This window comes from Pimephales promelas, chromosome 3 (assembly GCF_988280905.1).
Source record: "Pimephales promelas chromosome 3, fPimPro1.hap1.1, whole genome shotgun sequence".
Taxonomy (NCBI): Eukaryota; Metazoa; Chordata; class Actinopteri; order Cypriniformes; family Leuciscidae; genus Pimephales; species Pimephales promelas.
Window position 1 is genome coordinate 29,107,184 of NC_142771.1, and position 230,882 is coordinate 29,338,065.

The window sequence follows — 230,882 nt, forward strand, 5'->3', positions numbered from 1 at the left end:
CCACATAAATGAATTTTACAGAACTAAATCCAAGACACGCGCCGTTCCAAATGAAACAATCGCTTCTAAAGGGGACAATCTAATTGGCCTTGAAATGAAAGTGATTGGAATTCTTTTGAAAAATGTAATTTGCAAGTGGAATGGTTACATAACGGGTCTGTTTCACACAGCGAGTATAACAGGGTCAAAGCTTTGACACGTCCAGATCCCGACAGAAAAGAACATGGAGGCAGGTGAGTCTAGGGGAAGGGGTGGGAGTTTTAATGCCAGAGAGTTGTGATTGAAGACTGCCGTATGACTCATGTGAGTATTATTTCAAAGATTTCATTCACAGTTGTATATTCGCTGCGTATGATGAAGAGAGTTGGAGGCTGCCGAGCAGCAGTGTCTGGGCCGTGTGAAAAGGCATTGCAGTTGACAAAGGAAATCAATCTCTGTTTCTGGGACATGTCATAACTCTCACATTAAATGCCTTTTTTCTTCAGTTCTTCAAGTAAAACCTGGTGACCTTGGTAATCTTTTAAAGGGATAGTTCACCACAAAATGAAAATCCGCCCTCATTTCAAACCTGTAGTTTAACACTAATATAATATGAAAAAAATTATTCTTTCTTTCATTTGCCTGTACAATGTTAAAACAACACACTGGACCCCACTGACTTCAATTGTTTTATCAATTTTCTGTTTAACTGTTTCAATTCACTGTTTAAATTATGGTTTTTCAATTTGAAGGAAATGATGTTGCATGTGATGCGTGGCCAACTGGACATTTATCCCCTCCTCTTCAGTGACAATTACAAAAACTACAGCTGTGTCCCAATTCAGAGGCTGCATCCTTCGAAGGCCGATTGCGTCACCGCGGAGCAACGAAGGCTGCCCAATTCAAAGGCTCCTCCAAATACATCCTTCGTTTCCCGTGAAATGAAGGATATACAACAGGTTGGTCCTTCGCAGCCTTGCCTACCCCAGAATTTATTCTTCCAGTGAAGACAGAATTTTCTTGAGAGACATTACACAAATTACTCTTTTAAATATAAGTATTGGGTTCCAGCTTATTTAAAGGAGAACTCTGGTGCAAAATGAACCTTTGGTCTAATAAAACATTGGTACCTAGTCAATCGTTCTCTGAGATTTGTTTTCATGATAATCGAATGTAAAGAGTTTTATCTTTAAAAACTGTTTAGAAATCGCTAGTTTATAGCACTAACAAGGCTCAAAATAGCCCCACACTAACACCGTAACATAATGAGGGTCCATACATGCAAAACGAAGCACTGAGAACTTTGTAAGTGTACCGACCGTTTAATAAGAAGATACTTTATAAAGACAGTCACTTCGTGTATACAGACAGGAGCCATCTTAGAAAATAGTCTTTATAAGTCGATCCCCGAACGCCGTTCATACATTTCAGAAGTTCGCTGAACTTCATACAGTTCAGATCACTCTGCACGGCGTTCGTGGTTTGACTTGTCGTGACTGTTTTTCAAAGATGGCGTTGCCTGTATACGCGAAGTGAACTGTCTTATTAAAATATCTTCTTATTAAACGGTCTGTACACTTACAAAGTTCTCAATGCTTCCTTTTGCATGCAGGGACTCTCATTATGTTACTTTGTTAGTGTGGGGCTATTTTGAGCCTTGTTAGTGGTATAAACTAGCGATTTCTTTTTACTTAGTAAATGCCCCCAGTACTAGCATTATACGCTAAACAGTTTTTAGAGATAAAACTCTTTACATTCGATTATCATGAAAACAAATCTAAGAGAATGGTCGACTAGGTACCGATGTTTTATTAGACCAAAGGTTCATTTTGCACTGGAGTTCTCCTTTAAATATCTAATGATACAAATGTAAAAAACAAAAAAAACAAACAAACGTAAAACGGTTCAGATGTTGACTTAAATCTTACTAAGATTTGATTTAGTTTATACTCTTTTATTATGTACATAAATGGACCAAGGTGAACAGATTTAGACAGGTTGTGAACCCTGCTTTTTTTTTCAAACAGTTATAAAAATATCACTTTTAAAAAAGTCCAGTGCAAACTTTACAGCCGCTCGTCAATGACAGCTGTCACAGTTCCTAGGCGACAAGAGCAATCCTTCCTGGGCTAGACCGTCCCATTTAACTACATTTAACTCATTCCGACCTTTGTGCCTTCGAAGGAGTGGCTTTTGAAGTCCATGGGCTTCAAAGGAAGCAGCCTCTGAATTGAGACGTACAATAGACTATGACTATTGGGCGTTGTGCCGTGAAAGACTTCATTGGGACTTCGGAATGGCTGCAGAAAAAATTAGACTGCAACCGGACCCTTGCGAAAACAAGGATACATGTCGGAAGGACATTCAGTGTGTCCGTGGGGTCTTAAAAAGTATTAAAAATTGATCAATCAATTTAGAGAAAATTAAGAAGTCTTAAATGGCATTTTCTTATTCAATTTTGTATCATCTTTTTGTTATGTATATTTGTCCATAAAGTATAAAGTTTGCCCGAATTTAAACATTCCGTCAGCGAATAGTGGGATTCTGTGTAGTTTATGGAATCCCACTAGATGTGACATCATGTTAAGCCCAATTTATACTTCTGCGTCGAACTCACACTGTAGCTACAGGCTGATTTATACTTCTGCGTCGGACCTACGGCGCAGCCTCTATGTTATAGAGACGCGTTGGTTTTCATTGAAGCCTGTTTTATGCTTCTGCGTCGAATTGACGCCCAGATAGCAAACTGACATTGAATCGACGTGGAAACATGACATCGAAACAACGTTGATCTGGCATTGTTTTGCTCATCGAATTAACGTTGAACCAACGTCAGACGCGCCATTCTGCAAAACTAACGGAAAATCAACTTAAAATCATCAACGTTAGGAGACCAAACCAATTGCGCCGACTTTCAGTTAGTTTTGAAGAATGGCGCGTCTGACGTTGGTTTAAAGTTCCCGTGAACCGGAAGTTGCAAACTATTTTTCTCCAGTGCTGTGTATTTCCAAGTGAAACGGAATATTGAACAGAGGGCAGGGTTTTACTCTAGCGCTCCTCCTCTCCATCTTTCGCTCATAGCAAACTAACGGTTTGAGGGGAGTGGTTAAGCGTTTCCCCACCCAAGCTGTGAAACCTACGTCATCAGAAAAAGAAACCGTTCCAGACCGGAAGTAACTTTTCAGATTTTGATTAAAGATTACCAATTTAAAACATTTTTTAAATATATTTTTACTTGCACGGATTAATTGTTCACGACAAGACTAGTAATATGCGCTAACAAATAGGTTCAATTTTGATTTCACGGGGACTTTAACGTTAATTCGATGAGCAAAACAATGCCAGATCAACGTTGTTTCGATGTCATGAGAAACGTCGTTTCCACGTTGATTCAATGTCAATTTGCTATCTGGGCGGCGTACCCCCGCAGACCCCTCTGCGTCGATGCAAATCCAGTCTTGTTTGCCAAACAATCCTCAGTGAAATGAAGCGAACAGACGGACGCAGTCCATGCAGTCCTATTGGAATCCAGAGGAAGCTTATGCGGCGACTGTCTTTTCCATAACCAGGCACTGCACAATATTTTGTATTTCTCACACGGTAGCTCGATCCAGTTTGTCATCATGAGGTAGGTATCTATGTTATGTAGCTATGCGTGTAATGCATGAATCGGTGGGCGGGGCTAAACCGGGCCTTGTTGAAGTAGGTGTTGACCATCTTCTGCGGGGGTGGGGTTTTATCCTCTTTGATGTCATAGTTCCCCGCTTTTAAAAACGAGTCGTTTGCTGAGACTGGTGTCAATAAAAGCTTTTATTGGACTAACAAAGACGTTTTCAGCTCTGAAACTTTACAGGATATTCTTATGATATGATGACCTTTTTGATTTCTCAGTTCATCACCCCTTTAATTGCTAGGTTCGTCAGTGTAACAGTTGTATAAATGTGAAAAAAACATCAAGCCTCGACATAGAGTCTATCCTAACGAGCTGAGGATCTGAATCAGGTGTGTTAAGTAATGGAAACATACACAATATGCAGAGTGTTGTAGGCTATTAATAAATAATGGATACATACAAGCAGATGACAAATATGTTATAATAATCATAATTAAACTACTAAACTATACCTGTTCCATCTCTAAACAGCACCCTGACTCTGTAGGCATTATTGTCCGACTTGAAATGAACACCGTTACTGAGAGTTTCTGATAATATCATCATTCCATGAGATGAAATTGTCCTGAGAGACTCATGAAGCTCCGCCCCCAGTGCCGGCAGCAGCAGCTTATTTGCATTTAAAGGGCACACACTAAAACAGCACGTTTTGCTGAGCTCCAAAAAAAATAACATGTTTTGAGCTGAAACTTCACATACGCATTCTGGGGACATCAGAGACTTATTTTACATCTTGTGAAAATGGGCATAATACGGGACCTTTACCATTAACAATTTGAGAACAAAGAATAATTTGCATGGTTTTGTGTGATACGATAACTTATAAGCGATTTTTAGATTTAATCAGTGCGATTTACTGCAAAATCACAACCAGAACAAAAGTGGATTTTACTTGTTCAGATGACATTTTCTGAGAATTATTATGTTGGTCATACTTTCAAAAAGAATAATCTGTAATTCTGAATGCCAGAACAAACACACAAGTTTGTAATCCTATTATGACTAATTAAGATTCATTGCTAATTAGTATTAAAGTTTGTAATGTCACCTTTCAGATCTTTTATTTTTTTAACTTTCCCTAACAGTTCAGTGATTTTGCCCCCAAGGCCTTTTCGTGTCTTTTTGCATCATAACAGGAAGTGAAGCGAATGCCATAGATTCACATCTGTTAATGTTGTGGTTTGGGAGAAAAACATGCCTGATGTGCATGTCTTTGTTAGATCTTAAGGTCTTCTCATGGGAAGAGCAAACAACTGTGACGGACCATTCTTGCCTGCTGTCTTCGCCACTTTATCTGATGCGTACTTCAGGAGGGATTTAAGCAACACTTCCAATATTCGAGATTCATATAAATGGCTAATCTTAAGGGTAGAGAGATTTAAAACGCCTATGTGATCGCTGATCTGGAGTGCCAGTGTTTTCATAGCACCAGGTTCCATTACAGAGAGGATGTTAATGCTTTCATACAGAACCGTCTTGTTGCATAGCAACTAACTTATCAGACTACCCCCAACCTCCCCCTCCCATTCTAGTTCAACTACAACCTGAAAAAAAAAAATCTTTACCAAGAGATTTTCTTTAAAGAGAAGAATTGAATGGCATTTGCTACACAAATTTCAGTGGGGAAGAAACAAAAATGTTGGTTGAACTTGGCAATGGCTTTTCTGCACTGAATCCATCAGAGCCCACTTCAAAGCATTTCACAAGAAATGCCAATAAGCGTCTGCGCAGGATACCTCTGCAGTACAGAAAGACAGAGAGAGCAGAAAAAGAGGAAATCAACCATGTCAAATTGTAGCTGATAAGAAACAATGCTTCTCTTTTTGCTGTGACCCAGCGCTAAACCAATAAAAAAAAAACAATTCCAGGTATAATTCACTCTGCATTTGCTGAGATTCTCAGTGGAACATCAGCGCTATGAATTCTGCATGTTGGGATAATCAGCATTGCTCTGTCATACTCCTTTCCTCCCCCTCCATGGCCTAATTTGGAAATATATCCTCTGCACTCTACCTTCATTTTCGAAGCAACTGCAGTACACCAGCACATCGTATGTAAATATAGTTCGCGTCGAGCTTCAGGTCTACAGGGGTTACGCTCCTCGTGTTTGTGTAGCGTACTGCAACTCTGCACCACTCTAATTGCTGTTTTAAATCAGACGAGGCATTTGTACCACCCTCCTTTTGGCAAACCGGTTTTGTTACTCAGTCCAGCATGTTCAGGAATTAAATGAAGAAAAATCCCTCTCTGCCAAGTGAAATGCAGCAGTGTGATCCAATGTACGGCTTGCTTTTAGTTTTAAGTACAATTTGGAAGGGTTGTAAAGACGGAGTGCTTTCCTAGAGTTGTGTATTACTTCAAGGGCATGGTGTAGTTTAGTGGTTAAAGTTCTCGGTTTAAAACCCGCAAGGGACAATCCATGAAATTATCATCATGTGCCATTGAGCAAGACACCCAGGTTGCTCCGGGGCGACTGTCCTTTGTGACTCGGGATAATTTGTCAAATCAAGTTCTCATTGTTCAGGTTCAGTGGTTCACTGCACAGTGCAGTTCTTACTTTGCGTTTCCTCCAGACCGGAAAGTCGTAGATATAAATGTATAAAAAAAAGCACAGAAGATAAATGGAAGGACAAAATGTACAGTAGAACTGAATCTGAATCTGAGCAACATATCAAGAATTTGGCAGTGCATCCTTGAAGATACGGACGAGAAAATAATTAACTGGAAAAAAAAAATCCTATGAAATTTTGTTTTCAGACTGAAAAACCATTAGGTGAACAACACCTCAATCGATCTGAATGAAATTCCCAACGTTTACGTCTTATTAAAAAGGTGTATGGTTATTTACGTCAAGAAATGGTCATTGGAGGGGACTGAATGTTTATTAAAAAATTTGTGTAACTCTTTTAGTTTATTCTTAGCTAAAAACACTTAGTTCTTTCAGAAATATATGTGCTCATTAATGAATATTTACTTCGTTCAAGTAATAAGTGTATAATATGCCATTGAAAATACATACGGGTAAGGGGTTCTAATGTCGGTCGCCATGTTGCCCCTCCATCTTGAAAGTACATTAGACAAAGAGGGACATACCCGTTAATTCAAGCTTCGCCTTTCGCGTTTACGTTTGAGTTAACAATCAAGGACGAGGTCGAACTGGAAGCCATGTTAATCTTGGACTACATTGGCCACCGTAGAAGTTAAAAACGAAATTGGAATTGAGAGGAACAGAAACTAATATTCACTGGATGGTCATATACCTTTTCACCACTAGATGGGGGTAAAAAATCACACAGCGTAGCTTTAAACGCTCTTCTGACATATACATACGTTTATATATGTGACCCTGGTCACAAGTAGCACACTTATACATTTGTGACAATAGCCAACAATACATTGTACGGGTCAAAATGATCAATTTTTCTTTTATATCATAAGTCATTACGATATTAAGTAAAGATCATGTTCCATGAAGATATTTTGTAAATTTCCTACCATAAAGATGTAAAATATGAATTTTTGGAAAACAATGCAGCACAATCGCGAACATAAATGGACAACTTTAAAGGCGATTTTCTGGCCACGTATTCATAAAGATTCTAAAAATCCTTTCAGGCTCATTTAATCAATTTTCAGAATCTGAAATTGGATTGGATCAATTCGGATTGACTAAAATGAGTGCAAGAAAATATACTTAAATCTTTAGTCACCATGAAAAAACTGACAGGTCTTGTTTTTCATGGAATATTGCAGGATTTATTATAAATGATTTATCCAAGCTCATCTTTTTTTTAAAAATCCCCTACTCTCGTAATCTTTGATCTAAATAACTTCCCCTCCCTCTTGTACTAACATCTTTTCTCTTCTCTGATGATGACATGTTCACTGGTCGATTAATGTTCGAGATATGGATATCAGAACTTCCACTATCGGAACATCCATTTCATAATGTGAGGGCGCAATGACCATCAGAACTATTGTAATTACATTTAAACTTTAATGTGACTTGGCTTCAATACATAGTATTTTAATATAAACATACACAAATATTAATCCCAAAAATAAGATAAATGCAAACTATTGAAATAATATACAGTTCTTCTAGTTCAACAGAGTAGGAAACAACAATGCACGCTCACTTTTCGAAGTGCAACAATAAAAGCTTGAGCTGAATGATAAGTTAGTAATTAGTACAGCATTAGGTCTGTGAATGGCTTAAGTGCTAGTTTTGGATGAAGACTGATTGGTAATAGACTTAATTATGGTGTACTCAGTGCAAGGTCACACCTCAGAGCAAAAATGGACGTTTCTACCCAATCCTCAGCAGTGCACACATCCTCCACAGCACAGCTTTAACTGAGCATGACAAGTACATTGCAGTGCCAGTGAATCTGATCCTCTCACGCTATTAGTTATATTCTTAAGCCTTGGGTGTAAATATGCAGGTTGTCATTTTCTTTTTCCCTGTCAGATAAATGATCCTCTAATCCAGATGGAAGTGATGTTGTCTAATGTATTTTGTGCATGTGATTCCATTGATTTGCATGATCTATATCCGAATAAGCGAGATGTGTGATAGCAGTGTACGACCACTCCAACAGCGCCTCTAGTTTCAGTGTGCCGTGCCCAGGATCCTCACCGTCTGGCTTCCAGCCTTTGGCTAGTTCCAAGCACCACTGACTGTGTGTGTCATATTATGTAAGGTCGCAGCATAGAACGGTAAGCGCATTGACACTGGCTCCAATTTATGGTTGGCTTTTTAACACGTCTGTAAGTAAATACAATTTTGACCTAATCCAAATGAGCCCAGCGTGCTCTATACTTTCTGACAGGTCTTCCCTATGTGATTTATTCATACAGTACCAAAAGTTACTTAAACATTCTCAGAGTGGCAGTTTCACCATGAGTGCTTACAGTCTCATGAATAAAAGACGGTTTGTTGATGGGATACTAACCCAGGGTTTGTACGCGACCTGAACTAACACTGTTAAAAGCAGAAAATCCTCTAACCACGCTCCATGTACCTTTTGATATCAGCTCAGCATCCCTACCGATCATTTATTCATCTGGGTAATGCAAATTGGTAACTCACTCAAGATATTGACAACATGTTATCGATGTAATGTTTCATATAATGAATGGGATTACGATGTGTCAGTCAACGTTTATTGTCTGTGGTGATGATGATGAGCTTGTTTGTGGAGGGGATAATTCCCCCCAAAAGGAAAATTGTTTCATTAACCACTCATTTTTAGCATTTTTTTTAAAGGAATACTTTTGAAGACTCATTCACGCTTCAGAAACAAACAAAAAGTGCAAGTAAATGTATCAAAAAAATGGGCCATATGGCCAAGTCTTTGTATAGTTATCTGTGGCAAACAGACAGCAATTTAAATCATAATTCACTGTAAATCTTGATCCACCTAGGCTCTCGAATTTCCAATGATTGACATCCCAGCCATAGCAATGGACGGCATAAAAATATGGTCAATGTCAAAATAGATTGTATGCATTAAGATTTGACTGCATTAGCCAATGCAAATGCAGACTGATAGATGAATAGAAAAATATTCAAATTTCCACATCAAAATATTTTCTCTCATTGTACTCTCATTAACTGTATTGAGAATGAATGAATAACTACGTCAACTTTTTCTAACCCTACCAGTCTGCATATACTCTACAAACACTCTAGTGAGAGTTTAGCATACATGAAGGTACAACTTATAGTTAGCAGAATGTGTTAAAGGGACCATCAACATAGTGAAACCAATTTGTTTTATATATTTCTATTTAGTTTTGATTTCTATTTATTTCTGTTGTAGTTTTAGTAATGTTTAAACCTATTTTACAATTTAATTGCAAGGCACCAATTTTCCAAACGCTTGTTTCATCTAACGTTTTATGGCACTCAACTGTCATTTAAAGAGTAACTAAACAATAAAACCAACTTTTTTTAGTTAATGATCTGTAAGAATGGATCTTTATTAATACCAGTCATTGATTCAAATAACTTTTTTGACATTTGTTTATAAAGTGTTTTATTTCTACAATATATGGTGTAAAAACGTCTTAGTGCTGCCCTCTTCAGGTTGAACGGTGGCTACTGCAGTTGAATTTTCCTATTGGATGTTCCGCACTTCGTGACGAACGCACGTTTCAACTCACCACGCGAGCTACGCCCTTGGCAGTATAAAAACCATCTTGTGTCAACAAAACCACTGTAGGGAGTCAGGAATTGGAATTGTGAGTATTGAAAATGATCAGGATAGAGTGTTTTAGCATATATTTCGTCCCCTCTATCTCCGCTGGGGTCTGCCCACTTTTTCAGCATTTTCAAATATTGCCAGTGGGTGGAGTCAGGCTCTGACCAGGGGTTTAGTTACCCTTTAACAATAACAACACAAATCAGTTCATGAGTTCAGTTCGCGGCTCACTGGAGAAGGGGAGGCTTTTCATTGAACAACAACTTAAAGTTTGGTCTGTTCCTTACACAAATCTACTGTACAACTTTAGGACACTTGCAATCTAGTCAATACGTTATCTAGAAAAGTAGTTACTGGAAATGGAGTAACATGGATGTTTGATCCCTGAAGAGATCGCTAACATGTTACCATTAATGTTCCATGGGGCGGTGGATAACAATGTGTCTGCCATCTCTTATCGTCTCTGGTGTTGGAGAAATCTAATTAAGGTCTTTTGAACACCATCTGGTCTTCTGAGCTCCATTTGGTGATGTTATAGAAGCAGAGATCCTTCAGTGTGGCACAATAAGGAGGGAGAGGTGGTGTTAACAGGGCCCTGTGCTTCACAAGCCTCTAACCCCAGCACACCCACACACTGTCTTCTCATATCTGACAGGCAATGGCTTCTCTCACTGTGATAGGAATCCTGTTCCATCCCTCTCTCCTGCTGCAAGCACAAACCATGAAAACCAATGAACGGAGCTATTGTATTCTCCATGAAATCAGGAATCAATCTCTTTTCATTTCGAAGCATTCCTGTTAAAGCATAAAGTTTGTGCAAAGGAGTTTCTCAGCGCTTATGTAAATAGTTGCACTAATGATGAGCGAGCAGGCTAAATGTATTCACATATTCATTTTCAGTTAGAGTTTAAATAAAAGATGAATCTTCACATGGCAAATGGGAGCCAGCCAATGCTGCGCTCACGTGCCGCTGGAACTGCAGGGGTGGAAATGAGCGAGGAGGGGGCTGCCTGACCCATATTGGGTCTGATTAGTAAAACAAAACAAAAAAGTCAGGTGCAGCATTGTGCTCGGAGGAAAGGAATATTTTCCTGTGGAAATGTGCTAAGTCATGCTTATTGCTGCCTCTCGTGCAATGTGTCATCCCAATCTGATGAAATATTTAGCTTGTGACTTTTTCTGCTGGTGCAACAAGAACACAGCATTTGATTGCATCCTAACGTTTCCCAGTTTAGGCATTAGCTGTTTGCTAGAGGAAGGTTAGCAGAAGATATCACGTGTTTAAATGTGTAGGTGGATTGGTGACTGATGGGCTTTGTATTGCCTGTGACATTTCTCTGTACTTCCTAGTGATGTTTTATCCAGGTACAAACTTAAAGAAAAGATGATAGTTGCAATTGTAACCTGCTAAGTTGTCCACGGAGATCATATGATCACTATTGTTGCACAACATTTTGCAAATCTATGTATTAAATATACAAAACTAAATATTTAATAATATATTTAATTTGGTATATTTAATATTACATTATTTGACATTGAAATATATTGAAAATAAATTACATAAAAATATGTTATAGATATATTTAAATATACTAATTATTTAAATGTAATATTTTTTAGTATTACAAATAAGTATAATGTTATATATTAAATATATATTTAATACATAAAATCACCCCACCCCCTCTAATTAAAAAAAATGTTTAAAAATATATATTTAAAATAATAATAATAATAATAACTGAATATGAACAATTGAATTGTTGATAGTGAAGGGCCTCGATTATGGGTTTTTGAAAATGACCTTTCACGTAGTGTGTACACGCTCGCACCCTCAACGCATCCTAGCCTGCCAGACTGGGCGGGGCTTAGAGTATATAAATGTGGCTCGGAGGCTGAATCTTTGGTTTTCATCGACCGAAGCGAAATAGTGCTCGTGGCGAGAGCACAGCAGGTTACACAATATTTGTTCCCTCATCTAGAGAGAACCGCAGGGCGAAGTTCGTCTCTAAGACATGCTGGTGGGGGCCCCAACGAACCCCGAATATTCCTAAACATAGTAGCATTGGCAAAAAGGAAAGATATATCAAGGACAAAGGTTGCTTAGCAACTTTGCTTTTACCTGTCCTGCTTTGATGTAGAACAGTCACAAAACAGCAGGCAGCCTGGTGTATTACAACACCTTCTCTCCCTGTAACTGTTAAACATTAGAGCGCCGTTCTCCACACCACTCCACGCTCACTCATGCCCACAGCAGATCAGACGGCACTCTGTCGAGGACACACTTCCAGTCTGTACTTTAATGCAGAATAGTTAAAATAGTTATATTGGCCACTTTTGACCGGAAAGCATCGACTGAAAGGAGTGTTTTCCTATGATGCATGCTGAAGATATGCAGACATACATCGGTGAATACTAATTTAACCAAAGTGAAGGATATTTCACTTTAGTTGTGGTGCAGTGACAAGTAATTACTCATAAGAAACAGCAGACTGACGATCACATTATATAGACAGGCCAATAAACTTTGCTAGTTGCATTCAGGGTCATGAAGTGTTTTACGCTGACCTTTAAAGAGACTGGTTGACTCTGCTTGTGTGTTATTGAGGGCTGACCTCCTTCTTTTCCAATAATGGTGTGTTATGAGGTCTAAGGGCTGGATAACATTCAGCCTAGATCCATGGCTCAGATGGTTCTTGCATTTCAGCTTGATATAAACTTGTGAAATTGACACTAAGCATAATGATAGCTCATATGAGATGGGTCAGGGTGTGTGCAATGGAACAATTTATCAAAATCCACCAGGGAAAGTGTAAACAGAAATGCGATACGATATTGTTTTGACAGCATTGTGCTTTATCGGAGATTTCAATAGCATATCTTAAGCGATCCATTTGTTGAATCTGTCAAATCTGCTCTTGCATATAATGCATGAAGATAAAGGCTGTCACTCAAAGAACAGCTTGAACACTCCCCTCCTCCACACGCTCTAGCCAAACGGCATGTTTACATAAAAATGTGTGGGTTTTTTTCTCACCGATCTCTTTGCGCAGACATCGCACTGTCTGTGAAATCTCCAAAACCTGACAGCTCAGGAAGGCAAAACAGATCAGAGTTTGTTGTATGTCCCTCTCTCAAATCACCCGGAGTGGACATGGCGCACCCGCATAAACAGGAAACCTGAGGTTTTATCGCACGTTGGAAAGACGAGAGATCTCTTGGCTGCTGTATTCCACGGTAACCTTGGTGATCATCCTCCAATGAGGCGGTTCTAGGCCATGCTTGATCTCTCTGTAATGACGATTGTTGGACACTCTTGGGCAAGTGTCCCACAAACAGGGGCAGTCCACTGAGTCAACAGCTGATACACCAACCGCAAGACCAGATGCCTGCTTAACTCTGCCAACATAACAGATGCGTTTAGTACATATGATCATTGTCGTTGCCTCACAGTGAATGTGTGTGCTTCGGAATGGTCTTTAAAACAAGCACTTTGGCTGAATGCTTACATTTTTGATGGTTGATTATAATTCTGGCATCATTTTTACCAGACTTAAAAATAAAGGTTTATTGATGCATTTGCTTGTTAAGAATGGGATCACATGACCCCACCAGGCCAGACTCAAAACCTGGGTGCCTGTATGTTTTGAGTATGAATAAAACATAAGCATAACCACATTAATAAATACTGGTAAACATCCCAATGTCTACATAGTTCTACCAATCACGCTGTGGTAGATTCAACACTGTGCAAGCATCCACTCGTCCAACATCTAATCATCCCAGAGCAAGTGTGTGTCGCCATTGCAAACTTATTGCATCAGTCGCTCGAGTAAGTATTCATGTGCAACTTACACCTTATGTGATGCTTTCACACTTTGAGCACAGAGGCAAAAAGGTTTACAGATCACCTGAGGTCTTAACGTCACTCAGAAGTCAAGTGCTACAAATACAAAAACACAATTCAATCAAATACTGAAACGCACTGCAAATAGCCTACTCGCAATGCAACCAATTACTGAAACACGTTGCAAATACTCACAAAGCAACCAAATTCTAAAACGTGCTCCAAATACTCGCAACACAACCAAATATAAAAACATGTTGCAAATACTCGAAAAGCATACAGAAACACACTGCAAAAATTCACAACACAACCGAATACAGAAACGCGCTGCAAATACTCACAATGCAACCAAATACAGAAAAGCGCTGAAAATACTCACAATGCAACCAAATGCTAAAACATGCTCCAAATACTCACAATGCAACCAAATACAGAAACACATTGCAAAAATTCACAACACAACCAATTACTGAAACACGTTGGAAATATTCACAATGCAACCAAATACAGAAACATGTTGGAAATACTCGCAAAGCAACCAAATACTGAAACGTGCTCCAAATACTCGCAATGCAACCAAATACAGAAACGCGCTGCAAATACTCTAATTGCAACCACATACAGAAACATGATGCATATATTCACGAGTCACGACACAACCAAATACAGAAACGCGCTCCAAATACTCATAAAACAACCAAATACAGAAACGTGCTTCAAATGCTCACAACACAACCAAGTACTTAAAACGCACTGAAAATACTCACAACACAACCAAATACAGAAAAATGCTGCAAATACTCACAACACAACCAAATACAGAAATGTGTTGCAAATACTTACAGTACAATGCAACCAAATACAGAAACACGTTGCAAATACTCACAACGCAACCAAACAGAGAAACGTGTTTCAAATACTCACAACGCAATCAAATAGAGAAACGCATTGCAAATACTCACAACACAACCAAGTACAGAAACGTGCTGCAAATACTCGCAACACAATCAAACACTGAATTGCGCTGCAAATACTCTCATAGCAACCAAATACAGAAACACAAAGCAAATACTCACAATGTATAATTGTTAATCTGAATAGCGGCTAGTTATAGATTTTAAGTAAAAATTTCTCTCAGATTCTCGTTCTGAGATCCCCACTATAGGAGCCATTATAAGACTGAGCCTGTAATTCAATCATACAAGCACACATGTTCATTGTGTCAATTCTCTTCACGTGTCTTGTTTTTCTGGTAATTCACACAGCTTCACTGGTGCACCATTAGAGGACAAAAAGTGCATTTCCAGTATTGGTTTTTCCTCATCTGCATTAGGAGAGGATTTTTACCATCTCCAGTTGTCTGGGAAACCTTTTTGATCTCTGGTGCATATTACAGACATGCACTGGAAGCTGCTGTCGAGTGTGGGTTGCATGGGACTGGAAGTCTACATCATAAATCACTGCATTTCCATGTCAGGATATGTGCTGAGTCTAATATTATCTTGCAAAGTGTTTAAAGGAAGTATAGTTTTGTCTTCATTACACTTCAGACACTAGACTCGTGCCCAATCCAGGAAACAGCCATCACTCACTCTTGGCAGACGGTGTCTGTTGACAGGGTTTTGTGAGCATTATTCAGATGAGATGAATAGAGGCTTTATGGATCCCTCTTGACAGTTAAATCCTGTGACAAGCTCCAGATTTTGGTCAGTCTGATGGACATATAATATCATTTTTGTACGTCATGGTGTCAGGTGCCATGTCATTCCATGATGTCATTTCATTGACTCAGACTGTTGAATAGTTCTGCTATTGGAATGAAAACTATTTAGTGACTGACATAAGAGTATAATCTCTCAGGTTTGTTTCTTTGAGACTGTGTGGTGCTTTTCACATTGTATTAAGCAAACAATTCAATAAAACGCAGTTAGGCCAGTCTGACATGAGTTTAATGAGCATGTTTTCACATAGAAAACCCCACTGGAGATCTCAAAGCCTTGGATTACCGCTCAGCACAGTTACTGATTTGCAAATTCTGCCCAATCCTGGCAATGTGAACCGCTGTGACAGAGGGAAGAGGTGACTCATGTGTCTTCTAACAGTTTAGGTCGACAATAAAGCAAGTGGGATGGTGCTGATATTATATTGAAATATATTTAGCTCTTCCACACAAATTCTGATTTGGTGGACACAGAGGAAATTAAAATATTGGCTTGACACTCATTTTTTTCAGCCCAGATTTACTAAATTATTTAAATTAAAAAAAAAAAAAAAAGCAAATAGCATTTTTTTTTATGAAAGAGATTCTGAAATACTTGGGTATAATAGTTTGGCATTAGCCAAAATTATTATTGCTTAAACAGTTGTAAGTGAAGCAGTTTTGGTTTAATATGAATATTTCAAATACTTTTGCTTGCCTGTCATATTAAAGACAATGTGGCGTAACCAACATGCAGTGAGCCATTTTGTTACGCAACAAACAAGTAAATTACAAGTCTCTTCTGCTCACCAATGGTCCATTTATTTGATCAGTAAAAACAGTAATGTTATGAAATATAAAATACATGTTTTTTATTTGAATCTATTTTAAGCTGAATTTTCAGCATCATTACCTAGTCTAAAGTCTTCAGTTTCACATGATCCTTCAGAAATCATTCTAATATGATGATTCGATGCTTAAGAAACATTTCCTATTATTATCACTGTTGAAAACTGTTATTATCACAATTATTATCACATTTTTTTTCAGGATTCTTTGATTAAAGCTGTACTCCGTAGCTTTTTTTTGGGGGGGTTAAAAATGATCCAAAATACATATTTTAGAAAATACATAACCAGCCAGTGTTAAACTCTCTGCTTGCCTTAGCTCGATTCAAAGCGGTAAGCTTGTAATAATATTTTTAATTCCAGTGATACTGGTGGATTTCCGCAGGAGATTCGAGCATGTCTTTGCGTCATTCGCATCATTATTGAGTGTGAGAATGTTGGAGCTGGAGATTTATAGCCTTTTCTCACAGCACCTGATATAATTAAACTTATCAATTTGATGGCGGATTCAAATGACAATCACCAGTGACAAACACTCGAACAGAGATGGCGACAAAGAGGAAAACGCCCGGACTGCAGATTTAAAGAAAGCTCTAAAGAAAAGCTTTTATTTTAAATAGACTTTTGTAACATAAATCTATATATATTGTTACTTTTGATCAATTTAATGCATCCTTGTTGAATAAAAGTAGAATGCCAGGAATAATGTTAATTCAGGTCATTATCAGGAAGTATAGTAAGTAAGACCTTGGAAAGTTGAGACTAACCAATCAGAAATAGATATTTCAGAAAGCTATGTAACAAACATATTTTTTCAGGGGTCAGATGGCTAATGCAAACTCATGTCAATTTGTTGCTTTTGTCAAGATAATAATGATTCATTCCATCCCTAATGGAAAGTACAGTCATCAAATTAATGTTAGTAGGGTGCAGAAGCTCATGGATGAACGCTGCACTCTTCCTGACCTTCTTACTGGTGGTCTAAAGAGTGAACTTGTGCGTGACCCTCTCCCTTGGACATTAAATGAGGACAGTGATACAGTATGTTCGATTGAGCCCTCTTCAAGGCCACATAGTGGACTACCCCACATAACTTAGTCCAGGTACTACTAGATGACAATTTATGATTTAGCTCCATCATAAGAGTTGGGTGATTACACGGCTGCACAGCTCCTTATCAGTTTCCTACAGCTTCCTCAGAGTCCTGTTGAAAGATTCATGATAGGTCTCGCAGTATCAAAAAAATTCCAAATAAGCTTTGTATTTTGTATTTATACACCTCTGAGGTGCATAAATATGCCTCTGCTCCGGAACGTTTAGCCTTTGCCCCTCCTGTTCTTTGGAGAAATCAGGATCTTATATCAAAAACCAAAAGCTGCAGGCTATTACAGTGGTATGAATAAGTTTTGGCACCCATGCTAAAGTTGCCTAAAAAGAGGAATAAAAAATCATCTTTTGGATATTGATCTTAATGCCTTAATTAGAAAAATGAGGAAAACTCCAACCTTTAAGGACACCAATTTTCTTTGTGAATGAATAATGTATCATAAATAAATAAATGTTTTTCCTTAAAATACAGGGTGCATAAGTCTGGGCACCCCTATGTTAAATTGTCCAGGATAAAATGCATCCTGATAAAGTTCCCTTGGCCTTTGGAATTAAAATATCCCCGAATCATCATCACCCCCTTCCACCACACCTAGAGATTGGCATGGTTTTACTTCAGTTAGCCTAATAGCTGGTTTGATTTGCATTGAAAGATGATCTTATGGAAAGTACCCCATGCCAATCTCTAGGTGTGGTGGAAGGTGTGTGATGATGTGGGGATATTTTAACTTCAAAGGCCAAGGGAACTTTATCAGGATGCATATTATCCTGGATCCATGAAATAACTGGCTTTTAAAAATAAAAATCTGCCTGACTCTATGGGAATTTAACATAGGGGTGCCCAGACTTCTGCACCCTGTATTTTAAGGAAAAACATTTATTTATTTATGATACATTATTCATTCATAAAGAAAATTGGTGTCCTTAAAGGTTGGAATTTTCCTAATTTTTCTACTTAAGGCATTAAGATCAATATCGAAAAGATGATTTTTTTATTCCTCTTTTTAGGCAACTTTAGCATGGGTGCCAAAACTTATTCATACCACTGTATGTGCAGATTACATCATGTCTAACAAGTCTAACTAAATAGTCAGTGATAGCATCCGTTTCAAGGGTGGAAAATGTTCCTAAAGGGACAGTATAGCCATGGACTTCCATAGGAAAATTATATAGTTATAAAATGTATAGTTATATAATATAGTTAAAACGTTGTAACTCGATCTGGTAAAGCCAACAGTCTTCTCTCTGATGATGTACTGGACTTCTCCATCATTTAGACCAGTATAGAGTCCCCCAAATGAATAGACTTAATAACGTTAAAGGGAGAAGAAATAAAATCCCATATTTTTCCATTGTTGATGTCAAAGGCTAACACCCAATCAAACTCTGCATTATTTTTGTGCAAATTCATCTGTCACTTGGTAAAACCAGCCAAATCAAGCAGATGCCAGCATGGGCAGGTTGTATGACATGTCCTCATCCTCAAACATAAAAAAAGGCTAGATTAATTATGGTTTGCTGGTTTGAGCGTCACTTGATGTCCACTGTAAAATCCGGCTCATGAAGCAAAGTTGAGAACTTGCTATGGTTTTCGTGACCATGTGAAAGTGACTACACAGTGCTGGAGGTGGTGGCTCGGTGGATGAATGTTAGCTTGATTTTTGTCTTTTCTCATCATTCCAGTGTGTTATTCCAACCTCAGCTTGTTAGTGAATCAGTGAAAGCCATTCTCATTATTGTTTTTCTACCCACGGATGCTTGTAATGTTTCTGCCATTTCACTTTCAAAAGATTGAACAAACACTTTTCGTCCACAAATGTTGGCATTGCAACTTTATTGTTGATATGTCTGGCAGATCAGTTGTCTCTTTCTATACTGGAGGATTAAAGAGTTACAGAAGATCAAAACAAAAGAAAATCTGCATGACGTCTGTTTAACGAAGACTCTCATTTGGTTCTGCAAGTTATTTTTTTCCCCTAACTTAGTATTATCTGTGTTAAACCGGCTCTGGACCACATGCAGGCCACATTCAGATTGCCTCAGTAAAGAAATGGAAATTATGAAAACATGCTGTAGAAGCTCAATCCGCCCTTAAGGAAGAATGAAACGTGAGATGTTATCAAATATCAGCAGTTATCAGCTCTCTTAGTTGGAGAACCCCTGATCAAGAAGATTAAAAGATCGGAATCGGGTGTATGATAAGATAAGATATCCATGGCCATTGGATTACTTATTTCCGTCCCATCAATGGCTTTTTATTAAAGGTCTACTGTCTTGTAAGGATGAGTTAAGTCCCCCTTACTATATTTATTAGAAAGTGGTGGACGTGTCCAGATGGCTCCTCAGCCACCGGGATAATGAGATGCGTAAACTAGGGGGATAAAGCAGCTTTACAGATTGGAATGTACAGCATGCTATTCTGATGATACCAGTGATATGACACGTTTGACTGCCCAAAGGAGGCGAGTGGGACGGAACACCTGATAGAACACTGGGATAAGATGAGCAATATTTGAGTACCTCCTGTATGAGTTCATTATATAACAAAGAACGATGAAGGTCCTTGAAATATTCATGCTTTTCACAACTTTCACAAATCAAGCTGCATCTAATCTCTGAAAAGTCTTGAATAGAAAATTAAATCTGCCAAATTGCGTGCAAAAAATGACTGGATACAGAACTGTGAAAAAAGAAATAGAATCCTTAAAATTCAAGAATTCTTTTGAAAGGCTTGCAGTGAAAAAAAAAGGAAGGGAATGGAGGAGCAAATGGGGCGGGGCATCAAACCACCCAAGGGATGATTGATAGGTTGATAGTGCTGCTTGCATCCCCCCCGAGAACATGTCGGATTCTCTCACCACAGATATTGGAGTGGCTTTAGTTGACGCTGCACAACTGTTGGATGCTCACCAAACTGTGCAAACCCCTTGGCCCCAACAATCATCAAATACATTTCAGTGTAATTTAAGCCATACACCTGTTTCCAGACTTGTCGATAGATCTTTGGTCTTTATCTTTCTCAACTAAAAAAGCAGTGGTGTAGAGTTTGACACAGCTGAGTCATTAAGTGGTTCTTAATAAAAATATATTAGAGCTGATAAGTGCATCTTACATAAAAGATTATATGTATATTTATACATACAGTGTGTTTGTGTGTGTGTGTGTGTGTGTGTGTGTGTGTGTGTGTGTGTGAAAAATAGGTTACATTGTAAATCTGAAAAGGTTGGCAAACTCCAAAAAAATGAGGTAAAAAATTGCTTCAATGTTTAAGTAAGCAAAACTGCCTGATTTTTATTTTGTACTCATACATTTTAATGCTCTTAACTTGAAATATTTGAGTAAGCTAATGTATTAAAATTTAAAGTATATAATTTCAACATATTGGAAACTTGGCTAGATTTAAGTAAATAACTTGCTAATAAAATGCTTTGAAAGCATTTGCAAAGTATAGCATTGCAATTACACTGTAAAAAAGAATGCGCTTTATCTGATCAAAACAATTGAGATTACAAGCAATATTATTAATTAAATTTAACAAATTAGAATTGAGTACTAATTAATCAAATGAATTCCTTAAAAGTTAACCATTTAAAATGAGTGAAACTTACAACAACAACAAACATACAAAAAATATACATTTACGTCACCATTATGGTGATCAGTGTTTGTTTTAGGATTGTTTTAAAATTACGGCAATAAAGACTGAATAAAATTGTTGGCAAAAAAATATAAATAGCTCTAAATTAATCTTTGATGTCTGTCTGTTATTCAGATATTTTTGTTAAATATTTGGGTGTAAACTTCTAATTTGTTAAATTTAATTAATAATATTGCTTGTAATCTGTTGCCACAATTTTATCGATTAAATAAAGCGTATGAATTTTTACAGTGTGTTTCTGCCGTCAAGTTCACACAAGTTACCAACCGATGCATCCTTGGTATAAATGGGCGTGTCATGAACACATCCGGGATTTTTAACTGAAAATGCAAAATTGTGTATTGGGACAGTACTTGGGCCACAAAAGATGACGTTTCACAAGATACAGACAAGAACACAGATTGAGAAAAGCCCATCATCTCGTCTTCATCTGTGTATTAAAGTTCCTGCTTGTCGTCAGTTTATTGTCTGATCTCTGTTACATGTCAAACTTCCGCCATCTTCAATGTACCTGTTTAATTTATAGTCCGAGTAAAGGTTTTCATTAGTACTTTTGAATCTTCCTTGTGTTCGTCGTCTACCGTTACACAGGCAAAGCATGTAAATAGATATCCCAGTCCTATGTCTGTTTGGTGAACTCAAAATAATAAAGTTAATTTGAACTAATTTGTTTAATTTAAGTTTACCTACTCAAACCAATCATTTGCGCATTAGGGTTTACAGAAACTTTATGTATGTGTGTTTGATTTGACAGCACACACACTTATATACAGGATATACTGTATATAAATATACAATGTATATGTTCAAACATTTGTATTGTCATAGCTAAAAAGCCTACAGTTTTTGAACAGGCATGTGAAACGTTGCTTAGGCTTCATCTCTTCCCTCTGATGTGCATATATTGTGAATTTCTTCAGAAGCTCATGTGATAATCATTAAACGCATTTTTTTTTTTTATGTTTTACTGTACTCATTTACAAGACAACTTGAGCGTGGAAGGAAAGCATGTAGACTCGCCCACTGCCTCTCAATAATGCATTCAGTCCATATATCTTTCCACTGCTGTTGTACAGCACATGTGCTAGCTAAATCCAGCAAAACCCCAGTGCTGCTATCAGTGGCGACCACATGCTTACCCTGAGCTTAGGAGGTCATTCTCCCAAAAGCAGTGTATTGATTATCTCTGGCAAAAAATTGATCTATTGGAGGTTTTTTTTTCAAAATGACAGTTAATTTGCTGAGATGCTAGATGCCATGGAAACAGTGATACTGTGCGCTGTAAAATGCTTTTCTCAGGGATTTTTTTAAAAGATATGTTGGGGTTACGGAATGTCTAACCCTTTTGGAGGCGACATTGATTCCCACTGAAACAATGGCTTATTATTCAGAACACAGGAAAGTGTGTTTTTAAATTTAAGAGCATTTTGAATGCATTTTCAATGCCATGTTTGACAGTCAGCTCACATGAGATGTTGAAAACTGCAAAATCCTCATCCAGTCCAAAAGAAATCAATAATGATTTATTACAAGTAATGATGTATTGTGTTTTTGTAAATTAAATAATTCACTGATTCTTGGGACATGGGACAACTCATGCCATTAGTTTATGTCGTAATAGCAGCATTTCAGATAATAAGTATCACGTTCTTTACGTACCATTTGATCTCATTTTCATTTCTCGATAAGATTTGACAGCTGTCTCTTATGTTTTATGTCAACACTGGCAGATGTTTATAAAATCAGGTAGTATTAAAGTCGTTATTCATCTCGAAGGATTTCTTTCATACCTGCTTTGAGCTCAACAAACAGGTTCTGGTTATGGAATATTATTATGATTATTATCTATTATTTCTATGCATGTATATATGTAATATCTTTTTAGAACTTGAATGCATTATAATGAGTTTGCGTTGATCGGTTGAGCTGTATTTTCTAAATTTTGGGGCAGATGAGAGAGTTACCATGACAACTGTTGTGCATCTTGACAACACAGAGAACCGCTTAGTCTCTCATTTACTGTTAAGGTTAGTTCAATTCATTAAAGGCACAATATGTAAGGATTTTGTAATAAAATATCCAAAAATCACTCACAGTGTGATATATTTCCTGCAGTTGTGTACTTGCAATGTCCCAAAAGTCTAAAGATTTTTTATTTCAGAGAAATTCCAATTTTAAATAAGAGACCGTCCCGGAAAAAAATTTCGCCTGTCAATGACGCAATATCTGCGGTTTCCTCGGTTTCCATTCATACTGCCATAGAAATGACGTAACCATGGCGACAGACGTGGACAACTGCGTAGTGCGTAACGTTTAGCGGCACGCAGTGCTTGTTTCTTTCAAACATAGACCATGGTAAGCAGACTTTGGGACAAACAAGGAGGACTAAAATGAGGATCAATATCAGCGTGGCGTTTTTGAGATACCGAGAGCTCCACGTCCACGACTAACTTGGATTCGACAGAGCTTCATGAATCATGACTTGACAGCTTTATTAGATAGGTGAGCAAATGTACATTAAACAGACCAATATTATATAACATTAGCTCAACATGATGAAATGTTAGAATATGATCAGTATGTTATTCTAATGTTATTCTAACAAACTAACACGTAGTATAACATTATAACTTTCAATACACATTTAAAGTCGTTTAGTGTGATAGTGTAACGTTAAACCAGTGAAGTGAAGCAGCGCTGCGTTACCTCACCAGTTTCATTCGTCTAATAAACTGACCTGTTTGAGTAATCCAGCACTTGCGGGTAGTTCGGTAGAATTAAATGTCCTTATTCCTTTATATCCGCGGGACTTGTATGAGATATCTGTCTCTTTAGCAATCGCGACTTGCTGCATACCACTGTAATGTTAAAAGACATGAATGTAGTCACTCATCCATAAACATTATTAGATCCATCAGCTTGACAGCAAGTCCCATCATTCAGCTCATCAGTGTGTCATTTACCTACGCCTTTGTTATTGTTGAAAACCGCACTTTCTTGTGGCAAAAAAACCTACATATTGTGCCTTTAGAGTTGTTTACCTTAGTTACTTACCTGAGTTCAGCCAGTTGTAATATTTCTTTCTTTCTTTCTTTCTTTCTTTCTTTCTTTCTTTCTTTCTTTCTTTCTTTCTTTCTTTCTTTCTTTCTTTCTTTCTTTCTTTCTTTCTTTCTTTCTTTCTTTCTTTCTTTCTTTCTTTCTTTCTTTCTTTCTTTCTTTCTTTATTGTGATTTGATGCAAGTTTTTAGCCTATAGGGCATTTTTTTTTGCATCTTAATGGCCCTGAAATGCAATTTCAACACAGGACCGCTTGAATAACAACCATTCTTTCTCTCTCATTTACTCTCGTTAAGTTTTTCACTGCTTTTACAGTCCTCCTGACTGCAGGGACAACATATAATACCAGAAAAAAATGACTGTGTGACTGAATGACTGTCTACATGTGTGATGTGACGTAAATAGGCTTGTAGACTTAGAACCAACTACTGGACATTCGTCTTGCAACGTCTATCACAACCTTTAAAATGAAGATTAAAACATATTTTTATTCCCAGGCATTTTACATTTTATTCATTTTTTTTAAAAACATTGTTGTAAAATTGTTCATTGTTATCTATGTTTTATTGTTTAGGCTACTGTATGTGTTGTCTATTTTATTTTTATTCTTTGACTTTGTTCAGCGCTTTGGTCAGCTTTGCTGTGATAATAAATGTGCTATATAAATAAATTTTATTTACTACTAGACTTGTCGTCACCAACATAAAGTTGATGGTGACAATTCAATAGAGCTGAAAATCAGTTTGAGGCCATTCTGTTATTTCAATTCATTGACGTAAATGGTAGATTTGTCAATTTTTAAAAAAATAATTTGTGTAGCCTATCTGACGGTGTTAACTGGTGATGGGAAAATGGAAAACACGCGTATTGTGAGAATGATTGCGCTAAACATAGGCGAGTGGGAAAATGTTTAACAGATTCATTCGAAATTATTTCTTTTAATTTAATTTCATTAGCATATCTAAAGATATTGTATTCCGTCTTAATAAAAATGATAAGAGTATCCGGTGTGAAGTAATGCGGGTACAGCCAAATGAAGCGTCACGTGCTCGTGCGCGTTCTGCTCACTAGAAGTTTGGCGTGTCACATCAAGGGAGAATCCCGACCAACATAGATGCGCCAAACCCTTTCGCAGTTTCTTCTTTGGATAATGGCTTTTCTCGCTTCACACCTGAGACACTCTGGCATGTTTTGGGATAAATCACTCAAGATTTGTTCATTTTAAAGAAAATCGAAGGACTTGCGTCGTTAAGAGGCAGAAACTGCATTTGAAAGAGACAAATGGATCTCAGCGACTCCCAGTCTCTTACCAGAACGGATTTTTCTGCGGTACACTGAAAGTAAAGGAGATGCTTATGGGAACCTCCAATTCCTTATCTATAAGGTAACTTATTTGTTTTGATTTGTTTTGTTTTGTTTTGTAAGTTGTGTTTAAAATCAATTTCCGTCACAGTATGTTTTGTAGAAATATAGAAATACTGTACGAAGATAAGCCACAAATATTCATAACATGATTATTTTCCACGGCAGCTGTGCGCAGATATGATTTTCAAAACGTTTTTTTTTTCTCATTCAACTTCAGGACTAGTATAGCCTAGCTATATTGATTCATGATCCCTTTTATTTTATAATATGTAAAACTAGGATATTATTGCAATGGAATCTATATCTTTTCTCTTTGATGCATCTGACAAGTGCTTATCTCTTCACTGTACAAAACAGTGACAATCAACTATCTTTCATTTACACATCCTATGGCAAGCCAATTTAACATTCACTCCTCTTCACTAGTATATTACATTTTCTTAGTACTTAAATTATTAAATTAAATTATACTCAATTATTTGTTTTTTTAATTAGTTTTTGACTACTAGTTATTTATAATAATTTATTAGATGCTTATTATCAAACTACTAATTGAATTGTTCTTATAGTTCTACATTATGAAATTGAACAGTAAACATTTGACTTGATAAGACAAGTAAAAAAAAAAAAAACCTAGCTAAGGGAAAAGAAATGCTAACATTTTGGATGCTAAAGACTCACTGTATTCCGGACACTAGACCTTTCCGCAAATTCTATAAATATATATTTTACGCTCATTGCATATTGCATATATCCTATTGGCTGTATATCTGTGTCATCTTTGCCTCATCCTCTTTCGCTTCCAACCAACCCAGCATATAGTTGTTTAAATGTATGTGTTATATATTAGAAATGACTCCTATCTGTCCGGCACACTGTGAGTCAACGTTACTAGCATATATTAACTCTGTACTAGTAAAGCTGAAACATACTCTGTAACTACGAAATATGTAGGCCTAGTTCTTATAGTTAAAAGTATACTGTATCAGCAACTATTTACACAATTTATATAGGCTACATACTACACCTTAGTGAAAAATAAATATAGTAAAAGGTATTTTTTGAAGGATACTTCATGTTTTTTATTTATTTATTTTTTTTAACATATTTATGTTTTTAAGTGGCTGTGGGACTTTTTGTTTTGGCGCATGCACACATTTTTTTAATGAAAATAAAATAAAAGTCAAAGTCCGAATGTTTGTAATTGTATAACACAACAAGGAATTATATTACATCTGATCGTTATACCAACGTATACTCACTCTGTGATTACAGCATCTGCATCAGCATCAATTACAAGCCTGAATTGACAACAAAGCGGCCAGTGATGTATCCCACATTTTGATTAAATTACTGTTACAGGATATTTACCATTCATAGATATGTCCCAAATGTCTGTCAGATTTCGCGCTCCTAACTCTTCTACTGTTTGGTTTTTCCTACCTCACTGACGGTGCACAAGCTACTAAAAGTGTAGGGAAAACATGACATGGATTTCAGGAGAAATAGTTTTTGTTAATGTACAGTGTAAGGCAAGTCGAATGGATTTGGGAAATGGACCGGCCGGGATTTTATATTTTCGGAGCTGGAAAGAAAGATGTATTTGCAATCACATCGATATTGCCTGCATAATCATACTGATCAAATATTGGGAGGGACAAATTGTCATTTTAGAATTACACCTAAGACTTAAATATATTTGATTGATGGTGCTAGGGGGCTAGGGGGAGGGGTGTCCACCTGAGACGCATCTCTCTAGGGCGTGGTTAACTGAAACTCGTTGACATCACTGAGTACCACAACTTCCAATAGGAAAATTCAACTGCAGTAGCCACCGTTCAACTTGAAGAGGGCGCTCAGACGTTTTTACACCATATATTGTAGAATTAAAACACTTTAAACCCAAATGTCAAAAATTACTTGAATCAATGAACAGCATAAATAAAGCCCCAGTATTACAGATCATTAACTAAAAAAAGGTTTTTGGGTTTAGTTACCCTTTAAATTCTTGTATTTCATCAATAAAATACCCACATCTTAATACTAATCAAAATGAAATTTCAATACTAATGAAATTGAAACGGAGCTAGTCGCTATTGGATTACTTGCTAATGTTAAAAGCACCAGTAAAAAAAAAAACTAAATAGATACTAGTTACTTTAAAGGAATAATTGTGAAATCGGCTTGCCATACAGTCATTGTTCGTTTGACATATTTGTTCTTTTAACTATAGGATTCCATTGTCAGACGCTTTATCATGACTGATGGCGAGGGGAGAGAACACTTTCATTACTTGGAGAGAGGAGAGGTAAGAGTTCCCATTTCAGCCCTGTACCGGGCGCCCAGTCCCAGTGAAGAGATCGGCGATGAGGAGGAAAAGAGCAGCACATGGATCCCCGTCCATGAGAGCTCTCAGACACAGGGGACCGGGGCCCGGGACCCCACTCCGGATTTGGCCTCCGATGAGGAGGAGCAGCCCCCCTACCCGATGCTGGCGCCCGTGGTGTTCTTCTGCATCAAACAGACCACTCGTCCACGGAGCTGGTGTCTCAGGATGGTTTGCAACCCATATCCTTTAACTAATGTTTTCATCCGAAACTGCTACTTAGCAATTTAGTATGTGGTTTTAAAGTTTACGCCGATGACTGTGGGCCCAATACACAAAAGCCTATTAATTACGGTTGAGTTTTTTCTTGGACCTTGCAGGACTTCGATATCAATTAGCATCTGTAGGTGTATGCTGAATGGCTGGCTGGTTGCCGTGGCAGCTTGCAGCTTCCTGCGTGTATTTTGACAGGAAACTTCACCAAATAAGAGCTGATCCCGTTCTCCCAGCGGTGTAGGCTTCCCAAAGATTTGTCCTTTTGGCAGTATTGCAATATTAAGAGCACTATTTTATAAATAGCTTCATTAGCTGTAGGGGCGGCTCAAGCTCTCTGCTGAGTCTCTTCAGAAGTGATGCACAAAATGCAGCCTGGCACTTTGTAGATATTATTTTATGATCTAGATAGACATCAGATTAAATACAATGCTTTTGATTTCTACTTTGTAATGATGAATTGGACTTGCTGTGCAAGTGCATTTGTGCACTGGACTTTCCTCCATTTTGTGGTTTGCTTTTTGTTGCTTAGCCATAAAGCAAATTAAACTTCGGTTGTAATTGTTTTCATATTACATTTATGACGGCCGCATTGTGGTCCGAAGTGCATTATGTATTACATCACTTTTGGACTAACAGCTGTTAAGACAGCAATTATCCCATGATTAATGTATATAGACTTAATGGATTTGTTGTAATGTGGTTCTGCTTGGATATAGAAAGCACTTTGCGGGATATTTGAAGGATGTGGAAAACCCCACTGAAATTTGTATTATTTCCCATGGCTACTTAGAGTTGCGTGGAAATGCATTTTTCCGTTTAAATCTTCTTTATGTGAGTTGTTTACATTTTTCATGGTGGGGCACTTTATAATGCATCTAAATGGCAGCTTCACTTGCTTAAATGTCTTTTGGATTATTATAATCACCATTAGGATTTATGCACCAAGCATGCAGTTCTGTGTGCAACAATTACACATTTCCCTGATTATTTAGACAAATATACAGAACAGCTACAATTTAAATGATGAGAGGAAATGACATTTGTCGCCCTCCCATCAATACACAAAGGGGAAAACTGCTGGTTGTTCAATTCATTGCTATTCGTAAGTTTGGGTCATTTATGTTCTTCCATCTTTCTATCTGTCTTCTGCTCTTCTGTTTCTATTATTTTGTGTGCTTGTTTTTGGGTCAGTTAGATACGCCAGCATCAGTGTTCAGCAGTGTAAAATGAAGGCTGCAAACGAGCATGCTTGTCAGATGAAAGTATGTATCATCTTTATTTTGATTAGTCATACATGAGCTTTCTCGCCCTCAGGCACGTGTTGCGAGGCCACAACACTTGTTTACTGAGGTGATGATTAATTTGTATTCTGACATATTGTATATATCAATGGCAGAACGGGGACTGTGTGTCGTTGTTTGCAATGGCTGCCAATTCTTCTCCAAAAAAATAAATGGTTTGGAATATTTTATTAAACATGACCTTTGCATGGAGATTATCTTTATTCTCGCTATTTTGGTTTTTCTAGATAGATCAAAAGAGCTGCTCTCAAGAGACAAAAAAGTGATTTGCATTTGCCGCTTAGGGAGTTATTAATGTGTTTAGATTTAGATCATGGGCTGGTTGCATAAAGTGCTAAGGCTAGTTTTACAAGTTAGTCATACATTTTTTTTCTTTAAGTCTGTTCATAACTTTTTTAAGTCAGTTACATAAAAACGTCGATTGGCCTATTTTGATACCAAAAAAGTAAGATTAACTGCCCTTTGACTAACTGCTAGTGGGTCATTCTAGATCTTTAGACAGTGTCTTAACATAACGGCTATGTTTATGCAACTGGCCCCATGTGTGCTGTGTTCATATTGCCAAGCGAGTATATCCTGTTGAGATGTACACCTGGACCACAATGACAGTGTTCAGTCTGCTGAGAGCAGGCATATTGCCATGGATAGGGGATAGTTCAGTCAAAAATCAATGTCGTTTAACTGTGTGACTTACTTTCTTCTGTGGAACGCAATATATTTTTGGAAAAAGAAAACTTTTAACTATTTTTGTCCATACACTGAACGTCAGTATCCTCATTGACTTTGGATGGACAGAAAAGAACACAGAAACATTTTTCAGAATATCTAATTTTAGGTTTCACAAAAAAATAAATAAATGAAACCATACAGGCTTAGAATTACAAGAGGGTGATCCCAACTAACAGGAAAAGTTCTCATTAATTAAGCTAAAATTCTGGTGAGGTTGTCTCAAAGCTTTAAGCAAACATTTCTTCCTGTAATGTTAATGGGGTGGTTCAGGATTTTGGACATCAGAACTCATTTCCTAGTTAGCCTGGGTGTTATTTATCAGTACAGACAGTTTTCAAAAAATTTCATCCAGTCCTTCCAGTTGCATTGTTCAGCGGTGCTAGGCTAGCGCTAGTCAACAGTATCTGCTAGCCTGCCATTAACAGTTTTACCCACTCCATAGTACACCAAAATCAAATAAATTACAACAAAGTATAACTATTGCAATGGGATGAAAGAGTAGTTTGATTTACCATTATTCTCTCAACAGACATTTACGTTGATAGTCTGGCATTATAATTTATTTGCTTTTGGTGTACTACTGTGGAGTGGGTAAAACAGTTTTTAATGGCAGGCTAGCAGATACAGGCTAGTTGACTAGCGCTAGCCTAGCACCGCTGAACAATGCAACTGGAAGGACTGGATGAAATTTTTTGAAAACTGTCTGTACTGATAAATAACACCCAGGCTAACTTGGAAATGAGGTCCGATGACCCCTTTAAGTAAGGGATAATGTAGATCCACCCTGTTGTTATCTCAGATTCTAAAACGAAGAAAGCAGTTGCTAGCAAGCGGATTCAGACTAGACGGATATTTAAGGGATACGGTAGAGTCATACCACTTATTAGCGCACATGGCATTTCGCCACATAAATAATTATGGGGATAAAGGATATTGATTTGAGATTAAACTGTTTTAAAATTGTACCTGTTTGTTGTCATCCATTACAGTGTACAAAATAATCATTACAAAATGGCAGTAACTGCATTTGTATGAAACGAGAGAGCAAGTCTATGATACCGGATGACATAATTAAATAACCGTACACAAAATATTGATTTGAGTTTTAATATTTTATTAACTCACCAAACGCAAAACTTTCCTAGCAAGCGGAAAGCGCTGACTTCAGTTACCTTTCTATTTTGTTGGCACAAAAATGTCATTTCTTCATTGTTCATGGAATATTTTTTTTTTTTCTAAAACAATACCTGTTTCAGAATGTTCAGAGAACATTCTTATAATGTTTGGAAAATAATACAATTTAATGTTACTTAAACATTTGTATAGCCTAAAAAAAACTTTTTAAAGAGATTTTTGTGAGTTTTCAGGGAACATCAAAAATAGCATATTTATAACTTAATGGCAACATTAACAAAACGTTCTTAGTGCATAATGTAAGATTAACTACTGTCAAAAATTTCATTTTTGGGTGAACTATCTCTTTAAGTATAAGATTGAAAAAAGACTAATTGGGTTCAATTAGTAAAACTGGATTCATATCATGTTCATATCATCAAGAGGGTTTGTAGTGTTGTAAGTTAAATAATCCCAAATTTTACTCAGCATTGTATGAGGTGCAAAAGAAACAACAACCTTGTGCCATCACTATAATTTCCTCTATTATCAGGAAATATTGTCATCTAGCACAACGCGAGCTTGTCTTGCTTTAGGTTTTATTATTTTTCCACCCAACGCAATTTCTCACCTTTAAATGAAAGCATGTGTTTACGTTGTGGATCATTCAGTTTGACTGTGAATCTTGGCACTGTGGGATAGGTCATGGGTTGTGCATCACAGAGAAACAAAGAAAGGCTGTGCTGGCAGAGAAAGGGTGAGACACAGTGAGAGAGATTGCAGTCTCTCAAGATGTTCTCATTTTTGAAACCCCACTCAGGGCACAAAACAGACAGGAACAAATGCACTTATAGCTTCACGTCACGACATAAGCCTACAGTACATCCTGATTTAGGATCATCATGTTGCATCTGTAGTGTTTAAAGGATGAAATTAGAGTGGACGTTTTGAGATCGGATGCTGTCTCGGTTGAAGACAGAAGAGTCTGATGGGAATCTGTGCTTGTATAACCTCTACTCTTTGAATTTAGCTATAGGAGAGGAAGCTGAATGATATATTGGTCCAGGGCATATGGAGAAGAGAAGTCAGTCACAGCCAAAGCATGCTGATTAGAGGAGTGTTTGAGGATTAATATCATTTCAGCTGGATTTCTTGTATATGCCTGCAGCTCGCTGTCTTTGGGACGTCGCCTTTTTAGGGTACCCTTAAACGTCGGTTAGATGACGTTATCGGATCCTAACCTACCCTACCCCAGACCTAAACCTACCCCTAAACCTTAACGTCACCTAACCGACGTTAAAGGTAAAGCGTCAGTTGAATGACGGCCCGGGATCGTCATGTAACCGATGTTTAAGGGTACTCTAAAAAGGCGGATGTTGACGTATGGTCTAAAGACGTCCCAAGACATCAGTTATATGACTTCTTGGGATGAGACTGTGTTACTTTAGAGCAATGGCACAGAACTAACAAGACTGTCTTCTCGTAGTTTTATGTCTTCAAACGCACAATAGTGCCTTTAAAGCACAACCTGTACATGTTTCAGATCTGCAGCACAAGCGAGCTTCATGGGTCAGGTCATGACTGTAAACATTAATGCACGTTTAAACTTTCATACTGATCCTCCGGGGTTGTAAAAGCTCTGGATGGCACTTTTATGACACTGTGTGTTTGAGTCTAGATAATGATAATGGGTCTCAGGCTTAACAGTGCAAAACAACAGCTATTCGTGCCAAAGTCACTGAGGGGCAACGATCTGGATGTGTAGTTTAGACTTGACTTCAAGATTACAAACGATACAGCAGGTGGCAGCCTGTTCCCCAAAAGCAATTTGGACAAGTTTTTCATGTTGGGGTTAGGATGGGTTATATTGTAGCTTCAGGTTGCTGTTAAAATGCTGCTTGCTGGAACATCAGTCTCTCGAGTGATTTAAAGCTTCTTTATTTAACATGCGTTGTATCTTAGCAACAGCTTTCTATATTGATATGTGTGCAGAATTTTAATCAAAGTAAAAAGCAAAACAGCTGTTATCAGTGCTAATCAGTGGTTGTCAATTGTGTCAACAAAAAGATGCAGGACAATAATTAAAGGGTACGTATCATGCTTTTAAATCGTTCCTTTTTACATACAGTATAAATCATACATTTGTGATATATAAAGCAAAACTGCAATGCTTGGGTCTGAATTCCTCATTATTATAGGTCCACAGGCTATTCTACCCCTTTTCCCCTATTCTACCCCCCTATTCTACCCCTTTTCGCTCGTTTTGGAGCGGTCTCAATGCAAAATAGATGGGTCATACCCCGCCTGATCTCCAGGTTGCTGAGTTGACACTCGGTTCAACTCCACCCCGTTCGGCCATTTTTGTAGTTTGATTGGAGATATACAATTATACTGCGTACAGAACATTTTTATTCACACGTTAACAAAATGTCAACAATGGAAGACTTGTCCTTCAAGCCTTACTTGTTTGAGCCAGAGCGAGCGAGTTGAAAAAGACGACGACGAACCTGCAGAACAACGTCTTCATATGGATGCAGTGGTATGTAAATGTATTGTGTTATAAGTGAAAGTCGATTATTTCTCTTGTTAAAACAAGCACACTGACAAGATAAATGACTATGGTTTAATCTTACCACTAAAAATCTGTATTGATAATATGACACATTTAGAAAAGCGTCAGAAAATCAAGAAGCATCCAGCAGCTAAATGACCATTGTCATGATTAAACTCTAGAACAATAATTCTGCAGACATGTAATGTTACATGTAATGTAATGACATGTAAAAACAAAAACAAAGAAAGCCACATGCTAAACCATGACCATCATGTGTTTTAAGAAATTAAAGTACTTTATTTTTATTAACGATATTTACAGCTTATCGAAATGCTCTGTTCGTCGTCTCCAAAGATAGAAGGAATTGATCCCTCATTCAGACGAATTCGATCGGCAAACCCTTCTTTATACTGGCGGAGGTTGTTGAAGTTGGAATCCTTGAAGTGCTTCGCGCACACAAAAAATGACTTTGCCCATAGATGTGGGAACATTTCCTTGATAAATAAAACTCAACCAGGCACTTCAAAGAGGTTCTGATGCTGAGAGATGGTGTAATGAAGCGTGTGGGTCACTACATCCAACAACCAAACATTTTGACTTACCCTCTCGTAACTTCTGCATCCTTGAGCTTGGACTACAAAATCGGATTAAACAATGAACCAATCAGAACATGACACAAGAAACATGAAACAGTAACTGAAACATAACCCGGGTCGGTGTTATGGAAGGCGTTGAGTAAAGTGGGATCTAGAATGTCATTACGGGGAACCCATGACCTTTCCTCTGGCCCGTATCCTTCTTAGTCCACAAGGTATTTTACCTAGTGGTGCACGATATATCGGCCGCCGATATAACATCGGCCGATATGGTCAATTTTTTACACATCGGTATCGTACCGATGTCAAAATAGGGCCGATGTGAACAGGCCGATAATCATTCCTGTGTTTTTGGCGTGTGTGTAGATGTGTGGGGGCGGGGATGTTTGTTTTTGCAAGAGCGCATGCATTATGTGTCCCGACAGTTTAAACATCAAGTGCAAGAAGACTAGAACATGCACGCTGTTTTCTGTCAGCCTTACTAAGGTGTATTTTTGTCCCGCCAAAGCCTTATTTGACCGGTGAGTGAAGTAGAATTTAAAAAAAAAATTAAAATGCATGATAAACACAATACAAAACAAAGTATTTCATACAAGTTTACAACCCTAGAAACAATGTAACAAATACGTATCCAAGACATTTAGTAAGCCCATAAAATACATCACATAAGCAACCCAAGATCACCTTTTACCCAAATGCTTCCATATGTATAATGTATGAAATGTATAATTCTAGTACATTGATATTAGTATTCTTACTAACTAAAGCATACTTAAAATGAACTTGAAATTTTGTGATTTTGTCACAACAAAACAAAGTCCTCTCTACTCACTCAGTCAACAGCTGACAACGTATATCCTACATGTCACATCTCCGAGGTGTTGTTGATCTCAGCGGTTATTGATTTGTTCGTGTAAGGTGTGGTGCAATAGACTAGTGTGATTTATTCCCCACAGACAGTTATAAACAAAAGACAGAAGCAAAGGGCATGATTGAAAAACTAAGTGGCAATCGATTTTGAACGCTGCCGTGGACGGGCCCTTTGGTGAACCTCAAATCCACCTGGCTCTGTGAAGTGTTTATACGAGGTGAGAACTGAAAGGATGATATTTGAGTGGCTGGTGGGAGGTGGCCGTTTAGATCGCAATGGACCTCCCTGGGGAGCAGCAGCCAGCTGGGATCCGTTGCATTTGAGGGAGATGGATATATTCCGGCCTCATAAAAGAGCCAAGAGTGGCAGAGGAATGTCCCATCTGTGAAAATAGCACTGCTACTTTTTGTTGTCTGACGGCCCCTGTCTGTATTTGAGTCTCTATGGGGCCGTTTACACCTGGCCACTTCATGCGTTTTCTGTGATCGTGAAAAGACGTAAATGCCCACCCAAACGCATTTGAGACGGATTTGAATCCGATCGCTCAAACCACATCAGATGCCGCATTCCAGACGAAACTGGACACGTGTAAATGCATCTGGTTGTTGAAACCACATATTTTTTACTCCTCCCAAAAATGCTAAAAAATAAACGTGTGAGAGCGTGTTATAGGCTATATATCATGCTATTTTAGTCAGATATGACGACGCTACTGCGACACGCATCACCTCAGATGAGCAGCTGAACGCCTATCAAGCCAACGCGCCACAATCTATCGCAAATCAAAGTGAAAGTAAGACGCAGACGATTAACACTACCATCTTCATTAAAAGTAAAGAAACACAATTATCTTACCAGGGCTGTTGCCACGCTCTCTTATTGCTGTCTTTGCTGATTTTGAAATTAGCCGTTGATCAATAAAATTCAGCATCGTGCACTTCATTAAATCTGTATATTGCGCGGGAATTGAAGATCGGATTTATATCCGTTTTCAAAAACACATTGATATGTGAGCAGGTGTTTTGAGTAATCCGACAGCTATCCGATCTGAGAACGCATGAAGTGGCCAGGTGTAAACAGCCCCTATATAAGTCTCGCTTATAATACCAGTTGTCACAGGAGCCAATTCTGGCAAAGCATCCATTCCCAAATACCAGTGTGCTCTTGAGCTGGGCTTCTCTCTGACTGAGATGTTTCACGATTGTGTTGATTCAGCTGCCTTGACACAAATGACAGTGTGTTAAAAGCTGCGGATCAGGTGTTGATGCCAGTTTGAAATGTGCATTGAGAGTGACAATTGAACACAAGGAGAGCAAAGCTCACTTGACACAAGATGACAATAGAGCTCGTTTTATGTTTCTGGTTCAGCAGATGTTAAATGCACTCAGCCCTAAACATGCTGGAATGTGAATTGAGTTTTGCGGTCACATTTTTACTTTTTACTTGTTCTGTTTTAGTTTATATTTTTCTATTTGGATAATTAATAATACCTTTTTTATGCAAGAGATCTTATAAAAGATTTCTAAATATACGATCTTATGATGTCAAGCTGAAAATAATGAATTTTTAAAGGTGGCTCTGTATGTTTTTCAGTCTCATTGGGCGGCAATTCGTCAACTGTCAGAGATATGTAGAGTTCAAAGAGGAGAGGTTGGGAGTAGATCATGATGATATTTTCTTGTTGTGATAAAATATTGTGTATCTGGTTATCATTTCCTTTGGCCTTGTTCAGAAATTAAATTATTAATGTTTGCTGCACTTATGTGGGAAGGAATGACGTGCTTGGGTCTTGTGTTTCTGTTTTTCCAAACCTGCATGACCTGTTTTCTTCTGAGGAACATAAAAGAAGATATTTAGACATTTCCTTTTCCATACAATGAGAGCCCATTTGACCCCATTGGCTTTCATTATGGTTAAAGAGATAGAAACTATAAAAAATGGGTTTTATTGGGCACCGTTCGTTACATCTTCACCCCTGCCTCAGCCAGTCATGCTGTTTTATGTGAGCTGCAGCTTCTGCTTTCAATCATGTGAGTTTGTGTACTGAATTCTCTGTGCACGATGAAACGAGAAACTGATGAATAAATAAAAACTGCATTGCAAAAACTGGTGCTAACGGCAAGGTCTTTGTCCGCCACACTGAGGTTGTCATGGCAATGTGGGCCATTAGTTTATGGGGCTTATGAGGGATGTTCTCAGCACTGCAGCGTATTTTTCTGCATAACAGCAAAACAGCGTCCGTTCTTTATTTAGATCCATTTTAAAACGGAGCTTTTTATGCAATACCGATGACGTGAAATGTAAGGAATCCCATTACAGCTAAAAGTATGTATCCACACAGGATTTGACTTGGTGTGTTCTGAAATTAAGTGGTAGGTAGTTTTGTAAAAGGTGAGTTGGGAGGGGCCTGGGGGCGGCACTTTGGGCTTTCACTGCATTATAGTATGAGGGGGTTTCTCTGAGGAGAAGCACTTGCTAGGAACTACCTGGTTGCCAGGCAACAGACGAGATCATGCCTCACACTTCAAGAGAAAATACAGCTCCCCTTCATCCCGAAAGCATGGGCTTTGCTGAGTCAATATCATACATTATTAATGGCCTGGGTTATGAGATGGTGTGGAGAGAGGGCAAAGGGGAATTAGGGTGGGAGAGGAAAGGATGGAAAATGAAATTTCAATTTGGACCAATTTAAACCCTCTGTGTTCATTTGTGTCGGTCAAGCAACCAATAAACTGCGGTGGATCCTTCAGATTGGAAGTCCTAAGGGCTTAAAAAGCTCCCTATATGTAGTTCTGTAATTTGATTTAATCATTATCATATCAATGTGCTATTAGGTGTTTTACTCCAGACACTTATTAGAAATTAGACCGTTCCAGAGTTATTTCCCTATTGATTTACTCGCATAGGGATATAAATGAATTCCTTAATAAAGAGCACAAGTCATAAACAAAGCTCTGAGATGAATCACATTACAAATGTTAATTTGAAAAAGACAAAGGTACAATGAACTACATATCCCATAAAACATTGCAAATAAATCAGTTGACTCGAGTACAACCATACAATATAAATAATATTAACATATATGTTCAAACTCTATTACACTTTAAATGCTTGACGGGAGTGGGAGGTCACTGTTGAGCTGTTTTGGATTCTGTGGTAACAGTGACTTTTTCTTTAATTTGGAGGATCCAAGTAGAATCTGTCCTCAGGATCCTGTTTAGTGTAGTTCTTCTCTGGGAAGTTGGCTGGTTAGGTTTTTTTTTGTGTGTGTGTTGAAATCACCATGGCTTTTATAGAAGCTTTCTGTATGTCATCACTCTGCTCATGGTAGGGTTCTTCACACTAAAAAAACTGTCATTTTAAGAACTATCTGCATTGCATTTATCCAAAATTTATTTTGAAGACTTTAGTGTAAGTGAGTGAGTATTTTATGTAAAACTCCACTGTTATACTCTATAGTCAGGCTTTCATGTAAGATCTGAGTAATAACCAACAAGTTGGAGGTTTCAACCTTTGTGATCTTGAGCAAGGCACTTTGACCCAGTGAAACTCTGGAGAATGTCTATACTTAACATTTAGAAAACTAATTCTTGTAGTTTTATTCTCTTTAAAGTCACCATGAAATCAAAATGGACAATAGTTGGGTTTCAGTCACGTGATTATGATGACGCGCGGAATTCAGATGGAGGGCAGGGAGTGAAGAGCGCAATGGAGATGGAGGAAAGTCCTACTGTACTACACTTTACATCCTATTACAAGAGAAAGAAATAAACAAAAAATCAAACATATGTTGGACGTGATCCTTACATTATGATTTTTCAACTGAATTTAAATATTTTCCAGCCATCGAGGCGGTAGATATCAACAACTACCTCGTCTTACAGACATACTTTGACTTTACAAAGTTCGGAAATGTTACACGTTACAGAAACAGTCACTTAAGTTGTATTAACTCACCTTTGACGAAGTGATCACTAACGTTACACACACAGCATTTTCCCATTCGGCTCCTCCTGACTGCAGACATACTGTAGGTTTGCAAGCCGTTTTTCCAGAGTTTTTCGACCAATTTCTTGCATTTCCCCCCCCCCCCCCCCCCTTATGAACAACAACCTTTGGTACACGATAAAAACTCCTTGTGATCGATTCAGGTAACCATAAATGACTCAAAACACAGGCATTTTGAGTTTTTATAGTGCTTTCTAAATACAGCAAATCACTTCCTGCCCTCCATTTGTATTTTGCGCCATGGCAACGCAGTGGCGTGATGTCATTTGAAAACAAGCTATTCTTATTGTTGTGGAATATTGGAGTATATTTTATGAATTATTTATCTGTGCACATCATTATTTTTATTAAAATTCATGTGCCCTCATAATCTTCATAATTTAAATAACTTCCCCTCCCTCATGGCTGCGACATCTGTTCTCTTCTCTGATGTGTTTATTGGCGTGAGGGCGGGACAACCTGTCAATCACCAAAATATTTTCTTGTTGAAGAAGACATTTCACACGGCTATATAGGGAAGAATAGACTATCACAACTTCCGTTTCAAGTTCCTCAGCAATCCAAAAGTGCAACATATAATTGTTTTTGACCTTGTAAATGAAGCAAGCTGCTTCAGTGAAGCAAATTCATCATTTAGCCAGAATCCGGTATAGTTTGGTTCGCCCGATATGAAATGTTAGGCAGCACTTAGGCAGGGTAGGCATCCCCACAGAGAGACTTGTGATGGCTGACATTTTGTGGTAACTCAATGGTGTTTAAATTGCCATTTAAAAACACATTAGCTAATGTCAATGATGTAATGAAAAAAATGTTGATACTCATTAGCCTTCCCACTAGGCCAGATGGAGATTTATTATTACTGTATAAAAAAGATCACATTTGCCAGCTCAATCTACCATGATCCACTTGTATATGATAAAAAAGCTTTTTGAAATGGCCCACAAAACAACCAGCAATTGTACAATAAATAGCTTATTTTAGCTGAAGTGGCTTCCAACTTGCTGATAACGATTTGTTTGAGGAGGCAGATGCAGTCGTCTTATCTGTGTATGTGCTTGAGAGAGCTGTGCTAATGTTTTGAGTAGCCATGAGGTACAGCTACATGCCACAGAGCATTTATTAGCTTATCTAACAGGACGCCTACGCTAATGCCCTGATCTTGTTTTTTTCCAGTTCATGGTCCTGAAGTCAGTCCAGTCCTAACACTTCCTGTCTTGACCGTGTGCCGCCCATCTCGTTGTTTAGCACAGAGAGACGGCCGAAGTGAATTATCTGTCATTATATGCAACAAGGAAGACTCACTGTTTTCTGTCTGCCCCTCATGGCCATGTGTCTCTGATTGTTATTGCTACAAGTATATTAGATATGACTGCATTATATTTCAGAGTACAGGGTTAAAAATAGAAGTTAAATGCTTCAGTTTGCATGGCTTTTTTTATGGAAGCCCTTTTTCATAAAATAAATTCATGCTTTGGTAAATCATAATTACGACAAAAGTGATAACTGTGAGATAACAAGTAAAATGAACATTTAAGGTCAATTTAATATAAAAATAAGTCATCATTATGACCTGAAATGAAAAAGTCATTATTATGAGATAAGTTCATAATATCATAGACATAATATTTCTTATTATGACTGTAGACATAATATTTCTCATAACTATGACGTATGCCAATTCTGACAATTGTGACTTTTTATGTCTTTGTCATTTCAAATTTATATGTTATAATTTTCATTTACCAAAGCATGCTTTTTATGTGGTGGAAATGCATCCATACTACTTTTACAGTTCATACTTAATTAAGTAAATGTCAAGTTGGCATGACTTAAAATTTACTATATTTTCATTAACTATTTAGATTAAATGCTGGATAGGTGATTTGATCTTTAGCTAGCCACTAAAATTGCCTACCCTACTTTAACTTAAACTGAGGCTTAAGCAAATTGTTCCCTTTATTTAACATCATTTTAAATTCTTCAGTATTTTTTTCATCTAAGTTTTAAAAGAACATTTCACAATTCAATGTAAAAATGACAACATTTACTAAATGTGACAGCAAAATTAACACCAGTGTACATATATATATATATATATATATATATATATATGACTGTAACAATGTGATAGTGTATAGTGGTATAGTGTATATATATAAATATATATATATATATATATATATATACAGTATATATATATTAGGGCTGTGCAAAAGTTAATTGCGATTAATCGCATCCAAAATAAAAGTCTGTTTTACATAATATATTTGAGTGTGCTGTATATAATTATTTTGTATATATAAATACCTATGCATGCATGTATATATTTAAGAATTATTTGCGCTTAAATTCTGTATATATATATAAATACATAATCTATATTATATAAATATAAATATTTTATATAGGAATAACACATTTTCTTAAACATATACATGCATGTGTGTGTATTTACATATACAAAATAATTATATACAGCACACACAAATATGCTATGTAAACACAGACTTTTATTTTGGATGCGATTAATCGCAATTAACTTTTGCACAGCCCTAATATATATATATATATATATGTGTGTATATATGTGTATATGTGTGTGTGTATATATATATATATATATATATATCTCAGAAAACGTATTTCACTGCTTAGTTACACTGCTAGTGTATATTATATATTTAAGTTCTGTATACTTTGTAACAGAAAAACTGCATTGAAATTGCAAATTGAAATTGTACTTTAGTTAAACTTTGGAATAAGAAAGCCAAAACCTTTTTTTCTTTTTTGAATTCAGCATGTGATCAGTAGTGTACAGTAGTGTCACACGATTATATCAGTTACACACGTGACATTACAACATTGGACATTTGTTAACGTGATTATGAAGGCAGAAAGGAAATATCCTGTGAAGCCATGTCATAATTCATCTTAGCGGTTGCGAGTAACAGAAATGTCCTATGGCAGTGAGGGCTATTTTAATACAGCTGTCATATTTGCTCATATTTAACGATGTGCTTGCTGTGTCTCCCTGCGCTTTACCTTGCTTTTAGTCTTCTGCACCTTTGTGTGCCATATAGACAACTGTGAACAGAGTGTATGACCTATACACTATAGACAACTGTAAAAATAGCCCACATTTGGCCTATTCATAATCACAGGTTAGTGATGAATCAATGGAATACAGTTTAGAGGGACTGTGACGCACTGATTTATGGAGGTTGACTTTAAAATCAAAGCTCTGTGGGCCACACAGGTGGACAGTCCTCAGTTGGCACCCTTACTAGGCAACCCTTTAGCATAGCTCACCAGATTTACAGCGAGACCACCCGGGGGCTTCAAGAAACACTGATGAACTGCTTGTTTTGCAGTTGCTCAGCATCAGGGCTCTGTATTTACACACGTGTGTTTGTTGTTTTTCACTCGGCGCAGCTCAATGTTTGCATGACGGTCAGGATTCAATTCCTAATTAGGTAAATTATCAGAGCGTGTTAGTGTGTTTTAAATGTAAAATGCCAAGGTATCATATAAATCTTCCCTTACTCTAAACGCCACATTCCTTTGTCTGTGCTGAGTGTTGAGTGTTACTGTTTGTAAGCATTCCTCCCCCAAGCACTCTGGCAGACTGTCCAAATACAATCGCCTGCGCCGGCAGACCTGCGGTCCCTCAGCCCACGCCAGAAAGGAAGGACGAGGGGTTTCAATGAAGCTCTGCGAACATGCGACGTTCACACGGATGCTTAAATATGATGGGCCCTTATATGTTGTTTATGATTCTTTATTTAAGCCCACCTTATTAACTTGCCTTTCAAGAGCTCTCTCAAGTTTAGAGTGTATGTCATGCTCAGTTTAGACTTGCATAATGGAGAGGAGTCAGCGCTGGGCCAGTGCTCGAAACGTATGAAACGCCATGAGAGAAGACAGAGGAACATTCCCGCTGTGTTTATATCCTGTGAAGTACAGCTTGTTAATCTTCACTGCGAAGAATCTCTCTGTTAGGGTCGAATGTTTATGTATTTGTATTGTCTTACTTCGACAAATGTAAAAAAGGCATTGAGGTATTGCATTGTGTGCTGGGAGGGATTGTGGGGAGTGACAATTAGGATTGAGATTTATCTTTACATACTTTTGAGTGGCCGATCCTCACAGTTTGATTACCTTGTAATTGAATCCTTTAAAATAATGAGAAGCTTGAATGATTGTTCATAGTTCCAGTGATGGCTGGATCGTAGCCCAGACATGCCCCTGATAGTCCTGGATTGCTCCGAACAAGCTCTTTATGGATCCTTCCCAATACTCCTGTCATTAACGGAATCTCCGCTGGCGACGTTCTTTTCGAAGTGAAGGGAAAATAGTGTTAGAGGCATGTGCAAAAGGATATATATATATATATATATATAAACAGAAATAATGCAAATGTAAATGTATAACCATTCAAAAGTTTAGTCAGTAAGATTTTTTTTTAAATATTTTTGAAAGTATCTTTCACCAAGGCTGCATTCTTCGGATCAAAAATACATTAAAAGCAATACTATTGTGAAATATTTATACAATTTAAAATAACTGTTTTCTTTGCTAATACAGTATATTCTAGACAACGTGATCTCATGAGAATACGTATGTATTTTAAGTGTAGTTCTATCATACGTACATATAATTACGTTTTATATGTGCAGAAACGTATAATACTGACGTATTTACAGCACAAAAACGTAATTTATTTACGTATGAATAAATCCACCGACGTACATGTATCACTATTTATGCATATTAAAATCGTAGCATTATGTTTTGACTCTATTGCATTCAACTATCTTATTAATTAAGTTTTCAGTCACATTTATTGATATAATACTCATAAATATTAACATTTTGCTCGTTTCGCCTGCATGGTGTAAAACAATACACTAAACTAAAAAATACATTCTTTAACGTTACTCGTTTAACCATTTTGTAATATAGTTTATTTACCGTGAGACACAAAGCCGTTTTTTTTTTACCGTTTTTTCTCCTCTAAAACACAATATAAATTCACATAAGACATCAATTTTATTAGTTTGATGTAATCTAAATCTTTAGAATCCATAGCCTACGTTGTTTGCAAGAAACTCCTAATTCAGCCTTTTATCCAGTCGTGATCTTCGTCTCCATTCTCAGCAGTGGAATATACGTAAATAGTTAACGTTTTGTAGCTGTAAAAACTTTTAAATGTTGCAGATATGTCCATAATATACGTTTCAGCATCTATCCATACGTACTAAAAAGTTTTCTATCTTTGCAAAAAAACGTAAAATACCTACGTATTAACAATGAGACCAGGGTGATTTTAAAATGTAATTTATCCCGTTATGTCAAAGCTGAATTTTCAGCATCATTACATCATTACAGTCTTGTGTCACATCCTTCAGAAATCATAATAATGGGATGACTTGCTGCTTAATAATTTATATTATTATTATAAATTTTGACAACAGTTGTGCTGCTTAATATTTTTTTGGACTAGTTTTTTTTTCAGGATTTTCTGATGAATAGAATGATCAAAAGATCAGCATTATCGCCAGTATTAACACTTAATGTTTGGCTGTTTCTCCAACAAAGCTGGTTTGTATTGTTGCTGCTGCTGCTTTGATCCTAAAATACCCAAATTGACCTGTGTCTCTAGACACAAAACAATGAGTTGCTTCTCTACAGACATCAGCAGACAGCACTTCCTGCTCTTTCAGGTATTCAAAAATTCTACCTTTTTTTGAGATCCCAATTCTGCTATATAAGGTTCAGTAAGTAATGGAACTCAGAAATATCTTTCAAGATAGTACAACCTTGAGATCCATGATAATGGAAATCCCCTATGGTGACTGAGCAGATGCTTTTATCCATGTTAAGTCCCAAACATGATGTGTTTTACTCTGCTCTCTGTCATCTGACATATCTCAAATTCTTCATCTTTATACAGAGCCTCAGTTCTGATAAGATTTACACGCCTGCATGGCAAAAACAAATTGATTTGTAAATGTGTCAGCGCAGAAAGGCTGTCACTTGTGCCATGCTAAGATAACCATGTTTTATTGTGGCTGCTGTCTCTGCTCTTCTTGTTGACTTCTTGTCAACCAGCAATGGTAATTAAACTGTTGTTGGAGGTAGAAAGATAGGTGCACTCACAGAGAACCAAAACGAACAAAGGAATGGGTGAAAACCTCTAGATACCTCTCATTTAATATAATAATGTGCAGCGTGGTGGAACTTCTGAGCAGCACCATTTCTCCTGCCGTGGAAATGTAATTAAGAGGCCAGACTCAGCTGCCATGGCTTCTCACACACTCATGGCTCTATTTCATGCTCAGGTAGACAAAAGCATTTGTTTTCTAATGGTTGGAGCCAGTTGAGTTATGAACACATGATACACATCGCACCATTTCTACTCTTGCCGCTGTTTAGGAGGTGTTGTTTGTTTATGTCATTGTAAGTATCCAGAGGACACAGTGAGTTAAATTAAGTACACAGGTTTATTGTAACTTCCTTGTTGCCTGTTGTAATGGCTTGCTTGGAAGATTCTGGTGCTGCTCTGTGAGAACACTTTTGATTGCCTACGTGGATATATTATGAAATATGGCGTGTGTGGCACTCAGCACATGTCAGAGGGCCCTTCTGATCACAGCTTCCTGCTCTGCTTTAAAGGGCTTGAGAGGAGCACTCTATAGAGATTCTCATTTGTCATTTTACTCTCATTTTTGTTGTCCGTTGAGGCGTAGAGTGGAGTGAAATCAGAGGCAGCTCATAATTTGAGTGTCTTTGCTCTCTAAGGACATTAAAGTTGAGTTTTCTGAACAGTCACGTCCTGAGAACATTCTGTTCAAGCTCATAATTTTGCACAAGAATAAAACCACAAAACCGTGTAAAGGGAATTAATTACACTATAACAATCCTATTCTTAATCCTACTTCAGTGAAGTGATGTAAAAAAGTAATGTGAGGTGAAGTGAAAGCCAAGTATGTTAACCCATACTTAGAATTTGTCCTCTGCTTTTGACCCATCCAAGTTAGTGGAGACAAATTAGGAGCAATGAACACACACACACACACACACTGCGAACCATGGACACACACACCTGTAGCAGTGGGCAGCCCTTCACTGCGGTGCCTGAGGAGCGATTGGGGGTGAAGTGCCTTTCTCATTCTTGGTTATTTAGGGTGGAAGGAAGCAGAGGTGAGACCAAGTCATTGTTTTGCAAGTCACAAGTAAGTCTCGAGTTTTTGCATTCAAGTCCCGAGTCAAGACAGACAAGTCCCAAGTCAAGTCCCGAGTCAAGACAGACAAGTCCCGAGTCAAGACAGACAAGTCCCAAGTCAAGTCCCGAGTCAAGACAGACAAGTCCCGAGTCAAGACAGACAAGTTCCAAGTCAAGTCCCGAGTCAAGACAGACAAGTCCCGAGTCAAGACAGACAAGTCCCGAGTCAAGACAGACAAGTCCCAAGTCAAGTCCCAAGTAAAGACAGACAAGTCCCAAGTCAAGTCCCAAGTCAAGACAGACAAGTCCCGAGTCAAGACAGACAAGTCCCAAGTCAAGTCCCAAGTCAAGACAGACAAGTCCCGAGTCAAGACAGACTAGTCAAAGTCAAGTCCCGAGTCAAGACAGACATGTCCCAAGTCAAGTCCAGAGTCAAGACAGACAAGTCCCGAGTCAAGACAGACAAGTCCCAAGTCAAGTCCCGAGTCAAGACAGACAAGTCCCAAGTCAAGTCCCGAGCCAAGACAGACAAGTCCCAAGTCAAGTCCCGAGTCAAGACAGACAAGTCCCGAGTCAAGACAGACAAGTCCCAAGTCAAGTCCCGAGTCAAGACAGACAAGTTCCAAGTCAAGTCCCGAGTCAAGAAAGCAAGTTCCAAGTCAAGTCCCGAGTCAAGACAGACAAGTCCAAGTCAAGTTGCAAGTCCTCGAGTTTAAGCTTCAAGTCTTTAACAGGTCATTAGTGCTTTTTGCACAAATTACTGTCTCAGTATTAATTACTATACTAAATGAAATGTATACTAATTTATATCAGGAAGGCTTTTTAAAATAATATTTAATATAATAATATATAATATTATCATATTTATTCAAACTTAGTGGATGTTGATTGGTTGGTTGTCTGATTGGTTGAATGTGAAGAGTGGCAATGCAGATTTAAAAATGAAAAAATAAAAGTAACTGTTCATTGGGAAAATTAATCGTCATTTGCTACACATTAAGTTTAAAATATTGAGTACCTGGTTAAAATATTTTGTTAATGTGACAGTAATTGTACTAGAACATTCCTATTTCCATGGCGACACGTGACACTTTTTGGGGCTACGTGACTGTCATTTACAAAACGTAACGTAAATCCATCCATTTCAAAGTCCAAGTCATCAAATTTGGGACTCGAGTCCAAGTTGCATAAGATATTGAAGTGAATGTAAGTCTTGTCGGCTGATATTTTTGCACACTAAATATGTTATTTTCATTCCAATTTTGGCATATTTGCAATTATATTATATGATTGTAGCCATTATTATGCAAATGTAGGCAGTTATTTGTACTCGTGTTTGTGAAGTCAGAGAAAATTCAGTTGTCAGCTGGTACAGTATGTCTGCTTTGAATAATGCAGTAATAGTGTTTAGTAATGAAAATACAGCAGCATGTGTGTGTTGACGTGGTATCTGCAGAACTCTTAGTTCCTTATCCGTGTTGAGGAAGAGGGCCGTGTGACTTCCTGCTGCTGCTCTGTGCTACTCTCTGACAGGCTTGTCAGGCTATGGACACCAGCAGCTCTAATAGTGACAGGGGAATTCTCCGCTCCCCTGGAACATCAAAGAAACCTTCCTTAATTGGACCCTAGGCAAGAGTAGCCAGATCTGCCCTGATTCAAGCGGTCTGAATCCCGGCACCACTGCCGCAGTCTGCTAAGCTCGTAACCAAGGCAACATTAAGTTAGTGATGAGCTCTCGCATACAGTACAGAGACTCGGCTCCGGCCGTGATATAAGCGAGTTCTCCTTTAGCTGCAGGCAATTTCTGAAGTTCATCTGGGCTCGTGGACAATTAGTCAGACCATCGAGAGCATCTCACTATACACTCGTGTGTGTCACCGCGTCTGCTATGGATGGATGCCAGAGAAGAGCCTGTAATGAGTCAACTCTCAGTGGATCACAGACTCCAGATCAGCCACATTTTCTTTTACCTCTAATAAAGGAAAAAAAGGGTCTGATCGCAGCCAAGAGGCATGCCTGTCTCTATTTGTTCTGGAAGCGCTCACACTCAGATGAAATATGCATAAACTTCTCAAGTGCTGTTTTGTTTAAGCTCCGAAAGGGACAAGCTTTGGTTGAGGAGGTTTTGTGTGTTACTCGCTGCATCCGCCTCAGTCTGCCTGTGTCCTTACTTGGAGGACAACGTGAGCACAGGAAGTGAGAAAATATCACTTTCTCAGAAATACGGGGGCAGCTCTGAAATGCTTCACTGGAAAGTTAAATCCGGTTGACAGAGGGAGATGTATTTGCAGCACCTCTGTGAAGGGATCTGGCAGCACACTATTAACACCCTGCGAGCCTATCGCAGTCCTCAGCACAGTGATGGGGTCAAGCTGAAAATGACGTTTTCTGCAGGCCCTCCAAGATGCGTTTTGCACTTGAATAGGTGTGACTGACCCCATGGTGGTGTGAAAGATCATGGCCATGGACACACACCAGTAAATGGCGGCCCTGTTTTAATCTTTTGGTGCACTTCACAACATGCAATGTCAAAAAACTTTAGGCTGACATCATTTTGATGGTGGGTTGACAAGCTTTTCTCTTGTCATTCGATAAAAGTCCTTACAATTAAGTGTAGCATTCTGTTTCTTTTTCCCCGTATTGAATTACGTATTTATGCGTTTATATTTTCATTTAGGCACAAAAGGGAACAACAAATAAATGCAGTCAAGTGGAAAAATTAGGCCAGCAGAATGCTGTTGAGTAGTGCAGAAGTGCAGCAGTCCACATCTTGCACTGTGAGTAATAGTATTATGGGCTGTGCATTTAAAGTTGAGAAAATTGATATTCACTGTTGACTGAAAAAATAAGTTAAATAATTTGATGCATATTATTGGAGCTGAAAGTGCCTGGAGACAGCATTTACATTCATCTCAATGGAAGTGGGTCGAATAGTTGGTACAATCTTGTCTAAGCTGTCAATGTCATGTGACTATTCACTCTGTCTGGGGTCATGGGCAAATAATCTCATGACAACACTGATTGGCTGATGCCCTCAGTTCTAAACTATTCACTAGCAATATCCATGAAATAATGTTAGTCTGTTTCACACTTTTAACACCCCTCTGTTAATGGGATATGCTTTTTTGCATCTATAGTTACTAACTGTGCCATGCTATCATGCCAACTCCTTTGCTGGCAAATGACTTCAAAATGCATTGGTGGTCACTTCCGTTACAAAAAAAAAAAAAAAAAATGTAGGGCTGTTAGTTTTAGTTGTATTCCCCACTCTGTGTAAGTTTGTTTTTATGAAAGGTGTTGCCTGTAGTGCCATCCAGGCTAGACTTGCACAACCATTAAAGGATATGATTGGTTTGTATTGTTACAACTTGTTGGTTGTACAATGTTGGTAGTATACAGTATGTTAATGAACAATGTGTGCTCTTTTTTTTCATCTGCACCTAAATCTACCCATTTATTTGTCAGGCACTGTCAAATAGATCTCTACCAGTTGACAGAAAATTGCATGCAGACCCTTGACGGCTCTGAAGCTTTTGTTAAAAATGCAGATTGAACTGCTTTTTTTAGTATTCCCGCCCATGGACTGTCAGATCAACAGAAGTGTGATGCCAAAATCAAAAGTGGATTATGAGTGCTGAGGTAGGCCTACCTTTCTACTGCATAGAGAGCCACGTTTTATTAAAAGCCCATCTTGCCTACTCTTTAAGCTGGTACTTGAAGCTTGAATTTCACCTAATGTAGGAAAATCCATTATTGTGGAAATTAAATACAGGTCAGGGTGCATGATTCGTTTTTTTTTTTATTTTTTTTTATCAGATCATATTTTAAATAATTAATCACTCTAAATTAGCATGTTTAAATGACAGTTAAATTATTATGCAACGGCTTGGCCTGCAGAGAAGTGTTTCACATTTGAAAGGACTGATTTGTTTAGTGTTTTTTTTTTTTTAGGTGAGGTGCACAGAGACGTGTCGTCTCTGATTAATCACAAGCTGTTTGGGGCGGTCTGACAGGACTGACCTTTCAGCGTACTACTCTGATATTTTGCACCACAGGGAGTTTGTTTGCCGGGGGGAGCGGGAGATGGGTGGGGCTGAAGTGAGAAAACGTAAATGCTGTCAAGACTGATGTGGTCCTTGTGTGACAGCTGAAATGGTAGAGGAGTGGGCAGTTTAGGCATCCATCCCGTTTTGTGCACGCCTGCGTACCTATGATTAACTGAGAACACCTGTGAGAACAGTGAAGCGCACACACACACACACACACACACACACACACACACACACACACACACACACACACACACATTAGAGTACATAGACATCATCTGAGCATGTCACGACACACACTGCTCTGCTCTGGGAACATTAGCACTCAATGATGATAGACATTATGCAATGACCATTACCAGCCTAAACAATGCAGCCAGCTACCTCAGTGAAACAGACATGTTAAATTAATTTTAACATAAATAAACAGCAATACACTACTGTTTGGATTTTTTTTTAATACCTAAAAAAAGAAATGTGTACTTTTGATACTTTTATTTCATTCTTTTGAATTTTCTACTAATCAAAAAATCCTGAATTTTTTTTTAATCATTTACGCAGCACAGCTGTTTTCAACATTGGTAATAGTAAGAAACGTTTCTTGAGCGGCAAATCAGAATATTTGAAGGATTTCTGAAGGATCATGTGACACTAGTATATTGTATATTTGGAAATTTTACAATTATTTCACACTATTACTGTTTTTAATGTATTTTTGGTCAAATCTTTCAAAAATGTAAAAATAAAATTAAAAAATTCTTAACTCTAAATTGGGGTGTATATGAAATAATTTAGATGAGGCATTATTTTGGAATCCAATATCTAAATTATTTCATGTATCTAATCTCAATAAGCAATTACTATATACATGTATTATAATATATATATATATATATATATATATATAGCCCTAATATATATATTAGGGCTGTCAAACGATTAATCGAGACACTGTGTATAATTATTTTATATATAAAAGTACACACACATGCTTGTATATATTTAAGGAAAAAATATTATTTGTATTTAAAATATTTATATTTATATATAATATAAATTATATATAAATCTATTTACAGTATATACATGAAAATATTTCCTAAATATATACAAGCATGTGAGTATCTATATATATAAAATAATTATACACAGTGCACCCACATATATTATGTAAACACAAACTTTTATTTTGGATGTGATTAATCGCTTGACAGCCCTAATATATATATATATATATATATATATATATATATATACCCACACATACAGATCTTTTAGATATTTACAGTACATGTCATGCATGTCTGCTCTTATGTATTACTTTGTAGTTGTGCATCATTAGTCCATGAGCAGAATTTTGAGATGGGGAAATGGAACCATCTCATTTTTTAAGTAATAAAAAATAGAAATCTGTTCACTTTAATAAAAGTGTATTTATCATGACAGGCTGTAATGATAAAGCAGGGCCAGCTTTTGAATAAGAAAGTATTTAAAAGCCATAGAGCAAAATAAATTAGCAGGGTTATCACAGATACACACAGCACATTCACACGCTTTTCTCTGCCCAGACTTGAGCTGCTCTCTATCATAGCAACGTTATCTAACCGTGCGCCAGATCTCCACAGGTGATCCTCTGTGGATCTCAGGTCCTGCGCATGGTGCCGCTGAGTGTGGAGGTGGCATTGGCACCGTCGCTCTGCCACACACCCATAATTAGCCTTGCAAACCGCATGACCAAACTTGACCACCCATACTATTTTGTGTGGGTTTAGTTGGATGCAGTGATTAGGGGAAAAAAACAAGGTTTTGCTACAGGAAATTTTACAGGAAGTTCCTAATTGGCTGCAGAAATCATAGTGCCAGCATTGCATAATGTCTGCCACAGTGTAGTCGTACAGAGGACGATTGAGACGATCAGAATTCAAGATTACAGCGCGATAAGTGGCGAGCTGCATGACTTTGAATGTACGTTGGTTTCGTACAGTCATAAATGTGCATAAGCCTGAGAAGCTTGCAGGATTTTATGTGTATTAAGAACTGTTGTACAGAAACCAATTGTAGCAGATAAAATTGAATCTGAATCTGTGTGAGTTTATCGGTCTACCTAAAAGGTTATACACAATAGAGGATTCCTGCAGCTAAAATGCAAATCAAAACTCTTGCATGACTCAAACCACAAGAATATGTAAATGGTAATCCACAAGAATATGTAAATGGTAATCCTTGAGAACCTCTTGTAGAGTGTTGCAGGCTTGCTTTGTGATGGCTATAATGAGTTTAACATGGAGTGGTGGCGTTTTCGCTTGCGTGAGTGGCTTTAGTCTCACATATATGCACGGGCTAGTCCATCAATTGGGGCTTGACAATCTGCGGTGACGGGTTCTTGGAGTCCTGTCAATAGAGTAATCAGAAAAATAAAGCCTGGGGAAGTCCTGTCCATTCGAATGCATGACAGTGTCTGTCTTTGCTTTGAGCTGCAGGATATGACACCCATGTTTCTTGGCCTCTGGCAGAAGAAAGAACGTGACAAAACACAGACCACGGAACAAGCCATATAGTTAGAGCTAATGCTTTACTTCATCTGTGGCTAAAGGGGGAAATCAAATCATAATCATGCCCATTGCTGTCAAATAAAAGATGACAAACAATATTATCAATTAGCAGCAGGGAAAATTCAGTTTGTAAAATGTTATTAATGTCAATTAGAAATTATTTTGCCCAGCATAATATAGCTGTAATAAAAGGTTATTTAGTCTGTCTGTTTTTAATTAATTATTATTATGGTTGCCATCAGAAAACTTGCACTCTGTCTTTTTTTCTTACATTGATTTTCCACAAATTAACAGTACAAAAAGTGTTTTTTGTTTTTTTTGGGTTTTTTTTTGTGTGACCAGGTCGACACACAGTAGTCAAAATGTTGAGATCACATGACTGTCTGAATATCACTTCATCTCTGCAATCTCTTGTTGTTTGTCACTTTCACACGTACACCAAAAAAAAGAAAGAAAAAAAGAAAAGAAAAAGGAATGTGTGAAAAAGGAAGGAGTGATTAGTGCATTTATGGATTTGATAACTGGAAATGCATCCACTACTGCAATATTGACCAGCACAACAGAAATAAAAATGCTGAGTGTGCCTTTTAACTAATCATAAACATGTTTATCACTTAAATGCACTTACGAAAAAGGTTAAAAGCATCAAATTAAAAGACAGCAAAGTGTCTGTGCTGACAAGCTCAGTATGAACATGTATTCTGTCTACTCTACCTTCCAAGTCTTTACCTCATCAGCATTCTGACAGCATTTTCCAGCTAGTCTTTCTTTGATTTTTAGGGGGTTTGGAACAGCTTAAAGTGTCTCTTTTAACATCATGACAAATTATGTCCACAAAATCCAGTTCTATGCCACCATCAGTGTTGCTGAACACACACACTTATGCATATGCCGACAGCATCTTCCAGTCATGACATATTCGTGTCCAGCATGTAACTATGTAATTTGACAGACTGCCACAAGAAAAGTAAAAGCTTTTTCCAGTAGTCACAGGGACGTATCACAGTCATATTTTCCCCTGCACACGGATTCCATATTTTCATGTTAGCACATTATATTGCTGCTTTGGTGCAATGAACTAATAACCTGAGATAAAGTGGCTGGGCAAAGAGACAAGGATAAAATGCATCTATGATGTACTGGAGGCTGTTTGAGCACAAATATTTGATAAAGGCCATAAGTTATTTATTAATCTTGTTTCATGGCTCCATGTAGCCCACGTCATTCTGAGGCTCATTAAAGCAAAGCTGTGCTGCAGTAGATTGACGGCAGAGACAGCAGAGCAGATTGTCCACCCACAGAACCAAACCTGAAACCTTAGTGCAGTTTGACGTACCTTGTGACAAAGCTTTTGTGCTCATCTATTTGTTTCATTTGCCATTATCACTTTAAGAAAAGCTTAGGGAGTATTCAAGCACAGGATATCACATTTCATTTATTAGCAACTCTTTTTATTTTATTTTACTTCAGTAGTACTTTACTTCAATAGCCCTCTTTAGACGTTCTACTAACTATAAGTAACTTTGCAACAACATGTCAACTAGCAGTCATTAGAGTATTAGTAGACTGTCTGCTTGATATCTGCCAGCACTTTACTTTTATGGTCACCTAAACACTTCAATCTATCCTACTAACCCTGACTTAGTATTCTAATACTCTTAATTGACATGTATTTTCAAAGTTACTTACACTCACCTAAAGGATTATTAGGAACACCATATACTGTGTTTGACCCCTTCCGCCTTCAGAACTGCCTTATTTTTACGTGGCATTGATTCAACAAGGTGCTGAAAGCATTCTTCAGAAATGTTGGCCCATATTGATTGGATCGCATCTTGCAGTTGATGGAGATTTGTGGGATGCACATCCAGGCCACGAGGCTCCCATTCCACCACATCCCAAAGATACTCTATTGGGTTGAGATCTGGTGACTGTGGGGCCATTTTAGTACAGGGAACTCATTGACATGTTCAACAAACCAATTTGAAATGATTCGAGCTTTGTGACATGGTGCATTATCCTGCTGGAAGTAGCCATCAGAGGATCGGTACATGGTGGCCATAAAGGGGCTCGAAACAATGCTCAGGTAGTCTGTGGCATTTAAACGATGCCTAATTGGCACTAAGGGGCCTAAAGTGTGCCAAGAAAACGTCCCCCACATAATTACACCACCACCACCAGCCTGCACAGTGGTAACAAGGCATGATGGATCCATGTTCTCATTCTGTTTACGCCAAATTCTGACCCTACCATCTGAATGTCTCAACAGAAATCGAGACCCACCAGACCAGGCAACATTTTTCCAGTCTTCAACTGTCCAATTTTGGTGAGCTCTTGCAAATTGTAGCCTCTTTTTCCTATTTGTAGTGGAGATGAGTGGTACCCGGTGGGGTCTTCTGCTGTTGTAGCCCATCCGCCTCATGGTTGTGCGTGTTGTGGCTTCACAAATGCTTTGCTGCATACCTCGGTTGTTTGGTTATTTCAGGTTATTATCGAGTGGTTGTTTCAGTCAAAGTTGGTCTTCTATCAGCTTGAATCAGTCGACCCATTCTCCTCTGACCTCTAGCATCAACAAGGCATTTTCGCCCACAGGACTGCTGCATACTGGATGTTTTTCCCTTTTCACACCATTCTTTTTAAACCCTAGAAATGGTTGTGTGTGAAAATCCCAGTAACTGAGCAGATTGTGAAATACTCAGACCGGTCTGGCACCAACAACCATGCCACGTTTAAAATTGCTTAAATCTCCTTTCTTTCCCATTCTGACATTCAGTTTGGAGTTCAGGAGATTGTCTTGACCAAGACCACACCCCTAAATGCATTGAAGCAACTGCCATGTGATTGGTTGATTAAATAATTGCATTAATTAGAAATGAAACAGATGTTCCTAATACTCCTTTAGGTGAGTGTATAGTTAGTAGGATGTCTAAAGTGGACAAAAATAAAGTGGATAAATATAGTGTACTTTTTCTACTCTACGTACTCACTCTACTTACTCTACTTTACTTACTCACTCTACTTACTCTACCTTTCTTACTCTACTCTACTTCACTTACTCTATTTAACTCTACTACTTACTTTACTCTACTCCACTTACTTACTGTACTCTCTATACGTACTCTACCTTTCATACTCTACTCTACTCCTCTTACTTACTCTACTCAAATCTACTTACTCTACTCTACTTACTCACTCTAATCTACTTCACTCTACTCTCCTTACTCCACCCTACTTACTTACTCACTCTACTCTACTTACTCACTACTCTACTTACTCCACCCTACTTACTCACTCTACTCTACTTACTTCACTCTACTCACTTACTCAACTCCACTTACTTAACTCCACTTACTCTACTTCCTTACTCTACTCCACTTAATCCAATTTACTTACTGTACTTGGGCGGCAGTAGGTCAGTGGTTCATATAGGTTGTCTACAAATCAGAAGGTTGGTTATTCAATCCCCGTTTCCACCTGACCAAGTGTTGAGGTGTCCATAAGCAACTCCAGCTGCTCCCGACGAGCTGGATGGCGCCTTGCATGGCTGACACCTTGCAGACCTGCCAATGGGTGATTTTTGCCACAGTGTTTTAGACAAACACTGTTTACCTACTATAATAGGGCATTGTAATTATAAAAAGATACAAATATAAATATTTTTTATTTTGTTTCGGAGGCTGCATTCAAAATCCACTCCACTCACAAATTTGCCCTCTCAGTTGTGCCCAAGTGGGGTGTCGTCTTTTATCAGCTCGGCATGAAGCTCAACCCTCTGCAAGCACCAGTCTCCCTCAGCAGTCTCCAAAGCCTGAAAGGGTAGCACGCAGGGTGATGATGCCTTTATTTGAAAGCCCATGCCGGTTCCTCTGTCCCCTCTTCCTCTGGTGCGGCTTACAGCTGGGATTGACCCCAGAAAACCATTCATCCCGACAGGCATAAAAGGATGTGATCTTGCTTGGGACATCAAGGCAGAGCAGTATGTGTAAGCTGTGTACTGTAGCTGACTCGGAAGGAAGAAATGTAGTGTTTTGCCTCCTTTAGCTCCTTATTTTCTGCCATAAGCACGTGTGGATGTGTGTTCTCCCTGCGGAGTGAGAGGATTTGTTGGCTTAACTAGACCTTGGTCTCAAGAAGGAGATGTATCATTGCTAAGTCCGAGGTTGGGACAGTACATCAAGGGAAGCAAATCATCACAAATTACAGTCTTACAGCTTTAAAGCGAAGGGGAAATGAAGGAGAAAGTTTTTAGCTGACACCATAGCCTGAGTTTTATTATCTGTCTGAGGACAGTCGTAGATCTGGACACCATTTTGAAGAGAATGGAGGAGGAGTGTTGATGTGACAGCACCTGCCAAACGTCTCTCCTGTGCAATCGGCGCATGTGTGCATCCACTGGAAGAAAAACCCAGAGCCACACTTTGTGATTAATACAGTCTAAACCCCCGCAAACCGTTATCCTCTTGTCCCTTGAGAGAGAGAAAAAAAAAGAAGTTCTGCAGTCGTGAGAAATGCAGGAGTTAGACTGCGTCGCATCGACACAGACTTTGAGGATCTGTCAGGGTGCTAAAATACGCAGGGGTGCTTTCAAACGCCTCAAAAATTACGTGGGCGTTTTAACGGACTGTGGAAACGGAATTTCTCATTCAAGCAGATGCACAGTCACGTATCTCCATGGCAATCAGGAGTGTGCTAATTGCGTGTCTATGTGGTTCCCATCCACTTCGCTGCTGATAGTGGGAGAACTTACTGCACATACGTAGACTTGGACATATCAGATTCAAAGCTGAAGATGCTCTTATTGACTGAGTGCCTCTGTTTAAATATTTATTTACCAAGTAAAATTGTAATCAAGTTGAAGAAGCTTTTGTAGCACTTGGCTTTAAAGATTAATGCATGTTTTATTTACATGAGCAAAGGCATTTAGCAAAGGTTATGGAGCCAGAACTTCTATTGGGATTAGAAAAATATATATATTTATGCTGCCTACAAGTACTCATATTTTTCATATTAGCTTTCAACATGGAAACATAGATGTAGCCCGAACAAACCAAAAGAATTACTAAGCTATCAAAACAAAATATTTGCAAACCATTAAAGTTGAGTGATTATCTTGTCTATTAAAGGGTTCCTTACATCAAGTCTTTAAAATGTGAAATACAGCATGTAAAATACAATAACAAATCGACACAACACTTCCAACATTCTAACTCAATAACTAGAATTGAGCATTTCAGCTTGTACAGTAAATACTACTTCACATAGTCATGTGCATTGTAACTCATAGTTACGATATTACTGACTCCAAAGGAGATAACAGTTAATGGTTTTAGTACCCTGGATGCTGTTTTTCTCCTAAATGTTGCTTGTTTATGGAAAGCTGATGTAATGTTAGTGGGCTCTAATATTTGTGACTGATATCCTGCTTCTGTTTTTCTCTCATTTGTAGTGTCACACTGCATGCAAACTGGTCCATGGCATAGTGTTGCTTCTGAAATTGCTTGGATTTATGTTGCACAAAAATTAGGCTGTCCTTTCCATCTCTGAACCATTTGTAATTATGTTACGTAAGTTGCTAGTTTCCACACACAAATTAGGCAAGCCACATATGGAAATATATTTTATTTTCAACAGAGATGTAGGACAAAATATAAAGAGTGCTTTTATCTCTCATATGCTATCTACACCACTGTTGTGCCTGTCCCACTTTTAAAAGACTCTTAAAGTGCGCACAAGCCAGAATATAACAAATCTATTGTCTGGCTGAAATTCAATCTGCTGTGCAAAATGGATCCCACACTCTTTTTCAGAGGGTTACATTAAAGTCACAAAAGCTGGTTGCTTTGCAGGTTTGAAGTACAATAAAATGTTCAAAGGAAAGCATTGTGGGCAACCAACCATCACTTTCAACCATAAGCCTCATTCAATTTCTTTTCACCCTTAGACCAACTTATCAACACTGAATTTCATTGCTAATCTTTGAAGGTGTGAAGCTACTTTTTACAAATTCATTTAAACAGGGAGTGAGATTTACATAAAAAGCCTCTCTATGTGCTATTAAAATGGTTTATTTAATACCATACAAATTGTTTATTTATCAAGTAGTGGGATAGTACATTTTTGGCTTGTCACATGCTTTTGGTGTGACAAAGAAAAAAAAACTCTAAAGATTTTTTTTAGTAATAGTCTATTATTTGTGTGTTCCAAGTCTTAGGTCACATGGTTTGAGATAAATATTTCTAGTATATGTGGTGATCCAATTAATACATGGATAATTCATTCACAAATCATGAATTGGTTCTTAGTTCAACTCACTGAATGCAGTGGTTTCAATGAATTCCAGTTCAATGGAGGGGAAAATTATTATTAACAACTTATATTTAAGTCTATTAATCACCCAAACCTATTGTATAACTTTAGAGAACTTGAAACTTAACTTTTATAATACTTGTATTGTGCTTTTCGTGCATTTTTGTTCAAACCATCCCTTTAAACCACACCACCACTTTTTTTTTTTTGATTTCATTTTTTCTACTACAGTATTATATCTACTAGAACATAATGCTTAACATAATGTTTATGTTAAAAAAACAACATTATTTTTCAGATATTTTACATTATTGGAGCACATTTCTTCCCAGTCCATCAGGAAATCTCTGTTTAGCCCTGGTCTCAATGAAGCCCCTCCTTCTGAAAAGCATAATGTCCTCTGATTGGTTGGCTGGGCCGGCAATTGGTCAACCACTTCGAGCATGTTTCGAAAATGTCACACACTATAACCAAGAGTTTCAACACACTACTACCACAACTCAACCAAGCCTCGTCCCATTTTTTGCATATGCTATGGGAGGGAATTATTTAAATGAGGAATATTAAAATATTCACAATATTGTGACACTTTCCCAAAGAAAACACAAGACTACAATCAGGGCATTTGAGGAAGTTCAGAAACAGTGCTTACTGATAAAGAGAATAACTCCGTTTGGAGTGGACTGTGCTTTTGTGAATTTGTAAATCTCAAACAGCAGCATTACACACACTAAAGAAAGCTGAAAAATAGGTATTCTTTAAAATGTAGTTGTGGAGGTTCTTCTCTCTCTGTCTTTGTTGTCGTTTTGAACAGAGGATTGACAGATGAACAATGTCAAGGACGTTAGACAGGAAAGCGTTCAGGGTGGAGAAGATTATAGGTCTGTTATGTGAAATTACAGCGTTGGCAATATCAGACGCTATTGTTTACACAGTATAGATATAATTTGTTGATTTAATTATTAATTAAAGGGAGCTGCAGGGCCTGGCCTGCATATGATAATAAAAAAATAACCAAAGAACTTGTTGAATATTGCCAGAGGGGATGAGGTGCCAATAATGGAGGATCTTTCTCTTGTTTAACGCAATGAACAGCATAAAACAGGCTGCCCTAATCCAGAGCATTGTTTTGAATTATCTAATGTGTGTGTAATGGATACTGTAATGGAGTAACATAAGATAGACACGCATTAAAGACAAGAGCATTGTTAAAGGTGTTTTTTTTTATTTTTTTATCTAGACTCTTAATCTAATGTAAGGCAACAAAGGTTTGTGGGAAAGGAAGCTGCATGCTGAACACTTATGCGTTGTCCCCAAGGCAGACAAGTGTTCCTGTAGAGACAACCAAAGAGGAAACAAATGTGATTAGTTTTATCTGTGCTACCTCCCTCTCTCTTTCTCCTCCTTAAGTCTTTTCTTTTCTTATATTATGAAAGTAGGGTAATTTCAGCCAAAAGCTGAGATTGCTAAAAAAGTAGTGTTTTAAAGTACAGATAAGTGAGTCGAATCGAAGGACTTTTTTAATGATGCAACGTTTTCTGGCTGTTTACTATGGCTGTTTAATTATAATTGTGACGTTTTTTGCAAATCTGATGGCTTTTCTCAGAATTGTGAGATATAAACTTTCTATAAGTCCAATTCTGAGAAAAAAAAAGTCAGAATTGCGAGAGGGAAAAAAAAGTCCCAATCGTGACTTTGAATTGAATCGGGGTGAATTCAATTATACTGTTGAATTCACTTTTTTACAGGTTAAAACCATAGACTGTAAAAAATATGGACAAAGCGCCTGTGACGTCACCCGTCCCATAGACTTTCTGAAGAACAGTTTTGAGGCTGTTTATGGGGGGTATGGGTGGCGCCATTTTGGAAAATCCTGGGAAATACAAAATACAAATGTTCAGAAAGGATACAGATATATGTTGCGTTGTGTCAGATCATGGCCGAGACGTCAAATTCCACTCGGCGCAGCCCGTTATCAGCTGTCAATCAAAGTTTGTCATACATTTTATATCTAAATACGATCTAAACTGATGAGTTAGAAAAAAAATTCACCCCCCTCACAGTTGTCAGGCACTATCAAAAAATACAATAAAAGTCCTTGGGACCAAACTGTAAAAGCATGAATTTATGCTGTAAAAACGGACATTTTAACTTGCCGTCTGGATATTTGCTCCCTTTTGGGACCGCCCTCTAGTCTGATTGTACCCACAGTATACTTTTTTTTTTTAAATGAAAGTAGAACTGATAATAAAAGCAAGTTGTGTAATAGTTTTTTGTTTTTGTTTTTGTTTTTTGTTTTTACTAAGAACTGGATCCAAATTCTCTACTGTATGTTTGTTAAGGGAACGTTTCTGAAACATTTTTGGATTTTGTTACTAATCACATTAGAGCGAGATTAGGTAAGGGCTTTTTAAAAGGATTGCAAGTGAATGTATATGTCAATTATCAGTGAATTCCTTTTAGCTGTTGTTTTTTGGCTCATACCATCTGCTTAGGCTAAAGTTTTATGCTATACATCAACTACTGTCAATCAGTGTCAGTGATATGCATTCATGCAGTAAAGTGATCTTGCACAGAAGACATAAAACAACAGCACTGCAGCTTCTCACTCTCTCTAGTGGAAGTAGTTTAGGTGGGCTGGTTCTCAGATGCCTATCTAGGACTTTAATGCTTAAGTGTCAGTCTGTGATTCCACTCTCTGTTCCTGTATAAATCATTTCTCTGTTGGTGTGTCACACCGCAGATGGCCTGTCCCAGTCAACGGCTGTTCCTGCTGTTACCAAGCAACCAGAAAACTATACAACGGTGTAGTGGAGAGATTTTTCATAAGCAATCTAATCAATGCAATCAATGTTGGCTGTCTCTGTTGTCTCTGTTCCTGATAGCTTTTTTTATTTACAGAATACACCTTTTTTAAGTTGCGCAAATGGCAGTTTTAAAGATGTTTTAAATGTTTAAATGAGAACTTTTTTTAACTTAGTTGTAAGTGTTTTTGCATGATTTCATCCACTACTGTTACAGTTTGGGGTCAGTAAATGTTGTTTTGGAAACAAATGAATACCTTTATTTAGCAAGGATGCATTCAATTGATCAAAAGTGACAAGACCACATTAAAAAAATATGTATTTCAGATAAACACTGTTCTTTAATCTTTCTATTCATCAAAGAATCCTGAACAAATGTACCACGGTTTCCACAAAAATACTAAGAAGCACAACTGTTTTCAGCATTGGTAACATTAATAAAATGAGTTAATGATGCTGAAATTACATTTGAATTTATTTTTTTTATTTTTATTTTTTTACTGTATTTTGATCCAATAAATGCAGCCCTGGTGGGCATAAGAGACTAGATAAATCTTATCAACCCCAAACTTTTAAATAGTTGTCTGTAAAATGTTATATTTTGAATAATCTTATATAATAATAAGTAATATTTAAAAAAAAAAATACATTTTAGAAGTTGTCCATTGAAATCCACTTTATTTGTTATCCTACAAATGTATTTCTGTCTGTACCACTATCGTCAAATACAGTTAGTATTGGCATTATAGGCAGTATAATACATGCAGTCTAGCATGGATAAGAGCAGCAATAACCCCTCTAAGGGTAAACAGAACAGAACCAACATGAATGTATTGCATATATCATTAATTCAAGATTTTAAAGTACAACATGATTTGAGAATTCATTCTGATTCAAGGGTAATCAGAATGCCAAATCCTGACTGACGAGAGGAGGAGCTGTGGATGGAGGAGGGTAATTCGCTCCTGAGAAACGCAAGAGCTGCTGATAATACTGAAGGAGCTTAAATGTGTATACAGTGATTGGCGTCGTATACCTATACTGTAGGTAGACGTGTATCAGCTGAGAGTCAGCTAATGCGAGCGTGACTGACATGACGTTGCAGAACTGATGCTACGCTTAATTTGTGTGCTAAAACCAAATGCTGTTCACTTGCTACGGAGGCGTATTGCATTCACTTGAAGAAAAATCTACTGTTTTTCTGAATTAATGACTTAATTTTTCATGAGAAAATTTTTTTTTTGCTTTGTTTTTCTGAATTAACGATTTAATTTTTCATGAGAATTTTTTTTGCTCTGTTTTTCTGAATTAATGAGTTAATTTTTCGTGAGAAAAAAAGTTTTTGCTCTATTTTCCTGAATTAACTCGTTAATTCAGAAAAACTGAGCAAAAAAAAAAATCCATGAAAAATGTACTCATTAATTCAGAAAAAAAGAGCAAAATATTTTTTTCTCATGAAAAATTAACTCATTAATTCAGAAAAACAGAGCAAAAAAAAATTTTCCATGAAAAATTAACTCGTTAATTCAGAAAAACAGAGCAAAAACTTTTTTCTCATGAAAAATTAACTCATTAATTCAGAAAAACAGAGCAAAAACTTTTTTCTCATGAAAAATTAACTCGTTAATTCAGAAAAACAGAGCAAAAACTTTTTTTCTCATGAAAAATTAACTCATTAATTCAGAAAAACAGAGCAAATTTTTTTCTCATGAAAAATTAACTCGTTAATTCAGAAAAACAGAGTAGATTTTTTTTTTCTTCAAGTGAATGCAAAACGCCTCCGTAACTTGCAGTCTCCATGAAGTGTGAAGACTGGTAGCATTCAATAACCTTTTATTTAAAGTCACCGTTGTGTCTGTTTCTTCTCCTGTTTGGAAGGCGTGTGATCCTCCAGATCATTATGCACACAGCTGGCAGCGGCTGCGGCATCTCAGCTCAAGGACACAGTGGAGGGGCACCACACGGGGCTTGTTTAATTGCCGCTGTATGTCCTCTATAAACAGAGGAAGAGAACGATCGGCACGTTAGCGAAGCCAGCGGTCGACTCGAGGGTCTGCTACAATTCCAGATGTTTCACTATTCCTGGATAGCCCAGGGCCCTCGCACACGTCACATGTGCGTTCAGCGCTTTGATTTTCACCTTGGCCTGGTCTCTAGATCATTCTCACTGATGTGAATCCACACATGATGTATATAGGTGTGGAGCAGCACATGTCCAAAGGGAACGTCATGATAGATTCAGCATCGCACGTAACGATTTCAATTCTCTATTGGAAACATGAAATATGTTAACCTTTTGTGAGTTATATTCCCTGTCTCTCAGATGTGTGCTGCATTCAACTGAACACTTTACCATGAGCGCTTGTCAACTGCTCTGAGGTAAATGTTTAAGCTATAGAAACTGCAAACTTCTTAAGAGAAGCAAAAAAGTGCTATTTGTTCTCCATGGTCGATTAAAAGCACTACTTTCAGGTAATGATGACCTGAATGTTTTTGCTCAAGCTTTGAGTAGTCAGTTTCATGTCGTTTTTTTTTTTTTTTTTTTTTTTTTTGTAATCCGATATTGTAATGCTAGATCGGAGCCTCAGTAATTGATTTTTAAAGACCTTAATGTTATTTCAAGAATGCATGGGTGCTGTTATAATTGATCTGTTTTGTTGTCCATATAGGAAAGTCTTTTATTTACTTACAGACAATTTCAAAAGGTTTGCCAGGTTTTGTAATGGACAGCCATTTTTAAAAGTGTGTTGTGGGCAGTATTGACTGAAATTTTTTATGCATTTTAAAAGGTCCCTGTAAAGGTTTTAAAAACCTGCGCATGGAAATCCAATACAGATGTAGCGTTAATTGAAATATATTTTGTCTTCATTACACAATAATCAATTTGATGCTAATAAATAAATATAAAACATGAGCAAACATGCAAAAATATAGCAATTTTTTAATTTATAGCAACTTTTTAATTGTTCTGTTTACATTAATATTGCATTTAAAGGGATACTCCACTTTTACAACTCCCCCAGAGTTAGACAGTTGGGTTTTACCGTTTTCGAAAGTAATCATATATACTATGGAAGTCAATGAGACCAGAAACTGTCTGGTTACTGATATTCTTCTAAATATCTGAAAATCAGCTGAATGGATTCAAAAATGGTAAAACTCAACTGTTTAACTGTTGTAAAATGAGCCTATTTCCCAAAAAAGTGGAGTATCCCTTTAAGGAATCGTGACCTCAGTGAAATTCAAGCCGTAGCAGTGCAATTTGTTAAGAAACTTAAGTTTTTGTGTCACTTTACTATGTTAGAGTGACTTTGCCTGTCAATCAAACATTGTGACCTCTATTTTCTGCACACAAAATCAGCTGCAGATTCTGGTTCACCAGTGATTGATAATTTGAGTTTGTCTTTGCTCCCGGGACCATTTCACCTTATTGTTCCTGTGGATGGAAGTACTTAGCAGCATGTTGTGGAGACTATGAGGAACGATGATGGTTTGGATGTGATCAGCAGGTTTTCTTGCAGTACAGCTGGCCTGGTGCGGTTCTTAGATCCGCTGGATCTGTTGTGGGAATTCAGCCACCTGACGGTGATAAATGGCTCTCTCTGCAACTGCATTCTATAAACCTTTTACTTATCCAGGTCCATGATCATTAAAAGCCTCTCAGCTTGTGGAATCTGGGATTTTATCATATTCCATGTTAAAAGGACCAACTTAGACCAGGAATGAATGATAGACCTGGTTGATGCTGGTTAATGATGGCATCTGGCTGTCGGCTCATTCACCGCTGGGGAAACGGATAATAAAAGAGGTCAGACCTTCATCAGTATTTAATGTATAGGATTAATGCCATTAAGTGGTGGTGAATGGAGATCACAAAAAATGAGAATGAGATTATCTTATTTCTAAGAAGCCGCTTACACTATCACAGCCTGAAACATCCATTGAATAAGGGAGGCTTTATTGTATTTCAAGGCCAGGATTTATTTCCTCCCATCATTATAGTGTCATAGTTCATAAATGGTATGCTGAATCTGTGTTTTTAAGGAATATCATCCGTCTTTGATAAAGTCGCCCCTAAGTCCTTTTTAAGGAAAGTCATTTTATCCAACGGCCATCTCGCTAATTATATGGGTAGCAATTTTTTTATATAGGTAAAACATGTACAGATATACAGTTATGTTCAAAATAATAGCAGTGTGTTCAAAAAAATGAGTAAAGCTCAAAATCCTAAAAACAACTTTTATTTCAATACACAAAAATGCATTGGGAACACTGCACATTCTATTCAAGATCAAAACATAAAGAAAAATTTATGAAATTTGTTTTTACTTTATAGAAAGTGTAGAAAAAGGTAAATTAGGCTGTTCAAAAAAATAGCAGTGTCTGCATTTTTCCTTACAAAGTCAAACATTTACTGTATAAACTGAAAAATACTTGAAGATTTAGCTTTCTTGTGAATCACTGAACTAATATTTAGTTGTATAACCATGGTTTCTGAGAACTGCTTCACATCTGTGTTGCATGGAGTCGACCAACTTCTGGCACCTGTGAACAGGTATTCCAGCCCAGGACGATCGCACTACAGACCACAGTTCCTCTGCATTTTTTGGTTTTGCCTCAAAAACTGCATTTTTGATGTCAGCCCAAAGGTTTTCTATAGGATTAAGGTCCGGGGATTGAGCTGGCCACTCCATAACGTTAATCTTGTTGGTCTGGAACCAAGATGCTGCACGCTTACTGGTGTGTTTTGGGTCGTTGTCTTGTTGAAACACCCATTTCAAGGGCATTTCCTCTTCAGCATAAGGCAACATGACCTCTTTAAGTATTTTGATGTACTCAAACTGATCCATAATCTGTGGGATACGATAAATAGGCCCAACACCATGGTACGAGAAACAGCCCCATATCATGATGCTTGTGCCACCATGCTTCACAGTCTTCACAGTGTACTGTGGCTTGAATTCAGTGTTTGGGGGTCGTCTGACAAACTGTCTATGGCCCCTAGACCCAAAAAGAACAATCTTACTTTCATCAGTCCACAAAATATTGCGCCATTTCTCTTTAGGCCAGTTAATGTGTTCTTTGGCAAATTGTATTCTCTTCAGCACATGTCGTTTTTTTAAAAATGGGACTTTGCGGGGGCTTCTTGCTGATAGCTTGGCTTCACATAGGCGTCTTCTAATTGTTGCTGTACTCACGGGTAACTTGAGATCTTCTTTGATCACTCCGGAGCTGATCATTGGCTGAGTCTTTGCCATCTTGGCTATTCTTCGATCCATTCGAACAGTAGTTTTCCGTTTCCTTCCACGTCTTTCTGGTTTTGGTTGCCATTTTAAAGCATTTGATACCATTTTAGCTGAGCAGCCTATCATTTTCTGCACTTCTTTATAAGTTTTCCCCTCTCCAATCAACTTTTTAATCAAAGAACGCTGTTCTTCTGAACAATGTTTGGAACGGCCCATTTTATTCAGATCTTCAGAGAGAAATGCACTATAACCACCATGTACAGTCCAGTACTGCCTTCGTCCTTAAATAAGGGCCACTAATTGACACTAGTTTTTTCACAGAATTATTAACCTCACTAATTGAACTCCACACTGCTATTATTTTGAACACACCCCTTTCAATTAATGATTCAATTATACAGAACTAGCAACATACATGTCATGACTGTTGGGTCTGTTGTTTTTCTATTACTCTACTACACCTACTAGTAAATCATTTGCCATGTAGAAATATAATTTCTACCAAAAACAGTGATTGATTTGGTTAGTGATGTTGGACTGCTATTATTTTGAACACAACTGTATATCTACTTGAATGGGAGAAATATTGAAATCTCCAAAACGGTTTGTCAAGATTACATTTCAATAGCATGTATGAGAATGTTGGGACTTTCATTTATGCATCTGCCATAATTGACTTACAGTCTTATTATATTTAATCACAATTAAGTGAACATTTTTTTGCATCCTATAAGGTACATTGCCAATTGCACCATTGTTTAAATCAAGTTATATTCAATAATTAATTAGTCTTAAGTGCTTGAGCTTGACCTGAGAATATTTCTGTCTGCTAACAACGGTACATGCTTTAATAGTAAATACTACTTTGAATTACACCACCTTAATATTCTTTGTTTTCATATGATGTAAGTCGCAGAGTACTGCAAAACAGGAAGGTCCCTGTCCCTGGGGTTTGGACCCTCTGACCCTGCTGAATGTTATTTCAGATTGTCTTGATTGAATTGGCTCTCTGCTAATGAACATACAGCAGAGGGGAGCAATGCATCTCCACTTGCATTGTGATGAGTTGGCTGACTCTGAAGAACCCGGTCACCCTCGTGTCAGTGGGGTCCATTAGTCTAGGTGGCAGGCTGTGACGGTCCTCTTGGCTTAATCAATGTGACGGCTTCATTAATCCTTTTCTCCTAGCAACAAGCAAATAATCCAATTGTCAGCAGTGACAGTAAATAGTGAGACTTCCAGTTTCTGTTTGTCAGAGTCCTTTTTTTTTTTGTCATGATGCTGCCAAGAAAGGTGAAACCAGCGCTTAGAGAAAGCCCATTTATCATTTTAAAGGATTTCACAGAAAAATGAGGCCTCTCTTTAAGCTTTAACAATTCAGGATATTCGTATAAAAGAAATCTATATTGTTTTTTTTCTGTACGTCAGTCATTCATAGGTTGATTCCCCATTGTGGCATTATGACAACAATTTTTCTCATTTTAAAAGCAAGAGTGTGAATGAATGAATGAATACTTTATTGAAGAATAACAATCAACACAATGTGCTCAAAAGGTTAAAAACACCAAACAGCCTAAAGGATTGTTTCCATTGTAACAGACCGAAGCACCCGCGCCTTCAGATCACTTAGACGTGGCTGTGGTTACAAGAGGTAAAAACTATATAAATACTGTTCGTTTCGTGTCTTAGGCCATCAATGTGTACTTACATTTACGAGTCATTAAATCATGTGTAATTTGGACTTCTCTGTGCATGCTCTATGAGGTGGTGACCATAGACCTGCATTATATGACTGACAGACAACAACGGTTTGACCTAAAAATATCAAAATTGAAAATACTGTGAAAACAAAGACACCTACATTTTGGGTGCCCTTGAAGTAAGCTAAAACATATCAAAAATTAATTTCAAAGTGAACTATCCCTTTAAAACAGCAGGGCCTGTAATCTGTGGAACTCCTCCTGGTGCAGTAGTTGTGCATTTCACTAAGTTTTGAAAAGTAATCGCATAAACACTCATCGCATTAACACTCCCAGGTTATTTCTTGTCTTACAAACTAAACACAGTTTAAGTTGACAAACCCTCTCCTCCACTCTGAGCCAGCCAAGACTGGAGAAATAGATAGGAAGAAGATCAGTTCTAGGATGTAATTTAAGGATCACTCTGATTCATTTATTTTGACAGATCTGTAACTTGTCTTTAAGGCCTTTAGAAATGCCTGTGTATCAAGATGTACAGGCATAGTCAAGGTGACATTGAACAAGCGCATCGGCCAGGATTTTTAAGGTTTTACTATCTAAGAGGCTGAATATTCTTGCCAGGAACTTAGTCCTTTGGCTTACCTTTGAGATCATTTTTCGGGCAATAAGCTCCCCTGATAGTTTGTTCTGTAGTAGACAGTCCAAGTGAGTAACTGCTTCCTTGGCTGTTATTTCAACATTACCTACGACTACCCTAAACCCCATAACCTTTTTCAGTTTATCTCTGGACCCAAAAAGAATTGACTCTGTTTTGCCAAGGTGGAGAGACAACTTGTTGCTGTTAGCTAAACACTGAGGTTAAGGAGTTCTGAACTAAGCAGCCTTTCTACTTCTGATTTGTCTTTATGAGAGACTAGCTGAGTCATCTGCAAATAAAAACAAATTACAGAAGGATTTCCATTGTGAACAAATCTATTTAGTCAGTATTTTCTCATCATATTCATTCATTTTAAACTGGCCGAAAATGCATCTACAAAAATAACTCAACCAAATAAAATAATAAATAAATAAAATAACCAAATATTCAAACATTTTATATGTTGCTAAAACGTCATTTGTAAAACATGTGAGATGAAAAGACTGAATTTGAAATAACATACTCTATTTTAATTGTAATATATTCAAATTCTGTCTTCGTTATTGCCACTTACTGGGACAATGATGTAATCTGCACTCAACAAAAATGATATGTTGGCTTTAATTAATCTTATTTTGTCAGCAGGTTCCACATAACTGGATTACGTTAAACAAACATAATTTGTTCATGTAACTTCAACATCATGAAATTAAGTAATTTAAACCGACCCCATTTAAGTAGTCTCAACATGAATTTTTAAAGGCTTCCTGACATGATTCAAGTAGTTTTTTAAATTCATTAATCTATTAATATTTCATTTATTTTGGTGACACATAATTAAATTGATAGACTTTAGCTAGCTATTTGCTAGCAGTAGCACATATTAGCATCTTAAATGCTAAGTTTTACATGCTCCTTCAACCACAGCATTAGAACGAATTGAATCAGTCGACAACCAAGCAAAATGCTCCACTCTTCTCCACAATGGTAACCCACTGTAATTTAAATGGTTCTAGTAATTCCAATGTAATTTTACAATAAACACAACACACTATCAAGTCTTCGCCTTTTCTAAATTTCTCAAAAAAAGATAAAATAACACTTAATTTGAAAATTTATTCTCTCTTAATTCAACCATATGGCAAAGCATGCTGGGAAATAACAAGCACTGCCCAGTTTCAGTTGAGGCAACACAAATCAATCATGTAATCAAACACAAACGGATTAAGTAAACTTAAATTGTACATATATTTAAGCAGATTGAACACAATCAAATTAAGTTCGGGCAAATTAAGTTCGTGGAAAAAAAATCCACTGGATGTACAAAGTACTAAATTTTTACTTAACAAATATGGTTTGTGTTTAGACAGCACGTAAGGATTTTGTACTGTTAAGTTGAGACATAATTACATTGACCTTAATAGAAAAAAAACAAATTATTATTTTTTAATAATTATAAATTATTATTAAATTATTATAACAAAGAAAGCTAAATATAAACATATTATGTAAAGTGCACAACCTTCCTAGTTCACTTTTTATGCAGAAAATTTCAGTGAATGAATCAGAATAAATCTTTTTAGTCAACTGATTCAAAAGTTTCAGTTCACTGCATGGGAGAGATCAAAAATGAAGCACAAATTACACGCATACGCTTTTAAAAACCCAGAACAATTTTTTGTATTATTTTTACCTAACTTTAATGCTGTAATAACTATCAGAGAAAAAATAAATAAAGATGCTACTCATAATCTGAACCGCAATGCCAAAACATTAGCGCCTATAATGTGTAACTGAACACCTCTGTTAATTATGTCTTCTTACTATTGCTTCATTTGCCAACTAAATGCCTTATTTATTCAGCGACACGATGCCAACTGCTGCAATCACAGGGATTTAAGTTTAAAGTGTGATTTCCAACCTCAATAGTTTTTCAGTGAGTCATGCATTTGCATGTTAGTGGGTTTCAATCAGGGCGGTAGCTGCGGCTTCCTCAGAAAAGAGATGCTGGAGGTTTGTTCTAACACACAGACACATTTTGCAACACAGTCATATGGCAGATGTTCAGAAGAGAGCGTGATAAAGGAGGCAGTCTGCCGTGGCTGTGTACCACTTAGTTAGCAGGATGAGTTCTTCAAGGACAGACAATGTCTTGCACAAACACAGTTCCATCTAGCCATCAAAGCCGTGCAACTTTCTGTGATGTTGCAGAAAGCCCAGTAAATTACTGCCATAAGCCCCATTGCTAGAGCTATCTGAAGACAATAACTGGAGGCTTTGGAAAAAACACACACACGAGCCAAGCTGTCTTTGTTGTTGCTCTGAGAAGAAATAAAATGACAGCAATTTTCATCGCTGCAGGTCAACAGGTCACTGTATTGTTGGTCACTAGTCACTAGTCGTTTCTCCTGCTGGATGCCCTACCATATCTTTGTAAAATCTGATCACATTATCGATCTGTTGATTGTAAAAAAATAAGATCCATTTTGACAAGAAATCAGTTCTTGCTGCTAAATTTCACATTGTGCAGGGTAAGTTGTTATTTGGCAGTGAATAATGTATCATGTCCTGAAGATGAACGATTATCAAACTCATTAACAATGATTAAACTCATTCAGAATACAGACAATTAAATCATAGGCCCATTGCTGTTTGTTGGCTGCTCTGAGACACAAAGGTTGAGGATCCAAAAGCAGTATTTATTTAAAGAGTTATCCACAATCTTAATCCAAATCCATGCAAGGGTCATACACAAACAATAACAGATAAGGGCTGAGGTCAAAGTAAGAGAGAAATCCAAGGGGACAAGGAGAGAATCAAGAGAGACGGGAGAGAAAGGGGTCACAAACACGCTCAGAAATGTAGTGAGACACATACAAGACTTTTCAGGGAATACATGGTTTAAATAGGCTGAGACTGACAAGGTAATGAGGCACAGGTGGATGCAATCAGTGATGATGAGTCCCGGCAGTGAGTTATGGGAAATGTAGTTTGTGAGGGAATGACAATAGTCTGATGTTGAGTGCCCTCTGGTGGCTCTCAAGGGCTCTCCAGGTGGTGACCGATACGTGGGCGTAGACAAATCATATAGAAGAGATTAATCATTCACAATAACATTGAACTAAATTGCTAAAAATGGCCCTTATCACATACACACTTTTAATGTTTTGTCTACAGGAAATATTGACTCATTCTGCACTACACCGGTTTCAGATGCTCCCTAGAATAAGAATGTCCCTCCCCTGATGCCGACAGACAGAAATTCATTAAATTTATCAAAAACGACAGTAAAGACTTTGTCATAGAACAATTCCAAGTCAAATAAATGCTGTTCTTTTGAACTTTCTATTGTCAAAGAAACCTGAAACACACAACTGTTTTCAACATTGATAATTATAACTAATAAGACTGGAAAAATGGCTGCAGAAAATTCAGCGTTGACATTGCAGGAATAAACTACATTTTAAAATATATTCAAATAGAAAACAGTTATTTTAAATGGTAATATTTTACAATAGTGTAGTTTTATTTTTAATCAAATAAATGCAGCCTTGGTGAGCATAAACAAAACTTTTCAAAAGCATTAGAAATTGTACCAAACGCACCCATTTGAATGGTTGTGTAACTTGTGTACATGGTCTATTTAAAGAGAGAGAGAGAATTCTTTTAATAGGTTCAGAAGAAATTTGTCAACACAAGACCAAAACCGTGTTCATCATGTGAATTCATGGGTTCTTTAAGAGTTCCAGCAAACAGTGTTGTAGTACTCGAGACTCGGACTCGTCTCGGACTCGGTCTCGAGACCATATTTTAATGGTCTTGGTCTTGTCATGGACTCATGTGCATTTGGACTCGGAATTGACTCGTACTCGAACATTTTTTTTTTAGGACTCTGACTTATTCCCGAGTCCACTCGAGTTCAATTTAAAATATTTTTCTTGATTATTAATGTATGTTAATAAAATATTTCTTTAAATTGATTGACGGCCAGTGATTGGTGATTTTCTAGTGCGCAACTGCGCGTGACAAATTGTAATAAAATTACTTTTAACACCACCTACTATGTGTTCTTTTTACCCTAAACTGATCATATTTTTTAAACTCTAAGTAAATTCAGTAAAAAAAAAAAAGGATTTCTCTAAGTAAATAAAAGTAAATTAGGTAATCAACCCTCACTGGCCTCGGTCTCGACTCGGACTCGACCGTCTCTGGTCTCGGTCTCGACTCGGACTCGAGTGAGGTGGTCTCGACTACAACACTGCCAGCAAATGTGCTTATTTGGTGACTCTTATTTTATAGTAAGTCTCTATGAACTAGTATGAAACACTTACATTTCCAAAACACATCATGTGCAAAGTATTATGAAGCAATGTATTTATTGTTGCATCTTGTCCGTGAATAATACAAGAAAGGTAATCAAGGGGGAAGAATGGTGGAATAATAAAGGAGTAGAAAGAAGAAAACATTCTTCACAGTGGTTAAGACATTTTGCCTCCCTTTAGTTGGCTGGACTGGTGGTTGGGAAAATTCTTATTTTAGCAGTAATGCATTTCCATTTACCTTTTATGGGGATGGATAGACTGTAGAGCTGGTGAACTTGGCCAGTTCATTTCAACAGAAAAAGTATTATTTATTAAGTGACAGATTATCAATTTAAGCCACTCCACTCAGACTGCTGACTGTGAGTGGGAATGTGACTTGTTAAACTCCATTGCCTACATTTCCCTGGAGAGTGTAGCCATCTTTATGAAGTGGGATTTGGGACCTGGATCTGCTTGGATGTATGACTGAGACGTGATCTTGGTTGTCACGCTAATCAAAGTATTCCACATCCTGATTTACCACGCTTTTAAAATCTGAATTTTTTTCTCCCCTCCCGTTTTGTATTTTTTACACCTTATATCTGTTGTTTGTGAAGCTCCGACAGAGGCACAGTGACTTGAAAATGCCCAGGGTTCATCATCAGCACCTGATTTCAGTCACTGCTCCATTGTGAGGGAACACAATGTTGTGACGCCCACAATCCGAAGCTCTGTGATTGCTTATGGAAATGAGTCCATGAAGCAGTGTTCAAATTTTCTCATTTGTGTATTGCATAGCGAAGTGCCCATCATGTGCCCCATTTTCGATGAGCAGACCTGCATAATAGATGAGTTGCGAGCCCTTGGTGGAACGAGTATGTCATTTCAACCCTAAGTAAGCTGATTGTGTCCTTGAAGTGTTTAACCCCCTGCAGACCAAAAACATGCCCCCGCGTTTTGATCGTGTTTTTTTTTTTACATAGCTGCAACATAGACTTAAAAATACTCCGTCATTAATGGTCATAGGCTATAAATAAAATCAGCAAGCCATGAAAACGCCCATATCAGCTCGATAAACATCAAGTATATCGCAAATCTAACCTTACCTCATTTTGCGCTGTGAGGAATAATACTTTCATAATAATCCAGGGAAAGTTACCTCAGTTACCTGTTTCATATCGAGGAGGACCACATGGATGCAGCTGATGTAAGTCATTTATTCTTAAGTGCTTTGTTCTAATCGCATTATTGAATAGTGTCTGTAAACTGCGCAAAGACTGTTTAAATATGAAACGCACGCACAGACAGACAGTCACTTTCGCTCCTACATTAGTAGACTATATAGACTAGGCTACTGAGATTTGTTCTATATTGATCTGTAAAACCAAAAAGACTGTTTAAATATGAATCTGGTGTGTGAACAAATGAAAGATGCAAAGCCTACTGTTACAGACAAAATAGATTATAAAGTTTTTACTATAAAATAGGCATCAAATAAGCTTTAGTTAGACAGTTTCTGCTCATGTGTTAAATATATAGTATGTTTTGTCAAAAATAAACTAATCAACTGTTATCCAATGCAAACTAATGCAATGCACATATCAAAATAATGAATCCTTAACTTTGAAATATGTATTATAAAATGTAAATTGCCTACTTTAAAAATAATACTTTATATGGAAAAATAATTTTCTTTTCAAGATGTTTCCAACTCTAACTTTGAACCAATTCTACACAATGGGCAATTGGCAAACAAATAATGTTTTTTTCACAATATAACCCAATTTACAGTTTGATGTGTGAATGATTAGGAGGATTATTTTCAGATCATTGATAAGAAAAAACTCTAGGCCACAACATCCATTAGTCAAAAGTCTTGTGGACGGATATTTCGTATGTGTTTTGTGGCCTTATTTCAGAAACTTTCATTTTTAGTTTTTTCAATAACCACGCATAAACAATATTCTCTCAAAAATACAAACATGTACATACATGTTGATCACATATTATGGTAGCCCTGTTTGTGCTAAATAGGGTGTAATTTCACCTGTGCCATTAATATGATTATAAACAACTTAAAAAAGTACAAATGTCAGGGCATGTCAGAACATCTCTTGGAATACCCCTTGGTCCCCAGGGGGTTAAGCACATATGTTTTAAAGATTGTGTTTTTAATAGAGCTAGATGACCAGAATTCATCCCCTTGGAATTATAAGGTTCTATCTGACATTTTTGTCAAAATTGAGTTATTCACATTTTCTTATTCTGTGGCAATTTATTTACATTATGTGAAGTGTTTTGTACATTTAGGGTCCCTGTTATTTTTATGTTTGAAAGAAACATGTTCCCCATACACATTTTCCTATATGGAATGCAAAAACTTTGAAGCTCAATATCTCAAAACTGCTCAGAACGCAGATAGAACCTTATAATTCCAAGGGGACGAATTGTCTGGAAAACATCAGGATCCATAGGGGCCTGTGGGTGGTGTTGTTGTTGCTGATTTGTGGTGTGACGGCCACTGGTCATGATGGTTTCGACACGTTGGTCGTGATCTTCAGTGTAGCGGACAGCGCTTCTGGAGATGCTGATAGGTCGTGCTTGGTGACAGCAGCAGCAGCAGCTTGTTTCGGCCTATTCGCTGACGGTTCTTATGGCATCTGACATCTCGGACAGCAGTGGAGCCAATAGTTGTGCAGCTGAAACAGACATAACCCTGTCTATGTTGCACTCACTAAATATTTCAGCAGATAAGCAGTGAGAAGAACATTTTATTTCTGCTTGGATCATTGAAATGGCTGCGTCGGCTGTATTGAATGTCTTACGAATTCAGCAAGGACGCATTAAATTTAACAAAAGTAATGGCAAATACATTTATAATCATATTAGAATGATTTCTGAAGGATTGACTGGAGTAATGATGCTGAAAATTTAGCTTTGTGTGTAACATTGATCTCTCAGTATATAAGCAGATGTTTTTACAACAAATCTTGGCTTTTTATTTGCTTGTTAAACTTGTAATTCACCTCCAGACCTTTCACTAAACGTACTTTATTTTCATTTAATCTACAATTTAAAGAGAAAATTTTGAAAAAAAAGTAGGCTTTGCACTCCTTAATCATGCTTTAGAAGTTTAATTAAAATTCAGTGTGAAGGAAGGAACATTTTGCAATAATGTCCTTGATTTTTTTTGCAGATCCGTAGTGGTGTTTGCTCTAATTTGTTAAACTCATTTTCTCTAACTAAGGGATCAATAAAATCAATATCGGTGTTTACTATCTATGTATCTTTATGTTCCATAGAGAAATATTTCTTTGCAATTAGCTAAACACAATCCAGAAACCATGACTGTATGATATCTGTGATGTATTTCCTTGACTCTTGTGCACGTGGTTTGAGCATGTGAGCATGCTGGTGATTCTGTTGAACTGTGTGACTCTGGGCATGTTCCAGCCATGTGAGGACCTCAAGTGCCAGTCTGAGTGGTGTATCATCTTACAGGTAAGTCTCGCTCTAATGTACTATGAGAGATGGACTCTGAAAGCTCATTATATGATAATGTTCCCTCAAACATCATTCAAAGATAGTATTCCGTGAACGTTTTGGATTGATAGTAGATTATTGAATTGTATGTGTGTGTGTGTGTATATATATATATATATATATATATATATATATATACTGTAAATATTAAATTGCACAAAATGGCATCAACTCAAATGGCCTCTGCAATCAAATGTCGTTAGAGCTTTTCTCGGAACTAGCTTAACTTTTCTGAGCTATAACTTTGACTTTGATAAATCAAACTAGTTTCAATACGATTTTCAGTGGATGTATGAAGATCAAACAGGCATCCTAGAATAATAGCCACTGTTCATCACATGTTAGACTTACATGGTCCATGTTTAATTTGTTTGTCTATAATCGGTTTACCCATACTTTTCATCATTTGAAACCTAACAACATTTCCTTGTCTGCAGGAAGTGTTATCTAAAATAACACTGCTGTGGATGTCCAAAATACGTCAGAATTCACATTTTAGTCTTAAAACAATCCTTTACCCTTTATTTTATCTGTTTATTTTTGTCTCCAGTGTCTGGTTTTATGACTGTCCCACCCACCATAGACCTGGCATTAAGCCCATGTTTTGTGGAACACACAGGTTTTGGGGTCACTAGAACCTTTTCCAGAAATCAGAAGCCGCGTTTCCATTACCTGAAAAATTGCGCAAATTGATATTGCAAGTTGAAAATACGCACAATGGAAACACATCCATTTCGCAAACTCCTGTTTATTGCAAAAAAAAAAAAAAAAAAAAAAAACAGGGCTAAGATTATCACAAATAAACACAAGATTTTGATGCATATCCAAGTGTTTGTGCGGAATGTGGAGCGCGCACTGGATGGCAGGGAGGCGTGGGTGCAAGTACTTGCATTTTCCTATCAACAGTGGAAACAACTTAAAATACTCTATAATTTCTGGTCATACAGAAAATAATAATACATAATTCGCAACTACTTTTATTTGCGTAAATTCACAATAACAAGAAAACAATGTGCTTTTGTAAAATAAAACAATCAGGCGCGCTTTCATGGTCTCTGTGAACTGTAGGGCAAAAACTGAAACAAAATATAGCCTATGTAGGCTAAAGCTTGAAATTTCAAAATTCGAATTGAAATCTAATACCTTCGGATTAAGTAATCCGTATTAAAGGTCCATTTCTCTCTAAAGGTGCATCCGAAGATGGAGATATTTTTAGCCGACGCTGATTTAGAAAACAGTAGTTTATTAATTAACAATTAAAATGCCTCATTAATTTTTCATACACATTTATTATAGCCTATAAATCACCTTTCTGTAAGCTGTGGTTATGGCTCTTCTCATTTAGTACTGCGGGAAATTATATAATTTCCTAATTTGGCCTTAGAAAACCAGTAAAATATGTTTTCTCATATTAATTTATGAATATTTTAAATGTTTAAAGGGGCAAAAATTCAAATATCTGAAAATTTGTTTATTTTTTTTTTATTTTTTATTTTTTTGCAGCATTTGGTGTACAGTTCATATTAAAATTTTGGTGTTCAACTTTGCGTTTTAAAAATACACTTATTTAAATAGGTTAAATAAGGGAAAACGAATGGACACAAAAGTACACGGACCATGTGGACATGATATGTGACAGAATTCTTTATTATATTTATAAAAGAAACAATAATTACAGGAATAGCCTACTGGACTCTAAACCTCAAAGAAATGCCATAATCAAGGCCTCGGAGCAGAAATGAGGGAGAAACACCCAGGAACTCCGTGTCTTTCCCTGCCATTGATGCTTGGATAACACACCACTTCTCATTCCATTGATAATAATAATAATGTCTAGTGCGGTGGCTGTGATATAGGCTATAAACCAACGTTTGCATGACTTATCGCAAGAGGAACAAAATACGTTTTAGTCGCAAAATATCGGTTAATAGAAACGGCGTCATTTCGCAATAGTTTTTTATCGACATTTAGAAAAAAATCGCAAAAGTTTTGTGCAAATCTGTAATGGAAACGCGCCTAGAGACTGAAGCATTTTGCTTCCTTAGTTTTGTAACTCTCTGTAATCTGCCCACGCTCCCACCAAAGTGAGGTTGTATATATGGTACTGTGGGAAATTTTTATGTCCAGAAGAGCCTGACATCAGCATCGGCAGGATTTTGGAGATCGGCCAGAGCTGAAAATACTACATAACATGAATCATTGCTGATCTTCTCATTCTCTCCCTGTTAAACTCTCAAATGGTGCCCAAATTTAGTTACACACATTTTTGAAGTTCTTAGCCTGTACAGAGGCCTAAAGCAACATGGTGATGGTGAAAAAAATATATATTTCAATGCTTTTGCATTCTTTCACAGAGCAAAAACATTGCACGCAAATGCAAAAGCATTGAAATATAATATTTTCCCCCAATCTCATGTTCTGCCTCCTCCTAAAATGTCTGTCCTTCTATATGATTGAAAATACTGTGTTTTTTGTCCTCAGGCATTTGATGACTGCATCTTTGCCTTCTTTGCTGTGGAGATGGTCATCAAAATGATAGCCCTGGGGATTTTTGGACCAAAGTGTTACCTTGGCGACACATGGAACCGCCTGGACTTCTTCATTGTCATGGCAGGGTGAGGAAACCTGTCTATTTTCTCACTTGTCACTCGTGCATTCATCCATTATCACCACGGTAAAGCTGGTCAAGAGGGACCCGCTGCTCGATTTACAGGTCGTAAGTTGGGAAATAGAATTACTGTGAGATTTCTCAGCGCTACGATTCATTAACCATTTAAAAACATTCCCCTTGTTGTTTAAATTGACCTTTAAATTGACACGAGTGATGAACGCATCAAGTCTTCTTTTTTAAAACCACTTTTCTTTCATTATCCTCACGTAAGATCGACAAAAAGAAAGGTTATTCAGATTGACCTTTGGTGTCTGACTCTTGCAGTACGTTTCCTCTGCTCTGCTTCCTCCAGGATGTTGGAGTATTCACTGGATGGCCATAACGCCAGCCTGTCAGCCATCCGGACTGTGCGAGTGCTCAGGCCCCTGCGAGCCATCAACAGAGTGCCTAGTAAGTGTCTTTCATGCTGGAAAATCCTGATGAAATTATGCATTTATGGTCATTGATTGGTTCAAGGTGGTTTAAAAATATTGATCAATCAGGTTAAGTCGACTGGGTCACCTTGGTTGAGCTTCTGGGGATCCAAGGTGATTAATCACGTGACATTTACGGCTCAGAGAATACGGTTGGCTGTTTCCATATTTCCAGGAGAATATATTTTCTCTACTATTCCTTGACTGCAAAAACTAGCTATTATATTCCAGAAACCAGCTTTAACCACCTGAGGCTGCTATGACCTGGTTTTTCCAGCAGGCTGATCTTTGGCTGCTGATGCTACCTGTCTCTCAAAGACATTGTTATGTGTCATTTCATCTGTGATGAAAGGAGAATACAGCTGCCTGATCTATGACATGTGAAGCAGAGATCATCTCAGCCAATCACGTGATGAGCCTGTGTGCAGGAAAGACAATTTACAGAACACACTAGTCTATGAAATACCCAGCAGAACATGTCCCACAAACAAGAGCTGTATTTCTTATAGTAATGAGCCTCTGAGTGACAGACTGACAGATTGATCTCCTAGATCCCATAAGAAAAAACAGTGAGTCCCATAATGTGTCCCATAAGTCCAAGGGAAAATAAAATTACAATTGTGTCGCCTTTGCCTCTGTTTACGATTTACAGAATTTTACAAAGGCAAGTGGCCTATATGTAGACAATTCAAGACTTTGGGAATGGTTAGATTTTTTTTATGTTTCTAAGGATCTCTTATGTTTTTTTCATGCATCAAGGCTGCATTTATTTGATCAAAAATACAGAAAAACTAGAACTATCATTATTAATAAAATTTAATTTAGTGATGGTAGGGCTGAAATTTTCAGCATCATTACGACAGTCTTCAGTTGACATGATCGTTCAGAAATCATTCTAATATAATGATTTGCTGCTCAAGAAACATTTATTATTATACCATTGTCTGTCTGAATGCTAAATTCTTGATTGGCTGTGCAATAAAATTCACAGCTAGTTCCAAGTCAGTTTAATCAGCATTTTCTATTAATGCGCTACTTTCATTGAAGCAAACACACACATACGTCACTGACTCACACTCAGAGAGTGGAGATTGTTTTCGAAGTAATTCACAGCTTCATTGCTAGAGAGACACTGAACAGGCACAGGTAATTCACACATCTCTCTCTCTCTCTCTCTCTCTCTCTCTCTCTCTCTCTCTATGCTAATTCACTCAGATAAAGCTCATCTTACTGCACTACTTTATATTTGTCTGATTTAAAATGGAACGAATGCAAGATCTAACGAGTCGTAGCTGATGAACCTAACCACCATTTTAACACTTCCAGTCAAATTTAGCACTGCAAACATCAGTAATGGCTTTAACTTGTCTGTGTTGCATGCAAATGACCATGGTATAGACCTTATTTCGAGCAGCGCCATGACAGGTATGAAAACGAGGCTGTGAGGGATAGACTTGCCATGTTTTCATTGGCATCCACTGTAAAACACTGCATAAAGCTCCTAGATGACTTATCATTTTCCACAGCTCATGTTGTCTGGAGTTAGATTGTCTTGGAAATATATTTTTGCAATGTTTCATCAGCAGAACAATCCAAAAGCCCATTAATTAACAGTACATCCCACTGAAGAGATGTGTGTCTATCCCTCACAGCCTTGGGTACAAAATAGCCTATTACTTATTCATTTTGATGTTCTAGAATGCTAAAACCAAGCGAACGTCATAAGTTGACCTCAGACAACAATATAATAAAATTTAGAAGCCAGTTCATGACCCCTTTAATATAAAATGTTTTAAAACACTGCAAAAAAACTAACCCCTAATTTGTTTCTTTGCAGTGTTTTTAGGGAGCAAACTTTTAGTCCACTTGTATTTCAAGATTTCCTGGGCAGTGCACTCACTACTAAACTAGGGGGTGGATTGAGACACACCCCTGGAGCTGTAGATTTTAAGTATGAGTAAGTCTGATCAACCACATCAGCTTTAATGACTTTGCTGTTGCCCAGATGGAAGACGAGATACCGTGATTTATTTGTCTCGGCAGAGTGTTGCTGCCAGCAGGAGTGCTTTTAGTATGCTATGATTTTACTATTCGCTGCAGCGGATTGTGAATGTTAGTTTGAGTGCATGTGTGCGTCTCCGTTGTTTTTTTTTATTGCCGACATGCAATCTCACACCTGATAATTCAAATACCAAGCTTGAAATGCTTGGCAGAGCGATTCTCTATCTCCCCTCTATCTGTTTACCAAAGAGCAAGTTAGCATGTCCATCCTCTTCCACTGACCAGGCTTTTCTCTAGGGGGCTCATTAGAGTGTCCGAGCGACGCTGTGGCTCCACGCTGTCTTTTGGTGGGAGGGATGCAGGCCATCGAGAGGATGTTCACACTCAGACTGGCCCATTTAAAAGGCCTCTCCTCCCCATATCATACACTTAAATTACATCAGCCACACACACCCACATCAAACACATTAGTCACACGATCCACCGGATGAATCGCTTCTCTCCTGGGGCACTTTTCTCAATGATGTTTGCTGATGTTTTTATGCACATTTGAGAGAGCAATGGAGTGTATTTTTGCTGCTTTTCACCATTGTGCCATCTCAAGAAAGCAGAGATATACAGGACTGTTTCACCTTAAATGAGAACGAGTAGTTGGTAACAGGTTATGCATTCTGCATGAAATATGCTCTCTAGCTCATCCGTTCTGAAAGTTTTTTACACACCGATCTGTCTGATCACTGGGCCATGTGACACAATTGATTAATATATTTGATTGTAATCAATTTCACATAATCTCACAAAAAATACATAACATGGACATTTTATCTTTCAATTGCAGAAACATATATGTGCAATGCAGAGATTACCTCACTTGCACAAAAATATCATCTGCATTTTATTCAGTGATTAAATAACTTTATGGATCCCCCACCATCACATATTTAATAGATTATACTTGTAAAATGACATACATTACCTGTATCTATTTTTTGATAGTTCATCATTATACTAATCATTAATTCAGTTTTATTCAATTCTAACATAACAATTTTTTGCTCTTTTTAGTAATCACAGAATAGAATAAAGCTATTATAATGTCAGATTGAATGTGTAATGTGTATAATAAAAAAATAACAACTTTAGAGTTTAATTAAACACATATGTTAATGTGCTAAATTTGACAGCCATTGTTTGTATTCTTTAGGACAGAGTAATATTTAACTGCCTGAAAGTTCTGGTGCGAGTTTACTAGCATGTGACATTCATTCCTTAAGCTTTTCCTATTATGGTAATTCTCAGCACTATACACTCGAATTCTACATCCACTCTCAAGAAAATGTGAGTGTTCCTTGCCTGCAAAACAATGATACTGAAGGGTGTTCCCAGGGCATTGCTACTTGGTAGCTAATGTGTGCTGACTGGTTGTTAGCACATTGCTATGTGATTGCTAGGGTCTCGCTATGTGGTAGCTAATGTGTTCTGACTGGTTGTTAGCACATTGCTACTGTATGTGATTGCTAGGGTCTTGCTATGTGGTTGCTAATGTGTCTTGACTGGTTGTTAGCACGTTGCTATATGATTGCTAGGGTCTTGCTATGTGGTTGCTAATGTGTCTTGACTGGTTGTTAGCACATTGCTATGTGATTGCTAGGGTCTTGCTATGTGGTTGCTACTGTGTTCTGACTGGTTGTTAGCACATTGCTATGTGATTGCTAGGGTCTCGCTATGTGGTTGCTAATGTGTCTTGACTGGTTGTTAGCACGTTGCTATATGATTGCTAGGGTCTTGCTATGTGGTTGCTAATGTGTCTTGACTGGTTGTTAGCACGTTGCTATGTGATTGCTAGGGGTTGCTAATGTGTTCTGACTGGTTGTTAGCACATTGCTATGTGATTGCTAGGGTCTTGCTATGTGGTTGCTACTGTGTTCTGACTGGTTGTTAGCCCATTGCTATGTGATTGCTATAGGATCTTGCTATGTGGTTGCTAATGTGTTCTGACTGGTTGTTAGCACATATGTGATTGCTAGGGTCTTGCTTTGTGGTTGCTACTGTGTTCTGAGCAGTGGTTAGCTTCTATCAGTGGTTGTGAGAATAGATTTGGAATGGGTTTTTGTTCAGTGGTCTTAATTTTCCATTAAAGTTAGACTCAGTCAGTCCCTCCGGTCCCTCAACAGAGCACTTAAAATATGCAATTTGTCTGCTCTATCGAGCATCATTACAAGTGGGACCAATTTAGGTTAAAGGTTTCATTCTACAAAAGGGCCCGGTTTCACAGACAGGGCATAGATCAAGCCAGGATTAGGTCTTCAGTTAAGGCATTTAAGTAGCTTAAATTAATGTAGCTTAGAAAAAAAACTCCACTGGTGTGCGTCTTGAGACAAAACAATGTCATTTTATTTCAAGATATGTCAGTGCAAGTTGCTTTCAGTTATAACAGCTCAAACGTGCATTTTAGTCTGGGACTAGCTTACAGTAAGCACTGAGAGAAGGTTTGCCATTTGATTTACATTACACTATATAGGCTACACTGTGAAAAAAATGTGTTAGGCTCTCTTAACTATTGTTTAAAAAATGTCCTATGTAACATTACTTTGTTTTGTAAATTTGAATTTGTTCATTCACTAAATACAAAATGACTTGTTCAGGCAATAAATTCATTACGTAAATCCAAGATAGCTACATGTAACAGAGCTGTATCAAAAGGTCACACTTAACTCCCGACTATGCCACCGGGCATTACAAATAGATCATTTAACATTCATTTAAATGTTAAAATCCCATTTTGGAATTCCGAACCATATGCCAAAATATGAAAACCACAACCCAGCACTTAAAATATTATAGGTTATACTAAGCCTGTGGGAAGGGAAAGAAGCAAAGAGTCATCGGACCACAACCCTCAGTTTTAAGGGCACATGGACTGATATCTAAATCACTTACATGTAACTTGAAATAAATGCAGTGAACAATTCAGGTCTCTCTATGAATAAACTTCATCTCGATGTCCATGCAGTGAATAAAACTTCAAGCCCCCAAGCAGTGAAAAAATGGGAAGACCCTGATGACCCCAGGGGACAGATACTCCCTCTCACGCTCCTGAAACAGAGAAATTAATCAAAAACTCCCCTTTGAACAATAACACAAAATAAACCTTAGCGGTGGGCTAAGCCTTATCCCATGTTTAAAATTACACACTTAAACCAAATACAAGAGTGCAACATAAACACAAAGCCAAAAAAAAAAAACAATACAAAACAAAATATACATAATAAAACTAAAATAAACCATAAGCAAAATAGCAAGGCCTAGACATCAGAGGTCCATATGTACACAGCTCCACAAGAAAGCACCTGTACCATAGAGACGCCCACCATTCAACCCAAAAGAAGTCATATAACCATTTCAATTTCATAACCAGTTCAATTTCAACTCTGAAGCTGTTCAGTTAAGCTAAAAAAGCTGCATAGTGTCCGTTTAAACTCAATAACACCTCACACGCTCACATTTAGGAGTTACCAAGGAGTTACGTCCCTCGATGTGGCACTTCAAGGTCACAACACCGGAAGTCAGGAGACAAAAAGTCAGGAAATTTTGCATCCTAATCAACCTCTGGCCAAACAAATAAGTACTCACCACCCTATGCACCATTCTTATCTATTCACAAGATCACATACATCATTTTGGTGGCCGTATATATGTGAATATATATCCAAAGCGACTTACAATTGCTATATATGTCAGGTCGCACGCCTCTGGAGCAACTAGGGGTTTAGTGTCTTGCTCAGGGACACATTGGTGTCTCACAGTGGATTCGAACCCAGGTCTCTCACACTAAAGGCATGTGTCTTAACCACTGCGCCATCACCATCACCATATATGCTCACGTGCACACATTCAAATTCACATTCTGAAATGAAAAACATTTCATATTTAAATGTGGAAGAAGAGGCAATAATCGGCCCACGCACGCTGTTATCTGTGTGCACAGCCTCACACACTCGAAGCGTGTGCACGCAGAGAAAGAGAGAGAGGGAGACTCATTTCAGGCAGCACTTGAACACCAAGTTGATTCCTCTTTTGCGTTTACTTAAGCTTGAACGGACACATACACACAAAATTATATCAAAATACCCTTCTTGGCAAGTATTCTTCCAGTAATGTCATAAGAGAACAGTTGAGGAAGAAACCGGATATGTATATTCGGTCTGTGCATTCAGGCTTAAAGTGACAGCAGCCTAATATTCCCTGTCTGTGTTATTAATGTTAATAAAATAAACATAAAAACTACATCATCATCAGCTATCCTCGCTCATGACTCCTCGAGAAACTTTCTCGCTCCTCGTTCCTTGCGGTGCAATTAGAGAATTGAGATGTCCTTCAAAATGGCTGAGTTCGATTGGATTCCATTCACAGATTTAAGGATGTAAGAAGCATCATTTTGAGTCTTGAGAAGCACCCATTGTCTGATTAATCCATACACTGGTCTATCCACAATTTTATACTGGTACTTTCAAAAATAAAGCATAGGATGTTATGCAAACCATAAAAGCAGTATGGAGTTAGCACAAGATAATTAAAATGCTGTTGCGTTTGTGTTCTCTTGTGCCTTTGTATTTCAGGTATGAGAATACTGGTGACTCTGCTTCTTGATACTCTGCCTATGTTAGGCAACGTCCTCCTGCTGTGCTTTTTTGTCTTCTTTATATTCGGCATTGTCGGGGTGCAGCTGTGGGCTGGACTTCTTAGGAATCGGTGTTTCATGCCAGATGACGTGAAAACGTAAGTTCTTCCCTGCTCTTATCTAACAGGCAGCCTTCTTCCCCTCTTCTCCTCTTTACCCTCTCTCCGCTGGGAGCATGTCAGCGCTATCAACATGATCCAAAGTGGCAGCCAACTGTTGCCAGCAGCAATGGCATTTCAGCCACTGACAGTCTTGTAAACCGAACATTGCACCCTGGTGTCAAATCAGTGCCGTGCATTGGTCCCCGAGCACTGAAGGTACACACACCTCCAACAAAGGTACGAGAGTAAAACAAAATTACATTAAAAAAAAGTATTTAGAGGCATTGATGAGTGCAGACTGCAGTCGTCAAAATGGATTGAATTATAAATCTCATATTTTGATGTAATGGGACAAATTGGTGCTCTGTAAGTGCATGTGTTTATGTAATGGCCCCTGTGATTCAAGGGGCCATTACACAAACATTTTCATCTGCCAGTTCTTATTTAGCATGAAATATGAGCTAGTGAAATGTCCTGTTCTGAAGTGTTTTTGGTGAAAGTTTATTTTCATTTTATTGAGATTAAATTTAATCAAGCACTGCATATGATGGCGGTAAAAGCAGAGTTTTGGCCCGGCTCAGCCCTTACATGCATTCAGTTGATTTAATTTTGTCTTAGCAGTACCATTTGTGACATGATATTCCCTTCCATGGAATCAGAGTATATATTGTTTTAATAACAATGTTTGACCATCATGTTCTGCTTTAAATTTATGCTTAGGGGCTCCAGGGTCCTCAATAATGTGCATATAAAATAAGAAGAGCATTTTTGTTTAAAATTTTCTAATTTAAAACACATTTTCCAAGTTTGTAGAAATCTGTTCTTTGGTTTCAGATGGTTTTGAACAATGTTTATACATTTTTCAAGTTTACATTTAATTCATGAATATGATACCACGCCACTTGCCTTGTCATAAAAAGGTCAAATATCTTATATTTTAAGAGACTTATTGACCTTGGCACGTAGTCCTGAGGTTCTGCACTGTAAATGACCAATGTAAAGATAAGGAAGAAGCTGTGGTCTCTGAGCATATAATGTGTCGGTTACAATCTGTTTTATATATATATATATTTCACATAGTTTTTCATGTGTTTCCACAGCCTTTATAATCTGTCATTCATGAGTCCGTACTACATGAATGAAGACGGTGAGGACAACCCCTTCATCTGCTCCGCCAATAAGGAGAATGGCATGCTGCGCTGCAGTGAGGTGCCCCGCCTCAAGGAGGGTGTTGAGTGCACTTTAAATGCATCTTCACTTGGACATGCCTACTCGGGCCTGGATGGGACCGGCAACCGCAGCTGCGTTAACTGGAACCAGTATTACAATGTGTGTAAGGCCGGGGAGCTCAACCCGCACAAAGGGGCAGTGAACTTTGATAATATTGGATATGCCTGGATTGCAATATTCCAGGTACGTTCGTCCTGAAATGGTGTTCAGTTCTGTAATCCAGATCTTTTTTTTTTCTTTTTCACATCACTGATGGTCTTTTTTTTGGAAGCTGTGGGAATGGAAATGCATTAGTTAGCATCATTGTTCTTTTCAAGTCAAAGGCCCTAGTTATTCCAAAGATAGATGAGGTTTTTTCAACTTTTTATTGCTCGATTTTCTTCTTGAAAGGACAAAGTCTTGTTAAGCACGCTCCAACCACACCAAATAATTGAATCTCCACTGAGCAAATTTCAGTTTTAGTAAATTCTGCCCCTTTCTCGGAAGGAGCTCTGCAAAGTGATGAGATTTTTCGATGGGAAAGTGATATCTTGTATCACAGCCTGTGGAATTTAAATAAGAAAAGAAAAGCATCGTGCTTCATATTAACTCATCAGTACTTTCAATCCATCCTCATCAGCAGAGTTGAATCACCACAGACGGACTGATGGCACAGACCTCTGTTAAAGAGTATTTTAATATGCGCAGTCATGCCCTTGGTGGAGGGTCCACCATACGGACATACAACGTGACCCATTCTATGGAAATTAACGTCGGTCTCATTTGTCCGATCATTACAAGTGGGTCAGTCACATGGCGTCCCTTTTGACTGGGCTATAATGACAGTAAACGTTATGCAATTATAAAAGAGGGCCTTTTCATCTGTGTCAATATGAGATTGTAATAAGATCTGGATTGTACTCATAAGATGACACCCCTGAGAGCAGGGGTGATTACTGTAAAATCAAACTTACACATAACATGTCATAATTTATTTTTGATTTCTTTTTAGTAACTATATTTGTTTTAAAGTTGTTCCAGATCCAGACTTACAGTCTTCAAAAATCGGTCATAAAAAAAAATTGGTTTTACATTTTAAAAATGGATTCATGAATTGTAACATGAATAATATTTTAGGATTTAAAAGGATACTCCTCCTTTTTTTGCATATTAAACTATGTTATTCCCTTAACGAAGACGAGTTCATACCTCTCTCGTCTCAGTGCGTGCACGAAATCGCTTTGGCATGCGAGACACTTTTATCGCACTAAACTTAGCCCAGTTTATTCAATAGGGTCCAAGCAACCAAACCAAAAACCTCTACGTTTTCCCCATTTAAATACAGTTACACGAGTAGAGTAACTCGACCAAGAATGGTGACACAAAATAAAACGTGAAGTGGAAAACTATAATGTATGGCGGAATACCACAGCCAGTGTTTGGGAGCACTTCGACTCGGTGTAGTAATATCATCCCTCGTGAAAAAATCCTCTCCCTCTCCGGAGTGATGATATTACTGCGCCAAGTCCATAGATATATATGCGCCGAGTCGAAGTGCTCCCAATCACTTGCTGTGGTACATTATAGTTATCCACTTTATATCAGTTCATGTAAAGAAATAAAGTAAACTCATGGTAGATTTCAGTTGTGAGCAAAATATTTTTACTCTGTATTTGTAATTTGGCAGATATTTTGCTAAATTATGTTAAAAATTTGAAAATATGAGTTATTGTGTGTTTTGAATGCATAAAATGCTATCTGTGAAATTTGACTCAGCCACAAGCCTGCAGTTTTATTTAACAAAATGTAAAATTAAACACCTGTCACATGGAAATATTCAAGGATGTTAGTGCTGTGACCAGCTGAAAACAATCCCAGTAACAAGTTTTTGTTAGTCTGACATCCAATAAATCCTGAGCCCAAATGGACTCTCAAGCAATATTTTGAAATTATGCCTGGCTGTGTACAGTAAAGAGTCTATAATAAATTATGTCAAATTGTGTGTCTTGCAGTACAGTCCAATTTACAAAATGTAAATGTGGCTAAGTTTTGAATCAGCTATTTTAAAGCCAACTGTGTGGATCCACTGCGGAAATCGGGAAAGAAGATTCATGTTTTTGTTTTTATGTGAACAACAGAAATTTGTCTCTTGTTGTTAGACAGCATAGAAAGAATGAGAAAAACGGGGGTTCACACATGAGGTCTAATGCTGAATGATACAGCTGGATGGGAATGAAATGCAGTGCTGCAGGCGCAGAGCTTCCAAAGCAAATGACTCAGTGCTAATAGACGTAACCCTGCGCTACTACTTTTACTGCAATCAAACTAACAATCAGACCTCTGGCATCACTCTGTACCATGAAGACTTTGCTATATTTCTCTTTGAACTATGTCTTTATCTATAAAAAACAACAACACACACATTCAATTAAACCCTGGGAAGAAATAACTAGTTTTCAAGAGCTTTATTGTCTAGCAGTGTTCAAGATATAAAAAAAAAAATTAGACATGTCTTAATCTGAAGTAAGGTAATTTATTGAAACTTTACCTCAGGTCATTGTGTATGAGCTGGACTCTATATTTGAAAGTGTTCGATTATTATTTTTAAAAACCTGTAGAGAAAAATACAGTAAAGTTGCAGGCTTTCCATTCCCCAGACAAACTCTGAAAACTCAGTGTTTGAGCCACCAGCCATCTGCACAGTTGGAAATGTGAGCCAGGCCCCTGAGACTGCTGTTGTGCTGAGCCAAGCTCAAAATAATGTTCACTTGAATCTTCCATCTCACAGCATTTCTCTTAATTTTTCTTCTGTTTTTTTGCAGGTTATTACTTTGGAAGGATGGGTGGACATCATGTATTACGTTATGGATGCCCACTCCTTTTACAATTTTATATATTTTATATTGCTTATTATAGTAAGTATACTTTGATTGAAAGTATCTCATAATGTCGGCCTGTTTCACACCATATGCATGAATCGAGTGCAATAACAGGAAAGTAAAATTCAGACATATTTAACAGGTATAACATTTCAGGAAATTAAATGTTCCTCAACCCTGGTCCCAGTGCAGCTGCTATCCATTTTGGTGCCCTATGCTTAATTCCTTTATGATTTAAAACGCTTGTTATTGCCAGGTTAACTTTTTGGGGGCACCAATGTTAATTTCTAGAGCAATTAATTACCTGTTTTGCTATACACTGTAAAAAATATTTTTTAAAGATTTGTTATCACAACATATTTTCTTTTGTCAAATCAACTTTATAATAATTTACTTAGTTGAGATAACTTATTATTTTGAGTTTCTGATGGTTAAATGAATCTACTTCATTGTATTAACTCACTTTTTCCAGTTCAATCAACTTAAAATTTTAAGACAACCCAGGTTACTTACTTTTTTAAGTTAAACCAACAATTTTTTTACAGTCTAGTAATCACAACATTTTTTCTTTTGTCAAATCAACTTAAATAATTTATTTAGTTCAGATAACATATAATTTTGAGTTTATGATGGTTAAATTAATCTCCTTCATTGTATTAACTCACTTTTTCCAGTTCAATGAACTTAAAATTTTAAGGCAACCAGGTTACTTACTTTTTTAAGTTAAACCATCAATATTTTTTTACAGTGTATATACAAGCCTAAAATGCCTAATAATATTTGTATACTGAATTAATATTGGCATTATAATTATTTTGACTAAAAAAAAGATGAATTATTTTTCATTAGGTTATTTTTGGTGCCCCCTCAGCACTTGGTGCCCTACGCACAGCACGTGATCCAGCACTGCCTGGTCTATACATTTGTTAAATATAAAGTAGTATATGAAGAGTTCAGATGCAAAAGCCTCTAAGTGCCATTTTAAATTTTCTTCTAAAATGATCATTTTTATTTATTAATTGTCATTTAAGTGAAATTACTGAACTTAAATATACAAGCTTGATAAAAATGGTCATTTTAGAAGAAAATTTCAAATGGCATTTAGAGGCTTTTGCATCTGAACTCTTCATATACACATTTCTACAAGTGACATTACAAATAGATTTATCTGTTTCTCAGTGTGACCTATGAAAACTTAAATTTAAATTTTGCATCAAATGCGTCACCTTATTTTGGAATTCAATGTCCTAAATTTGATTTTAAATTCAGGAAATTTTATTGAGAATGGTTATTAAAATTACAGTTCAATTCCTGAGTTTGAATTGAACAGAACTAATAGGGTTGCCTAAATATACGCAACCATATTAAAACTGATAATAATAAGAAATGTTTCATGAGCATCAAATCAGCATATAAGAATGATTTTTGAAGGACCATGTGAGCAATGATGCTGAAAATTCAGCTTTGACATTACAGGAATAATTACATTTTACAAATATATTTAAAATACATTAAATATTACTGTTAATCAGCATAGGAGACTTCTTTCAAAAAAGAAATCTTGGCAACCCCAAACATTTGAACTGGGTGTAAATCAGGCATTAAACAGGCATTCTCATGTTCATGATGGTAAACCACAGTGACCTTTGTGTCCCTCAGGTGGGTTCCTTCTTCATGATCAACCTGTGCCTGGTTGTAATAGCAACCCAGTTCTCAGAAACAAAGCAGCGTGAGAACCAGCTGATGCAGGAGCAGCGAGCATGCTACCTCTCCAACGACAGCACCCTTGCCAGCTACTCTGAGCCGGGGAGCTGCTATGAGGAGATGCTCAGGTACATCAGCCACCTGTACCGCAAGGTGAAGCGCCGCGCTTCCCGCATCTACAACAACTGGCAGAGCAAGCGCAGAAAGAAGGTGAACCCCAACAGCGTGCTGAGTGGAGGAGGAGGAGGAGGCACTGGCGGCGGGGTCAACGGTCACAGCAGGCACAGGGGTGGCGGGAACTGGGTCCGTTCCATCCACAACCTCATCCAACAGCACCAACGACAGCACTGTCACCTCAGCAATGGCAGCCCCAGTCCTGTGGTCTCGACGGGGTGCGGCGAGGCTCTGGAAATGAGGTCTATCGCGACGGGGCCGCATCTGACTGTGTCCTCTCAGCCAACCGGCATGCACAATCTTTCTTCCAGGACTCAGTCAGTGCACAGCATTTATCAAGGTGACTTTCACGAGGGGCGAACGAGCGCCACGGTGGGCGTGCCGGCACTCGGGCGACTAAACGGGGGAATGAACTATCCAACCATCTTGCCCTCCCTCATCTGCAGCTATACAGGCAGCAGTTCTGCAGGGAAAGGGAGCGGGGAATCGGATGCGAATACAGGATGTGAAGCGATTGATCCCTTTGAGAAGCTGCACCAGCTCATGGGAGAACATAGTAAGTTTTTCATAGTTATTGTTTCCACTTCTAGGCAGTTGCAGTTGTACTCACCCTGCACAGCCTGTTTCAGGATAATGAAAGGCGTTGTGTGAAGTGGTTGTCTGGCAGCCCTTTTATGAACCTGACAGAAAATCAATACCTCAAATGTTAAAGTCATTAACACAATCTTTAAAGGAGTGAGGCGACAGCCAGCACTCCACTAGCCATTGTTGCCGTCACGCCCTTTGAAATCCTACGTATGTCAACCGTTGAATCCTCGTATTAGACGGAGGCAGCAGGCTTATTCTGTCACTTTAAGGGCAATCAGTTGGTTTTCAATGATTCAGACTGCTGGCATTTCTAGTTGAGTAGTATTAAAGATTTAGTTCACACGAATATATATATAAAAGAATCAAAATTTTCAAACCCATTTAACTTCATTTTTACCACAGCTCTCATTTAATCCACATTCACATATACACTAGATACTGTATATCCACATTTCTTTTATCTATCTGTTTTTTAGAAATGTCACTAGTTTGATATCTATAAAACTATTTCAATTACACATTTTTTACTTGCACTCAAGAAAACTTGAAAGTAAACAGTAAGTTAAAATTCACATATAAGTTTATGCACTATAGGCTTAGATCAATTTTCTGTATAATGTAATGTCGAAATTGACATTAAAAGTTAAGTTTTGACTGTCTGACACAGAGTAAGAGGCAAGATGCCTCTGACAGGAAACTGTTCAAAATTATGAAAGATTTGGAAAATGTGAAAGATTTGAATGGAAATGCAGCATATGGTTCTTTCATAATCATAATGGAAAATTGTTGAATGCTAAGGTGCAGATTTTCATTGAAAAATTACTTAAAGGGATAGTTCACCAAAAATGTTACTTCTGTCAACATTTAATCACCCTTATGTTTGTGGAACATTAGAGAAGATATTTTGAGAAATGTCTCAGTTTTTTTTTTGTCAATACTGTACAATAGAAGTAAAAAGTAATTAATTCAAAATCATACAAGTTTACAGTTACATGATGATTTTTCGAAATTTTCAATTTTGAGTGAACTATTGCTTTAAATTATGCCCTGTTCCTCACATAAAACTATTGTATGACTTCAGAAGACATGGAATATAAAAAGATTATTTTGTTTGTTTTTGGTCAATTATTCCTTTAAATGAATGACACTTGTATGAGCATTACATTTTGTCCCAGTACTATACTAAAGTAAGTACTACTATTTAGTGCATTTGGTTTTGGATTATATTGTTTGTTCAGCCCCAGATAATCAAGGCATCTCTTTCATGCCCAAGCCAGTTTTCATTTTTATATCAGTCTGTTGCAGAATGACTATTTGTGGATTTCTGTCAACAGAAATTTGTACTGCATGTTTATTTCAAATTCGCTGCCTCTGCCAGCAGTAATTTTTGATTGCTGCTCGAGTCACCTCCACTTCAGCTCATTACCACAGACTAAAGTGGGCCACGGTGTAGGATTATGTCCTCAGGAAACACATTAGTATAAGAGTACAGCCACAGCCACACTCTTTTTGGACCGATTCGTTTTATGTAAAGTAGTGAGATCACAAGACCAAGAGAGGGGTTAAACAGAATGCGTAGAGCACTGACTTGACTGTGGTTAGAAAAGTAAACTAATAGACTAACTTGTTGAAGTAACTGGTTTCATTGGTTTGACCAGTAAAATGGAATAAATTAGGTTCACCTATGTGTAATCATTCAAATAAGTGACCTCACAATAAACATTAAGTTAAGACATGTTGATGTTTGAGTTATACACCTGGTAGAATAAATCATGGGAATGATTTAGATATCATATCCCACCTTAGAAATGACCTCAATCCAGAAGGAAGTAATGCACAACAGCAACAGATAAAATAGCAATCAGTGTTTGGGAATGTTACTTTTAAGAGCAGTTAAGCATTACAAATTGCATTATAAAAAAATAAATAATTATGTTAGAGTGTTACTTTGTATGTTAAGAAATGAAGAGTTCAGATGCAAAAGCCTCTAAATGCTATTTGAAATTTTCTTCAAGAATGTTAATTTTTATCAAGCTTGTATATTTAAGTTCAGTAATTTCACTTAAATGGCAAGTGAAATTACTGAATTTAAATATACAAGCTTGATAAAAATTATTATTCTAGAAGAGAATTTCAAATGGCACTTAGAGGCTTTTGCATCTGAACTCTTCAAATGTTTCTAAACAATAATGTATTTCTTAATGTATTGAAGTGCATGAAACGCAGTAATTTGTTGACTGATTGTGTTTTCCTCACCATGTAGGCCACAGTCGTGTACTGTTGCAGATAGCTGGTGTGGTGCCCACTCAGTTGCTTCTTGAGCTCCTGAGTTGCCCGTATTGCTCAAGGGCCCTGGAGACCATGGATCTGGAGCTCAGTGATTCAGACTACTCCAGATCAGAAGGGGACGTGGTGTACGAGTTCTCCCATGGAGCAGAGTTCAAACCCAGCCGTGTATTCCATCATAAAATACTGGAGAAGCGTAACCGCCTGGCTCAGTTCTGGGAGGACTTCCGAGACCGATTGACACGCATAGTGGATAGCAAATACTTCAATCAAGGAATTATGATTGCCATCCTTATCAACACCTTGAGTATGGGCATTGAACACCATGAGCAGGTGAGTGCAAGTGTGGGTTCCCTCTTGAATTTTCTGAACGCTTCCATTGCTTTAATAGAAATGCAGCAAGGACAATGTGTTTTTGTTGGCCAAAACCCGAAGTCACTTCTGGATCTGTTCCAGTTTTTAATGGGCTTTTGGTTAAATGCTTGCAATTAGGTCTTAACAAAAGGGCTAACAGGTTAACAAAAGCTCAAGATATTTTCACTTTTTATTCTATGACCTTAAATACATCAGTAATACTCCTCTTTAATTTAAGGGGACATACAGTATAATGCAAAATTTGACATAATTTGCTGGCAAAACAACATGGTGTAATAAATGATCTGTTGGGTATTTTGAGCTGAAACCTCACAGTTCTCTTTCGAGGGAACTCGAACTGCGTCGACTACAACACTTTGGGGAACGCCTTTAGCATAACGCATCTGAAGAATGAATGAAACTTATCCAATCCTGCATCTTGTCGTAACATGTGACGGCATACACGGAAGCTACAAAGGGACACCGGCACACAGCAGAGTTAGCCTTTAGCTCTTCAGCAAGTGCTCAGTGTTAAACTGTCTGGCCTATTTGGTATTGTTTGTCCCATAAGAATTGTCCCAAATAAAGGTCTCCATTGCAATATATAATCTAGTGGCTCTAGTGCCGAGGCAGAATGTAGATTACGGGTCTACTCTGCAATAAAGATTCTGTGTGGGTGCGAGGCATGCACAGTCAGCTCCTGAAGGTTCTGGCTGTGTTCATTGAGAAATATCTCGCCCCACACAGCCATGCGTTTTCGGGTGTTTCAGCCCCGCGCCCGTTGACTTTCTTTTCGAGAGATGAAAGCCAAATATATTGTGAATGAGGCAGTGTGTAGATTACGGGTCTGCAATAAAAGGGACACACGCAATCTGTTAAATAATATTGTTTGGGTGTGAGGCATTTACAGTCAGATCCTGAGGGTGCTGGCAGTGTTCATTGAGAAATATCTCGACGCGTACATCCGTGCACTCTCGGATGTTTCAGCCTCGCACCTGTTGACTTTTTTCTCGAGGGATGAAAGCCAAATATATTGTAATGGCTGGAATGTCGCATTTGCCGAGGCAGCGTGTAGATTACGAGACCGTAAAAAATAAATAGTAAAACATTATTTTCTGGTGATTATGGCTGATAACTTTTGATAACTTCCCACCAAAAGTTGCATATAGAGCATCACAGTCCCGCCCACAGCCGGTGCCGGAAGTAAAAATTCAATACAATTTCTCCATTGACATTTGAGATATAAGCCATAAAAACATAACCATAAATGGTAGACTTAAAACCAGCTACGGCTGTACTAAGCGATTATATATGCTGATATAAACGCCAAAAGTTCATGGGGCACTAACCTTGTTTTAAGATAAATGTCTTTTATTCGCAATGTATTGGATAAGTACTTCATTACCCACAATCCAGAACAATCCAACAGTGATGCATCTGATTGGTGGAAGTCGTGTCACGTGTCTGAAACCCCGCGAAGGTACGTGAAGACTAAAGATCGCATAATGACGTAGGGCTAAGTTCATTGGTCGCACTTCTGAGACGCCCGTGCGCCATTGGATGTGCAGTTGCCACAGCTTAGCTAATGAGCGAGCCAGATACTCAATGTTTTTGCATGTCGAGCTGCAAATGCGTTTGCTTCAGTAAATCGAGGAAAAGGAGTTTCCCTGCACATTCACTATATAAAATTCACTGGAGGAAAAAGTTCACGTGCCCGTCGTCAGATTTGGAAGTCACTCAAAAGGCTCTTTCACGGTGACTTTCAGACGACTTCACTGAGGCGCGGTGGTTTATGGGAGGAGTAGTTCCTTTGCTCGGAAATGAAAATATGTACACAGGCTTGTACCCTCGACTTTTTTTGGATTTTCTCTTCGTTTTTTCACTCGAAATGATGTGTTGTATGCTTATGAGTTCAGCTGTAGCTGATTATCCTCAGACATGCTCTAATACTCTTTAGATATGGATTTTACAATATGTCAATGGGAGAAATGAATGGGACATTTACTTCCGGCACCAACGCTCTCTCGGGCTGTGATGCTCTATTGCAGCTTTAAAGGGGTGGTTGATTATGATTTCACTTTTCTAACTTTGATGCATGATACCACCCCTTTAATAACTGTTAATAAGAAAACAAAAGTCTTTTGCAGTTAATAATGTATAATGGGGAATACAATGTATAAATATAGCTGCGAGCAGCGATTGCGGGCCCAAGCCGGTGGCACCGCAACCCCGATGCCTTTAGTTACCCAAAGGCACCGGGATGGTGGTACCGCCGGCTTTGGCCCTTTATCGCTGCTCACAGCTATATTTATATTTAATAAAAAGCCGGTGGCACCGCCACCTTGGTGCCTTTAGGGTTATTCTGTACGACGTGTAAAAACGTAACCCCCGCTTTGACTATCAAAAAGAAGTGTATTGTAGAGCTTGCATCAATGCGGACTCGATGCGCTGTGCGCTGTAACTCCATGTGGCTTTAAGCGCATCATTCTCTACTCGGGATGCGCATAAGCGTTTTGTGCCACACTGTACTGAGCCTTTCATATCATAATGCAGTGACGCAATGACAGATTATTAATTGCCTTTCTTGTTCTGTTCCATCTATTATATGTTGATAATAGATAGGACAGAGCACTAAAAACCTCAAACAAAGCACTAAAAACTTAAGCTGTTTGCTGTGTAGTCTGAGAATGAGCTGTTTGATTTGCACCCTCTTCCTCTTCACTGTCCTCCATAAAAACCAGCTATCCAGGTCCATGTTGTTCTAGAAAGTTTGTATGTTGCTGCCTCAATTAACATCTCTGCTATACATTTAAAACATGGCTATATCTAAAATAATTTATCTTTTTGATTTTTGTTATCTTGTTTTTCATGAATATTTTACAACAATACAAAGAGCAATGTGTATTTTCCAATAATATAGTTTGTAATGGCTTTTTTTGTCATAGATTATAATCATATATTTTTTGGATTTGTTATTTATCTTTATAATGAAGTTGTCTGTATTAAGTAGATTGTGTTTAACACACACAAGAGTGATTTATTAGTTCAACACATAGTTATAGAAATTCTACTTTATCTAAAAAAAACCTGCACTTTATATATACACACACACACACACACACACACACACACACATAAATACATGTAAATAAAACTACCAAAAAAAAACATCAAATGTGTTTTTAGTCAAAGTATTATTTTATACAGAAACAAATATTTGTAATTCAGATAACAATGAAGTTAGTGTTTTAAAATCTTAAGGAAAACAAATATATTGAATGAAATATAGCACATGAATTTTAAATTCATTTAACTTCAATTACAAATACAATCTTACTTTTATTTAAAGCAATCTATACATTTAAAAGATGGGGGTTATATGCCTATTTTGTCATTTAAAAATATTGTTATGCAAAATTGTTATGCAAAAAGACAAGGACTTAGAGACAAGGACTTGAAGGAAAAATCACAGCCAGCCACACACACACACATAAACACAGACAACAGCCCTCCCCTCCCCACACACACACACACCCACACACACACACACACACACACACACACATAAACACAGACAACAGCCCTCCCCTCCCCATACACACACACACCCACACACAGAGAGAGAGAGAGAGAGAGAGAGAGAGAGAGAGAATCGCAGGGGAAATAAATCCATTCAAACTACAATATCTGACTTTCTGTTGCTCAGAGCGAATGACTTTAAATTGGAAAGTTGATCGGCTTGACGAGAACAATATACGTGGTAAGTTTTGTAACTGTAGGTAAATTGAGCAAAGTTATAACACACTTTATGTGTCCTTTTTTAGTCATAAAATTCATTTCCTCGCCACGGCCAGACCGTTCGAGATATCAAAAATCCGTCCGGAATTGAGCATCCTCAATGTCTTGACTTCATGCACACCGAGTTTGGTTGTGATTGGTAAACACATGCATTGTGATTTGATGTATTTCTCCTAGGACAATTATTCAAACAACCCATAATTCATAATTCATAAATAACTTCCATTTGAACTGTCATAAAACTTAGAGCACGAAAGTTGTTTGGCCTGATGTGATCTATAATTGTACCGAGTTTCATATTAATTCATGCAAGTGTGTTTGATTTATGGACAAATGTTCGAATCCCAGTCCAGGGGGCGCTGTTGAGCCGCCCTGCCACGCCCGGTTACCAGCTTCAGCCCGGCCCTGATGGCCATGGGTTCTGACCCGTGTGCAAAGTTTCAAGAGTTTTCGAGGATGTTAAGGCCCCCGAAAATGCCAGAGAAGTCGCACACAGTAAATAAAGGGTTAAAATTAACCTGACAGGCGCCCCTCCTCTCACTCACACAGAGGGACACTGAGACACTGGCAAAATTCTGAGATTTTCTCTACATTCAAACAAACATATCTGACTTTCTGTGGGTCCTAGCTAATGAGTGTCAATTAGAAAGTTGTCCGGCTCGAGGAGTACAATATACATACCGATTTTTGTAACTGTAGATAAAACTAACAACCCCACTTTTGTCAAAAGGTGGCGCTACTGAGCCCTCACCACGCCCGTTTCTGAAACTTTGCACATGTCTACTGGCTAATAAATGTGATGTGTCTGTCGAGTTTCATGCAATTTGAAGCATGCTAAGGGTCTCAAAAGCATCCTATAAGAATGGTAAAGTTTGATGCGTTGCCACGGCAACAGTTTAAAAGATATCAAGAATCCATTCACAGGTCTACATCTATCGTATGTTTACATTATTCAGATGAAGTTTGAAGCAAATCGGGTAAAAATAAAAGGGTGATTTCAAAGCATTTTGAAAGTGACACACTTCCTGCTGCCAGTTGGTGGCACTATAACTTTGACTCACAATAGTCACATCCATGTGATCGTCCTCTTACAGCGAACAGACTGCTGAAGTTTCATCAAGATCAGTTAATGTATGCTGAAGTTATAACACACTTCCTGTTTCACGTTTCTCGCCATAGTTTCGTTTCCTCGCCACGGACAAACCGTTCGAGATATCAAAAATCCCCTCGCAAACTTTCATCCTCAATGTCTTGACTTCACGCTGACTGAGTTTCGTCGAACTTGGATCAAAGCTCTAGGAGGAGTATTTAACATTCCATTGCGAGCGTTTTACAAACAAACCTCAATAGCCGACTTCATGTTGGGCTGGGGTAAAAAGTAAGAGCGCGAGGTATAGATGAAACGATGAGAGCAACATGTGTACCGAGTTTCATATTATTACATACAAGCGTGTTTGAGTTATGGACCAAGTGTTCGGACCCCGTTCCAGGGGGCGCTGACGAGCCGCCCTGCCACGCCCAGGTACCATCTTCAGCCCGGCTCTGATGGCCGCGGGTTCTGACCCGTGTGCAAAGTTTCAAGAGTTTTCGAGCATGTTAAGGGCCCCAAAAGTGCCCGAATAGTCGTTAGAAAAATAAAAGAAAAAAAAAAAATATAGCTGCGAGCAGCGATGGCGGGCCCAAGCCGGTGGCACCGCAACCCCGGTTCCTTTAGTTACCTAAATGCACCCGGGTGGCGGTGCCGAAGGCTTTGGCCCTTTTATGATTAAATGTTAAAACGGCTTGCCATACTCTGTCATTTCGACTAGTCACAATTATGTTATACAGATATCTTAAATGATAATACAAACTATCCAAAATGTAATTACGAATAGACAGAAAGACGTTGTTGATATCTACAATGTTAATTCCGGACAGGCAAACTTAGCTTTTAAATGTTAAAAGGGCTTGCCATACAGGGACGTAGGCTCAGAGAGAGACTCACCATATTCAAACCAAAATATCTGACTTCCTCTTGGTCTGAGCTAATGACTATGTATTAGAAAGTTGTCCGGCTTGAGGAGTACAATGTATATAGCGATTTTTGTAACTGTAGATAAAACTAACAACCCCACTTCTGTCAAAAGGTGGCGCTATTTAGTCCTTGCACTATGCCCGTTTCTGAAACTTTGCACATGTCTACTGGCTAATAAATGTGATGTATCTGTTGAGTTTCAAGCAATTTCAATTTCAATTTCAATTTGACTGTTGAAAAGAAGTGCGCCGATTAGATACTCAGGATCGGTATCGGCTCTGACACTGCCATCTTTGACGAGGCTGATTCAAATTCTATATTGTGCATATATACTATTCTATGTTAGGCACAAAGGCACAAAAACTTTCTAAAGTACCATAAAGTTTTTGTGTACTGTATTATTAGTGTTCTGAAGCTATTATGTGATATAGAAATTAATATTTAAGTCATTAAATTCAAAAACACAAACTTTTCCCTCTCTGCGCCTGTCAGTCATTCTCCATTCAGCATTCAAACAGCACGTCACATTCGGTTACAGTCAATGATGAAACGATCTTCAAGATGATTGAATGTTAATCCTATTATACTGGATCTTTAAGATAAAGGTCTAAAGGTCTATATTTTCGAATGAAGAAACTTTTTCTTGCTGGACTTTATTGCTGTAACTTAACCGTGTTACTTTCTACCGGGTGTCGGACGCTGTCGGTTAGATCACAACACTAGAGTCAGAGCACTATAATTGTTCTTCACGCACACAGTAACTGAAATTTAAAACCTTTAAAAGAAAAGGCTCAATAAACTATTGCATAGATAGATAATGTATAATACACTGTTCATAAATATGTATTTCCTTTGTGCTTTGAACTTTTCAATACGGACTCACTGCGCTGTAACTTCATGTGGCTTCAAGCACATCATTCTCCGCTCGGGATGCACATAAGTGCTTTGTGCTGCACCGTATTGGAGCCGTAATATCATAATGCAGTGACGTAATGACCGATTATTAATTGCCTTTCAATTATATGTTGCTGCGTCATTAAACATCTGTCCTATGCATTTCAAACATTTATGGCAGCCATGGCTATATTTTTGTATGATTTTTGTTATCTTGTTTTTCATGAATGTATTTTTCAAAAATAAGAGCAATGTGTATTATCTATTATTAATATGGTTTATAATAGCATTTTTGTCATAGATTATGACAAAGTAATCATATGATCCACCAGCGAGGAACCAGCAGAACAGAGTGAACATTCATTCTGTTTAGTTCAATCCTACTTAATAGGAATTTATTTAAAATGCTCGCTCTACTCCACACCATTAATGTCTTGTGCGGACATCCGTATTTCGACTTTCGGTTTTAAGTAAGCGATTTAAAAGCTCCCAAGTCCCAGCGGAGTCACACGTTGATTAACCGGTGGGAATATACACAATAGGCCTACCTGATATTGAACACAAGAGGGCAGTATAGCACTACGTATGACTCAGATTATTATTTTTTTATGAATTTTACAACAATTCTGGCTGTTTTTGAACGTAAACATAATTCTTAAATGAAAAAAAGGAAAAATTGGGGAAGTTATAATATTTGTATAATTTAATTTAGAAACAAATGATGTATAATTACATTTTTAGAAGATTTGAGGCTTTTAGTGTTTACTTTTTTGACATTACTTTAATCTTTTGCCATAGTTGCACATGTCTACTGGCTAATAAATGTGATGTATCTGTTGAGTTTCAAGCAATTTCAAGCATGCTAAGAGTCCCAAAAGCATCAAAAAAGAATGTTAAAGTTTGATTCGTTGCCACGGCAACAGTATCAAAGATATCAAAAATTCATTCACAGGTCTACATCTGCCGTATGTTTACATTATACAGATGAAGTTTGAAGCAAATCGGTTAAAAATAAGAGAGTGGTTTCAAAGCATTTTGAAAGTGACACACTTCCTGCTGCCAGTTGGTGGCGCTATAATTTTGACTCACAATAGTCACATCCATGTGATCGGTCTCTTACAGCGAAAACACTGCTGAAGTTTCATCAAGATCAGTTAATGTATGCTGAAGTTATAACACACATCCTGTTTCATGTTTTTCGCCATAATTTCGTTTCCTCGCCACGGCCAAACCGTTCGAGATATAAAAAATCCCTTGGCACCTTTTCATCCTTAATGTCTTGACTTCACGCTGATCGAGTTTTGTCGAATTTGGTTCAGTGCTCTAGGAGCAATACTTTAAATTCCATTGCATGTGTTTTAAACACAACCCTAAATAGCCGACTTCCTGTTGGGCTGGGGTAAAAAGTAAGAGTGTGAAGTAGGCTATATATGAAACGATGAGATCTATATGTGTACCAAGTTTCATATTATTACATGCAAGTGTGTTTGATTTATGGACCAAATTTTCAGACCAAGTTTATTGACCAAGTTAATCTGATTAATAAACTAATTATATAAAACTATTGTCAATGCACTACAATTAAACTAGTTATATGTCTTTACTTATAAAAAATAAAAATAAAAACTTATTTAAAAAATACCAGGCTTGAGAAATGTATTTTCTTTATGCAGGCCATACACACAGCAGTGAAATGGTTAAGCCCCCTCCCCCTGCACACTCACACACACAGAGACAGGCAAAGACAGAGATGTAGGCTCAGATTAAGCAAGACCACATTCAAACAAACACATCTGACTTTCTGTGGGTCCTAGCTAATAAGTTTAAATTAGAAAGTTGTCCGGCTCGAGGAGTACAATATACATACCAATTTTTGTAACTCTAGTTAAAACTAACAACCCCACTTTTGTCAAAAGGTGGCGCTACTGAGCCCTCACCACGCCCGTTTCTGAAACTTTGCACATGTCTACTGGCTAATAAATGTGATGTGTCTGTCGAGTTTCATGCATTTTGAAGCATGCTAAGGGTCTCAAAAGCATCCTAAAAGCATCCTAAAAGAAGGGTAAAGTTTGATGCGTCGCCACGGCAACAGTTTAAAAGATATCAAGAATCCATTCACAGGTCTACATCTGCCGTATGTTTACATTATACATATGAAGTTTGAAGCAAATCGGGTAAAAATAAAAGGGTGATTTCAAAGCATTTTGAAAGTGACACACTTCCTGCTGCCAGTTGGTGGCGCTATAACTTTGACTCACAATAGTCACATCCATGTGATCGTCCTCTTACAGCGAACACACTGCTGAAGTTTCATCAAGATCAGTTAATGTATGCTGAACTTATAACACACTTCCTGTTTCACGTTTCTCGCCATGATTTCGTTTCCTCGCCACGGACAAACCGTTCGAGATATAAAAAATCCCCTCGCAAACTTTCATCCTCAATGTCTTGACTTCACGCTGACCGAGTTTCGTCGAATTTGGATCAAAGCTCTAGGAGGAGTATTTGACATTCCATTGCGAGCGTTTTACAAACAAACCTCAATAGCCGACTTCCTGTTGGGCTGGGGTAAAAAGTAAGAGTGTGAGGTATAGATGAAACGATGAGATCAACATGTGTACCGAGTTTCATATTATTACATGCAAGCGTGTTTGAGTTATGGACCAAGTGTTCGGACCCCGTTCCAGGTGGCGCTGACGAGCCGCCCTACCACGCCCGGGTACCAGCTTCAGCCCGGCTCTGATGGCCGCGGGTTCTGACCCGTGTGCAAAGTTTCAAGAGTTTTCGAGCACGTTAAGGGCCCCAAAAGTGCCCAAAAGGTAGTAAAATAATAATTATTATAATAATAATAGTGAAGAAAAATAATCCCAAGGAAAACAATAGGGCCTTCGCCCTTTCAGGGCTTGGGCCCTAATAATCGGAAGGAAAACAATAGGGCCTTCGCCCTTTCAGGGCTTGGGCCCTAATAATGTATTCCCCAGCAAAATCTTATTGTGTCACGAGCAGAGGTTAGCTCTTTATTTTTCATTCATAAACAGTGATGGGGATTCATAGCCTTATTGGGCAAACAGATCCCCTAGTTACATAACTGTGTTGTGCTGCAATGCACCTCTATCTATCCTCACCATGTTGTTGGGATGTTATTACTCATGGTTTCGCACCCAATCCTGTGCTCCTCTAGACCTCATCTGATAGAGGTCTCACCATAAGGAATGTTTGTGGAAGCAGTACTGACATTTTCTGATGCTGGTTAATAATAATGAATAATAAGGATAATATTGAAGAATTGAGTCTTGCATATAAAACTGAGCAATTTTATGCAGGGGGAATAAAACATTTACTGTTGTAATAGTAATAAATACTTAATATTGGATTTACATTAAGGATGTCCATATGGCCCTATGGTTTCATTAGTTGACTCAATTGACAAGATACGCCTTTTATACATTGGAAACAGTGATGTACTAAATTCGATCTATTTAAATGTCATCAAGTTTTCTAGATTTCTAACATGAATTTACCATTTTTCAAAATTCGGGTTATGCTCAAGAAACTGTATTTTACATATTGGGTTATTTTACAAACTGTAAAATGGTCTCATTGCTTCTGGTTCTGGTCTTTTTGCATACGTTGTTAAATAAAGAAACATTTTACTCAATATACAGTATGTCAGTCAAAGGAGCGAGTCCATCACATATGCAGATTGAATCTAAAAGTTTTTTTTTTCTAAAACCCTAACCCTTCTCACTAACATTTACATATTTAAATCAAATAAAACAGGAAAAATAAAAAGAACTACCTGGGTTACAGTAGCTGATTACCTTTAAAAGTCATTCCTATTGCCGTCAGTTCGTAAAGCCGCGGTCCGCGGATGCAATGAAACCTGTTTTCCTGTTTGTCCATGTGACGTTCAGCATAACGCCTATTGAATAAATGGCTTGTGATAAATATTGTTACTTTGCTAAAAGGTAGTTTCTAGAGTGATTGGTCATCTACGTCGTCAATGTTTAGCTGCTCTGGTAGAAATAAATTTCAGCTACACCTAGGTCCTTGAATTTTTTTCATCATTGAAAGAGCAATTTTCACAATAGGAAGCTTGTTCGCTAATAATAGATCTGAACAAACCCTTTTATCTTACATTTAATTATGTGTGATTATATATGATTGATTGGTTGCTCTTTGACTAAAGCGTGGCTTGTTGAATACCAATGCGAAGCCCAGATAGCACATCTGCTTTTGAAGTCTTTAATTGTTATGTTACTTTAAAGAACAGTTCATGTTGTCTAATTAATCCAAGACATGAAATAAGGCTTTTTGTAATCCTTATTTTAGAAGCGGAAGAGGTGAAAATTGTTAGCAGACATTATGGTGGCTTCCCTGGAGATTCTTTGATCCATTTTAAAAGAATTAACATGCATTCTTCAGTAAAATGCTTGCTATTTGTGTCTTGAGGAGGGACTACTTTTTTAGGTTGAAGCTTTTTATTATATCACCAATGGCAATGTCAGTGCTTTTACACGCAGTTAAATGTGTCACAGTTCTGTCACCCTTGTCTGGGTTTTCTCTTGGTTTAGTGACAGAGTTGTGACACTTCAGGTTTGTCATGTGTTTGTGTTTGTCTGGTCTGTTGTGAGCACATGGCTGTCATGTCATTTCCGTGCGCCATGTGCTCTCCTGTCTATTGTCTAACCCCGCCCATCTTGTTATCAGTTTATTTCCCCTACCTGCCTGCCTTGTTACCTCTTTTGTTTGTTGCCCTATTTAATCTCCCTGTGTCTTCAGTCCTGTGCTAGTTTGTTGTCAATGTTACGTGTTTCTTGTGTTCCTTCCCGTTGTATCAGAGTTTTGGGAGTTTGTACCTGGAATAAATCACTCTGCTACTGAATCCTTGTCTAGGCCTACCATTCCGTGACATTATGCTTTTGAGAATGTCTGATAGTAGCACATTTTAAGAATCTATTTATGGCGCGGTCCGCTTTCCATTAAGTGTATTTAATGTATAAATATCTTTCCAGTTTGAAATTATTGTGGGCATGTCACAAAAGCTGATTCCATTTTAGAGAAAGATTATTACGAGGTTATATCTCTACTGAATCTTTATTAATTGTAAGTTTGACTTTGTATTGTAATTGCAACTTTATTTTTCATCTGAGGTGGTGGTAACAAGCCTTCATAGTCCACACGCATTAAATTAAAGAACAGAAATGTTTGATGTGATAAACAGGATGTTTACTGAGTAACTGCCGTTATTTAAAATCATTTTTTTAAAGGCTTATCTATATAGGTGTTTGTTCAGTTCTGTCAGCTATTGAGAAAAATTGTCACCAGTAGTAATTGAGGGAGGATTACAGTAATGAGATAAGGTTGGGTGCATTGATCTATGTACTGAATGCTCTTGGCATAGTGGAGAGAAAGATCAGCAACTCAGCAGAGTCTCCGCACGCTCGAGTCAATCAGCCCCCTAATCGGATTTACTTGGGGCCACTGACAGTCTTCATTACTGCATCAGTCAAAGTCACCCCACTGAGATAACTGTTCACCCATCACTAAAGATACGTGTATGTCTTAACTGCACATACTGTTATTTCCCTTTGATAAATAATAGACGTTTGGCTGAGGGGCTGTCATGAAGTTCTTTTGGGAAGTTGACATATCAGTGTGTGTGATGTGCTATTCTCCTTCTAAAAGTATTTTTAAGCCATTTGTAAGTCATTTATTGGCTGATTCCCCTGAATGTGTAAACACAGTGACTCAAAACATTGCTCTGTTTGTTTAAACATCCTGACTAGTACAACATAGTGGCAGTTGCTCAACCAATGGCACGAGTTTGGGGCAGGGCTATCTGTCTCTGCTGGCAGTTTTTGGTATTTCCGATTTGATTTGCATAATCATTTAGTCATTTTTTATTGTCATTATGCTTGAATTTGTTTATAGGATCATATTAATTAAAAGACTTGTTTTGTATGTTTAAAAATGCATTTGTCACAGTGTAGAAATTTGAGTATGCCCAAATAGTTTTAATTATGCTTTGTTAATTACTGTTAGACAATGTTATTATTATTATTAACTTAAATGAGCTAAATAATATCTTCTGTACAGCTGAAATTGCAGATGTTTTATAATTGATGAATTGTGCAACTTTGACACAGTTATTACACCATGTCTACACCAGATCTGATAAAAGCATATTGGACCCATTTTAATCAATGATGCCGTTTACACTGGATGTGACTTACGTGGCATGACAGACACAGAGACAATAAATTCCCAACAGTAAACTGATGCCCCGTTCTATATCTGACCAAACAGATAATCCACCAGCCGGAAATTGAAGCTTCGCTTGGGGCGGCGCCATTGTAGCAGACAATCACCTGCTGTTACCGTTCCATTGACTCCCATTCATCTTGGCCTCACTTTTACAGTGAATAACTTTACACTGTAAAAGAAAATTGTGGCGACAGATTACAAGCAATATTATTAATTCAATTTAACAAATTTTGAGCAATAAGTAATCAAATTAATTATTTTAAGTTAAGTTAACCATTTAAAGTGAGTAAAATGTACATTTAAGTCACCATTATGGTGATCAGTATTTGTTCATTACGGTTTTGTGCTTCAGTGATTCTACTTGTTAACATCAGGTGTCTTCAATGTTGGCAATCAACGCATTCTCACCCCAAGGCGTCACCTTTGACCATGCTTCAATATTTGACGTTTTAGGCGCCCTTTTATGCCTAGTTCACACTACGTGATTTTAAGCCCGATTTAAGCCCGATTTGCAAATCGTTGAGTCGCCGACAAGTCAGGGTGTTATCGCGTGCAAATCGCGGGCGATTAGCGGACGATTAACGCTCGCCAATCCGTTAGTGTGAAAGAGCCAACAACGCACCAAAGACAGCTCGCAGACACCTCGCAGACAGGTCACCGAGCTCAGAAAAATATCTAGCATGCTAGATATCTCGAGCAGTCGCGCGACTCAATCTCAGTGATGTCATGAGTACAGCCAATCATAGCAACGCATGGGTTGAGGACACCAGGTAAATCTTACTTTTTCTTTTCTTTTTTGCATATTTTTTTCTCAGAGCAGATCGTCGAGCAAACAGTGTGCAGCACTAGTTTCTGTCTGACGTCCATATTCGCGTGTTGTGTTCTTCTCTGCAGTTTCGCGTCATTTCTGGTTCGTTTTATTGCGTGGTTTTTCGTGACAAAACATGGTTTCTAGACCAGATAGAATCGTGTTGTTGTCAACTCGTTATTTGTTTGATTATTTTCAGGATTTAGACCGTACTATAGTACTGAAACAGCTCTCATTGAGTCACAAATGATATGCTCTTATCATCCGATCGTGGTTGTATCTCTATGTAGTGCGTTGTTAACTCGTGTAGTGAGTTACCTCCTGTTGTGGATCAATCACGTTGTGTTGTGTGGTGTGAACAGCTAAACAACTTGAACACTCATGATTTCACTGAGAGCAAGTCATGTAGTGTGAACTGCACAGTTCAGCCCGACATTTTAAAATCATGTAGTGTGAACTAGGCTTTAGCGTCAGTTACATGAAGCGATCCTACGACGTCATCTAACTGACGCTAAAGGAAAGCGTCAATTAGATGACACGGTTAGGTTTAGGTCTGGGGTGGGGGTAGGGTTACACGCGATCCTAGGGCGTCATCTAACTGACGCTAAAGGGCTTCCCAAGGCGTCAGTTAGGTGACACCTTGGGGGTGAGAATGGGCTGTGGCAATATAAAATGAAGAGTTCTTAATTAATCTTTGACGTCTGTCTGTTATTCAGTTATTTTTGTTAATTTTTTTGGTGTAAACTTTACTCATTTTAAATGGTTAACTTTTAAGGTATAATTTGATTAATTATTACTACATTTTAATTTGTTCAATTTAATTAATAATATTGCTTGTAATCTGTTGCTACAATTTTATTGATTAGATAAAGCGTATTCATTTTTACACTGTACATCTGAGACATCCAAGACTCCATTTGTCCATTATTTATTTCTAAAGAAACATGACAAAGTATAAAAGGCTCCTTTACTTTGTATCTTACATTACGGCCCCGTAGAAGCCGTTTTTGTATGCTAACGATCGTGTCATAACTAACAAGACTCTTTGTCGCACAATAGAGAAAGTACCATACAGCCAGGAGAAGAATAGGCAATCTTTTTCTGTCAATGAGGCAATTGGCTGGACATGGAGGCGTAAAGTCAAAGGAGAAGCCCATAGAGTCCAGAAAAGCAACGGACAAAATATTTCAACAACAGATTTTTTTTTCAGATTTCAATTCAGATTCCTTTTGGCACAGCTAAACTAGAAGGCTTACAACTGTTGCTCACGTCACAGCTACGTTGTCAAGCTCAGTTTGAGCCTGCGCAGTGCGCTCAGCCATCAAAAAGTGAGTGCTTCTAATGGGCTTCACTTTTCTCCGTTGAAATCTGTGGGGTCACTGTTCATTTATTTTATTGCCTATGTATCTGACGTACTCCAAGCTCTCGAGCTACTTCTGATACATAGGACAATTTAATTTGCAACAATCGCTTTGTTGCGTACACTGTGGACTGTTGCATACAAATCTATACAAAAATATGTCCATTGACAAATTATGCATCTATTTAGCTTCACCCAGAATCTTATCTTTGTCACACATTTATATGTCACACCATGCTGTGTTTATCTTGAGATTGTGCTGGTCACTGATTGGTTTAGAGCTGTGAAATGATGAGCAGCATTATCTCAAATAGCTGTGAAATCAAAGACAGTGTTGTTGTTTTTCATTCCTTTTGCCTTTTCTGAGTTGTTCTGCATTTAGAGGTGTATAAAGAAGTGGGAATGTGTGCCATGCATCATGGGAAATGGAGGAAGGGGGCAATAAAGGTTGCAGCAGCCGACTCCCTCTGGACTGTCCCCTGCTAACATCACTCTCCTTTAGTCTGCCATGTTGCCGCCACTGAAAGCCCAGTGTCTCAACATGCATTTTCACTGTCATTGCTTTTCCATTGCGCTGTCCTGCAAATGTGCTTGATACAGCTGCATTGGGAATTTGTAGCTTTGCACTCAGGCAGACCATTTTCAGGAAAGCTGGGATGGATTTTCGATTTGTGTGTAGTGTAAGTGGTGTAGCGGTTCACTTGAAAATAAAAAATGTCATCATTTATGCACACTCATGTTGAAAGGAGAAAAAAACGCCCCCAAAAGAAGTATAAAAATATTTATAAAATAGTTCCAAACTCGAAACAGACATTAATTTACATTGATGTTTACTGATAATTTTCCCATTCAGGTAGTACAAAAGAGGATCATTAAGTCATTGAGGTCAAAAACCGAATTAGTCTTGATTTGAGAACAAATCCTTCAGAAGTGATTCATTGATCTGACTTAAAATAACGATGGGTTCAAATAAAAAGGCACTACTTCTCTCATAAACTCATATGATGCTCCAAGGAAATCTCGGGTGGATGACAAGATTGCCAGTGAATTATATTTTGGTTGTATGATACTTTCATACACACAGTCCTTTTTTGTCATGATGGAGGTTGACAGCCCTGGTCCTCATTCATTTTTATTATATTAAAGAGTGGTCAGGATATTGTTTTGTATATATTTATAGTGTGTCAACAATAATACAATTGTTTAATATCTTAAAGACATGCAATGGAAAAAAAGACACGCCATTTTGTTGAAAAAATGATGATTGTCATTAATCACGACTGAGCTCAGGCTATGGCATTGCATAATGGCACACGTCTCACTCTAGGAAAATTACTCTAAACAATATTTTTGCCCCATAGTATGTTTTATGAATCTGTTGCTTCAGAATTTTTCTAGTAAATTAGCATTACATTTTATTTCAAGAAAAATTAGAGTTAACACACTTCAGCAATCTTGGCACCTAAGGTGGTGTCTTCTGTTTGGAATAATGATCCACAAAGCAACCTGTTTGACACAACACAAGCACATCTGTTTATGTATATGCTGGATAAATTGTAAGATTTAAATGGAAATTTACCCCCTGAAAATGTTACTACCATCTGTTTTATGTTGACACTTCTAGCTTGTATTAGCAGATATTCTGAAGTTTTGTTTATTTCTTGTACCCAGCAATACCAATTAGCTTACAAATAGCCTACAAAATCTGTGATGCTAAAACTGTTTAGGACTACAAATTGATGCCTGTAAGGCAGAAAATGCTTGACTAATCTAACATTGAAGTAGAAGATGGTATAATGAAAGGTTTACATTTTTTTTCTAATCTGTCTAAATCCCAAAAATGAATATTCTGTCAGTAATTACTCACCCTCATGTTGTTCCAACCCCGTAAGACCTTCATTCATCTTCAGAACATAAATTTCTTTTATGAAATCTAAAAGCTGTCACACTCATCCACAAGGTTTATATTGTAATTGAAACTTGCCAGCCCAGAAAAGTTATTAAAGACATCGTTAAATAGTCCTACAGTGACTACAGTGGCTCAACCTTAAGTTTATCAAGCGACGAGAATGATTTTTGTAGGATTCACTTTGATATCAGGAAACAGGTTCTTTTATACTTCAGTTATTTACAGGGTTTGAGTTTACACTTGCAAACTAATTCAATAATGAGATAACCTACTGTAAATTTTGTAATAGAAACATACATCACTGGTAAACATGTACAATAAGGTTTCATTCTGTAGTAGGAATCATGAACTATCAATCAATGAACAGCCATTTAAAACATTTATTAATCTAGATAATGTAAATTTATGAATGTATTATGGTTCATTGTTATAAAGAGAAATGTCTTAAATGATTGAATGAACGTTTGTATGTCTTTAAAGATGCCAATAAGGCAAGAGAGTGATATCAGAAGCAGTGAAACCTTAATGTTTGCGGTTTTATCTTTCTAAATAGAAGTGTTTAACGTGATGACTTTTAGTTTGCCCATAGCAAGGGTGATTGTCTAACAGTTTGACATTATTGATTTTATAACAGTGTGTTAGTGTGAACAGTATCCAGGTGAATTCTGAGGGTTGCTGCTCTAATGATGGACAGCAGAACTAAGAGGTTCATATCATTAAATGCTTTCTTTAGATTGTGTTTGCTGCAAATTGAGTGCAGTGGTGATTCTTCAGTCACAAGAGTTTGTACAGTCTGTATCAGCTAATGTAAGAAGACTAATTCTCTGGCCCTGAAACTGCTTATGATGGACAGAATTTTTGAGGGACTGTCCGTCTGATTGATCTGCGTTGCTTTGCTCTGAATAAAAGAGCTTACAGTGCTTTAGATTTGATTTTGCTTATCCAAGCTCAGCGCCAGAGCTGTTTGTATAAAACCGAACAATTGTAATTCCTTCGTAAGTGTGCTGAAATGTCCTTCTCTTTTGACCCAGAGGTACTGTGTTTACATAAAGGCTCCATTTATCATTTGAATGTGCTCAGAAGTTTTGCAGGTCTCTGTTTATATACGGTGCTCTGACTGGCCTTTCACGTGATATTGTGAGAGTAAAGGTGTGTGAAGGTACCATTATGAGGGTCAGTAAATAAGGTCACTCACATGTTGTATTCCCAGCAGTATCTTGGCATGACTTTGGTCTACAGAAGGTAATGAGGTGTGGCTCTCTTTCCTCTCGCAGCCCATGCAGCTGACGAATGTCCTGGAGATCAGCAACATCGTCTTCACTAGCATGTTTGTCCTTGAAATGCTTTTCAAACTGCTGGCCTTTGGTACCTTCGGCTATATTAAGAACCCCTACAACATCTTTGATGGGATTATTGTAGTCATAAGGTAAGATCTGTTATATATCTATATCTATATTCATATCCCTGTTGAAAAATCCAGCATAAACCAGCATGAATTCCATGCTGGTCACCAGCAACCAGCATCCCATGCAGGTCTTAGCTTGCAAAACATACCTTATGCTGGTGACCGTCAAGGCTGGATTCTTCCGCAGGGAATTATTTATTAAATAGATTTTATTTTAACATTCAATTGATGGAAAATTGATAAAATACTTATCAAATATACACTACTTTTTTTTTTTTACTACAGAAGTTTTCTAATGATTTTTGAAAAGAAATATCTTATGCTCATCAACTGCATTTATTTGATTAAAAATAGAGTAAAACAGTAATATTGTGAATTTAATATATTGTGTTATTTGAAATAACTCTTTTCTAGTTTAATATAATTAAAAATGCTATATATTAATTTGATGGGAAAGCTGAATTTTCAGCATCATCACTCCAGACACCTGATTCTTTCTTTGATGCTCAAGAATCATTTCTTATTTCTTATCAATATTTAAAACAGTTGTGCTGCTTTATATTTGACATTTTTAGGATTCTTTGATGAATAGAAAGTTCAAAAGAACAGGATTTATTTGAAAGATCATTTTTTGTAACATCATAAATGTCTTTACTGTAATTTTTGATCAGTTGAATGCGTCCTTGCTGAATAAAAGTATTACTATCAGTAGAACAAAAAACATCTCATTGACCCCAAACTTAGCAGCGGATTATACAATTTTTAAAATAAAATTATCATTAAAACTAATAATTAAAGCACATTATGTTGTGCTAATGAAATGAAACATAAAAAGGTTTTTAATAAATGACATTAAAATGACCTAAACTTTTATTGATTAAAAAAATTCATGGTCATGTGACGGTATGCATCATTTTTAATGATCATTTTTTAACGGTATGCATCCTTGTTGATATGTTGTACTACAGTATTTTAAGTGCTTGTGAGCCTACATAAGCAATGTTGACGTAATGTTTTTTTCAATATATAAACTCCTTAAATATCACCATGTGTTTCCGGCGGCAGCGTGTGGGAGATCGTAGGGCAGGCGGATGGGGGTCTTTCAGTGCTGAGGACGTTTCGTCTCCTGCGTGTTCTCAAACTGGTGCGCTTCCTCCCTGCACTGCGCAGACAGCTGGTGGTGCTTATGAAAACGATGGATAATGTGGCAACATTCTGCATGCTGCTCATGCTTTTCATCTTCACATTCAGGTGCAGACCAAACCCACACCCTCATTCTATTGAACGTAATTCTGGAATTATGCGCTTTAAATGTTTATGCATTTCATTTTTATTTGACTGTCAATGCAGCATTCTTGGAATGCATCTGTTCGGATGCAAATTCAGCCAGAAGATGGAGAATGGGGACACCATTCCTGACAGGAAAAACTTTGATTCCTTGCTGTGGGCCATTGTCACTGTGTTTCAGGTCAGAACAGAAACTATACTAGCTGTTACTTTCAATGAACAGAATAGACATTTATTTTTCATACTTTGAAATTTTTAAATGTGAAGTGTGTTGTAAGTAAGTGCTTATTTTTGTCAGGTTAGAGATATTTATATTATTATAAATATTTGTATATCCCATAAACTAATTTATTAACTCCTTATCTATATCTTGATCTAAAATAGTTACTAATGTGCAGCTCACTACAATTGAAAGCATCAGCATCATTTTGCATCAGCACAATTTCCTGAATCGAATCATTTACAACTATTCTCACTAGATTATCGCAGCAACATTTTATGGTTAAAAAAGACTTAATTGCTAGACTGGGAAAGCCAATTACTTTTACTTCAGTAAGGAGCTGAACCCTGAATAGTTTGTACAGTATCATCACAAAACACTACAGCATCAAATTCTGTTTTAATTTCCGATTTCGGATTTAATTTCAGAGACAGGAAAACATATACAAAACAGTACTCTATTGCACATCTAATATTATGTCACAGTTTCGTTTTTTGTTCTTTACTCAGCCCGTTCTCTGTCCTCTGTTTCTCAGACAAACTGTTTGCATGTGTTTTTCAGATTCTGACGCAGGAAGACTGGAACGTGGTTCTCTATAATGGAATGGCTTCCACCTCGCCATGGGCGGCTCTTTACTTTGTGGCTCTGATGACTTTTGGGAATTATGTCCTCTTTAACCTGCTTGTGGCCATCTTAGTGGAGGGGTTTCAGGCAGAGGTATAAAAAAAACTTCTATTACAGCTGACACATTTACAGTATTTTGTTTTTATTTCTTAAAGCTACACTGTGTAACTCTTTTAGTTTATTCTTAGCTGAAAACAATTAGTTCTTTCAAAAATGTATGTGCTCATTAATGTATATTTACTTCGTTCAAGTAATAAGTGTATAATATGCCATTGAAAATACATACGGGTAAGGGGTTCTAATGTCGGACACCATGTTGCCCCTCCATCTATGAATGAAAGTACATTAGCCAAAGAGGGACATACCCGTTAATTCAAGCTTCGCCTTTCGCGTTTACGTTTGAGTTAACACTCATGGACAAGATCGAACTGGAAGCCATGTTAATCTTGGACTACATTGGCCACCATAGGAGTTAAAAACAAAATCGGAATTGAGAGGAACAGAAACTAATATTCCCTGGATGGTCATATACCTTTTCACCGCTAGATGGGGGTAAAAATCACACAGTGTAGCTTTAAGCATCTGTGCAAAGCAATTGCTTTCTGCAGATTGTTTGGGGAGTTAAACTTCATTGCTGTTACAATACTGCAGTCAACATAATATGTTTCAGCTTTTTTTTGTTCTTTACATTACATAATGCATTAAATGAAAAAAAGTAAAGAATGTAAACTGTGCTGCAAATAACTGATCATTCTGGTTTTCATTATTCTATAGATTCATGGTTTGAAAGATCTTATAAACCAATATATCAACTCCAGATCTAAATCTAGTACTACATTTGTAGTTAATATGCTTTGGAGTACTTCCCCCCCTGGCAAAATGGGCTTTTAATAAAAACGTGGTTGCCTATGCAGAAGAAAGGTGGAACAAATTCAAAAGATATCGGTTGCTACCTGACTAGAGAAAACAGAAAAAAGGCTGTCATCTTTCCTTTTGCTAAATTAAAGGAGAACTCCGGTGCAAAATGAACCTTTGGTCTGATAAATCATCTCTGAGATTTGTTTTCATGATAATTGAATGTAAAGAGTTTTATCTCTAAAAACTGTTTAGTTTTATCTCTAAAACTGTAAACTTCAACACCCATAATGCACTGGGCATGTTGCCCTCCAAGACCACTCCCACCAGTCTGCACACAATTTTCAGTAATAAACAGACTCTTACAATGACTTTTCTGTTCTCAATCACCCTCTATCGATGCGACTTAACAAGGGCGGGGATACAAAAACGCCTACTACCGACATTGTAAAAATACAAAGTGGGTTGAAAATCTGCGAAGTTACTCTTTAAGAAGCTTGTGATGCTATTTCACAACCCTCACAGCTTTATTTATAGTTTACATTATATACGAAAAATAATTTTAATATTGAATAGAAACACACTTTGCAAACTTAATTTAAATTTACATTGCTGATACAGTGCTGCAGTGTTTGGCCAATCTGTCATCTTGGGGACTGTGTGAATTGTGAGCTTGTTATTAATAAGTGTAAAGACTAAAACAAACACCAACTTAACACAACCCTAACCATATTTCTAACAGAGTAGCAGGGCATGGAGTATACGGGCACCGCAGCTGTCTGTATGCACAGCAGGCTGTGACTGAGTGAAGGGCAGTTTGTTGTTGATGCCAGAGGCCAGCATCCTCAGAGAGAGCCACTCCTGTTTGGCTTCACTGCACCCTGAATAACACTTTAGCGGGCTGAGCGGTTACTGAAACACTGTGAGCTGTTCACAAAAATCTCTTGTGCTTTTCAGGGAGATGCTAATAGGTCAGATGCGGATGAAGAGAAGCGATCTGTGAACTTTGAACAGGAGGAGAAGATGGGGGAATTACGAGCTTCAGGTTACTTCCCTTTTTACATAAAATGTTATTGCCAGGTAACAAAAAAAAGGGCTGATATGCACACATGCACACGTTTTACACTACATAGATTTTTCCTATTCTTAGCCTGATCATTCAGAGTGAAGTCCATTAAGACCCATTAAAGTGGGCAGTGGTCCTCCAGAGCCACATTAAAGTCAATGCGTACCCATTTCACATAAATGAATCTACTGAGGAAAATGCCCTTTTTATGCTCTTCTGCCATATACAATTTTAAGCAGTTCCTGGATAATCTATTTACTTTTATTCAGTGAATGGTGTTGACTTTCATTGAATAACCTCTTTCATTTTCACCAATAGAGCTGAAGATGTACTCTCTGATGATGTCAGCGAATGGGCATGTGGATCCTCGTGGCACTTTGCCCCCTCCAATCATCATGCACACTGCTGCCACGCCCATGCCCACCCCAAAGAGCTCTCTTGGCCCGGAGTCAGTGTTTAGTTTGACTGAGTCCAGGCGGGGCAGTGGGATCTCGATAGATCCGAACGCTTTTGATCAGAAATCCCTGGTAAGAAAAATCAAAATCAGATGTCAACCTTATGGACATTACAGTAACAACAACTCAGATAGATTGCCTTAGCGTAAAATAGTTGTGAAAAGAACACAAAAAAGGTGATGTCATAAGGTCAAGTGATGCCATAATTATGACATAGCCACGTTTTTTTTTTTCAGTTGAGACATCATTTAGTGTGGCTCCCCCAAAAAAGTTAATAATTTATGATATTTTACTTTTTACCTTGAAATAATGATTAAGATGTGCATGTAACTGGTTACGTACATTGACCTTGTATTCAAGTATGTGTAAGTTGGAAAACAAGATATCACTATCTACTTGATGGTTACACCACATTACATTCTTAGATTCATTTAAACTTTGCCTGAAATGGTATAAATGTTTTTTTCAAAACAATTTTGTACGAACATGGCTCACATTTTAAACAAATTTCTTTATTGTGAACACTGTTATTTGTTTTTGACTTAAACCTTGATTCTAATGTCACTTTGGATAAAAGTGTCTGCTAAATTCATAAATGTAATTATAATGTTGTTTTTAATTTCAAGGAGCATCGCTACTGCTGTGCCCCTCTAAATTATTACTGATAAATCATTTTCTTTCACACTGGAGATTAGTTTATACATAAGCAGTTCATGAGCATAAGCATATTCATACAAGCAGTTCCCTTTCGAGGGAAGCAGTTCGCTTTCGAGGGAACTCGAACTGTGTCGACTACAACACTTTAGGGAATTCCCTTAGTGTAGCGACTCTTAAGAATCAATAAAACTAAGCCAATCTAAGCACTGTAATGTAATATCTTACCAGGATAACGTATTATTTTGATAACTCAGACTAGCCCAAGAAGATCTCCGTGCCACACCCGTGGCTCAGGCAGTAACTGGGGCAGCCGCAGATCCAGCTGGAACAGTTTAGGACGGGCGCCGAGTTTGAAAAGGAAGGACACGTCTGGGGAGAAGGAGTCTCTGCTGTCTGGGGAAGGCAGGGGTAGTTTTGAGGACGAGGACCTGGAGGGTGAGAAACTGGCCAATATCAGTGGCGGCTCGCTGCAATATCCCAGCTCTCTAGATATCCCTGAGCTGCCCCAGACCCCCAGCTTCAGCTCTTTGGGAGAATACCACGACTGCAATGGAAGAAGCCTGCACGTACCCATTGACCTGTACAGCAGCCTGAGCAAAGAAGACTCCATCACAGAGGAGGACATGGATGATGTAAGTCATGACTTGACACTGGAAAATCACACCGGTGCTGTGCCCGAGTCGGGCATTGCCTATGACTTGTTTTTTGAAGATGTCTTCTCAGGAGTTTGTCTTGTGAGGAGACAAATTGTCAGGCTGTAATTGATTCAGCACGGTAGTTTGAAGGCAGTAATTGTTTTTCTTGGTGGGTGGAAAATGACCTTTATTGGTGTAAGTGTAATGATATCTCCTCACTCAAGAGGCCTTGTCTTGAAATTGAGTTTCAAGTGCTGTAAGATTTACTAGAAACAATGGGGATACAAACAACAAACACTACAAGTCAAAAGTCTGGACACACATATACATTATTCATTATATATATATATATATATATATATAAACAATATATACACTACCGATTCAGATTTGTCATCACATGAATACATTACATTGTAAAATATATATTAAAATAGAAAACTGATATAAAATGGATAGTTCACCCTAAAAGGTAAATTAAGTAATTTACTCCCCCTGGTGCTGTTGTAATGCCATATGCCCTTCTTGCTTTTATGGGCCACAAAAGGAGAATAAAAAATTGTCCTGCTCACAATCATTCACATAATGAATAGCGATCAGCATCAAGCTTTTTTTTAAAAGTACGCAATAGTATCACACCATGCAACATATGCCGTATATTCTGGAGGTATACAATAGGGTTTAAAGAATGTTTTTATTTATCTTGATTTCTCACAACTTATGTGTTTTTCTGGGCAAGTCGGGTTGAACTGCAGAGCTAACAGATTCTCATGAATGTGCAGTCGAACACAGAAAGACCAACAGGCATGGTTAGTATTTTCGTTAAATAAATTAAATTTAGTTTTATTTTTCACCAAACCCTGTCATATAACCCCAGAAGACATGGAATATACGGCACGTGTTGCATGGGACCATTCTGTCATATTTTTACATTCTTTTTTAAATCTTGATGCTGGTCTCTATTCACTGCCATTTTATGGAAAGGCATGAGCGGGGATTTTTTTTTATTATTATTCTCCATTTGTGGTCCGAAAAAAAGGGCAAATTTCATTAGAACAACAAAAGGGTGAGTAATTTATGACTTTATTTTCAATTTAGGGTGAACAATCTCTTTAATTGTAATAATATGTCACAATATTACTGTATTTACTGTATTTGTGATCAAATAATTGCAGCCTTGAGCATGAAGATACTTTTTTTCAAAAACCCAAACTTTTGAACCATAAATTTTAGATAATTCGAAGTCACCACAGTTTGTCTAGTTTCTAGTTTTGCACATTCTGTTAATTTACTCATCTAAATACTTTTAAGCAGTACTGACGGACAGTGTTGGGTTACATTCAGAGATGTATAGTAACGAAGTAGAACTACTTAAGTACTGTACTAAAATGCTGTATCTGTACTCTACTAGAGTATTGTTTTTTTCTCATACTTCTACTTTTATTTCAGTAGATATTTTCGATGAATTTAATACTTTTACTTCGATATTTTTTTAATGTTCTGCTAGTTACTCGTTACAATTATAAACATTTTACGAATCATTCGTTGCAAGTTGGCTTTCATGCTGCCTAAATCACACACCAGTTTTATAGGGTAATGCTGTGCAGGGGTTGTCCTGCAATGACATTTTTTTGGCGGCCGCCAAAGCAAATTTGTATCCCGCTAAAGCACCTTATTTGATTGCTAGTTCAAACTTTTGACTGCTTTCTTTAATAATTACATGACACAATACTCGTACTTCTACTTTTAGTACTTTTAGTACTTTAGTACTTAGTAATTTTAAATAAACTACTTGCAATACTTAAGTACAAAAAACGTTGAATACTTTAGTGCTTCTACTTAAGTGTGGTGCTTAAAGAGCACTTCAACTTCTACTCAAGTCACTTTTTTGATAGAGCACTTGTACTTTTACTCAAGTCCGGGTTTCTAGTACTTTATACATCTCTGGTTACATTAGAAGATAATATTAATATGTTTGAATAATATAATATAAAGTTGTTGGTTGACCTACATGCATCACTTTTCTAATGCTATTGATAAATACAACTGAAAACCCTTTCCTTTGTAATAGAATATAACATATAATAATAATAAAAATAGGTTGGGGTGTAATAATAGGGGTTGTAATATCTGTGAACATATTATTTTACTTTTAAAAGTTGCATTTAACATTGCATTACTCATAAATGTCATGTTCCCCAAACCAACATTGGTTTCCTGTTGTTGTTGTTTTATTTTATTTTTTTATTCACTATCTGGTCCAGCTTAACCATTTTAAGTCAAAAAGATAAAAAAAAATAAGATGATGAGAAACAATTGTGCCCAAACTTTGACTAGTTCTGTATTTCTTGTTAGATGTGCAGATTTATATCACACGTTTATGGGCAAACTCCTATCATCATTGTCTTTTTTAGTGTACATTTGTCTTCATGTTTCTATTATTTCTTGCAAAGAAAAAATTGAGTTATGCATCATGAAGGAGTCTGAGTAGTTGGGGGGAAAAACACTTTAAATTGTTGTTTGAAAGGTGCTGCATGGCGGTGAAACTAAAACTGCATAATGGGGTATATAAAATGTCCATAAAAACAGCATAAATGTGTCAGTGCTTGAAATAATCTATAATGATTTCCCACAATTGTATTGCAAGCTGCATAATTACAGCTGCATCATGGTGTCATTTCTTCAAGTTGAACCATCTTTCTTGCCAAGTACCTGGCAAATTAATTAGATATTGAGACAAAGTGGATTTTAATTGCGCAAAATCTATTTTCCGGAAAACACATTTGCAAAATAAACAGTTAGTTAGTTAAATGGTAATTCATCACGTTTAAACAAGCATGCATTTGAATCCCTATTTATTGATGTACTGAATCAAGACCATTAGTCTAATGCTTATAACAGTCAGAGGTTCTTATCAAACACTTTAAACTCCTGACAATTTAGAGCTGTAGTAATTATCTGTAGTTCTTGTTCAATTTGCTGACGCCTCTCTTTTGTGTGTTACAGAGTTTCTGTCTCCGTCTCAAGAGGACATTGGAAGCATATAAACCTAAGTGGTGTAAAGATCATGACGACTGGTCCCTGTATCTGTTCTCTCCTCAGAACAAGTAAGTATTTCCCATCTCCTAGCATCTGCTGACCAGGGGTGCGTTTCCCGAAAGCATCGTTAGCCAACTATGGTCGCAAGTTCCGTCGTTATCAGCATAGTTCAACGAGTCGGTGTTTCCCGAAACCATCGTTCCAACGAACATTCGAAAACAGCATCGCAAAGTTGTGTGGTTTGAACGACAGCTCTCGACCTGTGGTTAGAAGCAAGCATCGTTTCTATATTGCATGACATTTGGACGCAATACATCCTTATCTTGAGCAAAATAAGCAAGCTGACATTCAGTACAACCGGTGCCTTTTATTTAGAATACATACAAATGTAATTTACGTCTTTTAGCTTGTCAAAAGATTTAAAGTACCGTGTTTGAAGAGTGCGCATGTGCGAACGTGCTCTACTATGTAAGAACGAGCCAATAATTGAGTCTGGTAATAAAGCAACATAACTGAGAACAATTTGAAATAGTCCTCAGATGACATGTCTGTAATTTATATAAAACAAATCTAGCGTTAATTGGATCTCAAACAGTTTCATTAAAAGTTGTTAATACTCCACCACGTGCGAAACCAATGTGGTTGAACGATACTTTGCGACAATGGGTTTTGGGAAACAGTCACGACTTGCTAGTTGATTTCTCCAACAATGCATCGTACTATGGTAGCGAAGCAGCGAACTACGTCGTTGTACAGGAAACGCACCCCAGTTTGTTCTTTTAAAGTTTCACGTTCACTTCTGTAACTGCTACTGTCTATAATTCTGTCCTAGGTTTCGGATGATGTGCCAAAGGTTAATTTCTCACAAGATGTTTGATCATGTAGTCCTGGTATTCATCTTCTTAAACTGCATCACTATTGCTATGGAACGACCCACTATCGAGCTTGTAAGTTTGCTTATGTGAAATCTTATACTTAATAGTTCATTTGCATCTAATATTTGAGATTGTCATGCTTAGTACTTACTGGATGTATGTGACACAGTATGTCTTTTTGTTTTTTTTACTTCAGGAGCGGTTTCTCGGACCGTTTCTCAATATCTCCAATTATGTTTTCACTGTGATCTTTGTTTCTGAAATGACTGTGAAGGTATGATTTTGTATTTTCTTATATATAAAGAGCGTTCATTTCACAAAACAATTGCACAGACGGGATATGGCTTGTGTTAAAGGTGGTGGCCCTTGGCTTCTGCTGCGGGAAGCACAGTTATCTGCAGAGCACCTGGAATGTTTTGGATGGGGTGCTGGTCTTTGTCTCTCTCATTGACATTCTGGTCTCTCTGGCTTCCTCTCCAAACCGAATCTTTGGCATCCTGAGGGTTCTTCGCCTGCTGAGAACACTGCGGCCACTGAGGTGAGTCAGTGAAAGGTCACAACATGCCTGTCTGAGGCACAATAAATCAATGAAATCCGTGACACAGTGATTGCTCTAGTTAGGAAATAAATGGAAGGTTAGTTATGTGGTTGCATTATTTCTCGAGTCTACACCCTTCTCACTTACCGATTCAACTAAAGCTTGGCAGAATTAAGTTTATTATCCTTGCAATTTATTTGTAGCGGTAAGACCAAGTGGTGGTTTATCGATCTTAAAGGTCTATTGTACCATTACGTAAACGTTACTGCAGTCCAAACAGGTTGAAATAGGTTGTCTTTGTTTTTCACCTAAATAGAGTGATTAGTCGTGCTCCTGGACTCAAGCTGGTGGTGGAAACGCTAATAACGTCCCTGAGGCCCATTGGGAACATTGTGCTGATCTGCTGTGCCTTCTTTATTGTCTTTGGGATTCTTGGAGTCCAGGTAATTGCTTCAACTGGAACACAATGCATGCTTTTCAACAGAAATATGAGTGGGGTTTTTTTTTATATAACATTGCATCGATATTATCTATCACAGCTCTTCAAAGGAAAGTTTTACCATTGTGAAGGTGGCGACACCAAAAACATCACCAACAAGTCTGAGTGTCGTGACGCAAAGTACAAATGGATTCGAAGAAAGTACAACTTTGATAACTTGGGACAGGTAACTGTTATTCACTAGACATGATTCAGTGCTTTAGACACATTGAAGCATAATAATGTGATTGGCTGAGTGAGAAAGTGAGGTCATGTGGCATTTTCATTTTTATAGGACCTCCTTTCTGCTGTAATTTGTTTGAAATGATTCCCCAAACTTGATGGTTACTCTCTCTCTTCCGCAGGCTCTCATGTCACTGTTCGTGCTCTCCTGTAAGGATGGATGGGTCAATATAATGTATGACGGGTTGGACGCTGTCGGGGTGGACCAGCAGGTTTGGATCTGCTTTGCTCATTCTGGCCGGTGCTGTTTTAGTATTTATAAATTCACATGACTATTCTAATTTGTCATATGATGGATGTGTCCTCTGTCTTCCTGTCCTTCACGCCTGCAGCCTGTGCGCAATCACAACCCCTGGATGCTCCTCTACTTCATCTCTTTCCTGCTGATCGTCAGCTTTTTTGTGCTGAACATGTTTGTGGGAGTGGTTGTGGAGAACTTCCACAAGTGTCGTCAAGACCAGGAGGAAGAGGAGGCGCGCCTGCGCGAGGAGAAGAGGCAGAAACTGCTGGAGAAAAAGCGCAGGAGTAAGGAGAAATGCGGGTCTGGTCGGTAGTCTATTTTTCTGAGCACTGCCTGCTTCCAGAGCCTGAGAGAGAAAGCTAAAGAAAGATTTTTTTTTTTAAAGACAGAAGCAGTCATAAGGCTGAGTAAAAAAAAAATAAAAATAAAAAAACGTGCACATTTTTGCACCGATCTGATGTCAGCCTTAGATTGTGATTGACTGCAGCATGTTCCTGCATGAGATGCCCGCAACACAAAATACTGCATGTCAAGCCAAACAGGGGAAGTTTACACAGTATATGGGGTCAGCATCAAGACCAAAGCAGCAGAGCGTCCTGCTATCAATATACTGTATAGTATAGTACACACAGATTTATTTTGATTATAAAATTGAACTAGTACTAATTAGTTGAAATTTTGTGTGCATTTTCCTACTATCAGAGCAATTCAAGATTGTAATACCAACCTTGAGTGTGTTGAGTCAACACACCTCTGTAAACCAAATTTACTGAGAACAGACAGAACAAAGTGAGCAAGAAGCCATTCGTTATCATTGAGAATGAAATGTGGTCTGGAAACCACGTGTAAATTTTCTCGTATTTGAGGCGTGGTTTACGAATGCCCAGAGCCGTATTATTGGGTGCTACGAATGTTTATCAAATGCGCCTGTGCTCCCTCCCCGTTCTCTGATTGGTTTACTATTTCAGGGGAAAATTTGGTTAATGGTATCCAGACTGCCTAGCAGCGCGAATAAAATCGCGCTGCGGCAAGGCAGAATGGGGAAACCCAAGCTAATTCGTACGTCCGTGCATGCAAAAACTGTTTTCAAAGTTTGCGTCTTTGAAACTTGAAAAGTTGATTTTAATACAATAGAATCATGGCACAATATGCAGCTCTATGGCCAAATATCTGAAATCTACATCAGTCTGTATGTGTACTTAGACCAAGAGCGCATTCCAACGGCCACCAAGTCCACACTACTGTTCGAAGGTTTGGGATCTGTATGATCGGTATGCAAGTCTCTTATGTTCACCAATGCTGCATTTATTTGATCAAAAATGAAGTAAAAACATGAATACTGTTAAATAGTATTACACTTTTAAATATTTTGACATAATGAAAATATTTAAAATGTCCTACAGTATACACTGTAAAAAAAACTTTTCAGGATTAGTAATCAACATTTTTTCTTTTGTCAAATCAACGTAAATAATTTATTTAGTTCAGATAACATATAATTTTGAGTTTCGGATGATTAAATCATTCTTCTTCATTGAATTAACTCACTTTTTCAATTTTAATGAACTTTAAATTTTAAGGCAACCAGGTTACTTACTTTTTTAAGTTAAACCAACAATATTTTTTTACAGACTTCAGTGTCACATGATCCTTCAGAAATCATTCCAAAGAAACGTTTTTTATTATAAATGGTGAGAACAGTTGTGCTGCTTAATATTTTTGTGGAAACCGTTTAAAAAAAAATGGATAATTTGATTAATAGAAAGTTCAGAGGAATTTGAAATCTTTTGTAATATTATAAATGTTTTACTTTCACTTTTATTCAATTTAATGCATCCTTGCTCAATAAAAGTGTTTCTTTGTACTGACCCCAAACTTTTAAACCGTTGTGTATCTCAGACAGGTTGACAAACTCTATTGCATAATAGATTGCTGTGGACCATAGGCCAGTGATAGACTTATAATCAATGGCACTGAAAAGAGTTAAAAATATATTGACTTCTAAAGCTACTGTTTACATATTCAAGGATTCACCTTTTGGCCATAGTCACGTCATGCCTCTGATTTGTTTTAATTTGGGGTTGCTAAATGCATTTAATTTAATTAATCTGCTAATTATTTCAAATAAAGTACCTAGTAGTAATGCATCCAAAGAGCTAGTGAACATTTTTTTTAATAGGGGTTGGGGGATGTGTGGCTGATATTTATTCTAGAGCGCTGAACTCTAACATTTGTAAAATGACATCGAGGAAAGTTACATCATATTGTAACAGTTGAGAGATCGGAAATGGTTAGTTGGCAATGGTTTGGCTGTCTGCTGTAATCAGTTTGGCACACTGAGGGCACTTATTAGGGTTGTCTGGTTCACTTCTGTGAGCATTAAGGACTTGGGCATTGAGAATGCAGGCCATGATTTTACGTGACTAAACGAATAAATGTGAAGAAGTGTTTTCTTTGTTTAAGCACCATGCCTGCCAGGGCAAAGCTTGCTGATAAATGATCTTTAGCATAAAAGCTGACGCTTTTATCTACGTTTGTCACACTTGGCTCCTCTAGCCTTTACTGCAGTCAGGGGATTAATCGTGTATGAGACTGTGACTTATAGTACTCATAGCTGAGTCCATAGCAGTTGAGTTTTTTATTTCCCTGGATCTATTCAGAGAGCCCCTCAATACATTCATCTGGGACAGATTAAAGGACGTCTCACAAAACAGAGTGAGTTTAGTAGGACAGGAAAGAAAAGAAGGCAAATATTTGAATACATGATGTTTTTTCAACTTTGGCCATGGACTCAAGAAAATAGCCTTGTGGGAAACCTTTTTCATATATCACAGGAGTATTGTCTTCTGTTTTTTGTTAAATGTTTAAAATGAGCACATCTGAAATTATGTATTGTGTTTAGTAGAAATGTAAATTAAATTTTCTAAAATGGCATCCTAATTCGACTAATGATGCATCATAAATATGCTTTTGCATAATTTATCACAATTTTTATTGAAAAATATTATGCTCATAAGTCATGGGATCTCTTTATTACCTCAATGTTTTTCTCAATTATACAGTATTATTTCATTTCATTGCAATAAATAATGCAATAGTTTATTTCACATTTTTAAGATGATCTCATTTGGGACATAAATAATATAAACCCGTGGGACACAAATGTGCCCGAAGTTGAAGAAACAACAACAGTATATATATATATATATATAACATATCCACATAACATCTGTGGATCTGTCCATTATCCAGACACACATGGAATCTGCTCCCACAGAAAGCTCAATGGATTGCCTCAAAGTTGGAATATCAATCTTGTACCACTCTTGAAATATTTTGACTAATTTGCTTAAACAAAGCCTTTAACTATCATCAAGAGCACAGCAAGTTCAGCTTAACTCGTTTTATATTCTGCCGAATTCAGCAGATTTGTCCCCAAATTCAGAGCAGAAAATGTGGGAAATATCCACAGATTCCATCTGGGCCTGCCATTATCTCATCATATTGAAAGACAGGCTGTTTCTGTGTGCAACTGTAAAAGACTTTCAAGGTGGCCATGAGTGTCGTATCTGCTCGGGAGAGATGTTCCATGTAATTGTTATGCTCAACCTGCATGTTTAAATCGATCAGATATTCAGTAGCTCAAAAGGTTTCTCTCTTGGCATATGGTACTATTTACCTGTAAACATGCTTTTATGGCAGACTCAGAAAGATGGATTCAAACTCAAATCAATTTTATGGTTGCTGTCATATCCAATATATCACACACAGTTCAACTAGGCTAATCGATAAACAGTCACCTCTAAGCTCTCCTTGGTAAACACTCAATATGTCCCCGTCACCGGTGCTACTGGCAGAAGTTCTTTCATATGTTCTCCGACACCCTGCCATATTTACAACGGCATGTTCACCAAAGCAGCATGTTTGAAATCCATGAAGGCACAAGTGCTGCATGAGAGCACAGCGATGAAAAGATACTTTACTTTACTTTACAGTACTTTACTGGTCCTCTCTGCAGCATTCGTCCCCTCACACCCAGTGCCTTTTGCCTCTGCCCTCAGTTATTTGGTTTATCTGTATTTACCCTGCACTGACTCTTCTGTGCTGTCTGTCTGTATGACTGTATCAACAGAGGCCCAGCAAAGACCGTACTATGCAGATTACTCTCCAGCCCGGCTCTACATCCACACACTGTGTACCAACCACTACCTGGACCTCTTTATCACCTGCATCATCGGCATCAATGTGGTCACTATGTCTATCGAGCATTTCAATCAGCCTCGGGTGAGTCTGTGAACACTTTAAACACATCTTGATTTGTTTCATCTAGAGATCTACCATCGCATAAAGTTGTATTTCATAATTTGAAACCTGAAGTAACAAACTTATTTTTGTGGTTTATTATTTGTATAGAATTTATGCAATCTATATAAATACAAAGGCATTTGTGCATTATTAAATGTGGTTTAAGTGCCAATATGCTACTTTACTATAAGTTGTACTACATTAAAACTGGTGAAATCATTGCTCCTATCTCCCACAGTACCTTGAAGAGGCATTGAAATACTGTAACTATGTCTTTACCATCATCTTCATAATTGAGGCTTTACTCAAACTTGTGGCATTTGGTGTTCGGAGATTCTTCAAGGACAGGTATTGTTGCTTATATGGCTCTAATTTGAACTGCGTATAATGTGAATACCCTGTAAATAAGTTTGTATGTAAATGTATGCATGTATGCAAATATGTATTGTACTGAAGAAACTTCTGAAAGTAAAATCAGTATTTACAAATGCTTGTTAGGGTGCACTTTAGATGGTATGCATTATACTGACTATACATTACATTCTCATTACTAATTATTTTTTTACCAAGCCATCGTATTATAATTCTAATCCTGACACTAAAGTCACTTTAAGGAGGTCTAAGGGGAGTCTTGTCAGTCCCCAAACTCTCAGTGACCTTGTCCCTTATCACAGACTCTCATTGTGCAGTGGATAAACTTGCGTTTTTGGATAACTGTAGTCATGCTGTAATTTGCAAGTGTTTAACCCTATAAAGTTAAAAAAATATTTTGCTGTACACAAAGATTATGGAGTCTTTAACTATCTTCATTCAGCGTTGGTGTGCACTAATTATTAATCAATCAAGCCAACAAAGACATGAGATCAGTGCATGACTGGCTGTTACCTTAAAGGTGTACGACTAGGCAGCTATATCTGAGAGCCTCTGATTACTCTTTTTTTTTTTTTCGTGGCACTTTGAGGCTGAGGCCTGCACCACGCATAAGAGCGCCGGCTTGGGATTCGGCCTGTTGTTGCCTGGCTTTGGCTACCTTTGAGCCTATTGAAGAGGTTTCAGAAAAGTTCTTCACACTAAAAACTCTGTTTCTCCTTGTTAGAGACGATAGTCTCTCAAGAGAATTGGAGACTTACAGGCTTTGTCGGTTGCTCCTTCATGCCTAGAATTTGCAAATGTAATGGTAAAGGCTTTTCTTCACATTAAACCGGGCTACTTGCCTAATATTTCGGGTCCTATTATGTTGCAGGCCTTTTGCTTTTCACCTTTTCAGTCATCAGATCAGTAAAAACTTACTCTGCTGTGCCCTGTTAGGGCTTTGGATGTGTATGTCCACATCCGAAAGTCAGATCAACTCTTTGTCGGTAACACTTTAGAATACGGTTCCTTTGTTAATTAATAACTACACAAGAACTAATGAGTAACACAATATTAACAATCTAGTAACTATTATTAATTAACAAGAAACTCTGATTAACAAACTAGTAAGTAATAGCGCACAGACGAAAGTGGTAGTTTACTATTAAGTAATCAATAACTACTATTTTTTTAATACTTCCCAGAGAACTACTGAAAAAGTTTATTAACAATCTAGTAATTACTATTAACTAAAAGAAACTATTTTATTAAATTATTTGGATTCGTATTATAAAGTGAATATCATTGGAACTAACTAGTAATGACTCAAGTGTTACTAAAGATATTTTCTAAAAGTATACTAAAGTTCACCAAAAATCTCAAACGGTTGCACAAATCATGACTAGATCATGTAGTAACACTTGAGTCATTACTAGTTAGTTCCAATGATCTTCACTTTATAATACGGATCCAAATAATTAGTAATTCCCACAGAATTATCTAGTAACACTTTCATCTGTGAACTATTACTTACTAATTTGTTAATAAGTGTTTTTTTTAGTTAATAGTAGTTACTAGATTATTAATACACTTTTTCAGTAGTTCTCTGGGAAGTATTAAAAAAATAGAAGTTATTGATTAGTTAATAGTGAACTACCACTTTCGTCTGTGCGCTATTACTTAGTTCGTTAATCAGAGTTTCTTGTTAGTTAATAATAGTTACTAGATTGTTAATATTGTGTTACTCATTGGTTCTTGTGTAGTTATTCATTAACGAAGGAACCGTATTCTAAAGTGTTACCCTCTTTGTCTGTTTCGGATCATTTTATTTGCCTACGAGTCGGACGGTCAGCCTTCACCTATGATTGTCCGGGCCCACTCCACCAGGAGTATGGCTGCTTTTAAAGCTCTACTGTCGGGTGTCTCCCTTCAGGACATTTGTGATGCGGCTGGCTGGTCCTCTCCGAACACTTTTGTCAGGTTTTATAACTTGGATTTAGGCTCCACTCCAGGGTCTATGGTACTCATGTCTTAGATTTTTCGAAATTATTTCACACAGACAGGCATTTGATATTATGGCGTCATGGGTATAGAGACCCCACAGCGTCTCAACACAGCTCAAGTTCCCTTGAAAGGGAACGTTTTAGGTTACGTACTGTATGTAACCCTGGTTCCCTGAAGAGGGAAAGAGACGCTGCGTCGCCCTGCCATACTCCCTGCATGCCTGTGATCGACTTACTTCAGCCTATCAGAAGCTAGGGCAGTCTGATTCTGGGTATGCTTTCCTGGTCTGTGACGTCACCCGCCTGTGACATTCCATCACACCATCATGACTGATTTTTCACACGTGCTTCATGACGCAATCACTCAGGGGCGTTCCCACATCGTCTCGACACAGCTCGAGTTCTCTTGAAAGACATACGAAGAGTTCAGATGCAAAAGCCTCTAAGTGCCATTTGGAATTTTCTTCTAAAATGATCATTTTTATCAAGCTTGTATATTTAAGTTCAGTGATTTCACTTAAATGGCAATGATAATTACCTATTAATTGTTATTTAAGTGAAATTATTGAACTTAAATATACAAGTTTGATAAAAATCATCATTAAAGAAGAAAATTTCAAATGGCATTTAGAGGCTTTTGCATCTGAACTCTTCATACGTTCTTTTGGCAATATTCAAAATGTAACTAATTAACAGCACCCAATCAAGTATTTAGATTAAAATTAAGTATGTATACAGGATTATAAGAAGACAACTTGACTAACCTTTGTAAACATGTTTGTAAAACACCTTTGTGAATAGTGTTGTCAAAAAACTCGGTACTTCGGTACCAAGTCGGTACTAAAAAAAAAAAATGTTACGGTACCAGCTTTTCTAGGTACCGAATACCAGGTTCGTCCAGTTCTGTTCTAGACGCGATGTCTGAAACGTGCACAGTTGCGTCCTCTTCATAACGCTGATATGGCTCTCTCTCTCTCTCTCTGAATCCACTTGTTGAAACGAAAGGAGGAAAGAGCCACATATGGAAATATTTTGGATTAGGCTAAATGTCACGTTGCCATAAGAGGCCGATTACATGCAAATTCGCAATTTCAAATATAGGCGCGAGGCAAGCGCGCTCATAATAAAAACTCGTTGGCGTTACATAGCAACGACAGACGCCGCGTGAGAGCAAGCGCTTTGGAAAGAATAAGCACGCGCAAAAATATAATTAAAAAACACGCGCGACATGTGAACGGCCTCTAAAGTGCTTTCGGGGTAGTTTTACGAGTACACGAGCACAGTAGTATCTACCCGACACCAGAGTACTTTGGTATTAGTATTGTCATTTAATGTCAGTGCCAGTTCTAGGCGTATTCTTGCCTTTATAACTCAGCAGGTTTAAAAAGCCTTTTTAAAATTAAATATGAATGCAGTTTTAGATTAAATAAAAGGACAGTCAAGTCAAATAAAACATGTTTTATGGTAATGCTACAAAGATACCATTCATAAACATTACTTAGTTATCAACACATTGAGTGAACAATATATTTTTACAACATTAATTAATGTTTGAAAATGTTATTTATTACAAACACCTGATTGTTAATGTTTGTTCACTTAATTCATTGTGCATTAAATAAATAATGGATTAAAACTTTACAAACAACTTTAAAAATGTGTTAGTGTATAATATTGTTTATTTTAGGTCATTTTATCTAATCTTTTTCTAAAGTGTTTATAATACAAATGTACAGTTTCCATACTTGTAACCGTGATAAACACTTAAATATATGTAAATTTAAACTAAGCTTTGGTACCGAAATTGGTACCGAGAACCGTGAATTTTAACTGGTATCGGTACCGAATACTTAAATTTTGGTACCGTGACAACACTATTTGTGAATAAGCGTGACAACGTGAATAATTCCTGTTTTAATATGTTACATCTGATATCATGCATAGGGAAAGAGATGAATCATTTGTTTCAGTTAAATGAAAAATGCTAAATTAAAAGGAGTCATGATCCCTGTTGTTTATCATTAATCCCACATTAGCACATGTGCAGCTGCAATCAACCGTATGTTGTTGTATTTGCAATATGCTTATAAATCTATGTATGGTTTGTTTGCTCAGCTTGCTTAATGTTCAGACACCGATTAGCTAAATGACAGTCGTTGCTGGAAGTAGTATTTTAACTGTATGATGTTTTAATGTGCTGGCAGATGGAACCAGCTGGATCTAGCCATAGTCCTGCTCTCTATCATGGGCATCACACTGGAGGAGATCAAGATGAATGCAGCACTGCCAATCAACCCCACAATCATCCGCATTATGAGGGTGCTGAGAATAGCTAGAGGTACTGCAGTTTTTTAGCTTCTTGTTTTTCTCCCAGACCATACAAAAATGTATGGTCTTTTACAAGTGGATGTGTTTTTGGATATGAATTTCTCTGTGCTTCTGCCCAACAGTACTGAAGCTTTTGAAGATGGCTACAGGTATGAGAGCCCTGCTGGACACAGTAATGCAAGCTTTACCACAGGTACATAATGTTTTGTGTGTTTTTTGTTTATACATACAGTTTATAGTAGAGACAAATATGTTTACAGTAAATACAGTATGCTGTGTGATTTTGCTTTAGAGAGATGTAGATGTACTGCACAATTGCATTTGTTTGGGTCTTTGTGTTGATATGTAAGTCATGGGGGAGGACAGAGTAAAGTATCTATAACACAATGCTACTCCCCATGATTGATTGTTTAATAACATTCAGTGATATTACGCTTCCTCTCTTTAGGTGGGAAATCTGGGCTTGCTGTTTATGCTCCTCTTCTTCATTTATGCGGCACTTGGTGTGGAGCTTTTTGGGAAACTAGGTCAGTGCTGCAATCCTGCTCACTCTTCATACTGAGCTCTCCATTTCACAGATTTAGCGGCTTTTCTCTACCTTAGCTGACACTCTTATTTTTAGGCCAGAATTGCTTCAGTTTGGTCCCCATGAGAATGCTTCTCTCACAGTTTTAGAACTCTCCTTGGACTATACAGTACTGTCATTTGATAAATTGTGATTTTATGTGGGGGGCTTTGTGGTATCAATGGACCAAGTAAACACTATAATAAGTAAATCATAAAATATATTTGTAGAAATTATAATACTTGAATGCAGAAATACTACACAGAACAAACTGCCATGATTTAAGACAGCAAGTTAGAAATAATTCCCTACAAAACCATGCCTGAACAAACTACTTGTCTTGTCTATAATTTTGATAGTTTTTAGAATAGTTTTAATTTTAATCTTGTTTAGAATTTTGTTTTATTTGATCACTTCGGGGTAGATACGCGAAATAAAATCCATAGGCAGAGGTTACTTGGCACTTTTTCATCGTCATCGGGTCCAGGCTAAGGTCCTCGTCAGATCTGAATACGGCTTGGATCCGGCAGATAAAAGAAGACACTCAAATTAGCGTAGATGCCATTCTTCTTATGATGTAACGAGTACATCAGGATTTAAGGGAAGTGTTCCCAGTTCCAGCTGACCTAATCTATGCAGCCTTACATTGAATTATAGACACAGACGCATGCCGGCAAACTAGAAAATGAACTTGTGCAAAAAGCGCAAAAAGGAGGCATGTTCCGGCGCAAACAATCCCTGATGCTTTTTTGCAGTTTCAGAAAACAATTGCGCCACTGACCAGAACATCGATCTCATTGGCTGTGAACTGATTCAGAAGCGCGTCTAGTAAATGTGCCATTATAATAGAATTGCGCCATGCAACAAGCGCACCTCGTTCATCATGCTTAAAGGGTATGTTATATGACGCTCTTATTGGTTTGTTTCCGTTACGCCCAAACCACACGTATGAATAATTAAGCTACTTCAAACCAACCCCTTTTAAACTTGCGCCGGGCGCAAGAGTCATTTATCCCGCCTGTAAAATAGCAACAGCCTCCAAGACCTGCCCACAAAGATACTTGTGCTTCGCACTTGATACATGCGTTTCAGATCGTTAAAATCGGACCCTCTGTGTCTTAATAGAAATCTTAAAATATATATTTTCTTCTAAAGGCAAATAAAATTATATCTTAATTTAAATATATTATAAGTATAATAAGCAATATATTTAATCATGGCTGACAATTTGAAAACAAAACTTTGGGGGTCTATAAAAGTTAAATAAACATTTAATAATCTATAAGCCTTTCTCATATTTCTACACTTATCAGCTGTCAGTACAGCATAGTTATACAACTGAGCTAAATTAATACATTTCCATTAAAAGTGATGGAAACTAATTGGAAAAAACATTAAGATTGAAAAGATCCTGTGTATTCCTGTGTATCTTTTATTTTAAATGGCTTACCATTTATAATTTGCAGTTAGCTTCTTGAGCATCATGCATGTATGAAACTGAGCATGTTTGCTTTATGGAAATCCGCTGCTCCAATGCACAAATCATAATAATAGTTTCAGAGAAGGCCAGCCACCAATAGCATTTGTTACACATGGGTTTGGACCACACCCCTATCAAAACTGACTCGTCTGCGTGAAGATTTCAGCGCGCACTGGCAGAACAAAACTCGCTCTTGTGGCCAGTTCTGTGTGTGTCCTATCAGGACTCACAGTTTGTTATTTCTCCTCGCAACTTGCAGATTTTTGTGCATTTATTTTTTTTGTGCTCAAGTTTGGGATTTGTTTTATTGTTGAATTAGTAAGAACGAGGAAAGGAGTGAAAAAAATGTATATATAGCTAAATAGAGGATATACAGTATCAGTATACAGTACAATATATAAGATTATGGTTTTGCTTAAAGGGCAAGCACTCTAATTACTTTCATTAGCCTTCAACTTTAAAATCAATGATAATTATTGTGTCAGACGTGTCTGGGAGTAACGGCTCATTTGCTTCTTTAATGATAATCCAGAGGACCCTGTCAGGTTATCTTTACTTTTAGCAACATATTCAGTGATAATCTGGGAGTCTAGCTACAGTATGCTTTTGTGTACAAGATGTTTAAACGTACTCGACTCACTATTGTCTACCAATATTTTCATCCAGACTGCACTGACGACGTTCCATGTGAAGGATTAAGTCGCCATGCTACGTTTGAGAACTTTGGAATGGCCTTTTTAACTTTATTCAGAGTATCGACGGGGGACAACTGGAATGGCATAATGAAGGTACTACAATGCAGAAGAGTTTTTCATTGTTCTTCTGTAACTGTATTGAGAGAGTTTCACAGGTGCAGGTTTAATCATTAACATGTTGCATATGTGCAGGACACTCTGCGAGAGTGCCCTGAAGATGACTACTGCTATCTGCCTCTGGTCTCCCCCATCTACTTCGTCACCTTTGTACTGATGGCTCAGTTTGTGCTGGTGAACGTGGTGGTGGCCGTATTGATGAAACACCTGGAGGAGAGCAATAAGGAGGCTAAAGAAGATGCAGAAATGGACGCTGAGATTGAGTTGGAGATGAAAATGGCTCGCCGTCTCAGCAACGTCTCAGCAGGGAGTTCTTCGGGGCCTGAAGGCAGGGCAACTTATGTAGGACCACAACAAGATTCACTCAAACAGGTACACATGCCCCGTTTTGCCAAAATGAGTCAGACGTCATGAATAAACATTGTCAAGCCATGTTTTTATGATAATAGTATAACGAGGGATTTTCAAACTGGAATCTGGGGAACCCCAGGGGGCTGCAAGACAATGCTATATGTGAAAAAGTTCAGGAAAATCAAATATAGTAAATGTATTATTAGGGCTGTCAAAGTTAACATGTTAACCTAGGTCAATAAAACATGTTTTACCCAATCATTTAAATACATTTATCAAGTTATTCAATGGTATGTAATCAAATATTTTGCTAATTCTTTGGTGTTCTATACCAGACACACAAGCGTACTGAACAATGTACTGTACTAAACAATTCGCCTTTGGCTAAGCCACGCCCAGAATGTAGATTGGCCAATCACAGCGCAGCCAAGAACGAGCTCCCACAGAGGTCGGACACTTTTTCACAGCGCTTCATTGACTTTCAACACAGGCGTCTCATATTTTTGGTCTCGGCAGGCTATTACCGTCGTAGTTTTATCAAAAATATGGATAAACGTTGTGCCTCGGGCATTTGTAACACAGATACGCGTTTCCCAGAGAATTTGGAGGGGGGTGTCCGGTTTTTCCCTTCCCAAAACCGAAGTCAAATCTTGACAAGTGTCGTCTTTGGATTAAACTGTATGAACGTCCTCAGTCAGCTAAACCCCTCGAACATCAACAAGCACGTCTTTTTTTACTTCTAACCTTACTGTGAGTGTGAAGTTATACTAGTTAGACCGTTCTATAATGTTTTAGGTTATGATTTCGGGTCTCATACCGGTTGTTGATACGCTAGCACACGCTCCTAATAAATTCAACGTTATACCCGTGTAGTCCGTTTGCTTTGTAAACGATTATAGAAGTGAATAGAGACCTACCCAGCTTTGCATTAACATTGTTGCTCCCTGATATTGTTAGTCCCAGCCTCCGTCTCGATAAGTAGGAAATGCGGTGGTTCATTTTTTGACTGTGACCGGTAACATTATGCTTTTGCCTCTATTTGGATGCCTTGTTGTTTCTTGCGTTTCACCTGTATGTCTTGATTATAGCCTTCGAGCGCATATTGCAGCCCCTTTTGCCTACTTCCATCGGACACTTTATTTGCTGCTTTATAAAAGTTTGATAACATTTCAGCAGGAAGAGCTGTCACAGCATAAGCCATGTTGATACCAAACCAGAGCCCAGATGAAGTTTGACGGACGTAGCAACAGTAACTAAGGGGGGCGGGGCTTAGCCAAAGGTGAATTCTTCCTGTATATTGAGCTTCACTTCGTTAATGCATTTATTAACATTAACATATCAACAAAGATTGATATATATGTAACCCCTTCACCCGGGTCCTACTCGCCCCGCTCCGAGCGGGCCTCGAACCCGGGTCTCCGGCGTGAGAGTCGGGCGCTCTAGCAAGGAGGCTAAAGACTGCAGCCTCTAGCATTTGTCGCTAGAGCGCCTATTGAGATCGGGGAGTGAGGTTTACTCGCACAGCAACTACTAGCTGGCCTCCGTTACACTCACCCCCCTAAACCTCACTCTCATCCGGGTCACGGCACCAATGCAACCCCTTACACCCGGGTCCTACTCGCCCCGCTCCGAGCGGGCCTCGAACCCGGGTCTCCGGCGTGAGAGTCGGGCGCTCTAGCAAGGAGGCTAAAGACTGCAGCCTCTAGCGTCTGTCGCTAGAGCGCCTATTGAGATCGGGGAGTGAGGTTTACTCGCACAGCAACTACTAGCTGGCCTCCGTTACATATATATATATATATATATATATATATATATATATATACACTGCTCAAAAAATAAAGGGAACACTAAAATAACACATCATAGATCTGAATGAATGAAATAATCTTATTAAATACTTTTTTCTTGTTTTTACTTTTTAAGTGTTGTTTAAGTGTTCCCCTTATTTTTTTTAAAAGTATATATATATATATATATATATATATATATATATACATCTTATATCAATTGATATATATATATATATATATATATATATAATTAAATTAATTATAAAAATATAAATATAAAATAAATTTCACCACATTTTCCATAAAACAATGATGAAAATAAATAATCTTAAAAAATACAAAAATATGCTGTATAGACAACAAATTACCCTTTTACACAAATCTACTACCAAAACCTACATTAAAGATATCTTAATACAAAGTAAATATTTTGTTATTTGAGATAATATTGTAAAAGATTTGGTACAGTGACACTATGAAAACATGTTGTCTTTATAATAGCACACTTAATATTTTTCTTAATACAAATATTCAGATGACTTATAGATGATTTTAAGTTTCTTACCAGGGGATCGTCATATTGTGTCATCAAAAAGTTTAAAAACCCCTTGTATAATGAACTGGTCATATAGTATACAAAACATTGTCCCATTTGTTTTAGTTTATTTGTTTCAGTTTTGCACTTACTGTGCACCATTAACTTTATAAGGAGCAGCCTAAGTTACCTTCAGGCAAAAGGATTGCATTTGTGTTTTATTGGGTGCTGAGTTGTCACATTACAAAGAAAATATGCTGAGGCGATGTGGACTGTGAAAAGTGAGGCTCTACAGGGAGGCCAGAAACATTTGCTACCCCTCATGGGCTGCTCTGGCAAAGAGTAAATTTGCTTTGTCAACTGCAGTGAGATGGTGAATGAACCTGACAAACTTGGCTCTAGGTGTTTGTGAGTTTATGTGTGAGGGGAAAAAAGCAGTGGAATACGTTTCTCTTCCACAGGAGGAGGGGATGCAAAAAACACAGGAGAATTTGCTATCTCCACGGAAAATGTCAGTGTCAAGGATGCACTCTTTGCCCAATGACAGCTACATGTTTCGCCCTGTGAGGCCAGCCAGTGCTCCATATCCACTAAAAGAAGTGGAGACCAGCCAAGGGTATCTTGAATTAGGTATAAAGACCCAGAATACATGACTTTATGCATATAAAAACGAACAAAAACTTAAGGAAAGTATTCATTAACCTTTCCCAATAGGCTCCATCACCTCAGTCCACTCCCAGCCATGTGAAAGCCGTTCCCTGCTTCAGGTCCCTGGTGTTCCTCCCCATTCCCAATTCAGCTGCCTCCCCAAGATTCCCCCTCCCATTTCCTCTCCAACCCACAGCATTGGCAGGACTTTATGCAGACAGGTATACTCTCAAATGTCCCATCGATATCAAGTTCACCTCGCTGTTGTGCTGTGATTGCAGGCCACATGTTCACGGTGTCCAATGTTTATTCTTTCAGGAAGCAGTTAAGAATGACTCCATCGACGTGCAAAGTTTCGACTCCAAAGACAATCTTGAAAGACAGACAGGCAGCTTTAAGCCGCATTTTCCTCGGATCCCTGGCCCTAGCGTTCCTCAGGAGTCACAGTTGCTGCCCCCACGTGGACATGCATCCAGTGTCCGCACCTTCCAGCAGCCCTATAGCCAGCACAATATCCCTTCTCGCCCTCCCAGCCTGGCCAGCAGCAGCGGAAGCACCAGCCCCAGCGGCTCCATGTTTGACTCCGCTGATGCGACCGACGAGGAGGTCCGCCACATCAACAGCACAGCACGACTGTGGGCAGGGGTCCAGGCAGAAGCACGGAGTCACTCCCTGTCTCCTTACGCCACCTCAGGGACGCTGCTTCCCATCCTCGTGAAGAACTGCAGCAGTGCTGCTAACCTAGGCGAGTTAAGCGTCAAAGACCCGAAGAAGTGCTTCGGTGTGGACACTGAGGGTTTTCTGGCAAAACCCTACGGTGCCGATGAGCATCGCAGGCACTCAATTGAGATTTGCTCTTCGGGAGACGACGGGCTGTTTGGTCAAGAACTCAGCGAAAAGAGGCACGTTCCGACGCGGGGTCAATCCTTGCACATTCCCCGGAAGAAAAAGATGAGCCCTCCCTGTATCTCCATCGAGCCTCCATTTGAAAAGGAGACCTCTGGCTCTCTTGCCTCCATGAAAAAGCTGTCCGAGAGCAGCATGTTGCTGCGGAGGAGGACGCCATCCTATGAACTGGCCCTGCAGCGGGACTCTCTAGACGTGCCGGAGAACCAGCTGTCGACCCAGCCGCTCATCAAAGTAGAGCGGCACCCCTCTCACTGTGCCGAGTATCTGTCCCTGCCACACCCCGCCCCAACGGGCAGTCTGGCAGGCGTTCTGTGTGAAAACACACGTCCACCCCCCTTTGATAGCAGATTTGAAGAATCCACGGACTTCGGCTCTGTAAACAGGACAGCCCAATGAGGGGCTCGAGGGTGCGGCAACTAGTCGAACGGAGGATGTTGACCTCTTTCTGTAGCCAAAGTTTTCTTTTTCAAATGTAATTTCAGCATGAAAGCCGGCCAGGAATGGCAGCTGATCCTAGTAGGAACAGCGTTTGATCTGGAAGGGTGTTGAACATGGGATATGCAATTTCAGGTTTCCAAATGGAACTCTGGTTCTTATTTTAGTCCCAGTGCTCAATCACATTGATTTGAGTTCAGGATGTGTAGTGTTCTGTATCATCTGTATCATATTTGTCAGTCTTTCCTCTCTTTGTCATGAGCATTGCTATTGTTTTCTGTAAAGTATACAGATTAAAAGACTAATAATAACTGTACAAGTTATGTACTTTATTGACTCATAATGTGTACATAGAGAACATATTGTATTAGTGGAGAAACAAGCTCTATTCATATGCACATATTTTTTATAGAGATCTATAACTTTTTTGCACATATCAATTTGAATTGTCCTCTTTCGTCTTCTTGTGAATGTACACGTTTTTTTTTTTTGTTTTTTTTTTATCGAATAGCTGTGGGATCAATTCTAGTCTGTTTAGGCCTACTGATACTGAGATGATTTTTATTTTTCTATTGAGAGGACGGAGTGTGTCGTGTTACATAGATCCAATGAGAACCAAACTTCAAATGATCTGTAGCCTGAGTGCAATACACTATAAATGTTTCTGTAAGTTTACCCAGTTAGGTTACTCACTTTTTTACACAAACATAGCCAGTAACGTGCATCTCACATTTACAACCCTTTACCATACTCAGGTTCATCTCTAAATGTATATTACAATTTCTGCTACGCTCCACATTATAACCTAATTTAACCACAACATGCTATTTTAACTTTTTTTTTTTTTTTGCCTTTGGCTGTGGCACAAGTTGCATGTGAAGGACAAAGTAATTAATTCAAATGTAAATGTGACCTTGTTTTGTTTCTCCTGATGTTCAAACTTTATAACTATCAAAGCAGAAGACTAAGGGAGTTATATCAGTACACTTCTGATCTATTTTTTGATCTGTTCTGCTTTGAAATGGCACCTCTGGGGTTGTGCCCTTGTGCAGCAATGAGACACATGTTTAATGAAAGGAACTGTTTTGATTTTTTTGAAAGGGGTTAATGTGATTTATGTATAGTAAAACTAAGCCATGATGTTTTGGGGAATAAATGACTCCTGCAGATCTTGCTCTTTAAATGATAAAACTCGCATATCCAGTGTCATCAATGTTATCACCTGAGATTTAAAATACTCAATGCAGCTTTTGTGCTGTGTTAATTTACTATTTTTCTTTATTTCTTAATCTCCTCAAAGGATTTGGAGAAGGAAAATCGGTTGCATGTTACCGAGAGGATATATAAACAAATGGGTGTTTTTTAAAGTTTTTCATATTTCGATTTTCAGATATTTTCCATTTGTAGACTTATCTAATTGCACTGAGATGTAATTACAAGGTATTCTTCTTTGTAAAACTGAGTAAACCCACTTGTTGTCTAATACAATGTTTTATGATGTTGAGATGAGTGCAATAGGTTTAATTAAAATCTTGATTACAAAAGTATGTACTCTGACAATATAATCTGACATCAGTTTAATATTGGGCTTTGAGATTAATGTGTGCAGTGTTTCATGCATATACGGTACTAGATCCACATTTTTTTGCAAGAGGATTGTTGAGAGTTTTTTCTAATTGCTTTTGAATAAATGATAGATCTGTATGGATGGAGTAGTATATAATTGCTTAAAGTGTTTTAATCACTTTGAGCATGTGGACATTATTAGCTGTTTTTTATTTTTGTTTGTTTTTTGTTTTTTTACTTGAGCTTTTGACATCAAGCAGCCTAATGTCCTTAACCCTTCAATAAATAATCAACACATTTTCCTCAAGCTTTCAAGATTAGTCATTTCTCAGTTTTTTTTTCTCTCTTCTGTTATTGGAAATAGGAATTGTGTATTTACACAAACTGTCTGCAATAAGTAATTTTTTTTTTTTTTTGGATTTGATATGACTTGGTTGATTAAGCAGAAGTGTTTGAAAAGCTATAGAATTGTATTTCTACATTGTATTACCTTGTATTGTGTAATGACCACAACTAATCTGAGGGATATTCTCTGTGATCTACACATAAATATTTTATAGCAAAAGGAAGATGTGTAATTTGTTTTTTTCTATATAATTTTAAATATAATTTTAATATATTAAACTATACCCCAAGCATTTTTTTAAACAAATGCACAAATCTCAGCGAGAAGCAGTGGCAGTTAAAATAGTTGTTCCATGAGCAGAAATATGATCACAGTCTCTAAGGGATTGCAGACAAACTCCCAGAATTCACCTGTATGCACACATGCAATGTCAGGTTCCCATGCAGCCATAGACAAAGTATTTTTAATATCATGAGATGCAAAAGTAAAAAATCAGTCATTTACCAAGGTTACTGGTTAGCATGTTTCTGTTGAAACATAACATTCAAACTGGGGTGTCTGGGTGGGAGGTTGCACGCTAACAATATAGACCGTCAATCGCTAGCACGCCTCTTGAGACCAGGGGAGTGAGGTTTACACTGACAGCTCTACTGGCCTACGACAGTTACTGTACATTCACCCCCCTAAACCTCACTCCCATCCGGCTCAACGGCACCAAATGTAACCAGTCCTACTCGACCTGCTCTGAGCGGGATTCGAATCTTGGTCTTCAATGTGGGATGCGAGCACGCTAATGAGGACGTTAAAGACCACTTGAGGCCAGACCACTTATTTGAACCTTTCTTTCGAATAAGCACTCTGAAACAAACCCTTGTACATATTGGCCAAGAAACTGGATTATATTTATGAACCCGAAATATGTCTACTCTCATGTTTCTATATTTTTCAGAGCCTTTCATCAACTACGGCAGTGGTGAATTGACCTGTGTCAATCACTTTGTCTCTTATACGAGTACTTGGACAGCCCTCCATGCTCAAGCTTAGATGCAACAATGGCTTGTCGGCATCATTTTCATATCTCCGGTTCATCCCTCCAAGGAAGTACCTCCTCTCTCAAGCGATAGACTTAATCTGCACCCCATTCCGGCTCTCAGCGGAGCCTTCCGGCGTTAGGCCGTGTGTCCACCAAAGCATTTTTATCCAGCTGAAAACGCTAGACGCTCTGCTGAAGACGCCGTTCTTTGAGCGCTTGAGAGCTTTTTGGCAGCACAGCGTTTTTTCCGTTGAGACGTTCCGTTGCTATGATACAGAATATCCGCAGCACAGTTTATTTGTAACTGATTTCTCAGATCATTTGTTTCATACTAAAAATGTATTTTTCACCTGTTTTGTTGGGTTAGCTCTGCTGGTTGATGTCATTGTACAGAAAGAATGTTGTGACAGTTGGTCAGTGCTGTTTAGTCCCGCCCCTCCTCCACTGTGATTGGACGGGTGGTTAAAAAGTGACAGTGATGAGCTCTGCGTTTTATCCAAAGTTGAACATTTTTTTAACTCTCGGCGACCAGTAAAAAACGCCGGGCGTTCGGTGCTTCAGCGTGACAAAAAAAAAAAAACGCTCAGGCGCATGGAAAACACTTTGGTGGACACGGCCATAGTTAGTCTGCCTCAGCGCATGCTGAATACGATTAAAGAAGTGAAGGTGCTTCTACAAGGTGCTTTTATGCTCATTAATGAGAGTGTTTGAAAGCTTGAGGAGCTCAAGTGTGGAAGACCAAGTGAATTGCTCAATTACAGTCATCCTGTCCTTCTTACAAGGGTGCATAGGCAGCAGCACACCTTCTACTCTAAAAGGGTACTACTCTGTCACTGTGTCAGCATTTCACAGCGAGGTTAACAGCAAGTCGGTTGGCATGAATGACCTGGCAGTCATGTTTCTACAAGGTGCAATGTGGCTTTATTATTTTTTGAAGAAAGTTGTTTCCCCATAGAGTCATAGATCATTTCAGGGAACCGAGGTTATGTTAGTAACAGGAGATGATTTCATGATGTTTTATTTTTGCCTCGTTGAAACAAATATGCACTGCTGTCTTTCATAAGGACTGTTCGACTTCAGCAGTGAGTGCCGTTAGAAATGTTTTGTCCGGCTTGAGACTACGCTGATGCTACTTCACTGTAATGTATGCCGTGCCGATATTGATAACAGCCATCTGGTGCAGTCAGTGCAGCTTCTTCAGCGTGACTGCACAGGATTAGATGATGACAAAACTGATTTACAATTGGCCGACCTTGTTTCACAGACCTTGTTTTTTTATGTTTATTCTGACACCTTCCTTTCCCTGATGCTAACATATCTGTGATTTTATAACAGTGAAACTCTTTTCATGTAATCTTAATGTTATATTGTAACATGCTTATGATAATAATTCTGATAAAAGAAAATTGTCTATTTATATAGACCACACTCCATAGTACGGTGTACAGTTTAGGAAATCCTCAGAACTTCATATGATGAAAAGGCGTCATGCCTAAGACTAAAAGGTTGCAGGACTCAGGAAAAACAATGTCAGTTGTCTCTTACAATTAGGCATCAGACCAAACAGCCTCAGACTAAAAGGCATCAAACATCGGATGAAACAGACTCAAGGCCCTGATATATTCACTGCAAAGTTCTTTTTCTTTTTTTGCTTAGGGGTAAAACAAAGTTCAACAAAGTTTTTGCAGGACTGTTAGTGAATATCCTGACCATCCACACTGCTGAGAGTGGCGTTTCTACAAATTTGTGCACACAACAAAAATGATTCAATTCACTATTTATATAGGAGGCTACTGTATACAATAGATTACTTTAAAGCAGCAGCTTTATAGTCAAACATGACGAAACAGCTATGTGTGTGTACTTGTTAATTATGGATAATCTATCTATAGATAGTATTGTATGCATTTACGTAATCCCATGGCAATGTTCTTTATGTAGGCTAATTATTCAATAAGCCTGTAATAAATGTATTACATTTTTACACTACTTTTCCCAAAAGGAATCAACAAATGCATAATAATAACAATAATGCAACAAATGCATAATAACACTGTAATAAGTGTGAATGTAAATCAAATAAATAAATGTAAATAAATAAATTTACATTAAAAAGTATAACACTGTGATGTATAATTACATTGTAATAAACATTACTTTTACACTACTTTTTCCAAAAAGAATTAACAAATGTATAATAATAATAGTATAACAAATGTATAATAGCACTCTAATAAATGTATAATTACATTGTACAAAAAGTATAACACTGTAATGTATAATTACATTGTAATAAACATATATTTAAAATGTAATACATGTATAATAACACTGTAAAATGTATAATTACATTGTAATAAACATAAAATAAGACTGTAACGAAATTTATAGTTACAATTTTTACACTACTTTTTTCAAAAAGAATCACAACTTTTTTTCAGGTCAGACTGAAAATGACCTTAGGAGAGTCACGTGACAAATGTGTTAAAAACTGGTAGAAAGTGGTCAGCAAAGAAATCTGTGGTAGAGGCAAAGGCTGCCCTTCAAATTGGGGATATCGTAGGAAAGGTACAGCAGAGAAGAGGGGGTTTGGGGCTCAGTTTAGCTCCTCTTAAATGGCACAAGGCAGGAGGAGAGGATGAGGTGTTTAAAGGCCATTTCCCAGGCCAAGCAGGGAGAGTGGATGAGATGGGAGTGTGTGGAACAACGCAAGATGGGCTGGCAAGACCTTTGGTCAATGGACGAGAGTAGGATCAGTTTCCTTATCAGGTCAACATATGATGTCCTCCCATCACCACAGAACCTAAACCTCTGGGTAGGAGAGGATCCCTCTTGTCCTTATTAAGGCACATTCTGACAGGATGTGGCTCTTAGCGAAGGTTTATTTAGCGCCATGACCAAGTACTGCTATGTCTGGCTTTAGCATTGGACGACAAGCGTAACATGACCAATAATTTGCCACCTGTTCTAGCAAAACATTACACATAAGACAATATTCCTCTGCCCAGGCGAGCAACCACTGTCACGGCCGGCTCTCAAGCCGCGACAAAGGAGACAACACGTTAAATATTGCTCAAAAGAATAACATTTATTAAAGTAAGAAAAATTAAATGCGACGGAGATGAGATGGAAAGCAAATAAACAACGGCATCTAAGACACAATCGGCATGAGGATGGAAGAGAGCGCCCCAGCTCAGTTGAAGGGAACTGCTTTTTATTGCCGGCATCAGCTCCAACACAGGTTTGATTTGGGCACCGCAAAGAATGTGAATAAATAACTGGATTGTGGTCAGTGCACACGACCAAAGAATCTGACACTGATCCAACATACACTTTTTAAAATGGTGCAGGGCCCAAATCAGCGCTAAGACCTCTTTCTCAATCATAATTTAACTGATAAGAAAACTTCTTCGAAAAATAACACATGGAACAGTGAATCCCCTCATCCTTAGCTTGTAACAGTACAGCTCCCACACCTACGTTGCTAGCATCCAAAAACATCCACACATATTTTACACTATTTTTTCAGAAAAGAATTGCTATTTTTTTTAAAAGAATCGCAACTTTTTTCAAAAAGATTTTTTTTTCCAAAAAGAATTAACAAATGTATAATAATAAGGTAACAAGTGTATAATTACATAGTAATAAATGTATAATAACACTGTAAAAAGTATAAATACATTGTAATAAACGTATGATAAGACTGTAAAAAATGTATAATTACAATTTTTACACTGCTTTTTTCAAAAATCGTTACTTTTTAAAAAAGAATCACTACTTTTTCAGAAAAGAATCAACAAATGTTTAATAATAATAATGTAACAAATGAAGAGCTCTTTTCCAAAACGCTATAAATACATTTCAATAGTTTTCAGGAAAACTACATTTTTTACCTAGACCCACACATTTTGTGAATATTCAAATTATCCTGTTTAAATGTTTTATTGGTTCAGTCTGAACATTTTGAACAATAATTATTAAATCAAACAACAATATTGTTAATGATAATTTAAAAGTTAATTTTATTTTTTTCCAAAACGCTATAAATCGAAATAAACCTCAAACAAATAGTACCAATTTCAACATATGCATGAAAAAAAACAAATTATTAATACCAATTTTAACATATGCATGAAAAAACGAATTATTAAAAATGATCAATATATGATAACGATATTCAAAAAAGGGATGGGCACCCCTCCAGCACATGCACACACACACACAGGCTACATAACATGTGAGCAAAGCGGAGCAGCATGACGCTTAAATATAAGTTAAAAAAACAAAAAAAAAAATAAACATTTCACATTTGTTTTTAATAATATTACATTACTTATTTTTATTATTTCATCTATGTTGAGTAGGCTATGAAAAGGGAACCGCATGAGATGAGTAAGATAGGATCAAAATTCAAAAGCTGCCCAATATCGGAAAATATTTGGAGTGCTTCAGACATGATTTTGACCACTTATTAAGTTTTGTTTTGTAGAAAGCTTGTAAATTTCGTTTCATATAAATTGTATCTTCATTTTAATAAATGTTTCATCGACAAATTGACTGGATTAATACATTAGAAGTAAATATCAGACAATATAATCAGGACACAGAGGCGCGCAGGTGAACCGGAGCGCGTCTCATAATATGAACCGAAACACCGCGATGCTTGCCTCACACAGGCCTGAGAACTAAGCTACAGAAAGCTTTAAATATCTACTTTTAAACAAAACAATTAAAAACTAAAATAAATTGGCAACTCTCTGCGTATGTATAGGCTAATTCGAAGTATGCGTTTCTCTATGCGCGTTCACTGCGAAGATGGCGAGTAAGCATCATCAACTTTATCTTTGTTGCTGACACTGACAGAAAACACTAGTTTATTAATAAACAATTCAAATGTTTCATGCATAATCATTACTTTTGCCGGTTCTTTGTGGCAAGCTTTATGCATACGTTGAGATGCGGAATATGCCATTAAAAACGCTCATATGGTTTCTCTTCCATTTAATTAAATCAATATATGTGATTACTGATAATACAAATGGCTTAAATGATCTACTACTAGTCGACTAGAAAACTAGGACTCATTTTGAGGAATGAATGAACATAATAAACCTCTGTTCAGAGTGCCGCCGTGCTGGATTGTGTAGAGCGTTCATTGAATTTGAGGATTTATCGTGTTTAGGCTAAAAACAGGGCTGGTGCTTATCGCGGCTTGGGAAGAAACTGTATCTTGCAGTACATTTTAAACAAGGAAATATAGCGATTCGGCATGAAACGTTGATAGAGCAGTGAAAGGGTTCTGTCCGCAGCAGAATGACACGACAAACTCATTTTTTTTAAAATGTCGTTTAACGCGTTTTGGAAAAGAGCTCTTCAAATGTATAATAACACTGTAATACATATATAATTACGTTGCAAAATATGTATATTTACATTGTAATAAATGTATAACACTGTGATGAATGTATATTTACATTCATTACAAAAGAATCAACAAATGTTTACAGTTTTTCTCCATTGGTTTGGCTCATTTCTTGAAACAGAAATTACATTCTCAAAGCAACATGGACAAACCTCCAAACTACTTGGCAATTGTTCACAACAGAATTGAATTTCTCTTTCATTTCATCAAATTGCAAATGCCCAAGTTCATGTCTCAATGTCTCAGTACATCTTTGCAAATGATTAAGTACAGGTAGCCTACATTTAGCACAATTTCCAAGTGAATAGTGATTAATAAAACATTTAATTCTAACTCATTCAACCTAATACTCCTATAATGATGTTCAATAATGATGGAAAAAAATGTCACCATTTCTGAAACAAGCTTGCAATTAGGCAATATACACATCATGCTTATCCTTGTTAATAACTATGGAAGTAAACACGATTAATTTATGGTGTAATTCTGAACCTCTTGGCTTGCCATAATCCTAACCAAACGTATATTGCACACAGTGAGTTTCCTATGCATGTAAAAACAAATTTTCGCGTATAAATTGCACTATAAACACACTGCGTGCTAGACGCAGTGCTTTAGCCTCCATTTTTGCACTTAGGTCTAATGGTGCGTTCTATTATTCATCCGTCTCGGAGATCCGAAACGGACGACAGACGTTGCCTAGCAACACGCCCCCTTTCCTCGGATTTCTCCTCTCGGACGTCGGACAACCGTGAGGACACCGAGCAAGAATTCCGTTTCGGAATTCAAAATGGCTGCGCCCTGTGACTTGTAAGAATGAATTGTATTCATTGTTTTTGAACCGATTTGGTATTTTAAATGACGATTATAATCACTCGTATTACTGCGTCCCCTGTAGGTATGGGAATCGGTTGTTGTGAGTGCAATTACTAACGTTGCTAGCGTTGCTAACAGAAGATTAACATGAAAAACTTTAAATAAAGTGAACATTTTTAAGTTCAAATGGCTGCGTTTTGATGAGGTGTAGTCATAATATGTTTATTTTAATGTAATTGCCTGGTACTCGGCCAGTGCTACCATTACAACAGCTTTCTCCGACTCGGACAAGCAAAACATAATAGAATGCTTGAAACGTGGACGTGACGTCAAATCCGAGGTCCGAGTCGGTTCGTTGGGTATAATAGAACGCACCATAAGTCCCATGGCCCTCTATCAGAATCCAGAGTTTCAAGAAGATCAGAGAAACTCAAAATGTCAACCCCCCCCCCCCAAAAAAAACGACAGTGTTACCCCTGTCGTTTTTTTTTTTGTGCGAAAAAATAAGTTTCTCCAATCTTCTTGAAACTCTGGATTCTGATAGAGGGCCATGGGACTTAGACCTGAGTGCAAAAATGGAGGCTCTAGACGCTTCCAGAGCTCAGATAGAGATATTTATAATGGCATAAATGCTACGTGGTATCTCAATATCTCAGCTCTGGAAGGGTCTAGAGCCCCCATTTTTGCACTCAGGTCTAAGTCCCATGGCCCTCTATCAGAATCCAGAGTTTCAAGAAGATCAGAGAAACTCAAAATTTCGACCCAAAAAAAAAACGACAGTGTTACTTACCCCTGTCGTTTTTTTTTTATGTGCGAAAAAATAAGTTTCTCAAATCTTCTTGAAACTCCGGATTCTGATAGAGGGCCAAGAGACTTAGACCTGAGTGCAAAAAAGGAGGCTCTTCACCATTCCAGAGCTGAGATATTGAGATATTTATAATGGCATAAATGCTACGTGGGATCTCAATCTAGAAGGGTCTAGAGCCCCCATTTTTGCACTCAGGTTTAAGTCTCATGGCCCTCTATCAGAATCCAGAGTTTTGAGAAGATTGGAGAAACTTAATTTTTCGCCCGAAAAAAAAAAAACGAAAGGGGTACCACTGTCGTTTTTTTTTCGGGTCGAATTTTTGAGTTTCGATATCTCAGCTGTGGAAGGGTCTAGAGCCTCAATTTTTGCACTCAGGTTTAAGTCTCATGGCCCTCTATCAGAATCCAGAGTTTTGAGAAGATTGGAGAAACTTAATTTTTCGCCCGAAAAAAAAAAACGAAAGGGGTACCACTGTTGTTGTTTTTTCGGGTCGAATTTTTGAGTTTCGATATCTCAGCTCTGGAAGGGTCTAGAGCCTCCATTTTTGCACTCAGGTCTAAGTCTCATGGCCCTCTATCAGAATCCAGAGTTTTGAGAAGATTGGAGAAACTTCATTTTTCGCCCGAAAAAAAAAAACGAAAGGGGTACCACTGTCGTTTTTTTTTTTCGGGTCCAATTTTTGAGTTTCGATATCTCAGCTCTGGAAGGGTCTAGAGCCTCAATTTTTGCACTCAGGTTTAAGTCTCATGGCCCTCTATCAGAATCCAGAGTTTTGAGAAGATTGGAGAAACTTAATTTTTCGCCCGAAAAAAAAAAAACGAAAGGGGTACCACTGTCGTTTTTTTTTTTCGGGCCGAATTTTTGATTTTCGATATCTCAGCTCTGGAAGGGTCTAGAGCCTCCATTTTTGCACTCAGGTCAAAGTCTTGTGGCCCTCTATCATAATCCAGAGTTTTGAGAAGATTGGAGAAACTTAATTTTTCACCCAAAAATGAAAAAAAAACGAAAGGGGTAACACTGTCGGTTTTTTTTTCGGGTCAAAATTTTGAATTTCGATATATCAGCTCTGGAAGGGTCTAGAGCCTCCATTTTTGCACTCAGGTTTAAGTCTCATGGCACTCTATCAGAATCCAGAGTTTTGAGAAGATTGGAGAAACTTAATTTTTCGCCCGAAAAAAAACCCGAAAGGGGTACCACTGTTGTTGTTTTTTCTGGTCGAATTTTTGAGTTTCGATAACTCAGCTCTGGAAGGGTCTAGAGCCTCCATTTTTGCACTCAGGTCTAAGTCTCATGGCCCTCTATCAGAATCCAGAGTTTTGGGAAGTTTGGAGAAACTTAATTTTTCGCCCGAAAAAAAAACCGAAAGGGGTACCACTGTCGTTTTTTTTTTTCGGGTCGAATTTTTGAGTTTCGATATCTCAGCTCTGGAAGGGTCTAGAGCCTCCATTTTTGCACTCAGGTTTAAGTCTCATGGCCCTCTATCAGAATCCAGAGTTTTAAGAAGATTGGAGAAACTTAATTTTTCGCCTGAAAAAAAAAAGAAAGGGGTACCACTGTTGTTGTTTTTTCGGGTTGAATTTTTGAGTTTCGATATCTCAGCTCTGGAAGGGTCTAGAGCCTCCATTTTTGCACTCAGGTTTAAGTCTCATGGCCCTCTATCAGAATCCAGAGTTTTGAGAAGATTGGAGAAACTTAATTTTTCGCCCGAAAAAAAAACCCGAAAGGGGTACCACTGTCGTTTTTTTTTCGGGTCGAATTTTTGAGTTTCGATATCTCAGCTCTGGAAGGGTCTAGAGCCTCCATTTTTGTACTCAGGTCTAAGTCTCATGGCCCTCTATCAGAATCCAGAGTTTTGAGAAGATTGGAGAAACTTAATTTTTCGCCCGAAAAAAAAAAAACGAAAGGGGTACCACTGTCGTTTTTTTTTCGGGTCGAATATTTGAGTTTCGATAGCTCAGCTCTGGAAGGGTCTAGAGCCTCCATTTTTGCACTCAGGTTTAAGTATCATGGCCCCTTTATCAGAATCCAGAGTTTTGAGAAGATTGGAGAAACTTAATTTTTCGCCCGAAAAAAAAAAACATAAGGGGTACCACTGTCGTTTTTTTTTCGGGCCGAATTTTTGAGTTTCGATATCTCAGCTCTGGAAGGGGCTAGAGCCTCCATTTTTGAACTCAGGTTTAAGTCTCATGGCCCTCTATCAGAATCCAGAGTTTTGAGAAGATTGGAGAAACTTAATTTTTCGCCCGAAAAAAAAAAACGAAAGGGGTACCGCTGTCATTTTTTTTTTTCGGGTCGAATATTTGAGTTTCGATATCTCAGCTCTGGAAGGGTCTAGAGCCTCCATTTTTGCACTCAGGTTTAAGTCTCGTGGCCCTCTATCAGAATCCAGAGTTTTGAGAAGATTGGAGAAACTTAATTTTTCGCCCGAAAAAAAAAAAACGAAAGGGGTACCACTGTCGTTTTTTTTTCGGGCCGAATTTTTGATTTTCGATATCTCAGCTCTGGAAGGGTCTAGAGGCTCCATTTTTGCACTCAGGTCAAAGTCTTGTGGCCCTCTATCATAATCCAGAGTTTTGAGAAGATTGGAGAAACTTAATTTTTCGCCCAAAAATGAAAAAAAAAACGAAAGGGGTAACACTGTCGGTTTTTTTTTCGGGTCAAAATTTTGAATTTCGATATATCAGCTCTGGAAGGGTCTAGAGCCTCCATTTTTGCACTCAGGTCAAAGTCGTGTGGCCCTCTATCAGAATCCAGAGTTTTGAGAAGATTGGGGAAATGTAATTTTTCGCCCAAAAATGAAAAAAAAACGAAAGGGGTAACACTGTCGTTTTTTTTTTCGGGTCGAAATTTTGAATTTCGATATCTCAGCTCTGGAAGGGTCTAGAGCCTCCATTTTTGCACTCAGGTCCAAGTCTTGTGGCCCTCTATCAGAATCCAGAGTTTTGAGAAGATTGGATAAACTTAATTTTTCGCCCAAAAATGAAGAAAAAACGAAAGGGGTAACACTGTCGTTTTTTTTTCGGGTCGAAATTTTGAATTTCGATATCTCAGCTCTGGAAGGGTCTAGAGCCTCCATTTTTGCACTCAGGTCTAAGTCGCATGGCCCTCTATCAGAATCCAGAGTTTTGGGAAGATTGGAGAAACTTAATTTTTCGCCCGAAAAAAACCCGAAAGGGGTACCACTGTTGTTGTTTTTTCGGGTCGAATTTTTGAGTTTCGATAACTCAGCTCTGGAAGGGTCTAGAGCCTCCATTTTTGCACTCAGGTCTAAGTCTCATGGCCCTCTATCAGAATCCAGAGTTTTGAGAAGATTGGAGAAACTTCATTTTTCGCCCGAAAAAAAACCGAAAGGGGTACCACTGTCGTTTTTTTTTCGGGTCGAATTTTTGAGTTTCGATATCTCAGCTCTGGAAGGGTCTAGAGCCTCCATTTTTGCACTCAGGTTTAAGTCTCATGGCCCTCTATCAGAATCCAGAGTTTTGAGAAGATTGGAGAAACTTAATTTTTCGCCCGAAAAAAAAAACGAAAGGGGTACCACTGTTGTTGTTTTTTCGGGTTGAATTTTTGAGTTTCGATATCTCAGCTCTGGAAGGGTCTAGAGCCTCCATTTTTGCACTCAGGTTTAAGTCTCATGGCCCTCTATCAGAATCCAGAGTTTTGAGAAGATTGGAGAAACTTAATTTTTCGCCCGAAAAAAAAAAAGGGGTACCACTGTCGTTTTTTTTTTTCGGATCGAATATTTGAGTTTCGATATCTCAGCTCTGGAAGGGGCTAGAGCCTCCATTTTTGAACTCAGGTTTAAGTCTCATGGCCCTCTATCAGAATCCAGAGTTTTGAGAAGATTGGAGAAACTTCATTTTTCGCCCGAAAAAAAAACCGAAAGGGGTACCACTGTCGTTTTTTTTCGGGTCGAATTTTTGAGTTTCGATATCTCAGCTCTGGAAGGGTCTAGAGCCTCCATTTTTGTACTCAGGTCTAAGTCTCATGGCCCTCTATCAGATTCCAGAGTTTTGAGAAGATTGGAGAAACTTAATTTTTCGCCCGAAAAAAAAAAAGGGGTACCACTGTCGTTTTTTTTTTTCGGATCGAATATTTGAGTTTCGATATCTCAGCTCTGGAAGGGGCTAGAGCCTCCATTTTTGAACTCAGGTTTAAGTCTCATGGCCCTCTATCAGAATCCAGAGTTTTGAGAAGATTGGAGAAACTTCATTTTTCGCCCGAAAAAAAAACCGAAAGGGGTACCACTGTCGTTTTTTTTCGGGTCGAATTTTTGAGTTTCGATATCTCAGCTCTGGAAGGGTCTAGAGCCTCCATTTTTGCACTCAGGTTTAAGTCTCATGGCCCTCTATCAGAATCCAGAGTTTTGAGAAGATTGGAGAAACTTAATTTTTCGCCCGAAAAAAAACCCGAAAGGGGTACAACTGTTGTTGTTTTTTCGGGTTGAATTTTTCAGTTTCGATATCTCAGCTCTGGAAGGGTCTAGAGCCTCCATTTTTGCACTCAGGTTTAAGTCTCATGGCCCTCTATCAGAATCCAGAGTTTTGAGAAGATTGGAGAAACTTAATTTTTCGCCCGAAAAAAAAAAACGAAAGGGGTACCACTGTCGTTTTTTTTTCGGGTCGAATTTTTGAGTTTCGATATCTCAGCTCTGGAAGGGTCTAGAGCCTCCATTTTTGTACTCAGGTCTAAGTCTCATGGCCCTCTATCAGATTCCAGAGTTTTGAAAAGATTGGAGAAACTTAATTTTTCGCCCGAAAAAAAAAAAGGGGTACCACTGTCGTTTTTTTTTCGGGTCGAATATTTGAGTTTCGATATCTCAGCTCTGGAAGGGGCTAGAGCCTCCATTTTTGAACTCAGGTTTAAGTCTCATGGCCCTCTATCAGAATCCAGAGTTTTGAGAAGATTGGAGAAACTTAATTTTTTGCCCGAAAAAAAAAACGAAAGGGGTACCGCTGTCGTTTTTTTTTTTGGGGTAAAATTTTTGAGTTTCGATATCTCAGCTCTGGAAGGGTCTAGAGCCTCCATTTTTGCACTCAGGTTTAAGTCTCATGGCCCTCTATCAGAATCCAGAGTTTTGAGAAGATTGGAGAAACTTAATTTTTCGCCCGAAAAAAAAACAAACGAAAGGGGTACCACTGTCGTTTTTTTTTTTCGGGTCGAATATTTGAGTTTCGATATCTCAGCTCTGGAAGGGTCTAGAGCCTCCATTTTTGCACTCAGGTCTAAGTTTCATGGCCCTCTATCAGAATCCAGAGTTTTGGGAAGATTGGAGAAACTTAATTTTTCGCCCAAAAATGAAAAAAAAAAAACGAAAGGGGTAACACTGTCGGTTTTTTTTTCGGGTCAAAATTTTGAATTTCGATATATCAGCTCTGGAAGGGTCTAGAGCCTCCATTTTTGCACTCAGGTCAAAGTCTTGTGGCCCTATATCAGAATCCAGAGTTTTGAGAAGATTGGAGAAATGTAATTTTTCGCCCAAAAATGAAAAAAAACGAAAGGGGTAACACTGTCGTTTTTTTTTCGGGTCGAAATTTTGAATTTTGATATCTCAGCTCTGGAAGGGTCTAGAGCCTCCATTTTTGCACTCAGGTCTAGGTCTCATGGCCCTCTATCAGAATCCAGAGTTTGGGGAAGATTGGAGAAACTTAATTTTTCGCCCGAAAAAAAAAAACGTAAGGGGTACCACTGTCGTTTTTTTTTTCGGGCCGAATTTTTGAGTTTCGATATCTCAGCTCTGGAAGGGGCTAGAGCCTCCATTTTTGCACTCAGGTCTAAGTCTCATGGCCCTCTATCAGAATACAGAGTTTTGAGAAGATTGGAGAAACTTAATTTTTCGCCCAAAAAAAAAAACGAAAGGGGTACCACTGTCGTTTTTTTTTCGGGTCGAATTTTTGAGTTTCGATATCTCAGCTCTGGAAGGGTCTAGAGCCTCCATTTTTGTACTCAGGTCTAAGTCTCATGGCCCTCTATCAGAATCCAGAGTTTTGAGAAGATTGGAGAAACTTAATTTTTCGCCCGAAAAAAAAAAAACGAAAGGGGTACCACTGTCGTTTTTTTTTTTCGGGTCGAATATTTGAGTTTCGATATCTCAGCTCTGGAAGGGTCTAGAGCCTCCATTTTTGCACTCAGGTTTAAGTCTCATGGCCCTCTATCAGAATCCAGAGTTTTGAGAAGATTGGAGAAACTTAATTTTTCGCCCGAAAAAAAAAAAACGAAAGGGGTACCACTGTCGTTTTTTTTTTCGGGTCGAATATTTGAGTTTCGATATCTCAGCTCTGGAAGGGTCTAGAGCCTCCATTTTTGCACTCAGGTCTAAGTCTCATGGCCCTCTATCAGAATCCAGAGTTTTGGGAAGATTGGAGAAACTTAATTTTTCGCCTGAAAAAAAAAAACATAAGGGGTACCACTGTCGTTTTTTTTTCGGGCCGAATTTTTGAGTTTCGATATCTCAGCTCTGGAAGGGGCTAGAGCCTCCATTTTTGAACTCAGGTTTAAGTCTCATGACCCTCTATCAGAATCCAGAGTTTTGAGAAGATTGGAGAAACTTAATTTTTCGCCCGAAAAAAAAAAACGAAAGGGGTACCACTGTCGTTTTTTTTTTTTCGGGTCGAATATTTGAGTTTCGATATCTCAGCTCTGGAAGGGTCTAGAGCCTCCATTTTTGCACTCAGGTCTAAGTTTCATGGCCCTCTATCAGAATCCAGAGTTTTGGGAAGATTGGAGAAACTTAATTTTTCGCCTGAAAAAAAAAAACATAAGGGGTACCACTGTCGTTTTTTTTTCGGGCCGAATTTTTGATTTTCGATATCTCAGCTCTGGAAGGGTCTAGACTAGAGCCTCCATTTTTGCACTCAGGTCAAAGTCTTGTGGCCCTCTATCATAATCCAGAGTTTTGAGAAGATTGGAGAAACTTAATTTTTCGCCCAAAAATGAAAAAAAAAACGAAAGGGGTAACACTGTCGGTTTTTTTTTTCGGGTCAAAATTTTGAATTTCGATATATCAGCTCTGGAAGGGTCTAGAGCCTCCATTTTTGCACTCAGGTCAAAGTCGTGTGGCCCTCTATCAGAATCCAGAGTTTTGAGAAGATTGGAGAAATGTAATTTTTCACCCAAAAATGAAAAAAACGAAAGGGGTAACACTGTCGTTTTTTTTTCGGGTCGAAATTTTGAATTTCGATATCTCAGCTCTGGAAGGGTCTACAGCCTCCATTTTTGCACTCAGGTCCAAGTCTTGTGGCCCTCTATCAGAATCCAGAGTTTTGAGAAGATTGGAGAAACTTAATTTTTCGCCCAAAAATGAAAAAAAAAAACGAAAGGGGTAACACTGTCGTTTTTTTTCGGGTCGAAATTTTGAATTTCTATATCTCAGCTCTGGAAGGGTCTAGAGCCTCCATTTTTGCACTCAGGTCTAAGTCTCATGGCCCTCTATCAGAATCCAGAGTTTTGGGAAGATTGGAGAAACTTCATTTTTCGCCCGAAAAAAAAAAACGTAAGGGGTACCACTGTCGTTTTTTTTTTCGGGCCGAATTTTTGAGTTTCGATATCTCAGCTCTGGAAGGGGCTAGAGCCTCCATTTTTGCACTCAGGTCTAAGTCTCATGGCCCTCTATCAGAATACGGAGTTTTGAGAAGATTGGAGAAACTTAATTTTTCGCCCAAAAAAAAAAAACGAAAGGGGTACCACTGTCGTTTTTTTTTTCGGGTCGAATTTTTGAGTTTCGATATCTCAGCTCTGGAAGGGTCTAGAGCCTCCATTTTTGCACTCAGGTTTAAGTCTCATGGCCCTCTATCAGAATCCAGAGTTTTGAGAAGATTGGAGAAACTTAATTTTTCGCCCGAAAAAAAAAAACGAAAGGGGTACCACTGTCGTTTTTTTTTCGGGTCGAATTTTTGAGTTTCGATATCTCAGCTCTGGAAGGGTCTAGAGCCTCCATTTTTGCACTCAGGTTTAAGTCTCGTGGCCCTCTATCAGAATTCAGAGTTTTGAGAAGATTGGAGAAACTTAATTTTTCGCCCGAAAAAAAAAAAACGAAAGGGGTACCACTGTCGTTTTTTTTTCGGGTCGAATTTTTGAGTTTCGATATCTCAGCTCTGGAAGGGTCTAGAGCCTCCATTTTTGCACTCAGGTTTAAGTCTCATGGCCCTCTATCTGAATCCAGAGTTTTGAGAAGATTGGAGAAACTTAATTTTTCGCCCGAAAAAAAAAACGAAAGGGGTACCACTGTTGTTGTTTTTTCGGGTTGAATTTTTGAGTTTCGATATCTCAGCTCTGGAAGGGTCTAGAGCCTCCATTTTTGCACTCAGGTTTAAGTCTCATGGCCCTCTATCAGAATCCAGAGTTTTGAGAAGATTGGAGAAACTTAATTTTTCGCCCGAAAAAAAAAAACGAAAGGGGTACCACTGTCGTTTTTTTTTCGGGTCGAATTTTTGAGTTTCGATATCTCAGCTCTGGAAGGGTCTAGAGCCTCCATTTTTGTACTCAGGTCTAAGTCTCATGGCCCTCTATCAGATTCCAGAGTTTTGAGAAGATTGGAGAAACTTCATTTTTCGCCCGAAAAAAAAAAAGGGGTACCACTGTCGTTTTTTTTTTTCGGATCGAATATTTGAGTTTCGATATCTCAGCTCTGGAAGGGGCTAGAGCCTCCATTTTTGAACTCAGGTTTAAGTCTCATGGCCCTCTATCAGAATCCAGAGTTTTGAGAAGATTGGAGAAACTTCATTTTTCGCCCGAAAAAAAAACCGAAAGGGGTACCACTGTCGGTTTTTTTTCGGGTCGAATTTTTGAGTTTCGATATCTCAGCTCTGGAAGGGTCTAGAGCCTCCATTTTTGCACTCAGGTTTAAGTCTCATGGCCCTCTATCAGAATCCAGAGTTTTGAGAAGATTGGAGAAACTTAATTTTTCGCCCGAAAAAAAAAACGAAAGGGGTACAACTGTTGTTGTTTTTTCGGGTTGAATTTTTGAGTTTCGATATCTCAGCTCTGGAAGGGTCTAGAGCCTCCATTTTTGCACTCAGGTTTAAGTCTCATGGCCCTCTATCAGAATCCAGAGTTTTGAGAAGATTGGAGAAACTTAATTTTTCGCCCGAAAAAAAAAACGAAAGGGGTACCACTGTCGTTTTTTTTTCGGGTCGAATTTTTGAGTTTCGATATCTCAGCTCTGGAAGGGTCTAGAGCCTCCATTTTTGTACTCAGGTCTAAGTCTCATGGCCCTCTATCAGATTCCAGAGTTTTGAAAAGATTGGAGAAACTTAATTTTTCGCCCGAAAAAAAAAAGGGGTACCACTATCGTTTTTTTTTCCGGGTCGAATATTTGAGTTTCGATATCTCAGCTCTGGAAGGGGCTAGAGCCTCCATTTTTGAACTCAGGTCTAAGTCTCATGGCCCTCTATCAGAATCCAGAGTTTTGAGAAGATTGGAGAAACTTAATTTTTCGCCCGAAAAAAAAACCGAAAGGGGTACCGCTGTCGTTTTTTTTTTTCGGGTAAAATTTTTGAGTTTCGATATCTCAGCTCTGGAAGGGTCTAGAGCCTCCATTTTTGCACTCAGGTTTAAGTCTCATGGCCCTCTATCAGAATCCAGAGTTTTGAGAAGATTGGAGAAACTTAATTTTTCGCCCGAAAAAAAAACAAACAAAAGGGGTACCACTGTCGTTTTTTTTTTTCGGGTCGAATATTTGAGTTTCGATATCTCAGCTCTGGAAGGGTCTAGAGCCTCCATTTTTGCACTCAGGTCTAAGTCTCATGGCCCTCTATCAGAATACAGAGTTTTGAGAAGATTGGAGAAACTTAATTTTTCGCCCAAAAAAAAAAAACGAAAGGGGTACCACTGTCGTTTTTTTTTCGGGTCGAATTTTTGAGTTTCGATATCTCAGCTCTGGAAGGGTCTAGAGCCTCCATTTTTGTACTCAGGTCTAAGTCTCATGGCCCTCTATCAGAATCCAGAGTTTTGAGAAGATTGGAGAACCTTAATTTTTCGCCCGAAAAAAAAAAAACGAAAGGGGTACCACTGTCGTTTTTTTTTCGGGTCGAATATTTGAGTTTCGATATCTCAGCTCTGGAAGGGTCTAGAGCCTCCATTTTTGCACTCAGGTTTAAGTCTCATGGCCCTCTATCAGAATCCAGAGTTTTGAGAAGATTGGAGAAACTTAATTTTTCGCCCGAAAAAAAAACCGAAAGGGGTACCACTGTCGTTTTTTTTTTCGGGTCGAATATTTGAGTTTCGATATCTCAGCTCTGGAAGGGTCTAGAGCCTCCATTTTTGCACTCAGGTCTAAGTCCCATGGCCCTCTATCAGAATCCAGAGTTTTGGGAAGATTGGAGAAACTTAATTTTTCGCCTGAAAAAAAAAAACATAAGGGGTACCACTCGTTTTTTTTTCGGGCCGAATTTTTGAGTTTCGATATCTCAGCTCTGGAAGGGGCTAGAGCCTCCATTTTTGAACTCAGGTTTAAGTCTCATGGCCCTCTATCAGAATCCAGAGTTTTGAGAAGATTGGAGAAACTTAATTTTTCGCCCGAAAAAAAAAAAACAAAAGGGGTACCACTGTCGTTTTTTTTTTCGGGTCGAATATTTGAGTTTCGATATCTCAGCTCTGGAAGGGTCTAGAGCCTCCATTTTTGCACTCAGGTCTAAGTTTCATGGCCCTTTATCAGAATCCAGAGTTTTGGGAAGATTGGAGAAACTTAATTTTTCGCCTGAAAAAAAAAAACATAAGGGGTACCACTGTCGTTTTTTTTTCGGGCCGAATTTTTGATTTTCGATATCTCAGCTCTGGAAGGGTCTAGAGCCTCCATTTTTGCACTCAGGTCAAAGTCTTGTGGCCCTCTATCATAATCCAGAGTTTTGAGAAGATTGGAGAAACTTAATTTTTCGCCCAAAAATGAAAAAAAAAAACGAAAGGGGTAACACTGTCGGTTTTTTTTCGGGTCAAAATTTTGAATTTCGATATATCAGCTCTGGAAGGGTCTAGAGCCTCCATTTTTGCACTCAGGTCAAAGTCGTGTGGCCCTCTATCAGAATCCAGAGTTTTGAGAAGATTGGAGAAATGTAATTTTTCGCCCAAAAATGAAAAAAAACGAAAGGGGTAACACTGTCGTTTTTTTTTTCGGGTCGAAATTTTGAATTTCGATATCTCAGCTCTGGAAGGGTCTAGAGCCTCCATTTTTGCACTCAGGTCCAAGTCTTGTGGCCCTCTATCAGAATCCAGAGTTTTGAGAAGATTGGAGAAACTTAATTTTTCGCCCAAAAATGAAAAAAAAAACGAAAGGGGTAACACTGTCGTTTTTTTTCGGGTCGAAATTTTGAATTTCGATATCTCAGCTCTGGAAGGGTCTAGAGCCTCCATTTTTGCACTCAGGTCTAAGTCTCATGGCCCTCTATCAGAATCCAGAGTTTTGGGAAGATTGGAGGAACTTAATTTTTCGCCCGAAAAAAAAAAAACGAAAGGGGTACCACTGTCGTTTTTTTTTTCGGGCCGAATTTTTGAGTTTCGATATCTCAGCTCTGGAAGGGGCTAGAGCCTCCATTTTTGCACTCAGGTCTAAGTCTCATGGCCCTCTATCAGAATACGGAGTTTTGAGAAGATTGGAGAAACTTAATTTTTCGCCCAAAAAAAAAAAACGAAAGGGGTACCACTGTCGTTTTTTTTTTCGGGTCGAATTTTTGAGTTTCGATATCTCAGCTCTGGAAGGGTCTAGAGCCTCCATTTTTGCACTCAGGTTTAAGTCTCATGGCCCTCTATCAGAATCCAGAGTTTTGAGAAGATTGGAGAAACTTAATTTTTCGCCCGAAAAAAATAAACGAAAGGGGTACCACTGTCGTTTTTTTTTCGGGTCGAATTTTTGAGTTTCGATATCTCAGCTCTGGAAGGGTCTAGAGCCTCCATTTTTGCACTCAGGTTTAAGTCTCGTGGCCCTCTATCAGAATCCAGAGTTTTGAGAAGATTGGAGAAACTTAATTTTTCGCCCGAAAAAAAAAAACGAAAGGGGTACCACTGTCGTTTTTTTTTTCGGGTCGAATATTTGAGTTTCGATATCTCAGCTCTGGAAGGGTCTAGAGCCTCCATTTTTGCACTCAGGTCTAAGTCTCATGGCCCTCTATCAGAATCCAGAGTTTTGGGAAGATTGGAGAAACTTAATTTTTCGCCTGAAAAAAAAAAACATAAGGGGTACCACTCGTTTTTTTTTCGGGCCGAATTTTTGAGTTTCGATATCTCAGCTCTGGAAGGGGCTAGAGCCTCCATTTTTGAACTCAGGTTTAAGTCTCATGGCCCTCTATCAGAATCCAGAGTTTTGAGAAGATTGGAGAAACTTAATTTTTCGCCCGAAAAAAAAAAAACGAAAGGGGTACCACTGTCGTTTTTTTTTTTCGGGTCGAATATTTGAGTTTCGATATCTCAGCTCTGGAAGGGTCTAGAGCCTCCATTTTTGCACTCAGGTCTAAGTTTCATGGCCCTCTATCAGAATCCAGAGTTTTGGGAAGATTGGAGAAACTTAATTTTTCGCCTGAAAAAAAAAACATAAGGGGTACCACTGTCGTTTTTTTTTCGGGTCGAATATTTGAGTTTCGATATCTCAGCTCTGGAAGGGGCTAGAGCCTCCATTTTTGAACTCAGGTCTAAGTCTCATGGCCCTCTATCAGAATCCAGAGTTTTGAGAAGATTGGAGAAACTTAATTTTTCGCCCGAAAAAAAAACAAACAAAAGGGGTACCACTGTCGTTTTTTTTTTTCGGGTCGAATATTTGAGTTTCGATATCTCAGCTCTGGAAGGGTCTAGAGCCTCCATTTTTGCACTCAAGTCTAAGTCTCATGGCCCTCTATCAGAATACAGAGTTTTGAGAAGATTGGAGAAACTTAATTTTTCGCCCAAAAAAAAAAAACGAAAGGGGTACCACTGTCGTTTTTTTTTCGGGTCGAATTTTTGAGTTTCGATATCTCAGCTCTGGAAGGGTCTAGAGCCTCCATTTTTGTACTCAGGTCTAAGTCTCATGGCCCTCTATCAGAATCCAGAGTTTTGAGAAGATTGGAGAACCTTAATTTTTCGCCCGAAAAAAAAAAAAACGAAAGGGGTACCACTGTCGTTTTTTTTTTCGGGTCGAATATTTGAGTTTCGATATCTCAGCTCTGGAAGGGTCTAGAGCCTCCATTATTGCACTCAGGTTTAAGTCTCATGGCCCTCTATCAGAATCCAGAGTTTTGAGAAGATTGGAGAAACTTAATTTTTCGCCCGAAAAAAAAAACGAAAGGGGTACCACTGTCGTTTTTTTTTTCGGGTCGAATATTTGAGTTTCGATATCTCAGCTCTGGAAGGGTCTAGAGCCTCCATTTTTGCACTCAGGTCTAAGTCTCATGGCCCTCTATCAGAATCCAGAGTTTTGGGAAGATTGGAGAAACTTAATTTTTCGCCTGAAAAAAAAAAACATAAGGGGTACCACTCGTTTTTTTTTCGGGCCGAATTTTTGAGTTTCGATATCTCAGCTCTGGAAGCGGCTAGAGCCTCCATTTTTGAACTCAGGTTTAAGTCTCATGGCCCTCTATCAGAATCCAGAGTTTTGAGAAGATTGGAGAAACTTAATTTTTCGCCCGAAAAAAAAAAAACGAAAGGGGTACCACTGTCGTTTTTTTTTTCGGGTCGAATATTTGAGTTTCGATATCTCAGCTCTGGAAGGGTCTAGAGCCTCCATTTTTGCACTCAGGTCTAAGTTTCATGGCCCTCTATCAGAATCCAGAGTTTTGGGAAGATTGGAGAAACTTAATTTTTCGCCTGAAAAAAAAAAACATAAGGGGTACCACTGTCGTTTTTTTTTCGGGCCGAATTTTTGATTTTCGATATCTCAGCTCTGGAAGGGTCTAGAGCCTCCATTTTTGCACTCAGGTCAAAGTCTTTTGGCCCTCTATCATAATCCAGAGTTTTGAGAAGATTGGAGAAACTTAATTTTTCGCCCAAAAATGAAAAAAAAAACGAAAGGGGTAACACTGTCGGTTTTTTTTTTCGGGTCAAAATTTTGAATTTCGATATATCAGCTCTGGAAGGGTCTAGAGCCTCCATTTTTGCACTCAGGTCAAAGTCGTGTGGCCCTCTATCAGAATCCAGAGTTTTGAGAAGATTGGAGAAATGTAATTTTTCGCCCAAAAATGAAAAAAAACGAAAGGGGTAACACTGTCGTTTTTTTTTTCGGGTCGAAATTTTGAATTTCGATATCTCAGCTCTGGAAGGGTCTAGAGCCTCCATTTTTGCACTCAGGTCCAAGTCTTGTGGCCCTCTATCAGAATCCAGAGTTTTGAGAAGATTGGAGAAACTTAATTTTTCGCCCAAAAATGAAAAAAAAAAACGAAAGGGGTAACACTGTCGTTTTTTTTCGGGTCGAAATTTTGAATTTCGATATCTCAGCTCTGGAAGGGTCTAGAGCCTCCATTTTTGCACTCAGGTCTAAGTCTCATGGCCCTCTATCAGAATCCAGAGTTTTGGGAAGATTGGAGGAACTTAATTTTTCGCCCGAAAAAAAAAAAAACGAAAGGGGTACCACTGTCGTTTTTTTTTTCGGGCCGAATTTTTGAGTTTCGATATCTCAGCTCTGGAAGGGGCTAGAGCCTCCATTTTTGCACTCAGGTCTAAGTCTCATGGCCCTCTATCAGAATACGGAGTTTTGAGAAGATTGGAGAAACTTAATTTTTCACCCAAAAAAAAAAAAACGAAAGGGGTACCACTGTCGTTTTTTTTTTCGGGTCGAATTTTTGAGTTTCGATATCTCAGCTCTGGAAGGGTCTAGAGCCTCCATTTTTGCACTCAGGTTTAAGTCTCATGGCCCTCTATCAGAATCCAGAGTTTTGAGAAGATTGGAGAAACTTAATTTTTCGCCCGAAAAAAAAAAACGAAAGGGGTACCACTGTCGTTTTTTTTTCGGGTCGAATTTTTGAGTTTCGATATCTCAGCTCTGGAAGGGTCTAGAGCCTCCATTTTTGCACTCAGGTTTAAGTCTCGTGGCCCTCTATCAGAATCCAGAGTTTTGAGAAGATTGGAGAAACTTAATTTTTCGCCCGAAAAAAAAAAACGAAAGGGGTACCACTGTCGTTTTTTTTTTCGGGTCGAATATTTGAGTTTCGATATCTCAGCTCTGGAAGGGTCTAGAGCCTCCATTTTTGCACTCAGGTCTAAGTCTCATGGCCCTCTATCAGAATCCAGAGTTTTGGGAAGATTGGAGAAACTTAATTTTTCGCCTGAAAAAAAAAAACATAAGGGGTACCACTCGTTTTTTTTTCGGGCCGAATTTTTGAGTTTCGATATCTCAGCTCTGGAAGGGGCTAGAGCCTCCATTTTTGAACTCAGGTTTAAGTCTCATGGCCCTCTATCAGAATCCAGAGTTTTGAGAAGATTGGAGAAACTTAATTTTTCGCCCGAAAAAAAAAAAACGAAAGGGGTACCACTGTCGTTTTTTTTTTTCGGGTCGAATATTTGAGTTTCGATATCTCAGCTCTGGAAGGGTCTAGAGCCTCCATTTTTGCACTCAGGTCTAAGTTTCATGGCCCTCTATCAGAATCCAGAGTTTTGGGAAGATTGGAGAAACTTAATTTTTCGCCTGAAAAAAAAAAACATAAGGGGTACCACTGTCGTTTTTTTTTCGGGCCGAATTTTTGATTTTCGATATCTCAGCTCTGGAAGGGTCTAGAGCCTCCATTTTTGCACTCAGGTCAAAGTCTTGTGGCCCTCTATCAAAATCCAGAGTTTTGAGAAGATTGGAGAAACTTAATTTTTCGCCCAAAAATGAAAAAAAAAACGAAAGGGGTAACACTGTCGGTTTTTTTTTCGGGTCAAAATTTTGAATTTCGATATATCAGCTCTGGAAGGGTCTAGAGCCTCCATTTTTGCACTCAGGTCAAAGTCGTGTGGCCCTCTATCAGAATCCAGAGTTTTGAGAAGATTGGAGAAATGTAATTTTTCGCCCAAAAATGAAAAAAAAACGAAAGGGGTAACACTGTCGTTTTTTTTTTCGGGTCGAAATTTTGAATTTCGATATCTCAGCTCTGGAAGGGTCTAGAGCCTCCATTTTTGCACTCAGGTCCAAGTCTTGTGGCCCTCTATCAGAATCCAGAGTTTTGAGAAGATTGGAGAAACTTAATTTTTCGCCCAAAAATGAAAAAAAAAACGAAAGGGGTAACACTGTCGTTTTTTTTCGGGTCGAAATTTTGAATTTCGATATCTCAGCTCTGGAAGGGTCTAGAGCCTCCATTTTTGCACTCAGGTCTAAGTCTCATGGCCCTCTATCAGAATCCAGAGTTTTGGGAAGATTGGAGGAACTTAATTTTTCGCCCGAAAAAAAAAAAACGAAAGGGGTACCACTGTCGTTTTTTTTTTTCGGGCCGAATTTTTGAGTTTCGATATCTCAGCTCTGGAAGGGGCTAGAGCCTCCATTTTTGCACTCAGGTCTAAGTCTCATGGCCCTCTATCAGAATACGGAGTTTTGAGAAGATTGGAGAAACTTAATTTTTCGCCCAAAAAAAAAAAACGAAAGGGGTACCACTGTCGTTTTTTTTTTCGGGTCGAATTTTTGAGTTTCGATATCTCAGCTCTGGAAGGGTCTAGAGCCTCCATTTTTGCACTCAGGTTTAAGTCTCATGGCCCTCTATCAGAATCCAGAGTTTTGAGAAGATTGGAGAAACTTAATTTTTCGCCCGAAAAAAAAAAACGAAAGGGGTACCACTGTCGGTTTTTTTTCGGGTCGAATTTTTGAGTTTCGATATCTCAGCTCTGGAAGGGTCTAGAGCCTCCATTTTTGCACTCAGGTTTAAGTCTCGTGGCCCTCTATCAGAATCCAGAGTTTTGAGAAGATTGGAGAAACTTAATTTTTCGCCCGAAAAAAAAAAAACGAAAGGGGTACCACTGTCGTTTTTTTTTCGGGTCGAATTTTTGAGTTTCGATATCTCAGCTCTGGAAGGGTCTAGAGCCTCCATTTTTGCACTCAGGTTTAAGTCTCATGGCCCTCTATCAGAATCCAGAGTTTTGAGAAGATTGGAGAAACTTAATTTTTCGCCCGAAAAAAAAAACGAAAGGGGTACCACTGTTGTTGTTTTTTCGGGTTGAATTTTTGAGTTTCGATATCTCAGCTCTGGAAGGGTCTAGAGCCTCCATTTTTGCACTCAGGTTTAAGTCTCATGGCCCTCTATCAGAATCCAGAGTTTTGAGAAGATTGGAGAAACTTAATTTTTCGCCCGAAAAAAAAAAAACGAAAGGGGTACCACTGTCGTTTTTTTTTCGGGTCGAATTTTTGAGTTTCGATATCTCAGCTCTGGAAGGGTCTAGAGCCTCCATTTTTGTACTCAGGTCTAAGTCTCATGGCCCTCTATCAGATTCCAGAGTTTTGAGAAGATTGGAGAAACTTCATTTTTCGCCCGAAAAAAAAAAAAAAGGGGTACCACTGTCGTTTTTTTTTTCGGATCGAATATTTGAGTTTCGATATCTCAGCTCTGGAAGGGGCTAGAGCCTCCATTTTTTAACTCAGGTTTAAGTCTCATGGCCCTCTATCAGAATCCAGAGTTTTGAGAAGATTGGAGAAACTTCCTTTTTCGCCCGAAAAAAAAACCGAAAGGGGTACCACTGTCGTTTTTTTTTCGGGTCGAATTTTTGAGTTTCGATATCTCAGCTCTGGAAGGGTCTAGAGCCTCCATTTTTGCACTCAGGTTTAAGTCTCATGGCCCTCTATCAGAATCCAGAGTTTTGAGAAGATTGGAGAAACTTAATTTTTCGCCCGAAAAAAAAAAACGAAAGGGGTACAACTGTTGTTGTTTTTTCGGGTTGAATTTTTGAGTTTCGATATCTCAGCTCTGGAAGGGTCTAGAGCCTCCATTTTTGCACTCAGGTTTAAGTCTCATGGCCCTCTATCAGAATCCAGAGTTTTGAGAAGATTGGAGAAACTTAATTTTTCGCCCGAAAAAAAAAAAACGAAAGGGGTACCACTGTCGTTTTTTTTTCGGGTCGAATTTTTGAGTTTCGATATCTCAGCTCTGGAAGGGTCTAGAGCCTCCATTTTTGTACTCAGGTCTAAGTCTCATGGCCCTCTATCAGATTCCAGAGTTTTGAAAAGATTGGAGAAACTTAATTTTTCGCCCGAAAAAAAAAAAGGGGTACCACTGTCGTTTTTTTTTTTCGGGTCGAATATTTGAGTTTCGATATCTCAGCTCTGGAAGGGGCTAGAGCCTCCATTTTTGAACTCAGGTCTAAGTCTCATGGCCCTCTATCAGAATCCAGAGTTTTGAGAAGATTGGAGAAACTTAATTTTTCGCCCAAAAATGAAAAAAAAAACGAAAGGGGTAACACTGTCGGTTTTTTTTTCGGGTCAAAATTTTGAATTTCGATATATCAGCTCTGGAAGGGTCTAGAGCCTCCATTTTTGCACTCAGGTCAAAGTCGTGTGGCCCTCTATCAGAATCCAGAGTTTTGAGAAGATTGGAGAAATGTAATTTTTCGCCCAAAAATGAAAAAAAACGAAAGGGGTAACACTGTCGTTTTTTTTCGAGTCGAAATTTTGAATTTCGATATCTCAGCTCTGGAAGGGTCTAGAGCCTCCATTTTTGCACTCAGGTCTAAGTCTCATGGCCCTCTATCAGAATCCAGAGTTTTGGGAAGATTGGAGAAACTTAATTTTTCGCCCGAAAAAAAAAAAACGTAAGGGGTACCACTGTCGTTTTTTTTTTTCGGGCCGAATTTTTGATTTTCGATATCTCAGCTCTGGAAGGGGCTAGAGCCTCCATTTTTGCACTCAGGTCTAAGTCTCATGGCCCTCTATCAGAATACGGAGTTTTGAGAAGATTGGAGAAACTTAATTTTTCGCCCAAAAAAAAAAAACGAAAGGGGTACCACTGTCGTTTTTTTTTTCGGGTCGAATTTTTGAGTTTCGATATCTCAGCTCTGGAAGGGTCTAGAGCCTCCATTTTTGCACTCAGGTTTAAGTCTCATGGCCCTCTATCAGAATCCAGAGTTTTGAGAAGATTGGAGAAACTTAATTTTTCGCCCGAAAAAAAAAAACGAAAGGGGTACCACTGTCGTTTTTTTTTCGGGTCGAATTTTTGAGTTTCGATATCTCAGCTCTGGAAGGGTCTAGAGCCTCCATTTTTGCACTCAGGTTTAAGTCTCGTGGCCCTCTATCAGAATCCAGAGTTTTGAGAAGATTGGAGAAACTTAATTTTTCGCCCGAAAAAAAAAAAACGAAAGGGGTACCACTGTCGTTTTTTTTTCGGGTCGAATATTTGAGTTTCGATATCTCAGCTCTGGAAGGGTCTAGAGCCTCCATTTTTGCACTCAGGTCTAAGTTTCATGGCCCTCTATCAGAATCCAGAGTTTTGGGAAGATTGGAGAAACTTAATTTTTCGCCTAAAAAAAAAAAAACATAAGGGGTACCACTGTCGTTTTTTTTTCGGGCCGAATTTTTGATTTGCGATATCTCAGCTCTGGAAGGGTCTAGAGCCTCCATTTTTGCACTCAGGTCAAAGTCTTGTGGCCCTCTATCATAATCCAGAGTTTTGAGAAGATTGGAGAAACTTAATTTTTCGCCCAAAAATGAAAAAAAAAAACGAAAGGGGTAACACTGTCGGTTTTTTTTTCGGGTCAAAATTTTGAATTTCGATATATCAGCTCTGGAAGGGTCTAGAGCCTCCATTTTTGCACTCAGGTCAAAGTCGTGTGTTCCTCTATCAGAATCCAGAGTTTTGAGAAGATTAGAGAAATGTAATTTTTCGCCCAAAAATGAAAAAAAACGAAAGAGGTAACACTGTCGTTTTTTTTTCGGGTCGAAATTTTGAATTTCGATATCTCAGCTCTGGAAGGGTCTAGAGCCTCCATTTTTGCACTCAGGTCCAAGTCTTGTGGCCCTCTATCAGAATCCAGAGTTTTGAGAAGATTGGAGAAACTTAATTTTTCGCCCAAAAATGAAAAAAAAACGAAAGGGGTAACACTGTCGTTTTTTTTCGGGTCGAAATTTTGAGTTTCGATATCTCAGCTCTGGAAGGGTCTAGAGCCTCCATTTTTGCACTCAGGTCTAAGTCTCATGGCCCTCTATCAGAATCCAGAGTTTTGGGAAGATTGGAGAAACTTAATTTTTCGCCTGAAAAAAAACAAAAACGTAAGGGGTACCACTGTCGTTTTTTTTTTTCGGGCCGAATTTTTGAGTTTCGATATCTCAGCTCTGGAAGGGGCTAGAGCCTCCATTTATGCACTCAGGTCTAAGTCTAATGGCCCTCTATCAGAATACAGAGTTTTGAGAAGATTGGAGAAACTTAATTTTTCGCCCGAAAAAAAAAAACGAAAGGGGTACCACTGTCGTTTTTTTTTCGGGTCGAATTTTTGAGTTTCGATATCTCAGCTCTGGAAGGGTCTAGAGCCTCCATTTTTGTACTCAGGTCTAAGTCTCATGGCCCTCTATAAGAATCCAGAGTTTTGAGAAGATTGGAGAAACTTAATTTTTCGCCCGAAAAAAACAAAACAAAAGGGGTACCACTGTCGTTTTTTTTTTTCGGGTCGAATATTTGAGTTTCGATATCTCAGCTCTGGAAGGGGCTAGAGCCTCCATTTTTGAACTCAGGTTTAAGTCTCATGGCCCTCTATCAGAATCCAGAGTTTTGAGAAGATTGGAGAAACTTAATTTTTAGCCCAAAAATGAAAAAAAAACGAAAGGGGTAACACTGTCGTTTTTTTTCGGGTCGAATATTTGAGTTTCGATATCTCAGCTCTGGAAGGGTCTAGAGCCTCCATTTTTGCACTCAGGTCTAAGTCTCATGGCCCTCTATCAGAATCCAGAGTTTTGGGAAGATTGGAGAAACTTAATTTTTCGCCCGAAAAAAAAAAAACGAAAGGGGTACCACTGTCGTTTTTTTTTTCGGGTCGAATATTTGAGTTTCGATATCTCAGCTCTGGAAGGGTCTAGAGCCTCCATTTTTGCACTCAGGTCTAAGTTTCATGGCCCTCTATCAGAATCCAGAGTTTTGGGAAGATTGGAGAAACTTAATTTTTCGCCTGAAAAAAAAACATAAGGGGTACCACTGTCGTTTTTTTTTCGGGCCGAATTTTTGATTTTCGATATCTCAGCTCTGGAAGGGTCTAGAGCCTCCATTTTTGCACTCAGGTCAAAGTCTTGTGGCCCTCTATCATAATCCAGAGTTTTGAGAAGATTGGAGAAACTTAATTTTTCGCCCAAAAATGAAAAAAAAAACGAAAGGGGTAACACTGTCGGGTTTTTTTTCGGGTCAAAATTTTGAATTTCGATATATCAGCTCTGGAAGGGTCTAGAGCCTCCATTTTTGCACTCAGGTCAAAGTCGTGTGGCCCTCTATCAGAATCCAGAGTTTTGAGAAGATTGGAGAAATGTAATTTTTCGCCCAAAAATGAAAAAAAACGAAAGGGGTAACACTGTCGTTTTTTTTCGGGTAGAAATTTTGAATTTCGATATCTCAGCTCTGGAAGGGTCTACAGCCTCCATTTTTGCACTCAGGTCCAAGTCTTGTGGCCCTCTATCAGAATCCAGAGTTTTGAGAAGATTGGAGAAACTTAATTTTTCGCCCAAAAATGAAAAAAAAACGAAAGGGGTAACACTGTCGTTTTTTTTCGAGTCGAAATTTTGAATTTCGATATCTCAGCTCTGGAAGGGTCTAGAGCCTCCATTTTTGCACTCAGGTCTAAGTCTCATGGCCCTCTATCAGAATCCAGAGTTTTGGGAAGATTGGAGAAACTTAATTTTTCGCCCGAAAAAAAAAAAACGTAAGGGGTACCACTGTCGTTTTTTTTTTCGGGCCGAATTTTTGATTTTCGATATCTCAGCTCTGGAAGGGGCTAGAGCCTCCATTTTTGCACTCAGGTCTAAGTCTCATGGCCCTCTATCAGAATACGGAGTTTTGAGAAGATTGGAGAAACTTAATTTTTCGCCCAAAAAAAAAAAACGAAAGGGGTACCACTGTCGTTTTTTTTTTCGGGTCGAATTTTTGAGTTTCGATATCTCAGCTCTGGAAGGGTCTAGAGCCTCCATTTTTGCACTCAGGTTTAAGTCTCATGGCCCTCTATCAGAATCCAGAGTTTTGAGAAGATTGGAGAAACTTAATTTTTCGCCCGAAAAAAAAAAACGAAAGGGGTACCACTGTCGTTTTTTTTCGGGTCGAATTTTTGAGTTTCGATATCTCAGCTCTGGAAGGGTCTAGAGCCTCCATTTTTGCACTCAGGTTTAAGTCTCGTGGCCCTCTATCAGAATCCAGAGTTTTGAGAAGATTGGAGAAACTTAATTTTTCGCCCGAAAAAAAAAAAACGAAAGGGGTACCACTGTCGTTTTTTTTTCGGGTCGAATATTTGAGTTTCGATATCTCAGCTCTGGAAGGGTCTAGAGCCTCCATTTTTGCACTCAGGTCTAAGTTTCATGGCCCTCTATCAGAATCCAGAGTTTTGGGAAGATTGGAGAAACTTAATTTTTCGCCTAAAAAAAAAAAAACATAAGGGGTACCACTGTCGTTTTTTTTTCGGGCCGAATTTTTGATTTTCGATATCTCAGCTCTGGAAGGGTCTAGAGCCTCCATTTTTGCACTCAGGTCAAAGTCTTGTGGCCCTCTATCATAATCCAGAGTTTTGAGAAGATTGGAGAAACTTAATTTTTCGCCCAAAAATGAAAAAAAAAAAACGAAAGGGGTAACACTGTCGGTTTTTTTTTCGGGTCAAAATTTTGAATTTCGATATATCAGCTCTGGAAGGGTCTAGAGCCTCCATTTTTGCACTCAGGTCAAAGTCGTGTGGCCCTCTATCAGAATCCAGAGTTTTGAGAAGATTAGAGAAATGTAATTTTTCGCCCAAAAATGAAAAAAAACGAAAGAGGTAACACTGTCGTTTTTTTTTCGGGTCGAAATTTTGAATTTCGATATCTCAGCTCTGGAAGGGTCTAGAGCCTCCATTTTTGCACTCAGGTCCAAGTCTTGTGGCCCTCTATCAGAATCCAGAGTTTTGAGAAGATTGGAGAAACTTAATTTTTCGCCCAAAAATGAAAAAAAAACGAAAGGGGTAACACTGTCGTTTTTTTTCGGGTCGAAATTTTGAGTTTCGATATCTCAGCTCTGGAAGGGTCTAGAGCCTCCATTTTTGCACTCAGGTCTAAGTCTCATGGCCCTCTATCAGAATCCAGAGTTTTGGGAAGATTGGAGAAACTTAATTTTTCGCCTGAAAAAAAACAAAAACGTAAGGGGTACCACTGTCGTTTTTTTTTTCGGGCCGAATTTTTGAGTTTCGATATCTCAGCTCTGGAAGGGGCTAGAGCCTCCATTTATGCACTCAGGTCTAAGTCTAATGGCCCTCTATCAGAATACAGAGTTTTGAGAAGATTGGAGAAACTTAATTTTTCGCCCGAAAAAAAAAAACGAAAGGGGTACCACTGTCGTTTTTTTTTCGGGTCGAATTTTTGAGTTTCGATATCTCAGCTCTGGAAGGGTCTAGAGCCTCCATTTTTGTACTCAGGTCTAAGTCTCATGGCCCTCTATAAGAATCCAGAGTTTTGAGAAGATTGGAGAAACTTAATTTTTCGCCCGAAAAAAACAAAACAAAAGGGGTACCACTGTCGTTTTTTTTTTCGGGTCGAATATTTGAGTTTCGATATCTCAGCTCTGGAAGGGGCTAGAGCCTCCATTTTTGAACTCAGGTTTAAGTCTCATGGCCCTCTATCAGAATCCAGAGTTTTGAGAAGATTGGAGAAACTTAATTTTTAGCCCGAAAAAAAAAACGAAAGGGGTACCACTGTCGTTTTTTTTTTCGGGTCGAATATTTGAGTTTCGATATCTCAGCTCTGGAAGGGGCTAGAGCCTCCATTTTTGAACTCAGGTTTAAGTCTCATGGCCCTCTATCAGAATCCAGAGTTTTGAGAAGATTGGAGAAACTTAATTTTTAGCCCGAAAAAAAAAACGAAAGGGGTACCACTGTCGTTTTTTTTTTTTCGGGTCAAATTTTTGAGTTTCGATATCTCAGCTCTGGAAGGGTCTAGAGCCTCCATTTTTGCACTCAGGTTTAAGTCTCATGGCCCTCTATCAGAATCCAGAGTTTTGAGAAGATTGGAGAAACTTAATTTTTCGCCCGAAAAAAAAAAAACGAAAGGGGTACCACTGTCGTTTTTTTTTTTCGGGTCGAATATTTGAGTTTCGATATCTCAGCTCTGGAAGGGTCTAGAGCCTCCATTTTTGCACTCAGGTCTAAGTTTCATGGCCCTCTATCAGAATCCAGAGTTTTGGGAAGATTGGAGAAACTTAATTTTTCGCCTGAAAAAAAAAAACATAAGGGGTACCACTGTCGTTTTTTTTTCGGGCCGAATTTTTGATTTTCGATATCTCAGCTCTGGAAGGGTCTAGAGCCTCCATTTTTGCACTCAGGTCAAAGTCTTGTGGCCCTCTATCAGAATCCAGAGTTTTGAGAAGATTGGAGAAACTTAATTTTTAGCCCGAAAAAAAAAACGAAAGGGGTACCACTGTCGTTTTTTTTTTTTCGGGTCAAATTTTTGAGTTTCGATATCTCAGCTCTGGAAGGGTCTAGAGCCTCCATTTTTGCACTCAGGTTTAAGTCTCATGGCCCTCTATCAGAATCCAGAGTTTTGAGAAGATTGGAGAAACTTAATTTTTCGCCCGAAAAAAAAACAAACGAAAGGGGTACCACTGTCGTTTTTTTTTTTCGGGTCGAATATTTGAGTTTCGATATCTCAGCTCTGGAAGGGTCTAGAGCCTCCATTTTTGCACTCAGGTCTAAGTCTCATGGCCCTCTATCAGAATACAGAGTTTTGAGAAGATTGGAGAAACTTAATTTTTCACCCAAAAAAAAAAAACGAAAGGGGTACCACTGTCGTTTTTTTTTCGGGTCGAATTTTTGAGTTTCGATATCTAAGCTCTGGAAGGGTCTAGAGCCTCCATTTTTGTACTCAGGTCTAAGTCTCATGGCCCTCTATCAGAATCCAGAGTTTTGAGAAGATTGGAGAAACTTAATTTTTCGCCCGAAAAAAAAAAAACGAAAGGGGTACCACTGTCGTTTTTTTTTCGGGTCGAATATTTGAGTTTCGATATCTCAGCTCTGGAAGGGTCTAGAGCCTCCATTTTTGCACTCAGGTTTAAGTCTCATGGCCCTCTATCAGAATCCAGAGTTTTGAAAAGATTGGAGAAACTTAATTTTTCGCCTGAAAAAAAAAAACATAAGGGGTACCACTGTCGTTTTTTTTTCGGGCCGAATTTTTGAGTTTCGATATCTCAGCTCTGGAAGGGTCTAGAGCCTCCATTTTTGCACTCAGGTCTAAGTCTCATGGCCCTCTATCAGAATCCAGAGTTTTGGGAAGATTGGAGAAACTTAATTTTTCGCCTGAAAAAAAAAAACATAAGGGGTACCACTGTCGTTTTTTTTTCGGGCCGAATTTTTGAGTTTCGATATCTCAGCTCTGGAAGGGGCTAGAGCCTCCATTTTTGAACTCAGGTTTAAGTCTCATGGCCCTCTATCAGAATCCAGAGTTTTGAGAAGATTGGAGAAACTTAATTTTTCGCCCGAAAAAAAAAAAACGAAAGGGGTACCACTGTCGTTTTTTTTTTCGGGTCGAATATTTGAGTTTCGATATCTCAGCTCTGGAAGGGTCTAGAGCCTCCATTTTTGCACTCAGGTCTAAGTTTCATGGCCCTCTATCAGAATCCAGAGTTTTGGGAAGATTGGAGAAACTTAATTTTTCGCCTGAAAAAAAAACATAAGGGGTACCACTGTCGTTTTTTTTTCGGGCCGAATTTTTGATTTTCGATATCTCAGCTCTGGAAGGGTCTAGAGCCTCCATTTTTGCACTCAGGTCAAAGTCTTGTGGCCCTCTATCATAATCCAGAGTTTTGAGAAGATTGGAGAAACTTAATTTTTCGCCCAAAAATGAAAAAAAAAACGAAAGGGGTAACACTGTCGGTTTTTTTTTCGGGTCAAAATTTTGAATTTCGATATATCAGCTCTGGAAGGGTCTAGAGCCTCCATTTTTGCACTCAGGTCAAAGTCGTGTGGCCCTCTATCAGAATCCAGAGTTTTGAGAAGATTGGAGAAATGTAATTTTTCGCCCAAAAATGAAAAAAAACGAAAGGGGTAACACTGTCGTTTTTTTTCGGGTAGAAATTTTGAATTTCGATATCTCAGCTCTGGAAGGGTCTACAGCCTCCATTTTTGCACTCAGGTCCAAGTCTTGTGGCCCTCTATCAGAATCCAGAGTTTTGAGAAGATTGGAGAAACTTAATTTTTCGCCCAAAAATGAAAAAAAAACGAAAGGGGTAACACTGTCGTTTTTTTTCGAGTCGAAATTTTGAATTTCGATATCTCAGCTCTGGAAGGGTCTAGAGCCTCCATTTTTGCACTCAGGTCTAAGTCTCATGGCCCTCTATCAGAATCCAGAGTTTTGGGAAGATTGGAGAAACTTAATTTTTCGCCCGAAAAAAAAAAAACGTAAGGGGTACCACTGTCGTTTTTTTTTTCGGGCCGAATTTTTGATTTTCGATATCTCAGCTCTGGAAGGGGCTAGAGCCTCCATTTTTGCACTCAGGTCTAAGTCTCATGGCCCTCTATCAGAATACGGAGTTTTGAGAAGATTGGAGAAACTTAATTTTTCGCCCCAAAAAAAAAAACGAAAGGGGTACCACTGTCGTTTTTTTTTTCGGGTCGAATTTTTGAGTTTCGATATCTCAGCTCTGGAAGGGTCTAGAGCCTCCATTTTTGCACTCAGGTTTAAGTCTCATGGCCCTCTATCAGAATCCAGAGTTTTGAGAAGATTGGAGAAACTTAATTTTTCGCCCGAAAAAAAAAAACGAAAGGGGTACCACTGTCGTTTTTTTTTCGGGTCGAATTTTTGAGTTTCGATATCTCAGCTCTGGAAGGGTCTAGAGCCTCCATTTTTGCACTCAGGTTTAAGTCTCGTGGCCCTCTATCAGAATCCAGAGTTTTGAGAAGATTGGAGAAACTTAATTTTTCGCCCGAAAAAAACAAAAACGAAAGGGGTACCACTGTCGTTTTTTTTTCGGGTCGAATATTTGAGTTTCGATATCTCAGCTCTGGAAGGGTCTAGAGCCTCCATTTTTGCACTCAGGTCTAAGTTTCATGGCCCTCTATCAGAATCCAGAGTTTTGGGAAGATTGGAGAAACTTAATTTTTCGCCTAAAAAAAAAAAAACATAAGGGGTACCACTGTCGTTTTTTTTTCGGGCCGAATTTTTGATTTTCGATATCTCAGCTCTGGAAGGGTCTAGAGCCTCCATTTTTGCACTCAGGTCAAAGTCTTGTGGCCCTCTATCATAATCCAGAGTTTTGAGAAGATTGGAGAAACTTAATTTTTCGCCCAAAAATGAAAAAAAAAAACGAAAGGGGTAACACTGTCGGTTTTTTTTTCGGGTCAAAATTTTGAATTTCGATATATCAGCTCTGGAAGGGTCTAGAGCCTCCATTTTTGCACTCAGGTCAAAGTCGTGTGGCCCTCTATCAGAATCCAGAGTTTTGAGAAGATTAGAGAAATGTAATTTTTCGCCCAAAAATGAAAAAAAACGAAAGAGGTAACACTGTCGTTTTTTTTTCGGGTCGAAATTTTGAATTTCGATATCTCAGCTCTGGAAGGGTCTAGAGCCTCCATTTTTGCACTCAGGTCCAAGTCTTGTGGCCCTCTATCAGAATCCAGAGTTTTGAGAAGATTGGAGAAACTTAATTTTTCGCCCAAAAATGAAAAAAAAACGAAAGGGGTAACACTGTCGTTTTTTTTCGGGTCGAAATTTTGAGTTTCGATATCTCAGCTCTGGAAGGGTCTAGAGCCTCCATTTTTGCACTCAGGTCTAAGTCTCATGGCCCTCTATCAGAATCCAGAGTTTTGGGAAGATTGGAGAAACTTAATTTTTCGCCTGAAAAAAAACAAAAACGTAAGGGGTACCACTGTCGTTTTTTTTTTCGGGCCGAATTTTTGAGTTTCGATATCTCAGCTCTGGAAGGGGCTAGAGCCTCCATTTATGCACTCAGGTCTAAGTCTAATGGCCCTCTATCAGAATACAGAGTTTTGAGAAGATTGGAGAAACTTAATTTTTCGCCCGAAAAAAAAAAACGAAAGGGGTACCACTGTCGTTTTTTTTTCGGGTCGAATTTTTGAGTTTCGATATCTCAGCTCTGGAAGGGTCTAGAGCCTCCATTTTTGTACTCAGGTCTAAGTCTCATGGCCCTCTATAAGAATCCAGAGTTTTGAGAAGATTGGAGAAACTTAATTTTTCGCCCGAAAAAAACAAAACAAAAGGGGTACCACTGTCGTTTTTTTTTTCGGGTCGAATATTTGAGTTTCGATATCTCAGCTCTGGAAGGGGCTAGAGCCTCCATTTTTGAACTCAGGTTTAAGTCTCATGGCCCTCTATCAGAATCCAGAGTTTTGAGAAGATTGGAGAAACTTAATTTTTAGCCCGAAAAAAAAAACGAAAGGGGTACCACTGTCGTTTTTTTTTTCGGGTCGAATATTTGAGTTTCGATATCTCAGCTCTGGAAGGGGCTAGAGCCTCCATTTTTGAACTCAGGTTTAAGTCTCATGGCCCTCTATCAGAATCCAGAGTTTTGAGAAGATTGGAGAAACTTAATTTTTAGCCCGAAAAAAAAAACGAAAGGGGTACCACTGTCGTTTTTTTTTTTTCGGGTCAAATTTTTGAGTTTCGATATCTCAGCTCTGGAAGGGTCTAGAGCCTCCATTTTTGCACTCAGGTTTAAGTCTCATGGCCCTCTATCAGAATCCAGAGTTTTGAGAAGATTGGAGAAACTTAATTTTTCGCCCGAAAAAAAAAAAACGAAAGGGGTACCACTGTCGTTTTTTTTTTTCGGGTCGAATATTTGAGTTTCGATATCTCAGCTCTGGAAGGGTCTAGAGCCTCCATTTTTGCACTCAGGTCTAAGTTTCATGGCCCTCTATCAGAATCCAGAGTTTTGGGAAGATTGGAGAAACTTAATTTTTCGCCTGAAAAAAAAAAACATAAGGGGTACCACTGTCGGTTTTTTTTCGGGCCGAATTTTTGATTTTCGATATCTCAGCTCTGGAAGGGTCTAGAGCCTCCATTTTTGCACTCAGGTCAAAGTCTTGTGGCCCTCTATCATAATCCAGAGTTTTGAGAAGATTGGAGAAACTTAATTTTTCGCCCAAAAATGAAAAAAAAAAACGAAAGGGGTAACACTGTCGGTTTTTTTTTCGGGTCAAAATTTTGAATTTCGATATATCAGCTCTGGAAGGGTCTAGAGCCTCCATTTTTGCACTCAGGTCAAAGTCGTGTGGCCCTCTATCAGAATCCAGAGTTTTGGGAAGATTGGAGAAACTTAATTTTTCGCCTGAAAAAAAAACATAAGGGGTACCACTGTCGTTTTTTTTTCGGGCCGAATTTTTGATTTTCGATATCTCAGCTCTGGAAGGGTCTAGAGCCTCCATTTTTGCACTCAGGTCAAAGTCTTGTGGCCCTCTATCATAATCCAGAGTTTTGAGAAGATTGGAGAAACTTAATTTTTCGCCCAAAAATGAAAAAAAAAACGAAAGGGGTAACACTGTCGGTTTTTTTTTCGGGTCAAAATTTTGAATTTCGATATATCAGCTCTGGAAGGGTCTAGAGCCTCCATTTTTGCACTCAGGTCAAAGTCTGGTGTGGCCCTCTATCAGAATCCAGAGTTTTGAGAAGATTGGAGAAATGTAATTTTTCGCCCAAAAATGAAAAAAAACGAAAGGGGTAACACTGTCGTTTTTTTTCGGGTAGAAATTTTGAATTTCGATATCTCAGCTCTGGAAGGGTCTACAGCCTCCATTTTTGCACTCAGGTCCAAGTCTTGTGGCCCTCTATCAGAATCCAGAGTTTTGAGAAGATTGGAGAAACTTAATTTTTCGCCCAAAAATGAAAAAAAAACGAAAGGGGTAACACTGTCGTTTTTTTTCGAGTCGAAATTTTGAATTTCGATATCTCAGCTCTGGAAGGGTCTAGAGCCTCCATTTTTGCACTCAGGTCTAAGTCTCATGGCCCTCTATCAGAATCCAGAGTTTTGGGAAGATTGGAGAAACTTAATTTTTCGCCCGAAAAAAAAAAAACGTAAGGGGTACCACTGTCGTTTTTTTTTTCGGGCCGAATTTTTGATTTTCGATATCTCAGCTCTGGAAGGGGCTAGAGCCTCCATTTTTGCACTCAGGTCTAAGTCTCATGGCCCTCTATCAGAATACGGAGTTTTGAGAAGATTGGAGAAACTTAATTTTTCGCCCAAAAAAAAAAAACGAAAGGGGTACCACTGTCGTTTTTTTTTTCGGGTCGAATTTTTGAGTTTCGATATCTCAGCTCTGGAAGGGTCTAGAGCCTCCATTTTTGCACTCAGGTTTAAGTCTCATGGCCCTCTATCAGAATCCAGAGTTTTGAGAAGATTGGAGAAACTTAATTTTTCGCCCGAAAAAAAAAAACGAAAGGGGTACCACTGTCGTTTTTTTTTCGGGTCGAATTTTTGAGTTTCGATATCTCAGCTCTGGAAGGGTCTAGAGCCTCCATTTTTGCACTCAGGTTTAAGTCTCGTGGCCCTCTATCAGAATCCAGAGTTTTGAGAAGATTGGAGAAACTTAATTTTTCGCCCGAAAAAAACAAAAACGAAAGGGGTACCACTGTCGTTTTTTTTTCGGGTCGAATATTTGAGTTTCGATATCTCAGCTCTGGAAGGGTCTAGAGCCTCCATTTTTGCACTCAGGTCTAAGTTTCATGGCCCTCTATCAGAATCCAGAGTTTTGGGAAGATTGGAGAAACTTAATTTTTCGCCTAAAAAAAAAAAAACATAAGGGGTACCACTGTCGTTTTTTTTTCGGGCCGAATTTTTGATTTTCGATATCTCAGCTCTGGAAGGGTCTAGAGCCTCCATTTTTGCACTCAGGTCAAAGTCTTGTGGCTCTCTATCATAATCCAGAGTTTTGAGAAGATTGGAGAAACTTAATTTTTCGCCCAAAAATGAAAAAAAAAAACGAAAGGGGTAACACTGTCGGTTTTTTTTTCGGGTCGAAATTTTGAATTTCGATATATCAGCTCTGGAAGGGTCTAGAGCCTCCATTTTTGCACTCAGGTCAAAGTCGTGTGGCCCTCTATCAGAATCCAGAGTTTTGAGAAGATTAGAGAAATGTAATTTTTCGCCCAAAAATGAAAAAAAACGAAAGAGGTAACACTGTCGTTTTTTTTTCGGGTCGAAATTTTGAATTTCGATATCTCAGCTCTGGAAGGGTCTAGAGCCTCCATTTTTGCACTCAGGTCCAAGTCTTGTGGCCCTCTATCAGAATCCAGAGTTTTGAGAAGATTGGAGAAACTTAATTTTTCGCCCAAAAATGAAAAAAAAACGAAAGGGGTAACACTGTCGTTTTTTTTCGGGTCGAAATTTTGAGTTTCGATATCTCAGCTCTGGAAGGGTCTAGAGCCTCCATTTTTGCACTCAGGTCTAAGTCTCATGGCCCTCTATCAGAATCCAGAGTTTTGGGAAGATTGGAGAAACTTAATTTTTCGCCTGAAAAAAAACAAAAACGTAAGGGGTACCACTGTCGTTTTTTTTTTCGGGCCGAATTTTTGAGTTTCGATATCTCAGCTCTGGAAGGGGCTAGAGCCTCCATTTATGCACTCAGGTCTAAGTCTAATGGCCCTCTATCAGAATACAGAGTTTTGAGAAGATTGGAGAAACTTAATTTTTCGCCCGAAAAAAAAAAACGAAAGGGGTACCACTGTCGTTTTTTTTTCGGGTCGAATTTTTGAGTTTCGATATCTCAGCTCTGGAAGGGTCTAGAGCCTCCATTTTTGTACTCAGGTCTAAGTATCATGGCCCTCTATAAGAATCCAGAGTTTTGAGAAGATTGGAGAAACTTAATTTTTCGCCCGAAAAAAACAAAACAAAAGGGGTACCACTGTCGTTTTTTTTTTCGGGTCGAATATTTGAGTTTCGATATCTCAGCTCTGGAAGGGGCTAGAGCCTCCATTTTTGAACTCAGGTTTAAGTCTCATGGCCCTCTATCAGAATCCAGAGTTTTGAGAAGATTGGAGAAACTTAATTTTTAGCCCGAAAAAAAAAACGAAAGGGGTACCACTGTCGTTTTTTTTTTCGGGTCGAATATTTGAGTTTCGATATCTCAGCTCTGGAAGGGGCTAGAGCCTCCATTTTTGAACTCAGGTTTAAGTCTCATGGCCCTCTATCAGAATCCAGAGTTTTGAGAAGATTGGAGAAACTTAATTTTTAGCCCGAAAAAAAAAACGAAAGGGGTACCACTGTCGTTTTTTTTTTTTCGGGTCAAATTTTTGAGTTTCGATATCTCAGCTCTGTAAGGGTCTAGAGCCTCCATTTTTGCACTCAGGTTTAAGTCTCATGGCCCTCTATCAGAATCCAGAGTTTTGAGAAGATTGGAGAAACTTAATTTTTCGCCCGAAAAAAAAAAACGAAAGGGGTACCACTGTCGTTTTTTTTTTTCGGGTCGAATATTTGAGTTTCGATATCTCAGCTCTGGAAGGGTCTAGAGCCTCCATTTTTGCACTCAGGTCTAAGTTTCATGGCCCTCTATCAGAATCCAGAGTTTTGGGAAGATTGGAGAAACTTAATTTTTCGCCTGAAAAAAAAAAACATAAGGGGTACCACTGTCGGTTTTTTTTCGGGCCGAATTTTTGATTTTCGATATCTCAGCTCTGGAAGGGTCTAGAGCCTCCATTTTTGCACTCAGGTCAAAGTCTTGTGGCCCTCTATCATAATCCAGAGTTTTGAGAAGATTGGAGAAACTTAATTTTTCGCCCAAAAATGAAAAAAAAAAACGAAAGGGGTAACACTGTCGGTTTTTTTTTCGGGTCAAAATTTTGAATTTCGATATATCAGCTCTGGAAGGGTCTAGAGCCTCCATTTTTGCACTCAGGTCAAAGTCGTGTGGCCCTCTATCAGAATCCAGAGTTTTGAGAAGATTAGAGAAATGTAATTTTTCGCCCAAAAATGAAAAAAAACGAAAGGGGTAACACTGTCGTTTTTTTTTCGGGTCGAAATTTTGAATTTCGATATCTCAGCTCTGGAAGGGTCTAGAGCCTCCATTTTTGCACTCAGGTCCAAGTCTTGTGGCCCTCTATCAGAATCCAGAGTTTTGAGAAGATTGGAGAAACTTAATTTTTCGCCCAAAAATGAAAAAAAAACGAAAGGGGTAACACTGTCGTTTTTTTTCGGGTCGAAATTTTGAACTTCGATATCTCAGCTCTGGAAGGGTCTAGAGCCTCCATTTTTGCACTCAGGTCTAAGTCTCATGGCCCTCTATCAGAATCCAGAGTTTTGGGAAGATTGGAGAAACTTAATTTTTCGCCCGAAAAAAAAAAACGTAAGGGGTACCACTGTCGTTTTTTTTTTCGGGCCGAATTTTTGAGTTTCGATATCTCAGCTCTGGAAGGGGCTAGAGCCTCCATTTATGCACTCAGGTCTAAGTCTAATGGCCCTCTATCAGAATCCAGAGATTTGAGAAGATTGGAGAAACTTAATTTTTCGCCCAAAAATGAAAAAAAACGAAAGGGGTAACACTGTCGGTTTTTTTTCGGGTCGAAATTTTGAATTTTGATATCTCAGCTCTGGAAGGGTCTAGAGCCTCCATTTTTGCACTCAGGTCTAAGTCTCATGGCCCTCTATCAGAATCCAGAGTTTTGGGAAGATTGGAGAAACTTAATTTTTCGCCCGAAAAAAAAAAAACGTAAGGGGTACCACTGTCGTTTTTTTTTCGGGCCGAATTTTTGAGTTTCGATATCTCAGCTCTGGAAGGGGCTAGAGCCTCCATTTTTGCACTCAGGTCTAAGTCTCATGGCCCTCTATCAGAATACAGAGTTTTGAGAAGATTGGAGAAACTTAATTTTTCGCCCCAAAAAAAAAAAAACGAAAGGGGTACCACTGTCGTTTTTTTTCCGGGTCGAATTTTTGAGTTTCGATATCTCATCTCTGGAAGGGTCTAGAGCCTCCATTTTTGCACTCAGGTTTAAGTCTCATGGCCCTCTATCAGAATCCAGAGTTTTGAGAAGATTGGAGAAACTTAATTTTTCGCCCGAAAAAAAAAAACGAAAGGGGTACCACTGTCGTTTTTTTTTCGGGTCGAATATTTGAGTTTCGATATCTCAGCTCTGGAAGGGGCTAGAGCCTCCATTTTTGAACTCAGGTCTAAGTCTCATGGCCCTCTATCAGAATCCAGAGTTTTGAGAAGATTGGAGAAACTTAATTTTTCACCCAAAAATGAAAAAAAAATGAAAGGGGTAACACTGTCGTTTTTTTTTTCGGGTCGAATATTTGAGTTTCGATATCTCAGCTCTGGAAGGGTCTAGAGCCTCCATTTTTGCACTCAGGTCCAAGTCTTGTGGCCCTCTATCAGAATCCAGAGTTTTGAGAAGATTGGAGAAACTTAATTTTTCGCCCGAAAAAACAAAAACAAAAGGGGTACCACTGTCGTTTTTTTTTTCGGGTCGAATATTTGAGTTTCGATATCTCAGCTCTGGAAGGGGCTAGAGCCTCCATTTTTGAACTCAGGTTTAAGTCTCATGGCCCTCTATCAGAATCCAGAGTTTTGAGAAGATTGGAGAAACTTAATTTTTAGCCCGAAAAAAAAAACGAAAGGGGTACCACTGTCGTTTTTTTTTTTCGGGTCGAATATTTGAGTTTCGATATCTCAGCTCTGGAAGGGGCTAGAGCCTCCATTTTTGAACTCAGGTTTAAGTCTCATGGCCCTCTATCAGAATCCAGAGTTTTGAGAAGATTGGAGAAACTTAATTTTTAGCCCGAAAAAAAAAAACGAAAGGGGTACCACTGTCGTTTTTTTTTTTTCGGGTCAAATTTTTGAGTTTCGATATCTCAGCTCTGGAAGGGTCTAGAGCCTCCATTTTTGCACTCAGGTTTAAGTCTCATGGCCCTCTATCAGAATCCAGAGTTTTGAGAAGATTGGAGAAACTTAATTTTTCGCCCGAAAAAAAAAAACGAAAGGGGTACCACTGTCGTTTTTTTTTTTCGGGTCGAATATTTGAGTTTCGATATCTCAGCTCTGGAAGGGTCTAGAGCCTCCATTTTTGCACTCAGGTCTAAATTTCATGGCCCTCTATCAGAATCCAGAGTTTTGGGAAGATTGGAGAAACTTAATTTTTCGCCTGAAAAAAAAAACATAAGGGGTACCACTGTCGTTTTTTTTTCGGGCCGAATTTTTGATTTTCGATATCTCATTTCTGGAAGGGTCTAGAGCCTCCATTTTTGCACTCAGGTCAAAGTCTTGTGGCCCTCTATCATAATCCAGAGTTTTGAGAAGATTGGAGAAACTTAATTTTTCGCCCAAAAATGAAAAAAAAAAACGAAAGGGGTAACACTGTCGGTTTTTTTTTCGGGTCAAAATTTTGAATTTCGATATATCAGCTCTGGAAGGGTCTAGAGCCTCCATTTTTGCACTCAGGTCCAAGTCTTGTGGCCCTCTATCAGAATCCAGAGTTTTGAGAAGATTGGAGAAACTTAATTTTTCGCCCAAAAATGAAAAAAAAGAACGAAAGGGGTAACACTGTCGTTTTTTTTCGGGTCGAAATTTTGAACTTCGATATCTCAGCTCTGGAAGGGTCTAGAGCCTCCATTTTTGCACTCAGGTCTAAGTCTCATGGCCCTCTATCAGAATCCAGAGTTTTGGGAAGATTGGAGAAACTTAATTTTTCGCCCGAAAAAAAAAAACGTAAGGGGTACCACTGTCGTTTTTTTTTTCGGGCCGAATTTTTGAGTTTCGATATCTCAGCTCTGGAAGGGGCTAGAGCCTCCATTTATGCACTCAGGTCTAAGTCTAATGGCCCTCTATCAGAATCCAGAGATTTGAGAAGATTGGAGAAACTTAATTTTTCGCCCAAAAATGAAAAAAAACGAAAGGGGTAACACTGTCGGTTTTTTTTCGGGTCGAAATTTTGAATTTTGATATCTCAGCTCTGGAAGGGTCTAGAGCCTCCATTTTTGCACTCAGGTCTAAGTCTCATGGCCCTCTATCAGAATACAGAGTTTTGAGAAGATTGGAGAAACTGAATTTTTCGCCCCAAAAAAAAAAACGAAAGGGGTACCACTGTCGTTTTTTTTCCGGGTCGAATTTTTGAGTTTCGATATCTCATCTCTGGAAGGGTCTAGAGCCTCCATTTTTGCACTCAGGTTTAAGTCTCATGGCCCTCTATCAGAATCCAGAGTTTTGAGAAGATTGGAGAAACTTAATTTTTCGCCCGAAAAAAAAAAACGAAAGGGGTACCACTGTCGTTTTTTTTTCGGGTCGAATTTTTGAGTTTCGATATCTCAGCTCTGGAAGGGGCTAGAGCCTCCATTTTTGAACTCAGGTCTAAGTCTCATGGCCCTCTATCAGAATCCAGAGTTTTGAGAAGATTGGAGAAACTTAATTTTTCGCCCGAAAAAAAAAAAACGAAAGGGGTACCACTGTCGTTTTTTTTTTCGGGTCGAATTTTTGAGTTTCGATATCTCAGCTCTGGAAGGGGCTAGAGCCTCCATTTTTGAACTCAGGTCTAAGTCTCATGGCCCTCTATCAGAATCCAGAGTTTTGAGAAGATTGGAGAAACTTAATTTTTCACCCAAAAATGAAAAAAAAATGAAAGGGGTAACACTGTCGTTTTTTTTTTCGGGTCGAATATTTGAGTTTCGATATCTCAGCTCTGGAAGGGTCTAGAGCCTCCATTTTTGCACTCAGGTCCAAGTCTTGTGGCCCTCTATCAGAATCCAGAGTTTTGAGAAGATTGGAGAAACTTAATTTTTTGCCCAAAAATGAAAAAAAACGAAAGGGGTAACACTGTCGTTTTTTTTTCGGGTCGAAATTTTGAATTTTGATATCTCAGCTCTGGAAGGGTCTAGAGCCTCCATTTTTGCACTCAGGTCTAAGTCTCATGGCCCTCTATCAGAATCCAGAGTTTTGGGAAGATTGGAGAAACTTAATTTTTCGCCCCAAAAAAAAAAACGAAAGGGGTACCACTGTCGTTTTTTTTCCGGGTCGAATTTTTGAGTTTCGATATCTCAGCTCTGGAAGGGTCTAGAGCCTCCATTTTTGCACTCAGGTTTAAGTGTCATGGCCCTCTATCAGAATCCAGAGTTTTGAGAAGATTGGAGAAACTTAATTTTTCGCCCGAAAAAAAAAAAACGAAAGGGGTACCACTGTCGTTTTTTTTTCGGGTCGAATTTTTGAGTTTCGATATCTCAGCTCTGGAAGGGTCTAGAGCCTCCATTTTTGTACTCAGGTCTAAGTCTCATGGCCCTCTATCAGAATCCAGAGTTTTGAGAAGATTGGAGAAACTTAATTTTTCGCCCGAAAAAAAAAAACGAAAGGGGTACCACTGTCGTTTTTTTTTTCGGGTCGAATATTTGAGTTTCGATATCTCAGCTCTGGAAGGGGCTAGAGCCTCCATTTTTGAACTCAGGTTTAAGTCTCATGGCCCTCTATCAGAATCCAGAGTTTTGAGAAGATTGGAGAAACTTAATTTTTAGCCCGAAAAAAAAAAACGAAAGGGGTACCACTGTCGTTTTTTTTTTCGGGTCAAATTTTTGAGTTTCGATATCTCAGCTCTGGAAGGGTCTAGAGCCTCCATTTTTGCACTCAGGTTTAAGTCTCATGGCCCTCTATCAGAATCCAGAGTTTTGAGAAGATTGGAGAAACTTAATTTTTCGCCCGAAAAAAAAAAACGAAAGGGGTACCACTGTCGTTTTTTTTTCCGGGTCGAATATTTGAGTTTCGATATCTCAGCTCTGGAAGGGTCTAGAGCCTCCATTTTTGCACTCAGGTCTAAGTCTCATGGCCCTCTATCAGAATCCAGAGTTTTGGGAAGATTGGAGAAACTTAATTTTTCGCCTGAAAAAAAAAACATAAGGGGTACCACTGTCGTTTTTTTTTTCGGGCCGAATTTTTGATTTTCGATATCTCAGCTCTGGAAGGGTCTAGAGCCTCCATTTTTGCACTCAGGTCAAAGTCTTGTGGCCCTCTATCATAATCCAGAGTTTTGAGAAGATTGGAGAAACTTAATTTTTCGCCCAAAAATGAAAAAAAACGAAAGGGGTAACACTGTCGTTTTTTTTTTCGGGTCGAAATTTTGAATTTCGATATATCAGCTCTGGAAGGGTCTAGAGCCTCCATTTTTGCACTCAGGTCCAAGTCTTGTGGCCCTCTATCAGAATCCAGAGTTTTGAGAAGATTGGAGAAACTTAATTTTTCGCCCAAAAATGAAAAAAAAAAACGAAAGGGGTAACACTGTCGTTTTTTTTCGGGTCGAAATTTTGAACTTCGATATCTCAGCTCTGGAAGGGTCTAGAGCCTCCATTTTTGCACTCAGGTCTAAGTCTCATGGCCCTCTATCAGAATCCAGAGTTTTGGGAAGATTGGAGAAACTTAATTTTTCGCCCGAAAAAAAAAAAACGTAAGGGGTACCACTGTCGTTTTTTTTTTCGGGCCGAATTTTTGAGTTTCGATATCTCAGCTCTGGAAGGGGCTAGAGCCTCCATTTATGCACTCAGGTCTAAGTCTAATGGCCCTCTATCAGAATCCAGAGATTTGAGAAGATTGGAGAAACTTAATTTTTCGCCCAAAAATGAAAAAAAACGAAAGGGGTAACACTGTCGGTTTTTTTTCGGGTCGAAATTTTGAATTTTGATATCTCAGCTCTGGAAGGGTCTAGAGCCTCCATTTTTGCACTCAGGTCTAAGTCTCATGGCCCTCTATCAGAATACAGAGTTTTGAGAAGATTGGAGAAACTGAATTTTTCGCCCCAAAAAAAAAAACGAAAGGGGTACCACTGTCGTTTTTTTTCCGGGTCGAATTTTTGAGTTTCGATATCTCATCTCTGGAAGGGTCTAGAGCCTCCATTTTTGCACTCAGGTTTAAGTCTCATGGCCCTCTATCAGAATCCAGAGTTTTGAGAAGATTGGAGAAACTTAATTTTTCGCCCGAAAAAAAAAACGAAAGGGGTACCACTGTCGTTTTTTTTTCGGGTCGAATTTTTGAGTTTCGATATCTCAGCTCTGGAAGGGGCTAGAGCCTCCATTTTTGAACTCAGGTCTAAGTCTCATGGCCCTCTATCAGAATCCAGAGTTTTGAGAAGATTGGAGAAACTTAATTTTTCGCCCGAAAAAAAAAAAACGAAAGGGGTACCACTGTCGTTTTTTTTTTCGGGTTGAATTTTTGAGTTTCGATATCTCAGCTCTGGAAGGGGCTAGAGCCTCCATTTTTGAACTCAGGTCTAAGTCTCATGGCCCTCTATCAGAATCCAGAGTTTTGAGAAGATTGGAGAAACTTAATTTTTCACCCAAAAATGAAAAAAAAATGAAAGGGGTAACACTGTCGTTTTTTTTTTTCGGGTCGAATATTTGAGTTTCGATATCTCAGCTCTGGAAGGGTCTAGAGCCTCCATTTTTGCACTCAGGTCCAAGTCTTGTGGCCCTCTATCAGAATCCAGAGTTTTGAGAAGATTGGAGAAACTTAATTTTTTGCCCAAAAATAAAAAAAAACCAAAGGGGTAACACTGTCGTTTTTTTTTCGGGTCGAAATTTTGAATTTTGATATCTCAGCTCTGGAAGGGTCTAGAGCCTCCATTTTTGCACTCAGGTCTAAGTCTCATGGCCCTCTATCAGAATCCAGAGTTTTGAGAAGATTGGAGAAACTTAATTTTTCGCCCGAAAAAAAAAAACGAAAGTGGTACCACTGTCGTTTTTTTTTCGGGTCGAATTTTTGAGTTTCGATATCTCAGCTCTGGAAGGGTCTAGAGCCTCCATTTTTGTACTCAGGTCTAAGTCTCATGGCCCTCTATCAGAATCCAGAGTTTTGAGAAGATTGGAGAAACTTAATTTTTCGCCCGAAAAAAAAAAAACGAAAGGGGTACCACTGTCGTTTTTTTTTTCGGGTCGAATATTTGAGTTTCGATATCTCAGCTCTGGAAGGGGCTAGAGCCTCCATTTTTGAACTCAGGTTTAAGTCTCATGGCCCTCTATCAGAATCCAGAGTTTTGAGAAGATTGGAGAAACTTAATTTTTAGCCCGAAAAAAAAAAACGAAAGGGGTACCACTGTCGTTTTTTTTTTCGGGTCAAATTTTTGAGTTTCGATATCTCAGCTCTGGAAGGGTCTAGAGCCTCCATTTTTGCACTCAGGTTTAAGTCTCATGGCCCTCTATCAGAATCCAGAGTTTTGAGAAGATTGGAGAAACTTAATTTTTAGCCCGAAAAAAAAAACGAAAGGGGTACCACTGTCGTTTTTTTTTTCGGGTCGAATATTTGAGTTTCGATATCTCAGCTCTGGAAGGGGCTAGAGCCTCCATTTTTGAACTCAGGTTTAAGTCTCATGGCCCTCTATCAGAATCCAGAGTTTTGAGAAGATTGGAGAAACTTAATTTTTAGCCCGAAAAAAAAAACGAAAGGGGTACCACTGTCGTTTTTTTTTTTTCGGGTCAAATTTTTGAGTTTCGATATCTCAGCTCTGTAAGGGTCTAGAGCCTCCATTTTTGCACTCAGGTTTAAGTCTCATGGCCCTCTATCAGAATCCAGAGTTTTGAGAAGATTGGAGAAACTTAATTTTTCGCCCGAAAAAAAAAAACGAAAGGGGTACCACTGTCGTTTTTTTTTTTCGGGTCGAATATTTGAGTTTCGATATCTCAGCTCTGGAAGGGTCTAGAGCCTCCATTTTTGCACTCAGGTCTAAGTTTCATGGCCCTCTATCAGAATCCAGAGTTTTGGGAAGATTGGAGAAACTTAATTTTTCGCCTGAAAAAAAAAAACATAAGGGGTACCACTGTCGGTTTTTTTTCGGGCCGAATTTTTGATTTTCGATATCTCAGCTCTGGAAGGGTCTAGAGCCTCCATTTTTGCACTCAGGTCAAAGTCTTGTGGCCCTCTATCATAATCCAGAGTTTTGAGAAGATTGGAGAAACTTAATTTTTCGCCCAAAAATGAAAAAAAAAAACGAAAGGGGTAACACTGTCGGTTTTTTTTTCGGGTCAAAATTTTGAATTTCGATATATCAGCTCTGGAAGGGTCTAGAGCCTCCATTTTTGCACTCAGGTCAAAGTCGTGTGGCCCTCTATCAGAATCCAGAGTTTTGAGAAGATTAGAGAAATGTAATTTTTCGCCCAAAAATGAAAAAAAACGAAAGGGGTAACACTGTCGTTTTTTTTTCGGGTCGAAATTTTGAATTTCGATATCTCAGCTCTGGAAGGGTCTAGAGCCTCCATTTTTGCACTCAGGTCCAAGTCTTGTGGCCCTCTATCAGAATCCAGAGTTTTGAGAAGATTGGAGAAACTTAATTTTTCGCCCAAAAATGAAAAAAAAACGAAAGGGGTAACACTGTCGTTTTTTTTCGGGTCGAAATTTTGAACTTCGATATCTCAGCTCTGGAAGGGTCTAGAGCCTCCATTTTTGCACTCAGGTCTAAGTCTCATGGCCCTCTATCAGAATCCAGAGTTTTGGGAAGATTGGAGAAACTTAATTTTTCGCCCGAAAAAAAAAAACGTAAGGGGTACCACTGTCGTTTTTTTTTTCGGGCCGAATTTTTGAGTTTCGATATCTCAGCTCTGGAAGGGGCTAGAGCCTCCATTTATGCACTCAGGTCTAAGTCTAATGGCCCTCTATCAGAATCCAGAGATTTGAGAAGATTGGAGAAACTTAATTTTTCGCCCAAAAATGAAAAAAAACGAAAGGGGTAACACTGTCGGTTTTTTTTCGGGTCGAAATTTTGAATTTTGATATCTCAGCTCTGGAAGGGTCTAGAGCCTCCATTTTTGCACTCAGGTCTAAGTCTCATGGCCCTCTATCAGAATCCAGAGTTTTGGGAAGATTGGAGAAACTTAATTTTTCGCCCGAAAAAAAAAAAACGTAAGGGGTACCACTGTCGTTTTTTTTTCGGGCCGAATTTTTGAGTTTCGATATCTCAGCTCTGGAAGGGGCTAGAGCCTCCATTTTTGCACTCAGGTCTAAGTCTCATGGCCCTCTATCAGAATACAGAGTTTTGAGAAGATTGGAGAAACTTAATTTTTCGCCCCAAAAAAAAAAAAACGAAAGGGGTACCACTGTCGTTTTTTTTCCGGGTCGAATTTTTGAGTTTCGATATCTCATCTCTGGAAGGGTCTAGAGCCTCCATTTTTGCACTCAGGTTTAAGTCTCATGGCCCTCTATCAGAATCCAGAGTTTTGAGAAGATTGGAGAAACTTAATTTTTCGCCCGAAAAAAAAAAACGAAAGGGGTACCACTGTCGTTTTTTTTTCGGGTCGAATATTTGAGTTTCGATATCTCAGCTCTGGAAGGGGCTAGAGCCTCCATTTTTGAACTCAGGTCTAAGTCTCATGGCCCTCTATCAGAATCCAGAGTTTTGAGAAGATTGGAGAAACTTAATTTTTCACCCAAAAATGAAAAAAAAATGAAAGGGGTAACACTGTCGTTTTTTTTTTCGGGTCGAATATTTGAGTTTCGATATCTCAGCTCTGGAAGGGTCTAGAGCCTCCATTTTTGCACTCAGGTCCAAGTCTTGTGGCCCTCTATCAGAATCCAGAGTTTTGAGAAGATTGGAGAAACTTAATTTTTCGCCCGAAAAAACAAAAACAAAAGGGGTACCACTGTCGTTTTTTTTTTCGGGTCGAATATTTGAGTTTCGATATCTCAGCTCTGGAAGGGGCTAGAGCCTCCATTTTTGAACTCAGGTTTAAGTCTCATGGCCCTCTATCAGAATCCAGAGTTTTGAGAAGATTGGAGAAACTTAATTTTTAGCCCGAAAAAAAAAACGAAAGGGGTACCACTGTCGTTTTTTTTTTTCGGGTCGAATATTTGAGTTTCGATATCTCAGCTCTGGAAGGGGCTAGAGCCTCCATTTTTGAACTCAGGTTTAAGTCTCATGGCCCTCTATCAGAATCCAGAGTTTTGAGAAGATTGGAGAAACTTAATTTTTAGCCCGAAAAAAAAAAACGAAAGGGGTACCACTGTCGTTTTTTTTTTTTCGGGTCAAATTTTTGAGTTTCGATATCTCAGCTCTGGAAGGGTCTAGAGCCTCCATTTTTGCACTCAGGTTTAAGTCTCATGGCCCTCTATCAGAATCCAGAGTTTTGAGAAGATTGGAGAAACTTAATTTTTCGCCCGAAAAAAAAAAACGAAAGGGGTACCACTGTCGTTTTTTTTTTTCGGGTCGAATATTTGAGTTTCGATATCTCAGCTCTGGAAGGGTCTAGAGCCTCCATTTTTGCACTCAGGTCTAAATTTCATGGCCCTCTATCAGAATCCAGAGTTTTGGGAAGATTGGAGAGACTTAATTTTTCGCCTGAAAAAAAAAACATAAGGGGTACCACTGTCGTTTTTTTTTCGGGCCGAATTTTTGATTTTCGATATCTCATTTCTGGAAGGGTCTAGAGCCTCCATTTTTGCACTCAGGTCAAAGTCTTGTGGCCCTCTATCATAATCCAGAGTTTTGAGAAGATTGGAGAAACTTAATTTTTCGCCCAAAAATGAAAAAAAAAAACGAAAGGGGTAACACTGTCGGTTTTTTTTTCGGGTCAAAATTTTGAATTTCGATATATCAGCTCTGGAAGGGTCTAGAGCCTCCATTTTTGCACTCAGGTCCAAGTCTTGTGGCCCTCTATCAGAATCCAGAGTTTTGAGAAGATTGGAGAAACTTAATTTTTCGCCCAAAAATGAAAAAAAAGAACGAAAGGGGTAACACTGTCGTTTTTTTTCGGGTCGAAATTTTGAACTTCGATATCTCAGCTCTGGAAGGGTCTAGAGCCTCCATTTTTGCACTCAGGTCTAAGTCTCATGGCCCTCTATCAGAATCCAGAGTTTTGGGAAGATTGGAGAAACTTAATTTTTCGCCCGAAAAAAAAAAACGTAAGGGGTACCACTGTCGTTTTTTTTTTCGGGCCGAATTTTTGAGTTTCGATATCTCAGCTCTGGAAGGGGCTAGAGCCTCCATTTATGCACTCAGGTCTAAGTCTAATGGCCCTCTATCAGAATCCAGAGATTTGAGAAGATTGGAGAAACTTAATTTTTCGCCCAAAAATGAAAAAAAACGAAAGGGGTAACACTGTCGGTTTTTTTTCGGGTCGAAATTTTGAATTTTGATATCTCAGCTCTGGAAGGGTCTAGAGCCTCCATTTTTGCACTCAGGTCTAAGTCTCATGGCCCTCTATCAGAATACAGAGTTTTGAGAAGATTGGAGAAACTGAATTTTTCGCCCCAAAAAAAAAAACGAAAGGGGTACCACTGTCGTTTTTTTTCCGGGTCGAATTTTTGAGTTTCGATATCTCATCTCTGGAAGGGTCTAGAGCCTCCATTTTTGCACTCAGGTTTAAGTCTCATGGCCCTCTATCAGAATCCAGAGTTTTGAGAAGATTGGAGAAACTTAATTTTTCGCCCGAAAAAAAAAAACGAAAGGGGTACCACTGTCGTTTTTTTTTCGGGTCGAATTTTTGAGTTTCGATATCTCAGCTCTGGAAGGGGCTAGAGCCTCCATTTTTGAACTCAGGTCTAAGTCTCATGGCCCTCTATCAGAATCCAGAGTTTTGAGAAGATTGGAGAAACTTAATTTTTCGCCCGAAAAAAAAAAAACGAAAGGGGTACCACTGTCGTTTTTTTTTTCGGGTCGAATTTTTGAGTTTCGATATCTCAGCTCTGGAAGGGGCTAGAGCCTCCATTTTTGAACTCAGGTCTAAGTCTCATGGCCCTCTATCAGAATCCAGAGTTTTGAGAAGATTGGAGAAACTTAATTTTTCACCCAAAAATGAAAAAAAAATGAAAGGGGTAACACTGTCGTTTTTTTTTTCGGGTCGAATATTTGAGTTTCGATATCTCAGCTCTGGAAGGGTCTAGAGCCTCCATTTTTGCACTCAGGTCCAAGTCTTGTGGCCCTCTATCAGAATCCAGAGTTTTGAGAAGATTGGAGAAACTTAATTTTTTGCCCAAAAATGAAAAAAAACGAAAGGGGTAACACTGTCGTTTTTTTTTCGGGTCGAAATTTTGAATTTTGATATCTCAGCTCTGGAAGGGTCTAGAGCCTCCATTTTTGCACTCAGGTCTAAGTCTCATGGCCCTCTATCAGAATCCAGAGTTTTGGGAAGATTGGAGAAACTTAATTTTTCGCCCCAAAAAAAAAAACGAAAGGGGTACCACTGTCGTTTTTTTTCCGGGTCGAATTTTTGAGTTTCGATATCTCAGCTCTGGAAGGGTCTAGAGCCTCCATTTTTGCACTCAGGTTTAAGTGTCATGGCCCTCTATCAGAATCCAGAGTTTTGAGAAGATTGGAGAAACTTAATTTTTCGCCCGAAAAAAAAAAAACGAAAGGGGTACCACTGTCGTTTTTTTTTCGGGTCGAATTTTTGAGTTTCGATATCTCAGCTCTGGAAGGGTCTAGAGCCTCCATTTTTGTACTCAGGTCTAAGTCTCATGGCCCTCTATCAGAATCCAGAGTTTTGAGAAGATTGGAGAAACTTAATTTTTCGCCCGAAAAAAAAAAAACGAAAGGGGTACCACTGTCGTTTTTTTTTTCGGGTCGAATATTTGAGTTTCGATATCTCAGCTCTGGAAGGGGCTAGAGCCTCCATTTTTGAACTCAGGTTTAAGTCTCATGGCCCTCTATCAGAATCCAGAGTTTTGAGAAGATTGGAGAAACTTAATTTTTAGCCCGAAAAAAAAAAACGAAAGGGGTACCACTGTCGTTTTTTTTTTCGGGTCAAATTTTTGAGTTTCGATATCTCAGCTCTGGAAGGGTCTAGAGCCTCCATTTTTGCACTCAGGTTTAAGTCTCATGGCCCTCTATCAGAATCCAGAGTTTTGAGAAGATTGGAGAAACTTAATTTTTCGCCCGAAAAAAAAAACGAAAGGGGTACCACTGTCGTTTTTTTTTCCGGGTCGAATATTTGAGTTTCGATATCTCAGCTCTGGAAGGGTCTAGAGCCTCCATTTTTGCACTCAGGTCTAAGTCTCATGGCCCTCTATCAGAATCCAGAGTTTTGGGAAGATTGGAGAAACTTAATTTTTCGCCTGAAAAAAAAAACATAAGGGGTACCACTGTCGTTTTTTTTTTCGGGCCGAATTTTTGATTTTCGATATCTCAGCTCTGGAAGGGTCTAGAGCCTCCATTTTTGCACTCAGGTCAAAGTCTTGTGGCCCTCTATCATAATCCAGAGTTTTGAGAAGATTGGAGAAACTTAATTTTTCGCCCAAAAATGAAAAAAAACGAAAGGGGTAACACTGTCGTTTTTTTTTTCGGGTCGAAATTTTGAATTTCGATATATCAGCTCTGGAAGGGTCTAGAGCCTCCATTTTTGCACTCAGGTCCAAGTCTTGTGGCCCTCTATCAGAATCCAGAGTTTTGAGAAGATTGGAGAAACTTAATTTTTCGCCCAAAAATGAAAAAAAAAAACGAAAGGGGTAACACTGTCGTTTTTTTTCGGGTCGAAATTTTGAACTTCGATATCTCAGCTCTGGAAGGGTCTAGAGCCTCCATTTTTGCACTCAGGTCTAAGTCTCATGGCCCTCTATCAGAATCCAGAGTTTTGGGAAGATTGGAGAAACTTAATTTTTCGCCCGAAAAAAAAAAAACGTAAGGGGTACCACTGTCGTTTTTTTTTTCGGGCCGAATTTTTGAGTTTCGATATCTCAGCTCTGGAAGGGGCTAGAGCCTCCATTTATGCACTCAGGTCTAAGTCTAATGGCCCTCTATCAGAATCCAGAGATTTGAGAAGATTGGAGAAACTTAATTTTTCGCCCAAAAATGAAAAAAAACGAAAGGGGTAACACTGTCGGTTTTTTTTCGGGTCGAAATTTTGAATTTTGATATCTCAGCTCTGGAAGGGTCTAGAGCCTCCATTTTTGCACTCAGGTCTAAGTCTCATGGCCCTCTATCAGAATACAGAGTTTTGAGAAGATTGGAGAAACTGAATTTTTCGCCCCAAAAAAAAAAACGAAAGGGGTACCACTGTCGTTTTTTTTCCGGGTCGAATTTTTGAGTTTCGATATCTCATCTCTGGAAGGGTCTAGAGCCTCCATTTTTGCACTCAGGTTTAAGTCTCATGGCCCTCTATCAGAATCCAGAGTTTTGAGAAGATTGGAGAAACTTAATTTTTCGCCCGAAAAAAAAAAACGAAAGGGGTACCACTGTCGTTTTTTTTTCGGGTCGAATTTTTGAGTTTCGATATCTCAGCTCTGGAAGGGGCTAGAGCCTCCATTTTTGAACTCAGGTCTAAGTCTCATGGCCCTCTATCAGAATCCAGAGTTTTGAGAAGATTGGAGAAACTTAATTTTTCGCCCGAAAAAAAAAAAACGAAAGGGGTACCACTGTCGTTTTTTTTTTCGGGTTGAATTTTTGAGTTTCGATATCTCAGCTCTGGAAGGGGCTAGAGCCTCCATTTTTGAACTCAGGTCTAAGTCTCATGGCCCTCTATCAGAATCCAGAGTTTTGAGAAGATTGGAGAAACTTAATTTTTCACCCAAAAATGAAAAAAAAATGAAAGGGGTAACACTGTCGTTTTTTTTTTTCGGGTCGAATATTTGAGTTTCGATATCTCAGCTCTGGAAGGGTCTAGAGCCTCCATTTTTGCACTCAGGTCCAAGTCTTGTGGCCCTCTATCAGAATCCAGAGTTTTGAGAAGATTGGAGAAACTTAATTTTTTGCCCAAAAATAAAAAAAAACCAAAGGGGTAACACTGTCGTTTTTTTTTCGGGTCGAAATTTTGAATTTTGATATCTCAGCTCTGGAAGGGTCTAGAGCCTCCATTTTTGCACTCAGGTCTAAGTCTCATGGCCCTCTATCAGAATCCAGAGTTTTGAGAAGATTGGAGAAACTTAATTTTTCGCCCGAAAAAAAAAAAACGAAAGTGGTACCACTGTCGTTTTTTTTTCGGGTCGAATTTTTGAGTTTCGATATCTCAGCTCTGGAAGGGTCTAGAGCCTCCATTTTTGTACTCAGGTCTAAGTCTCATGGCCCTCTATCAGAATCCAGAGTTTTGAGAAGATTGGAGAAACTTAATTTTTCGCCCGAAAAAAAAAAAACGAAAGGGGTACCACTGTCGTTTTTTTTTTCGGGTCGAATATTTGAGTTTCGATATCTCAGCTCTGGAAGGGGCTAGAGCCTCCATTTTTGAACTCAGGTTTAAGTCTCATGGCCCTCTATCAGAATCCAGAGTTTTGAGAAGATTGGAGAAACTTAATTTTTAGCCCGAAAAAAAAAAACGAAAGGGGTACCACTGTCGTTTTTTTTTTCGGGTCAAATTTTTGAGTTTCGATATCTCAGCTCTGGAAGGGTCTAGAGCCTCCATTTTTGCACTCAGGTTTAAGTCTCATGGCCCTCTATCAGAATCCAGAGTTTTGAGAAGATTGGAGAAACTTAATTTTTCGCCCGAAAAAAAAAAAACGAAAGGGGTACCACTGTCGTTTTTTTTTTCCGGGTCGAATATTTGAGTTTCGATATCTCAGCTCTGGAAGGGTCTAGAGCCTCCATTTTTGCACTCAGGTCTAAGTCTCATGGCCCTCTATCAGAATCCAGAGTTTTGGGAAGATTGGAGAAACTTAATTTTTCGCCTGAAAAAAAAAAACATAAGGGGTACCACTGTCGTTTTTTTTTTTCGGGCCGAATTTTTGATTTTCGATATCTCAGCTCTGGAAGGGTCTAGAGCCTCCATTTTTGCACTCAGGTCAAAGTCTTGTGGCCCTCTATCATAATCCAGAGTTTTGAGAAGATTGGAGAAACTTAATTTTTCGCCCAAAAATGAAAAAAAACGAAAGGGGTAACACTGTCGTTTTTTTTTTCGGGTCGAAATTTTGAATTTCGATATCTCAGCTCTGGAAGGGTCTAGAGCCTCCATTTTTGCACTCAGGTCCAAGTCTTGTGGCCCTCTATCAGAATCCAGAGTTTTGAGAAGATTGGAGAAACTTAATTTTTCGCCCAAAAATGAAAAAAAACGAAAGGGGTAACACTGTCGTTTTTTTTTCGGGTCGAAATTTTGAATTTTGATATTTCAGCTCTGGAAGGGTCTAGAGCCTCCATTTTTGCACTCAGGTCTAAGTCTCATGGCCCTCTATCAGAATCCAGAGTTTTGGGAAGATTGGAGAAACTTAATTTTTCGCCCGAAAAAAAACAAAACGTAAGGGGTACCACTGTCGTTTTTTTTTTTCGGGTCAAATTTTTGAGTTTCGATATCTCAGCTCTGGAAGGGTCTAGAGCCTCCATTTTTGAACTCAGGTTTAAGTCTCATGGCTCTCTATCAGAATCCAGAGTTTTGGGAAGATTGGAGAAACTTAATTTTTCGCCTGAAAAAAAAAACATAAGGGGTACCACTGTCGTTTTTTTTTTCGGGCCGGATTTTTGATTTTCGATATCTCAGCTCTGGAAGGGTCTAGAGCCTCCATTTTTGCACTCAGGTCAAAGTCTTGTGGCCCTCTATCAGAATCCAGAGTTTTGAGAAGATTGGAGAAACGTAATTTTTCGCCCAAAAATGAAAAAAAACGAAAGGGGTAACACTGTCGTTTTTTTTTTCGGGTCGAAATTTTGAATTTCGATATCTCAGCTCTGGAAGGGTCTAGAGCCTCCATTTTTGCACTCAGGTCTAAGTCTCATGGCCCTCTATCAGAATCCAGAGTTTTGGGAAGATTGGAGAAACTTAATTTTTCGCCCGAAAAAAAAAAACCTAAGGGGTACCACTGTCGTTTTTTTTTTCGGGCCGAATTTTTGAGTTTCGATATCTCAGCTCTGGAAGGGGCTAGAGCCTCCATTTTTGCACTCAGGTCTAAGTCTCATGGCCCTCTATCAGAATACAGAGTTTTGAGAAGATTGGAGAAACTTCATTTTTCGCCCAAAAAAAAAAAACGAAAGGGGTACCACAGTCGTTTTTTTTTTTTCGGGTCGAATTTTTGAGTTTCGATATCTCAGCTCTGGAAGGGTCTAGAGCCTCCATTTTTGCACTCAGGTTTAAGTCTCATGGCCCTCTATCAGAATCCAGAGTTTTGAGAAGATTGGAGAAACTTAATTTTTCGCCCGAAAAAAAAAAACGAAAGGGGTACCACTGTCGTTTTTTTTTCGGGTCGAATTTTTGAGTTTCGATATCTCAGCTCTGGAAGGGTCTAGAGCCTCCATTTTTGCACTCAGGTTTAAGTCTCATGGCCCTCTATCAGAATCCAGAGTTTTGAGAAGATTGGAGAAACTTAATTTTTCGCCCGAAAAAAAAAAAACGAAAGGGGTACCACTGTCGTTTTTTTTTTCGGGTCGAATATTTGAGTTTCGATATCTCAGCTCTGGAAGGGTCTAGAGCCTCCATTTTTGCACTCAGGTCAAAGTCTTGTGGCCCTCTATCATAATCCAGAGTTTTGAGAAGATTGGAGAAACTTAATTTTTCACCCAAAAATGAAAAAAAAATGAAAGGGGTAACACTGTCGTTTTTTTTTTCGGGTCGAAATTTTGAATTTCGATATCTCAGCTCTGGAAGGGTCTAGAGCCTCCATTTTTGCACTCAGGTCCAAGTCTTTTGGCCCTCTATCAGAATCCAGAGTTTTGAGAAGATTGGAGAAACTTAATTTTTCGCCCAAAAATGAAAAAAAACGAAAGGGGTAACACTGTCGTTTTTTTTTCGGGTCGAAATTTTGAATTTTGATATCTCAGCTCTGGAAGGGTCTAGAGCCTCCATTTTTGCACTCAGGTCTAAGTTTCATGGCCCTCTATCAGAATCCAGAGTTTTGGGAAGATTGGAGAAACTTAATTTTTCGCCCGAAAAAAAAAAACGTAAGGGGTACCACTGTCGTTTTTTTTTCGGGCCGAATTTTTGAGTTTCGATATCTCAGCTCTGGAAGGGGCTAGAGCCTCCATTTTTGCACTCAGGTCTAAGTCTCATGGTCCTCTATCAGAATACAGAGTTTTGAGAAGATTGGAGAAACTTAATTTTTCGCCCCAAAAAAAAAACGAAAGGGGTACCACTGTCGTTTTTTTTCCGGGTCGAATTTTTGAGTTTCGATATCTCAGCTCTGGAAGGGTCTAGAGCCTCCATTTTTGCACTCAGGTTTAAGTCTCATGGCCCTCTATCAGAATCCAGAGTTTTGAGAAGATTGGAGAAACTTAATTTTTCGCCCGAAAAAAAAAAACGAAAGGGGTACCACTGTCGTTTTTTTTTCGGGTCGAATTTTTGAGTTTCGATATCTCAGCTCTGGAAGGGTCTAGAGCCTCCATTTTTGTACTCAGGTCTAAGTCTCATGGCCCTCTATCAGAATCCAGAGTTTTGAGAAGATTGGAGAAACTTAATTTTTCGCCCGAAAAAAAAAAAAACGAAAGGGGTACCACTGTCGTTTTTTTTTTTTCGGGTCGAATATTTGAGTTTCGATATCTCAGCTCTGGAAGGGGCTAGAGCCTCCATTTTTGAACTCAGGTTTAAGTCTCATGGCCCTCTATCAGAATCCAGAGTTTTGAGAAGATTGGAGAAACTTAATTTTTAGCCCGAAAAAAAAAACGAAAGGGGTACCACTGTCGTTTTTTTTTTCGGGTCAAATTTTTGAGTTTCGATATCTCAGCTCTGGAAGGGTCTAGAGCCTCCATTTTTGCACTCAGGTTTAAGTCTCATGGCCCTCTATCAGAATCCAGAGTTTTGAGAAGATTGGAGAAACTTAATTTTTCGCCCGAAAAAAAAAAAACGAAAGGGGTACCACTGTCGTTTTTTTTTCCGGGTCGAATATTTGAGTTTCGATATCTCAGCTCTGGAAGGGTCTAGAGCCTCCATTTTTGCACTCAGGTCTAAGTCTCATGGCCCTCTATCAGAATCCAGAGTTTTGGGAAGATTGGAGAAACTTAATTTTTCGCCTGAAAAAAAAAAACATAAGGGGTACCACTGTCGTTTTTTTTTCGGGCCGAATTTTTGATTTTCGATATCTCAGCTCTGGAAGGGTCTAGAGCCTCCAGTTTTGCACTCAGGTCAAAGTCTTGTGGCCCTCTATCATAATCCAGAGTTTTGAGAAGATTGGAGAAACTTAATTTTTCGCCCAAAAATGAAAAAAAAACGAAAGGGGTAACACTGTCGGTTTTTTTTTTCGGGTCAAAATTTTGAATTTCGATATATCAGCTCTGGAAGGGTCTAGAGCCTCCATTTTTGCACTCAGGTCAAAGTCTTGTGGCCCTCTATCAGAATCCAGAGTTTTGAGAAGATTGGAGAAACGTAATTTTTCGCCCAAAAATGAAAAAAAACAAAAGGGGTAACACTGTCGTTTTTTTTTTCGGGTCGAAATTTTGAATTTCGATATCTCAGCTCTGGAAGGGTCTAGAGCCTCCATTTTTGCACTCAGGTCCAAGTATCGTGGCCCTCTATCAGAATCCAGAGTTTTGAGAAGATTGGAGAAACTTAATTTTTCGCCCAAAAATGAAAAAAAACGAAAGGGGTAACACTGTCGTTTTTTTTTCGGGTCGAAATTTTGAATTTTGATATCTCAGCTCTGGAAGGGTCTAGAGCCTCCATTTTTGCACTCAGGTCTAAGTCTCATGGCCCTCTATCAGAATCCAGAGTTTTGGGAAGATTGGAGAAACTTAATTTTTCGCCCGAAAAAAAACAAAACGTAAGGGGTACCACTGTCGTTTTTTTTTTTCGGGTCAAATTTTTGAGTTTCGATATCTCAGCTCTGGAAGGGTCTAGAGCCTCCATTTTTGAACTCAGGTTTAAGTCTCATGGCTCTCTATCAGAATCCAGAGTTGTGGGAAGATTGGAGAAACTTAATTTTTCGCCTGAAAAAAAAAACATAAGGGGTACCACTGTTGGTTTTTTTTCGGGCCGGATTTTTGATTTTCGATATCTCAGCTCTGGAAGGGTCTAGAGCCTCCATTTTTGCACTCAGGTCAAAGTCTTGTGGCCCTCTATCAGAATCCAGAGTTTTGAGAAGATTGGAGAAACTTAATTTTTCGCCCAAAAATGAAAAAAAACGAAAGGGGTAACACTGTCGTTTTTTTTTTCGGGTCGAAATTTTGAATTTCGATATCTTAGCTCTGGAAGGGTCTAGAGCCTCCATTTTTGCACTCAGGTCTAAGTCTCATGGCCCTCTATCAGAATCCAGAGTTTTGGGAAGATTGGAGAAACTTAATTTTTCGCCCGAAAAAAAAAAACGAAAGGGGTACCACTGTCGTTTTTTTTTCGGGTCGAATTTTTGAGTTTCGATATCTCAGCTCTGGAATGGTCTAGAGCCTCCATTTTTGCACTCAGGTTTAAGTCTCATGGCCCTCTATCAGAAACCAGAGTTTTGAGAAGATTGGAGAAACTTCATTTTTCGCCCGAAAAAAAAAAAAAACGAAAGGGGTAACACTGTCGTTTTTTTTTTTTCGGGTCGAAATTTTGAATTTCGATATCTCAGCTCTGGAAGGGTCTAGAGCCTCTATTTTTGCATTCAGGTCCAAGTCGTGTGGCCCTCTATCAGAATCCAGAGTTTTGAGAAGATTGGAGAAACGTAATTTTTCGCCCAAAAATGAAAAAAAAACGAAAGGGGTAACACTGTCGGTTTTTTTTCGGGTCGAAATTTTGAATTTTGATATCTCAGCTCTGGAAGGGTCTAGAGCCTCCATTTTTGCACTCAGGTCTAAGTCTCATGGCCCTCTATCAGAATCCAGAGTTTTGGGAAGATTGGAGAAACTTAATTTTTCGCCCGAAAAAAAAAAAACGTAAGGGGTACCACTGTCGTTTTTTTTTTTCGGGCCAAATTTTTGAGTTTCGATATCTCAGCTCTGGAAGGGTCTAGAGCCTCCATTTTTGCATTCAGGTCCAAGTCTTGTGGCCCTCTATCAGAATCCAGAGTTTTGAGAAGATTGGAGAAACTTAATTTTTCGCCCGAAAAAAAAAAAACGAAAGGGGTACCACTGTCGTTTTTTTTTTCGGGTCGAATTTTTGAGTTTCGATATCTCAGCTCTGGAAGGGTCTAGAGCCTCCGTTTTTGCACTCAGGTTTAAGTCTCATGGCCCTCTATCAGAATCCAGAGTTTTGAGAAGATTGGAGAAACTTAATTTTTCGCCCGAAAAAAAAAACCGAAAGGGGTACCACTGTCGTTTTTTTTTCGGGTCGAATTTTTGAGTTTCGATATCTCAGCTCTGGAAGGGTCTAGAGCCTCCATTTTTGTACTCAGGTCTAAGTCTCATGGCCCTCTATCAGAATCCAGAGTTTTGAGAAGATTGGAGAAACTTAATTTTTCGCCCGAAAAAAAAAAAACGAAAGGGGTACCACTAACGTTTTTTTTTCGGGTCGAATTTTTGAGTTTCGATATCTCAGCTCTGGAAGGGTCTAGAGCCTCCATTTTTGCACTCAGGTTTAAGTCTCATGGCCCTCTATCAGAAACCAGAGTTTTGAGAAGATTGGAGAAACTTCATTTTTCGCCCGAAAAAAAAAAAACGAAAGGGGTAACACTGTCGTTTTTTTTTTTCGGGTCGAAATTTTGAATTTCGATATCTCAGCTCTGGAAGTGTCTAGAGCCTCCATTTTTGCATTCAGGTCCAAGTCTTGTGGCCCTCTATCAGAATCCAGAGTTTTGAGAAGATTGGAGAAACTTAATTTTTCGCCCAAAAATGAAAAAAAACGAAAGGGGTAACACTGTCGGTTTTTTTTCGGGTCGAAATTTTGAATTTTGATATCTCAGCTCTGGAAGGGTCTAGAGCCTCCATTTTTGCACTCAGGTCTAAGTCTCATGGCCCTCTATCAGAATCCAGAGTTTTGGGAAGATTGGAGAAACTTAATTTTTCGCCCGAAAAAAAAAAAAACGTAAGGGGTACCACTGTCGTTTTTTTTTTCGGGTCGAATATTTGAGTTTCGATATCTCAGCTCTGGAAGGGGCTAGAGCCTCCATTTTTGCACTCAGGTCTAAGTCTCATGGCCCTCTATCAGAATACAGAGTTTTGAGAAGATTGGAGAAACTTCATTTTTCGCCCCAAAAAAAAAAACGAAAGGGGTACCACTGTCGTTTTTTTTCCGGGTCGAATTTTTGAGTTTCGATATCTCAGCTCTGGAAGGGTCTAGAGCCTCCATTTTTGCACTCAGGTTTAAGTCTCATGGCCCTCTATCAGAATCCAGAGTTTTGAGAAGATTGGAGAAACTTAATTTTTCGCCCGAAAAAAAAAACTAAAGGGGTACCACTGTCGTTTTTTTTCGGGTCGAATTTTTGAGTTTCGATATCTCAGCTCTGGAAGGGTCTAGAGCCTCCATTTTTGTACTCAGGTCTAAGTCTCATGGCCCTCTATCAGAATCCAGAGTTTTGAGAAGATTGGAGAAACTTAATTTTTCGCCCGAAAAAACAAAAAAACGAAAGGGGTACCACTGTCGTTTTTTTTTTTCGGGTCGAATATTTGAGTTTCGATATCTCAGCTCTGGAAGGGGCTAGAGCCTCCATTTTTGAACTCAGGTTTAAGTCTCATGGCCCTCTATCAGAATCCAGAGTTTTGAGAAGATTGGAGAAACTTAATTTTTAGCCCAAAAAAAAAAAAACGAAAGGGGTACCACTGTCGTTTTTTTTTCGGGTCAAATTTTTGAGTTTCGATATCTCAGCTCTGGAAGGGTCTAGAGCCTCCATTTTTGCACTCAGGTTTAAGTCTCATGGCCCTCTATCAGAATCCAGAGTTTTGAGAAGATTGGAGAAACTTCATTTTTCGCCCGAAAAAAAAAAAACGAAAGGGGTAACACTGTCGTTTTTTTTTTTCGGGTCGAAATTTTGAATTTCGATATCTCAGCTCTGGAAGTGTCTAGAGCCTCCATTTTTGCATTCAGGTCCAAGTCTTGTGGCCCTCTATCAGAATCCAGAGTTTTGAGAAGATTGGAGAAACTTAATTTTTCGCCCAAAAATGAAAAAAAACGAAAGGGGTAACACTGTCGGTTTTTTTTCGGGTCGAAATTTTGAATTTTGATATCTCAGCTCTGGAAGGGTCTAGAGCCTCCATTTTTGCACTCAGGTCTAAGTCTCATGGCCCTCTATCAGAATCCAGAGTTTTGGGAAGATTGGAGAAACTTAATTTTTCGCCCGAAAAAAAAAAAACGTAAGGGGTACCACTGTCGTTTTTTTTTTCGGGTCGAATATTTGAGTTTCGATATCTCAGCTCTGGAAGGGGCTAGAGCCTCCATTTTTGCACTCAGGTCTAAGTCTCATGGCCCTCTATCAGAATACAGAGTTTTGAGAAGATTGGAGAAACTTCATTTTTCGCCCCAAAAAAAAAAACGAAAGGGGTACCACTGTCGTTTTTTTTCCGGGTCGAATTTTTGAGTTTCGATATCTCAGCTCTGGAAGGGTCTAGAGCCTCCATTTTTGCACTCAGGTTTAAGTCTCATGGCCCTCTATCAGAATCCAGAGTTTTGAGAAGATTGGAGAAACTTAATTTTTCGCCCGAAAAAAAAAACTAAAGGGGTACCACTGTCGTTTTTTTTCGGGTCGAATTTTTGAGTTTCGATATCTCAGCTCTGGAAGGGTCTAGAGCCTCCATTTTTGTACTCAGGTCTAAGTCTCATGGCCCTCTATCAGAATCCAGAGTTTTGAGAAGATTGGAGAAACTTAATTTTTCGCCCGAAAAAACAAAAAAACGAAAGGGGTACCACTGTCGTTTTTTTTTTTCGGGTCGAATATTTGAGTTTCGATATCTCAGCTCTGGAAGGGGCTAGAGCCTCCATTTTTGAACTCAGGTTTAAGTCTCATGGCCCTCTATCAGAATCCAGAGTTTTGAGAAGATTGGAGAAACTTAATTTTTAGCCCAAAAAAAAAAAACGAAAGGGGTACCACTGTCGTTTTTTTTTTCGGGTCAAATTTTTGAGTTTCGATATCTCAGCTCTGGAAGGGTCTAGAGCCTCCATTTTTGCACTCAGGTTTAAGTCTCATGGCCCTCTATCAGAATCCAGAGTTTTGAGAAGATTGGAGAAACTTAATTTTTCGCCCGAAAAAAAAAAACGAAAGGGGTACCACTGTCGTTTTTTTTTTCGGGTCGAATATTTGAGTTTCGATATCTCAGCTCTGGAAGGGTCTAGAGCCTCCATTTTTGCACTCAGGTCTAAGACTCATGGCCCTCTATCAGAATCCAGAGTTTTGGGAAGATTGGAGAAACTTAATTTTTCGCCTGAAAAAAAAAAACATAAGGGGTACCACTGTCGTTTTTTTTTCGGGCCGAATTTTTGATTTTCGATATCTCAGCTCTGGAAGGGTCTAGAGCCTCCATTTTTGCACTCAGGTCAAAGTCTTGTGGCCCTCTATCATAATCCAGAGTTTTGAGAAGATTGGAGAAACTTAATTTTTCGCCCAAAAATGAAAAAAAAACGAAAGGGGTAACACTGTCGGGTTTTTTTTCGGGTCAAAATTTTGAATTTCGATATATCAGCTCTGGAAGGGTCTAGAGCCTCCATTTTTGCACTCAGGTCAAAGTCTTGTGACCCTCTATCAGAATCCAGAGTTTTGAGAAGATTGGAGAAACGTAATTTTTCGCCCAAAAATGAAAAAAAACGAAAGGGGTACCACTGTCGTTTTTTTTTCGGGTCGAATATTTGAGTTTCGATATCTCAGCTCTGGAAGGGTCTAGAGCCTCTATTTTTGCACTCAGGTTTAAGTCTCATGGCCCTCTATCAGAATCCAGAGTTTTGAGAAGATTGGAGAAACTTAATTTTTCGCCCGAAAAAAAAAAACGAAAGGGGTACCACTGTCGTTTTTTTTTCGGGTCAAATTTTTAAGTTTCGATATCTCAGCTCTGGAAGGGTCTAGAGCTTCCATTTTTGCGCTCAGGTCAAAGTCGCGCGGCCCTCTATCATAATCCAGAGTTTTGAGAAGATTGGAGAAACTTGATTTTTCGCCCGAAAACGAAAAAAAACGTAAGGGGTAACACTGTCGGTTTTTTTTTCGGGTCGAAATTTTGAGTTTCGATATCTCAGCTCTGGAAGGGTCTAGATCCTCCATTTTTGCGCTCAGGTCAAAGTCTCGCGGCCCTCTATCATAATCCAGAGTTTTGGGAAGATTGGAGAAACTTAATTTTTCGCCCGAAAAAAAAAACGTAAGGGGTACCACTGTCGGTTTTTTTTTTCGGGCCGAATTTTTGAGTTTCGATATCTCAGCTCTGGAAGGGGCTATAGCCTACATTTTTGTCCATTGTGAAATGCTCCAGAAGTTAAAAAAAGGGGGCTGACATGTGATGTCCATTGTAATGGACACAGGGTCTGAATGGGTTAAACGGCCTAATTGAATTTAGGGCTATTCCGGGCTTAATCTAAGGGGCTGTTTATACTAATGTTTTCAACTAAAAACTTGAAACTTTTTATGCGTTTGGCTGTCCGTTTACACAACAACGGCATTTTGGGTGCCTGAAAAAGCAAAGTTTTGCAAACAGATTTCAAGGTGCAAGTTTTCAAAAATGGTCTCCATGTAAACAGCAATAACAAACAAAAGACGATGAAGTCATGTTCAGTCTATAGTGTTTCATCTTATGGTTTCATCGCCATCTAGTGGCCTGCCAGAAGAATACAGCGTTTACAGCGTTCCTGCCAGCAGAATACAGCGTTTTTCAGTCATTTTCGTGGATCTGTGTCATCTGAATGGTGTCGTCTGTACAGAGAAAACTCAAAGAAAAAACTTCTCCATTTTAAGCATACCATTGTCGTGTAAACGTATAAACTGCTGTCTGTGAAACCAAGCATCAAACTCTTAAGCATTTTCCTATTTAAACAAGCTTAAAAAAGAATAAAGCATTCCAGTAAGTTTTCAGAGTTATATTTTTATTTCGCATAATTTTGATCTGATGAAGATCCACTGGATTGAAATGTTAACATCAAGTCAGGTGATATGCAAAAAAAAAAAAGTTGCATTTGAAAGTATAAAAATAAGCTCCTGTCCAGCTGGTTTTAGTCTGATTGATTCCTCAGACAGTTCTCTTGATGCCACTTAAACACTTTTTGCACAAGTTTACCATCGAAACCTCATAAACATGTAATGAGATGTCTAAGATCATTGTCGTTCACACTGTTCGACTCTTGTGAAGAATTCCAGGTCAAAAATGGAAATGTGACTTTTTATAATTTACTTTCATTCAAAGACAAACAAGATGACAGATTTTCTCATGTCCTTTTCATCTCATCCAAATTCCTGATGCCGTCAGTCCTGAACTAACTCTACCACCAGCGGTAGTGTGCGTACGCCCGGTTGGCTTCGGCCATCTTGTGAAGTTCTTGTTTGCGCTTCACCACATTTCCCTCATTAGCGAAGGCGGCCAGCAGCTCCTGCGAGAGTTTCTCGTACATGTGTGTGCGGCGGTGCTTGTTGTCTCTGCATTCTGTGATCAACCACTTCATGGCCAGAAAACGCCGCCGATTATCCTTGAGAGGGACGGGAACCTGCGAGGACAAAAACTGAGAGTGAGACTCGTCATCAAGCTCCAGGAATCATATCAGATACCATCAATTACATTACAATTACAACAATTATATTCAGAAAGCTGCAAAATACTGTATTATATCCATGTACTATAAATCACTCTGTCTGGATAAAATGGTACAATTTCAGTTAAAAAATGTTGAAGATAAATGTTATATTCGTCACAATTTTGTTTTGTTTCCATTGTCATTATTTTGTTAAATAAATACAATTAAATATTCAGTCATGTTTCTCAAGATATTTTATATCAATGTTGGCCATTTATAATCCTATTAATCGAACACTGATTCTGAATTTAACTGAGAATTGTAGATATACAACACATGTATAAAACTTTACATCCATTTAATTCTGTGTACGCAAGAAGCCCAGAATATAGCACTTACAACGCCTAGTTTTACCAAGCAAAACATAATCTGCATATCATTTCCATATGCATATTCCCATGTGATACCATGTTTAACAATATATGACTATAAATGCCATTTGTGCCGTCAGATTACATTCCTAAACATCATTCAGTATCCTTTTCTTGTTTTAAAATTAAAAACTATATGAAAAAGCTAAATTTTATCAAATATATTTCAGGGAAAGTTTTCAGAGATGAGTTATTCTCATTCTTTTCCACTCGCCAAATACTGTAGTATTTTTAAATGTTTAAAATGAAAAATGCAATTATGTCTATAAGGATAACATATATTTTATGATGTTAATACAGTATATTTTTAATGGAAACGGATAGGCCTAATTACTTGTTTTGCAGTGTAAATACAATCGCTGACAAAACATTTTTAAAAATTGTGCAAATCTTATGGATTCCTTCAAAATCTATCCTTTCCTCTATCCATCCTATTCTTGAAACTCTGTATTCTGATAGAGGGCCATGAGACTTTGACCTGAGTGCAAAAATGGAGGCTCTAGACCCTTCCAGAGCTGAGATATTGAGATTTTTATAATGGCATACATGCTACGTGGGATCTCAATATCTCAGCTCTGGAAGGGTCTAGAGACTCCATTTTTGCACTCAGGTCTAAATCTCATGGCCCTCTATCAGAATACAGAGTTTTGAGAAGATTGGAGGAACTTAATTTTTCACCCCCCCAAAAAAAACGAAAGGGGTACCACTGTCGTTTTTTTTTTTTTTGGTCGAAATTTTGAGTTTCTCTGATCTTCTTGAAAATCTGAATTCTGATAGAGGGCCGCGAGACTTTGACCTGAGTGCAAAAATGGGGTCTCTAGACCCTTCCAGAGCTGAGATATGTTAAAGGATGTATAGGCCAAACCAGGTGTTATCAGAATCCCAATATTGACACGGATCCATCACAACATGTCTTCATATTAGGGACTGAAGTGAGTGCTGGCAGTCAGGTGCTGGAGGAGTGGAGGAACGGATGTGAAGAGGACAGAATCAACACCAACACGCACTCATCCACATAAACACTGCTGGGCTTATTACACACAGCATTGATCTGGCACTGCACTACTGTTTACTAGACCAGACAGCAGGTGCACACACACACACACACACACCACAGTCAGTGTGTGAATCTCAACAAAACCAGATCCTGGTCACACTTCACCCCAAAATATAAAGCAGGAAATATAAAGACTTAGACCTGAGTGCAAAAATGGAGTCTCTAGATCCTTCCAGAGCTGAGATATTTATAATGGCATAAATGCTACATGGGATCTCAATATCTCAGCTCTGGAAGGGGCTAGAGCCTCCATTTTTGAACTCAGGTTTAAGTCTCATGGCCCTCTATCAGAATCCAGAGTTTTGAGAAGATTGGAGAAACTTAATTTTTCGCCCGAAAAAAAAAAACGAAAGGGGTACCACTGTCGTTTTTTTTTCGGGTCGAATTTTTGAGTTTCGATATCTCAGCTCTGGAAGGGTCTAGAGCCTCCATTTTTGCACTCAGGTTTAAGTCTCATGGCCCTCTATCAGAATCCAGAGTTTTGAGAAGATTGGAGAAACTTAATTTTTCGCCCGAAAAAAAAAAACGAAAGGGGTACCACTGTCGTTTTTTTTTCGGGTCGAATTTTTGAGTTTCGATATCTCAGCTCTGGAAGGGTCTAGAGCCTCCATTTTTGTACTCAGGTCTAAGTCTCATGGCCCTCTATCAGAATCTAGAGTTTTGAGAAGATTGGAGAAACTTAATTTTTCGCCCGAAAAAAAAAAAAACGAAAGGGGTACCACTAACGTTTTTTTTTCGGGTCGAATTTTTGAGTTTCGATATCTCAGCTCTGGAAGGGTCTAGAGCCTCCATTTTTGCACTCAGGTTTAAGTCTCATGGCCCTCTATCAGAAACCAGAGTTTTGAGAAGATTGGAGAAACTTCATTTTTCGCCCGAAAAAAAAAAAAACGAAAGGGGTAACACTGTCGTTTTTTTTTTTCGGGTCGAAATTTTGAATTTCGATATCTCAGCTCTGGAAGGGTCTAGAGCCTCCATTTTTGCATTCAGGTCCAAGTCTTGTGGCCCTCTATCAGAATCCAGAGTTTTGAGAAGATTGGAGAAACTTAATTTTTCGCCCAAAAATGAAAAAAAAACGAAAGGGGTAACACTGTCGGTTTTTTTTCGGGTCGAAATTTTGAATTTTGATATCTCAGCTCTGGAAGGGTCTAGAGCCTCCATTTTTGCACTCAGGTCTAAGTCTCATGGCCCTCTATCAGAATCCAGAGTTTTGGGAAGATTGGAGAAACTTAATTTTTCGCCCGAAAAAAAAAAAACGTAAGGGGTACCACTGTCGTTTTTTTTTCGGGCCGAATTTTTGAGTTTCGATATCTCAGCTCTGGAAGGGGCTAGAGCCTCCATTTTTGCACTCAGGTCTAAGTCTCATGGCCCTCTATCAGAATCCAGAGTTTTGAGAAGATTGGAGAAACTTAATTTTTCGCCCCAAAAAAAAAAACGAAAGGGGTACCACTGTCGTTTTTTTCCGGGTCGAATTTTTGAGTTTCGATATCTCAGCTCTGGAAGGGTCTAGAGCCTCCATTTTTGTACTCAGGTCTAAGTCTCATGGCCCTCTATCAGAATCCAGAGTTTTGAGAAGATTGGAGAAACTTAATTTTTCGCCCGAAAAAAAAAAAAAACGAAAGGGGTACCACTGTCGTTTTTTTTTTCGGGTCGAATATTTGAGTTTCGATATCTCAGCTCTGGAAGGGGCTAGAGCCTCCATTTTTGAACTCAGGTTTAAGTCTCATGGCCCTCTATCAGAATCCAGAGTTTTGAGAAGATTGGAGAAACTTAATTTTTAGCCCGAAAAAAAAAAAACGAAAGGGGTACCACTGTCGTTTTTTTTTCGGGTCAAATTTTTGAGTTTCGATATCTCAGCTCTGGAAGGGTCTAGAGCCTCCATTTTTGCACTCAGGTTTAAGTCTCATGGCCCTCTATCAGAATCCAGAGTTTTGAGAAGATTGGAGAAACTTAATTTTTCGCCCGAAAAAAAAAAAACGTAAGGGGTACCACTGTCGTTTTTTTTTTCGGGTCGAATATTTGAGTTTCGATATCTCAGCTCTGGAAGGGTCTAGAGCCTCCATTTTTGCACTCAGGTCTAAGACTCATGGCCCTCTATCAGAATCCAGAGTTTTGGGAAGATTGGAGAAACTTAATTTTTCGCCTGAAAAAAAAAACATAAGGGGTACCACTGTCGTTTTTTTTTCGGGCCGAATTTTTGATTTTCGATATCTCAGCTCTGGAAGGGTCTAGAGCCTCCATTTTTACACTCAGGTCAAAGTCTTGTGGCCCTCTATCATAATCCAGAGTTTTGAGAAGATTGGAGAAACTTAATTTTTCGCCCAAAAATGAAAAAAAAAACGAAAGGGGTAACACTGTCTTTTTTTTTTTCGGGTCAAAATTTTGAATTTCGATATCTCAGCTCTGGAAGGGTCTAGAGCCTCAATTTTTGCACTCAGGTTTAAGTCTCATGGCCCTCTATCAGAATCCAGAGTTTTGAGAAGATTGGAGAAACTTAATTTTTCGCCCGAAAAAAAAAAACGAAAGGGGTACCACTGTCATTTTTTTTTTCGGGTCGAATATTTGAGTTTCGATATCTCAGCTCTGGAAGGGTCTAGAGCCTCCATTTTTGCACTCAGGTCTAAGTCTCATGGACCTCTATCAGAATCCAGAGTTTTGGGAAGATTGGAGAAACTTAATTTTTCGCCCGAAAAAAAAAAAACGAAAGGGGTACCACTGTCGTTTTTTTTTTTTCGGGTCGAATATTTGAGTTTCGATATCTCAGCTCTGGAAGGGTCTAGAGCCTCCATTTTTGCACTCAGGTCTAAGACTCATGGCCCTCTATCAGAATCCAGAGTTTTGGGAAGATTGGAGAAACTTAATTTTTCGCCTGAAAAAAAAAAACATAAGGGGTACCACTGTCGTTTTTTTTTCGGGCCGAATTTTTGATTTTCGATATCTCAGCTCTGGAAGGGTCTAGAGCCTCCATTTTTGCACTCAGGTCAAAGTCTTGTGGCCCTCTATCATAATCCAGAGTTTTGAGAAGATTGGAGAAACTTAATTTTTCGCCCAAAAATGAAAAAAAAAACGAAAGGGGTAACACTGTCGGCTTTTTTTTCGGGTCAAAATTTTGAATTTCGATATATCAGCTCTGGAAGGGTCTAGAGCCTCCATTTTTGCACTCAGGTCAAAGTCTTGTGGCCCTCTATCAGAATCCAGAGTTTTGAGAAGATTGGAGAAACGTAATTTTTCGCCCAAAAATGAAAAAAAACGAAAGGGGTACCACTGTCGTTTTTTTTTTCGGGTCGAATTTTTGAGTTTCGATATCTCCGCTCTGGAAGGGTCTAGAGCCTCCATTTTTGTACTCAGGTCTAAGTCTCATGGCCCTCTATCAGAATCCAGAGTTTTGAGAAGATTGGAGAAACTTAATTTTTCGCCCGAAAAAAAAAAAACGAAAGGGGTACCACTGTCGTTTTTTTTTTCGGGTCGAATATTTGAGTTTCGATATCTCAGCTCTGGAAGGGGCTAGAGCCTCCATTTTTGAACTCAGGTCTAAGTCTCATGGCCCTCTATCAGAATCCAGAGTTTTGAGAAGATTGGAGAAACTTCATTTTTCGCCCGAAAAAAAAAAAACGAAAGGGGTACCACTGTCGTTTTTTTTTTCGGGTCAAATTTTTGAGTTTCGATATCTCAGCTCTGGAAGTGTCTAGAGCCTCCATTTTTGCACTCAGGTCTAAGTCTCATGGCCCTCTATCAGAATCCAGAGTTTTGAGAAGATTGGAGAAACGTAATTTTTCGCCCGAAAAAAAAAACGAAAGGGGTACCACTGTCGTTTTTTTTTTCTGGTCGAATTTTTGAGTTTCGATATCTCAGCTCTGGAAGGGTCTAGAGCCTCCATTTTTGCACTCAGGTTTAAGTCTCATGGCCCTCTATCAGAATCCAGAGTTTTGAGAAGATTGGAGAAACGTAATTTTTCGCCCAAAAATGAAAAAAAACGAAAGGGGTAACACTTTCATTTTTTTTTTCGGGTCGAAATTTTGAATTTCGATATCTCAGCTCTGGAAGGGTCTAGAGCCTCCATTTTTGCACTCAGGTCAAAGTCTTGTGGCCCTCTATCAGAATCCAGAGTTTTGAGAAGATTGGAGAAACGTAATTTTTCGCCCAAAAATGAAAAAAAACGAAAGGGGTAACACTGTCGTTTTTTTTTTGGGTCAAATTTTTGAGTTTCGATATCTCAGCTCTGGAATGGTCTAGAGCCTCCATTTTTGTACTCAAGTCTAAGTCTCATTGCCCTCCATCAGAATCCAGAGTTTTGAGAAGATTGGAGAAACGTAATTTTTCGCCCGAAAAAAAAAAAACGAAAGGGGTACCACTGTCGTTTTTTTTTTTCGGGTTGAATATTTGAGTTTCGATATCTCAGCTCTGGAAGGGGCTAGAGCCTCCATTTTTGAACTCAGGTTTAAGTCTCATGGCCCTCTATCAGAATCCAGAGTTTTGAGAAGATTGGAGAAACTTAATTTTTAGCCCGAAAAAAAAAAAACGAAAGGGGTACCACTGTCATTTTTTTTTTCGGGTCGAATATTTGAGTTTCGATATCTCAGCTCTGGAAGGGTCTAGAGCCTCCATTTTTGCACTCAGGTCTAAGTCTCATGGACCTCTATCAGAATCCAGAGTTTTGGGAAGATTGGAGAAACTTAATTTTTCGCCTGAAAAAAAAAAACATAAGGGGTACCACTGTCGTTTTTTTTTCGGGCCGAATTTTTGATTTTCGATATCTCAGCTGCTGGAGGAGTGGAGGAACAGATGTGAAGAGGACAGAATCAACACCAACACGCACTCATCCACATAAACACTGCTGGGCTTATTACACACAGCATTGATCTGGCACTGCACTACTGTTTACTAGACCAGACAGCAGGTGCACACACACACACACACACACACACCACAGTCAGTGTGTGAATCTCAACAAAACCAGATCCTGGTCACACTTCACCCCAAAATATAAAGCAGGAAATATAAAGACTTAGACCTGAGTGCAAAAATGGAGTCTCTAGATCCTTCCAGAGCTGAGATATTGAGATATTTATAATGGCATAAATGCTACATGGGATCTCAATATCTCAGCTCTGGAAGGGTCTAGAGCCTCCATTTTTGCACTCAGGTTTAAGTCTCATGGCCCTCTATCAGAATCCAGAGTTTTGAGAAGATTGGAGAAACTTAATTTTTCGCCCGAAAAAAAAAAACGAAAGGGGTACCACTGTCGTTTTTTTTTCGGGTCGAATTTTTGAGTTTCGATATCTCAGCTCTGGAAGGGTCTAGAGCCTCCATTTTTGTACTCAGGTCTAAGTCTCATGACCCTCTATCAGAATCTAGAGTTTTGAGAAGATTGGAGAAACTTAATTTTTCGCCCGAAAAAAAAAAAAAACGAAAGGGGTACCACTAACGTTTTTTTTTCGGGTCGAATTTTTGAGTTTCGATATCTCAGCTCTGGAAGGGTCTAGAGCCTCCATTTTTGCACTCAGGTTTAAGTCTCATGGCCCTCTATCAGAAACCAGAGTTTTGAGAAGATTGGAGAAACTTCATTTTTCGCCCGAAAAAAAAACAAAAACGAAAGGGGTAACACTGTCGTTTTTTTTTTTCGGGTCGAAATTTTGAATTTCGATATCTCAGCTCTGGAAGGGTCTAGAGCCTCCATTTTTGCATTCAGGTCCAAGTCTTGTGGCCCTCTATCAGAATCCAGAGTTTTGAGAAGATTGGAGAAACTTAATTTTTCGCCCAAAAATGAAAAAAAACGAAAGGGGTAACACTGTCGGTTTTTTTTCGGGTCGAAATTTTGAATTTTGATATCTCAGCTCTGGAAGGGTCTAGAGCCTCCATTTTTGCACTCAGGTCTAAGTCTCATGGCCCTCTATCAGAATCCAGAGTTTTGGGAAGATTGGAGAAACTTAATTTTTCGCCCGAAAAAAAAAAACGTAAGGGGTACCACTGTCGTTTTTTTTCGGGCCGAATTTTTGAGTTTCGATATCTCAGCTCTGGAAGGGTCTAGAGCCTCCATTTTTGCACTCAGGTTTAAGTCTCATGGCCCTCTATCAGAATACAGAGTTTTGAGAAGATTGGAGAAACTTAATTTTTCGCCCCAAAAAAAAAAACGAAAGGGGTACCACTGTCGTTTTTTTTCCGGGTCGAATTTTTGATTTTCGATATCTCAGCTCTGGAAGGGTCTAGAGCCTCCATTTTTGTACTCAGGTCTAAGTCTCATGGCCCTCTATCAGAATCCAGAGTTTTGAGAAGATTGGAGAAACTTAATTTTTCGCCCGAAAAAAAAAAAAACGAAAGGGGTACCACTGTCGGTTTTTTTCGGGTCGAATATTTGAGTTTCGATATCTCAGCTCTGGAAGGGGCTAGAGCCTCCATTTATGAACTCAGGTTTAAGTCTCATGGCCCTCTATCAGAATCCAGAGTTTTGAGAAGATTGGAGAAACTTAATTTTTAGCCCGAAAAAAAAAAAAAACGAAAGGGGTACCACTGTCGTTTTTTTTTCGGGTCAAATTTTTGAGTTTCGATATCTCAGCTCTGGAAGGGTCTAGAGCCTCCATTTTTGCACTCAGGTTTAAGTCTCATGGCCCTCTATCAGAATCCAGAGTTTTGAGAAGATTGGAGAAACTTAATTTTTCGCCCGAAAAAAAAAAAACGAAAGGGGTACCACTGTCGTTTTTTTTTTCGGGTCGAATATTTGAGTTTCGATATCTCAGCTCTGGAAGGGTCTAGAGCCTCCATTTTTGCACTCAGGTCTAAGACTCATGGCCCTCTATCAGAATCCAGAGTTTTGGGAAGATTGGAGAAACTTAATTTTTCGCCTGAAAAAAAAAAAACATAAGGGGTACCACTGTCGTTTTTTTTTCGGGCCGAATTTTTGATTTTCGATATCTCAGCTCTGGAAGGGTCTAGAGCCTCCATTTTTACACTCAGGTCAAAGTCTTGTGGCCCTCTATCAGAATCCAGAGTTTTGAGAAGATTGGAGAAACGTAATTTTTCGCCCAAAAATGAAAAAAAACGAAAGGGGTAACACTGTCGTTTTTTTTTTGGGTCAAATTTTTGAGTTTCGATATCTCAGCTCTGGAATGGTCTAGAGCCTCCATTTTTGTACTCAAGTCTAAGTCTCATTGCCCTCCATCAGAATCCAGAGTTTTGAGAAGATTGGAGAAACTTAATTTTTCGCCCGAAAAAAAAAAAACGAAAGGGGTACCACTGTCGTTTTTTTTTTTCGGGTTGAATATTTGAGTTTCGATATCTCAGCTCTGGAAGGGGCTAGAGCCTCCATTTTTGAACTCAGGTTTAAGTCTCATGGCCCTCTATCAGAATCCAGAGTTTTGAGAAGATTGGAGAAACTTAATTTTTAGCCCGAAAAAAAAAAAACGAAAGGGGTACCACTGTCATTTTTTTTTTCGGGTCGAATATTTGAGTTTCGATATCTCAGCTCTGGAAGGGTCTAGAGCCTCCATTTTTGCACTCAGGTCTAAGTCTCATGGACCTCTATCAGAATCCAGAGTTTTGGGAAGATTGGAGAAACTTAATTTTTCGCCTGAAAAAAAAAAACATAAGGGGTACCACTGTCGTTTTTTTTTCGGGCCGAATTTTTGATTTTCGATATCTCAGCTGCTGGAGGAGTGGAGGAACAGATGTGAAGAGGACAGAATCAACACCAACACGCACTCATCCACATAAACACTGCTGGGCTTATTACACACAGCATTGATCTGGCACTGCACTACTGTTTACTAGACCAGACAGCAGGTGCACACACACACACACACACACACACACCACAGTCAGTGTGTGAATCTCAACAAAACCAGATCCTGGTCACACTTCACCCCAAAATATAAAGCAGGAAATATAAAGACTTAGACCTGAGTGCAAAAATGGAGTCTCTAGATCCTTCCAGAGCTGAGATATTGAGATATTTATAATGGCATAAATGCTACATGGGATCTCAATATCTCAGCTCTGGAAGGGGCTAGAGCCTCCATTTTTGAACTCAGGTTTAAGTCTCATGGCCCTCTATCAGAATCCAGAGTTTTGAGAAGATTGGAGAAACTTAATTTTTCGCCCGAAAAAAAAAAACGAAAGGGGTACCACTGTCGTTTTTTTTTCGGGTCGAATTTTTGAGTTTCGATATCTCAGCTCTGGAAGGGTCTAGAGCCTCCATTTTTGCACTCAGGTTTAAGTCTCATGGCCCTCTATCAGAATCCAGAGTTTTGAGAAGATTGGAGAAACTTAATTTTTCGCCCGAAAAAAAAAAACGAAAGGGGTACCACTGTCGTTTTTTTTTCGGGTCGAATTTTTGAGTTTCGATATCTCAGCTCTGGAAGGGTCTAGAGCCTCCATTTTTGTACTCAGGTCTAAGTCTCATGACCCTCTATCAGAATCTAGAGTTTTGAGAAGATTGGAGAAACTTAATTTTTCGCCCGAAAAAAAAAAACGTAAGGGGTACCACTGTCGTTTTTTTTTCGGGTCGAATTTTTGAGTTTCGATATCTCAGCTCTGGAAGGGTCTAGAGCCTCCATTTTTGCACTCAGGTTTAAGTCTCATGGCCCTCTATCAGAAACCAGAGTTTTGAGAAGATTGGAGAAACTTCATTTTTCGCCCGAAAAAAAAAAAAAACGAAAGGGGTAACACTGTCGTTTTTTTTTTTCGGGTCGAAATTTTGAATTTCGATATCTCAGCTCTGGAAGGGTCTAGAGCCTCCATTTTTGCATTCAGGTCCAAGTCTTGTGGCCCTCTATCAGAATCCAGAGTTTTGAGAAGATTGGAGAAACTTAATTTTTCGCCCAAAAATGAAAAAAAACGAAAGGGGTAACACTGTCGGTTTTTTTTCGGGTCGAAATTTTGAATTTTGATATCTCAGCTCTGGAAGGGTCTAGAGCCTCCATTTTTGCACTCAGGTCTAAGTCTCATGGCCCTCTATCAGAATCCAGAGTTTTGGGAAGATTGGAGAAACTTAATTTTTCGCCCGAAAAAAAAAAACGTAAGGGGTACCACTGTCGTTTTTTTTTCGGGCCGAATTTTTGAGTTTCGATATCTCAGCTCTGGAAGGGACTAGAGCCTCCATTTTTGCACTCAGGTCTAAGTCTCATGGCCCTCTATCAGAATACAGAGTTTTGAGAAGATTGGAGAAACTTAATTTTTCGCCCCAAAAAAAAAAACGAAAGGGGTACCACTGTCGTTTTTTTTCCGGGTCGAATTTTTGAGTTTCGATATCTCAGCTCTGGAAGGGTCTAGAGCCTCCATTTTTGTACTCAGGTCTAAGTCTCATGGCCCTCTATCAGAATCCAGAGTTTTGAGAAGATTGGAGAAACTTAATTTTTCGCCCGAAAAAAAAAAAAACGAAAGGGGTACCACTGTCGGTTTTTTTTCGGGTCGAATATTTGAGTTTCGATATCTCAGCTCTGGAAGGGGCTAGAGCCTCCATTTTTGAACTCAGGTTTAAGTCTCATGGCCCTCTATCAGAATCCAGAGTTTTGAGAAGATTGGAGAAACTTAATTTTTAGCCCGAAAAAAAAAAAAACGAAAGGGGTACCACTGTCGTTTTTTTTTCGGGTCAAATTTTTGAGTTTCGATATCTCAGCTCTGGAAGGGTCTAGAGCCTCCATTTTTGCACTCAGGTTTAAGTCTCATGGCCCTCTATCAGAATCCAGAGTTTTGAGAAGATTGGAGAAACTTAATTTTTCGCCCGAAAAAAAAAAAACGAAAGGGGTACCACTGTCGTTTTTTTTTTCGGGTCGAATATTTGAGTTTCGATATCTCAGCTCTGGAAGGGTCTAGAGCCTCCATTTTTGCACTCAGGTCTAAGACTCATGGCCCTCTATCAGAATCCAGAGTTTTGGGAAGATTGGAGAAACTTAATTTTTCGCCTGAAAAAAAAAAACATAAGGGGTACCACTGTCGTTTTTTTTTCGGGCCGAATTTTTGATTTTCGATATCTCAGCTCTGGAAGGGTCTAGAGCCTCCATTTTTACACTCAGGTCAAAGTCTTGTGGCCCTCTATCATAATCCAGAGTTTTGAGAAGATTGGAGAAACTTAATTTTTCGCCCAAAAATGAAAAAAAAAACGAAAGGGGTAACACTGTCGTTTTTTTTTTTCGGGTCAAAATTTAGAATTTCGATATCTCAGCTCTGGAAGGGTCTAGAGCCTCCATTTTTGCACTCAGGTTTAAGTCTCATGGCCCTCTATCAGAATCCAGAGTTTTGAGAAGATTGGAGAAACTTAATTTTTCGCCCGAAAAAAAAAAACGAAAGGGGTACCACTGTCATTTTTTTTTTCGGGTCGAATATTTGAGTTTCGATATCTCAGCTCTGGAAGGGTCTAGAGCCTCCATTTTTGCACTCAGGTCTAAGTCTCATGGACCTCTATCAGAATCCAGAGTTTTGGGAAGATTGGAGAAACTTAATTTTTCGCCCGAAAAAAAAAAAAACGAAAGGGGTACCACTGTCGTTTTTTTTTTTTCGGGTCGAATATTTGAGTTTCGATATCTCAGCTCTGGAAGGGTCTAGAGCCTCCATTTTTGCACTCAGGTCTAAGACTCATGGCCCTCTATCAGAATCCAGAGTTTTGGGAAGATTGGAGAAACTTAATTTTTCGCCTGAAAAAAAAAACATAAGGGGTACCACTGTCGTTTTTTTTTCGGGCCGAATTTTTGATTTTCGATATCTCAGCTCTGGAAGGGTCTAGAGCCTCCATTTTTGCACTCAGGTCTAAGACTCATGGCCCTCTATCAGAATCCAGAGTTTTGGGAAGATTGGAGAAACTTAATTTTTCGCCTGAAAAAAAAAACATAAGGGGTACCACTGTCGTTTTTTTTTCGGGCCGAATTTTTGATTTTCGATATCTCAGCTCTGGAAGGGTCTAGAGCCTCCATTTTTGCACTCAGGTCAAAGTCTTGTGGCCCTCTATCATAATCCAGAGTTTTGTGAAGATTGGAGAAACTTAATTTTTCGCCCAAAAATGAAAAAAAAAAACGAAAGGGGTAACACTGTCGGCTTTTTTTTCGGGTCAAAATTTTGAATTTCGATATATCAGCTCTGGAAGGGTCTAGAGCCTCCATTTTTGCACTCAGGTCAAAGTCTTGTGGCCCTCTATCAGAATCCAGAGTTTTGAGAAGATTGGAGAAACGTAATTTTTCGCCCAAAAATGAAAAAAAACGAAAGGGGTACCACTGTCGTTTTTTTTTTCGGGTCGAATTTTTGAGTTTCGATATCTCCGCTCTGGAAGGGTCTAGAGCCTCCATTTTTGTACTCAGGTCTAAGTCTCATGGCCCTCTATCAGAATCCAGAGTTTTGAGAAGATTGGAGAAACTTAATTTTTCGCCCGAAAAAAAAAAAAACGAAAGGGGTACCACTGTCGTTTTTTTTTTTTCGGGTCGAATATTTGAGTTTCGATATCTCAGCTCTGGAAGGGGCTAGAGCCTCCATTTTTGAACTCAGGTCTAAGTCTCATGGCCCTCTATCAGAATCCAGAGTTTTGAGAAGATTGGAGAAACTTCATTTTTCGCCCGAAAAAAAAAAAACGAAAGGGGTACCACTGTCGTTTTTTTTTTCGGGTCAAATTTTTGAGTTTCGATATCTCAGCTCTGGAAGTGTCTAGAGCCTCCATTTTTGCACTCAGGTCTAAGTCTCATGGCCCTCTATCAGAATCCAGAGTTTTGAGAAGATTGGAGAAACGTAATTTTTCGCCCGAAAAAAAAAACGAAAGGGGTACCACTGTCGTTTTTTTTTTTCGGGTCGAATTTTTGAGTTTCGATATCTCAGCTCTGGAAGGGTCTAGAGCCTCCATTTTTGCACTCAGGTTTAAGTCTCATGGCCCTCTATCAGAATCCAGAGTTTTGAGAAGATTGGAGAAACGTAATTTTTCGCCCAAAAATGAAAAAAAAACGAAAGGGGTAACACTTTCATTTTTTTTTTCGGGTCGAAATTTTGAATTTCGATATCTCAGCTCTGGAAGGGTCTAGAGCCTCCATTTTTGCACTCAGGTCAAAGTCTTGTGGCCCTCTATCAGAATCCAGAGTTTTGAGAAGATTGGAGAAACGTAATTTTTCGCCCAAAAATGAAAAAAAACGAAAGGGGTAACACTGTCGTTTTTTTTTTTCGGGTCGAAATTTTGAATTTCGATATCTCAGCTCTGGAAGGGTCTAGAGCCTCCATTTTTGCACTCAGGTCCAAGTCTTGTGGCCCTCTATCAGAATCCAGAGTTTTGGGAAGATTGGAGAAACTTAATTTTTCGCCCGAAAAAAAAAAAACGTAAGGGGTACCACTGTCGTTTTTTTTTTGGGTCAAATTTTTGAGTTTCGATATCTCAGCTCTGGAATGGTCTAGAGCCTCCATTTTTGTACTCAGGTCTAAGTCTCATTGCCCTCCATCAGAATCCAGAGTTTTGAGAAGATTGGAGAAACTTAATTTTTCGCCCGAAAAAAAAAAAACGAAAGGGGTACCACTGTCGTTTTTTTTTTTCGGGTTGAATATTTGAGTTTCGATATCTCAGCTCTGGAAGGGTCTAGAGCCTCCATTTTTGCACTCAGGTCTAAGTCTCATGGACCTCTATCAGAATCCAGAGTTTTGGGAAGATTGGAGAAACTTAATTTTTCGCCTGAAAAAAAAAAACATAAGGGGTACCACTGTCGTTTTTTTTTCGGGCCGAATTTTTGATTTTCGATATCTCAGCTCTGGAAGGGTCTAGAGCCTCCATTTTTGCACTCAGGTCAAAGTCTTGTGGCCCTCTATCAGAATCCAGAGTTTTGAGAAGATTGGAGAAACGTAATTTTTTGCCCAAAAATGAAAAAAAACGAAAGGGGTTTCACTGTCGTTTTTTTTTTTTCGGGTCAAATTTTTGAGTTTCGATATCTCAGCTCTGGAAGGGTCTAGAGCCTCCATTTTTGCACTCAGGTCAAAGTCTTGTGGCCCTCTATCAGAATCCAGAGTTTTGAGAAGATTGGAGAAACGTAATTTTTTGCCCAAAAATGAAAAAAAACGAAAGGGGTACCACTGTCGTTTTTTTTTTTTCGGGTCAAATTTTTGAGTTTCGATATCTCAGCTCTGGAAGGGGCTAGAGCCTCCATTTTTGAACTCAGGTTTAAGTCTCATGGCCCTCTATCAGAATCCAGAGTTTTGAGAAGATTGGAGAAACTTAATTTTTCGCCCGAAAAAAAAAAACGAAAGGGGTACCACTGTCGTTTTTTTTTTTTCGGGTCAAATTTTTGAGTTTCGATATCTCAGCTCTGGAAGGGTCTAGAGCCTCCATTTTTGCACTCAGGTTTAAGTCTCATGGCCCTCTATCAGAATCCAGAGTTTTGGGAAGATTGGAGAAACTTAATTTTTCGCCTGAAAAAAAAAACATAAGGGGTACCACTGTCGTTTTTTTTTCGGGCCGAATTTTTGATTTTCGATATCTCAGCTCTGGAAGGGTCTAGAGCCTCCATTTTTGCACTCAGGTCTAAGACTCATGGCCCTCTATCAGAATCCAGAGTTTTGGGAAGATTGGAGAAACTTAATTTTTCGCCTGAAAAAAAAAACATAAGGGGTAGCACTGTCGTTTTTTTTTCGGGCCGAATTTTTGATTTTCGATATCTCAGCTCTGGAAGGGTCTAGAGCCTCCATTTTTGCACTCAGGTCAAAGTCTTGTGGCCCTCTATCATAATCCAGAGTTTTGTGAAGATTGGAGAAACTTAATTTTTCGCCCAAAAATGAAAAAAAAAAACGAAAGGGGTAACACTGTCGGCTTTTTTTTCGGGTCAAAATTTTGAATTTCGATATATCAGCTCTGGAAGGGTCTAGAGCCTCCATTTTTGCACTCAGGTCAAAGTCTTGTGGCCCTCTATCAGAATCCAGAGTTTTGAGAAGATTGGAGAAACGTAATTTTTCGCCCAAAAATGAAAAAAAACGAAAGGGGTACCACTGTCGTTTTTTTTTTCGGGTCGAATTTTTGAGTTTCGATATCTCCGCTCTGGAAGGGTCTAGAGCCTCCATTTTTGTACTCAGGTCTAAGTCTCATGGCCCTCTATCAGAATCCAGAGTTTTGAGAAGATTGGAGAAACTTAATTTTTCGCCCGAAAAAAAAAAAACGAAAGGGGTACCACTGTCGTTTTTTTTTTTTCGGGTCGAATATTTGAGTTTCGATATCTCAGCTCTGGAAGGGGCTAGAGCCTCCATTTTTGAACTCAGGTCTAAGTCTCATGGCCCTCTATCAGAATCCAGAGTTTTGAGAAGATTGGAGAAACTTCATTTTTCGCCCGAAAAAAAAAAAACGAAAGGGGTACCACTGTCGTTTTTTTTTTCGGGTCAAATTTTTGAGTTTCGATATCTCAGCTCTGGAAGTGTCTAGAGCCTCCATTTTTGCACTCAGGTCTAAGTCTCATGGCCCTCTATCAGAATCCAGAGTTTTGAGAAGATTGGAGAAACGTAATTTTTCGCCCGAAAAAAAAAACGAAAGGGGTACCACTGTCGTTTTTTTTTTTCGGGTCGAATTTTTGAGTTTCGATATCTCAGCTCTGGAAGGGTCTAGAGCCTCCATTTTTGCACTCAGGTTTAAGTCTCATGGCCCTCTATCAGAATCCAGAGTTTTGAGAAGATTGGAGAAACGTAATTTTTCGCCCAAAAATGAAAAAAAAACGAAAGGGGTAACACTTTCATTTTTTTTTTCGGGTCGAAATTTTGAATTTCGATATCTCAGCTCTGGAAGGGTCTAGAGCCTCCATTTTTGCACTCAGGTCAAAGTCTTGTGGCCCTCTATCAGAATCCAGAGTTTTGAGAAGATTGGAGAAACGTAATTTTTCGCCCAAAAATGAAAAAAAACGAAAGGGGTAACACTGTCGTTTTTTTTTTTCGGGTCGAAATTTTGAATTTCGATATCTCAGCTCTGGAAGGGTCTAGAGCCTCCATTTTTGCACTCAGGTCCAAGTCTTGTGGCCCTCTATCAGAATCCAGAGTTTTGGGAAGATTGGAGAAACTTAATTTTTCGCCCGAAAAAAAAAAAACGTAAGGGGTACCACTGTCGTTTTTTTTTGGGGTCAAATTTTTGAGTTTCGATATCTCAGCTCTGGAATGGTCTAGAGCCTCCATTTTTGTACTCAGGTCTAAGTCTCATTGCCCTCCATCAGAATCCAGAGTTTTGAGAAGATTGGAGAAACTTAATTTTTCGCCCGAAAAAAAAAAAACGAAAGGGGTACCACTGTCGTTTTTTTTTTTCGGGTTGAATATTTGAGTTTCGATATCTCAGCTCTGGAAGGGTCTAGAGCCTCCATTTTTGCACTCAGGTCTAAGTCTCATGGACCTCTATCAGAATCCAGAGTTTTGGGAAGATTGGAGAAACTTAATTTTTCGCCTGAAAAAAAAAAACATAAGGGGTACCACTGTCGTTTTTTTTTCGGGCCGAATTTTTGATTTTCGATATCTCAGCTCTGGAAGGGTCTAGAGCCTCCATTTTTGCACTCAGGTCAAAGTCTTGTGGCCCTCTATCAGAATCCAGAGTTTTGAGAAGATTGGAGAAACGTAATTTTTTGCCCAAAAATGAAAAAAAACGAAAGGGGTACCACTGTCGTTTTTTTTTTTTTCGGGTCAAATTTTTGAGTTTCGATATCTCAGCTCTGGAAGGGTCTAGAGCCTCCATTTTTGCACTCAGGTCAAAGTCTTGTGGCCCTCTATCAGAATCCAGAGTTTTGAGAAGATTGGAGAAACGTAATTTTTTGCCCAAAAATGAAAAAAAACGAAAGGGGTACCACTGTCGTTTTTTTTTTTTCGGGTCAAATTTTTGAGTTTCGATATCTCAGCTCTGGAAGGGGCTAGAGCCTCCATTTTTGAACTCAGGTTTAAGTCTCATGGCCCTCTATCAGAATCCAGAGTTTTGAGAAGATTGGAGAAACTTAATTTTTCGCCCGAAAAAAAAAAAACGAAAGGGGTACCACTGTCGTTTTTTTTTTTTTCGGGTCAAATTTTTGAGTTTCGATATCTCAGCTCTGGAAGGGTCTAGAGCCTCCATTTTTGCACTCAGGTTTAAGTCTCATGGCCCTCTATCAGAATCCAGAGTTTTGAGAAGATTGGAGAAACTTAATTTTTCGCCCGAAAAAAAAAAAACGAAAGGGGTACCACTGTCGTTTTTTTTTTTTCGGGTCAAATTTTTGAGTTTCGATATCTCAGCTCTGGAAGGGTCTAGAGCCTCCATTTTTGCACTCAGGTTTAAGTCTCATGGCCCTCTATCAGAATCCAGAGTTTTGAGAAGATTGGAGAAACTTAATTTTTCGCCTGAAAAAAAAAACATAAGGGGTACCACTGTCGTTTTTTTTTCGGGCCGAATTTTTGATTTTCGATATCTCAGCTCTGGAAGGGTCTAGAGCCTCCATTTTTGCACTCAGGTCAAAGTCTTGTGGCCCTCTATCATAATCCAGAGTTTTGAGAAGATTGGAGAAACTTAATTTTTCGCCCAAAAATGAAAAAAAACCGAAAGGGGTAACACTGTCGTTTTTTTTTTTCGGGTCAAAATTTTGAATTTCGATATCTCAGCTCTGGAAGGGTCTAGAGCCTCCATTTTTACACTCAGGTTTAAGTCTCATGGCCCTCTATCAGAATCCAGAGTTTTGAGAAGATTGGAGAAACTTAATTTTTCGCCCGAAAAAAAAAAACGAAAGGGGTACCACTGTCATTTTTTTTTTCGGGTCGAATATTTGAGTTTCGATATCTCAGCTCTGGAAGGGTCTAGAGCCTCCATTTTTGCACTCAGGTCTAAGTCTCATGGACCTCTATCAGAATCCAGAGTTTTGGGAAGATTGGAGAAACTTAATTTTTCGCCCGAAAAAAAAAAAACGAAAGGGGTACCACTGTCGTTTTTCTTTTCGGGACGAATATTTGAGTTTCGATATCTCAGCTCTGGAAGGGTCTAGAGCCTCCATTTTTGCACTCAGGTCTAAGACTCATGGCCCTCTATCAGAATCCAGAGTTTTGGGAAGATTGGAGAAACTTAATTTTTCGCCCGAAAAAAAAAACATAAGGGGTACCACTGTCGTTTTTTTTTTGGGCCGAATTTTTGATTTTCGATATCTCAGCTCTGGAAGGGACTAGAGCCTCCATTTTTGCACTCAGGTCAAAGTCTTGTGGCCCTCTATCATAATCCAGAGTTTTGAGAAGATTGGAGAAACTTAATTTTTCGCCCAAAAATGAAAAAAAAACGAAAGGGGTAACACTGTCGTTTTTTTTTTCGGGTCAAAATTTTGAATTTCGATATCTCAGCTCTGGAAG

At 38.5% G+C, this 230,882-nt stretch overlaps 1 protein-coding gene across 3 annotated transcripts; it reads left to right on the forward strand.

Annotated features, from left to right (window-relative positions):
* Positions 1–25,143: 25,143 nt before the first annotated feature.
* On the forward strand, positions 25,144–144,691 carry cacna1ha (calcium voltage-gated channel subunit alpha1 Ha). Of its 3 annotated transcripts, none has more exons than XM_089128719.1 (35): positions 25,144–25,461; positions 27,676–28,009; positions 77,428–77,540; positions 80,064–80,197; positions 80,546–80,643; positions 87,287–87,446; positions 88,550–88,862; positions 91,481–91,573; positions 93,197–93,971; positions 96,267–96,622; positions 114,968–115,119; positions 116,164–116,349; positions 116,449–116,566; positions 117,167–117,322; positions 119,042–119,129; positions 119,469–119,677; positions 120,517–120,894; positions 123,904–124,004; positions 124,769–124,883; positions 125,008–125,085; positions 125,168–125,349; positions 125,666–125,792; positions 125,889–126,014; positions 126,193–126,282; positions 126,403–126,616; positions 130,444–130,595; positions 130,855–130,964; positions 135,175–135,308; positions 135,421–135,491; positions 135,747–135,825; positions 138,010–138,131; positions 138,231–138,527; positions 141,293–141,461; positions 141,546–141,700; positions 141,798–144,691. In XM_089128719.1, exons 2-35 carry the CDS (start codon positions 27,700–27,702, stop codon positions 142,782–142,784), a joined length of 6,948 nt encoding a protein of 2,315 aa, XP_088984845.1. In that variant the 5' UTR covers positions 25,144–25,461; positions 27,676–27,699; the 3' UTR covers positions 142,785–144,691. The 3 variants fall into 3 exon arrangements, with proteins under 3 accessions (XP_088984845.1, XP_088984846.1, XP_088984847.1); XM_089128720.1 differs by having other exon boundaries at positions 126,403–126,595; XM_089128721.1 differs by lacking the exons at positions 141,293–141,461; positions 141,546–141,700.
* Positions 144,692–230,882: the final 86,191 nt, after the last annotated feature.

What these genes read in the sequence shown, in the direction of transcription:
- cacna1ha (XM_089128719.1), top strand. Translation starts at nt 27,700, where the DNA reads ATGACTGATGGCGAGGGGAGAGAACACTTTCATTACTTGGAGAGAGGA. An exon ending in AACGACCCACTATCGAGCTT is followed by an intron (nt 124,884 to 125,007) that starts GTAAGTTTGCTT and finishes TTTTTACTTCAG; the next exon opens with GAGCGGTTTCTCGGACCGTT. An exon ending in AACAAGATTCACTCAAACAG is followed by an intron (nt 138,528 to 141,292) that starts GTACACATGCCC and finishes TCTCTTCCACAG; the next exon opens with GAGGAGGGGATGCAAAAAAC.